We start from the raw sequence: 287,036 nt of genomic DNA on the forward strand, positions 1-287,036 counted from the left end.
TCCTCCCTCCTACCTCAGTCTTGTCCACTTGTTTCTGCTCTCCTCACACATCTATGCAAGAGCTTCCCTTGGGGGACAGCATGGCACTGCACTGCACCAGGTCCCGTGCAAGAACCCCTTGCAGCCTGATAAAGGCAGTCTGAGATACTCAGCTGCCAAACACAGAGCACACTGCAGGGACTCCTCTCCAGCAGAAGAGACACTTCTGAAGAGATACTTGGTTATTAAGAGGTTCAGTCATCTTCAACATACTAATGAGAACTATGCCTTTAGCACTTGCATATTGTTCTGAAAGAGGCTATGGAAATGCTTTGGGTATTCCGGCCATTTTTCCATTGCTAAAGAAACAAACATGCAAAGTGATTTTGTTTGTTTTAATTGATCACCAGTTAAGTCATGATACATTTCAAAGCAAAATATTCTGTTCAAGGACATTGTGCCAAACATTAAATCTACTTTTAAACAAGGCTTATTTTGACTATATTACCATTATATACATACAAGTATAATTTTAATTTCACTAGTAGCAAAATTACTCAGTACATTACATTTCCTGAAAGATGGCAAAAAACAGGACTTGAAGATCTGTTCTGCCCTTCCACATATCCCCAAACCAGAAAAATCACAGGTATAGAAAGTACAATCACAACTACAGGTAAACACAATAAGGACCTCAGAGCAAGTTAAGACCTTATCAGAGATGACAATCGCTTCCAGAAGTCTACATTGCAGATAGATACACAGTTACATTCCACTAAAGAATTTTGGGAGTTCTCACAATGCCTCTTAATCCTCTTTTGGTAATAAAAACTTCTATGACAACATGTATCCTTCATAAAAATGACTTTGTATTTTTGGAGCATCTGTTGGAAGCTTAATGCAGTCTAAATTGCAGCCTACAATAAGCTCATCCAAACAGAGCGAGCAAGCATTGCATGATTCATCAAAATCAGAACCACAGCTCAGCTGAGTCACTCTTTGCTCCCGGTCTCTGGGCCCCTGGTAGCTAGAGCTACTCTGCACCACGGACGGGCTCAAGGGGTCGGAAACAGTACATTTCTTCTACAGCTTTTGCAGGTCACTCACCTGCAAGTTCTTGACAGAAAATGTCAACTGACTCATAAAGCACAGGCAACTGTACAAGACTGATGTGAACTTATTTACAAAGCATTCATTACACTGCAATCACAAGACAATTAAGGACACAGCTAAGGAGCAACAAGATTTCTGTATTTATGCTACCCCTGAAAAATTCCTGTGAGCAGCAGAGAACGCAATGGGCAGTGACTGCACAAACATACTGCTGCTGCTGGGGAAACTGCAGTCTGGGCTTTGGGAAGTGGAATGGTGCACGTAACCCAGCGGTCCCAAAGGGCAGCTGAGACTTCAGTTACGCTCAAACTCTGCTTTGGTTTGTGCAATATATTATTAATCCTGTGCATGCAGCTTTGAGACGTAGTCTGCATTCAGGAAGGAACCGTTACTCTGTGCTTGGCAAAACAACACTGGAGGAGATTTCTAGAACTAGTAAGGAAGTGGAGGTAAACAAGGCATTTTTCATGAGCGCTAGTGACCCTCACAGCTGCAACCTTGCCACCATCACAAGGAAATGAACTTCATCAGCACTGTTGTAGGTTTTCTATTCTATATTTGGAAATTTTATACTACTTCTATATTTGCTGAAGGAAGCTACCCCCTGATGAGCAACCTCTCTGAACTTTACCTAAGTGACAATGCAGAGGAGCTTCTCCTACCAGGCTTGATGTCCCCAGGCTTGGGGAACAGCTACCCACTAACAATATTGAGCTTAACCTCATGATTTAGTATGAATGTAGGTGCTTATCTACTCCTTTTCCTTCTCTTCCCTGCTGTTAAGCACAAGGAAATCTGACCACACTAGGAAACACTAAACAGGCATGCCCAAGGTTAAAGACACCAACTGATTTCCTCCAGTATGGTCAGAACACATCACTTCTCCTTTGGCAGGTTCTAGCCACACACACTCAACACCACTTCTTCGCAGATCTCCATTTTAAGTGTCAAGTTGCCTGGCTCTCCAGACCTAACATCAATATGATATAAGTAACTTAGTTCAGAAATAACTGCTGTAAATCTGCTGTATCATTTTATCAGCCCTGCTTTATAGCAACTTCTGCAAAAAAGCCAAGCACTCAGTACTGCCACTTGTACATAGCCAGTCAGTAGCCCTTCTGAAAGGGCTGAAAAAGCAGGCTACAAACTAGGTTCTTTCTACTAGTCTACACCTAGTTTTAGCAGAGGTAGGTAGGAATAGGTGAAGAGAGAATTAGAAAACAACGTTTGAGATGTAGGCTAGAGTCCAGATGTTCTTTACTCTTCCTTTAACCTATGTTTCACTGGTTTTTTCTTTGCTTAACCATGGTCAACCTACTCACTTATGAACTGGATCCTGGTAGGCTGCAAAGACAACATGATATTAGTCAGTTGTCATTAACAGGCAGAGGAACTACAAGCATGGGCCAAAAGGCACCACGATTTACTGCAAGAGCCAAGGAGGTGCTTCACACAGAACTTCAAGTGCCACATATGAGGTCTTGTGAACACAACATCAAATTATTGGCAATATTTACCTCAAGCTTTCCAGTTAGCAGAAGCAGATATAAAGGCTAGCTCTCAGGGTATGACTTCACTTCAGCATTTCAAAATTTAACTGTGCAATAAGCATGAATGGAAAACATACACTTTAAGCCCAGAAAGAATTCATGGTACCTAATCAAGTCTCAGCTTAATCAATTTTTCTGTAGCCTATTCTAAAAGCTTTTCAGCTTGTGGACATTAAGAATACAACTACAGTAACATACAACTACAGTAACATGTTTAATAGTTTGAATGCAGTCCTATCTGATACAGCAACCAATCAACAACGAAGTACAGAGCATAAGATTGAAAAGCCCTACACTATGTAGTGTAAGCCTTACACTATGAAAACACCTTTCGTGGTTCTCATGCTGCTTTATCTGCTAACGAAAAAGAAATACCCATTTATTATGTTCATTGCTTGATTTTTTAAAGTTTGCTTGCAAGGTCTTACTAAAAACCCAAACTTTTTGCACATTCTTGTACGCCACACTGCTAAATGACAGTTACACAAAAACCAGAATACTTCCACTGTCAAGACTCCAGGATTTACCAAACTCAGCCTCTCGGATTCTTAGCACCAAAATTCAACTATATAGAAAGGAAGACAGTGGAATTGGGTAGTTCCATCACTGAGGACCACAGCTGATTAAGCTCTAAGTCAAGGGGTCCTGTCACCCTGGCTGAAGTTTCAGTAATTATCGAATGGCTCTTGGAAGAATCCACAGCCAAACTTCATGGTTTTCCATAATTTTAAAAAAAGTGGGAATCAATTTCAAGAGATTTTGAGTTCCAGATAAAACACTTGCACTCATGTTTCCCTGCTCACTTAATCACATCTGAGGTTCTTCTCCACTGTTCAGGAAAGTTTTGCAAACAAGAGTAGAGAATTAAAACCAAGAGAAATATAGACATTCAGAAGATGCTACAAACATACAAAGCAGAGGAAGGAATTTTTCTCCCAATTTTCAGTTTTAATTCTTTAAACACGTATTTCAAGAAAAGAGCAACTGAAAATGTGTCCCTCAAAATTAAGTTGCCTATACATGCTTAAAGGAATATGGGCTTTCAAAGTAGTCCTTCCTTACTAAAAGCAGCTACCTCAGAAATGCTTTATCTCTCAGCTGTATATAGGAATGCAGTCAATCACAGTCATTATATAAATATCTGTGTCTTTTTAAACCTATTACTAGATATCATTTGCCCTAGAACTCTAAAAAGCCATGCAGGTCGCCAACAAACCTATCTTACCAGGAGAAGCCTTAAATTTCCATGGATGCAGACCACACATACAAAGAATTAATGAAGCGTCCCAAGGAAAAAAGAATTAGCTCTTACTCTAAATCACACAGAAAATTACCTGTTTTCATAAAGAAACCTACTGAGATTTAAGACTGTTGAGGTGGCATTAGAATCTCATGTTTTCTGTTCAGATGTTGCTCAGCTGAACAGTTATCTCTTCTATAATGGTACAGCTTCCCTCTCAGTTAAGCATGCAAAATGTACAAAATAGCAAGACAATAAAAATATCCCCTTGAATGCCTAACTGTACTGCTTCAAGAGACTGCTGCCAAAGCTTTGATACCACAACACTAATTTTCAACATTTTCAAACATGATATGAAAATTGCATTGTTATTACACAGAGTATAACAGTCATTGGTCATTTGCATTCATTCACCCCAGCACTAGTGAAAAACTGCCTTCTGAATAGGGATAAGAAAACATGGCAAGTTTTGTTACCAAGTTGTGCCTCTCCTCCTCTTGCACTAGCCAGTGCATGGAAGGTAGGTGAGCAGAAATACAACAGCCTATCAATACACTCCATGTTTTCACATACACTGATGTCATGCATATCTCAAAATACAGAAGTTCAGACATGCAGCAAAATGTGTTAAAGCACTTTATATGCTCTCCTGATGATAATGAGTCATGTAGTATTTACTCAGACAAATCAAAGCAGAGCAAAATGTTTTGTGCTTCAAGTTTCAGAATAACACTATTCCTATCAAAGTATCTGAAGTGCAACAAAAGGAATGTTCCACTGAAATTGGAAGCAAAAGACACCATTTAAAGAACTAGGAAAATAAGCATTGGTCAGAGCACTGCCTTTCCAAAGGTTCATAATAAATAACAAAACAGCAGGATCATGCAGACCTTAAGTCAAGACTTGTTTCTAGATTCTTACGCTAAAAAAAAAAAAAAAAAAAAAAAAAAAAAAAAAAAAAAATCAAGAACAACCCTGGCTGACTTTCCCACATTTAGCATTTGGGGTTTTTTTGGCTAAACGACTGTTACTTTATTGTAAGGAACACAGGTATTGTCAGAAAAAATGTTATTTACAGAATGATTATCGGATTGATTACATAAAACACAGATGAAAATATACACCTTCAGGTTTAAGATAAGCCAAGCAAATTCACTGCTGATAACTAAAGCACTTTGAATAAGGCGACAGTTACCAAACATCAAAACTGAATCACAAAACTACTGAAGTAACAGACAAATTGGGCAACGTGTAGGTAAAACTGGGGAACGTATAGGTAAAACGGATCAATGAAATTGGAATGATTTATAATTAGTATCCCAGAAATCATGGAGCTTCATTAAAGTTCTATTTTACCACATATAAAACTGAAAGGAAATCTTTACTGCCAGACTGATTTCTTCCAAATACTGAGCAGCTGTTTTCTTAATGCATCTATGTAATGCTCTCTACTCTACACCTTACTCTACATCTCACCACATGTAAGTGCATGATTAGAAACTGTGCTGATATCAGGGAAAAGCGCTTCATAATTCATAGGCGCAATAAAGTCACAACAACGCTCAGCTCCAGGTTTTAGAAGCAGTTGTGTAAGAGGTGAAGTTCTAGAAAAGGGACTTTGATCCCTGATTTTCAAACTCTGACCATGCATCATTCAATTCCATGAAGATCATTTTAGCATACTGCTCATAAGGTTGTCCTGTGGCCTGAAAACAAACATATTAGAAGAATAAAAATATTAGGAATTACAAGATTTCGGAAAGATCTCACCCCTTTTATATTTGCTGTCTTATTCAACAGCTTTAGGCAGCTGTGTGAATATAATTTTGCAGACACACAGCTCTCTCCAATCTTGCCCAAAGTTTACGAGTATTTTAAACAAAGCCGAAGCCTTGGTTTCCTTACATTACTTCAAACTTCCAGTGCAATTTATAAATAACTGAAACTAAGCAAAAACCAATTTCCAAGCTTTTCATATACAGTTTTAGTTAGTATTAGTTAATGACCAAATCCAGTAATTTTTTTTATTTGCTTCCTGGCAGATGATGCAATAGTGTACAAGAATAAAATTTAAGCATTATTTAAGATAACTCTTTCTGGATGGGATTTCCTGGATAAAAATCTGTTGCTGATTGTGAATGATATTAAGATTCAACATTAACAACATAGCACTTCCTGTATGTTTGCCTTCATAGTCAGAGATAATATGCTCCTGATTCTCAGCCTATTACACAGCAGCCCTGCCTCTGGACAAATGCAACTCCTGTGGTAATAAAGATCCAGTCCCACAAGATGAGTGGTCATTTTAACAGGTTCTTTCCAACACAAAAGGGAAGCTCCAGAGCCCTCTCCAGTATCCTTCCCTTTCTTCTGCTGCTTGGCTTTTGCCAGCTGCAGCACTCCATAGACACTTTCAGCGACTGCTTTAATGCGAAGTGGCAGGAAAAAAAAAAGAGGAAGAAGAAAATGCCTCAAATATCTGTGTTCTGGCACTGATGTGCTAAGAGGCTTACAGAAAGCATAAAAAAAAACCCCCTACAATGGTGGAAGAAGCCACACAACCAAGAACAGCAAGAGACGGGGGGAAGGAAAGAACAAACAATGTCTTGTTTCTCTATCGTGGATACAAGACATAGGACTTAAGACTACTGCTCACTGAACCACCAGTGAAGGCAAGCCTGAAAATTCAAACCAAGTATATTCAACACTTATTTTTATATCTAAAACATCTAAAACACATCCTAGAACAATGACTCAGAATAAGAAGCTACCTTCATACATTGGGAGACTAACAAGCAGCAATGGAGTGCATTAAGTATTTTTAAAAGACAACTGGAATGTCATTCATCAAGTATTTTTCAACTGCTAATTTATTCTAGTAAAGTTCCCTTTTCTAGTTCCCAGTAAAGGAGGTTCAGCAGGTTTTTCCCAAGAGTTTTGCTGTGGCAGCCTCTGAGTCTTCATATACTCATGAATAGTCCTAAAACACCTGAAGTATCAGCTCATGTAAATAAAGCAGATGTCACTAATCAGCATTAAATTTGCCAGCAGTCAGTTAGAAGCCAGCACAACTGACTTTGGTGCTTTATGGGATCTTTCATTTGTTAACATTTATTTGTTAAATTCTGTGCTGTGTCAGGATGACAAGAAAAAATCCTGTACTACCTGAATGCAGTAGGACACCAAATTCAGCAGACAATGGAAGCAATGTGAAGAGCATCTAGGATGCTGATCAAGAAGCTAGTTGGCAGCATGTCAGTGACTAGTATGGTGTGGTAAAAGCAGCTTATATTTCTTCTAAAGAAAAGATCAGAGGAACACACTCACCTTATCTGGATGAACTACAAGCACTGCTTTCCTGTAGTACTTCTTTACTTGTTCAGGAGTTACTAGATCTGCCATGCTGACTGGTTTCCACTTATTTTCCCCTTCCCAAAGCACTGTATGAAGAGTGGATATTAATGCTCTGATATTTCTCTCCTTTCCTTCAATCCATTCGAGAATCTGTGAAAAAAAACATATAGCACTGAATGCAGCACTGTAAGCATTCCCAGTCTGTCTAGAGACATAACCTCCACTGTGTACAAGACTACAAGAGTAAGACTCAGGTACAGTCGTCTTGCTGCATTAGTCCCCAGGTCCAAGTGTCTTACTATATTCTTCTTTCTGACACCCAGATCATTAGCCACCCAAAGTGAAATTTTACATCTGCCACTAGGGAGTAACTCATTGTTATTAGTTTATTGCAGATATTGAGTCATTGCAAGAGAAATTACTGAGATGGTTATACATTAGAAAACCCTGTAAAATTAATGACAAGAGAATGGACAGAGTAATTAAAAACATCTGTTATGATTACATTAACTCCCTGTCAGGGCACAACACTGATTTACTAAAATTCTTCCCTGATCTGTACAAAAGTTTCAGGTCACAGATATTAATAGTTAGTGTTTACTTAAGCAACCTACAGGGGTGCACAAACTAAAGTGTTTTTTCAGATATCGCCATGAAACTTGATTGGAATAACTGGCCATTTCAGACTTTAAAAGCACTATTCAAGCCTCTATGATACAGTAATACAGTGTCTTCACTGAACGCTGCTTTACATAATATGAAAATCTCTGCTCTCTGTCAGCAATCAGTATGGTAAATAAAAATCTCTATTTCCATTTATTGTGATTTGTGTTAAAAGGTACCCAGGCAAGCTCTGCACACTCTCTTCAGGTAAGATACTCTGTGAAAACAGGTTTCAGCATCCCTCAGAATTTCTTTTACAAACTTTTCTAAAGCACCATACAGATGACAAAATTGAAAATATATTAATATGTGATGTTATCAATGAGTAATACATCAAAAAAACCTTAAAAGCCAACCAGGTAACACCCCACAGACTAGTTCTATAGCCCACCTCCAGAACTGCATCTTTTAGTAATTTCTTAGGACAGCAGAAGCACTTGTTAATGGTAAATGCAAGTTAATGGTCATCCTGGAGACAACTATTCTCACCTGCCTGTTTTTTAAAATATGGTTTTGTATTATCAGCCATATCCATCTTTTCTAAGGAGACCTTTGGAATCACTCGAGATAAAGAACAGTTCTAGCTTTAAGAAATGGATTCTGACAGAAAAACAGGTTCTTAAATTCTCTAAGCTCAGCTGAAACAGAAAATTGCAGTCCGTCCAAATAATTTTTGTGCTATTGTCACTGCTGCTTCATTGCCAACTGACTCTTGTTCACACTAATTAACTTCTACAGTCATATGATTTAAATACAGATAAAATTTCATTCTGCTTTATCAATTTGCTCTGTTAGTCACTGTATCCTTCTGTTCTGCCATCAGCAGTTTTAAGCATAAGGTCAGATTTTCACTTAAGTAAAAAACACTCCTAAACAAACCTTGAGTTTCAAGGGGTCTGTATCTTTAGACATTTCTTGTTTCCTCATCTCAGCAATGGTCTTTGGTCCCTTTTTATCAGATTTAGCTGAAAATCCTTGATTAGATAAGAGATCCTCAAAGTCATTTTCTGAAACTTTTGGCTTTTGACCTATGGAAAAAGAAAAACATGAAATGAAAAGTTACATAGGAGAATACATTAATGGAAGAGATACACTGCACTTAGATACACCTGTATGACATTTCTCACTACCATAATAATATTCTTCAGTGGCTTGATAAACTCCACAAGACTAACAGAAGGACAGGAATAAAAGGATCATTGACAAGCTTTCAGTCCAGCAAAACAAATAACTGCATTCATGTGACTATTTGCATATCTTCTCCACCCCCCACCCCAAAAATGAGTAGATTTGAAGGAGTACTCATCTACCTATTAACGATTTTGGAAATGGTTCAGTTTTTCCACTACAAAGTAATTTTAACTGCTGTACAGTAGTTTGTCAAGTGACCATATACTTCATACTCTAGTCAGAAGTATGTAGTCAACATTTAAGTATGCCGAAACTTAAAAATACCAATAAAATATCAATGAAATACCAGTATCAACAGTCATTACAGAACCAACAAATTTCAGAGAACTGTAGAATAACTGAATTCTGAAGAGGCCTCTGGATGTCATATAGTCCAGTCCCCACTCAAAACAGGGACAACTAGGTAATTTCTCAGGTCCTTGTCCAGTTGAGGTCCACCTGTTTTCAAGAATGAGGAATCACAACAACCCTTGCTCCGTTTCAGCATTTCATCATGCTAAAGAAAAATGACATTTTCTTCCCTGTTCTCCAACCAGATTTTCCTGTGCTGCAACTTACACCCATTGCCTTTCCATCCTGCCCATCTCTTTCCAGATACAGATCAAAAGAAAAACTTCAACTTATGGAGGTACCTGATGTTCATTTGTATGCCAGTTAAATAAAGGGAAGCATAATCCTAGTATCAACATACCAGGAAAGTAAATTTTTCCAAGAAAGTTAATGTAGATGAGCCCCTGCCCATCCCTATACCTCTAGGTTTGCCTGTTCAGTTGGAACATCTTAGGAGACTGGTTCCAAGAATGATTCCACCTGCTTCCATCCCCCCCACTGTTTGAAACACAAGAATTTCCAGTAAGTTTAACCTTAAACTAAGACTAGCTACTATTCTTCAGCTAGGAAGAATGTTGCATCTTTTTACCGTATGTATCACAAGTGCCACTGTAAGTAATGGTTTCAGAAAACTTACCAAAGCTTGGGGTTCTGACTCCTCTTTCTTCTCGTCCTCCAATAACACTGAAGTTTACTGTATAATTTGGTTTAGCTGCTGTGCTGCATTTAGGCTGAGATTGCCATGAAGTACTTTGTGGTTTTGTGGATTTCTGCCACTGATTTCCCAGCTTCTGAGATGGAGCAGTCTTCTGACCAAAGCCACCAGTCAAGAGTCCACTACTGGAGGAACCTAACAATAAATACTAAATTATTTGTTCAGCTCAGTATCTGCCACCTGTTTAATACAAAACAGACAGTTTTGTCCTGACACCTAACATACTGTTATGTTACAGTGATACCACTATACAAGAGAAAGTGTAACAGAAAAGTGTAAAATGAAGTTAAGAGTCTCATTAGCAAGTAACTTGGATGGCAAGAGCTAGAGCCATTACTGAATTAATTACACTTCAACATCTGTTAATAAGCAGAGGACACTGAAAAAGTAATCATACGATCAAGTAAATGTAAGATAAATAATATTTTCAAGTGAGTGCTTTCAAAGTCTAGTGATTTCTTGCACTACTGTTTAAGAAAGATGAGAAGATTATTCTACAGCAACATTAGCAAAGAATGTTGCACATGAGCAAAAAAAATCACTGAAGCCTGCAGGAGATACTGTTGTAATCACCCTGGTGTGACCTATAGGCCTTTATAAACAAATACTGACTAAATTTTTAGCAGCCCATTTCCCTTCATTAAACCAGGATGAATAACACTGACTGCTGTAGAATAGAGAAAAGGCCCTGTGTGTTCTTCCAGAGTAGCAGGTGAAGCTGCTAAGCAATGTAAAGAAATTGAGCAGAATAAAGCCTCAACCTTTTAAATTTATTTTTCAGCATTTTGTCTCACTGATGAGAATAAACATGGGATTTCTTTTTTCTTTTTTAAATTCTAAACCAAGCCACCATTAAATTGCCCTTGGCTGACATCCTTTGGAAAGACTCCTAGAAACTCAGTTCCCTTGACAAGTTGCTTATACCTGGCATATATCCATCAAAGGATAAAAATAGCATGGCTGAATTTAGATACATGTAGATTTTTTGGAAGAGAAACATTTTATACCACACTTATGGCATCCTGAAACAGATTAAGACCTCTCCATGTCATAAGAATTCCCTAAAAATGACAGAAGATGAATTCAAGACTAGTGACTAACTTCAGGTTACACACCTGAAGCCTGCCAGAAAGTATAGTATGAATGAAATACTAACACTTCAAAAGAGAAGTGTTTATCACTTGGTCTTGAATGACAAGCTTATGATCCCACCTCATTATTTCTTGGAGGAAAGTGAATTAGTATTTGCATCTCCACATACATTATTAATCAGCTGATGATGATTAACCTGACTTTCAACTAAAACACATCCCAAGCCAGTTTAAACTTGTTTTTACTTCCCACCTCTTTTATTCACCCTACAGCCTCAGAAAGAAAACACGCAAGCTTGTCTGTGTATACGAAGAAATGTGAACTGTTTCCTCTTTCAGCTCCTCAGCTCTCCTGATAGCTTTCTTTCGTGGCTGCTGCTCATATCTGTAACAGCTTACACAAGAGGATGTCTTCCCCAAGGCCATGTATAGTATACCACACTACCTCTAAATACCACACCTGGTAAAACCTAGTATTGCAATGCAACACCTGATAAAACCTAGGATTGCACTGTTTTTTCATGAAAGCACACAACTGCATAGTCATCTCAGACTTCAGTCACTTCTAATTTGTGAAATTTACAGAAAAAAAAATCCCTGTTACTAGTCAGAGTACATGACTTCACACACTGAAAAATAATCTCATTCTACTACTCTTTCAAGGAATTCTACATTCATTATTTCAGTGTTCAAGGCCAACCAATTCCTCCTGTAGGACAAGCCAATGTCTCACTATTATCAGTAACTTTCAGCACCACACTCCTACTTTCTGTTACAAGATCATTCCTTGAAGAGTGTGAGAATATGAACTATCACAGAACACTACTGGTATCGTACCACAAGCCTAATACACTACTACTAACTACATCTAGCTATTGTTTGTTTTCTGTTTATACAGCACTCCCAATTAAGCAGCTTTCACTCTCTTAACTCTTCTTCCAGAGTAATGACTTGTATGTGAAGGCCAAAAAAGTCCTATGAAAAACACAACAGCCTACACTCCAATTCTTACAATTCCCAGAAAATTTAGTTCAAGCCTGAGAAGGTTAACTAGCACAGTGACATCTGGTTACTTCTAAATGCAGTCATTTTTCCTATTGAAAGTTAACTAAAAGAACTAATGAACTGATCTAAATCCTGCTAACATCAGTACAGTTTCTTGCACTGGTTCAGTGTGTGCTATACCTACATCTCCAAGTCAAAGATTATTTCTTTTTTACTGTTACACTCTAGATTTAACAAGTCCATATTAACCTTAATTATTGAGCTAGAAAGTTTTTATAGATTATTTTACTACTGAGCCACCTTATTGGTACCACTTCAACACTAGAATTTTGTAAATAATTACAAACAGGCAACACAAAAGTCAAACATTGTATGTTACCTTGTGTTTATTCCACCAAGAGAGTGATAAATTCAATACATATGGTAACTGCCCAGGCAACAGGATAAAACCCTCTATCAGCTTCAGGCTAAAGGAAAAGCACATTTCTGCAATTCTACAACTCAGCAACTACAGGCTGTTCCAAATCATTCCTTGGATTTCTGGCGGCTAGTCACATTTAACAGTCACAAATCAGCCATTTGCTATTATGGCAGTGAGGTCCTGAAATGCAAGGACCTGTGCTCTTTTTATTGCCCTTAGTTTTTCTGCTGTTTAAGAATGCTGCAGGGGTAATTTCTGAGTCTGGGATGAACGTAACATCCTGGGACAAGTGTTAAATTATGATGTGTCTCATCTTCCATTACCTCTTGTGCGCACCACTGCAAGCTGACAAATGTTCGTAATGCTCATGGTATTCCTGTGCAAGTATGGGCTTGATTTGTGTTCATACAAACATGACAGATTTGAGTAGCACAGCTATGAAGGCATACTGAATTCAAAGAAGAGTACTGAATAAAAGGAAAATAACTGTCACTTTGTAACTAACAATTTAATCAAGTTTTCATTTATATCCTTCACAGCTAAATTAATGCTAGATAAGAAGCCTCACGCTCAGTTACTGGATCAGCAACCCCTTGTTCTTCTTACCTTCTACAACTAGATTTTGAAGCAGTAAGTATTTATACTGTTTCTAAATCACAGGTCTGGTTATTGACTGTAACATTACTCTGGATGTTTCACAAATCTCTGTAAAGATTCAATCTTGTTGAGTCTGCTCTCAGCAACTACCTCAAGCTGGTTGTTAACAATTAAAAAAACCACTTTCCTTTATATAAGCTGTCAGTTACATTTTTTGTTACATGAAGCAAATCAAACTGTAAAGGCATTAAGTATAGTCTCTTAAATGTAAGATCTTACCTGGAAGACCAGATCCAAGATTGGCAAGATCAGCAAAAGGATCAAAGTCTTGAGATTTAGCCTGGCTGAAAGACAGACCTGAAGACACACTGGACTGACTCCCTGTGGTAAAAGCTTGACCTGTATAATAAGAAAACATATCATGTACTTGGTGTTCTTTGGAAATTGAGAGAATGAATAAAAGTACTATTACCACAACACCTTGTGTAAACCTCGCCAGCATTCTGCTCCATGACACCTTTTACCACAAGAATCACCATTACTGCGGACAACTGAAACTATTTGGCTCCTTTGCTTTGAGCTTAAAAACCAGAGCAGTGCCTTACTAAAGAGGCATTTAAGCACAAGAGCAGAGTCCTTCAAGCAACAATAGGCGTGAAGACATGTTCAGCAGTTTCAGGTGATTAGCTGACCAAGTCTGAAAAATTCCTTATTCCTTCTAATGTAAGGATTTCATTTCATAATACCTTCAAAAAGAGGCTTCAACTGTGGTGATGCGACACTGCTGGATGCTGAGGAATCTGCCCAAGAATCCCATCCACCCAAGAGATCTGGGTGGCTCGTAGAAGATGATACTTTAGGTGGCTCTGGTGTCAAATTCCCTGCAACAGAAAAAACCACAATCTTTTGATTATTCTTTTAAGAAAACCATCACAATAGTGGATATTTTGCCAATACCAATAGAACTACGAACCAGATTGTCAGCTATAATGGCCAACTACATGGCTTGCTTAAATTTCTCCATATTACAGTCACACAGTCTTAAGAAGGCCTCAGAAGGGTTTTACCACTGGAATTCCTTCATTTGTATTTGAAACATCCCATGCACTTCACAGAAAGGATATTTTCATGCACCAGCAATGCTATGAACTATGACTAGCTAAGGGATGGCACGCTATTGTTCCTGACAACACAGTAGGTAACCAGAAATCAGCAGTGCTTCATCAAGTGGTGCTCCGTATCACTCAGCAGTCTAGGTGCTACACAGGTGGAGCCAGCTTACTTCAAACTGCAGGTTTGCCTACCCCAGGCCTCATCTGACAAAGGGAGCTCTTGACAAACTACTATCCCTTTAGGTTAAATACATGAATAAAAGCATGCGATTAAAGAGCAGGACACAGGAAGAGTGATCTCTCCTGGGAAAAGACTGAGAATTACTTGCTCCATGGAAAAAGCCATTTTTCTGCGTGCAAAACAAGACCACCATGCCAACTGCAAACAGACTAAGAAACAGTCGCATTCAAAGGATGCAAGGGCGCTTCCACTAACTTCTAGAGTCACATCCAACACAGGATTATAACTTTCACCCCTGATGCTTGCAAATTATTCCACCCACTCTCACACATAGTATGAGGCAAGCCACCCTCAGAGTGAGAGGTCCTAGGTATGGAACACTCAAAGCTTCAGGCCAGCTCCGCGCATTCCCTTTGAGCACAGCTTTCAGAGACGCAGTGAAGCAGGACACCTTTTGAATGTAACCACCCCTTAAGTGCCATGACAACAGTCAGTGCTAAAGGAGTGGTGATATTTCAGCAAAACCAGTATGTTTAGTGGTGCTCTAAGACATTTTGAAGACCTAGAGTTTGGAAAGCTAACCCAGCTACCCTTACACAAATAGTGCCATTTTTATGCTTTGCATGTTTTCACTACTACATCATGGCTTTTCACTTCTCTCAGCTTCTCTACATTTTGAATATTGATAGCAAATCACAGAAGCCATTTTATCTTATTTGAAGAAACAATTTGAAGCAAATTAAATAACTCCTCCACCACCTCAATCCACTAATCCTATTTATACTTAGATCTTACATTGCAAAGAGAGCATATCAAATACTCTGCAACAAATGTCTGCCAAGAGCCTGTATTACAGCAGAGTCATCTCCACTGCATAAAGGAAAATAGACTAAAATGCACAAAGTAGCCACCAACGTCTTCTGAAGGTATAGCACAATTTTCAGCCCTTTCTCCAGACTTAAGCCTCATCTCCCTGCCTTTGAAACTACCAACAAAACAGCAGCGTATTTGCCTCAGTACTCAGGACCCCAGCTATCTGCTACACAGCAGTGTCCCTGGCTATAAACGTCAAAGCATCTCGAAGTGTCTATTCATCAGTTTAGAAATTTGCTGTACCAGATGACACTCTCAACATTAAGCAGGCCTTGAACTAATATTAGTATTGATTTTAAGCTAGAAATAATTTTAGCTTATTATCTCTGCTATTACAAGTTTTTTACAGGGCATGGAGAAATGAACCAGCACACACATTAACTATGATAAAACCAAGTTGAGAGAAGTAAGAATAAAGTCAACTAAGCTAAATGCATTCTGAAAGATTGAGAATACACTAGGGTAATCAGGTGTTTTATAACTGCTGGTGTAAGAGCAGTCAAGTTCACCACCTCCCCGACCCTGAACAAAGCAAGGAACAGCCTACTGCTATGTACAGCAGTAAATGCACTATGAATAGTAGAAGCTCACATATATCCACTACACTCCCATCAGAAAAATCTGAAACAATGGAGTACAGCAACATACTGAACAGAGAAGATATTCCTCCTGGACCTGTTTGTTATTATGCTATATTATTTCTAGTTGTACAACTTGGGCATTACAATAGATTTTTAACATCAAGAAATAGTGTTATACATATTCTGATGAGGCATGATAAGACCACTTGCGGAATCCCTTGGTTTTGTAACCTGGCACACTAGAGTTCGTACAGACGCATCAAGATAACGGAGCAGAATATCTAAAGAAAGGGTAAAACATGAAGCATAGCTAAATATTCCAGAAGTTTAAGCAATTGAGATATTGGGCAAGCAGATCCATTCCTGTTTGTCCCTTAAGTTCCTCATTAATGTGTGTATTTATAACCCTTGTCTGTACAGCAGCAAGCCACTGGAGGTCAGGGCACAGTTCCTTACAAACACTGCTCAAACCAAGCTAAAATGTAAGAATAAGATGGTGGTATTCAGATGACACTTTCCAGCTTCCCAAAATAAGAGACCTGTGTTTTACTATATCCTACGCAGAACTTCACATAAGGTTTTCTTTATTTAACTTATCTCTACAGGAAATCCTTTAATTACAGAGGACAACAGGATTTTTGTGAATTAAGAGGCTGGTTTAGTATGATGCAAGGTTTTTTCACCTTGTCTAAAGCCTGACTGAGAACACAGCTGTCAGAGAAATTAACTTTTACTCAGGAGAAGACTACACTGGTCACTTGGGTTTCTTTTTATTACCTTCCACATCCCCTGCTATCTTTTGATCAGATCATTCTGATACAGGGAAATACATGCCTGACTCAACTTGTGTTAGAGATGACCTGCTAGTTGCATATCCAAATGATTCTCAAAATGCTCACTGAACAGATACCTATTAAAGAAAAATGGACACTCCTCCAGCTTCTGGTAACAGCTTGCTTTTGCAAGTGTGGCCACTTAAGAGCAGGTTACCAATTCTGAAGTGAACAGTCATTCCACCTAATAGCTTCTCTGACAAATTATTACACCTTTTCACAGAAAATTAAATTCCCTTGTTAACACACTGCCATTTAGCAGCAACTGCTCAACATTTTCCTATTAGAAGATAGAATTCCTTAACAGACTGGATATTCTTTAAGATCTATCTTTGCTACAAATTGAAATTACATTTCAAAACTCCCATACTTTTAAATTTCAAGCCACATTGAGAATTACAACCCTCGAATTCTAATTCTTGAACTTGTGTTCATTGAAACAGCTTTTCTCCTAGTATATATAGATGCTTAGCTACTGTTTACTGCTGAAGAAAACTTATCACTAAAATTTGATTCTAGACCTTTATTACTGCTCCAGCAGTAGATTCACGGCTGAAGATTGACAGTGGTTTCCTTGAGGTTGCAGATACACATTTAGAGAGCGGACATTCACATTTATGTCTTTTTCCAATTTAAATTTAGTACATAAAAAGGTTCTCTGATGTAGGGATTGAAGCACCTCTGGTATGAGGATAGGCTAAGGGTGCTGGTATTGTTTAACCTGGAGAAGAGAAGGACTGAGGGTGGGCAATCTTATCAATGCCCATAAGTACTTAACAGGAAGAAATAAAGACTGAGCCAGATTCTTCCCAGTGCTGCCCAGTGGAAGGGCAAGAGGCAACAGGCACAAACTGAAAGTTTCTTCTGTAAGTAGTCAAACACCGGTGCAGGTACCCCATACAGGTTGTAGAGTTTGCATCCTCAGAAATAATGGAAACTGGCAAGGACATGGTCCTTAGTGGCCTCCTCTACTTGACCCTGCTTTGAGTAGGCCAACTAGATAATCTCCAGAGGTCCCCATCTCTGGAGTGGGACAGATTTTGGCTGAGATGATGCTCCACAGATCAATACTGATCAAATCCTCTAATGAACAGAAAAAAATCATTACCTGTTTGGTAACCTCAGGCAGTGACAACAGTGTCCTAACTAAAAGTTGCATAAAACTGGCAACTATACAAGTACACAACTAAAAAAATACAGCTGTTACTATTTATAGGATAGAACAAAATTGTTGCAAAGGAAGCAGCAAGTGGGTTTCTCAGCAGAATCAGCCTGGAATATAATAGCTTAAATACATTATAAAGCAGGCAATCAGCTAGTTAACCTTGCATTTCTTGAGGAGGAAGCCCTCATCCCAGCCAGGCAAATACTGCATCTTTCTTTAAATCCAGTTTCTCGGTAGCTAACACTCAGCCTGCATCACCCCAGAGGGTCAAGTAGACCAACTGTCCAACAAGGAGGGGCAACTCAAAATCACACACAATAAGCTCTGGGAAGACACTCTTGGATTCAGGGCAAGGAATGCAATACCACCATTCCTAACTACCTCCAATTTATATGTGGGGGTCTGTAGAGGTGGCCTCTAATGAGAGGCCTGGACTACTCTGTGCTGGACATAGCCAGCTCCAGCAGATCCACTGCAGGACACAGCTGAGCCCCTCAGCCAAGACAGGGGCACCTCTGGGAAAACACATTTAGAAATGATAAAAAAATGCTGCACAGCAGCTGTGACAGGAGTGAGAAAAGGATGAGAAACAACCCTGCAGACCCGAAGGTTAGTGGAGCAGGAGAAGCTCTGGGTGCCAGAGTAGAGATTCCCCTGCAGCCCATGGTGAAGACCAGTGGAGCAAATATACACACAGCAGCCTATGGGGGACTCCATACAGGTGGGCATGGCCTAGATGAAGCTGAGCCCATTGAGAACTGCCCATGCAGCAGCAGGCTCCTGATAGGAGCTTCAGCCCCTCAAGGGCCCACGCTGGAGCAGTCTGTTCCTGAAGGACTGTATTCTAGAGACCCATATTGAAAGACTATCCCATGGGAAGAGCCTACACAGGAGCAAGGGAACAGTGTGAGCATGAAAGAGGAGCAGAGAAGAGCTGTTACAGACTGACCACAACTCCCATCCCTATGGGGAAGACCCATGCTTTTTTTTGAAAGGCACATTCAAAAAGCATCATTTCTGGCTCTACCACTCCACCATTTTTGCAAGGTTTCTTTTTGAAGAATGAGCATGCTTAGCAGCTCTATTTAGTAACACTTTGGAAATAATGTGCTTAGTATAGAGATATGGGAAGGCCAAATATACCAAAGCTTTTTGTTTAAAGATTAATAGATTTTAAAATAAATGCATGAGGAAAAGGCTTCACCAAGAACACATAAGAGAAATTAAGTGAAACAAGATTAAAGTATTACATAATGTACTCCATAAGTATATTACCAGACTGCATTCAGGTCAAGAAGGTCCAAGCTAGCCTCAGCTTGCATTTTAAGAACTGGCTATATTACAACTTGACTTGCTCATTTCTTTTCCAAGGCTTCTAGAAAAATCTTTAAAATCTGAATACAATCAAACTAGCAATCTGCTATCTAAAAAGTAAGTTTGCAGGCGTTTGTATACCCTCAGCTGTTAAGAGCTCTCAGAGGAAACAACAGCTCCTAACAGAAGGTTAGCAATGCTAGAAATCCTCTCATCATAAATGTTAGCATGACATTATACAGGACATGTTACTGGGTGCATTCGTATCCACATTCCCAGAACATGGAGCTAATTAAAACAGCAGTCACAACAAGTGGATCTATTAAGGCACTAATCCACCTTGACTAAGCTGGCAGACAAACGCACAGAGCAGCAGAAACTGTTGAGAAACAGAACACCAGAGGCACACTTACCTAAATTCAAGAAATCTGAGCTGGAAGAAGGTGGAAGTGAACTGTGTGCAGAAGGAACTGTACTAGATGTAGATGTTGAAGTTGGATTAAGGAAGTCCCCAAAGAGGTCTGGACCAGACAAGGCTTGATTGTCTGAAGTTGATGACATTGTGAATGGGTCAAAAGGATCAGCTAAAAAAATAAGAAGCGGGGGAGGGAAAAAAAAAAAAAAAAAAAAAAAGGGCAAATTTTAGAATAAGCAAAGTTGATAAAGCCTTAGTCCTCCGGGGGCACAGACAAAAATCAGAGCTCATGCTGATAACTGCAGCAGCCTTCTGAGAATTTTTCATGGCAGAGTCATCACCTGTCCCTTTCCTTCAGATATCTGTATTTTCATGTTGGTACAACAAGTATTTCAGCCATATACAATATAAACAGATATGTCTTCAAACACAAATCCTTAACAAGACTGCATATATTGAATAACATTGTTAATTTCATCCATGTAAGACACCTTAAATTTGAGTGATCAACTGCATAAAAGAATTACATTTGTTAAATGCTCTATGATGTCAAATCTCTGAAAAATTTAAATAAAACAGACTACTAAACTACTAAAAAGTATATCAAGCAAAACATTCATACTACCACTTTGACTCGAAGGCATTGGTGACTCTGTGGCAGAAAGCGCGTCAACACAAGACTGAAAACCAACAGAAGCAAGGCTTTCAACAGGTCTCTAGTGATCACAGCGAAGAAAAAAGTAATTGGAAGTGTATTTATAGTATGGGGTAACATGTGACAGTTAGCTGGAATTACGGCTTGTGATCCTCCCGTTTCTGCTGCCCCCTAGGGTCAAAATCCTGAAGAGCCCAGGGACTCCTGCCAGATGCACTCAGAAGCTGAAGAGAAGGAATAATCCTGCCACAGTGCCTTAGCATATCCACGGGTGATGACCACATTGTCCAAGACTCAGTATGACTTCAAAAACCAAATCCTGAATTGTCGTCGAGCACCACAGCATTGTGTGTACACAAAACCTCAAGTACAAGTTTGATATGAAAACAGAAATACCAGTGGCCAAATATTCTTACCTTCTGTATTTGTTATGCAACTCAAAAGCAGTTAGATACATACATAACTACTGTCCAGGTGTTTCATGGAGAAAGGCATAAAGAAAAAAAAAGCCATACGGTTTCTCTTACAGAGTTTTGCTTATGTAAAAAAAAAAAAAAAAAAAACCCCAGGTAAATTGATTTCACACTGATCACAGTGACAAAAATCAATACTGAACTGCTTCAAAAGAAAGTAATATTTGAAATAACCTGAATTCTCTACAAAAATAATCTTCAGCTGTATGTAGGTTAAAGTTTTTAGACCAAATGAAGTATTTAATTACCTTTGTGCAAATAAGCTAAATCTTGTAAGTTTCCCAGATTCTTTGACTAATATCCTCCAAAATCTGTTAAACGCAGGCAGAGAATTGCTACTCCTAAAAGTTTGGTCATGTGACAATGACCCAACTATCCATTGGTAAGAGGAACAGAACCTCTAAACTCAAACACCTTGTTTTAAATACCAAATACCTAGCAGTGTGTAACATTCTCTTTAAGGGTACAGACCTGCCAACAACAGCAAGAAAACACTTTCTAGCAGTATGCTACTGGTCTGAACAAGTAATCTACACGATTTCCAGCTCCCTAGCAGTCTTAAATGATTAACACTCCAAAATCCCACACAGACATTTGACCTAAGCAGCACAGCTCTGTACCACACCTAATGCTATTGCTTACATAAAGTGCAAGAAAGCAGTAATTCATTAGAATTATATGCCTTAGCAAGAGAAGTTATTTCCTCATGGATTTAGAAGAGGATCTGGCATGTGATGTTTGTAAGGAAATTTTTTAAGAATACTGAATCTCCTTTAAATTTAAAATTTGACTCTTTTCTGTTTACATGGTTTAAAGCTAATAGGATATTGGCAGCATAACAAATATTTCTCTCCTTCATGCAGTAAAAGCATCTATTCTATGCAGATTCTTGCGACAGACCAATATGTCTTCACTGTACTGATCAAAACATGTTACTCATTTTCGTAGCACAATGCAAGCAGCAGTTTTCACCTGTTGGCCAGCCAGAGTACTGATGTTAAATTTACATACCTGAAGACATGGCTGCTGCTGAAGATGTACCCTGAGTAGCAGCTGGACACTGACTGCTGAAAAAGAAATCTGTTCCTTGTCCAAGAAGATCTCCAGTGGGCTTTTCTGAAATCTGTGATGCGTTACCCACAAACAGATTGTTCAATAAGTCCGCACTACTTGATGAAGAATTTGTTTCTGAGACAGGTTGTTTCTGTTCTAGTGAAATATCAGAGTCTAGTCCCAGTAAGTCTACATTTTCTTCAGGAAGAGTTTTTTGTAATGGTGCAGATGGAGCTTCAAAATTGGCTTCAAAAAGCAACTCTCCTTCTGGAGTAACAGAGTCTTTTTCATCAACGCTTACTGCACTTTCTTCACTTGGAAATGCAGGGAATTCCTCATCTGAAGGCTCACTTTCCTCCCTATCATCAGACAGTGGAACACGACCGTTTTTAGATGAACTGTCCTCTATTCCACTTTCTGGACTTTTCCCTTCTTGAATAAAAAGAAATAACATCTTTAGATTACCAGGATTCTTCTGCCAACTAGAATAAGACAGACTTAAATGGTAAGATCATATGAGGTCAATCCTTAATTAATCAAAGCTCACAAAGAATTGATAACAAAAGAATTAACTGATGCCTACCACCTGTTTGCACAGGGCAGGCAAAGAGGCAGCTCACTACCATATTTGCTACTCTGCAAGGGCAGGTATTGAGGATTTTTTCAAAATGAGACTGACTTGGTCATTCATCTCAGAACACCATACCAATTATGGCTTAGAAGATTACTCAGTAACTGCTGCTTTACTCAGTGATAGCATTCAATGACAGCATAAGCAGTTACTGACGTTTTTGCCATCAAAGCAGAACCCAGAAGGGGGACTTACACACACACTATAAAGTTAAGTTTTCTCAGTCCATACACGCTGACACAGAGCCCACTGGCTAGTCTACTTTTCCTGTTCCTTAGCCATCCTAAGTGGGGCTGTGGGAATGCAAAGGCTTCCTAGCAGACCTTTAAGGTTAAGATTTTTGCAGAAGAAGAAAAATTCGGCTCAGCATTTACGTTACACAGAACACCAAAAACCATTACTTGGTGTTTATCCAAATGAAGAGGAATGGCCACCTGGGAACCTGCAGAGCTCACTCTTTAAATAGCTTTTTCTCATGTTCTGCTGCAATAGCGACTTTTGCTGCATAAGAAGGCTTAAGCACTCATTGGAAGGTGTACAACACAACAAACATACAATAGATAGTTACTTTAGAGGAAAACATGTACCTTTCCAGTCCAGAGAATGAAAGAAGTTATTTGCATCAGTACTACTGCTGTGTGGGGACTCTGTATCAGTAGGTGCACCTTCTGAAGACTGGGATGCTTCTGCTTCATACTGTGCAGTAGAACCTGGTTGCCTAGGCAGCTCCGGTTTCCCTGTAACACAGATTTTAAGCCAAAACCCTTAGAGACAAACTTCTAAATCTCAATCCTGGTCCTAGCAGTTGGCTAGGCTATAGCAAGACAACTGTCTCAAAGTATCTATTGCTCTCCAAAGCCAAAGTCATGCTCCCAGCCCCCATCTGAAATTAGCATTATTAACTTTGTTTCAACTTCAAAAGCTGGTAAAACTACAACATTTAATTAAATCAGACTCACAGCAAAACACTGAAATATTTTATTTACATTTGCAGGGAAATGAAATTAACACCTCACTTTTACCAACCATCCCCTCAAATATGCCAGAGCTATGTATGAACAACGTCTGCAATAAGGAACAGAGTATCAGAAAAGAGCAAATGCAGCTCTAGGGAGAGCCCAGAGTATAAAGCCAGAGAAGAACACGGAGTTGTTAAACATCTCAAAAGAATTAAGTAATACACCATGTGCTGCGATTAACTACTCCTTACATTTCTTATTTTTACTGAGATATTAAGTGACTCTTGCATAAGACTGAGTTGTGTTGAGTTACCTACTGCTGTATCACCGCTCAAAACAGAGGTTTCCTCAAGGCAAGTAAGAAGACTTCCTAAATTAATAAGTGTACATCCACTCTTTGAAAAGAATGGAATGAATGCCTGGGAGAAAGCTATTTGTCTGAATCTAAAAATCAAACTGTTAAGAGTACTTTTTCACTCTCCTACCACATACTCAGCTGTAGCTTACAGAGATGCTGAAAAAAATAGCCTGCCTCAAAATAGGTATGAATGATCATGATTAATGAAATAGTGCAAATTCAATTTTAATAAGGCAAGTTTCATAAAACCAGTTCACAGCATTTGTTCTTGTCCTATTCCCTTCCCACCAGTTTTAAGAAGTATTTTCAGTGAATTTGAAACTCTTACATTTCACTTATAAATCAGAAAATGAAAGTGACTTTAAAAATAAGACTCATTTTTACAAATCTGCGTTATCAGTGAAACATCTTAACTTCAGTGAGATAAGAGTTGTGTTCGGAAATTTTTTTAAATCTCTATAAACTAAGTTAAATCGAAAATTACCTAAATCATAATATGAACCAAACATATGATTCTAAAAAAGCATGTAAGACAGCAGCAACCACCTTGTAGCAAAAGAAATGTAATTAAGATGCACCATATTAAGGGGCAGAAAGTAAGAGCTCATGTATGGTTTACTAAAACCACTACAGTAATCTCCATCATGCTTTTTATTCCAGAAGCAAAGAGAAGGCTTAAGGGCCTTAATGAAAATGTCAAAGCTAATTACGGATACCAGGAGCAGAAGAAAGATACTGAACAGTATTAACTGGAATTAATGAAGGCATCTACAAATGAATTACAGAATATGTAGTATTAAAAAAAAAAAATTAAACATCTGCTAGACCACATTAGAAGTTTAGAAATTGAATTACAGCATTACTTGGCTGTACATAAAGACCTCGATAAAATCATTTTTAGTTAAGACCATTTGTGAGGAATGCTCAGATGCTTTTAAGTGAAATGATAATGGTGTCAGTTTAGCTAAATATAGTTCTTTCAAGATGTTGCCTACAAAACCTGGCTGTCACAATTTTATTTGCTACAATCCCTGCAAGTAGCATATTCATAGCTTTAAAGTCAGCAAATGTAATGACAGTGGTGGAAAGACAAAGATAATGATAATCCATTATTGAAAGATAATTCACACTTTTTTATACAATGCAAATTCTTAACTGATATTTACAAAAAAAACCACCTTTTAGAATTCTTTCACTTAGAGGAACATCAGAAATGAAACAAAACCCTTCAACACCAAGTACATTAGAATCTTTGTCATATTCTCTAGTTTTCCAAGAGATTCATTACCGAATTTGGATAAAATCTCTTGTTGTTCCTCTCGGGTAGAGAAAAGGATCTTGGGATTCAGTCCCTTTATATTCATGTTATCCCACGGTGGCTGTTCACAGCTAGGTCTGTCTCTGGGCTCTACCTCTACTTCCAGATTGACTTGAAACAAATCAGGGTACTTTTCTTGTATGTCACAGGCATCCAGATCATACCTGCAGAGATGCATACAAGCAGATGGTTGATACTGACAGCTAACTTGAACGCACTGAAGTCCAAGACAAAACTTCAAAAAAATTAGTGTAAGGCTTAAAACATGCTGTATTTGTTCACTTTTCCCATACAGTTTAAATGGGTGGTATTTTGGTACATGAACAAACCTTCAGTTTCCTTGGGGTAAGAAAACAAAAGAATCTTACTGCAGTCAAAGTCATTACTTTCTACACTGACTATATTTCCACCCTGCCATATGTTGGCTTGGCAGGTTAAACAGTTAACTAAAACTTCTTCCAGTCTCCTACAAAAACATGTAAGCAAAAACATACTTGGCAAATTTCACTGTGGTGGCATTTCGGGGCACAAAACCTGTGTGGAACTGAATCTGAAACATCTTCATTGAAGCCATCTGTTGAAAACAAGAAATAGAGGGAAACTGTATTAAATACACATGAACAGTACACACAGTGTTGTGCCTTTAATATAACGTAAAATACTTTCAGAATTCAAGTATTTTAAAGTGTTTGTTTTGCTGCTATCTCTGTTTAATTCCATGTACACTTTATCGTGAGAGATTGAAATGCAGTTTAAGACAGAACACAGATAAATCAATTTCTACTAGAAAGCAAAATACCTTGAACCATGTACATCTCCTCACTAACCTCAAACAGGCTATTGAAGTCTGTTAAGTATTTCCAGACCCTGTTTTAGATGCTGAAACTGTGTGACTTTTATTACTTTTCTAAGTAACATACACCCAGAAAAATACTAATCAAGAAATATGTCATATATAAAGGAGTCAATTCAGAACAGTTTTAAACACAGCACACTTAAAAGGACACTTAATAAGATATGCAAAGAGTTCTTCTTTGCAAATTCTCAAGTCAGCTATTCATCCAGTCAGATTATAGGGCTTTTCCAACCTGATTCATTATAAGCATTCAACTTTCCCAACTCTTTCTTCTGCTGACAAAAAAAGCTGCTTTCTTATGCCTGATCAGCACATAAGAGTCCAGAAAATGCTACTATAGGAGACTCATGTAGCTCCTGGTCTTGCACAAATCCAAATTACAGCAAACTGATAAATCCACAATGTATTTGTTCCCTGTCTTCAGTACAACAATGTGGAAGAGTCTTGCCAATCCTTACAAAGAAAGTCATACAATAATAGTCTAGGAAATACGATATAGTAAAACTGAACTGTGAAAGTTTTCCCTGTAAATGAGCACTTATTGAACATCATAACCAGAAGTCAAGTAACAGGCAAAGCATTGCCAGCACATTGAGGGAGGTGATCTTTCCCCTCTATCCAGCACGCATGAGCACACATCTCAAGTCTTGTACTGAGGAACCCAACATTCAACACAAAAGAGGCATGGACATACTGAAGAGAGTTTTTCTGATTCATTCATCCCTACCCTGAAATACAACTGAAAACCTGAACACCCCATTAAAACAGTTTTCTTAACCCCCTGCTATGCAAGACATTTCCTAGAAGACTAATCCTAACTAAATCTTCTCTCAACTGCAAGTGGGCAACATTCACAATGCCCAGATCTAGGCACTTAAGAGCAATATTGACACGTGGTTGTTGATTCTCCATAACATTTCTGCAGAGAGCTTCAAGGGGCAATTTGGAGTATGTGTAACTAAGGACACATTGAATGTTGTTCCATCAAAGCTCCAAACCAGGCTCATCAAAAACACTATAGATGTTCCATGTGTCACAGGATATGGATGATAAAATTCTAATCTTTTCCAATCAGTGAAGAAATTTCAGAGAAACCATATCAAAGAAAAACCTATCATAAGTGAAACTGAGGTTGCACAAGGAGTGTAAGCCAACCTTGGCTGAATTTTCCCCAGTTGCGTGCCTTCCTCACAGATGACCTTGAACAATGCACTAGTTATTTTGGTACATTAGAGAATCATGTCACTGAGCCTTCAGTTTGAAGGGCCAGATTGTCCAGAACATCCTAACATTCTGGGGACATTAAGAAAATCTTGTACCTCTGCAACACAACAAAATACCTTCCTACAAAGTAGAAAAAAACATAGGGAAAACTATTCATTTCAGTAACAGCTGATACATATGATTATGCTTGTTTGCCCCGTATGTACGGAAACTGTCTGAAGAACCTCTGGATCAATTTTCACAACGCTCCAAGTTAACCTAAGGTTTGCACTACCCCTTCCTATCTTTTACATGGATCTCCAAGTTTAATTTGGGTTACCCATCTGGAGAAAAAAAAAAAAAAAGGCATGCTTCTTTTTTAGAAATTTGAAGACAGGCTTCATTAACAAGTTTTGTGATCTTGCAGTACATTTGCATCCACGGTTGAATTAAAAAAGGAAACTCTTGTTTCCATGCATTCTCACTAGGAGAACAAAAACCAGTAAGAAAATCAGCTATAAAAAACCTCAACCTAGCTCTAGAAATAAGAGTACGAAGATTACACAGACTACAAAGAGTATAAATACACAGGGATTTTTCTAACCTATTTATTACAGGCAGTCCCTGGAATTTTACTCCTTTATTGAGCGGTATTTTTGGTTTGGTTGCAGTACGGGAATAGAATTAAAAAGTTCTTTTTGTGCAACTTAACAGATAACAAAACACTGCCTCAAAAAATGGCTAGAGGCTTTCCATGCAAATATAATAACTATCACTACTGAAGTAATTCCCAGAAATGCTTATGAAAGCATCCACGTGTAGAGCACTAAGAATGGACATACTTATTAGGCTTGAAAAGGCTGACTTTCCAAGTAGGTTAAAACCTTATATTTCTTTGGACAAACAAAAGCAAATAAATCCATGTCACAAATACAAGTGTGATACAAAGCTGCAACTAGAAAAAGCAAATCCTCCATGTAGGCTGTTAAATTTATCATTACCTTGGCTTGAAGTCGGCCTCCTAGTGTTGATCTGGCATGATAGATCACAATGAGAACATCTCCCTGGACTGTTATACCTAGTGGAATTACTGCTTTCCCATCCTCAATTTTAAACTCCCTGAAGAAAAGACATAGCAACAGTTAATTTCATTTAAAAAGAAAACCAGTATGCATTACCTTATGTATAGTTTGGTTTCTCCAAGACCCTCAATATCAACCCATAAAAATCTGCTTCAGTTATTAAGAATGAATTAGCTCTAAATGATTAAAAGATGGTCCAAAAATAACAAGATTAACAGCTACTTACAGCAGAGCAACAGACAAATTTAAACCCATGGTTCTCAAATCAAATACAGGAGAAACATCCTGAAGAATTGCTCAGAAATGCAAGAGACAGGATAGTATAAAGAAAGTTGTTACAAAGAAAGGTGCAGAGAGAAACTGTAGCTGCACTTCTGCCGTATGTTAGGAGCCCCACTGAGGGACAGTGGTAGAGAAAAGGAAAACATCCCACAGCTGTTTCTGTTTCTGCTGTCTTCAAATTAACTAAACTCCTTACAGGGCTTGGATTTCTAGGAACACTAGAACCACCTTGGTTTTCTCTCATCTTTCGTCTGTTTATTACCATCTACACCTAGTACTGCTAGTACCATCTGCAATTCCTGGCTTCTTTTACAGTAGCAGACTCCAGAGCTGCACAGAGACTAATGAGCACACCCCTTACAGCTACCATGCCTGGAGGATCCTTACTGTTTCCATGACTGAGGCATGGTGTTTGTTCAGTACATGGACACCAGGGATCCATCTTCCTAGATTATACCATGTGGAGTAAGAGGATAGGTCTTGCTCACCTCTGCCTTCCAGTGCCCACTGTGCCACCCACTGTCATCTAGGTGGCATCCATCCCTGCACTTTCTGCAGGAAAAAGTCCAAGCTCCTATTATAACCACATTGTCTCTTCTCCATGATTTACCTTTCAGTATCAGCTAAAGAGGTCAGAGGAGCTGTTCTTCCATACATTAAAGAAGCTTTCTGCTCAACTGGCACACCCGAAATCATGCTTTGTCCTCACAGTAAGGACTTCATACTTAAGTTAGTCTAGAAAAATAGAACATGCTGTTTCAGAACAAATTATAACCAGTACTTACTTCATTTTGTCATATTCCTGGGAGGTAGTGGTTACTCTCTCATCACCCACATAAACTTCACAAAAAGGCCTGCAACCATTACGCTGCTTACTGAAAAGAGGAACAGGAGTCATGATGATTGATCTGACAATGATGGGCTTGCTGTGAGGAATAATGGGCTCTTCAGCCATCATATCACACATGTATTCGATGTATCTGCCAAAACCAAAAGGTACTAATTTAATCAGAGAACCAAATTCTAAAATGGGTGAATTCATAGTTAAGTTACTTCCATTCATATCTAGCCACTGAGCACTGACAGATAACAATAAAACACTGGGAACACTTAACAGCACTTCCAGCAAATGGATTTTCAAATTTTATAGAATTTCACAGAAAGAAAGTTAAATAGAAACATGAAGAAATATTTATGATCCCTAGCCAGCGTCAATTTAAGAACAGAAACAGTTTCTGCACAAAAGCCTGCATCATAACAGAAATATACTGCCCAGAAAATTGAACACAGCACCCCATATGAACTCATCTGCATGTATGTCTCACCTTCCAGACAACTACAGATACTGCCTTAGGTCTGTAGGTTGACATATATTCACCTGTGAAACAAACTCGCCACTCTTTCCAAAGGCCTTAAAACACTGAGCTAGGGAAAGTATTTATTCTTTATCTTACACGAGATCAAAGTTGCACAGTTCTGAAGTTAGTAAGTCAAAGCTTCCTACAGGTTTTAAGTTCATCTTCATTAATATAAGTTATCTTGCAGAGGACCCGCTAAATATACTCAAAGTAAATCTGTACAACAGCATAATGTCATCTATAACTTATTTTTCTAAATGTAATCCTTTATTTAGTAGACACCCTTACAACCAGAGTTGCTACTGAGACTTTATTGTTATAAGATCTATCAAATTAAATCATAGAATCAGATTAAAGCATTTGTCAAAGTATACAAAAGTCCCTTCTGCATGCACTCCTTTAAAAAGCAGGAGGCATTCTTACCTAAGCAGAAAAGATTGACAGAAATCATTCTTGGTCTTTTCACAAAACTTGCAATGTTCTGACACAGTAAAACCTACTGTAAGTCTAGTAAACATGGAATAAATAACAAAATCCTCTTCCACATGTGTAAGATGAGATCATTCAAAAGTATGACATACCCTTGTTTTCATTCCTAACATTTCTTCACTACAGGCTATACTTGGCTCATTTTTGATAAGAACATAATGGGTAACTTAAGGGCTCACAAATTCAGAACTACTTTCTCTACTCTTGATACATCCATTTTTCCAAGTACTTTGCTATTCAAACACAGACGCTATTGAAATAATGTATCTTCCTAAAAAGCATCCTGTAAAAATAGTAGCATTTTCACAACTGTGTAACTACTGGCTTCAATAGTATCCCACAGACTAATACCATACCTCTTATGAGAAGGCCAAATGCCAGGAGGACAGCGCTTCATACTGAACATATAAACTGCAGCTTCAGCAGTAGAGAAGAGACGACAGAAGCACAGAAAAGAACAAACCACCACAGCAGATGCTGCTCTTCCATCCTACCAAAAAAAAAAAAAAAAAAAAAAAAAAAAAAAAAAAAAAAAAGAGAGTTGTAACTCTTATTAAACCTAGGGAAAAAAGCATTACAGAAGTTGATGAAGAACATGCTATCTCCTTATTTAATGAGGTCGAAGGTCTAGTGTGTAATGAAGTCCAAGGTCTAGTGTGATCATTAGATTTTCAGACTGTATTTGAACATGAAAAGTTTTATTTGATTTACACACCATACGAAAGATACTACATATCAGCTTGCTCAAATGTGAATAATTGCTTTAGCTTAAAACTGTTTTTATCTTTATGTTACTATCACTAATACACATCTTTAAGTTTGTTTCCTGGCTGCTATCTGAAACCCCAGTTCAGTGCTGTTTTTAGCTAATAACCACGGACTTCTGCTACAAAAGAAGTCCTAAGCTTCAGAAGAACTAAGCCACGCTAAACTCTTCAGTCTTCTGACTGTAACTGCCTGACATTAATAGCTTGCCACAGACTAAGTGCAGGAAACTAGAACACTGAACTTCTTTCTGCAAGGACCACGGCTACATATATCTGAGAATATCCCTACATTATATAAGAGACTGAAGATTCAGGAAAGGTAAAGGCTGACAAAACAGGACCTCTCAAGGGGTTTTTGCTAGTGGTATGGAACAGATTTTTTTGTAAATCATTTGTCATTTAAGTGTGGAAGTGGGAGAGAAGAAATGTTTTTCCTCAACTAGTTTTATTATGTTTCTTTAAAAGCTACGCTTCTATTTTAACCATTACTTAGATCAATGAAAAGAAGGTCTTCCAGCTAGATCTTTAAAAAGCACTTCAGCAAATCGGTATGATTACTGCTGGTATAACTAGCAAGCTCAATGATTTCCAGAAGTCACTAAACTAGTTTATGATTCTATGAGCTGGAACCTCCTTTTCAGTTAAATGTCACACAGAGGGAACAAAAATATTGTCCCCACACTGAGATGCCTACACTTATGAAAAAATATTAAATATAACAACTGATCAGCATAATGAGCAGTGACCTACGTACACTTGCATTACAAAGCCACTTCCAAATTAAAGCATCACAGGGAGGGAAGAGAAATCATTGTACAAAGAGTTCAGCAAGCAAGTCACAGCAAACCCTTTGCAACTATGACATTAAGTCAGACAATAACTTTACAAGACTTAAAAGACTACTTTACAACCAGAAATGCAGCATTCAAAATAAAGAATATCTCACTCATATCAAACAAAACCAATGACAGAACCTTGCACTTCAGAAAGAAGCTTGATAAGATGCAGAATGGGAGCAAAAGAGATACTCCCAGAGATATGACAGTAAGAATGTAAATTTTTCCCCATATGTTTTTACAAGGATGATGGGTATTGGCTACAAAATCAAACAATCCTCAGGCATGAACAGTCCTTAAGGCAGCAATAAAAAAAAAAAAAAAAAACAATTATTAGAAAAATCTGGATTTTGAGCACAAGTTTTGTCCCAAGCCTCAAAAAGCTGGAGGAGTTTTGTGTCCAAACTATTTTGAAAAGGAATAACCCTTAAAAAATAAAGTATAACCTTTCATAGCGTGTGTATAATTATCTTAACTTAGTTCATTTAAACATGGGTCAAACAGTTATCTGAAGCACACTTAAAGAGCTGCAGCATACCCAGTTGCAAGTCTTGGCCATTAACTTCCACCAAGACAATCTCGTACTCACACCTTCTTAAAGGTGTGCAAGTTTTCAAGGATGACCACCACTGCATGGCCCCAAATAATTACATAGAGCTAAGTGTTACTGCAGATGTCCAGGAGTTACTCCAGTCTCTGCCATATGTGCTACAGTCTTGTGGTATCAACAGAACACAATGCCAGTTAAAACTAGATCCCAATCATTGCCACTCCAGAAAGACTTAACTGTAGCTGAAGCAGGGAGCTGCCATTTAAAGTTGTTTTCAACTGCTTGTTCTCAACTGGATCTCTCAAATTACAATGAAATATTTAAACTCACTGTGTTACTACAAACCTCTAAAGGAATGGTTAAAAGACCAGGAAGCTCTACCTGGTTCTGAATTGACAGTAGTTCAAAATGCAGTGTACATCCAGCTGTCATTTGTAAAACATGAACAAAAAAACAGAACAAACACTGAATAGTAGAGCTGATTCTTTCTCCCAAAGGCTACTTTGCCTTAATCCCACCTATATACTGCCTTCGATGCTACATGCAAGTAAGCATGTATTTTCTCGTTTGCCTAAGGAGAAAAGTTATGCAAATAGCTTTCCTAAAAACACAGTAGGATGGAATCACATCCAGGCCTCACAGAAAAGATAGCCAATAAAACTCACAAACTGAGTAGATATTAGCATCCTTATTCAAGATTTCAAGTATTGAGCAAAGCATTTCAGACTTAAATGAATTTCTTACAAGGCAGTGCACAATGCAAACATTTTTCTGGTCTTGTTTCAGCCATAAATGCATGTTCTTGCATATGCTATAGAGATTCTGAAGATTTGGTGCTCGTCTTGCTGGCCAGCCACATTCAGAAACCTGCAGGAAGAGAGAAACAGAGGTAAGAGATGAGATCAGTCACAAACATTTACATAGCATAAGCTGTGTGTGTAAGAGGCAATTCTACAATTAATGCCACCTTCAGGTAGAAATTTAGCAAGACTCTTAAGAAAAGTAGTCTCACTTTAATGGATGAAGTGCAATATAAGTCCAGTCCTGTCTATAGTCTCCTGCACTGGAAGTATTAAGAACTCAGATTATTTCTTGCTCTAAGAAAATTTCAGATAGTTAAGTAAAAGACCTTTCAACATGATGTGTGCACATACTCTTAAGCAAAAATCCAAACCCAGAAAGACTTAGTTTGCCTTTACATTTGTCCTTTATTCAAACGGCCTCAACAGTTAAGTAATACTCCTTCTGCAATTAGTGCTACAAAACACTATCAAATAATCATCTTTACTGCTGAGAGTCTATATTCTTAAAATCATAGTCCAGTAAAAACACAGCACACAAAACCTGATTCTTGAGCACTTGCAACACCTAAAGAGCATCTAAATAGTACACATTCTGCCAGAAGCAAAGCAACAACTTACCAAGCAAGCTTTTTTTTTTTTTTTTTTTTTTTTTTTGCCAGGACCACAATTGCCGAATGTGGAAGACCAAGTTTTGCTATCAGCAACTTGGTTTTTTACCCAGATAAAAGAGTTCAAGGGTTACTATGAGATTAATTATCTGAACTAATTAACTGCAGCTCAAGCTACAAAAAAGGCTGAAACAAAAAAAGGCTAAAAGAAAGAGTCTGACATGCAAAGTCCCCTACAGTTTTTCACTGTATTCCGGTATTTTAATTCAAAAAAGAGGGCAGTTTCAGAACGTGTTACTTAGCAAGAGGTTTAAGTCGAACATTCTTTTGTTAGTGAAAGCTTATGCAAAGTCACCACTGAATAAATAAAAGCTAAGGCAACGAGATCCTCATATTCCCACAGGATTCAATGTGGGCTTCAGTACATCTCAAATATTACAATAGCAGTGAAAATCATATTGCAGCATCGCAGCTACAACCCAGAAAACAGTCTAGAAAAGCAGGTGTCTCCAAAAAAGCAAATAGAACTGACTTTTCTGATTTACCCTTTACCTTCTGCTCAAATGTTAATTTTGTTAAAAGATGTGTACCATACAACATTACCTCTCTGAGCAACCTGTTCCAAGTAGGGCTCAAAACTAGCAGAGAAAACTTCACAACTATTATTAGCTTAGGCCAAAGAAATCTGTAAATGTTCCATACAGATAATATACAGCAAGAAAATATGATTTCATAAATACCTCCTAAAAAAAAAAAGTATCAGAGTTACGAAGTTCAGAAGCTGGTCTCCTCTGATCAAGTTTAAGGCTTGCCATAATAATCTTTTGCAGGCACTAAAGAAAAACTAAGCTGATCTTAAGGTCCTTTCCAACCCTAACTATTCTACGATTCTATGATTCCTTAGCTTCCTGCACGGCTGCTGTCACCCAGCACTGATAATGAAGTTAAGTCAGTCAGTATTGTTCACTGTGCATCTGGATTTAAAAGATGGATAGGGAAAATTTCTCCAATATATTTAAAGACTGTTTTCCAAATAAAATAGCTGCCTTTGTCTTCTGTTTAGAAAAAAAAAAAAAAGTTTTGTAGAAATTCCCTAACTACTCCTAGCCAATAAAGTGGACAGGAACCTACAATGTTTTGACAAGTTATGAACTACGATTACTTCCCAGCAAAACAAAGATCATAAGACAAAACAAATGACAAAGATAAATATAGACCAGAACAGTTCCAGATCACTGGTAGATTTAGCTGTGCTCATATTACCACTCACAGTACCAATACATCAGGAATACCAGCGTATAGGAACCTAAGACTTGCTTAACCGAAAAATCATCCCTAGGTTAAGCAATTACCCAGTTACAGAATTTACCATTCCAAAAACAGAGATGGATACCTTTGTAGGATGAGGAATAAATCAGTTCACTGTCAGCCTCAGTAGACCTTCCAGCAATCTAGTGCTAAAAAGTATTGCTGAAGATTATGTTTTGAGGTACCTGCTCCAAATAATTATACAGGAGGTTTACAAGGGGAAAAAAATGAAGGAATGACAAGCAGTAGATAGAATACATTAAACATACCTCAGCCTGACAGTTTAAGTGAACTTGGATAACTGAAGTAATGCTAAGGATGACTTCTTCAGGATAAGGCCCAAAAAGGGTTCCCTGTAACAAATAACGCTTCTAAACTCTCCTCTGGGCAGTCAGTATTGTGAGGAAGGGGCATGATCAATATGGAATATTTAAGGTGAGGTCTAATGTGTCCAGGTCAAGACAATTCACAACACAATCTCCACTGTTGAGCTACTTACAGGTCAGTTGAGGTGTATTTAGGAGCAGACACTATCAGCACCTAACAAGTAGTCCTCACTACCTTGTTACTGAATTAGGCAGAGGTCTTCATTTTAGTATCAGACAAATAGCCAGAAAGACTAAGGGAGGATCAGCTAAGCTATACCAATATTTCAGGCAGTAGAAACAAGCAGTCAGCTAGGGCTGAGCCATATGGGAGTCAAATGGTATGTAGAAAGAAAAGGAGAAAGCCCAGTAAATGTGTTGAGCAGATAAGTCAAAGGAGTACCACTTTTGATAAAGGAAAACGTCTGAATTTAGAAGACATTGATGTTTTAGTAATATTTTCAATTATGTTAAGTATTCTCCATTTAGACCTGAAAAATTTAAGGTACCTATATATGTTCTCAAAGATATTACTAACCTAGGAAACACAGACTTTATCAGTAAGATTAAAGATTAGTCTTTAATCAGTTAAGTTTGGACTGAAAGCAAAGACACGCAGATACAGGTTACTCTTTGACCTTATGTTTATACTTATTCTTTTGTCATTTTTTTGATTATACAGCCTACTTTAACATATTTCGCAATAAAAAACTGAAGCTACAATCAAGACATTGTGTTGAAAGACCTTTTACAGAAAAAAAATCAGTAACTATACAAACCCTATTATGGAATCTTGAAGGCCGGTATGTTCTTGGAGAGAGGTTGTACACAGCATAGTGGCCAGGATGTTTAGAGTCCAGACATAACCGCACATCTTCTATGTTATTTTTGATGGCAGATTCTACACCTTCAGCTGGAAAGGACATCACTGAAGACAGAACAACAAACACCAGATGAAGTATTCACTTTTTTTGTATATTAAGAGCAATCAAATTATTCTTGACACATATAGTCATCATACCAGCAATTCTGGAAGTGATGTATGATATATCCAAGTCTCCTTTTGCATAACTGAAACAGAACAAATTGGAGTTAATACTGGAAAATAAATCCATTCAAGCCAAAAGTCCAAACCCCAGGTCTCTCAGGCTACGCTCCCTGCCATGAATGCGTCATTTCTTCCATCTGAAGCTTGCTACCTCACACTTCAAGTTTTTCAGAACAGACATTGTATTTGAACAGTTACTCATTTACATCAATTGCAACAAAACCATCTCTGGGGATTTTGTACATATGACTTCAATGTTAAACTCATTCCTCTAGCCCCTGCTCTTACTGATAAACATTCATCGTAGGTAACAGTATGAAAGCCCAATGAGGATGCATTAACATCTTTAACAGAGGAAAACAATGCTTAAAACAAGGACTACTTGTTGAAACATTAAATTATGTAACTCTGGCGTGTTACGATCTGGCTCAGATGGCTATGCTGCCCATTTTCTGGATTTCACACAAATAGAGGATACCTGAGTATCTATCCTCATTTAACTCATTCCTCAAAAAATTCACTTCCAAAACTCCCACAGCAAGCAAGGCATTAATCATTACTTATCTTTCTCATATAGTTGTGCACAATTTTAAAGAGCAGCCTTTTTGAAACACTTTCCCAGTGATTATTTTTTTTTTTATATATTTAGGCCTATTCCTTCCATCATTACCTGATTATCCACATTATGCCAATAATTTACTATTTCGAGACCACTATAATGTTTGTTTGTTTACAGGGATTCTATGTAGCAGGATAAAAAAAGCTTGAGAAAAAGACTGAAGAGCCCCAGTGCAGGCCAACATTCTTGAGTACAATCACACAGACCCTTGAGCATAATCACACAGTCTGCACTCCTGATTGGCAAAGTAAGAACAAACCTCACCTACAGAATTTGGTTTAGACATCCCTATGATGCATGTTTAAGGAATGCAGAGGCACTTTCAAAGCAATACTTATGTATCACTATGAAGGTTCAAGACACTGCTTGAAAGAGCAGACCTAAATACTGCACTCAAATTTTGAAACATCAAGAAAGAACATTATGCTTTGATTCCTTACTGCTTCCTACTAAAAATGAAGGAGGCTGGAGGAATTAGTTATAAGATTATTGAATTTACAAGGATTAGGAAGATGATTTTAGATAAGGCAAGAACAACTGTTCTGAAAGATAACACATTAAAGAGTTATTTATGCAGAATGGCATAATCAGTATCCTAACACCCAATGATGACCCAAGGCCTCAAGGGAATTAAAATCACCAGAAGGGAGCTTGAGAATCTCACTAGAAAAAACACACACACAAAAAAATAAGCAACCTTGGAAAATCTTGCGTGAGGAGGTAGACAAAATGGCCATGTAAACACTATTCAAAATTCTTCATCTTTGGAAAGACGTAACTTAATCACATCGTTCAACTGATAACACTGTGGCAACCAAAGTAATTAAGGCAGAAATTTATATTCAGAGCTAATCACGATTTCTTACTAAAATTGATGAGCATAGTCCTTCGTAAGATTGCGAAGTGTCAATCATTATTTGTTGCTTACACCCACCAACTTCAAGCAAGAAAACATGCAGATGATTCTAATGATATAAACTATTTTTGATATAAAGAATCACCTAATACAATAGCTTGAGAACAGAGAACCATTATAACATCAGTGTTACAGCACTGAAGATAAGGAGCCCTGAAGATAAGGAGCAACTAGAAAAAGAAGCACAGAACCTTAAGAACAAAAACCGACAATGCTCACACATTCCTTTGGGAACACTTTCACATACTGACTTCTTACAAGCAACACCATTAAATTCAGATTTGCTTTTTACATTTGTCTAAATTAAAATTATCAGGACCACGGACCTCACCATACACACATTGCCGAAAAAGTGCAGCTTGGTATGTTGACAACACAGCACAGCCAACTCAAGCTTGCTATTTTGCAGAAAAAATCTGTATGCCTGTCACAACTGGAAAAACATCAGAATGCTTAATTAAAATGTAGCTGCTCAACTGCAATACCAGCGCAAGTATCCTAAGACATGTGACCCTGTCCTTAAATTACTATTCCTTGAATTTTATTTCAGAGCTATTTCAATATAAGGCTTGAACATAAGCCACTCCGGTTTTAGGGAAGTGTTTCATGTCAGACTGGTAACTGAGATTGCTTTAAATGGCAGGAAGTTTAAAGAAAACACAAACAAACAAAACCAATAGTATTTTACGTGCTATTAAGCATTCCTTAACATTTCCAGTGTAGGAATGCTTATCAGTGTGTAAAACTGGTAAGCATTCCTACTTACTTAGTTACAACATTCCTATAACTATAAATCAGAAATAAGGTCTTTCATTTTGTTAACAGCAGAAATTTCATCTACATAGTGATGTTGCTGGCAGGTGATAAGAGTAGAAGAACACAGAAACAAACCAAAAGACTGCACGGAGTATTTCTGGCTTGTGATCCACATGAAAAACTGAGTGTGCTTTTTAAAGCTCTAATTAACCTAAACAAGAAAGTATTTTAGGACACCAATATTGAGTCACTTTTACGATGATACTAGGCAACTTCCAAGATACTTAGCGAGAAGTCTAGTGGGAAATCTAGCAAAGAAGATATGCTCATTTTGCAAAGCAAATACCTTAACAAAATCAGAAGTTTTAATTAGATGTTAAAAACTTTTCACTGTGTAAATGGTTGGCGTTATCAATCTTGCCAGAGAACAGCTGCATTAAAGATCATAACTAGTACTAAACAAAAAAATCATTCCAGCAAGTTAAGTTAAAAATTAGATTAAAATTAAAACCTCACAAAATCAACTAGTTAGCATTGTGGGATAATTACTGAATATGATTTAGAAATTTAACTTATATTTAAAAATGTAGCATTGCTCACACATAAAGGAAAAACAGACTTTCAGGGTAAGATGCAGCTGCACGCAGTATGCCAGGAATTCACTCCACAGCGGTTTCCGTGGCAACATTGCTTGACGAAGGATGGAGCAGAGTGGAGATTCTGTGGCCAAACTCTGTCCCAACACCAGCAGAGATGGGAACTAGGTGGTACTTAAAACTGATAAGCTGCATACTTGCTGCCCTGAGCCAACGGTCTGTCATCTTTTGACAAAATGCTGTCCTTTGTGTGAACTTTACTTCATTATAATGCATTTTAATACGAAAACACACCTCCACCTCCAATGCTACCCACCTCTAAAGTGAGACCACCCCTCTTTGAGCACGCTCTTTGAATTTTTTGTGGCATATACCTTTAAAAGCGAAGCGAGGAAAATTTACACCAATAACAATAAAGGTATGTATGACTAGAGTCACTCAAGCGCCACCTTGAAAGTGAAAAATAGTATAAAAATGACCCAAAAAGTGGTGGGCTTTGGGGAAGCATCATCGTGGACGAGCCGAGGAAGACCCCATCAGCTGACTACTCTCAACTCCTGGGACCGGTCGACGGGCTGGACCTTTCTTCCCCCCCATAGGGACGCCTTTGGGTAAGACTTGCACTGTATCCAGTGCTTCCCCGGGAAAATTAGGAATCTCTATATAGAGTTACTTTTTACTTTTATACTTTAAAGCCAGGCTGTATTATTCATAACTTTGTCGCGCGGTTGTATACCTTATTATTTGCACGTGCTTTTGCAGACAGTGTATTTATCACTGGCAATCCACAAGAACCTGTATCTGTTGCTTTAATAAACTGCACTGTTTAAGTAGCTAATCGTAAATCTCTCATTGAAGGCAACCAGCTCCCTCAGTGTGGCCGTGCTAGTTCATGAGCACGATTAGACTGAAGGTGCAGTGCACTATTAGTGCATCCGGAATCGTGATTATTCAATATATTGAATGCAACCGGACTGATAGTGACAAATTGGGCATCACTCAGAATCAAAGCCTAGCCGCACCCAGCCCCTCTAATATCTGAGGACCAGCTGGAAAGCAAGGGGGTTTATTTTCTGCCAAATTATTTTACCCTTTTCACGCAACAAGCATACAGCACAAAATTCTACAATAGTGTACAGTTACCTTGTGTTACTAACAGCTGAAGATGGGAAAGAATAAAAAATGACAGACTGAGCAGCACAGCTACAATGTGAGCACGGAAACCATCATCTTTGCTTAAATAATGCTCTAACACTATGCAATCTTCCTCCAGACATCTCTACACTCACAAGAGTAGAAAAATATCTATTCATTAGCGTGTTTAGCTAATTTTGCAGTTTAATTTTTAAAAGCCAGGAAGAAATGCAGAACAGAAATCCACATCAATCCACTGCCAACTGGTTTTACTTCATAAAACTGAATTAATCATTCAACTACCCAAAGCAACACAAAACTCCATGAAATAAAACATTAATGCAGCATCAAACCAGAAGCAAAGTTACCTTAGAAGCAATGAAAGCTAGCAATAAAAGGCAGTTAATTGTTCCCTAGATTATTAGATCATTATCTCTTCAGTGAAAGAGATTGTTCTGACAAAGCAAAACAAGACTGATCCTAAGTTTTGCATGCTGTTTTCAATACCTGTGGAGACTTGATACTGAAAACAGTTAGATACGTTTTTTGGTAATGCATTTGTAATTTGTGTGGATGCGGACCTCAATATGCATAAAAGCTGGTCAACAGCCTAGCAGCATCACAAGCAAGATGAACAGAAGAGAACTATGTCGAGACCACGTGGTTGCAGGCTGAGATATCAGGCACACGCAGGTACATCTGCTGGAACAAATCTCCTTTCTACACAGACGCTGCTCTGCCGTATCGGGTCCCTTCACAGAGCAATGCATATCTGCTCTAGGTGTGTATACACCCTAGTACTTCCTTTTAAGTCAGTTTGTATCAAGAGAGGGCTGAACCTTTGTTGCTCTGTGTTCTCTCTCACACAGCTATGAACTGCTTCTGCCTTACCTGAATCTGTAACAGAGACTGCAACACCTGCAAGAGAGGTGGCCTGGGGGTCAATCAAGATGGCCCTCATTCACTCTCCTGTTCCTAGCAGCCTGTGACATGTTAGTTTTCAGGCTTTATCACTTACTAGCGTAAAGGAGACCCAAATCTGAATCAAGATAAGGCAGCTATGGGAGAGAAGAAAAAAAGTATTTTCTATAGCAACTACAGAACACTAACTCTTCCACTTTAGTTTGTATTCAGAGAGAAAGAAGCCTGTCTGCAGAAAAAGGAAATAACTTCACGTTCAGAAAAGCAATGATAAGTAAGGAGAGCGCCTACCTAATGAGACGACAGACTCCAACACGCGGAGTGCTTAAGTGTGGTGAGGAAAATGCACAGGGAAGAGACATTTTCGTTTGTCCAGAATGTCTCTCATGTTGGTTGAAGAGTTTTGGAAAGGCAGTCAAGGATGCAACTGTAAAACAGGTATTCTCATATCCCTGATGGTATTGGCTGTAGCCACAACACAAGTTTGTAAAGGCAGAGAATGATCATGACAAACAGATATGCCCTACAGTAGTTGCAAACAAAGAATTAACACTTCAGTTTGGTTAAAGCACAAATAGTTTAAGAATGTTCAAGCCCAATGGTGGGACTCTCAGCAGCACAGTGAATATTAATCGTTAAAGAACCTGGGACTACCTTAGGTCCTGCATAACATTAAGTATTGCTCATGTTAATTCCATGTCCTGCCATTTCAGTGAGCTGTCAAATACATTTAAGATTCAAAATACACAAAAGCCTTATCAAGGAATGGAAATTAAAGAACTTTTTTTTTCCTAATACTTAGTAAGTTCCACAAAGACATGCACTAAGACATCTCCAATAGCACTCACACTCCTCACAGAGGCTTAAACGCTACCAAAAAGTAAATAATCATGCCAAGTAAGGTTTGAAGCAGTTTAGAACATTCCAACAGTTCCTAATGTCCCACACAAATTTAAGGTATAAACAATATTGCCATGGGGGTCTCTGCAGGAATCAAGAGCCTCAAGTTACATCTCAATCACACTTTCCCATTTTTGTCAAAAAAGGGATTCTAACTAATGTGCCAAGCATATAGTTCAGCCACAGAACACTAACTAGGAATTTAGAAGTCACATAGTAACTCTAGAATTAAGAGATGCGGGACTTTGGGCAGTTCCCATAATCTGAACAAGGAACAGTAAAGAAGAGCATGTGAACTGAACAGCATCTTCTCAGACAGCAAGTGACCAATGTCCTACACTTCAGAAGCTGCCAGATGACCTCTGCAAATGCAGAATACCTCATTCCTTGCACACTACACTTACTATGCAACCAAAGGAAATCAGACAAAGCAAAAAGCCACACACACAAGTTAGGTAAGAGAAATAAGGTTCAGGCAAAGCATAAGGAATTCCATATTAAAAAGTCAATTTTAGATGCTCCTAATCCACTACTAGAAAAGGGGAAAATGGTACAATAAGAAATTAAAAAAAGTCATTAAAACTTCCAGTGGCTTTAAGGAAGAAGCCACTTGCAAGAGCAGGAAAAGAAAACTTCTTCAAACATAAATGACTGTTGGAGGCACAACAATCCAGAAAGTCATGTGGAAACAAGAATATGAGAAAATGGAAGTGCAGGAGTGCTTCAGAAGCATGTAGCGGACAATCAAAATCCACTATCAGAATAAGATCTAATAGAGGAACACAGGCATGGGAAAATAGGGCTTATAACTTTGTTAAAGAAGAATTTAAGTGTTATACATCACAAAGGAAGAAAAGCAATTTCTCTGCTGCGAAACTTAATCTAAGCAAAACTGGCATAATTTAAGATAAGGAATTAAGTATCTTCAAGTTTATGAGTAGTAGAGCCATCAAAGGCAAAGAATCTGCAGAACATTCTATGTTTTACCCACAAAGTACATTTCATTTAACAAGATACCACAAAACGAACAGAAGTAGGACTGAAGAGAAGGGGAGAGGAAGATCAGTTCCACAGAAGGTAGCAGATACAAGGAGGCAAAGAACAGAAGCCTGCAAGACAGCACATGTCAAAGAAATAAAATGGAGAGCAGTTGCTTAAAAGTCGTAGCTCATCATGTTACTTCATACATGAAATTCCTACAGTTCTGCTGAGCTGCTAACAAGTCACCACTTTTCATCATGCAACAGCTCATTCTCCTTGTACACCTCCCTGTCTTCTCTTGAGTCAGTGTAGTTTCTTCAGGTTGTAAAGTTTGATGCTACTGCTTCTGTAGAAAGCTTAAGGACAAACCAAAGCTGAATAGCTTTTGCGACTTTTACAAAACAGAGGACCTGACCTTTCTAACCCACACATAGTAAGCTGAAACAGTCTAAGTGTAAGAGCAAACAGTTAAAAATGCACCTGAACTGGCTACAGAGGTGCAACATCTAGAGAGCTAACTTACCTGATCATTACAAACATTTTAGAGTGCACTATGCACAGGTTACATTCAGTGACGGAAAGACATGTGGCAGATAATAGACTTCACAAGCCACAGCACAGTATCCCAATTAAAGGGCCACAAACCGTACAGTGAGGGACAAGGTGCAGTATTCCTTAGGAAGCTCTAGTTCAGCCATGGTATTCAGTAGTGACTTACCTGTTCTTCCTAGAATTAAGAAAAAACTTTTACACTGCATAAAGTTTTATTATGAGTTAAAAATAGATGAGTCATACAGATTGATATTGATCACAGAGAGGTACTAGAAACATTTGGATTGGGACTGAAAATCTGCTTAGAAAAAAAATAATCACACACGAGGTATCTGAGAACACATGCATCAAAACAGTGAGAGTCTTTTTCCATGTAATACAGGGCAAAGGAGATAAACTGCAGATTCTCTCACTTTTCTTTGAGGGCATGGGACTCCACCTGCAACTGCACAGAAGAGCTCAAAAATTGTTTCCCTGCAGTTTTTCTTCTTGCCTTCATTCCCTTTATTTGTGCCTTTCACCACCATTTTTTCCTTCGTCTCTCACACATGGAGGCTCTAATTCAATCCATTCATTCTGAACCATGATAGTCCACACCTCTCCAACCTGATCCAGCCCCCACCTGCTCATCTCTTCCAAGCTTTAGTATCTAAAATGCAACAGGAAAAGTAGTACTTCTGAACAGCCTTTTGCCCCCAACATTCTCATTTCTAGTATATAATTGCTAAAGAAACTCTTGCATTTATATCATTCTTAAAATCTCATGGCTAGCTACCAGCTCTTAGAGCTCATACTTGGAAAATGATGCTGAATTTGATCATTTCTGGAGTAAGCTCCTGACCCTTCATTTAGAACTCTTACCATCGCAATTTAAGTTTGGTGGTTTGGGGTTTTTTACTCACTTGGCCACAGACTGGATAACTTTAGAAGATGTATCCTTAATATTAGTGAAAAATCGCTCTGTTCCACCCCTCAGAATATCAAAGAACCCTCCGTAAGTCTGGTCACATTCCGCAACGGTCAGGCCTAGAGTAATTGAATAAAAATAATTGTACTTTAAAGTCATATCCTGGAATGGGCTCCATACTAAAGCAAGTTGCCTATAAATCTGGAAGCGAATGCACATACAGGCTACACCTTGTGTAAGGCTCAGAGTTCTAAAGTTCTGCGTAACTATGACCTATCCAAAAATAGTACTTCCTGAAGTCAAGAAGTTTAGCAAACTACTTAACACATTGTAATTGACTGTTGCATTTAAGACAAAACAAGGTAAAAAAATTCTGAAAGTAAAGCATTTATTTCATATAGCCAGTGCAGCAAAGTATTGCCTTTTTATTTTAGTATCAATCTCTTATAGTGCAGCTTATCATTAGCAAATCTACTTAAGCACCCCCAGTAGACACATTTTAATGCAGGGCTTCAAAAGCAGCTGTCATAATTCAGTTACTTTTCAAGCACACCATCCCAGCAAAACATCCCTATTAATGCGATTGTATATAGCAAACAGTACTCATTCTCGCACAAAACAGATGGCCAGACAGCCTTTTGATTATAATCCTATTAGGAAGCGGGATTCTTCCATAGAAATTGATAGACAGGTAACATTACCACAATAAATATTACCCAATTTTAAAAGTTTCCCTGGAACATTAATATCCTTTGTCTCATTGGCAATTCAGTATATCAAGCAAGAAATATCAAGCTGGAAGGAAAACTGAATACAGTACAAAATAATCCTTTGATATCGTCTACATTAATTGAAGTGTTCCACATCCACATGTGATATATATGATGGGTGCAGAAATTGCTTTTTAATAAGACAGCAGATGCAAATAAGCCTACCAAGCTTCTCATTTTCTCTACTATATTAAGTGCAATTATTTTCAACTGAATCAACTCTGGACTATTTATTTTCACAGAATGGGTATGTCAGCTATTAATTGTGTCACTTTGGAGACATGTTTTGGCTGACAATTTAGTATTGCTAGTCCAACTATTATTTTTCCTCAGATGGAACCACAACTTCTTCTCACCTTTGATATCCTATGGTGCAACCATCTCCTGAAGGCCTCCCTGTATAATACTCCCTAATTAGCTGCACTCAAGGCAGTACCAAATATTTCTGAGAGTACTGACTAGATAGCAAATAAACTGAGTTTAGGATGCTGCTTTTTACTTTTGAGGCTGTCAGACATTAGCCTTTTGGAAGTGACAACACTAAATAGCTTTAGACTATGATCACTGTTAGATGCACTTCAAACTATCACAGGGGCATCAATAGTCTTCTGGGGGAGAAAGCAGGAGAGAGAGAAGGACCCCAGATACTTACAGAAGTATTTCTTCCTCATACATGCTTTTTGCAGGCTAAAATACATACATGTCAAGTCAGTGACTCCTTAACATCAATGAACTACTCTGGTCCATAGTTCAATCCCTGCAATTGCTTCTGCAGTTCTTTACTGGACTTTCTCAACAGTTAGACACCAAGCCCATTTTAGCATAGTTCTATCAAAAGCCACAGAATGGCTGCCACATTTTTAAGTTGTAACTGATGTTAAGTAGTTCTTCTTAGAAAGCAAAGACAACTGTCACTTTCTTACACCAATGATCCAATATTGTACACAAAGGATATGTACTGGTTTCTGTAACTTCTGCTAAAGTAACAAGTTTTCAGTTAAAATACAGCATTTCTAGAAGATTTTTAACAGTTTGAACTTAAACTCATCTTAAATTCTCCACTTCACACAAGACACTTTAAAATGTTATTGCCTCACTGAATCTGGAAGTTTGGGGTTTAAAATAAGCCACTTTTATTTGGTTTTATAACCTAAAGACTACTTTCTCCACTGCTCTTGTTCTTAAGAATATTACCGCTTATTGTATCTGTATTTTCAACAAGTTTGAGCGGACTTGTTTCAATTCTCCCACATCTACAGGTCAATAATGCATTTCAGTTTCAATTACTTTACATAGGAAAACAAATTTCATCTTGCCCAGCAATGAACTTCAGAAATTCACATTTTTACATGTATCAACATACAACCAAACCCTGAGAAAAATAAAACAAAGTTAGAAACAGCAATATAAATGCAAAATAGCTAGTACTTGTGCAAGATATCTAAAACCCCCAAAAGATTTCCCCCCTACCCCTCAGAAGTTATGCAATTGGTTTTACGCTAAGACGTTGTCTCTTTCTGCACTTACCTGCATTGTACATATTGTTGAGCTGTCCTGCAGGCTTGGAGCTCTGTGAAATGGAGGTCACAGATATCCGAGGTTGAGCATTGTTTCCATAGCCTCCATTTTGTTCCAGGAGCTGAGAAGATTAATAGTCACTATGAGTATTTTCTTGTCAAGTTAGCCAACTTGTTATGCTTTGTAAATTACTTTTACATGGTGAGAACAAGCAAGCTGAACCTTAGGAAAAAGCCATGAAGTTAAGATAAACTAATCGATTCACTTGCAGTTTTGTGAAAATTAAGCATTGAACAAAAGATAGCTAAGCAGGTTTCAAGTTAGTGTAGGCCGAGCTCTCATACACTAGATTTTCCTATGCACTTATGACTAAACACAGCATGTTAAACAGAGCACTTGTGTACCAAAGAATGACCTAAGATCATGAGAAGTTTTTCAACAAATAGTAAGAACTACAACTAGTCTCCTTGCATGTCATGTGCCTCAAAAGTGATGCAGATCAATTCAATTGAATTTCAAAACAAATTAGTGTGAAATTTTCAAAAGACTAAGGAACAGGGCACCTGCTGACACCTGTTACTAAACTCACACTCACTGGATAAAAGAGGAGAGAAAGGAGACCTAATCAATAATACTCCTTACGAGACATTTTTACCTCTGTGATGGGGGATTTAGGATTCACATTCCTAGCTGCTGCAATCTCCTGCAGTTGATTCACAAGCTCAGTGATTGACAGTCTCTCCTCGGGGTTCACCTTCAAAGCAGAGCCTAAAAAAGAGATTCAGACAATGTAACAGAAACCCTTCAGAGCTTTTCTTCCAGCATATATTAATAATTTCTTCAGGGCATTCCAGTGCAATAAGTAATCAAGCATCTAACACAGTAAAGCAACTGCTAACACCATAACCACAATTGTCATAACAGGTATCCATGAAATAACACCATTTCAGTCAAGAGTATTTCAAATATACTTTAGGATCAGTTGATGATTAACATTAGAAGTAACTTTAATCCTGTTAGAGTTGGAGACATATTTATATTCAAGTTTCTAGTAATCTATTCAAAATCTAATGAGAATAGAATTTCTAAAGCAAGTTCAAAGAAACTATATCAAAACACTAGTTGTTCCTATGGACAATTTTCAGATCCTAAGCAAGACAGGCAGTGGAACTAAAAAAACAAGTTTCATTTAAAATTTTGATAATGGATTAAAATTTTTAACAAATCAAGAAGGTGTTTCTGTTAAGCTTTTCCATCATCCCATGTCAACAACGTTTAACAACAGTCATTAATAAAATGCATCCATGAAGACATCAAATTAAGTAACATTGTAAACTTACGAATGAGATCATGAAACACAGAGTAGCGGGTGTCATTTTGGGGGATCACGTATTTCCCATTGACTATGCGAAGTTTAGCTCCATCTTCAAAGGGATGTTGCCTAAAGCACAGCAAGTACAGGATACAGCCCAGAGCCTACACAGAGTTAGACAGAAATATTTCAGAGAATTGTGGAATCATTTATGCTAGAAAAAAACACTTTAGATCACAGAGTCCAACCATTAACCTAACACTGCCAAGTCTACCTCTAAACTACGTCCCTAAGAACCACAAATATACATCTTTTAAACACCTCTTGGGATGGTGGCTCAACCACTGCCCTGGACAGCCTTTTCCAATGCTGGACAACCCTTTTGGGGAAGAAAGGTTTCCTAACCTTTAATCTAAACTCCCTGGTGCAACTTCAAGCACTTCTTGTCCTATCACTTGCTACTTGGGAGACAAGACCAACACCTATCTTGCTACAATCTCCTACTCCAGGCTACACAACTGCAGTTCCCTCAGCTGCTCTGCCAGAAGACTTGTTCTCTAGACCCTTCACCAACTTCATTGCTCTTCTCTGGATCCGTTCCAGCACCTCAATGTCTTTCCTGTAGTGAGGGACCAGAACCGAACAATGTACTCGAGGTGCAGCCTCACCAGTTCTGAGTACAAGGGGATGATCGCTGCCCTGGCCCTGCTGGTCACACTATTGCTGATACAGGCCTTCCTATACTCCAGCAGATCAACACTTCCACCTAACTTTCTTATCATCTACAAACCGAGGATGCAAACAACCTCTTTGTCCAGTTAACTGACAAAGATATTAAACAAAACTGGCCCCAGTAATGAGCCCTGAGGAACACAACTTGTGACTAGCCACTAACTGGATTTAACTCCATTCACCACCACTCTTCAGGCCTGGCCATCCAGGTTTTTTACCCAGCAAACAGTACATAGACTGTGAAACATAGGTGGTGTCACAGCAAGTAGAATATCGGCAGCGGCAGCTGGTGATACTGCCAGCCCAATATGGGTATAAAAAGGGCTGTGTGAGCCCAGATTGGCAGATGAATGGCCAGATAAGGAAGGACAGGGAAGGGAGGGCACAGAGAAAAGGGGGTGCCTGCAGTGATGGACAGTGGTTACTTTGAACTACAGTTGGACATCCAGACAGGAAACCACCAGACCACAGCACACTGCAGTCCTCTTCCTCCTCTGCCACCAAGCTGGAGAGTTGCCAACAGTTTGCAGAACAGGTAACACCAGCTCTTACCCCATGGTGGTCTTATAGGGAGCTAGAAGCTCCCCAAGGCCATGGGCAAAGGGAGCTCTGTTTTCACTGGGTACCCTGGGACTGAGCTCCTGCCACTAGCCCTAGTGAAGCAATGGTCATGTAAGTGGGCAGAATGCTTGTGGTTGGCCAGCATTATTGTCCCGGATGGGTGTCTCCCAGCCATCAAGGAGGCATGGAATGGACAACCTTGATGTAAGCCCCAGGCAGGGAGACAGGGGCTGCCCATATTAACAGAGGGTGGCTACTACAGTTGGTGGTTCTCCTGCTTTTGACAGCTGCAGCCTGGACCAGGGCACAAGCACACTTCTGCCCTCTTCCTCCTCCACCACTCAAAGGAGTGTTACAACTTTATACAAGGATATTGACCCGATGACAAAGAGACACCTTATCCTGAACCTATACACCTTATCTTGTATCTTATGAGATAGCACCATGGTCCTAGAGGAAACTGCAAGGTCCCCACAGTCGTGAACAAAAGGAGGCCTGCAACACCCACCTTCTTTATGTGAAACTTATCACAGAATGGTAAGAAATTATAAATACAAGTTTTCTGATTCATGACCTATTGGCTGGTTGTTCTTGTTTGTGCTGTCTTTAATTCAGGCAATAATATTTAAAGCAGAATTTTAGACTATGAAATTGATTAAGCTTCCTAATGCTGCTTGCAAATTACAGGTTTCAATCATCAGCTGCTGATTTATGCAACTCTATATATTCCCAGAGCTCTAGAGATAAGTTTCACACTCCTTTAGAAATTTAGAACCCCTTTTAGCTTCACACTCTTGATGTTTCTCTGAAGACAGAACACTTAGCGAGACATTCATTTGTTTGGCATGTCAATTAGAGAACTCCAAGCAGCAGTTCTGCTACTAAACAGGTTTGAGGGGGTTTTCCCATTTATGGAATTTTTCAGGTTCAGAGATTCTTCTACTCCTGTCTTTTTAAAAATAATTATAATAAATCCATTTTATGAATTTCACAGTGTACAAAAATGAGTAGTCCTGCAACACCAAACACGTTCAAGAGCAGAGATTTTTCTTATAAAGAGGCTCTGAAGCTTTCATACCTTCATCCTGCTCTTTAAGGAGATTCATTTTATTTGTGGAGACAGAATTCAGTCTTTTGTATCTCTAACTCATTATGCAATGCACCTGCTACGTAAGCATTTAAACGTTAATCAGTTTCAATGACACTTCAAAAAGGGGGACAGATAATCTCTCAAACACTTGTTCTGGTAAAGATTTGAAGAAAATAAGCCTGAAATGATGGCATCTTTACTTTCTACAATCAGAAGGCTATTCAATTCTTAAATAATGTTTAAGAACATTTTCAGACAAGTTCATTCAAGTCTCATAAATCACAAAACCAGGACTACCAATCCTGGGAACTTTCAAATACCCTGGTATACCCAACCTTGAGACCTGTGCATCCTCACAAGGGAACAACCACCAAGAAGTCAGATTTGAATTCTAATCTCTGAATAGTCTGGATGTTATGGATTAGTTAGGATAATTTCATCTCTTTCTTAAATAAATGTAAGTTGATATATATTCTGTGTTTTCATATAAGTTCACAGATTACTGTTATTACTGTATAACTGTGCCATATTTTAATTACACAGTAGTAACACAGTAATAGAATCATGTTCCATCTGGCCTATGAAAGTTCGACTATAAAGCATCCAAGTCCTCCAAATGTTTACACAAAGGACTGGAAAATTCCTCCTCAAAGTTCTTCTGAACCCCAGCTTAGCTCCTTCAGCATATGGACTTTTATAGCCCTCACAAATAAGACGAGTCAGTGAAGGCATTAGCTAAGAAATCTGCTCACTGTCTCCAGTCCTCTGTGTGCACCACCTCCAACTCTCATTCATTGTCAATTTATCCTAGGAAGAGTTTCAAAGATCTGAATGTTATTGAAGTCTCAAAGGTCTGATATTTAGTTGGTGAGTCTCTCAATGCAGGGACAGAAATAAACTGCATATGTTAATTCTGTATTATTGCATAGCAAGTAGATTTTTGTCAGTCTGTTGACATATAGCTCTCCATAATGTATACACTGAAGCATCATAAATCCATATTAGTTAATCCAGCAGTAGAGTACAGGAAGTACCACCTACTCTGCTACAAAGAAGTAAGGCAGACCATAATTTAGTTGGAGGAATGAAACGACTCTAACACAGTCCAAGGCAACACCATGCACATCAGAAGACAGCATCCACAGCCACAGGGGGGAAGTCAGCTGAACACACAGGAAGTGAATAGACCGCTTAGATTTGATCTTTGCATTCATTGCTAGAGAATGCTTTTCATTCCCTCTGCTTTATCTGTAACTTTTGGATTGCAGGATTGCAGGACTGATACATTTTGAGTTTTTAAACACCAACTGTGATTCAGCCTGGATACTTCCTGAAAAAAATTAAACTACATGAAATGTAAAGAGATCATTCAGGTCACCTGCTAGATGTCTTGCACTGACTAGAAGGTTTGTTTGTTTGTAGGATATTTTCTGGGGAGGTGGGGGTTGGGGTTTTTTTCCTGTTTTGTGTTTTGAGGTTTTTGTTGTGGGGTTTGGTTTTTCGTTTGGGTTTATTTGGGGGAGGGGGGGGAGGGAGGAGAGAACAGGAGGGTGTTGTCTGGGTTTTTTTTAAACCAGATATTGGTAAGGAGAACCCAACTTTGAGATTTTGTTCCTTAGCTAACATATTCCAAAGCCTACTCTTCTGCTTTTTCAGAAATTGGTAAGAGTGGGAATGTGTGAAGGGCCATCCGAGGCCCTGAAGGGCTGGCTCACACTGTGACTAGCATACAGACCATCACCAGGAGTGTTAATCACCCCACCTGCCTTCTTTGGAAGGCTATTTTGTTTATCCTAACCACAAACTACAAGATCAGTTACAGTTCCTGAGACAGTGCGATATTCTATTGCCAGATACTTTGCACATTTTCATTGAACCCAGTGTGTAATCGAAAATACACAGAACAACATATTCCAACAAAGGCTTGGTAAATGGAACAGATCTTCCAAAGACACAGCAGGAGACAACCACCATGTTAACACTAACAGATGCAGATTATTCTAAGCAAAATATAAGTTGCAATTGTTAAGTGAGGCTTTTGTTAAACACATTTCTACCTTTATGTTTAACTAGATGTAATCTTGGCCTAGACTACCAGTATTTAACACATGTAAAGTGACCAAATGGCCAGAAAAATACATTTTTCTTGGTGTTTCTTCACATGCCAGAAGAAAATCGCCAACAATTGTAGAAGCTGAATAAGAGTATCTGCAATATCTTGTAACTAATTCAAGAAATTGAATGAAGTTCTGAGATTACAAATAAAAACTTTTAAAGCACTAGTATTACATTTTCTCAATTTGTCTTTTAACACACTACCAATACAGATAACAGCTGAACAGCTTGACACCTGCCTCTGTAAAAAACATCCAATAAACTAAGTCCCTAAGCACAAGGTCACTGGGAAATACCTCAGCATTACAGTATTACACAACTGAAAGGTACAACTGAGAATTTATTTACCTTTAATTGCTTATGATTTTTGGTGAATATTAACAATTTATCACCTTTTCTACGAAAAGCATGAATGATCTCTGCATCACTCTCATCCTCACTGTCTTTCATCTAGATGCAGTACCTAGGCATAAACGTTTTTAACTCAGCAATAGGCTGTCCCAGGATTACATACATGGCAGAGCACAAAAGGCAAGAATTTAAATCTAAGGACTGCAGGTATTCTGGATCTAGGATGGCAAGCTTCAACTAGACAACAATTCTACTGAATTACAAAGTTCAGCATTGCTTCTTACAGTGGAAATCAAGCTACATCTTGGAGAAAACCTCAAATATTCATCTCATTCTCTTAATAGATACACAGTTCATTATTGAAGTTTATTTTGACGTAAGACAATCTATGCTGTGTTTATTTCAATGTTTTTATGTATTTAATCAAATTAACATGAAGACTGCAATATCAGTTTCACCATGACATTAGCAGCTATGATACAGCAAGAGAAAAATATCTTACCCAAATGTCCTGTTTTTCACCAATTGGAAAATTTGAATACAAGTCTACCATTTCTGGTGTCCTGTACATTGGCGTTGTATTCCTTGTGATCTGCAGAAGACGGAATTTCTTTAAACAGAAGCTTGAATAATAAGCTCTAATGACAATCAACCAAGGAAACAGCTCCCCATAAAGAATGGATAGCATTCTTGCTTTGAAAATTAATTTCAGAAATACTTGATGACAGAAGCCATCAACTGAATCCTGCAATAGTCACAACAGCTTTGATATAAGGCCATATAAAGACAGTACTCAAAGAAGTAATAATGATATTCAAGAGTCCTTCCAAACTGCAATGCACATTAAGTAAAATCACTGTTCTACATTAGACAGAAAGAGGTATGGACACAAATACAGAAAAATAAAAAGCCAATAAACCAAGTAGTGAATTCATGCTCCAATGTGTATTTTTGACTTAATTACACTTAATGACAGAGTAGACACATCTTAAGAGTTAAGCTATGTTCACAGGGATCTTCCAAGAGACCTTTTCTACCATCTTTTTGCATAGGCTATACAAGACAGTGGTACATCATCGTCATTTCTTCTCCAGGAATCAATGGGTTGCTCTCCAAGGATGCTGGATTCCAAAACAGGGGGGGCTTACAGGGGGACTTATGGTATCCGAAATTGCACACACGCATTTTAAGGTCACTGTATTTCTCCATACTTAATTCTGAGTCCAGTTGATATATTACTTTAGACTTACCAGCATTACTCTAAACTCTAAACTAAGAACAAATGCACTTTGCAAAAAACACACTACATGCTTGACACCGTCACTGTAGTCTTAGAGGCACTGCCATACTGTCAATTCAAATTCCACTGAGCAGACTTTTCGCTTCTTTATTTAAACCATTCAACTGAAAAACAGATGAGGGGGAATCATTTTGGCATAACTATTTTTTGACTTCCTGTTAAATGTGCAATTAGAAGAAGCTCTAGTAATCACTCCTATTTTCACACCAGACTGCAGAACTGACATTGCTCAAGTTGAAGCAGTGTTTGTATATACAGCTACAGAGCTATGATTATAGATGCAGACAGTGTTTGAACTCTGGCAACACAAATACAAAACCAAAGCTTTACAAACAACGCTACTACTGCAACAATCTTCAGTTGTCTTAGAATTCCCATGAATCAATATCAGATTAACAGCAACAGTTAAATGAATCCACTGCTGATATTAAGATTAATCACATTAAAATAGTCTTACCTCTTCTTCAACCAGTGCTCTCTTTTGTGCAGACCAGTTGTAGTCAGGATAGTAAGCTATAGTTGTAGCACTACCGAAGTCACAAAGTTTAATTGTCCCTTGGTTACTAATAAGCAAGTTTTCGACCTTCAAAAGAAAAGCGGAATAATAAATCAAAGATGGCTTTTTTTTCCTGTATACTAACAGGCATGCTTTTAAACATTGACTCACCTGTGCATATATATAAAAATACACATTTTAGCCCTGAACGTTGTATACAGGAGCACAAAGAATTCAGACAGTACTGTAGATGTATATGGTAGCAATCCAGCCAACTTTTAAAAGGAAGCACCAAAAACACTATGAGCAAGAAAAGTTCAAAAGATCAGGAAATAAACCCCAGGGAGAAAAAAAAAAAAAAAAAAAAATGCATTTCATTAGTGCCTAATAAGAAGTCAGTTCTTCAAAGGACCACTTGCAGAAGCAGTGTCTTTGAACCTGAACATTTTAATGCATAAAACTGAACACTCTTAGCTTAACTGCAATGGAGTTGAAGTTACAACTCCTGTAGACATAAGACATGAAGGTTCAAATAGAAAAACAGGCTACTGGGGGACCCCCAGAAAGAGTCAGCTGTGACACTGATATCACTGTAGAGACAGAAACCAGGTATTTGAGGACCATGTGCTGCCTGAATAGTTTATCATTCCCCTCTTTTCTACTTCATATAATCCAACCTCCTGGGATTGCTAAGTGAAATAGCGAAAAAACTTAAAGAAGACGGTAAAAGTAGGTATTGGGCAAAAGTACTGTGGGGTCATAATCACAAAGGGGCTGAAAAGAATATGTATATCTCTCCATGAAGTCAGGTAAAGGTGTAAAAGCCAAAAGGTATATTAGTAACATTACAACACTACACTTCAGGTAACTAGGTTTGTCTTCCCTTCCCCTTTGAAACTACATCCCCTTTGAAACTGGACATCCTTCTGTAAAACCTCAGTTTTCAGAACATACTACTAGCCTGCCTTACACGTTCCCCTTCCAAATTCTTCTACCATAAAATTAATTTTGACTACCCTACAGGATGACGCAAGCTCTGTTAATGATGGTTAAAGTATCAATCTCAATGCGCAATCTGAACTCCCTTCTTTGTTGGATAACCTTTGCTTATCTCCATGTACACTAAGAAAGGTGTGTAGGCATTCAGTACAAAATTTAGACACTAAAAATGGTCATACTTAAGACCAGAGATCAAGCTTCTGTACACATACATTCTGGTTTTTGTGCTTTGGTAAAGGTTGCTAATAATGTAAAACATTCCAGCTGCTTATAGAAATCTGAACAGGCTCTGTGACCTGTGTTATGCAGACTACCTGTGCACTGCATGGCAAATCCCGAAAAGATCAAATTCAGACAATTAAAATACCAGAGAAGCACTGATATTTTACAAACCATCCTCTAACTAGCTTAGAATTTTTACAACACAGTAACTAGCTGGGTTCTTACAGTGCTGTACACACACACACTGTAAGTGCAAACTTCATCCAAAGAAGTTCAGGAACAAAGAATGCATTACACTGACAAGGAAGAGAAGAAAAGCACAGAAAACAGAAACAGCCTCCACTACAAAAGTGAACTTGTTTTTAGGCTGCACTGTAGAAGTTTATGAATCCTTATACTGTTACAACTCCGAACTGCTATGCCCCTCCCCAAAAGTTACATTACATCTCAGGTTCAAAACTTTGAACACGGGTTTTTATGCTGTTGACCTTAGTTCGGCCTTTTGAAAGGGTAGCACAGTTATATGACCCCCATTTGGCTTCTGACAATAGTAAGGTCTCTGCCTATTGCAGCACAACTATCACTCAATCTTGCCTTGGAGCCCTGGTAACATGAAACCAACACAAAAACAAATTCCTGCCTTTTTCCATATTTTATCTCTGCCAGGAACTTACATTACTTGACAAGAAAAAACAGACTTTGAATTACAGCATTCGCTCAACTTCTATGGAGCTGGCTATGTAGAAATTGTGTATTTATCTGTATAGTTTGTTACTGCTTTTTCAGAGAAGAGATTCGCTTATCTACAAGCTTTTCTAGGGGCTGGGGCACAGCAACTTCGGTGCTGAAAAGATTTTCTTCTAGAAAGTAACACCAAGAAAGTTCTATGCTATCTTGGTTAAAATTTCTTTTACATGATGTACAAGCCTGTTCAATGGTACCAAGAAAAAAACAGGGGGCATGAGGGGAAAGGATTGCTTCATCTTCAAAACTATTTTGATATTAAGGGGTTATACTACTGCCTAACACCAAAGCTTTCAACAGTGTTGAAAACATTTAGCACACATTTACTTTTAATAAGTGGTTTCATTTTCCTTTCCCAGAAGTAATCAAGTACATGCTTACTTAAGGAGGAACGAATTCTCCTTTTTTATATTCAACTGGTATCACATCAAGCAGGAAACTGACGTGTCAAATTCAGACACTGTTTCATGAATAAGAATCTTATTTTGTTTATCTTTACAAAGACCACCTCCCTCCGCTGGGTTTAAACGTATTTGTAGCACATCAGAATCTCACTGATGATAAAGTTTCCTTTATTTATGATATAGCATGAATGTAAAGGTGCTGCCTTCAAAATTCAAACACAGATGAAGTCCTCTCAAATCACCAAAGTTTTTAAGGGGACAACACTTTCTACAGCATAATCCTGCAGCATCTTTGTAAAGGCTAACAGAATGAAAAATCTGTCACAAATTATGCCTACCAAATTTTAAAATTAAATTTAAAACCAAGCCCTAAAATGCAATGCAACTTGTTGTTAGCCATAGAACTAACAGCTTACTAGACGTTCTCAAAAGGCTATGTAATCTTTCACAGAGAATTCAACATTACCCCCTCTTCTCCTTCAAAGCTTTACCTCTTCTATTTAGAAAACCCGCTCGCCTCTGCAACTCAAGTTGTAACTGGTTATTTTATCAAAAGCAAACTACTTAAAGACTAACTTAACCAGCAAACCACGATATACTACTTTACCATCAGCTTGTTCACACAGTACAACTAGTACTAACCACAAGCACAAGATGATGTTGCTGAAAGAGATGCAAGTATTTCAGTCATGACCTTCACTGACATCCAGCAGTCTTGGCAAGGCAATACAGGTAAGCAGCATGTTCAAGAGTGTCCACTGTACTTGATCAACAGTCTTAACACTGATTCAGCCTGATGGGCTCCTTTGGTGTTTAAAAATTCAGCCTTTATTTAAACATTGCAACGCACCTTTAAGTCTCTGTGGATAATAGGAGGCTTCTGTTTATGCATATGCTGCACTGCTCTGCAGGTCTGATAAAAGATCTTCAAAACTGTGTCACAGGAGATAGGTCCTTTGGATTCTACTTTCTTTAAGAATTCCACCAGCTGCCCTACAGGAAATGAGAGAAATTCACATAAGCATGCACAGAACACCACAAATTCTGAAAGCCTGGCACAAATAGACAAATGCTTTTCTCATCAAGGAAGATTTACAGCCTTGAGCTGTGAACATTAAATGGATATTCTGAAAACTGTAAATCCACACAGACTGCAGTGACCAAAGGAGATAGTGCTCTAAGGAAGTATTCCTCTTCCTTCCTCTGACTAGTCTTAAAGAATGTAATACTAACCTCATATTTAAGATGAGGTTGAACTATAGTCTCAAAGAACATGATACTTATCCCATAAGGGACAAGGCTGAAATCTAGCTTCACTGAACTACGCTACCTTTAAGAGGCTTTCAAAGCTTCTAAACAGTGAAGCAATGTGTGCAAACAGCTGTCAGAAGGAACATCTACTGCTGGGAAAAGAAATGAAGTTTACCTTTACATAGCTCTGTAAGCAGAAGAAACTCTCCTTGCCCTGTGTCTGATTCTTCTTTTCCTATCGAAGCAGCAGAGCAGAACTGGACAATGTTGGGATGACCTGAAAGTTTTTTCTGGAGATAACGTGTTCAAGGAAGACTGCCAAGTTTACTGATAACGATTGTATACAGCAGTTCAGACATCTCATCTGAAATGTTAGCTTAAAACCACAGAAAGCATTACAGTTGTAATTAAGATACTAAGCAGAACAAGGAATCATGCCTCAGCTAAAAAAATAGACTTTAATGGAAGCCACTGAAGGTAATATTATAAAAAGTTAAAATAAAACATTAAAAAAATCCTTGTGATTAAGGCTGAGAAAACTGGACTTCGTAACAGACCTAGTTACTTATTTTTGTCTTCTAACAGTGACAGCAAGGCATTAACCTAAGTATCAGAAAGACCTTTTAATTATTAGCCACTTCTCTAGCTGGCTGATTAAGAAAGGGCTACTGTAGCAACACCTGTCCTTCCAAAGCAAGTATTAAGTATATTATGTTTCAATTGTAAGAAATTAACATAAAGTTCAAAACAAGTGTCGTGGTTTGAGCCCAGCCGGCAACTCAGAACCACACAGCCGCTCGCTCACTCCCCCCCCCCACCTTCTTCCTCCCCCCGCTCCCGGAGGGATGGGGAGGAGAATCGGAAAAATGTAACTCCCACGGGTTGAGATAAGAGCAGTCCCGCAACTAAGGTATAACACAAAACCACTACTGCTACCACCAATGATAATAATGATTAGTGAAATAACAAGGGGAGAGGATACAATTGCTCACCACCCGCCGACCGATACCCAGCCCGACCCGAGCAGTGATCTGGGCCTTCCGGGTAACTCCCCCCGGTTTATATACTGGGCATGACGTGCTGTGGTATGGAATACCCCTTTGGCTAGTTTGGGTCAGGTGTCCTGTCTCTGCTTCCTCCCGGCTTCCCCTCCTCCCTGGCAAAGCATGAGACTGAGAAAGTCCTTGGTTGGAATAAACATTACTTAGCAACAACTAAAAACATCGGTGTTATCAGCGTTGTTCCCAGGCTGAAAGTTAAAAAACACAGCACTGCACCAGCTACTAAGCAGGAGAAAAATGACTGCTATAGCTGAACCCAGGACAACAAGTAACAGCTCTGAAAGACCAAGGAACTTATCGTCCCATCATCAGTAATAGTTCTTCATACTAAAACCTTTGTCATGTTTCATAGTATCATTTTTGAACTATGTAAAGGACAATAAAATTTAAGTGATCTCAGTTCCTGCCAGTGGAAGTTACATTGCATTACGCCTGCTTGTGTTGTCCCTGACATGCATCACTCTGGTCATATACTGAGACTCACGCCTGAGGCAAACACACACTATTTACAAGATGCGTTCACCAAGTCTGAAAAGAAAAAAGCAAAGACATCATAAGTACAACAAAGCTATAAAAAAAAAGGGCAGGCTGGATCCACCAAATTAGAATGAATCTAAAGTACTATTTTATATCTCATGCATGTCTTCACAACCTTTTACTCAAAGCCACAGGAATTAATTTCATTTCATAGTTATAACTTGGAAAGGTAGCAACAGTTAACCCTCACTGATGTTGTACATATACTTTCATGAGCCCGACCTGTGAAAAAATGTCTACGGAACATTCGGTTCTTTACTCCTGACAACACAGAGTAGCTAGAAAATGTATAGTGCTACCATAGTCTGTTCTTTGCCAGTATACTTCCAGTAAATGGTGTTTAGTGTAAGACTTTGCCATTTCAGTAATTATACATTTCAGTAATTATACATTTCAGTAATTATACAAAAATATTTAAGTAGCTTAAATTAAGAGAAGTAGTTATGCATAGTAGCTCAAAATGAAGCTGAATACTCAAGACTGGAAACAAAACAGCAGCATACTACAGCTACCCACTGACTCTTGAAACAAACTGAGGGTCTTAGAGCAGATGCTGGGGAGCAAATATTGAGTTTACTAAACTCATAGACTGAAAACTCACAGAGATTGCATTATACCCTACCATCTAGCTTCACTGAAAAGGACAGCAATGACACTGAGAATCATCTGCTTCCTGTTTCTGATGCATGTATTCTACTACATTCACATTCAGCATTACTTTATGAAGCCAGATGCACCTGAGGCAGAAATTAAAAAACTTTGGAGAGTAAAAGCAAAGTTCTGTGTAGTCAAAAAGGCAATAAATTCAGTGCAAGAGACGGAAGTCTACTTAAGATCTAAGTATCATCCGATTAATTAAAAGGTCTCGTGAACACAGGCCCAGGACTGCAAGAAAGCCCAAGTAAGAATTTCACTTTTTGCTAGACAAAGTATATGAGAAAGTCTACACAAGCTACAAAAGTTATCTGCACATATTCAATTCCTGGAACTTTTGAAGAACTGAACTTGCTGGATGTTGATGCCAGATTCATGATAAACCAGGAACCCAATCCTTCCTCAGAATATTGATCCTTTTAAGCAGTGTATGGCATGGAAAGAACTGAACGCGTAGAGTAGTGCTCTGTTTCTCAGAAATGTTTGCTATCAGGCAATTAAATCAAAACATTAAAATATGCTCCAGAAAAGGATACCATAAAACAAACTTCCTGAATGATGGCTTTGTTCTTTTCTTCTTCATTAGACAACAATCGCTGTCAGAAAACAGAAAAAATTGAGAAGATCGTTATTAAAACCTACACAAAAACAGTGCACGGATTTATTTTTTTTCCCCACAACACAAAGGATAAGCTACAGTCAAAAACCTAAGGAAATCTGATGGGACAGTAAACAAAGTAGGCTATTGTACGTTTGGACATAATGCCATAAACATAACGCCCAGTTTTCCAGCTACCTGTACTGTTCAAGTTTAGTGATAGCTGAGCAGTTGTAACCTTCAACACTCATGAACTAACTGCCCTGACAGTTTTCTGTTGTATAAAACACTAAGGTCTCCTGGCTACAGCATTGTGCACTGACAAGTAAAGGTTCATTTTCTGCCTCAAAATCTTTAGTAACAACCTTCAACCCACACCAGCCAAAACTTGTCCAAATTATGTAACTCAACTTTTTCAATAGTATCTGAGTAATCAGTAGCAAAATTAAGCATTAATATTACCAATATAGCTTGGATTTAGAGCCAACACTTGACTAGAGTCAATCTGAGCATTTGCTACAAAAGTACCAGTTTTATAAAACAGAGGAAGTACAGTAACAGTTCACCTTTTAGCTGTAATTTTTAAATGGGGCTACTTATAGATGACATTTTGAACACACATACTGTATGGGTTTGGTCATGTTTTGTTACTGCAGGATGTGGTACAAAAAGGAAAAAACCAGTAATCACCATCAGTAATCTTACTTCTCCTACTTCTCATACCACTACCCTTTCCACTTCTTCTCCAAGGTAATAAGTCTTTATACTGATACAGCCACAGAACATCCCTACTCCAAAAATGAAGGTGAACACAATGACTTCACTTTATTGTCCTTTCCATAATACTTCAGTTTTTCAGCTGTTACATGATTATTATAAGCCTTCAGAAAACAAGAATCCAGGAGTGTCTCAGAAATGCCAGGCTGAATATCTGATCAATGAGTCAAAGTTCAGACCATTATTTTTAATATTGATGAAGATTACTCTGGAAGTACAGAAAGGTAGACTAACCAGTAAGCTAAATCTCCTTCTGAAGAGTGAAACTATTAATATACTCCATTTCAGGTAACTAGGAAAGATTCTTTTCACCCAAAATGCTTATGCGGGGTCATGAATTTCTAGACCAAATGAAGACAAACAGCGGCAGTACCCAACAAAGCAGCTCCCATCTCTGGTATAAAGTGCAGGGTCCTAACAGGTACAGTGCACTACAAACACTGCTATCGTTCTGTATTTTTCCGAATTATTTGTTTGGTGCTATGCATCAAAGAATAACTACCATGCTAAAGCATCAAGCAAAAAGAAAGACCTTATAAACCTGAAGTACATTTTACCTTTAAAGCATAATCTTTGCCACTGCCAAGATCTTGAGCTTCATAGACAAAAGCAAAGCCGCCTACAAGAAGAAGGGATATTAAGTCAGTTTTTATTTCAACATTCAAGTAAATAATTCTTTTTAGTCTAACAGAGCTAACACATTAATTTAGATGTTTTCTGAATGTAAGAAGAATAAGTGTTTTTCAATGGCTTACCAAAAGTATGGTAACCCACATAAAAGAGCTAAAACATTTTCTTCCTTCCTTTCATACACGCTAGAAGCACAGTGAATTTGTTACTTCCCTGCATTTTTTTAGTCTACGTATGCAGATTTCCTATGAAGTATTTCTTTTTTTTAATACAGGTCCTTATAATACCAAGTTTCAGTATAGCAAATATTACCTAATTATTTTAATTAAACTACTTGGTTTTGCACTGTTAAGCTTCTTATAAAAATAGCAATAACCAAGGGAAATGAAATATTAAACATACACCTCCTCATACTTTTAGAGTAATTGCCATGCTTCAGGCTTCATATTAAAAGCTGAAAGCGTTTTCAAGCATTGAAGCAAATGCTTCAAATAAGGGAAGTTACTGTTACTAAATTGCAATCTGTCATTCCATACAACATTATTTTCCTTCCAACTCCTTTTGTCAGAATATGTATTTCATCTAACAAGTTCACTCAAGAACACTGCGCAAACTTCTAGAAGATAAAGATGATTAAGAAAAAGTTAGGTCTCCTAAGTTTGCACAATTGCTAATTATGTTAATCTAACTATCACAAGAATGTATTTGTACAGTTCAACTCCATTTTAAAGATCCTGGTATCACTTTAAATTCTTCCATGGATGTCATCCTTGTGGTTACACCAACAGCATGTTGCATATTTGCTGTCTACTGCAGAGTATCTTTAGTAGATTAACAGTCAAAGTGACAAACTTCAACAATTTGCCTTTCTACTCCTTCAATAAAATTCTATTTCCATTGGACTGTAGTGATAGGACAAGGGGTAATAGGTTTAAACTTAAACAGGGGAAGCTCAGGTTAGATACAAGGAAGAAATTCTTTACTGTGAGGGTGGTGAGGCACTGGAACAGGTTGCCCAAAGCAGTGGTGAATGCTCCATCCCTGGCAGTGTTCAAGGCCAGGTTGGACAGAGCCTTGGGTGACATGGTCTAGTGTGAGGCACCCCTGCCCACGGCAGGGGGGTTGGAACTAGATAATCTTAAGAGTCCTTTCCAACCCAAACCATTCTATAATTCTACAAACTACACTGCAATGTTCCCTCTAGCAATAACTTGGAGAATAGTATAGAAGATGTCAATGAACTACAAAATTTTACAGGTCAAAAAGGCTAAGAGAATAGAATAACTAAAAAATGAACCACAACAGACAAGCAACAAGTTGACAGGGCACTTCTTTTGAAAGATGCAAGATGCAAACCAGTAGTCACTTCAGTACCCAATACCTTCTTTATGGATGAGGAATATTAACATGAGGCTGAACTGAATATCGTATTTGCTTTGTGCAATTCCATCAAATACAAGGCTTCCCAAGAAGTACTCTCCAAAGTTTTACATGGCAACTGACATTCATGGTGTTCTCCAAGACTCTTGCTACACACCTTGTCACTTTGCCAGTAGCATCCACAAGGTGAAACGAATAAATGACAGTCTCCTGGATGTTGCCTTTGCTTTTGGTGTCTAAAAGGGAATAATACACAAAACCAGCAAAACCAAGATCCCAGCTGGAGGGACGACAAACAGAAGAGAGTAACTGGTACACCAGGGAAGAGTTACAGTATCAAGGAAAATATCGAAGATGAGACAGCAAGGGCTGCAGTTCAGTCCACCATACATTACCCATACGTGCATTACCCATACGTGCATATCTTTACTTTGATTCATTCATTCATCAGATTTGGTACTTCCCACAACAGGAAGTTCTCTTAGCTTTTTTAAAGCCCCAGTGAATTGTTCTGATCAGGCATTACAACCAGCATTTTGCACACTGATGGGACAGAGGCTAGAGACAGAATAAAGTCCACGCTTATTACCTGAAGACAATTTGCTCCTCTCTGAATGAGAACACAGGCAAGAAAAACATGGTTCTGTTTTATGGATTTCACAGAGCTGGTGAAACAAGCAAGATAATCTGTAAGTCATCCTTCTACTGAGGCTGGGTCTGGGAATCCACGGTTTTGGCCTCATTTCCCAGTTCCCTACTTAAGTCCAGAGGCATGCCCCAGGTTTCAGAGTGCACTGTTCCAGTGAGTTGCAAGCTCCTACAGCAGCATACACCAGCCACTGTACCACAGAGCTACTGCTTCCATGTATTTGTCCTACACAGATCCTACACACCTTCTACACAGTAGAAGTATTGCTGGCCCTGCGGAAGAAAGCCTTTATATTCATCTTGGAACATATTTCTTTGACTTTATTCTAATAACCCTGCAAAAGCTGCATCTTGAAAATACATGGTTTGATTTACAACATTAGGTGCTTCTAGTACACAAAATTTCTGCACAGTTAGTTTTCTGGGATGCACTCAAGAGCAAAATGGTAGCAGAGAAACCCTAAACTAGGGAACAGCTATCCTGCAAGCTCAGCTGTGTACACTGCCAAGGGTTCTACCATGGCTGGAATGGGGCAAGTCTACTCTGGACTTCAAGCATACACCCTGATACTACTACAAACATCCACCAACCTACATATACGTATGTACTCCAAAAGATAACTATGCTTCATTCAAATGCATCCAATGCCCTTCTGGAAATTACACTGGTGAAAGCACCTATGCATCAAAATTAATTCATCAGATCAATTCAATCCACCATTTTCAAGCATATAGCTGATTAATCACCAAACTGATTGAAACTTTTAAGGCCCCCTAGAAGCATTCCTACCTTTCAACTATTTCAACTGGTCTGATAAATTACAAACTCTTCCTCCAATATAAGAAATGCTTACAACATAGACCAAGTTGCACATTATCACTAAGTTTAATCTTATTGACATCCAGTATGAAGGAGTAAAAAGAAGAATATGTTTACCCGATTGAGAAGAGATAAGACTTCAAAAAAAGTAAATTTCAAATTTTCATGGAAGTGATGATCATCATGCAGTCCTCCCAATACTCAAGACACATTCACAGTTGCCCTGAAATCTTTTCCTCTGTTCACAAATGATCTTGAAATTCATGCCTAAAACTCCACCAAATTTATGAAAACTACACAAGTTAATTTCTTGATGGAAAAGCCTGGTTTTTAACTATCTCAAGAAGGATTCCAAAGTGTAAGTAATTTTTGTTGTATTTAAAAGAATCTAATTTCTAACAAGAAAAATAAATTTCACTGCTCTTAATTGCTAGCTAGGAATCTGAAGAGATTTCATGTTCAGCTGTGTATCTACTTCAAAATACATACTGGTTTTATGTCTCAATAGTAACTGAAAATTAGAAATGTTCATTTTCACCTAACAGTGCAAGTGAGTATTTTCAACAATGCAAGCCATTTAAAAACGGTAAGTTCTTCTTGTCAGCAGAAGTTAGTACAAGCTCTGCTTAGGTTAAAGCACTGCTATTTGACTCTAAGTGAAGTATACTTGACATTATCTGGACATTCAGTGAAATCTGCATACGAGTTGTGCAAACTAAGATTTTGCTGAGGTCAAATTTAAAGCTGACAAGACTCAACTTTTTTTCCAACCAAGAGACTTGTATTTTCCCTCAAGATATACCCAGGCATCACATAATATCAAGTAAGTTCACTTCATTGTAAATCAAATTGGATTTAAAACTGACCCGTTTTTCCTCACCTTCACTAATTTTTTCAGCCAAGCCACTTCAGCGAAATGACAGTTTTCGTACTTGTCAGCTAGCAAAGCACCAAAATAGGAACATCAAGCACAATATAAAACTGCTTGCTACTGTAATGCATTGTTTCATTACACACTTAACCAGTCATGACAAATGGATGGCGTGAATAACTTCCTGTTTATAGCTACTGATACAACTTGTCTGCTCCCCTCCTAAATACTGACCAAATTTGTTTCCAAATCAATTTTGAGTACTTACGTTTCAATTATAACTTGATTAAAAGATGGTAGTTCTAGCCTGAACTACAAGTTACAGCGCATGTTAAGAAAACAGATGTTTTTCTACCAGTGTAGAAGCAAGATCCTTAATGCTCTGTCACTGTTGAAAGCATTGACTCATAAACTTTTCTTCCTGAAGTCCAGTCATGCATTTATGGCAATTGCAAAGTCCTAGTAACAAGATGAAGCTGCCTCAAAAAGGAAGGATGACTCAAAGGTCTGAACATTTTCCAATAACCTTCAGAAGCAGGGACGTAGAACACCCTGAAACTTGTAGAGATCACCTGCTACCAGGAACTGCTATATCCAAAGAAACACTAGCTTTAAAAAATACCACTGTTCTGCTTCACAGAATCAGGTTGGGGTTGGAAAGGACTTTAATCACGACTTTAGATCATTTAGTTCCAAACCCCCTGCCATGCTTCGTGCTGAAAAACCTCTCTGTATCTACAGCTAAGGCAATGTCAACTGGAAAGCTGCTAGGTCACAGTGCTCCTGTTCTTCTTTACTGATTGCCTTATTTTTTTTTCACACTTCCAAGAAGCCTGCCTTAAACAAGGTCTGCAGAGTAACTGTCATCATCCTTTACATCAGAGGCTATTGCAACTTCTCCTTAACTTGATGTGAGCTCTTCCCCTTTCATAGCTACTTCAACCATCTGTCAGCAAATCAAACTATGTGTTTGCAGAAATTTGACTGTTAAGTGTTCACTGTGCCTCTGCTGCCCAAAGTTTTATGAATTATATCCACCCAAAAATCAGCACTTAATTATACCATCACCATCCTGTGAATCCAGGATCTACAATTTGATAAAGTTGTGCCTATAAGCTTGGTAAACTAATATTGCCTGTTCACATTCAAAATACTGAAAGAGCCTTGAAGTCTAAAGCAGCAGGTTTTGATACGTAAATGACAGACCCAAGTTTCACTGTCAGAATGCAGCTTATAACAAGTCACCTACATGGCTTCAATTCATGACAGCTTTTTAAAATAAAAAAATTAGTCTGTAGCTACCTTTCTGACTAAGGAATAATGTAGCTACTTTTCACTAAAGCTTCATGGTGAAAGTTTTAGACTCCTATCAGTCTGAAACACACTTTATTTTAGGTCATCATGTTTCTCCTCTTCTCTGCTGTTATTCTTTTGTCCATACTTGTTGCTCAAAGGAAGCATAAGAAATCAATACACATGAAGAATGGTTGCTAACTGTGTGCTGCATAGCTTCCTTGTTCCCTGCTTTTCACACAACCATGCACCTGGTTTATTCTTAATTGTTCAGCCTTATATGTAAAACAAGCAATGAAATATTGGAAAGTTAGTAAGTTTACACAGATAGTTAAGCAAAGAGGAACTGTAAGTAGTATTTCTTAACACAGATATGTTAAAAAAAGAAAAAAAAAAGGTGTGATTTCAGGGAATTTCCATCCATATATCTCAATCCTAACTGTCCATGACTTTTTTCAGTATACAGAAAATCCATCCTAACCATCTGGAACGTCCTACTGACTGCACAACTGGACAAAGTGGCACATCACAAGCAAGATTCATTTTGTCTTCTTTGCAAAATACTGTTGTATTGAGAAGAAAATTCTTAAAAAAGAATAAAGGGCTAGTATTAACATTAACCCATACCAGAAAGCCTTAAAAATGATACAGGAACTTAAAGTCACAGTCCTAACCCCCACAGAAGGAAGAAAAATCCATGCCTATTCTCAAAGTGTTTTTCCCTAAATCTAGGAACATGGACAAGTAAAACTATGTAGTGAGAAGGGAAAACCCATTATATGGAATTAAAAACAAGGCTACATGGACTCAGTGTATTATAAACTTGTAATCTATCCAGTCTTAAGTGAAGTGATGCTTAAACTGCACAGAAGTTCCACAGCTTTGTTAATATCTCTGCACTATCTGAAAAGCCACTTTCTGGAACTTCTCTCAGCTATCCCATACCTAAATCGGTACTAAAAAGTCAACTTTTTCACGAGATACAACTAATTTTTGAAGAGACAGCAAGCACCCCACAATCATCTGCTCATTGGAGTATTAACATGAACAGGGGTATCTCCATCTCTGACTGTTTTCTTGAGGATATCAACTCCCTGATTCTTCTGCCGGAGAACATCACACAAACTGAAACTATAATTTCATCACTTATTCTCATCTTTTGCTGCATTTTTGTCAGGCCAAAGAGTACCTGGCTAAAGCAGTAACACAAACAAGTTTCAAACACATCACAATTAGCATACATGAGCAGGCAGAACATTCCTCAGTAGGCTCTAAAGGACAAGGGTTGCTCATTCCATGCCATCACTGCCTTCCACTGACAAGACTCTGAGTTGTTTTATATAAGTTCTTTAAGTTGAACCAAGATAACACTGCCCCATTCCACATAAAAACACTTAGCCTGTACTTCATAGAACAGCGATTATACTTACAAATTAAAGAAAAAAATCATCGCATATTCAGTCTGCAGTTGAATTAGTGGCCGAGAAAGATGAAAACTGTAATTTTAAACAGTAATTATAGCATAAAGTTATTTTCCTGATGCAATGACCTTTATCGCAAACAGGAAGAAACAGAATAACTCAAGTGTTTCAAAATAAGCCATTTAAAGGACTAATAGAGGAATTTTCCTATCTGGTTTATGGCACTTAACAGCTTACCAGGACATAAATATTCTAAACTTTTTAAAGATTATTTTTCTGTTAGTATAATCTCTGTTCTAGAAAATTTAAAGCTAAAATAGGACAACTACTGATAGTTTCATATTTACTATTTAACCTACTCAATAACAGTAGTCAAGAAGCAAATTAAAGTCTCAGTTACTGGCAGTGAAGTATTTGTAGGGATGTTACGTTACCCACTGAGTAGCAGCACAAATTACTAGTGGAGTTGTCAACTGATTTTTAACACTAAAACCCCCTCAAAACATTATCTGACCTAACCAAACATAAAACTTGCAGAAGATCCCTTTATCCTTTCACCCTGATAGGAGATTGAAAAGTATCAGATTTTGTTCCATGGCTCACCATAAAGATGAAGTTCTCTATTTTCATGGAAGGACCTCTAGAACAGATGTTTTCTGTTTTTATATATTGTATTTTTACTTTATCAACAAGATATATGAAATAATTTATGAACTGCTATAAGTTTCTGCCACCCCATCAATGCAACAGCTGCCTGCTTTTACAAAGAAGCTTCAATGGAAATATTAAAGGAAGAATATGATTATATTTAAAGACTGCATAATTTAAACACATAAGCAGTTTTGTCAATATCTTATTTAGCTTCCAAATCATTCTGCCTTTCATTCATGCTCCAAAAGGTAACAATTTTATGAAACATTCATTCAGCACACAGCAAACAAGCTTCTCCAGTTAGCTAGCTACCAAAGCTAATGCAACCATGCAATTTGCAATCATTAAAAAAATCAACTTTCTTTGTATGTAACTTTGGAACTTGACAGTGCACATCACAGGACATGCTATTCTCATATCAGCATACCCTCCCATTGGAGTAGCATTACTACACAGAACTGAAGAATGAGTTTCTGTAATTCACTGACAATCTTTGGCAATGGCAGCCTCTCAATGAATACTCTGACAGCCCAGTGACCACGTTCTGTTCCTTCTACAGTATAGATAATTTCCCTTATTTACATGTCCATCATCTTTAAGTGTCACCATTAGCAGGTAAACAAGAATAACGTCTATTAGAAGAGATGCTTTGTCCAACACAGGCAAAAATGAAAGCCAGCAGCATCTAGCATTTGAAAAACAAATTTGCTAGATTGTTTGTCTGTGCAAATACGCTTTCAGGAGCAAAAACCAAGAAATTTCTGAAAGCTACTGTTCAGGCTGGTGTGGTGACTTGCTCTCCCCATTCTCTCCCAAGGTCAGATATGCAGGCTGCATCAACTGTTGACTCAGCAAGGACCATCTCAGTCCCTCAACCATCTGGTACAGACTGATAGAGGTATCCTGACATGTCTGAACAAGAGGAAAAGATACTCCAGGGTACCAACTGAAGAAGCAAAAAGTTAGCATAAAAAAGCACATCCTGTTCACATTAATAGCAAGGGATCTGACAGAGACTATAGTTAGGGCACCCTCACCTAACTGTATAAAAACCAAACATAGCAGCAAGCATTTGGAGAACTCTTATCACATGTACCTGGGCTACATCTATGCAGATGCCCCGGTGAGAGCAGACACCCATGTTGTGATGGAGACACATATGGAATTCTCAGGCTGCCAAGTGACTTACGACAAGAGTGTCCTCTGTCACAAAAGAGTGTGAAATACTTAGATTCACTCACATTTACTAAGTGAGTATACAATCAATTACTATTTTACTTAAGTAAAATTGTGTGGCAGCCTGTGCACTTAACTGGAGGACACAAAAGAACCATAACACCTGAAGCCAGCATAATACTAGATGACCTTTGAAGGTCCCTTCCAACTCAAACCATTCTATGATGTTGTGATCATATGAAGGGAAAGCAGGGATTAAATGTAAAGGCCCCCACCCATTTCCTCTAACATTTCTTAACCACAGTGAGCTACTGAAATGCCCAAGTAGAAAACACCATATTCCAGTAGCACTCAGTGCATCCTGTGACACGCTCAGTCGTGCGCTGGGACGTAGTACCAGTACTAGAGATCATCACCAGACCGACCCTCCTACCTGGCTCTCAGCTTCCTCTCACAGCACACCACATTTTCAGTTGGCTGGGTCCCACCCCTAGTGTGGAACCTCCACAAAACAAACATGGAAACACAACCAAATGGGGTTTACTCATGCAGCTAGTGTCTAAGCTTACAGCATGGCCAAACACGTATCTGCACCAACACAGATGACGAGCACACTACAGAGCTGGAAAGAGCTGCATGGTGTGAGAACAACTGATCTTATGCTGCCACATGATACTGTGTAATGCTAATCCACAGACTCTGTTCACACCAACTGAAAACAAAGCAGACCATATGATCTTACAGAAAAGGCCATCTCTCTGCATTGGCAGATCACACATAGTTCACCATGGATTTGAAATCTGAATTTAGAAAGTAGCACTTCACTTTCTAGTAAGGAATTGGGCATGAAAGGACTCATGTAGAAGAAAAAGAGATTCTGTATTTATAAGCCTGGAAGAGAATGCTTATAAGCCACAGTTATAGAAGCAAGTATCAGAAGGTGTCAAACAGATTCAAAACTCAAAGATAAATTAATTATCAGCAACAAAAACAACATGCTAAAGACAAATTCAGATCTGAAGACAGCAGAAGATCAGACTCCTGTATTTCACATACATTTTTGTATTTATACTCAATATGTCCTAATGCTTGTTTTAGCCAAGCTATGGTCTGCTAACAAAAGCAGTTCTACCCAATTTCACTTAGTGAAATACACTTAAAGCATCCTGAAATAAACTGTAATGCTGAGACAAAGGTGGAACACAAAGCAGTGGTTACAGATAAATTTGCAAGAATGCTAGACTTCAAGCATGTTCCTGTTTGCTTTAAGTCACCTAACCTGGCATAATCACCCTGTCATTCTAGGAAGCCTGTGTCAGATCCTGGGTAACAGCAGGCTGCTGCCGACGTAAAGTATACAATCCTTGTTTCAGAACCAAGAACTAAACAGCAGATACACCTCAAACATAGCTATCTGCCCTTGCTTTCCTTTGTTGCTCTCTGGAAACTGCTGTGGTCCCTCCTGGGAGAAATGTCAGGGCATCAGCAGCAAGAGCCAGTTTGTTTAGCATTCACCTTGAAGTCACATCATATTGAGTGCCTACATTTCACTCAGAGACTCTGCCTGGATGTTTAGTAAAGAAGTTCCAAGTACAAGCTAAAGGCAGAACTGGACTTGACATTTAGTCCTGTTTTAAATGCTACTTACTACGTAAAAACTGCCAGGGTTTGTTCAAGATCACATGCCAAAAGTGTTTAAATAACAACTTTTTTGTCCTTTAGAAGATAAAACAGTTGTGAAGACCAATATCCTGTTGTTTTCCACAAGCAAATTTTTTTTGTAAGTTTAACTGACATAGCTAATCTTGAAGAATCAAATTTTTCTTCCATGGTGGTCATTAAGATTTGAACAAAAAAGCTACTCAGAAAAAAACAAAAAATCAATAAATCTACTTATTAAACTAGCTACATACAATTACAAGAAGCAACTACAGAAAATAACTTCAATACTGAAAAGAAGCTCTGAATAGAAATTTGAGGTACTCCACATAAATAACTTCAACCACCTGTTCAAAGTTAATGAACTATGTAACTGCATCAATGTGGACAAAATCACATTTTAGCCTTTTAAGACAAGCTTTAAATGTCTCTTCTGCTAGAAAACAAAGCAATTCTTCTTACCACAAGCACAAGATACAAATTTCTACTAATTTTTAAGTAGTTTGCACACGTCAAACATAGAACCTATTTTAAAACAGACTAGCAAGTGGCGTGCCAAGACACCTACCCAAAAATCCACCGAAACTGAAAACCACCTAGACATTTAACTCCAGGAAAGCCTATACGCAGAATGAGATCAGCCTCCTGACACTGGTGCTTAAAGTTAACATCTTTTCCTGCATTTCACAGTTTTTTAAACAACCCTGAGCGGCACAGGCACATGTGCATCTTTGGCACGGTATGACACATTGTCATTTTAAATATATATATACACATATATATATACAACCCAGTACTTCCATGAGGTCCTACGTGGACTATAAACTCCTTTGAGAGTTCTGTTAGGTGGCGAAGGTATTCTAAACCACAAAGCAACTGAAGAACTCTCTATGCAGCACACTGGCTCTCGATGGGTATTCCTGAAGCGGACAAACAACAGCGACCACTGCTCCTACGGCCGGTCCCGGCGGAACACCCACCGCGGCACTCGCGACAGCTCAGCGTGCCCATAGCCCCGGTTAAACCAGCTACGAGGCGGCAGCCAGCCCGTCAGAGGGGCCGGCTCCCGGCGCAGGAGGAAGCGGCCGGACCCGACCGGGCCGGCACCGCCGCCCGTTCGCCCGCACAGGGCCTCCCCTCGCAGGGCGCGGCCTGCCAAGAAGGAAGCCCTCCCGGCCAAGAAAGGGGGGACGGGGCGAGCTGGAGGCCCGAGGAGCACAGCCCAGCCCCGCAACGGGAGGGTCGGTTCCAGCCCGGCCCCGGGCGCGGCCTGCAGCCGCCGCCGCCCGCTCTTACCCTCCGCGATGACCCTCTTGATGCGCAGCTTCATGTCGCCCATCTCCACCGTCTGCCCCACGAAATCGTTCTGGTCGCGGCTGGCGGCCCCGAGGGAGCCGGGGCCCGCCAGGAAGTCCAGGGCGGACTGGAAGAGCGACATGGTCCCGGCAGGCGCTGCCCGGCTGCCGGGCAGGCGGTGCGGCGCGGCGGGCGGCTCCGCCAAGCTACCGACTGCTGCGGCGGAGGGCGGCCGCTTCCTCACCCGCTGTTCCCTGCGCTGCGGACTGCTTCCGGGAGCGTTGCGTCATTTGTGGCCGCGCTCCGTGCCCGCCCCGCCGCCGCAGCCAGCCGGGGCGCCGCCGCCGCCGGGCCAGCCACCGGGGGAAGCCCGCCGCTGCAGCCCTGGCGTCCCAGTTGCCTTCCGACGCGCCTTGCGGACGGCGCGGCGGGGAGCGGGGCCGCTGCGGGCGGGGCGGCGGGGCCTGCTCGGGGAGGAGGGGCGTCGTTCCGCGGCGGCAGGTTTGCCCCGCTGTTACCGCGTAGCAGGTTGTCAGGCACCAGGAGTCCCTCGTGTCCGTACATCTTAGACCGGCACAGACGGCACTCCAGCAGCACATGCCCTTTCCACACGGTGTTGCCGTAACCCTTTCACTGTTCATTTGCCCTCGGGACCTCCCGTCTCCTTTGCTCTGCCCTTCAGCCCTGAAGGGCCAGCCCTCGGCCCTCCCGCAGCCCCGCTGCCTGCCCCTCCGTGCGCAGGGGAATGTGGTGGTGGTGCCTTCCCGATGTGCTGCAGTACGGTGGGGACATGAGTACTGGTAATTGCAGCAATTCGTGCAGAGCGGTACCCTGTGTGTTTGGGTGTGAGGCTGACCGTGTGCGTCAGCACCAGCAGATCACTTCCTGGTAAGGCGTATCTGCTTGAGGAAGCTGTATGACCTGGGGCAGCAGATCACTAAAAGCAAGGCTGGCTCCAAGCCGTTTGTATCAGAAAGAATGCTGCTGTAGCCAGGACTCTCCTTCAGAAAGTTACAGAAGCATAAAATGGTTTGGGTTGGAAAAGACCTTAAGATCATCTAGTTCCAACTCCCTGCCATGGCCGGGGACACCTCACACTAGACCAGGTTGCTCAAAGCCCCGCCCAGCCTGGCCTTGAACACTGCCAGGGCAGTGGATGGAGGGATGGAGCACATCAGGGATGGAGCCAGGGATGGAGCAGCCACAGCTTCTCTGGGCAACCTGTGCCAGCGCCTCACCACCCCCACAGTAAAGAACTCCTTGCGTATATCTAACAGAAACATCCCATTTCCCTGTTTAAGTTTGAACCCATTACCCCTTGTCCTATTGCTACAGCCCCTGATGAAGAGTCCCTCTCCAGCATTCTTGTAGGCCACCTTCAGATACTGTCATGTCTTTGCTATTGCAGTGATGGCTCCCTGCCAGCAGCCATCATTTTTGAGTAGATTCCAGACATTCCCAAATTCCTTAAAAGTTCAGTTAGCCATGCTAATTTTCTCCTGCACAGATCAGTAGTTAAATATTTTAAAGTCATATTTCTCAATTAACTTCCATAACCTAAGAACTCGCTGTTCTCCATGCTACTGTGTAAATGCTCTTCTGCTACAGGGGCAGAAGAGAAGGCTGAGGGGTGACCTCATGGCACTCTACAACTTCCTCAAGGAGGGCTGCAGACAGGGAGGTGCTGATCTCTCTGGTGACTGTAACAGGACACAGGGCACAAGGAGATGGAATAAAGCTGCATCAGGGGAAGTGCCCATTGGACATTAGGAAAAGATTGTTCACCAACAGGGTGAAGAAAGGCTGAAACAGGCTCCCCAGGGAAATGATTATTGGCAACAAGCTTGTCAGAGTGCAAGGAGCATCTGAACGGTGCTCTTAGTCATATGGTTTAGTTTCAGGTAGTCCTGCAAAGAGCAGGGAGTTGGGACTCGATGATCCTTATGGGTCTCTTCCAACTTGAGATATTCTGTGACTTTATGGCATCTTGTTCTGCAATCCCTTACTAGTCAAGAACTGCACTCTTAAAAGCTGGTAGATTTGTACAGCATTCCCATGTTTTTATATGTCTTATAAAAAACAATAGTTAAATTATCAAAGTCAGATTTTTTATAGAGAACTTTCTTCTGTCTGTGAGATCTGCTGCTATTTTTTGATTGCTCATATAAGAAAACCTTTTTTACTATCGTAAATCATACTACCACCACCACTTTGAGGACAGCAGACTGTATTCAGAGCAGGAGCATCCTGTCTTAATCCTATTTTGGTTTCTGACTTTTCCAATCGTTTTTTTCAGGCAAAGGCTGGAATTACTTTGGACAAACACTGCTAGTTAGGCTTGCTATACCATACTGTTCTGCTCATTGTCCCTTGTTCTATCGTTCACCTGCATATTCCTCTTCAACAACTAACTCATACAAGGCCACAGGGAAAGGAACAGGATCCTTTATACAGAACCACAGAAGCAATGCTGCTGTGTTTCAAGGTCTAGATTATATGTTAGCAATTTTCTTATTCCCAAGAGGAGACTGACACAGATGAAATACAAAGCAACTAAAACTCACTTTAAATGAAGACTGAGGTTTCTGCTGCACCTTTGGTAACAGATTGAGTGACTTGGGCTAAAATGACCTCTTTGGCGGGGGGGGGGGGGGAGGTTGGGTTTTCTGGCTCTTTGGGGTGTTTTTTTTTGCTAACCAGCTTTAACATGGAGAGTTCCTGTCTCACTGCTAAACCTCACATTTACCTTACCATTTACCCTTTTCCAGCCTTTCTTCCAAAGGCTGGAAAAGACAGCCAAGGATGACAAGGCAGCAAGACTATTTATTTCTTTCAGCAGCAGTACAGGCTTATGCCTGCTTGAAATGCCCTTAAACTTACTGTCTTGATTCTCTATCAGTGTGTACATTTTAATTGCAGAAAAATTAACAAATAAAATTCCATCAGTGAAAACATTGTACTTAAAACTTTGTGGGTCTACTGCTTATGCAAGAGAGATTTAATTTGACTGCTGAGAAAGGATCTTGGCACACATGATTCAAAATTTCAGTCCAGAAATCATATGCAGATATGCACGAAGTGTGAGGTCTGGTACTAAAAGCTCAATCTAAAAATTTGTGCAGTTCCTCTGGTTGCTTGAAATTGCTCAAATAAGTCAGTCATAGCTTACAGTGGGAGATTTTCCTAAGAAAGTTTGCAGGAGCAGTACCTGTTATACATGAAGGACTCATAACAAAAAATGTAGGCTAAGAAGCAGGAATGTTACATTTGAATAAATCAGGATGGATTTGGCACTGCAGGTGTGCTAGGAAAGCCTTGATGTAGACGCAGCTTTTCTGGCCAAAAAATCTAAAAGAATGCCTGGGTAATATTTTACTGACCTGTCTTTTTAAATTTCTAGGACTATACTAGAAAGACCAAGCAGACCACTAAGTAAGATGTGGTTTGAATGTGTGCAGCAGTCTAGAAGGCTGTCCATTAGTGGAGCTGAGCTTTTTATTTATTGCCAAGACAAAAGTGTGGTAAAGTGCTCTGGTTTTTAACAGTACTTGGCCAAAAAGAATAATGTATTCTTTTTATTTATGCAGCTTGAGAGGTCTATGGATTTTTCTTTTTCTTTTAACTGTTAAAGGCAGTAAGGCTTACCCATTTATATGCTGGCATCATCCCTGTCGAAACACAAAGGGAAACAAGGTTGTGCCATCTCTTGCTAATTTGCATCCCAGTTCTGACAGCCACGCTGGACTGCTGCAGGATGAAACTCAGGTTGAACTCCCAATGAAAAAGTTCTGCTCTGCCTTTAACTCTCACCCAGTCCTCTTCCTTCTACAGCCTTACCCAGAAAGAGCCAAGAGTCATTCTGGACAAAACCTGAGGTGAGGAAGGTGGTAGAGAAGAGATTTCCTTTTGTATCATAAGGGCAAGGCAGGACAGAGCTATAAGCTGGGGAATTATTAAATGAAAAGTTCATTCTGTCTCTTAGCATGTAGTAAAGATACGCACTTTAATTTCCATTCCAGTAATTGCTTTCAGAATTAAATTAATTAAATAGTAATGAATTAGCATTCTACTTTGCATTTCTCTAAATAGCATTTAATCAAAATATAACTAGGAAAATGGCATATCTAACAATGTCTGCATGGCTGTATATAGGGCTTATTAGGTCCAGAACAACTGACAATCTGTTTCAGAAGTACATCTTAGAAGGAAGACTAAATACATCTCCAAGGTTTGTATTTTTTAGTGCAGCCGATTTTATGATGCATTCTGAAAGCATGAGTCACAAAGCTAATCCTGATACAAAGCAAATAGAACAGGTTTGACCTTTCTTAATTTAATGTTTTCATTTTTCATGCAGAGACCCTTCCTCTCTTCTGAGGCCAGAAAGACATGAAACACACTTTCAGAGCCGAGCTGGTACTTCTGTTTCATTAATTTTCTTTCCTAATTGGCTACTCTACATTTGAGTGAAACTGCCCTTTTGAAAGATACACATTTAATTCTGCCTTGCACAATCCAGCAAGAATTACCAGCTTTTGGAAGTGCCAATCCAAATTCACTATTTGAAAAAATTGGTTTTTAGAACCACCATTAATTCCTCTGCATGTTGCACCCAACTAATTTTGTGCAGTATAGATTTTTCATTCATGTAGCTTTTTTGTATTAGCTGAATATTTGTATAGCCTGATACATTGAATGAAGTCACAAAACACAGTGCATAAACTGTTGTGTTCTAATCTGCAATTGCAGTTTTTTTCTTACACAGATTATAAGCCACTGTATTTTGGGAGAGTTTTATAACATGTTGTAACCACATATTTCAAAGAATACTGTTCATTTGATGTTAAAATAACAAGGTTAATAAAGCAATAGTTGCAACATTGGGAAATAAAAATATTTGTATAGATCCATGTATGTAGGCTACATTACAATTTATAAATTACTAAGCTTTCACCAGTAACTGGCATCTTAATGCTTATGTCTGATTTGGGAACCTTTTTTTATTTTTGAGGTTCCAGTTTAAGTGATTCATTTCTAGAATAAGAATGGAAAAACATGCCAATCATTTGAAAAAAAGTACTTCACTGGTTGGAGCAATAGTTTTGCCTCTGACTTTGGAATAGACACCACATTTAGCAGAGGTAGCTTATGTGCTTGTTTCAAATAAGGCATGTGTCTTTCCCTGTTCTTGAGGAAAATTTTACATAGAGCAAATTAGCTACCCTATGTAAATAAAATTAATTCACTATTTATTAGAAAACTTGCTAAAATGTGTAGTCAGGATCTCTGGAGATGGGATGTATACTGACATGTTCCAGCCTGTGTTTAGGGATTTCTTCTGCACTGGTGCTCCTGGCTACTTTGAGACACAAACCAACAACAAGGGGAAAGAAATGCTGGTAGTCTGAGACAGAACCTATCCAACTCCATGAAGAAAAGGTCTGTAATTTTGGTCTCAAGTCTGTTTATAGGAAGCCAGGGAGCAAGGTCAAAAAAGTGCGGCAGAAATGTGATCTTGCTGTCTGAAATACACAGTGTATACACAGTAGTCCAATAACCCTCCAGTAGGCTCCAGCTATCAAACAGTTAGAAAGGCCTAACCTTTGCTTTCTCTTTTTTTTCTTGCTTTTTTTTTTTGATGATGAGCAGTGATTAAGAGACACCTCCATTGAACAAATCATTTCCTCATTAAATTTAATAAGAGACTTTGTCAAAATGGTCTTCTCCTCTGAGAAACAAGCATCACAGCTTCTTACCAAAGCGCTATTCAGCTTCAGGAGAGTGAAGTATCACAACAGTAAAATTGATACTAGCTGTAATTGAAACAGCTGTAAAATTGAAACTATATGACCGTTTACTGAATTACTGTCAAAGAGTCATAGTCATTTTACTCTATGGTGATCTTTGCAATCCCTTGCCATTTAAACATTGTACCCCTACAATACTAAAACTGGAAGTTATTCTGACATTTCAAAGTTTTTAGCAAGCTACATTATTATTTCCTAGCCAATACCAATTTGAACAAATTTTAATAAAGGCATCTTTTATGCGTACGTGGCCATATTCATACTAAACTGGCTTTTATTCCAGGAACTTTTTTTTTTTTTTTTTTATGGTTTGATTACGGAAGATGGAAAAAAGCCTGTTTTGTAGGTCACAACACTGAGTGCAGCACTACTGTGCTAGATCAAATTAACTAGGTCTGGCTGGGTAAGGCACAGGTACAGTGACCTCACTTCAGCTCAGGTCTGTCAAAAACACAGTGGATCCACCAGTCTTCATGTGAAAGGAAGCAGCTTCTTAAAACTTACTCAAGGCTAATGTTATATTCATCTACTTGCATTTGATTAAACTTACTACTGAAGCCTGTGTTTTTCCCTTATTGTGAGTGGGGAGCTGTATTGCTTAATTGTCTATTAAATTTCCCTGGTATTAAGTAAGAGCAGTTACAGCATTCCAACATTTAAAATACAGCATTCCAACATCAGTCTTCATGTGAAAGGAAGCAGCTTCTTAAAACTTACTCAGGGCTAATGTTATATTCATCTACTTGCATTTGATTAAACTTACCGCTGAAGCCTGTATTTTTCCCTTATTGTGAGTGGGGAGCCATATTTCTTAATTGTCTATTAAATTTCCCTGGCATTAAGTAAGAGCAGTTACAGCATTCCAACATTTAAAATAGATGATTCATATCTTAATATGCTGGAGAGAAAATTGGTGGAGGAATGGCAAAGTAGGGAAAGAAGCACAAATGCTAACAGGATAATGAATACATTTCAGATGGTGAAGAGATTACACATTCTCACATTTAATGGGCACATTTATGATGTACAGCAGCTAAGTTTTTTGTTCAGGTTGCATTTTATGCAATATGATCACATGCTCCAATGGCTGCTGCAGTCATTTGTGCTTGACCCTCATACAAAAGCATTGAAATGTGAGTGCTGACTAAATGAAAACTAAGGCATCGTGAAGTAGTTTGGTGCACAGTTGATTAGAATAGATAGCCAGCACCACTTTCAGGATTTTAAAAATTGTGAGGTAATGTTTAGCAAGAACCATTAAACAATGCTCATGGTTCTGCCTATTTTCTTCCCTTCTTACTGCCTTCACCACTTCCAGTGCTATGATAATAGATTTTAAAAATGCAGCAGTTTTGAGCACCCAAATCAAGGAAAGTGTCTGGAAACAACCACACAAATTACTGATGATGATGAACTGCCATAATGGCACAGGCAAAGAAGAGTTGTGATTATACTTGTGATCTGATAACACTTGGAAAACATTACCTAGCAACAGAATATGCCATAATGCCTTGCATTATCTCAGGCTATTAAAAATAGAAGTCCGCTCTATCTCTCAGCATATATGTTCAGGAAGCATTATGAAAAGGAGTGCAAAAGGCTGGCCACACTAGTGAAGTGTTGATATAGCTTGTTAGAAATGTCTTTCCTTTTTAAAGGAAAAAAGAGACTTCCTATTCACTAATATGTTGACATTTCTCCCCTTGGAGTCAAATACACTAAAGGTTCCTCAGGAATACATTAGAATGATGTTACTAGCTTTGGATTTAAAAGAGAAGTGAATCATTAAAAGCGTTTTCCTTAGGTAATAAGAAAGCTAATGTGAATGGTTTAGCATTTTAGAACAGAGGTTTTAAAACCTGTATTACTCAAAGTGGCAAAGTGGTTCCTCTGAACACTCAGTCAAGTTCTTGCTCATATCTGTCTCAGGCTTGAGCTCCTATGACAATATCACAGAATTTAATAAGGGATGAACTCACAGTGTGGCTGCCTCCTGAAAAGAGGAAAAGTCTAGTGTTTCTTTCCAATGGTTGCATGTTTCATTAAACTTCTAAGAAGTCCAGCATGTCAAGCTTGGAGAAAATTGGCCAAAAGATTCAAAAGTTCTTCAGGACTGAGAAGATAAGCCTGTACCATTAGGGCTTAGGAAGCTGGACTATAAACAGGCAAGAAGCTGTTCTTCCTAAAAGTTCACATAAAGACTCATGCGAGTTAGTCACAAAAGGAAGAAAAAGAAGGAAAAATGCTAGGATCAAGAGTGTAGGTGGGTAACTGCTGATAAGGACAGGTGATGATCTGCTTCTCTCCTGCAGATCCTTTCTTCTCTCAAAAAAAGATCCTTTCAGCCCTTTCTTCTCTCAAATAAAAGGATAATTCCCATGCTTCTTTAAGCATAAGAATTATGTTTGTCTGAAAGACCTGCTTTTTCAGGTTCAGAAATATTCCCAAAAGGAAAATAGACGGTTTGGCTGCAGGAAGCAATGTAAGTAGGTTTGGGTTTTCATGTCCTCCCTTGACTGTATGGTAGCCTCAGTGATGCTTCTGATCACAACTGTATTTTCACTTCAAGACAGCTCATCTCATGGGTATTCTTGTTCTGGTTTTTCAATGCATACAGTATTTCAATGGCTAAAGAAATCATAAGAGAGCATTTAAGAAACCTGGATTCCTTTTTAATTAAGTTTAGTTGACTTCAAACAGGCTGCACAAGACAGCATGACAACTAGAGACAAGCTCTCAGTGTTCAGCTTTTCTCATGCAGAAGGTATATTACACTTGCACGTCATAAAGAAGCTAGTCACTTAAGGGTGTTCTTTTTTCCTCTGGGCTAATGGCCAATATCCCCAGAACAGCAACAGCAAATACCACTATTGTGGTAGGGTGACACTCAGCTTCTGTGCATGAGCAAGCACAAATTACAGCACATAATGTCCCACTCATTTCAGTGGGATTGCTTGTGAAGTGAGGGCCCCAGAACCTTTCTGTCCTGTGGCGGCTGCCTCACAAGTTGTTGCCACCTGAAGATGAAAGGCAGAGAGACCATACTTACCCAGTAATTCTTTCAGAAAGAGCCAGTGTTTCTGGTGCCTTCCAGATAAGGCAGGGATTGCGAGCCTCACACACCCTGTAAACAGGCTAGAAAACCAAACTACATCCAGGGTTAAATTTTAATTCTACTTTACCAAGTACACTGCCATATGGATAATGAACTGCAATGCAGCACAGTACCAGGGTTACTGTGAAATATAACATGGTATAATTAAGACCAGCTTTACTTATTCAGTACATTATGTGATCAGTTTTATGAATTGGCCCTTGTATGTCATATTGGGTGCATGGCTGAGGGAAGAGCAGAAATAATAGCAATTAGAGATTTGTGATGAAGGTGACTTCCATGAGGTTAGGAGCCAGAAACTATTAACATTAAACTGTTCAAGAGAGCATTAAAAATATGATTCACTTCAGTAAATACTAATAGCACTAAACTCTGTGATAGCTCCAAGGTGCAGATCAAAGTTTTTCTGCACAATTTCAAGCAGTTCTTCTTCAGACCTGTCTGACATTCCATAATGAAACACTGAGATCACAAGAGAATGACTCAGACTGATACCATATGATAGCTGTAGAACACATGCATACAACCCAAACAGTCCTTCCTACTTTTTGCTTAAGAGAAAAGAAATGCTGATCTTATGTATGAGGGGAAGATTTTATGCACATCTTTTCTGCATAAAGAAGGCTAGAAGATATGTTCCTGCTGTTTGCCTTTTATGTTAGAAAATTATCTCTTTTCCACAAAGAATGCTCAGGCTGGTTGAATATCAGACCCAAGTGGCATTCCTTAAATGTAAAAGAGGTTTGGGTTGGAAGGGACTTTAAAGATCATGTAGTTCCGACCTTCCTGCCATGGGCAGGGACACCTTCCACTAGACCAGGTTGCTCAAAGCCCCATCCAGCCTGGCCTTGAACACTTAATGATGTTCCTTGGGTAAAATTTGGTTACCCTTGAATCAAGGGCTAAATTCCCATTGAATTTAAGGTGAAATGTTGGCAAGCATGCTGTCCTTTTCAATGTGAAACTTAGGGTCAAAGAAACAATAGAGAGAATTTTTTGGCATGGTCTTTCCTTATGCCCAGTGAGATTGGTGTGTTGGGCAACTGGTAACTGTTTATTTGCCTTTATTTATGTTCTGCCTGCTGTGACACATCATCTTCATGGCTGTTGCTATATCCTGTGATAGCAAAGGATGTTACTGAGGAGTGCGAAGATGCGTGAAGCATCTAAATGCCAAGCAATCACACCAAGTATCAGAAGCTCAGGCTTCTCTGGCCAGTTGTCCCTTGTGCAACAGGGTGGGCAGAGCTGTGAGTGGCAGTCCTGTCCACCAGCTCAATGCAAGCCTTTCACCGAGCTACTCTAGAGACAGGGGTGAGCTTTGCTGCAGGGGCTTCTGAGCACTCAGAAAAGCAATGGTCAATATGGCAGGTCAGCATCTCCATGGAGTACACACATAAAATATAATGCACTATATTTGCAAATATTTCCACAGTTTTACTTGCCACATGTATGGTTTTCCTTTCCTCTCCTGCAGATTTGACAGCCTGGAACTTGCTGTCTTTGAGACTGACAAAGTGCATCACTCTTACAGTAGGCTCAGTAACTCATCCACTCAGCTCTGCAATACAGCAGTCAGTGGCTCTGACCACTTATCAAATATAGTATACATAAGGTTTGAATCAAAACAACTCTGTTTTAGCTGAGAAACTATATCCCTATTCCAGACCATGCTTCTGGAGTGCTGATACTTATTCAGAAAAAAAACCCAGCTGATTGTCAGCAATTTGTAAATTGTCTAAATTTCCAGGGGAAAATAAGCTAAAGACAAGTGTTATTTTGAAGAAACCTGCTAAGATAGTGATAGAACACTGTATAAAAACACATGTGCTACATACAAATATACCTTGTGAAACTCACACCACCTTCGACCATGAAAATGACAGCAGCATTTTGACAAACATGAATTCTGGTTTAATAGCTGTCAGGATAAATGATTTTTATTCTTTCTCGTCCTTACAGGTTATGCATCTACATTACGAACCTGTGTTTTCCCATCTGGTCTAACCCACGGCCATGTTCTATTCCATTCCAGAGCCTTTATGCTTGTAGATAGTTTGTATGCCAGAAGAACTGTTAAGGGCATACATTACTCAATTTCATCAGTAGCACAGCCAAACATCAAACCCTGCGTTGAAAAACGGGGAACATCATTGAAAAACAGGGAAATAAGCCACTTATTTCCGTGTTCTCTTTCCATTTCCGCACCCGTCTTTGCCATGTAGTACTTTAAAACCACCCAAACCTAGAAAGATACAGAGTTCATACCCTTTGACATATAACAAGCCTGAAATAACGTTTATGTATCTGCATGCAGAAGAATCAGAGTCACAGCAGGGTCTGGTTCCCAAGAATGACTCTGCCTTAAGCATCCATAAGAACCTATTGCAAAGGTTTAACAGACATGAAGCTCATAAAGACTGCTCAGTCTTCTCCCCACACATGACAACAAAAATAACACAGCATTTGATGCCTAAGAAGAAAAACCAGGCTTGGACTTGAAAGACCAGAAACTGACACTGACTGATAACAATTTAATTGTAGCTCTATCCGTAAGACCACTAGATATGAGAAAAGCCACTTTCACTTAAACTAGTGAAGGCTGTGCTACTTTTTTTCACCTCTGGTGATTAAGAGAGCACACAATTAACTGCCAATTCTTAGACCTTGCACAATAGCTTTTAAGGAAAGGCTCTGGTCCAATGCATGTCTAACTGCTTGTGCAGAAACTGAATTTGACTAAATGCCTAGAATTAAGTCCCATTACCTGATCCCCTGCTCCAGTGTCATTGTCACTCTTGCCATGGGAGATAGCATGCTTGATCTCTTTACACTATTATTCTAATGCTACTAAAACTGTGCAAGTCTTACAGTGTACTTCTAGTGAAGGGAGTTTTGTAAAGTTAGTTCGTACATTCTTGAGAGTGCATAAATTGTTAGAGAAGCTTTTTGGGATTATCTAGTTATCTTGGCTAAAACCTTTCTAACTCTAAGCATGTAAGCTTCCTGTAGTATGTTTTGTATTGCTAATAGGAGCAGACAATCAGCATATTTATCTAACAGTCTCAGGATCTAGGCAAGATAGTGGTATTAGTTCAGACTTGAGCTCTTGAAACTGAGAGGATAAGCGTAATCCTACAAGCTGCCCCACCAAAGCTTGTTATATTGCTTATGATGACTAGAATTCAAACCATTTAGGTATTAAATCTGGGAGAGGAATGTGGAAAATGTACCAGAAAATGGTATTCAATTCTTCTTGTGGTAGGGTTTAATAGAATTAGAGAAAAGCTGCATATATCATGCATGTAAAGGGAAGACTGAAGGGGAATAGTTATGTAAGGGGTTCAACTGCTGGAAGGAAGCTACTTGGGAAATATGGTGAGAATACAGAAGGAATTCCCTTGGGCGTGAACTTTGAGTGTCATAGGCTTATGCACCCCAAGGACAAGGAACATCAGTGTTAAAACTTTCACTGTACAAACCTGCAGATGTAACCACCTTCTGACTTTTCTGCGAACACTAGTTCTTCTGCATTGGAGAAGCAGGAGGTACCTGGCACTTTTCAAGAATAAGTCTGTTACAGGTATGCCACCTTCAGTATCAGGCATTGAAAAATGCATATCAACAAGTGTGTGGTCTTTGTAAAAACAAAAAAATTTATTTTTACTTTCTGAAAGACCACAAAAACATGACTTTGGCCACATGCAGAACACACCTAAGAATGAACACATGAAGGATTTTGCTCACATTTCTCTCTCACACTTTGTTGGTAATCTACTACAGCCTGGGAGGTGATCTCTCCACAAACCAAAATCCTTACAGTTTTTGCACTGCAGAAAAAAGATGAAACATCAGAATTTTACTCGTACTATTTTACAATTACACAGGGAGATCCTGAAAATCATTCTGTGAACAAAGGATTAGTCATAGCAGAAACTCAGTGAAAAGCCTTAGCGTACATACAGGTCCGTATGCAACCACTCTTCAGTTAATATGAACATTAAAATGCCTATGGGGGGGGTCCATCTTACCCAATTATCCTATCTCCACAGCAGCCAGCAGCAAATTCAGTAGGAACAGATCAAGTGTATAGTGCTATTTCTCCAAATACTTCTCCAGTCTCAGCAATTTCAGCTCACAGTCTTCCTGAAGCTAAAGGGACATAATTTATTACCACCCCTTTGATAGATGTTTGTTGCAGTAACTCACTTAGTTGCCCTTCACAACCATGAAAACTTTTAGCATCTACAGGATCCAGGAGCAAGAAGCTCTGCAACTTCTTTACACATTTTGTGCAGAACCATTAAATACTTTATTTCGTTGTTTGTTTCAAGCATCCAGTTGTCCTCCAAACTTCTTCAGTTTATGTTAAAACATACAGAAAGCAATCACAAAAAAAGCAGCAAATAAAACTCAGAGAACCACAGATATATTTTTCTACTGGTAGATAGAATCTAGTTTGAACATCTCTTTCAACTACATTTCATAGTTCTGTAAAATGCAGTCACTTAGTACTTACGTAACACTTTGAGATTTCTTTTTTTTCCTGAAACTTTGAGTCAGTTCCTGCACAACTAAACAGAAATCCTAATTTTCACTCAGTAAGCCCTGTGTTGAGTGTCATAAGTGCTTTCTGTTCTCCAGCCCACTACTTTTTTAGCAAACTCCATGTCTGGTCAACCAATTTATCTTTTCCAGACTTATGCCTTAATGTAATACTCAAGTTTTCTGACTCCAGTCAGCAGTTTTAATACATGTTTTTCTTAATATATTACATAAATCAGGAATTTATGTGTGTAGTCATGTCACATCTCAGTCTTCTTTTTGGCAAGACAAACTGATAATATTTCTCACCTCTCATGACACATTTTATAGTCCTTATCATTTTTGCAACATTTCCCTGTTAACTCTCTCCAGCTTTTCAGCAGTTTTGGAGGCACAACTGCCTGCAATACTGAATTACATGCTTTATCAAGTCTAATACATATGCTAAACACTCCCCACTACATCACCTCACTGCTCACGTCTACGCTTCAAGGATCACATGAGATTTTTGAGACGAAACATCATATCAGCTCATGGTATTTATGGAATGCAGCTATTCCTTTGTGCTGTAACTATGGCCTTGATGGCTCGTTCTAAGAAAACACTGACTGCATTTCAGGCCACAGAAATGATCAGAGAGCTGGAGCACCTCTGCTATGAGGAAAGTCTGAGAGAGTTGTGGTTGTTCAGCCTGGAGAATTCCCCGGGGAGATCTTATTGTGGCCTTCTAGTTCTTAAAAGTGGCCTAAAACAAAGATGAGGAGAGACTTTTTAGCAGGGCCTGTTGCAATAGGACGAGGGGTGATGGTTTTAAACTAAAAGATGAGACATCCAGGCTGGTCATGAGGAAGAAATTCTTTACAATGAGGGTGGTAGAATACTGCCACAGGTTTCCCAGAGAGGTGATGGCTGCACCATTCCTGGAGACACTCAAGGCCAGGTTGGATGTGGTTCTAGGCAACCTGATCTAGTTGAAGATGTCCCTGATCATTGCAGGGGGTTTGGACCAGATGACCTTTGAAAGTCCCTCCCAACCCAAACTGTTCTATGATTCTATGATTCTATGATCTGATCACACATCTTATCTAGAAGATAAAAATAAGGCAGACATAGTATTTCTTTTTGTGATAAAAACAAAAAAGTGATTTCTTAATAAAATTTCATTTCCAGTGGGCAAGAGACTTCTGTTTATAAAGCATCAACCAAGAGGCAATTTTAGTAACTTATATTCTGAAAGGTATATCTTACCCTGTTTTCATACTTCTCCTCAAGTCCATTTTTACTGACATTTTACTATCATCTGCATGGGCCAGCAGCCTCCAAGGTGAGGGGACAATGAAAAAGGCCTGCAAGGGCATCCTGACATATTAGATTCAGGAGAATAGAAGATACAAGTAGTAACTTCGGAAGAAGTTTTTAAGCTAAGACCTTTCTGTAGGCATTTTGCACTCTTCCCCTCTGTATTTTAAACTTCATATTGCATTTTCTGTGTGAATTACCTATTTTGATGTACATCTTATAACTGTCTGCACTTAAACAGTGTTTATCATCCCTTCAGTAATTCCAGTGGGGACCTCTGAGATCTCACTTGTCGACTTTTTTGTATGATGAGAGGCATAACTCTCCCTACAAACAGGTACATTAGGTTGAAGTTCACTCCCGCAATTATCCACAATTATCTGGCTCATGTCAGTTTAAAAAAACATCTGCAGACATTCTCTCAGGGATAAGCATTGGCCACTCACAAGTTTCCACTATTATACTTCTGAATTTGGGTCTTTTTTTCTTAGGACAAAAGCACTGGAGAAAAAAGTTTTTACCTGTTCTGTATTTAACACCTATGACTTATTGTCCAAGTAAGATCTTGAATATGCCAATAGCATTTGATTTGTTAAAAGTTCATGGAAAATACAGGAAACAAATTGAGATTCTTTGTCTCATCAGGGTAACTGAACCAGGTAAAAGCAATTCATATTATTTCTTGAAAAGTACAGGTTTTAAAGGTTGTATATCTGCAGAACCAATTCACATGCAGAATGTGAATTAATCTTCACCCACCATCATTACAAATAAAGGTATCCAAAAATATGTTCTGCCACACCACTGCACAGCTAGATCTACAACATTGTATCAGCCAGGTGCCTATATTCTTTGCACAGCCTACATAATTTTATGTATAGCTGCCAATTTAAAGTAACTTCTCTTGAGGGTCCAAAGGAACTTAATGCAGAAGCATAACTGAATGTCCATGTTAAACTACTTACTCACTTTTAAAGATAATCTGGTCTGGAAGCAAACAAACATCAGAATGATATTATAAGGTAATTATATGAAATTATAAGGTACCCCAAAAGAGCTGTAATTCAGTGGAAAGTTTAAGTGCAAAATCCATTCTAGTGTGAGAACTGTGAAGTAGTATCTTCCAGTACAATTTATAAAGCTAGGAAAAGTGAAACATGCTAGCCTGGAACAATGGCATGGAGCCATTGTGCCATCAATACTACCACACTCAAATTAAAACAGATTAAAACAGTGTAAAAGCAAAGCATGAGTGCTAAAAATGTATGTGCCCCTTTTGTTCACACAAGCTACAGTGATCTGAATATCAGCATGAGATTTGCTTATGGAGGTGCACGGGTCTCTTCTTCACTGCCAAAATTTTCACAAACTGTTTCAACAGTTTCTGTGCGTTTACATTTTGTTTCTAGTGTTTTCTCCACTCAAGCTGAAGCTAAAGATTTAACCGTGCATTTCATAAGCATTTGCAAAGCAAGTCCAACAATTTAGAGGCTTGGAAAAAAGCAAAACAGCCACAACAAAAAAGCCAACTTGACAGCTGTAAACCTTGTCTTCAGCTATTTGTGTTGCATTGGTCCCCAGCTCAAATATTATCTCACTGAAATTTCTTGCAAGCATATTTACTCAGAGAATCAGAATCCTGGTCACTTACTTAAGTTATAGTGCATCTTCACTGATAAAAACTGGCGACTATTTGAAGATACAAGGACATAAGATGAAAGACAGAAACATCATGTGGTCACAATCTGGTGCAATCACGTATAAAATCAAGTAATGCCAAGTTCCAAAGTTTGTCATCTGGCTAGTTGTCAACAACCCTGAGGCAAACTGAATCATGAAGATTGCGAAATTGCTTCACACAAAGGGGTCCAATGCTCAAGCAGGAATGGCATAACCTGGAACAACTGGTAAGATTTATTGACTTCAGGTATGTGCACAATTACGATAGACAGTGCGGTGCTTTAAAGCAAATAATCAGTTGTGGTGGTTCAAGATATGATGCCACATGCTTCAGTGGTCTTGCAGCTGCTGGACTGTTCACTAGGGGCTGGGCACATAGATCAATATAACTGGTCTCACACTGTGCCATTCTCACCTAATGAATAACAACCCTGAGAATACAAATACACAAGAAAAACTTTGGTGTAAATCTTCAGTGTTTGACACCACCCCCAATTTTTCACTCTTAGGTTTTTTGTCTTTCCTTCTGCTATGGAAAAAGTCAGAGGTAATGTTATTTTTTGTTTCAGTTCAAAGCCATTCCCCCTTGTCCTATTGATTATATTTCACACTAAACAAATAAGACGGATTTTTGTCAAGCAAAAAAAGACATTAATCTGAAATCTATCCAAAATAATTGGTTCTTTCTTTTCTCCACTGGGGAGATATGACTGAACTTTCACCAGATAGCATTCTTCAGAGCAAGTATTAATAAAACCAAATATTCAATCAGCATTTTTACTTACCACAATGTCCTTCAGCAGTGGATTCTGAGGTAAAAAGAAATTGTTTGGGTTTGGGGTTTTGTTTGTTTATTTGTTTGTAAGTTTTTTGAGGTATGAATTGACATGTCTTGGTATCTTTAGCCTGCAAATGTGAAAGACCCAAAGCAACTGGACTACAGAGCAAGCACAGGCAGAACGTGAAGTGGAAAAGTTAACATCAAACAGCTGATGTAATTGCTTCTGCTAGTTTGTTCCTTGGGTGTTCAATAGATTAAGACTGATTTGTGTGGACTTTACAATGTACTGCTACAGAAACTCCATTCATAAGACCCTTGTGTTTGATTAACTGTGGTTGTGCTAAACTCTGCAGAAGTTATCATTATGTGAAATATGAACACAGCTAAGCCAGAGTTCAGTGTTTTTGCAGACTTCCTCAAGCCTCCATTCTTACTCTAAGTCCTAACTAAAAAGCACTTCAAGATAGTAACATAGCATAGAGATTTTAAATGAATTTGTAAGGGGAAATGATACTTTCTCCTAGGCATAATATCCGTACATAGTACTCAGCTGCAGTAGCGAACTATGCAGATATATATCTCTATGTGAGAACAGATGTTCATAACAGCTCCAGGTGGCAAGCTGTGTTTTTCTTCCCAAATACTATTTGTATCAGTGGCTAAGTGAGGAGTTGTAGTGCAACCAGCAGCATGTTCTGTAGAAGTAGTGATGAAGACAGAACGCAGTGCAGGAGCACCTGAGTACAGCACAGTCTCATAAAGCTTCCTAGGAACGACAACAGGTTCATCTGGTCTTAAAAAGCATTGTCCTGCTGAGCAGCTCTACACTGCTGCAATACCTTATGCTGAGCTCAGCTTCCCTAAATCACTAGTCATTTCTGAAAATGTGGCTCTGTAAGCTAAGCAGGTTAAATAGTAAAAAGAGTGGTACTGAGATGCAGGTACAAATTCAGCTACAACTGAAGGCTTTGGAGCTGGCCATCACAGGCAAATCACATTCCCTACTGGGCCACCAAGAAAACATTTCATAAGAGACGTGTGTTCATTCTTCAAGGAAGTCTTCACTACCACGAAGCAGCATGCCTTCACTTCAGGACACCTCCCAGTAGCGAGGTATATGAGGTAATAAATGCAGTAATGAAGGCAAAGCACTTAGGTAAATGAGTCAAAGCCAACCCTCAAAAATATAAAGCAAAGTTGTATTTCAGCTGCAAGAATGTCTTGAGAAGGCACTGCCTGCCAGTGGTAACTCAAGTGGTAGCTAGTGTGATGCAACAGGCCAGTCATCCTCAGTGGAAAACACCCTCCACAGAGTGATACATGAACTAGTTGAAGAAAAGAAACCATCTGCACTGCTTTTGGTTTTGCCTTTTTTTTTTTTTTTTTTTTTTGAATCCTATGAATAGAAGTTTTCAGCACTTAACACCAGAAAACGCCTATTCTCAGAGGACAGTGATTGCTTAAGTGTGTGTGAAGGAGGAAAATAAAGAGGAAGGACTTTGAACCACAGTTAATGGTAACCAGAAGTGCCCTATGAAATCAGTTAACTCATCTATTTCATTGCCTTTCTTTAGCTTCAGAATTTATTGTGAGACAATCCAAAGTTAAACTAGTCATACAGAGATTTGTGTGCCTGGAGGTATTTCAATTATGTGTGATAAATACGCTTCGAGCTCAAGTTACATGTTTCATAAAACACTTAATACAAACCATAGAAAAACATTCATATGAAGAATTTCAGTCTCCTCCTTCATGAATTCAGAATCTGCTGCATTCTAAAATCCTTGTGCTTTACACAGTGTCTTCTGCACTATTGTCATTCAACATATGCTTCTCAGCATGTTTTATAATGCATGGTGTAGGTATACACCAACCCCAGTCTTGAATGGAGAAGGAAAATAGAAAATAAAGTGTCTCTTGTGACCTACAGGAAAAAGAGGGACTTTTTACAAGAACACTTAGTGATAGGGCAAAGGGTAATGGCCTTAAACCAAAAGAGGGTGGATTTAGATTAGACATTAGGAAGAAGCTCTTCCCTGTGAGGGTGCTGAGGCGCTGGCACAGGTTGCCCAGAGAAGCTGTGGCTGCCCCATCTCTGGCAGTGTTCAAGGCCGGGTTGGACGGGGCTTTGAGCAACCTGATCTAGCGTGAGGCGTCCCTGCCCATGGCAGGGGGTTGGAACTAGGTGATCTCAGGGTCCTTTCCAACCCAAACCATCCTATGATTCTATGATTTTAAAATATGATCTATAAACGAAGCTGAGAATCTTCGGGTACTACGGCCTCTGGTAAGTGTAATCTTCGGTGTCTATATTTTAGCTGTAAAAAGCTTTGGTGGTGTGTAACACATTAACACATCCTTCATTACATTACTTCTTCCCCCAGCGCCCTCAGCCTGTCTCAGCCATCCACTTCGCACGCCAAAATACCAGCACAGCCACGACCGCACGGCAGACCCGAGACTCCCCCGCGAAGAGCCGGAGGTTCCCACCCCACAGGGGGCGGGGGGAGGGGGAGCACCGCCCCCACCGCGGGCGGAGCGCAGCGGGGTAATGTCGGCTCCGCGGCCCGCCGTGCCGGGCGCGGAGCCGGTGCGCGGCCGGGGTATGGAGCTGGAGCTGGGGAGCAGCACGCAGACGTCGCACCGGCTGCTGGCCTACAGCGATGCGCTGCTCTCTATCATCGCCACGGTGATGGTGAGCGTACGGCCCGGCCCCGCCGTGGCGTGGGGCCTGCCCGGCCCGGCCCCGCCGGGGACCCCGGGCCGGCGGCGGTGGGCCGGCGGAGCTCGGGGCGGGCTGGCGCCGAAGGAGGGGCCTGGCAGCGGGACCAGGCCCGGGCCCTGTCGGTGAGGAGAGGACGCTGGAGCAGCCGCAGCTTGTACCGGGCTCTGCAGGTCGCGACCGTGCCTGCCCGGCGCTTTCGGGGAGCCGTGTGCGGCTGTCCCCGGGCCGCAGTGCAGGGTCGGGGGTACATGTGTGGGGTGGCGGGGACAGCGCTGTACCTCTGCGGCGAAAAGTGGTTCTGCCTTACAGAACTGCGGGCGCTTGGCAGCTTCGGGATCCGGGAGTTTGCGGGCACTTGCAGTCTGTTGGGTTTTAATGAAGCTCTGAGTAAGGCAAAGAATGTCACGTACTGACAAGGTTTTGTTGTTTCAGATTTTGCCTGTGGCTCACACAAAAATACATCCCGATCAGGTATCATTTGTCTTTTATTATCTTCTGACTTTTCAAGTATGTGTAACATCCTAATTTAGCACCCCCACTTCAAGTTCCAGACTTTCACAAAGCTCAAGCCATTACATAACATTAAAGCCAACAGAAATTTCACCTCGGGGAAAGAGCTGTTGAACTTGGAGTGAAGAACTTAAAAATACTCAAGATCTGTGTAATCTGCAGAGGCTGTGATATAAAACCTGAATGAGTTGTATATCATAGGCCATAGATTTTGTCCAGTTATTTTTGTATGAAAAATGAATTGCCCATCTGACCAAAGCATCTTTCAGAAAGTGTCTGCTCTTTTTGGTAATACATCAGCATTTAGAGAAGCTGCTTACATAGTGCGAACTGAATGCTGAGTTTTAAACCAAGTTAATAATAAATGTAATCAGAATAAGGAAAGGTGGAAAAGAAGACTACAGAAAACAAACTTCTCAAAGAAACAAGAATGTTGGGAGACATAAATTAATCATTTGATAAATGAGTGGGTTCTTTTTAATAAGGATTTATTTTTTTCTGCTCTTAAAACCCAAATGATGCAAATGTTTTGTCTCATTTAGTTAAGGAAACTCAGCTATGAACCATAACACTGCAAATATGCCAGGAGTCTATTTAAGCCATGGTGGTGGTACATGAAAAATTTGTTGTGGTTAAGCCCTCCCCTTCCTCATTGTTAACAATCATCACATGAAAACCTGATTCTACTCCTGAAGTCTGAGCTAAGAAAATATAAGAGGCATTTTGTGGCCAGCCAGGCACACACCCCCTCCCCCCCCCCCGAAATGTGTTATTACAGTAGCAGTGATGAGAGAGTGTATAAATGAATAACAATGTGAACAGAGCATTGGGAAACCCTTTTATAGATTGGAGAGATGTGTTGGTACCTCATATACCACTAGCTACGCATTTCAGCGCACTTACAAGTGTCTAGTAAACCAGTTTCTCTGCATGGTAATAAAAAGATGGAAGAGAACTGCATTCTTGGCAGGCATTTTCAAAAAATGTGTTACACAGCTGCATGTGTTTCCTTATTTGCAGATACTGCTAATAATGTCACAATGTAACATTTCTCTTTCCTTTCTCCATCTCTGTGTTTCTGTTTCAGAAACTAGGTGAAAGTGTTCAGCAACTTCTTCTAGCAAAAATTGCAGTCTATTTAATGACCTTCTTAATAGTCACAGTGGCATGGGCAGCTCATGTCAGGTACAAACAGAGTGTTTAACCCCAAAGTTAAAGAAAACCTGTTGTTTAAAAGTACAGGAAGTAACCATGTGTGTGATACGTTTCTGTCTTGCTGATAAATTTCTGAATTCTCTTTTGTTGGATGACATTAAAAAAATAGTTATAAAGAAATGCTACCCTAAGCAGTGCAAAACTGTACTCTTACGCCACTGACACAGAGATACAAACAAAACCAAGCATTATATATATCTTAAATTAGAGTTGGTCTTCATTTTACTTCATATTCTAGATGGAATTAAATTTCTAATTATGCTGAAAAAGCATGACTTTGTAACTTCTGTGCTACACAAATAGATGAACTGCGATTAGTACAGCTGGCCCAAAACTTGTCTCTCTTGGTTCTCACCAATGCTTCTTACAAAAGCAATTGCAATATTGCAGATGCTGCATTTTATAGAGCTGTGGACACCACCACCCTCCCCTGTCTTGGTAGTTAAGAAGCAATTGATGTGCACACATCATATTGGAATGAGGGCAGGTTTTACTTGAATTTCGAAATTTACAAATGTTATTATATTCTTGAGTAAGCGATTCCCTGCATTCTAACAGAGGTGTGTAACCTGTAATTCAATGCTTGAAGCTGATACTTTACATCAGTGCTTTTATCACATTGCTTTTATTTGCTTGCATAAGTAAATGCTGAGGCATAGTCTTTGCATAGTTTGGAGGGTGATTGGTTCTATTGATTCTAAGTGACACTTCTGTGAAGCAGGAATTTCATTAACGAGATGTGGGGCAGTTCAGAAGAAAAGCTTATCTTCTTTGTGTAATAAAAACGATGCTGTACCTTCAGGAGAAATAATTTTAAGCCTTAAAATTCTGAAAATACTTTGGCCCTAACAGCATGAATTTGCCTCTGTTCTCCAAAGTAAAACTCAGAGAAAATCAGAATAATAGCTCTTCACACGGCAATGTGAGACAAAGGAAAATCTGAGACTCTGGGTGGACTCTGGACGTCTGAATCTGCTCTGGAAGATTTGTGCAGTGCTACTGCAGGTCTCACATCCCTACGCATCATTGCTTCGTCTGACAAGCTACAAGTCAGCCTGGTGCCTGTATTTTTATTTTGGCATCAGAGTATCAAATAGGCTCACTCATGTTCTTGTGTGAGCAGTGAACAGTGCATGCTGGTGAACATCTGCCTTTGTTCATGCTTCAAAAGCATTTGGTTGAGCAGTGAGCACAGGCTGTCAGTCTCCAGTTAGTTCTGAGCCTTGCCTGTGTTGAAGTAAGTAGGTGATTAATTGACAGCTAATGATGGGTCTCCTGAGGCTCCCAAGCCTTGTGCGGCTCACCAGCATTTTGCTGGCTGTCCTGTCCCAAATGTGTCAGGTGGCAAAAGATAAAGATGTTCTGGAACAAAGTGCAGTGGGAGAAAGCACACCAGTAGCCTGCCCTGTGGCTTGGCTGCATTTCATCTTATAGTGAAGTGCAAGTTCTCCAGAAAATAATTCTTAACTCCTGCTCCCGGATGACCCCCATATATTCCATTTTCCAAGGAATTTTATCTATTTGTCGATCACTGCCTTGTTAGGTTTTTGATATGTAACTTGATGGGTTAGAACTGACATCTGGATCACTTCTTCACAGATTAATTGACTGTTAACAACAGTGAAATTTACTTCAAGCTAAATACATAATTTCAGGTGTAGAGGAGGGATAGAGTTGGGGGGGAAGCCAGTTTGCTACATCATATGCCACTTGCCCTTCAAATAGAAATGGTGTTTTCATATCATTCTAACAAATTACTTCCATGCTTAAGCTAGAGTTTTGGACTACTTGTATAAATTCTGGAGCAAAGGGTGTCAGGTTCCCCTATAAATGTACAATGGTATACAATGTGGTAAAACATATTTTGGGAGCTGGCTTGTTCATGATATCTCGTCTTGCCTTGACAGGTTGTTTCAGGTGATAGAGCTTATAGATGATGTCCTCGCTCTTCTAAATCTGGTGAGTCAAGTCAGACACACTGGGCGTTTAACTAGCATGCGCAGGTCACTTTTTCAGAAGTCTGTATGTACATATCCAGAAGTTTCTAATTTAAATAGCATAAGTCTGCAAAATTTCCAAGTTGGGAAGATGTAAAGAGTTTGAATTCCTCCTTGCCAGAGTGGCTGAAAGATAACTAACTTGCTTTTAACTTCCACGTTTTACTATAAGCCAAAAGAAGCTCTGCAGCAGGTTAGTCTGAAGTTCATCTGAGGGAACTGAAGAGGCATCTATGGCAAAAGCTTCTAATTGTTCATCTGTGTCCAGCTGAAGTATCTGTTCTCCAGGCTTAAGAAAATTAAATGCTATGTCTTTTGTGGCAAAAAAAAGTATCTTAGTGGTAGGTTTGAATTACAGTTTTCAGTCATTTCTCTGTTAGGTTGCTCAGAAGCAATTCAGAAGCTTATCTGAAACAGGATTATATAATCTTTCAAAAACTACCACTGAGAGACCAATCTCTAAATCAGTGTTTTGAGCTTTATGCTTGCCTAAATCTTATCTCTTGAAACTTCTCCATTTACTTGAGTATGTTTTTTTGGGTTTTTTTTTTTTTTTTACAAGCCACCCTGTAGTATCTTGGTTACTAGTAGTTGTAATGGGGATGCTGCAATGGTGAACATATTCTTGCTTTCATCTAGAACTTCATATTCTTTAAAGTTTTGTTTTCCTGACAGTGTGCAACCACACAGTTAATTTAATTTTCTTAATAACAATACTGAGTTTCAACTCTATGAGGTAACACTACAGGAAATTATGACAGAGGACAAGCTTGAGGCATGTAATTCTTATCTAATGTTGCCTTCAAAGCAATGCATTTCTTTGTGCTTGAGGTAGCTTTCTTTTTTTTTTTTTTTTTTTAAATTTGGCTTCCTTATATATGGAGTATTTGTGATCTGCTATAAATGTTTTTGACAGATCAGAAACTCCTCTTTAGGAGGTGTGGTACTTTTGGCATTGCTAGTTTGCAAAGAAGTCTGTTAAGAACCATAGCAAAACTTTTGCCTGTGCTATTGGTAACAAAACTGTAGTGTTTTCTAAAATAAGCCTATACAGATTAGATAGCAAACATGGCAGATGTGTACAGTCAAAGCTCAGCAACTTCAGAAATGTATTTTTTTTCATGACACAGCATGAGTATTTGATCTGTTTGTGTTGCATTCTCTGGACGTACCTTTAATGAGGGAATTCCTTGCTTTGTATTTTGCCTAGTGTTTCAGTACACTTTTTTCTTTCTTAGGCTTGTATGATGATCATAACTTTCTTGCCATACACAGTAAGTACTTTTCTAAAATTTGGCATATGTTTAACATACAGGGTTTTTTTCTTCATTTATTTGGAGAGACTTTACCAAAGTATTCAGAAACCCAGGAAAGTGTTGTTGTTGTATAAACCCTGAATCCATTGTAATAGTTAAGCCTTACTTTTTTTAAATTCATGAGGACATGTTACAACCTACAGTTACTGCATGTTATGGACCAGGCAGAAAATGGGTATTGTAGAAGAAAAATTATAATCATGGGAAGTCATAGTTTCCTGTGATTTCTTGTTGAAAAAGCATCTGTGTTGGAAAATGTCAAAGTTGTCTGATGGTAATTTTGCATTTTGTAAGGGAACTAAAGCTGTGTTTCAAACTGCTCTTTAGATGATACAACATTTTCCTTTTGTAACCTAGACAGAGTTTTTGGTATAATTTTTGACTTGACAGCAAGGTTGATTCTGGCAGCCATTCATTCATCTTTAAATCTGCAAATCTGATGTTCTGCACAATTTCTGGTCAGATAACCTTTAGACCTGGCAAGAATATTTGCAACTGAACACCATATATGCAGAACAAAACAGTTGATTAAAATGCATCTTGATTTATATTGTATGTGTAGAACAGATTTATATGAGAGGCACCTGTTCTCTTTGAATAGATCTATGTTTTGTGTTATATGTATATAAATGTTAGTCTGCAAAGAATAAGGCTGTGGTCAGTAAAACTATCTCTATCAGCAACAGAACATAGTTTTTTTACTTTGCCTTGAAGCTGAAGTAATTTTTGGAAAGTTGTCAATGTTAGCCTGGTACTCAACCATGCTTTCCCCCCTCCTTTAATGAAATTGCATAAATTAATACAACAGGGAGCCATGGAGGTAGAGAAATTAAAAGGTTCAAAAAGGTATCCTAGTACCAAGAATTTTCACAACGATCAACTTTTTTTCCAGTGCAGCCACTGTTAAACATTATGATCAGCTACAAGCCAGTCTGTAGTTATTACGGAGACAGTGTCAGAAAGGTTCAAGTTTTGCAGTATCAACATGAAAGCAAAGCCACCTCTCTTGGTGTCTTTGGTTGGGATGTCTGCATGTGTTTGCGGCTAGAAATTGCACTTAATGGAATTATGTTGAAATGCAACATATTGTTTACGTTTATGAGTTTCAGTATTGAATGAAGAGGGCTTCTATTTCTCTATGGTTATTCCTGCATTGCTTCTTAAATTTTTATCTGGTTGCATTCTTTTTTTTCTAGTTTTCCTTAATGGCTTCCTTTCCAGAGGTACCTTTTGGCATTTTCCTGTTCAGTGTCTGTGCTGTTGTCATTGGTCTTATACAGGTATTGCAGCTATCTATTTACATTTTCACTTTTAAATACATTTTCTTGGCTAGAACTAAAATTATGTTTATTAACTATGGGTAATTGCTAAATGGGTTTTTTTGTTTGTATAGCATTATTTTTCAAAGTTGTGTCTGTTGTAATAATATAACGTTGTGATAATATATAAGATGAAAGTTCGTATTGTCTTGTGAAGCTGATTTATGTAACTAAATCAGCTGATCTCAGAGTCTACAAAATGATAATTCCTTTCCCACCCTTTAAAATTTCTTGGGCAAATAGCAATTGACTTTTCCTGTTGAGGTTCTTACTGAGCCATGCAGCGATAGCTGAGTGAACGTGGTCTTTCAGCCTCGGCCCTTGTCACTTTATGTTCCTTATTATGGAGGTCTTTATTCCACTTCATAAAAACCCATTGTCATGATATGGATTTTTAGAGGAGACAAAATCTTGACATGTAGTGTATAGTGAAATCTCAGAGTTTCTAAGATCAGCCCTCCATGTGGGAGTGAAGAATAAGTTTGGGAGTGGTTTGGAATTTGCTGATTTATAGTTTTACATTTGATAAGCTGCATATATTTGTGTGTAATAACATCAGTAATGCTCTTCTCCTTGCAGGCTGTGATAGTAGCATATGGCTTCTATCACCCACACTTACTGAATCAACAGATACAGGTGTCTGAAAATCAGAATTTCTATAAATGTCATATCTTAAAGGTTATCCTAAGAGGACCGATTTTATGCTTTTTAGCAGCCACCTGCTCTTTTTTCTTTATTCCATTGGTAAGTTCTCCCTTAACTGAAAACTTTGATGCAGGAGTTTATATTAGTTGTATTTAGGACTGTGTATTAAAATAATTATGTCCGTGTTAAATTTGCAGACTTGAGCCAACTTAAATATGCCAGTTCTGTGGTGCTGTATTCATGGCTGCTATTTTCTGCTGGAGGTGTTCAGTTTACAGACACCAATCCGTAATTATTTAATCCATGAAATATTCTGCTATAGTATTAGCCTTATTTGCTCTGCCTGATTTTTTACTTTTTTTTTTGCTTTTTTAATGCTTCTCTTAATTCAAACCAGGTTTTCTAAACTGTAACTTAGCATCTTGCTTATCAGAAGTAGGTGAGATAATGTGTAAGGTTATGTGAAATAAATATCACATTGCACAAACTGAAGACAAGTAAATATAATTGCTGCACTAACTCAGGGTGTAAGAGCAAACAGGTACAACAGCAAACAGGAATAAGCAAAATAGTTAGCCAACCTACATTTCAAAACAGATGTTTTTGGCTAAGGCATGCTTTTACACAGCCTTCTTCATTGCCATCTTTATAAGTTACAGTGAGTTGCTCCTACTTATTAATAGCTTTTATCTTTCCCAGAACTCCCGCTTGGAACTGAAATCTAGTTTTTGGATGTATCCTGAGCCTCCTTTCCTCTGTCTTATTCTTTAGGAAAAGCTGGATTTAGAAGAATTTTGAGAAAGATTCCATGGGAATTAGCAGTGTTTAAATAATACCCAAATTTGGGAGGAATCAGGTTGCTGTTGATAAAAAGGACAGTTATGAGTCCGAATGTGAAAAGGCCTAATTTTAACTGAAGATATGTTTTCCTCTTACACCCTTACTTCCCTCTTCTCCCTTGCCTTGTTCACTAGCGTATTTTCTTTTAGTATTAGTAACAGTGAAAATAGTCTCCAAGTTGCTCTTGTGCAAAGCCTGTGAATCACTCAGGACCCACTGAGGTGTCTTTGGGACATAAGTAGTAGAATCATAGAATCATAGAGTATCTCAGATTGGAAGTGACCCATAAGGATCAGATGGGATAGTTCTCCAACTTCCAATGAAGTCATTACTACATTTTGTTAGCAGAATTATTTCCCTTCTTGTTTTAGCTTGCTTCATTCTGGTACTAAATTAGCTATCAAAAAGCAGTTTCAGGTTGCACGTGCAAAATTCAGGAGATGCATGTGCATTTCACGTGAGCCTTTTCCACGTAATAGAGTCAAGATTTGTTTTTCTGAATGTGACTATACCTGAAGATTGAGAGCAATAGTTTCCTATTAAACTTGGAAAGTAATTTGTATTTTGATAATGAAATTTAAACTGTATTCACTTTCTCTCCATAGTCTTATGTACTTCTTGGGCTCGTAATCGTTTTTCCGCACCTCACTCGATTCATTACGTGGTGTAAAACTAAGATTGTTGGTGAGTAACAATAATCATAAATGTTTGTATACATATATTATTAAGTTGCCAACATGTTATCCATACAGCCTGAAATGAAGTAGTTTTAGTTGTACTTCCATTTTCAGACTTGGAACATAGTGATTTGGGGGTTTATTGAACTGTCTGCTTCATCCAGACAGTTTATTTTCTGCTCCCTCATTTACCTTAATTTGTGACTAGGTTTGTGTAAGGCACAGCACACTCGAAGAGCATTTCTGACTGCAAAACTTGTCTGGTTTGTCCTGAATATGCACATGCATGTACACACACACAAGTACATGAATGACAGCTGCAGGCCATCTAAACCTTTTCTGTCCTAAAAACGGAGCATGGAGATTGAAGAAAACAGGAAGCAAGCTCTATGCTTGTATCACTTTCTTCCCCACAATACTTTATGGTCTCAGATTTTCAAACTGGCAAGAAGAACACCTATAAATTAAACGTTTTCAGGGTAGTTAAATATTTAAGGTGTTACATCTCATTAGTCTAACTGCTGTGGTCTAAAGTTATGCCTTCACACATGGCTTAAGCCAGCTTAAATAAGTGCTTCCTTCCCTTGCACTCCTTGCTTACATTCTTTCTGCCCTCCTTGTGTCAGCACTAATAATTGCACAACCACACCAACAGCCAGAACTGCTCTTAAACTGTGTTGAGGAGGTTGCCAGTGCTAAAATAAAGGAGAAGGTGGTATCATGCAACCTACTCAGCCAAAAAGTGGAGTGCCCCTTTTTGAGAGCAATATGAACTGACCACAGAAACTCTGAACTGATCATGTCTTTTGAATTGGCACTCAGTCAGAAGCCAGAAGAGTAACACCTTTGTGCTTCTGCTGTTGTTCAGCCTAGCAGAAGTCCATCTGTCTACATTGCAAATAGGAACATACCTTCGACTTCCCCATGTGGCAGCAATATTAGACAGGCAGAAATGCTGTGAAACAGCTAAAGCCAGACTCTCAGAGCCAGAGAATAAACATGTAGCAACATTGCGTGTGCCTATTACGATGGGGGCACTGTGGTTTGCAGTCAGGTCATGTCTGTGTACGTCTTACCCTCTTGTATGGCTAACTAACTTAAATTAGTACTCTATTGACTGAGTTGTGGTTATACTTGCTTTTCATTCAGTTTCTCTCCTTACTTCCTCTGGAAGCTGGAGGCTTTTTCTTCATCCAGTCCATACTCCTGAAGTGGTGCAGCTTGGCTAGCTGGCCAGTTCAGAGTCCAGTCCCCACCTTTTGTCCAAAGATTGGATTTATTTTAAAGAAGGTCATTTGATGTCCCAGTGCATCCTCCAGTGAGTTTTTAATCCCATGCAGTAGAGGACCTACAGCTATTAGGGCTTCACGATTTGTTTAGCTCAAATGTTTTGTTCAGTTACAGCTTTTGAGTCATTATTCGCTTGTCTGCCATACAGTTTAAAGGACAGGGCTTTTTTTCCCTGAAGCAACATGAACTTCAGGGAAGAGGCACAGCTGCCAAAAAAGTGGAGTGACTGACCTGTGTGGATGAATGGCACCTTTCTTTCTACAGAAAGATTTTGGCAGGTGGGGAGAAAAAGAAAGGGAGGTCACAGTAGGTTAGAATCATAGAATAGAATCATAGAATCGTAAGGGTTGGAAAGGACCTTAAGATCATCTAGTTCCAACCCCCCTGCCATGGGCAGGGACACCTTGCCCTAAACCATGTGGCTCAAGGCTCTGTCCAACCTGGCCTTGAACACCGCCAGGGATGGAGCATCCACAACCTCCCTGGGCAACCCATTCCAGTGCTTCACCACCCTCACTGTAAAGAACTTCTTCCTTATATCTAATCTAAACTTCCTCTGTTTAAGTTTGAACCCATTACCCCTTGTCCTACCACTACAGTCCCTAAGGAAGAGTCCCTCCCCAGCATCCTTGTAGACCCCCTTCAGATACTGGAAGGCTGCTATGAGGTCACCACGCAGCCTTCTCTTCTCCAGGCTGAACAGCCCCAACTCTCTCAGCCTGTCTTCATATGGGAGGTGCTCCAGCCCTCTTATCGTCCTCGTGGCCCTCCTCTGGACTCGCTCCAACAGCTCCATGTCCTTTTTATGTTGAGGACACCAGAACTGTACGCAGTACTCCAAGTGGGGTCTCACAAGAGCAGAGTAGAGGGGCAGGATCACCTCCTTCGACCTGCTGGCCACGCTTCTTTTGATGCAGCCCAGGATACGGTTGGCTTTCTGGGCTGCAAGCGCACACTGCCGGCTCATGTTAAGCTTCTCGTCAACCAACACCCCCAAGTCCTTTTCTGCAGGGCTGCTCTGAATCTCTTCTCTGCCCAGCCTGTAGCAGTGCCTGGGGTTGCCCCGACCCAGATGTAGGACCTTGCACTTGCCTTGGTTAAACTTCATAAGGTTGGCATCGGCCCACCTCACAAGCGTGTCAAGGTCCCTCTGGATGGCATCCCTTCCCTCCAGCGTATCAACCGAACCACACAGCTTGGTGTCATCGGCAAACTTGCTGAGGGTGCACTCAATCCCACTGTCCATGTCACCGACAAAGATGTTGAACAGGACCGGTCCCAACACCGATCCCTGAGGGACACCACTCGTTACAGGTTTCCAACTGGACATCGAGCCATTTACCACAACTCTTTGCGTGCGGCCATCGAGCCAGTTTTTTATCCACCGAGTGGTCCATCTATCAAATTGATGTCTCTCCAATTTAGAGACAAGGATGTCATGTGGGACAGTGTCGAATGCTTTGCACAAGTCCAGGTAGATGACATCAACTGCTCTGCCGCTGTCCATCAGTTCCGTGGCTCCATCATAGAAGGCCACCAAATTGGTCAGGCAGGATTTCCCCTTAGTGAAGCCATGTTGGCTGTCACCAACCACCTCGTTGTTTTTCATGTGCCTTAGCATGTTTTCCAGGAGAAACTGTTCCAAGATTTTGCCAGGCACAGAGGTGAGGCTGACTGGTCTGTAGTTCCCCGGGTCTTCCACCTTCCCCTTCTTGAAAATGGGGGTTATATTACCCTTCTTCCAGTCATCGGGAACTTCACCTGACTGCCAGGATTTTTCGAATATGATGGACAGTGGCTTAGCAACTTCATTCGCCAGCTCCTTCAGGACCCGTGGATGGATTTCATCAGGTCCCATGGACTTGTGCACGTTCAGGTTCTTAAGATGGTCTCGAACCTGATCCTCTCCTACAGTGGGCCTAAGGTCTTCGTTCTCACAGTCCCTGCATTTGCTTTCCAAGACTTGGGTTGTGTGGTCAGAGCATTTGCTGGTGAAGACTGAGGCAAAGAAGTCATTAAGAACCTCAGCCTTCTCCAAATCCATGGTAGCCAGTTCTCCTGATAGCTTCTGGAGAGGGCCTACATTGTCCCTAGCCTGTCTTTTATTTGCTACATATCTATAGAATCCTTTCCTGTTATCTTTTACATCCCTTGCCAAACTTAATTCTAGCTGGGCCTTAGCTTTCCTAACCTGGTCCCTAGCTTCTCGGGCAATGTTCCTGTATTCTTCCCAGGCCGCCTGTCCTCGCTTCCACCTTCTATAAGCTTCTTTTTTCCCTCTAAGTTTCCTCAGCAGCTCCTTGTCCATCCATGGAGGTCTCCTGGCCCTCCTGCTGCACTTTCTTCTAGTCGGGATGCAACACTCTTGAGCACGTAGCAGGTGATCCTTGAATACCAACCAGCAGTCTTGGGCCCCCCTGCCCTCTAGGACTGTATCCCATGAAACCTTACTAAGGAGGTTCCTGAAGAGGCCAAAGTCTGCTTTCTTGAAGTCCAGGGCAGTGAGCTTGCTGCACGCTCTTCTCACCGTCCTGAGGATCTCAAACTCAACCATCTCGTGATCACTAGAGCCAAGGCTGCCCTGGAGCGTTACATTTCCAACCAGTCCCTCCCTGTTGGTGAGCACAAGGTCCAGCATGGCACCTCTCCTCGTCGGCTCCTCTACTGCTTGAAAGAGGAAGTTGTCTTCCACACAATCGAGGAACCTCCTGGATTGCTTGTGCCGGGCCGTACCGTCCCTCCAACAGATGTCAGGATGGTTGAAGTCCCCCATGAGGACCAGGGCCTGCGAGCGTGAGGCTGCTCCTATCTGTCTGTAGAGCGCTTCATCCACAGAGTCCTCTTGATCAGGCGGCCTGTAACAGATCCCCACCGTAATGTCCCCTGTTGCTGTTTTCCCTTTGATCCTGACCCACAAACACTCTGTTACCTCATCACCCGTCCCCAGACAGAGTTCCATACTCTCTAGCCTATCACTGACATAGATAGCAACGCCCCCTCCCCGTCTGCCTGGCCTGTCTTTTCTAAACAGCCTGTAACCTTCCATTCCAACATTCCAGTCATAGGAGCCATCCCACCATGTTTCTGTGATACCAATGACATCATATTCCCGTAGCCTTGCACACATCTCTAATTCCTCTTGCTTGTTCCCCATACTACGGGCGTTTGTATAGAGGCACCTTAGCCGAGCTCCAAATGAAGCCGACTCAATGGCTGGGGCAGCTGGAACATCTCTACATCACTCCAAGCACTTATTACAGGTGCTGGCAACTGACCAGGAATGTTGGGATGGATCAATGCTCCCCTCCCCCAACACATCTAGTTTAAAGCTTTCCTGACCAGCCTGGCAAGCCTCCTACCAAAACAGCTCTTCCCCTTCTTTGTCAGACCAGCTCCACCAGCCTCCAGTAGATCTGGCCTCCCAAATGGAGCCCCATGTTCTAAATAGCCAAACCCCTGACTATGGCACCAGCTTTCTAACCATTTATTAACCTGCCAGACACGCCTAGCTTTTTTAAGGTCCTCCCCTTTGCCCTGGAGAATCGATGAAAAAACTATCTGAGCTCCAGAGCCCCTAACCACCTCTCCCAGGGCTCTGTAGTCCTTCTTAATGTCCTCCAGGCAACTGCTGTCTATATCTCTAGCACCCACATGGACCACTACAAGGGGGTAATAGTCAGCAGGACTTACTAGAGCAGGCAGCCTCTCAGCAACATCCCTGATCCGAGCCCCCGGCAGGCAACACACCTCCCTCGAGACTGGATCAGGCCGGCAGATGGGTGCCTCTGTGCCTTTCAAAGTAGAGTCCCCTACTACTATGACCCTCCGCTTCTTCCTGGAGGCACCAGTAGTGATCCTCTTTACTGGTGCATCAGCAGGGTGCTCATTAGGTGTGGTGGGTGCTTTCTCATTAGCCTCCTGCAGAACTGCAAAGCGGTTCTGGGTGGGGACATCAGATTTAGGAGGAAGCCCCTTGTCGTTAATTGTCCTCTTCCTCCTTTTTTTGTTCGTTTTTCTCGTGACTAATTCCCAGCTTCCTGGGTTGCTGCCCTCCTTCTTTCCTATACGAGCAATGCTGGACGTTTGCAGCCCCTGCGCAGTTTGAGCCTGGAGCAAGCAGCCCAGCTTCCTCTCAGCTTCCCTGGCATCTTTTAGCTCTCCAACAGCCTCCCGCAGCTCAGCCACCTGCTGCAGGAGGACCTCCACCAGAGCGCACCGAGTGCAGCCCTGTCCATCGTGCACCCCCGCCTCACGAGACCAGTCGAGGCACTTTCTACACTCCGAGGTCTGCGCCGCAGCCTCCCCTCTCATCGGCTCTGTCTGGGTGCCTACGCTGGCCACCGCCGGGGCAGAGCTCCCACAGCGGGCCCTGCTCCTAAGGCGAGTGCTCACCATCCCGCTCGCTGCCCGCTCGCCCTGCCTGCGCGAACTGCCGTGCCACGCCCTGACTGCCCGCCCTGTTCGCCGCGCTCCTGGTCGCTCGCGCTCCCTGGGATGGGTTTTACCCACTGAGGGCTGGTGCCGTCACTCCTGGCGCCGCCCCCTGTGAGTCAGCTGCTCGCGTCAGCTGAGCTGCCGGCTCCTGGGCAAGTCCTGTCGAGGACTTGAGGCTCCCTCGGTCTCTCTTGCCGCTCCGAACTGAGGCTCCGGGACGCTGTGCTTCCCCCCGCTCCGGTGTTAAAGGCGTCCTCTCTGGAGATACTCACCTCGGTTGTTTAAATACCTATTTTATACTATCTGATTCTGTCTTTTTATACTATCTGATTTTGTCATGAATTTGTTTCTAGGTCATAGAGGTGAAGAGGAGGAACACCATAGTTTAGAAACCTTCACTTTTTACCTCAGTGAGCCTCTGAGTAAGGAACGAGTTGAAGGCTTCAGTGATGGAGTCTATGCTATTGTAGCAACCCTGCTCATTTTGGATATATGGTAAGGCTTTGTGTTGCCTCTTGCACTTTGTCTTATTAAATACAATACTAACTTTTGACAATATGTATTATTTGAGGAAATAAAATTCATCAAACATTGTCTTTGCCTTCTAAAACCTGCAGTGATTACTTTAGGTATGATTTTCTGGAAAAATACCAAACACAAAGAAAAGATAATCCTAATGCCCACATTTCAGCAGTAGTGATCATAAGTCTAAGTAATGTGTGTTGGGATAGAGACTCTTAAAGAACAAAGCTTCAATTTTGCTTAGTCATGTTTTCAGATAAAAGGCTTTTATCAAAAACAGATGTTTAGTCACTGTGGCAACTTTGCTACATGAACCTAAAGAAATGCCAACTTAGACTGGGACTTCCTTTCAGATCTAATTTATTTGCAGAGCTGTTATTTGAAATGCTGTTTCTAAGTTACAAATTGGAAAATAAGAAGTGGATGCCTGTTGTTCTCTACTTGCTCAAAGTTAAACAACGTAGTTCAGTTTTGCTCCAGATGTGTTTTTGTAACAGTAATATGCAAAGTAAAGTAAGTTTTTTCTCCACAGTGAAGACAACGTCCCTGATCCCAGAGAAGTTGAGGAGAAATTCCATGGCAGCCTTCTTGAAGCTTTAAGTGAATATGGGCCAAACTACCTTGCCTACTTTGGCTCATTTGTAACCATCGGTCTCCTGTGGTTTGTCCATCACTCACTCTTCCTTTATGTTACAAAAGCTACACGATTAATGGGACTGCTTAACATACTTTCATTGGCTTTCATTGGTGGGCTTCCACTAGCTTACCAGCTGACCAGTGAGTTTGCAGAGAAGTCTCACAATGAAATAGAAGCCATTCAGGTCAGCTGTGTTATCACTTTCTTTGCCAGCATATTCCAGTTTGCAATATGGACTACAGCCCTCTTCCATGAAAGGGAAACTTTGCATCCTTTTGCTAGATATGGTGGCAAGGAGCATGCCTTCATGTTTGCCAAGCTGGCTCTCTACCCTTGTGTAAGCCTTGGGGTCTTCCTTCTAACATGCTTGTTAAGTGAATTTAGCACAGCAATTTTCCATCTCATGCAGATTGTAATCCCATTTGCTTTTCTTGCCTTGCGCATTTTTGTTAGAATTTCTTTAACTGTCCTAAGGTCCGTGATGTCTCTCTCCAGACGGAAGGTTGTATTGTTAGAAGAAGAGGAGGCATGTTTGTCTCCTACTGAAACACTGTCCTAAATTTCTGTGTAGTGCACGTGAAGTTAGAACATTAACTTCAGTTCTTTTGACTCACATTATCTTCATGTTTGGACTATATTGACCTAAACTAAAGCCTTCATTGGCCATAACTGGGGCATATTTAAGTTTTAGCTGGTCATGCTTGAGACCCTGTCTCCAAAACCTGTAATTGAAAAAACTGGGTAAATAGGGGATACAAAGAAAAGCATGTTCCCTTCCTTCAGAATTACCCTTGTGAAAAAAATGCTGCTTGACATGTAACTGCAGTGATGATCAATTACGAAGTGCACAAACAGATGCCCTGCAAAATGCCCGTTTTTCTGACATAGGGCAGTCATTATGGCAGCCAAACACAGGTATCGAAGCTGGCTATGCTGCTGTAAGATGGGGAGCAAGGCTTGAAAGGCATGGAGACCTCTGCATTTCTGGATGGTGCATCACTGCACACAGATTGCTAGTCTGTCCCCCCTCTGTCTCCCTTTTTTTTTTTTAAGGTTACAATGTCTCTTCTGCATAGTCAAGAACTTGTGAAGGCATTTTGAAAGCTACTTGTGCTTGAGTGGTGCTGAGCATGGGTTTAGATGAGAGTTGCAACTGTGACCCATGTGCAGTCTTCAAGGCTAGCTGAACACAGGTTCTTCGGGCATATCTGTTCTAAAAAAAAAAAAAAAGATGCATTTAACAAATGAGGATGCATGTGGTTACATATCCAAGGTTTGAACAAGCTTTAATATCTCCCAGGGAGAAGATTCAAAGAGCTGTGGGACTAGAGGTAAATTTATTTTCAGTTCTGAAGCACCTGCTCATCTGAAATGAAAGGTTTGGATTTCTCAGGCTTTTTGTGCCTATTTTCAAGCGTATTGAAAGGAACATCCTTCCATCCATTCTGAAGGCATTGTGTCATATTCAGAGAGAGTATGTGACTTTCCTGCCACAAATAAGAGTTCCCCATCAGGTAAGGAGTTTTTCCCTAAGTAGAAGCTAACTAAGGGATCCCACAGATTTCTGAGTCTTGCTGAGCCAGACAGCAAAAGAAACTAACCCTGTAGCGGTTCCAGACCACGGCATGTTGAAGTTTTTCTACACTTACATGCAGTTTGATAAGCTTTACACCTACCAAAAGTTACCCTGCCGAGAGCTGTACAGAAGGAATGGGCAGAGTCATCTAGCCTCTGGCTGCCCTGAAGTCTTTACGTTTCTTTTTGGCAGAGCCATTAGTTTGTATCTTGAACTGTCTTAGTGCCTGACAACTTTAATGCCGTATTTAAAGGCATTTGAGGGATTTTGTTGTTCCTTAAAAAAAAAAAAAAAAAAAAATTAAAAATACTGCAGCAAAGTATGTCTGGAGTAATTGTTAGCGAAGAAAAATTCTGGTATCTCACTTCAGTTGAGATCAGTCTTGAAAGCACTTGTGCTTTTGGTTTGAAGCACCTTGATACCAATATGTAATTGTTAGTATTACGTAATTCTTGTGAGAGAGTATGTTCAGATATCCAAAGGAGTTTATACCCAACTGAGGTTAAATGACTTGCAGGAGGATTCTGCATTGCATTTGTATCGCAGTGTTTTTCTGATATTTAATAAAAGCACTTTTGGTTCTATATGGTTTTGTTTCTGATGTGCAGCAAGCACATAATAAGCAATGAATATGTGTACTTGTAATAAATTTCCATCAGCAAAAAACCCAAATCTTCTAGCTCTTTATTTCTGTTCTCCAGGTGAAACTGAAATCTGATGTCTACAATTAAAATTATGTCGGACATATTTTAATTTCTTTTTTCCATTCAGAATCACCAAAGTCCCTTCCAACCTCACCCATCGTGATTTTCTGTGAAACACCATAAAGCTTGTAATGTGATGTAAAGAAATGTTGCTTCTAATTCTGTTGGTACTTGAAGAAAACAAGACCCGAAACTGAATCTGACCATGGAGTTTCATTACAGGGATGCTTTAAAGAGTAGTTAATTGCTGTGTATTAGTATACTGTGTATACTACTGTATTGGCTAATTGGGTTTTTTCCTGTAGTCAAGATACCATTATTCAAATCAAATTTAGTTATATCTCGGAACCTAAACTTGAAGGCAAACTTTGACCTGAGGTTTTGTATAAACAGAATTGATTTAGGATCATTCTAATACTTTTGGTAAGTTCTGGAGAAACAAACTGCATTTCAGAACGAGGCATTAATTTGAATTGTGTGATTCTCAAGTAGGAAGAACATTCCCAATCTAACTATAACTAGCTGCTCTTTACATAATTACTAATGACCACAGGTTTTCATCTCTAGAAAAATTAAACACAATGATTATAATCCCAAAATCATAGAATGGATGAGGTTGGAAGAGAACCCTGGAGACTGTCTAGTCCAACCTTCCTGTTTAAAACAGCATCGGCTCAAGCTGGTTGCTTAGGACTGTATCCAGTCAGACTTTGAGCATCTGTACAGATGGAGACACCAGAACCACTGAGTGGGTCAACCTGTTTGAATGTGCAATTGCCCCTAGAGTTAAAAAAAAAGGTACATTTTTCTTCCATTTAAAAAGAATTTGCTGTATTTCAGTTTGTGTCCATTGCTTCTCATCCTGTCCCTGGGCACCAGGGAGAACAGTCTGTCTCAGTCTTTGCTCCTCCCCATCAGGTATTGAAAACCTGAGAACTCCCCTGATCCTTCCCTTGTAGGCTGCACAGTCTCAGCTCTCTCAGTCTCTCCTTGCACAAGAGACTCTCTAGTCCCTGCATCACCTCCGCTGCCCTTTGGTGAACTCATCTTAGAATGTCCATGTCTCCCCTGTGCTGTTGAGAGCAGAACTGGACACTGCACACTGGATATACTCTCACCTCTCACCTCCCTTGACCTGCCAGTGGCACTTAGGTTCCCAAGTCCAGGAGACTGCTGGCCTTCTTTGCCAGAATATGAGTTTTAATTAAATATCCTGAAAACGAAGAAGTAAAACTGCAGTAAAATGTTGCAGTAGAACTTCCCTCCTAATGACACTGAAATTTTTGCCAGTGGTACTGGTACTACCAGTCAGGAACAACTGCCTCCTAAATCGAATAAGTCAGGTTGGACAAACTGTGGTAATGCATGGGAGGGTATTTGAGAAGTCTGTTGTCTCTCAGCTCACAATTGTGATCCCATGACAGCTGTTTTGTTTGTTTAGGCCAGTTAGCCTTGATAATGGATTCAAGTTCAAGATTAATCCATTCAAGACATTAAAAGATGGTAACAGTCAGTTGCAGCACTGTCATCTTTGCCTTGCAAAGAGTAACAGTCAGAGTTGGAGTTCTTTGCAAAGACAGGATTTATGTTTAATCGTGATGAACATTGTATATGGTTTACGACTTTTTCCATTTTATTTGAAAACAACTGAGTTGGTGCAAATAATTCTCTTATAACTAACCAGGAAGCTGTTTCTTCTGATCACTCAAACTTCCATGCAAGTTTGTAGCAGACATAGTCAAAGCTGCTGTGTGGCATCTGATAAACCATGAACAGCTCTCGTGACTGGATTTTTCAGTAAAATGAAGTCAGTAACCAGGAATTTTGGACTTGCTTAGTTTGATTTTTCAGTGTGAGAGTACTTGACAGTAGTGTGCAAAGCTTAAATTCACTGTAGGAACTTCGGAGACTTCAGCTTGGTAACCTGTGAGGTTACCTGGGACAATGTCAGGTAACTGTGACTTATTTGTTTGCTACTGTGGAACACGGCATAGATAAATGCTCTTGTGGTGAGAAGAAAATGCACAGTTCTCTCTTAATGTTTATAATTTGGGATCTTATCGCAGGTAACTACATGGCGCCATTTACTCCTCCTTTTCTTCTCCATATGTGACGGTGTAGTATCATGATTTGAAGTCCAACTTACCTGCTGCATCACTAGGGGAAGACCAGAACATCCATTCTGTATATTGTAAGAAATGAAGAGCAGTAGTCATTTTTTTTTTTCCTCAGAACTTTAGTGCTTTCTGTTTAAACATTCAGCATAGGGATGTCATTCAATTAATTGCTCTAAATAATTAAAAAATGGAGCGTTTCAGTATTTTGAATATATTAGGCCCCATGAGTAACTCAGTAAAGCACTTAATTAAAATCACGCCACTGTTGCGTATTTAAAGACTTTGAAAATCTCATCTGGCTGAATAGTCAACCACTGTGCCGTTAGTAACCTCACTGGCTTGTTACTGACTTGGCGTTGAGCTTCATAGTGAACTACTATGGCATTAACAACTGACACTGGTGTGCGAAACTAAAGTGATACCCACCCAGCAGTGACCTCTCATTTGTAATGCTCCAAGCATCTGAGTTCTTGCCACTGAAAGTAAACAAAAAATGCAAAAAATCAACACCAAAACCCAGAAGCGACAGGTCACATACATCCGATCCACTTTCAGGTCTTACTGATACAGGACATCCAACAGTAACTAAAAAAACCTCGCGATACTGCAAATGCATGGGGTACTCAGAACCTTCCTTCAGGCTCCCTAAAGAGAGAAACATGTCAGGCTTCTTTTAGCGGAAGAATTTCCATTACCCGTGTCTTGATTACCAGAGAATAACACGGGCCGGAGTTCATCATGTCCTGGCCCATTCAGCGCGTACGTTGAACTTTACGGAAGGTATTTAAAACTATGACACTAACGACCTAAGGCTCAATTCCCTAACCTTACGAGAGAGCACGAAACTCAACCGGATTCCTCGGGCGCGGCTCCTCCATTTTGTGTCGCGGAGAACGGGCACGGCCCATTTTGCGACGTACCAGCTCCCGGGTAACGAGCTACCAGACACCGAAACCCGGCGCTGGGCGGACACAACCTGAACGGCTCCAACAGCTTCCGCGGCGGCAGCTCCGCTCCGCTCCGCCCCGCCCCGCGGTGGGCCGAGCTCTGCCCGCCTCCCGCCCCGCCGCCGGTTCGCAGGCGTCATTTCCCGCCGCTGCCGCCGCCGCCGCGACCACCACCACCGCCACCACCAGCAGGATGATTCCGCCGGTGCAGGTCTCGCCGCTCATTAAGGTGAGGGCGGCGGGCGGCTTCACCGCAGCCGTGCGGGCTCCCGGTACGCTCCGGGGCCCGGAAGTCACCGCTTGCCTCGATGGGCCGGGGCGGGCGGCGGGCTGGGCCTAGCGGTGTGTGTGAGCTGAGCGAAGGGCGCGTCCTTCTCTGTACCTCCCGCAGTTCACCCGGTACTCGGCCCTGCTCGTGGGGATGATCTACGGCAAGAAGCGATACGGTGAGTGCGCGCCGCGGGCGGCCTTCCCCCCGTCTGTGCGTGGGGCCCGAAGGGCACCTTGAGGCGGGTGCTGCCGCCATTTCACCCCGCCCCGCCGCAGCGGGGCCTGGCGGCGCCTGGCGAGGTGTGCCTCGCGGGCGGGCTCTGGCCGGTGCGAAGTGACAGATCCGTCTGAAATGCGCCTTCGTGCCAGCGAAGGTGGTTTTCGTTCGGTTTTGAGCGAATTAGCAGGTTTGTGGTGCCGGCTTTGTGCCGGTTCCTAGAAACTGTGTTTCACAGCACATGTGTTAATGACAGACTATCTAAAGCCTATTGCTGAAGAAGAGAGAAGAATAGAGGCTGAAGAGAAAAAGAAACGTGAAGAACTTGAGCGGATTGCAAAAGAGCTTGCAGAAGGTATTCCCTCAGTTTAATTCACGCATCCCATACCACACTGAGCACCCTGGCTTGCAGGTGGACTGACGTTTTAGTGCAGTGTTTTTCGGAGAAATTTTGGTTTCTAACCACGGGGCTGCACACGCATGTGATCCCATAGAGCAGTGGTTGGGGTTGTGTGAGGGGTAAATAGTGCTGCTGTTTGACAGGCTTTACAGAATGTAAGCTTTGTTAGAGGAAGAGTTGAAAACACTTTTGCAGCCAAACGGGGCTAGTTAAATGACTGTCTGAATTTCCACTGAGAAAACAAACTGCTAAAACCGGTGCTGGTTATTTTGTGAGAAATACGTGGAACTGTATATTAACATTACCCAGATGTCCCTTATTCAGCTGGATGCAGAAAACCTGTGATCCCTTTGCTCCAAGCAGTGCAGAAATCTCACATATGTGACTGATTAACTAAACCAGAAGTTGTGGGCAGCTGCTTGAAACTGCAACTCAAACTTTAAAGTGGTGTCACTAGTGTAGTGTTAGAGGTCAACTTCACTTGTTATAGCTCATGTGGAGTGAGTATGCTGGAGGTGATTCATTGGGATTAGTACTGCTTCTTTTTTCTCATTCTCTTCTGCCCTATAGTATTCGTGCTGCAGCATGCTTTCGCGTGTTGTTAGGGTTATTTATTTATTTGTGGATTTCTGACAAGATTTCTCCCTATGCCATACAGAGGAATGTGCTGTCTAGCTTGAATTCACCTTTTTTGTTTTTTTTTTTTAGGTGGACTTACAGTCCAGAACTTTTAAGAAATTGATCAATAACTCAAGCTACACACTTAGTAACTATTTCCCTGGGAAATAGTGACATTTGCATAGTCCTAAACAAGACTAATGTTGAACAAAACTCTCTAAAACTAGATGAGCCACACATACGTATAATCAAATAGGCGAGTTGGTGAATTTTATTGCTTAGTAGAGATTAAGCTATTTTGCACAGCTGTTTTTACCATCTCAAATATATAGTCTCCATTAGTCATGGACTAAATAAATGGGCCCTATAGGTATTTTCTTAGATTAGCTGAAGCTTTTTTTATACTTTTGGAGATAGAGACTGTACTACAGTGTTGCTACTTCACTTAATAATGGAATTCTGTGATTATGTCTTTAGAATGTTTAAAAGTGGCACACAGATGACCAGTGTGCTTTCCCAACTGGTTTTGGTGTGGTTTTCCTGTTAGAATAGCAATTGTTATAACTTCATTCAGTGCAATGCAGTTGTTGGAGATTGTTCTTTAAAGATGGATAACTGGATGTATTCATAACAATAGCTTTTTCTGGGCTTAATTTGAATTGTCAGTTCAGAAAATAGTAATTTACTAGTAAGTAAGTCAAAAAAGTCCCTTTACCCCAAATATACTTCTGTTGAATAAGCAGAAGCAGGAATCATAAAAACTGGCTAGAAAGAAATGTCACACTTAAAGGTAGCCTTCGATCTCACTAATGTTTCACAGCCTTTAGTACTGCATGGGACTGACTAGTAATGCTAACTGTGTTTGTTTTTTCTTCCCTTCTAGCAAGCCAAGATTCCATATTGAAATGAACAGAAGATTGAATCCTAATTTCACATATGGAAATAGATGGTTAGGCACTGAACTGTGCAGTGGTTGGTGGACTCCGTATACTATTCTCTCAATAAAGTACTTAAAATGCTTCATTTGGTATTTGAGTGAGTTGCATGGAACAGCAGCAGAAATAATTACAGAATGTGACAGGAAGCTTTTGTCAAAAGCTGGCCATTGCTGCGGTGGAAACACCGTGCTATATTCCTCCAGCATCAACCAGTCACTACACCTATAACTAGAGATAATGTTTGTGATCAGAAAAGACACAGTTTAATACACATGGGCAGGTGGGGGAGCAGGCTGGACTCCATCAGACTGAAAAACTGAAGGGCATCCACATGTTTTTTTCTGTAGCAGAGCAAAGAGGTCCTGTCTTGAGTCAGCTTATCCTACCCCTTCCATCTGGGACCAGATACGATGGGCAAGCTGTAGCATTAAAAATCCCCTGGCACCTTCCCACTCAGGCAAACCCCTTCTGCATGGAGGGAAAATTTGCTCTCCCCCCGTGAACTCCTATCTGAGAAACCCCTGCCAGTCTCACAGGGATATTCATTTCTGTACCCCTCCCTGCCCCCTACCTTCAAAGCCCAGAATGGAGGTCTGCATGCATTACTTCCTCCAGTGAGGCACTTAAGAGCAGGCCCTTCGTGTCTCTCACTGGACTCGGGTGCTGCATCAAGCCAGAAGTGGAAATGCTCCCCTGGGGTATAGGCAAATATGCCAGAAGCAGAGCAAAATTATTCTATCTCAGCTGGGAGCTGACTGGTCAACGGACCTCTCCTGAAATTGTGTTGCAATGACATCACTTTTCTGTCAGGCCTGGGAAAATATTGGCTGGAAAAATGAGTTTCTTACCCCTTTTCCTTGCCCAGTAATTCATGGCAGCCAGCTGCCAAGGGGAGCACTGTGGGCAGGAAATGTGCCAGATTCCACCTGCATCTGACTGATACCTCCAGGGGGAAGCAAACTGCCAGTGGTGTGATTGTGATATGGTGCAACAGATGTAGAAACACATGTTAGTGAGGGATTGCTGACTGGAAAGGGCAGTGGTCCTCCTGCCTGGAGCTCAGGGCTGTAAGTACTGTGGCTGGGCATGACCTGTTTGTCAGATGAGAAGATAGCAGGAACAGCAGTGAGGCATCTCACCACAGCACCTCCCCCGGTGTGGGGAGGAAAGGGCTTTCTCCCACCAGCTGCCCCTCCCTGGAGCATAGCATTGTGCCCTGGGTGAGCCAGCCTGGGAGATGAGGGGTCTCCGGGTACCATGGATGGATGACACTTTGCTGTTGGGTAACCTCAGACTCCAGCCGTAGGCTGTCTCACCAGCCCTTTCAATCCACCCTGCAACTTCTCTCAGCTCCACTACTCCACCGGTGCAGACATGCTGCTTGCCTATGGACCTGCAGGGATCACTTCTGCCTCTAGACACAGGTTGTTCCTGTCGAAGTTAGCAATGACTGTCCAGGAGGGGTGCAGTATCTATGCAGACAGGCAAGAACTCTGCAGCCCCTGAGATAAAGCTGCAGGGAAAAAAAATACCTACAGACTGTATCCTATCAGGAAAAGATACAGTGCAAATGGAAAATCAAAGGGAAATTAAAGGTCTTGGCTTTCTGTTTCTCTTATTACCCTCTGATTGCTGTATGTGGCTTCCCACGGAGACATAAGAGACAGCAGCACATCAAGTATAGGCTGAATTTCCTTATGGAAATGGCATAATTCCTAACCAAAACACATCTATTAGTGCAATGCAGCATAGAGGCAGTGCTTGTCCATCTTACTCCAGGACAGACCCCAGCATCCCGGCTTTATTTCCTGGAAAATCTTTGAGGACATAAGGAGCTTTTCTCAGCACTTAAGTGTACAGTGGCCTGTGGCCATTTTTTAAAAGCCCACTGCTCCCCACTCTGCAACATGATAACCTTGCGGCACTTTTCCTGCTGAAAAAAAAAAGACTTGTTTGACTTCATATGCAAGCCGCCTATACAGTTCTCAATGAAACTGAGGCATACAACATGAAGTCATTACTAGTGGCTTATTTAGCTTTCATGCAAGTGGACAGGTTCCTGCATTTTCCTGAGAGGCAGCTTGCAGCTCATGGAATTGCTGCATAGCAATAGAGGATTGATGGTCTTAAACAAAAAGGGGGGAGATTCAGGCTGATCATGAGGAAGAATTTTTTTACAATGCAGGGCACAGAGAGGTGGTGGATGCACCATCCCTGGAGACATTCAGGGCCAGGCTGGGTGTGGTTCTGGGCAACCTGATCTGGTTGAAGATGTCCCTGCGCATTGCAGGGCGGTTGGATCAGATGACCTTTGAAGGCCCCTTACAGCCCAAGCTATTCTATGATTCTATTACACTTGCTTACTTGTCTCTGTATAACAGAGACACGGATAAATCATCACCAGGTACAACCATGGCTCTAGTTTTCCTTTTATTTGCAGTATTTTTGTAATGCAAAACAAGATACTGAAGGGTAAAAGCACTGAAGGTAGCAGGAGTAATTGAAGAAGAAGAAAATCCCCAGCAAAACAGATCTCCAAACACTTTAAAAAAAAAAATATAAAGAGAGACAGAAAGAGAGGAGTAGAGGAGTGCTTCTCTACTGCTACAAGAGCATAATTAAATGTTCTAATATGGTTGCATGGATAAACATGAAACCTAGCTTTTATCTGAAATAATAGAATACAAGGTTTTCGAAGTCTGAAGAGAAATCTAAAAACAAGATGTCTCAGAACAGGAGGAGGAAATGAAGAAGGGTTGGTACTGATCAGAAGAGAACTGTGTTAAATAATATTGGCATTATGAGGCAAAACAGAACAAATTTAGGGGATGCCATGATTCAGGTTGCTTGGCTAACTGTAATGGGTAGTAGTAACACTCTCTTCTTACAATCACATCTGTCAGAGAGAAGCCTTGGCTAGCGCACAGTGTGGATCCTGCTCAAGAAGATAGCAGCTACTGGGTCTTGCACGAATGGCTGCATGCTTTAAAGCAGCAACCTATCCAAATTATTGAAGTAGGTACAGAACTGTTATCTCTGTGTTTCTTGGATTTACATGGAATTATAACTTTTTAGAGCAGTTCAGAGGTTTACTACAGTCATTTTTCATTCTTTATCTCTACCTACAGATTTCTTTCTTATATCCTAACAAATACAGGCTTAGATATGAGAAATTTGGCTCCTTTTCAGTTTTCCTACTCTGCAGGCTATAGTTCCATGCATTGTCAATCACATAGAGTTGCATGGAGCAAGATATGAATTCAACTGGCCCCATCTGCTTTGGGTAAGAAGTGTTTCAGTGTAGGAGAAATGCTCTTCCATAGGCATGCAACCTGATTTATTGGGCCAAATGTTGTTCTGACTTGCTGTATGCCATCTGATATCAGGTGCATTAAATGGAGCAACAGACAGGCCAGAATTGGCTCCTTACCATCAGGAAGAGATGCAATTAAGGCAAACGAGATCTAGCCCTTCCCTGGTTGGTCATAAGCCTAATTAAAGTAGCAGAACAGTCCAATCAGGAATGTATCTGTATGCCGTGATATATATTTAAAGCCTGGGCATTCTCATTTTGGGTGGCATATATTGCATTGATAATATGTCTAAAGTATGCTACAGGTTTTGGAAGCTGGAGCTGTTCCTCCATTGCAGGTTATTCCATCTGCCGTATAAAAAGAAACACAGAATTAGAGGTACAGTTATAAATGTACTTCACAGCCATTATAGGGGTATTTTCGCACTTAAAAGTTATCCAGTGATCAATGTAGGTCATACCTATAGTACTCATATTAAGAGCTGTATGCTGTGCAAACTAATCATACATGTAAGGCTGCTTTGGAAAGAATGTTTTAGAGTTAGTAGAAACCTTCCTCAGTTAAATACTGCTTACTTAGTTAGGAAATAATTCTTCAGAAGTTTTCCAAATCTGAGCTAAAGCACTTACTTTTGACTTTTTATGTTAATTACTATTAATTAAACTGAAAGAAGATATCCAGACAGCTGTAATGATTCCTAAACTATGTCATGTGAAGAATGCTAACTCCATAGGCTGTTTGGGATTTTGGTCCAGCCTGGAACAAAAGCAGACTTCAGGTGCTGTCTCTGTGAAGGCACTAAGTTCTGATGGATGTTTGATCAAACACTTGGGAGAGCCAGAAGAGCTTTCTGCTTCCACCTCTCTGGGAATCAAACAAATTCTCATGCTACCAAACAAGATTTCACCCAACACCCACTGCAGCTGACTTATTTCAGTGCTACCGAGGCTGAGCCCACAGAAGGAAAAAAAAATTATTCAACCAAAATAAATTGCTACTAGGTACTACCATTACTGCTTGCTCCTAGGAAGTACCTAATGTGGGCTAGAAATGGGCTGAACTTTAATTCCTCAGTGTTCTCCGTAGGAGTGTGTTAGCTGTTCTTAGCTCCTTCTGCTTCATGACCTAACACATCAGCCACAGCCTCTGTGTACAGAAGGATGTCTCCCTGCTATTTTTTAGGGACACACATACTGCAAAGGACTTTCTGCTGTTCCCAGCTGCATAGGTGCTCATGCTGCATGTACTCTCACTAGTTTCTCAGGCACTATCTCCTGGGCATTTGAGCAGGTGGCCTTTTTGACAGCCTGTTATGGTGTCAGGTTTGAAGATAAGGTGTCTTCAGCCTTGTCAGTGGAGCAAAATCAGGGAAATTTGTTCTGGCCATCTGACTCTTTGCCATGTTGGCAGAGCTTGCTGCAGATCTGGGAGAGTATCGCATAAGTATGTTTTTGAGTTTGAAATGAAAAACTAAGTACTGACCTTTATTTGCAGCCATCTTCTCTTCCTCTTTTTTCTTCTCTTCCTCCAGAGCTTTCATTTTTGCATCATACTCATCAGCACGGGTCTTCCACTCATTTCTGTTATTCAGCAGCCCATCAAGCATAGGCTGAATTTCCTCGTGGAAACGGGAAAATTCCTAACCAAAACACACTCATCAGCACAATGCAGCACAGAGGCAGTGCTTGTCCATCTTACCTCAGGACAGACCCCCGCACTTCACCTGCTAGGCTGGCTCATGCAGGTAAAATACTAAGGGCACAAAGAGGGACCAAGCTGCAGTGCCCTAAGGAGGGGCAGGTGTTGTGTCCTCTACCTGCCCCTCTCCCCAAGAGCAGTGTTACTGCACTGGGAGTCACTTGCCTGGGATTTGAACCCCTGTGAGAAGGACAGGGTGTGAAAGGGTGTGCTTTGGTTACCTTATAGACAAATGTGCACACAAAGTCGATGAAACCCACTTGAAGCTTTGGAAGCTCAGCAGCTTTCCTCCGGTCCATCATGGGCTGTGGGATGACACAAGTTCACCATGTTGTATGAGACACCTCATTGAAAAACACACCTCTATCTTCTCCCTGAAAGTGCCTTGTTGTGTTAACCTGACTTATGTAACCATGGCAGTTCTGCCATGCCATCCATAAAGGCTGTCCATCACAGCTCACTTCCTCGGCTGCAGAGCAGTGGGCTCATTTCCTTTGCCATTTCAGCAGCTATTTCAGAGAGCTCTCAGTGTGTATGGATGGGGAGGAGAACAAAGAGTTTTTCCCTTCTGCCTCTCAACCATATCCCTGAGAGACAGTTTATGTTATAGAGTGCAGAAGACTCTTGAAGGCTCTTTCAATGCCAAACTTAAGTATTTGTTGTTATAGCAGAAAAAAAAGAAAAATAAAAAAAATACATGCTAAGAAAAAATGTACTTCCAATTACCAGAAATAATTTCTGGATTCTACGAAGTTTGTGTTTGTTGTTTTTCTCTTTAATGGAACTCATGCTTTCCTCTATGATGTATGTATTTATTTTTCTTTTTTTTTGTGCAAGGAAGCAGCACAAAGTCTCAAGGGGAAGGGTGACTCCTTTCTGGTTCACAGCTGCTGTGACCCATCTACCAATATGGAGAACTGCACAATAGGCTCTGTCACAGACATCTTTCCTAGCTGAGTACCCACTTTTCCAGTGGATTTTGACAGGCATGGTGATTTCAGAAAACTCACAGGGCTCTGAAAGCAGTGTTGCTTGTAGTAAGTCTCTGCTAAGACTTGCTGTCTGAACTGAACCTTCTGGCTCTCTCGTGGTACTTACAATAGGCTGTTGCTGAAGGACGCTTATTTCTAAGTCTCCTTGCTCCCAGAACTCAGCTGCTACCAGCAGAGCTACCTGTGTTGCCAAGGAGGGAAAAAGAAAAGTTAACAGTGACTTTGGCTTTACAACTTGACGTGCTTCAGGTCTCTACCATGAGGCAAATCTCAGTTCTAGCTTCTCTGTATCTTTGTGTCCAAGCCCAGCCACAAACATTTTCCCGAGAAGTACTGCTGTGACCATGGGATTGCACCCATGTAGTAACATGGTAGCAATGTTTGAGCAAAGTAGCAAAGTAGCTCAACAACCTTGTTGTACTGAAGCTAATTAGTCCACTGCTCATCTATTACGAAAGATTTCCAATGAGTTCCCCTCAAGGATTTGCACCTGTGTCACAGTCGTTGCTGCCTGTTATGATTTTCTCAGTTATCCTCTCTCCATGCTGAACAGGAAGGTGGGTTTTATTTCCTTTATAGTCCTTTAAGTTAACCCCACTGAGCTCAAGATAAATATTTAGGGGTTTTTATTTTCTTCACTAGTAAACATGAATTTTCTAAAGAACTCACAACTGCAATTCTAAAGATTGATTTAGCATCGAAATCGTAGTTATTCTCAAGTCCCTTTGGTAGTTTTGGTAAGAGGCTTTGATTCAGCTTCTAGGCAGCTTATTGTATTACTTTGAAGTATAAGATACAGAAATCTAACAGTATATCTAGTGTCTGACCTTACTCTGGACTTCCCAAGGCTTCGTGATTGCTGACAAATCACAGGCAGTCATCATCATGGCCCTAAAAACAGGAAAGAAATTAGTTTATTCTCTAAACCTGCACCCTATCTTTTGCAGGCTCAGGATGCTCACACTGCAGTACTCCTCCAAGTATCAGAGGTCCCTGCTGAAGTGATAAAGATAGATAATGTAATAAAGATAGATAAAGTGATAAAGATGGATAAAATAATAAAGAAATATGGATTGCTGGAACAGCCTTGGCTTTCACTGGGACACTCATCAAAGATTGGTCTCTTGATTAAAATGGATTTATCCTGGGGAACTGCTTGCTTCTGGCACTAAGATAATTACTGTTTTAATCATTTATGGGGCTGAACATCTTGACTGTGGAGTAATATCTTTGGCTCCCACATGGAGGTGTAGCAGTGCAGACTGCTATCGCTGAGGTTGTGGGTGCACTTCATCGCCAGAGCAAAGCATCTGTCTGGTCACAACAGCAGCATTGTGCAACTCAGACTGGGTGCCGCTGGGAAGAACTACTAATGGGTTGGATTCCTGTACATGTGCCATTAGAGCCTGCTCCTGCTTGTGGCCTGCAGGGTGGTCTGGTATATGGCCAGCAAGGATCCTGCATCTCATTAGGATTATATGACCAGAAGGACACTCCAAAACCAGTCATTGTTTTCCCCTTTTTTTCTCTGTTTCTCCAGAAAATCAGATTTGAGCAGACAGTGACTTATCACATGCTGATTTGCCCTAAGTGCAGCACAAGGCGTGTTCTGGAGCTCTCACCAGGTGACTGCATCACTAACCGTTTCAGAGCTGATTACTCACATGACAACCTCTTTCTTTGTTGTCTCCAGACACAGGTATTCAGTCCAGGCAGTCGTGCTATCATATGTCTTGGACTCGTCAACAATTTTCTGAAACATTGTTCTCTTTCTTTGAGGGGGAAAAAAAAAAAATAGGGAAAGCTCCAAAACAAGGAAACAAATGTGTTAAAACCAGGTGGCTGATCCTGGTATTGATAACCCTTCCATAAGGGTTTCCAATAGTTGCTGTCCTGGCATTCAGGTCCTCAAGGAAGCCCCCAACAAAACCAATCAATCACCATTACCTGCTTCTCTTAAGTAGAGGAAACTATTGTAAATGTCTTAAAAACAAGTGTAGTGGTGAGTCTTGAGCAGGAACTTGAAAAGTGTGAGCTGCTGCAAGTTATGTCAGCTTCCACCTTTGTCGGTAGTGCAAGAAGGCTTTTTCCCTGAATGTTAAGCAAACTGCAGAAACCTAGAGCTGCCTTTGTAAAGCTACCTGGCTTTATCTACATAGTCTGACCTTGCTAACCTTATTTATAAACCTAAATATGTATATCAAATTCTGGGGAGAGTTTTACACACAACACACCCATGTTTTGAGTGGTGTGAAATCTGGAAAAATCTGCTGTTTCAGTGGTAGCAGAGAAGATATTTAGGCCGGACCCAGAAAACTATTTGCATACATGTTCTGTGTGTAGCATTTTGCCTGGGTCTGATCTCAACCAAGCCTTCATTTGCATGGACCAAGGAGGGCAAAGACCATTTTGTGTGCATTTGATAAGGAAGTGGTGGTAACTGCTCCTGTATAGCCACCATACCTCTGGAGTAAGAGGACTGGGTATTGCACTCTCCCTCATATTCCTCTTTTGTGTACTGTTTATATTTTGCACAATCATTCTTCAGTGCAAAACACAGGAGCAGTCTCTGGTCTTGGCACTGTCTGTTGAAAGCACATTTTGAAAGCTCCCTGCTAATTAGGAAGTCATATGTTGCTGAATTCCAGCCGTGTGTCCTAGGAAGTCAGCGCATGCTGATAATGTAGCCTTGGCCAGGCCATTCACCGTTCATGAGTATCTTTAGTGCTGAAGTGCTAGCAGAGAGTGTCTGAACCAACAGATATCTCTTTCTGTTACAGGATCATACAGTGCTGCCTTGTTGGGAATTGAGGCTTAAAATGTCATGTATGTGAGCTAATGAGTAAAAGTTCAAAATTCTTTTGAGCAGTTTGAGTTCTCCCCACCAGCTCTGATGTCAGTATTAGAGGCAGACTCCCAGAGGCAGTGTGTGAATAGGATTGCTGCATGGGAGGTTCTCAGAGCAAAGCATCACTTTTTGTCTTTGTAAAATACGTGCGTATGTGACCCACTTACTTGAAGTAGAGTGCCAGGTCTGTGGCTATAATGGCAATATCCATCAGGTGAATCATGTGCTCATGCTGTCTGCGGTTGAGGTTCTGACATATATTCAGCGACTGAAAAGCAAAGGAAAGGGAGCTGCAAAATCCAGGCATTGTGGTGTTGTGAGTTCCTAGCATTCTCCCTTTCTTAAGTGCTCACTTTTTTAATATCTATTTTCAATAGCTTCAGCTTGCTCCCCTAAGATGCAAAGGCTGTGAGCCCTGTTCACTGTATGCTGGTGCCTAGTCTCCCCTTTTGTTCACTGAACAGGGCCGGTGTCCTGAAACTTGTCACACAGCATGTGCCCAATTGCACATTTGCTCTGGTCCCATTGCAAATTTTCCTGAAGGAGAAGTTAGCTGGAGGAGTCTGTCAGCCTTGGCTCCTGTGTTTAACATATACACATGGGGATAACAATATGGCTTCTGAAGAAAACAAGTCATGCATTTAGGAAGCCTGTGCATTTTGGTCCTGAGGGAACATAGAGTACTTGGGGAGTGAGGCAGCTGCAGCTTCTCAGCTATCCCAACCAGAGAAAGGTCTTGTGCTAAGCTGTCAGCTCTGCTGTTGCCGAAAAACCTCCCTGAAAGTAAATTATTAATGGTCTTGCATTACAGTTCATTACCAACCTCTTCAGAGAGCAAGAATTTTCCAAATTCCAAGTGATGTCTCTCTAAAATTGAGGATCCATGAAGTTTAGCTAAAGGATTTTGAGATCTGGTTGCATAAATGAAAAATTAAAGATATTAGTGCAGCACTTAAAAATAAAAAGTACTGTTCCATTTTATTTTCGATTTTGTCACACACACAAGTTTAACTCATTCTAAAAGGCTTAAAAGTAATATTTTTAAAAATAGCTAATGCCTTGAGTCTAGTGAAGGAGTTTTATGACACTGCTTGTGGCTATTCGGATGCTGTATAAAACAGTCTTCCACTACAAATATCACCAAAAATGTTGTTTATGACTGGACTGTTATTACCCAGCATAGTAGGCTTGTTTAATTCCTGAATAACTACGTGTTGATATCTAGGAACAGGAACAGGCACAGAACAGTAGCAGTCCTTGGGCACTTTCCTAGATGACAAGCAAGACGCTCTTGTATCCAAAACATCAGCCACCTTCTCTTACATTTACTAAAGCTCCAGAAGACAGTAAGACAATATAGCCAGCAAGCACTGCAGAAGAGCTGTGATCTGACAGTACTGAGCAACAGAGCAACAAAGGCTTAACTGATCATGAAATCATGCAACTGTTCTTGTCTAGCTAGTCACAACCTACTGGGAGCAGCAGCCTCATACTCGTAGGTGCTTTGTTTCTGCAGGTGATGAGGGCAGTGCCATACATGGTGCATTCTGCACAGATACCCTCCAGCAAAAAGTAGGCCTCTTACAGCCAGGTTGCTCCCAATGGCGTCCTGAGTTTTCTATGATGCTCAGGCTACTAAATGCCTGTGATGCACTTGTTCCACCCTGTAATGGTAATGTAGAGTGTTGCTTTAACCAAAGGAGGTCTGCTATGAGGTAAAGAAAGCCTCAGAGAGCACTGCAAGATTTCAAGTGCTGTAGCAAGCTGAAAAGCAAGGTTATTTGCAAAAAAAACCTTGCAGCATATAAAACAGCTGTGCTGGAGTTTGGTGTGATCACAGCCTGATCCCACTCCCTGTGAGAGCAACAGTGAATGGTTTGGAGTAGTCAGAAAATGCTTACTTCATTTGGTAAAGGTTGTTGGTTCCCCTGTGGTCAATATCGTGGCACAGAGCAGCAGTTACCATTGCAAGGGCCTCGAGGTCTGTGTAATAACGCTTCAGTTTGCCAGTCTGGAGGGTGAGAATTTGCATGTCATTTGTTAGTATCTCTTACAGAAAAAGGTACTGAGCTGTTACTGCTCTGTTCTGGGGATGTCCTCATTGAAACAGTTCAGGAGAACTGAAAATACTCCTGAAGCTAAATGCAATATATAGTACACTTAGGTTAAGATGGGGAAGCAGCTGGAAACAAAACAATTCAGACTCAGGTAAGAATGTATGTATGTTGTACATATGTACTTGATGCCCACCTGCAATGTTGGGTGCCTGCTGCTGTTACAGTCTCTTGCTCTAGGGACACCCGGGTCCTCACAAGCACCCCTCCAGTAGCTGCACACAAAGTGAACTCCTTTGTGAAGGGGGTCTGCATCTTTCTGAGCAATGGGGTTCAGATTCCAACCTGAATCACCCACAGGATTTTCAGGGGGACTGTAGACATAACTCTGCTGCAAGCTGTCTGGGTCATACTGTCTGCACCAGGTCCATCCCTCGTGTGGAGCAGCAGCCTGACACCTTTTATTGTTGGGGCACCTGTGGCCCTGAGAGCCTGTGAGAAATGGCACTTGCGATAGACTTATACTTGCCTGGAAATGGAAAGTGTGAGGTTGTCTGCATCCTGCCAGCTAACCTCAGTCTGGATCTTACTGTCAGAAACTACTGGAAGAAGGGACTACTGTAGTGTCTCTTCCCTATCTGTTGCAAGTGCAACAGAAGACCTCCTGCTAACAAAGCCAAGCCACAGCATTAACTGGGGTGGTGTTACCTTACCATCAGGAGTGTGAACATGGTCTGCGCGACGTTGAAGCCATGGCGCCAGTTGTGGTAAGTTATCTTCCGGTAGCCTTTGCTGACAGAGTACACAAACCTTACCAGTACCTGCAGATGGGGGGAAGAGGATGTCAGTTTATGTGATGAAGTTGCTGCCTGTTGCTCTTGCAATAAACACCATGTACAAAAATCATGGACGAGGTTCAGATGTGGCCCCAGAAAGAAATCAGAAGCTGTAATATCATCATTTTGCCTCATAGTGTTGCTATAGTAAAGCCTAGTGGAAAGCTAAAGGGAACACTAAAATATAGCTCTCTCTTTTCTAATCTATCTCTGAAAAATAAAATCACAAAGATGCCTGTGGGGGAAAGAAGAAAGAGCCATGTCTAGAATAAAAATAGGATTGATCCTACTGTTTGTGAATTGTTGAAGTTCCTTGTTTCTCTATGTTTATAAGATTTATTAATACTGATTAGTTTTACTAAATTACTGTGATTTAGTAATAGTGATATCTCTTTTCAAGAGATATTGCTCCATAGGTGTAGAGATGGGTAGTGTTTATATTACCTAAACAACTACAATATAAGGCATGAAATAACAAAATGGTTTTTTCCTCTGCATTCTACATCTCTACTTGTACTACCTCTGGTAGCTGTATAGGTTTTCTCATTAGGGAGCAAATTAATCATGGGTAGGTAATTCATTTTTCAAAATCTTGGATTCTCAGAGTGGCAGAAAAGAATGACTGCTTTCCACATGTGTATCAGGGGTTAGTTGTTCCAGAGTAGATATTTTGAATACTTTTTGACATTGACATGCTATCAGTAAGAAGCATAGAAGTAATTCCCATTCAGAGCACCCCACTTCTACTTCCCAGCCTGCCTCTCCAGGGTGAAAACTTCCTGCAGTTACCGCCGGATCACACTAGATGGCAATAAACCTCACATGATGCGCTGAGAAACCCCTGCTGAAATGCCAGTCTCACAACTCCTGCAGGGGCTTGAAGCGTGACAACAGCCGTGAGCTTGCACATCAGGGGCTAACGGGTCCTTGTTCGCACATGGTCACACCGCTCTTGTCTCCAGCAGTCAGGTAACAACTGCACCAAATGAAGGCATGTCTTTGTTTGCAGGGGGCAGAAAAGCAGAGTGATCTGCGTTGTGGGTATTTTGTCTAAAAGCTGTTGTGCATGTACTATAGCAAACAAAACATGCACAATCATGCACTGCCCCGTGTTGTGCCTGGAAACTGTGCTGTTACAGTGCGGCTGTGAGAGGCATTAGACACAGCAACTGCAAGCCATTTTTTGCATAGTGTTTTTCCCATCTACATAGACCTGATAGCATACCCATGCCTGTAGCAGACAGCGCAGAGCCGAAGAGGCCAGCTTCACTCTCCAAACCCACATGTAGCGGCCAGAGGCTTTGAGAGGGGATCCCCTGCCCTCAGTAGGGCAAGGGGGCTCAGGATGCATACCACTCTACCTGCAAGCTCCCACAACCCCAGACCTATGGCTGCATCATGAACCGTGAAGGGCATGAACAGGGACCTCAACCATTCAGTGCTGAACCTGCTGGCCATCCAAGGCAGGAGGCCCTGGGTGCTGCCAGCTCCTACCTCCTGCGGGATCTGGAACTTCTTCACCACACCAAGCTCGTAGTACATCTGAATGCCACACTTCACCAGCTCTAGCTCAGTGCAGTCAAAATCAGAGAACCTGAACTCGTAGATTTCAAACTTGGTGGGCCCTGGGAGTTCTTCTTTCTGTAAAAGAGGTGGGACAGTTCATTGCTGTGCTACTTATGCCATCCCTAGAAGCACCTGGAATGGGTTTTTCTTAATACAAATTTATCAGTATCATACTGCTAGAAACTTCTGTTTTTAGAATATAGCACATAAATAGACTGAAATGATTCTTTTCATGATAACACTGTAAGTGGGGGAGGAGGGAGGGCATGTTTGGTCAAGCACAAGAAATATTGCTTGTTTTCTATTAAGCACTTTACTTGTTGATTTGCTATAGTTTGGAGACCCCAGACTTGAGAGGTCTTACAGCGGAACACTTATAGCCCTCCATATTGACTCTGGAGAACAAATAATGCAACAGGTCAAGCTGGCTGATGGGTTTCCGGGTGGACTCTGAACCCGTTGAGATAAAGTGGCAAAGAGCTTTCCTGGGAGCTGGGAAAGGCATTTGCTGCCACCTGATAATAACCTTCAACTCACACAGCGGAGGAGGGTAGGGTATGCTTTGCCTTCACCCTTCACCAGGTGCCCTGTCGATGTGTACCAGTGTGTCAACACTGGGAACTCTTCCCTGCATCCACGCAAGCAATATTTGTTTGCCAGGGCTATCCATTAGAGCGGTACATTGCTCTTACCAGGATGCTTGCCAGCTCATCTTCCTCACACTCACTTGGCTCCTTCCCCAGCTTTTCTCTTGTTGGCTGCAAAGAGCATGCACATGTTAAAATTACAACCAAACCCCAATGGACGTTGTGCTGTGCAGCTTTGGGGCAATCTAGGGCAGCTCTCATATGCAAACTGCATTTTCTTGCTGGACCTTAACTCTATTTCGGGTCTTTCAACCTGTTCTTCCCAGTGAAATGTTCTCGCTCTCCTTGATTTCTGTTCATGTTTCCCCCACTTGCAAATGTTCCCCTTGAGCCAATGTCTCAGCTGGGTCTTCTAACTCCACACCCTCTGCACTAAAGAGATTTTTGGGTATGAATCAGCTCCTATTTCACCCCTACAGACCTTCACTGAGTAGCGCCTTGGTCAGCCCATATCCAAGACCAGCTTTGCTGAGGAATTGAGGAATGACACAGCGTGGCAGTGAGCTGAGGTGAAAGGCAGACCACAGAGTCAAAACAGAGACTTGTTCTGCCTCTGTGCAGTTTGGTCAAGCTTTGGGGAGCCTGGAAGCATTTCTGAGGGATGGGAGACTTGTGTCTGTGCCTTAAGACATAGGCAAGGCCAGCAGCCTTAGGAGCGTGCTGCCCCTTGTGAGGCATTACCAGAATTTCCTGGATTTCATCCTTGTCACATTTCACATGGTAGAGCACCATATCCTGGGCAATGTCCTTCCGGTTCTCCAGCTTGTTCATCTTGTCATATGTGTCTGTGTTGAGTACAGACCAGCCCAGGAACTGTGTCAAGGACTTGGTGAGGGGAAAAGAAGGAAACAGTGAAATAAACAGAGCATCTGTTCCCTAAACACACATAAATATAACACTGAATGATGTATTTTAGGAGAAATACAAGCTCTGATTTGACCACATGTCTATCAATGAGTGTTTGCTCCCAGCCCCTGCTTGCTCCTCAGGAGAGCAGCTCCCCAAATGTTGGATCTGCTTAGACCTCCAGAGCATCCATGCATGTGAAGGACCCTCTCTTCAGCGTGGACATTCAGCATATGGAAAGCTATTTCTGTGATGTTGCAATTGTCTCCATGCCTGTGGAAAGGCTGGTGTCACGGTACTGACAGCAGGTCAGGAACCCTTGTATCAAGAGAGAGAAAGGTGGTATTACCACCTTTCATATATGCTTACTCACACCTTGCGTTTGCTCCCAACTTGTTTGCTGTTCAGTGGCCAATTCAAACTGATCTTTTTTTTTTTTTTTTCCCCCAGTCTTTTTGTTTGATAAGAAATGTCTATTTCAGGAAACGTTCTGAGTGACAATGGATGCCAAGATCTGAATGCCTAAATTGGATTGAAACTAGCATAGGAGCATTTCTAAGCAGTAAGGTCTCTAATCACAGCTGCTGTTGGTAGGTTCAATACCTGGCCAGATTCAATACCTTTGCATCTTAGATAGATACACAGAAAATTTCTGTGTAATTTCTCCAAGGAGTTGCCTAGCCAGTGTGAGCCAGCTGCATGTATGTGAACACAGGTCAGAATGGTCATAATATATAGGAGATGCTCATGGCTAGGTGTCCAATCCAAGAATGCTGAAATGAAACAATGCAAACACAGCTGGGTTTCCAAGACTGAAACCCCGCAGTGTTTTATATAGTCGCTTTGAAAACTTTCAAGGTGATGCATAACACCTCTATAAGCAACAAAGAAACTTACTTAGCTGCGAAACGCTGGGGGATGCTTTGTAGGTATACAATGAGCAATAGTGACCTTTCTCAAGCATATGAATTACTTCCAGCTGCAGCAAGTAACTATACCTCCATGAGGGTCTCGTCCTGTTCGTCAAATGGTTTCCCATCTTTTCTGTTATAAAACGTGACAACACCAACAATTTCTTCCCTTTTGTTGACTATTGGCATGGAGAGAACGTTTTTGATAGTCCATCCTGATTCATCTAGAGGACCTTCCTTGAAGCAATAGCAAGCAGAAAGACACCATGTACTTAATGTGTTTTCTAAATACATCTGCATTCCCATTTTACATAAAGGCTACAGGCCAAGGAAATATTAGTATGCCTAATATTAACTCTAAATTACATTTTTGCATAAAAAAGTAGAATTCTTGATGGGACTGGAAGTTTTCACTGTACCTGAAAATTAAACATCTCATCTGCAGCAGCATTCATAATGTTGCAAATCTAGGAGATCACACAAAAGAGAAAGTTTTACAATATGGGCAATGAGAAGTTTGAATACCAAAACAAAAAACTGAATTGATGAGAAGGCAGCATTAGTCTGATTTCATCTCAGAAAGTCTTGATGAAACCTTAGTTAAGTACTCACAAATCCACTTTCAGCCACATAGGTTGGCAATCCAGTAACCAGTGCCCAGTGATCCGGGGCAGGATTTCTGAATGGGACAAAAACATGTAAGGGAAATTAAGGATATATGTTTACTGAAGAATGAGCATGGAAATGACATGTATTCAGCTGATTGAACAGTCCATGTTTACATGTTTCACCATCAGTTACTAAATGGTTCTGTTACTTTGAAAGGACCCATGTGCACAAGCAAAAATTTTCCACGTAAGGTAAATGCTTTTCCTTCAAGGATCCAGTGCAGGATAACCCATAAAATAACATAGTCTGTGGACACTTCAGAAAAAGTTGTTCCTGGGAGTGAAGGGCAAGTTTCAGACCTTCAGCGCAAAGAAAGCTAAAAGAAAGCTCTTGGCTCAGAGTGTCTGCCAGCCTGAACTTCTGAACACTGCTGTACCTAAGCAATGGGGCTCTTTTTTGCAGCACTGACAGCAGTGCAAAGTGGTGTGACCAGAAGTGGGCAAAATGCCTGTTACGTCAGACTTGTCCAAGGTGCCCAAGGCCACTTTGAAAACTTCAGCGGCAAGAAGAGAAGGTGGCTTTCAGAAAGACGAGTCTCGGTGTGGTGTCAAGAGAGGAGGAAAGGCCAGAGGTAGCCTTGAGATGGCGTCGGTGACTGGAGGATGAGAAAGAAACAAGGAAGCTGGATGACAGGTAGGGGAGCAGAAGTGACCATGAGGATTAGGCAGAGGGGTGAATGGCAGGGCTGGGACAGCGGGTGCCTCAACACAAGGTCAACCTGGATGTGTCAGCTCACTAGTTGACACAGGGAAGGTATCAAGGAGAAGTGATGCCTCAGCCTGGCAGGGAGAGTAGCAAAACTGCAGGCATTCAAGGAACTTCACTTCTCCATCTAAAAAGAATCACTGGTTTCAATAACTTTTGGAGCCCGACTTGCAAGCCATGGTCCCAATGCCCTGGAGGAAATCTTTGTGCTGTAGAAATGTGAGTCAAAGCATCAACTTGCATTCTGGCTCTCTTACTCTGTATTCTGTCTGTCCTTTGCTCATGAATGTCTTTAAATCACAGGGAACCTTGGTCTTAGCTACTCTCTGTCAGTACCTAGCATACAAAACTTGGGCACTTACGGAATGACTTTGATGTCTTCTTTTCCATGTAATATATAATCGATGACCTTGTAAAAGACTATTTCCTACAAATAAGAAGAAAAGTGATGTTAAAATTAGTGGCGAGGCAATCCAGCCAGACAGGAGAGAGTTTAAAAAACGTTGTTCTCACGTACCCTGCCGTCTGGAGTGCGAGGCCCTGAGTAGGGGGGAACTTCTCCCAGCAGAACTGGCCACAGGTCAAAAAATTCCTGGTTTTAAAATGAAAAAAGTATATTTAGAGTAAAAAAGTGCCTTGATCCTCAAAGTAACCACTGCTCTACCATGCTGGTTTTGGTATTGTGTAAACAAGGCATGAAATAATAAGACTAATTTGATACTATGCAGCAGGATGGTATATCCAAATCATGAAGTGTAAGGTGCATTATATGGCTGTATGTAGTCATATACTGCCTATACACAGGATGCTGCTTCATTCAGTGAACAGCACAGGCTGTACCCACAAAGCAAATGGGTATGTCAATGTTTTATGTATGTTCTTCATTTTCCAGAGTGTGACTATAGGGCTGATTTACTACTTGCCATCTTGCTAAAGTGAAAGATTTTATTTTCTTCTTTTAGGCTAGATTATGGTGCTGATCGAAGTGTCTTTAGCACACTCATGATCTTTTAATACACATCGTCACAAGAGAGCATGCTATAAAGGCTCTGGAAACATGGTGGAGATCACAGTTCACGGTAGCCTCAGTCGGCTAGACAAGGAAGCTGTGTAACCCCCACGTGTAGCTTGCCAAGGTGCAAACAATCAGATCAAATCAGAGCTTCAGAAGTAACTTAGCTTCTGTAAGCTTATTTTCATGAAGCCAAATTTTGCCTAAAAGCCTGAATACCATGCACATGGATGAGCCTTTGAGGAAGGTAGCTGCTTTCTTGCTGGGGGGTTATAAAGGTATCTCGCTATAGTTCTGATATCCACAGGCTTTGTGAGGCTGTGCTTATGTTGCAGGCTTTGACCAGGATTGCTGTAGTCAGACACCTTTGTCTTCCCAGCCTCTGGCTCTTTTGACAGTCCCATTCCAGTGATAAGCTCTTCCCTTTCTCTCTCTTTCTTTTATCCCAGGCTCCCCATTTGCCAAAAGATGTACAAGACACATGTGAGCACTCACCTTCTGCTTTGTCATGTCCAGGAGACCTACTGAGTACCGGTCACAGTTCAGGTATGCTCTCACTGTGTAAAAAGCCTTGTGGAACTGCCTCTCAATGTCTGTCAGTTCCTCAAAAACCTTATTAGCTGACCACAACAGCACCTGCAGGATAAAATCCAAATGTAAACATAGCTTCTCCTTGAGAGCTGGGCTTCCCAAATGTGTTTGGAATAACAAGGAAACAACTGGGGCTTTATACTACAGTTTCTGAAAAGTGCAATAGCAGCCTATACTGCAAAGTGTAAAAGCATTGCTTATTCACATTGGGAATTACTAGTGAAAGATGTGTTCTGAGGAAGAGTCAGATCACCCTGGAGTGCTATGTAAAAGTCCAGTCTTACAAATATAGCACAAAAAAGTAGTAGTGCCGGATAAAGAGATGGCCCCACTTAAATTTTATATCCATAAGTAAAATGTTGCATCCAAAAACAGTTTCACGAAAAGTGTTGCAAATTCTGGAGGCTAGAGTTGGAAATATCCAAATTGCCATTTTCCTCAAAGCCCTTCCACTGCTGTTTTGTGTGCACATCAGCCGATGATCCCTTTCCCCATCCTGTGCCTTACAGATGCACCCTTAAGAAAGCTGTTATTAGGCTCTTTCATTTGTAAAAATTGAGGCTATAGGGCAAATTAGTCTTAGCTTATGCATGTGTGCCTGTTTCCGAGTGTGTGTGCTTTGCTTTCCAAGCCCAGAGGACATGAGGAGCAGTGCTTCAGAAGCACTGGGAGCTGCTGCTGGAGGTGACTGGACCTGTGCTTTGAACAAGAAGTACTGTTACATGGCCACAATCAGGAAAAGTGTCTCACCTCTTCACTGGGCACTAGTGGATGTTTTTGACAGTTCTGAGCTGCATCGGTTTCTGTTTCTAATCCATAAACTGGGACAACTTTGCCACTCCTACAAAGTCTGAGCTGTTCAATATCACTGGCCTCTGAGCATCCCTCAGATAGGATAGTGGTGTCATACAAACTATTAGAGGAAAATGAGCAATGGTTTATTTTTTAGCATTTTGCAGCATGCAATAAGTAATGCTGAAAGCCACAAAGCCCAGTGAGAACTGAAAGAAACACCTGAAGAATGGCCAATTCCTGGAATGATGTAAATAAGTTGGAAAAAATATGTTACATGGTCTTCTAATAGGACTCTTTCACAGTATCTGAGCATAAGCAGACCAAACTGTCTTTGCACAAGCTGTTTTACTTACAGTGTTCCCCAGTCTTTGCAGTTGGGATTTGCAATTCTAAAATTTTAGACCACCTTAGAGAGTCTCGTTTGCTTACTTTGTACTTTGGTACTTTTAAGTCTGACAGAATGAATCATATTAACTCTCGCACAGACTTTTAGATCTAGATGTCCAAAGGTTTGTCAGTTGAACTGTTGGTAGAGCTAGCAGTGTGTCTTCATCTCGTTCTTGCTTTCCTCCCTTTCTGTGGGACCTGCTGGTGCAGCAGTGATATATGAACACAGGACACCTGGGTTCAGCCCCAGACCAGAGCACCCTGTGGGATACATTAGGCCTTCCAGCTCTTGGGTCACCAGTTTGTTTTCTAGCCTTTTTCCTACCTCCTCCAGTCCTAGTGCTAAACCTTAACAGGAATAAACCTTCACTAGTTCTACTTTAGTTGAGTCACTCAGAATTGCTAGACGGGCATATCACCTGGCTATCATTCATGCTTATGATTACTGAAAAAATTGCATGTCCTCTTCAATAACAACCAGCTTTCTGTTGCAGAAAGGGATTGCATGGATTCACATTCAATCCCAACAAATTCAAGAGTTCTTTCATAACCTAAGTCATGGAAAATAACGGTGGCTGAATTGCTTCAACTCAGAATACTCGAAACCCCTCAGCTATGTTAATTTCTAATGAGGGAGGCCGATACAAAAGGCATGTGAGAGTCTTTTTACTGGCACTAGGAGAAATTCTATGGCCCTTTTTAATAAGCAGATAAGGAAAAAATTCCACGTTCTTAATTGTTTCGGGAAATCTCTTAGTGCTGCTGGTTGAAGTGGTTAAATGGCCCCGGAGTGTCAGTTCAATAAAACATCTGGAGCTCAGTTCTGCTGAAGCTGGTGCCACTGTGTTAGCTCCTGCAGTTTTGCCAGCAGCAGTAGGAACAGAGAGTAATGAAGGACTGCGAGGAAGGAGCAATATCTGAAAGCAGATAAGGGCACCTCTTTATTTCTGCTCTTCAGGCATAAATCTCTGGACAGATCAGCTACAGCTTTGAAATCAGAAGAATGAACTCATTTGGTTTTGGGATACAGCCCAATCTGCATTTTCATTCTTACCTGGCCTCTTCGAGTCTCACAATTGTGAAGATAACTCAAGTGATAAATTTTCAAGTTCAAGGAGGCAAAATTCAAGTACTTCAGAAAAAGCTGAAAAGGCAAAAAATGGGATTGAGTCAAATGCAGTAGCAGCCTCGGGTATACTGGATTTCATAACACCCCTTCAGCAACGTCATGGTAATTCCCCTGGATAAATGCTTTGCTTTGCACTGGTGTGAGATGAGGCTTATCCCACTGTAACTTCCCTGAAAGATTTCTGAGATAAGCACTTTCATAATAAGCCTCTTCTGTTAGAGGGTGGGTCCCCTGTGAGGAAATTCATACCAGTGGAGCTTCACTAAAGCAGACATCCCTACTGCAGAAGAGTCTGTGTTACATGGCAAAAGTAACAACCGCTTGATAGAAACTGAGCTACTGACCACTTACTGTTTCATCAGAGCTGGTGAAGTAGGGACCATTCAGCTTATTAAGAGCCACAATGACAGCAACTAAATCTTTGCCATTCAAGATGGGTGTTGCAAGGATGCTTTTCGTAGTGTAGTCGGTGAGCTCGTCAACAAATGAACTGAACTGGGCACACTGTTCAACAAAGAATTTACAAATTAAGCATTTTCCACAATATGCGTAGTCTTAAAACCAAGTTAAAGCATAACCTCTCAAAATAAGCCGCTTAAAGAAAGTTTTGCTTAAAAAATTACTGAGAAAGATAAATGAATTAGCATAAAATTGGACAACGTACAGGTGATAAAGCTGGTATCAAGAGAACTGGATGTGACTTCTCACTGCAACACATGCACTTTTTTACTTTTTTGCAGAGATCTTGCAAATCATGAGCTTTAACATTGCAAACTCTGTCAGAGGAAGGAGGCTTTCCACTGGTCATTCTCAGATCACTGACATCCTTCATAGTACCTCCTCCACCCTTTCCTCCAGCTTCCCATTAACAGTGCCAAATGGGTACAGCCAGTTACCACACAGCGTTGTGTAGCCACAGTTTATAAATCAGTGCTGTCCTCTGCAGTCATTAGGAAGTTCATTCACCTTCATTTTAATTCAGCTTTTGCCTGGCCTCTAAAGCGGCTGTTGGCTTGCAGCCTCCATGAAGCCATCTACCCCTTGTTTTGCTTGATAATGTTCTCCCAGGCATTCCCTTCCATGTTGCTGGGCCTTTGTGCATGGGATGGTAGATGGAAGGGAAGGTATGCCGATGGAAGATGCAGCTGGTACCAGTGGTGGGTGGTTCTTGGTACTCTTCCCCTGTGCTTGAACATGACCCACCCCCTTCTGCCCAAGGAGCATTTTGGCAGTGGTTGCCATGTTCCAATAGCACTGCTATGGACTGGGATGCACAGGGACTTGCCCATGAAGGAACTGCCATTCAAACCACTGGGAGAGTACCTGGTCATGTTGTAGGGGCAGCACAAAGGGAACTTGACCAATTGTTCCTTATGTGAATGTCACTGTCTGCCCATCCCAAAAGAAAAGAAAGGAGAGAAAGGATAGTGTGGGCAAGGCAGGTGGCCCATCACCTTGCCTGCACAGGTCTTTATTGACACCATCAGCACCTGCCAGTAAGGAGTGCAGGAATGGTCTTGCTGACCCAAGATTTTCTCCCTGTTCAGTTGAATACTTGTCAACTACTAGTCCTTCCAGTTGGGTCAGAAAAAGCTGCACAGCTCTGATCATATTCAGAAGGCTGCACCAGAAAGAATAATCACTCCCTAATGCACCTTCTCCCCATACGTCCCCAGCTGCTGGCCTTCCCTGCCAATTGGGTTAGACAAAGCATATAGTCTCTGGGTCGTCTTCAAAAGAATTGTCTTAAGGCAATACCTCAAAGCACTAGGGTTGGGGTGCAGCGCTTGGCTTGCAGCACTGAAATCCTTTCATATTCATGGAGAAAAGGCTGGACCCGGAGAGTTTTAGAAGAGAGTTTAAGTCACATTCTGATGCTTCTCCCCTCCCAAGAAAAAAAAAAAAAAAAGTGGTTGCAAAACCAAATCAATGTCTCAGTATGTTCTGTAAAGGACAAGGAAGGTTTTGCTGAAGCATTTGGTTGTGCTTATATTGAGCAACAAACGGATGGATAAACAGATGGTCTCTTTGTAACTAGCAAACAATAGATGGAGTAATCCCAAATGCCATATTTGGGTCACATGGATTTTAGTTTTATATCTATGATTAGAACAAGTGGATTATTATTACTGCCATTCAGGTTTAGATGATTCAACCCAGGAGTATAGGGGGTAAATATTGTCATGAAGGCATAAAGATATAACATTAAAATTCCTTGGATCTCTCTTGATATTGCAGTGTGCAGGTTTGCTGAAAGAGTTTTTTTGGTCAAAGCTTGTCTCTAGCTGCTTCTGATGAAGATCACGCACACACAGGTCCACTCCCTTCTGGTTGATAAAAATGCCTCTGAATTCCCTTGGTCCAAACTTTATCAGACAGCAAACATTTTCAAATGACATTTGAGGTGGAAAACCCTACTGGACTCACTATAAAGGATTTCTCTCTCTTTGCCAATTACTTATGGAATAGAAATGTTTGTGGAAAATTCCATGTGCGTTCAGTGCAGGTCTGATTGTACCATGCTCTGCTGGACTAGATGCGATTTTTTAGACAAGCAAGGTGTGAGTGCACTGGTTTGCAGGAATTAACACGTAGTATAATTAATTTGTTTAGATTCACCTTGCTCCAGAAATGAAATTAGAAGCAACTTACAGACTTATCACTGGTCCTTTGGTTTCTACTACACAGCTATTACACTGCAAGAGGTTTGAGCCTCAAGCACTAAGATGCCCTGCTGCCTCTTGATCCTTTGTACTTGTAAGCATGGGAGCCTTTCTTCTACTAAGTGAATGCATAAATGGCAAACCTACCTCACTGACATCCTTGATGTTCATGGTTTTCTTGGTTTGCGCAACGTAGCCCACAATGCCCAAGTCCAACGGGTAGACAATCTCGCAGTCTGGGGGAACCAAGCATTCCTCCAGGGTGCTTCCCTCTTGGATGTTGAAGAGCCTTGTTGCCAGTTCAGGCGTGCCATTTCTCTGCCTGTACATGAAAAGACTACAGCGGTCAGCATGAATAAGGGACCTGATTCTTCTCAAGGTCTTGAAAACAACTTTCTCCATGTTGATGCTTTCTTGCATGTCTTGGATCAACTCAAAAAGTATTTCACTCTCATTGCTATCCCAGGACTCTGTTCCTTGTTTCTTCTCAAAGTACTGCTTCGCAAAAGCAGGGTTGCCATCAAGAAACTTCTCCACGTCGTCTTCACTAATGCTCATTGTGAATGCCCTGGGTCTTGTAGTAGGTAGTAGTCCAAAGATGTGGTCTATGTAAAAACTGTAATTTCTGATGTGGTTCCTAAATTTTTGTGATAAAAGATGTTGCTTCTAGAATGACCAAGGGTGAGGCAACACTGCAAAGGAGCTTGTCATCAGGAAGAGGTATTCCTTTATAGTGCCGAAGGTGAGTCTGTGGGAGGACAGATCTTCTCAACCAAACAGATTAGATGACCTCTGCAAGAGCTCTGGGACAACTTTCTTCTTCTTAATCTGAATTAAAATAAAAACTGAGTACTCACAATATCTGAAAACACTCTTCTTTCTCTTGACAAGCAGAACACCTACTGAAACAATTACATTGAGGCAGCAGCAACAGGGAAGAACTGCATCTTCTAACATTGAAATAAGCTCTTTAAAGTCTAATTAAATATATACTGCTTGGGCCTAATCCTTGGCTAACAAGGTGAGCATCTTATTATTTCTACTCTCCCAGCTCCCTGCAGTAGTAGGAAGTGCATCCTCCACAAAAGAGCACAGTGGCCAGAACAACAGTGAGCTAATTCTGCTCTTTCAGAGCTCCCTCTGCTTTTGCATGGTTTTTTATATGCTATTGTAAGGGCTGTTATCAAATGGAAGCACCAATCCTGAACACTTTAGTCCAGGATTTGAACTGAATTTGAAAGGTCTGTGGCCTTTCTTTCTAGCTAGTAAGAACCAGGAAAGGAAAACATGCATCTTAGTGGCATCCCTTTAGGACGGAATCTGGGGAATCATAGGAGGCCTTGCAGACAAAAAAAAAAATCGAAATCAAAATACCCAGGAAGGTAGAAAAATCTTGCTCATCATTATGAGTGGAGAAAGGGAGGGAATTACAGCTCTGACTGAGAGTTGTTCCACGTCAGTGAAGCCACCGTGCTGTGCAAACAGCAGGTGAGGGTCAGCATCATGCTGGGAGACATAATGCCATGGAGGCCATTACTCTTCAGGGGAATTAAATAATGCACATGGGCTTTCATCAGTGCGGAAAAAGGGTAAGTCCCATCCACCACGTTGCTAGAAGATAATCATGGCTCACTTGCTCAGAGAGTAAAGGGCCAGGCTGCCCATTCCTGTGAGCATTGGTACTACTGCCAGGAGTGGTGCAAATCAGCCCAAATATGAACATGGGTGCCTGGGAGGAGGGTGGCAAAAGAAGGAGCTGTGGTGGCAGTGTTAGAAATGCTTGTCCAGGTGGGTCCCATCAGCAGGGAGGACAGAACAGATAGCTGCTGATTCATTCATGTTCACCTCTGAAAAAGAAGGTGAACATTCTTACACAAAGGCATAGAAGTATAGGGGAAAAGAGTTAAGAGAGAAATCCTTTCAGAAGATTTCAGGTAAAAGAGTGGAAACTGAGGCAAAGATGTACAAATTCATTATTTACCATTCCATTTTCTCGCATTCATTCTTTCAGTTCCCTGGATTAGTGGAAATGCAGTAAGAATGTTGCTGGGTCAACTGGTTGAATGTCTTAGATGCCTTTATGCTAGCATGGCAGAGACTTGCTCTGACAGTTCTTGTAGTCAGGATATTAAAATAGAGTTATTGCTCAAGAAGACTTGGAGGAGGTGATATGTGCCAGGGATTCATACACTCCCTTCGGTGTCCCTCTTCTGCTGGAGGGAGAAAGACTTGCTCAGCAGCAGCATAACGAGGGTCTGCTTCAGGCCTCCAGAATGGCAATGGTTGAAGCCTTTTTATGAGCAACAAGCAGGACAGCCCCAAGCACAGGACTTGGTGGCAGTGGGAAATGCCTGGTGTCTGTAGGCATGACAGTGTTTCAAGCCGCAGGCTGTTCAGCAAGGTGTTGCATGCTGCAGAAGTTTTCTGGTACAAAGGGTGGCAGGAAGAGCAAAACGAATTTTCCTTCGGTTCTGACTGGAGGCAAGTGAAAGAACTAGCTGAGAACTTCAAGGCAGGAGAAGTTCAGGTGAGCCAGACCATGAAATGAGAGTTTGAAAATGGAAAAAAAGGGCCTTTCTGTAAATTATGTGCTCTTGTTAATCTTGATCAAGAGAAAAACAAGGCAGAAAGTGTGTAAACATGGCAAAATTATTGAAGATGAGTGTTAGAATAGAGTGAATAACTAAAAATGGAAAGTCAGAAAGGTCAAGATCCAAAATGAGATTAAATTAGGAACATGAAGGGCAATAAGCATTTTCTGTTATACTGGGAAGAGTAGGAATATCAAGGAAAGTATTGAAGGACTGGTGTGCTTAGAGGGTTGTGTGAAGTGACCTTTAAGCTGTCAAAGGCTTTTTCTCATGGTTAACTGAATATCTTCTGCAGTTCTGAAATGCTGGGAAAAGATAGATGTAATGATTCTTTCAGTTAAACAGCAAAAAGTAAGAACTGAAGAATTCCACAACAGACAGTTTTGAATCTAGCTTGTAAGAAATACAGGAACAAATATGTTTATGTAAATAACTAGAGGAGATAAGTAAGGCCAGTGTAGTTTCGTCAACAGCAAACTGTCATACCAGCATAATTCACTCTATGCCAGAGTAAGAAGTCTGTAGACAGGGGGAAAGCAATGACTGTCACAGGTCTTGACTCATGATAAATTACACACAAGATATTCTGTCTTTTAAGGTGAAGGCTTAGATGAAATAGTTAAAAGGTGGTGGCAAATCCATCTGAAAGGTGAAGAGTTGTTGTTAGTAGCTCACTAATGAAATGTAAGAACTTCTTGAATAGGATTCTCCATGGAGGCTGTCTTAGATGCAGAGCATCTCAGTATTTCCACTCATGGGTGGAATAAAATTATATGTGTATGAGCTGTGGCCAGGTGTCTGTAAATGTATTTGAGCACCATCTTACAACTAAATTGCAGACAAGTGTGTGCAGGAGGACTAGAACTCACCAAGGATGCGTGGAAAGCTCTACTTATGTGGAGAACAGTCATCTGGTGATTTCATGGGGATGAGTCACTATTCTGGGCTGATCACAGGCTGAACAAGTGTCAACACTGCCAGGCAGAAGGAGCTGTACACCCATTAGGTGAACCTTCTATTATATAAGAGATTATGCCAAGTTGTACTGAACAGATGTGTCACCTGGAAGACAGTAGGAAAATGTGACCTCTGAGGAAAGACAGGTTCGTCATGTCTCTTCCAAGTCATCTCTTTTCTAAACAAAATAGTCTCCAATTCCATAAAAGGCAACCGCTAAGGTAAAAAGAACAGTGTATTCTTCATAGTAATGTAGGACAGGAGATTTCAGATCTGCACTGAAAAGGCTTCCGCAACAGTGGGAAGAGGCTCTCACCCTGTCTTAGATACCCCTAGAATCAGAGACGCCATCCTTTTTCCCAGAGAATACCTCTTGTCAGAAGTGATACACATGTAATAATTCCAGCCTGCTGGAAGTGTTATGGATAAACAACTTCTTATAGGTGGAGGAAAACTCATTTTCCTGTGGGTCCAGCCACCCGCAGTCCACAACCTCTTTGGCCAGTTATATGTGAAGAAACCATTGTTTGGACACACAGGAAAACCTTTGTCTGCAGCAGCGTAAACCTGCCAGATAGGAATAACTTTATTGATGATTAATGCGCAATGGAAGCCTCCTGCCTCCCAAGGCCTCCACCCCAATATCAACCTGGGCCCTTCCAGTGTGCTGTAAAGTACAAGTCTTGTTTCATCCCTCGGTGATGGAGAGGAAAAGGACGGGGTAAAGTAAAACCAACTAAAAAACTTGCTAGTCAACTAACGTATTTTGGATACTGGTAACCCAAAGTAATGATGTTTCCTATACATGGACTTTGAAGAAGCTCTGATGTGAAGTGTAGCTCCACTTACAGTCTAGCATACTATGGCCTGGTACTTTTCTGATCTAGTGGACTTCCCTTTTGCCAGGTCAGATTTGTGGAAGGACACAAGGTCTCCTGGGAGCTCATGGCCACTTCCCTGGATTATTTCAGCGTCCAGGAATCAGGCTGTGTATGAAATGGATATTACAGCACAGAGCTATACAGTTAGAGGATGTACTCAGGATGCCCTGTGTCTGAACAGAAGGTCCTTTTGGCTTGGTAGCATATGGTGTTTTCCAGGCTGTATTGCCTCACTCTTTATGCGTAAGCTGACATAAACCATAGGTTTGGTGGCTATATTACGGGGTATGAAAATCATTGTACCTGTTTTTGGGTTGTGGTTTGGGAGCTGAAAAATTGCAAATGGGTGAACTATTCACATTGAATGGAAGCTGGCACTCTTTTGGATCCAGACCTCCCAGACACTCACACTTTGTTTGTATGAAATGTTCTGTTCAGTTCAAGATAAATGTTTTTGTTTGAAACATTTGTAAGAAAAATAAGCAGTGTCCAACAGTGACACTCCAGGCTCAAAATATGAAAGATCCAAGCTCTGTCCTTTCCTCTGCATACACAGTTTGAACCTTAACAAGCATATTTCCCCTTAACAAGCGGAAAGAATAAAGGACCCAAGTACTGAAGTTTATAGCTGCAGAAGAGGAGAAACTGAGGCAATATCTATTAAGCCAAGCCAGAGCTGTGTAACTGCAGTGCAATTGAAACCACATAGGAATGGTGCTTGGGAATCTAAACCATCTGTGTAAAGGCAGCCAGCAGTGCTAGAGCAGATCCCTTGGAGAAGGGTGATGTCCTGCCGTACCCAGAATTTCAGGTGTGATGCAAAGGCTGCAGGTGTTCCCTAGGCCTTCAAGGAAACGTAGGTGGCACCATGAAAGCCATTGCTGGCATAACAATGATTACTGAGGTGGGTACAGTCTAAGCTTGCAATAGGATAATGTTGTTTTATTGGACTTAGGCAGACAATGAAGGATTTTGGAGGAGGATGAGGCTGCTATTTTAGGAAACTTGCACTAGGCTGTCACACAGCATAATATCTGAGCATGTGTGGTTGCACACTTTGGTTTTAATAGCTTTAAAACTGAATTGCAGAGTTGGCATAAGACCTCTGCCTTGTTGGGTCTTGGTGGATGTCCTTTAAAGTGTTTCACATGGAAACCTCAAATGCTTAAACCGCCTTGAAAGCCTGGCTGGTGGCTGAGAAGATGAGCTGGAGTCTCTGGGAACAAAATTCGTCCCCTTCCAACAGCTCATGTCACAGTCTTTCCCCAGTCCCATGACGGACACTACTAAAAACTTCAGCTGTGAAGTTGTGCAAAATATATGGCTCAAGAGAAGCACTACTGTTAAAGTCATTTATGTGTCCAAAGCAGACGGTGCAGATACTACCTGCAAAGCAGAAAGGGTGATGGCAAGCCTTGGGGATGTTAGGTCTGAAGATGCTTTTGCTCCTCCTTCATGGGAACAATATTTTCCTCCTAATCAAGAGGCTGTGGGGAGGGGAGCTGCAAGGGACTAATTTGATTAGACATTATCCTTACAGGATGCTGTATTGACAGCTACACTCAAACCTTTGTAGCCCACTCATCCGTTGGCATAACAAGATTGCAGCTTATCTGATTTACCAAGTAATATTGTCATGCCACCTGCTTGTATCCACGAATAAGCTTTCCTGCCTGGAGCCATGGAAGTCCAGCGAGGATCAGACATGTGTTCCTCACCCCTTCTGGGCCAGGGTCTTTTACCCCTGATGTCCAGCTCACTCCTCCAGCCACACAACGATTATTTCTTGCCTTGCAGAGGACTAGTGTGCAAAAACTCAGGGCTCTGTCTCAGCGCCCTCCCTTGGCCTTTCCTTCCCCTCCATGGCTGCACAGGAGCCTTTTAGGTGAGCTTTAGGTCCTTTCCAACACAAACCGTTCCAGGACCTGTAAGTCTGGGGATGCAAACCAAACTGGGGGAGCAGAGGGCAAGGCTGCCCTTCAGAGAGACCTCAGGGTCTAGAGAAATGGGTACCAGGAACCTCCTACAGCCCACCCTGGGCAAGCACAGAGTCCTGCCCCTGGTGCATGCTGGCAGCAAGGAGGTGTGTCAGCTGGGAGGTGTGCATGAGCACAGCCTAAACTGCACACTTGTTTTAATGTAATCTGGCTGTTACACAGGAATGCAGCAGTGGAGCATAGGAGCACAGCTTAGTGGCAGTCGTAGGTCTGAAGAAGTCACAGTAGCTTCTTATGCTAGAGCTCTGTTATCTTGTTGATTGCATAGAGGATATCTGAATTGTAGCAGGATCGTTAAGTGTTTATAATGAAGTATAAATCCCATGCACTACTGTGAACAGACGAAAGTGTGCTGCTGGCACTTTGACTGCAAAGGGTGAGCAATGTGTGTTAGAGTCAAAATTAGTACCTGGACACCCCTCAGAAAATTTTACTTGCATTTTGGCCAGAATGTTGTCTCCATCTTGTCATGATGAAGGAACATTAGTCCTCTCCTTATTAATTCTTTTGGAGAATTGCTTTAAAATTAGCATATTAATTTAAATATTGCATTGGTGAATTGCAGGAAACAGTCAAAGATTTGGATCTAAATGGTACTCACAGATAGGAGGTGGTGCTGTGGACACATGCGTAAATACAAAGTTTTACTTTAGATAGTAAATTGTTCAGAGTAAGCAACAATCAAAAGGCATACTGGGTTAGCTTGCCAAATGCAAGGTATAACAGCACCTGCTATACTGGAGGTACTTCACTCAAGGAAATGGTAGTGTGCAAGCGGCCAGTCCCTGCACTGCCCAGTGCTCCAGGACAAGTCCTGGGTTTCTGAAAGTGGCAGCTTTTCCCTTGTGCTTTAGCACATAGGTCAGTTTTGGATTTGGCAAGTCTGGCTGTTTTTTTTTCAAGAGACATGTACGAGAAAAGGTATTTTTGCCATGACAGAAGACTGGAAATGTACCTAAGCCTTGAGTAAGTCCACCAGACCTGACATGGTGACATGTCTTCTTGTCTTTATCCTCCTTGTATATGTTGTAAACATGCACAGATTCTCTTCCTCCTAATTTTATGAAGAGCTGGCTCAGTTAAAAAAATTATTACAATACAGCAGCAATGGCAATTTCTGCAGTAAGACTACATAAGTTTATTATCTTGCAATTGACAGATTGTATCCAAAGCTCTTACCACAAATCACTGAACCTTGAATAAGAAGATTACTTAGCTGGTCAAATGTCCTGTGAAGCTGAAGAACAAAAAAGATCATTAAGCTCTTCCCAAACACTACCATGTGCACTCCTTGTGCAGCCATCCTCGCCAAATAGTCTGGGCATGGAATTAAGGAAAACATGATAGTAGGACACTTTAGTGACTCTTTAACTTGAAACTTTAATAAGGAACACTAATAACACAATTATAGGTGCTTGTGTCTACCCTGAAGTAGGCTTGCTCATGCAGTTTCTGTGGGAAATGATGAAAAGAAGAGGCTCTAAGAAAAGGTTTGCAGATGTCTGAAGGACAAAAGGGCAGCATCTGAAAGGAGTGATTTATGGGAAACATGACCTTACTGGAAAAAAAAAAAAGAGTAGAGAATAGAATTGTTTAACAGAAATGAAGTGGAACCTCACTCTAACTTCAAGACTTAAAAAAAAGCAGAAAAGATGATAAAATAATGAGGAAGAAGAAAAGGGATATTGAATCCATATGAAGCTGTGGAAACAGCCAAGTGTTGAAACATGCAAAGAAGCTGAAAGAGATGGTGTAGTCTCAGTGCACAGTGCAGAACAATGTAATGAAGGGTGCAACATTGGCAGGTACAAGGCTGCAGCATAGAGAAAGCAAGTCCTCATATTCCAGAAAACAGCAAAAAGTTGGGTCATACAGGTGTTTACTGGTCAGAACAGGAGTGGCTGTAGCTCCCCACTTTGATAGGTAAGTGCCCTTAGATGATGAGAAGCATGCCATGGTAAAAATGATGAAGTTTCCTATCCATTGAAGATTCATTCTATCTCAAGTCTTGTGATTTCAAAGAAAATCAGCTGTTTAAAGCATAAAAACCCCAAAACCCTCCATGAAACAAGTAGTCATAACTTGATCATCTTTGATAGAAAAAACCTCATAGTTCTTTTCCCTTTTGCAAAGCAATATAATGAGGTTCATCCTTCTCTCCCACAGAGGAAACAGAGACAGAAAGCTGAAATGCAGCTGTATGTCAGAGCCTTTTGCTTATTCTCTAGCTCTGTGACTCTCTAATAATCCTCACATTCTCAACTGCCCTCTTCTTGAAGTGCAAAGAGCACTGACCTAAACCTTCCTTCCTTAATCTGTTTCTGTCTTCTGTTGCAGATGGAAACTGTGTCCTCTAATGCTTACAAAGGCCAGGTGCCTGACTAATGGCCTTTGGCTGCATGCACAGAAGATTTACCTGGCTTTGGTAATTTGTGCTTCTGGTTTTAGCTTTTAAATCCGTGATCAGGGCTGGCATGGACAGCCTGGCTTACCCAGAACTACTCAAGCTCTGTGCCAGCAGCATCACTTTTGTAAAGCACCTTGACATGCATGCCATGTGAACGGCACGAATTACACCCCTCTGGAGTAATCTGGAGCAATAATCTGGAGGCAGCGCTTGCTGTCTGCAATATGTAATGGAGGACGTATATTCTACTGTTACATCATGCTTTGCAACAAGTTAGAGCCTATAGATTTATTCCTGGGTTTTTGGTGTTAAGATGCTTCAGTTGCATGAACAGAAAAGGAACCAGACTTAGAATGCTACATGTATGGTTTACATCTTCAGGGATATTCACACACCCTCTGTGCTTCTTGTTTTTTGAAGGCATCCTGGGAATATCACCAGGGATTAAATAAGCTCCAGTCTGCTACCTCACTGCAAAATGTGGCGAGGGAATACTGGCTGCCCCAAGGGAACAAACCCCTTGCTCCTGCCTTCCCCAAAGAGAAGAATAGGATCAGGCCATGGAGATACTTCACAGCTGTCTTCAAGTGCAAAGACCCTATCCCCAGACAGCTGAACTCCCCTCATGTTTGCAGATGCCATCCTCCTTCCCCACTTCGAAAAGGCAGGCTCTCCAGCCTGATTTCTGCCCTCCAGGCGCTGGTGGGGAGGCATGAAAAGATGAGTACTGGATCTTTAACCAAATGTCTAATCAACCTGCCAATGCCTGCAAAGGGACCGGTTCAGTAGCAGTAAATACTAGATATGTACATAGATATGTACATAGATATGTCAACAGTATGGCTAAAAACAACAACCAAAATGTCCATCTCTTTATTTGATGGTCAAAAAAGATCTTTTTTTCATCAGATTGCCTCAGGCCTGGATGGTCTTTTGGTACAGAGTAGCAGCCGGCCAGCCAGGGTGGATGGAGTCTTGGGTGACTTGGTTTCATGAGAGCTGTCCCTATCCGTGGCAGGGGGATTTGAACTAGATGATCTTAAGGTCCTTTCCAACCCAAACCATTCTGTGATTCTGTGATTAGGGAAACTGTCATGACTTGTAGAGGAAAATCCAGCAGCTCACTGATCATGCTGCAACAATTGTCCATACAGTTGTGCAGAAACCCGGAGATGGCCCAAAAAATGATCTTTCTTTTTGTCTGGTGGATCCCTGTATGGTAAAATCCCACTTCAGAGAGAAGTTAGCCAGCTTTGCATTTACCCTGTGCTGCCAAGGGTTTGGGAGAGAGACTGAAGCTTATTTTTGCTGCCAAGCTCTTGTCAATGGCCCTGAGAAAACCATTTCCCCCTGTGCTGGCTACCCATAACAGCAGAGGACCTGAGGCTTCTTGGCTCTTCCATGCTTTGAGCAGCATCCCGTTTTCACTTGTGAACTGGGGGGACATGTGTGTCTGTCTGAGATGTGTTGAGTGCATTCATATGAGCCCTTGATCTACCAATTACCAGTCAATAAGTTTAGCAAGAATGACACTATCACATGTAAGATGGGAAAGGTGACTTTCAGTTTATGTCATTTAAAGCTGTGAGGTATTTGAATGCACCTTGAAAGTAATAAGGCAGTTATTTATGATGCTTTTTTATCTAATTATGTAACACACCCACGAACCTTACCCTTGAACCACAGAGGAACAAACTTCAAATTACTTCCTCTTCGTCTGTATTGTGTCACTCCCTTCGCTGGGAAAGATCAGCATTTCTGAGCAGAAATCACAGAAACCGAGAACCTCTTAGTCAATGACCTTCATGTGGTGTTCAAGCCTTATTGGGAAAGCCTTATTTCTCCTGCCTCTCACCCTGGTAAGGAAGTAGAACAGAGTATCGCTGTCCTCTCTGTCCATGGCAGACATGGGACTGGGACATGGGTCCTCCAGCAATACAGGCACATGTGCAAGACATCCCAGAAGGAAGCCCTGCATCCTCAGCCTCACAAATTAGATCTAAAGCTGGATCAGGAAATCTTCCCAACTTACAGTGCAATAACCTCTACAAGAGATGTCAAAGGTGACTCAAAATGCATCTACATGTAGTTGTTCTCCAGCACCCTGGTAAACAAGCCCACAACTTGATTGCCTACTAGACAGCAGGGAACTTAATGCCTGGTGTAGGAGGCTATTTAGAGACCTGATACTGTGCCAATGGCTGCTGAGCTAGCACAGCTGAGCTGCCGGCAGTGCAATTGCAGTAATTCCCAGAGCAGTTTACTCATGCTTATTCCAATAAGAAGGCAGAAGGAGGGGGGCTGCTAGGGGTAGAAAACCCAAAACTGCTGCTGCTGAATTTCATATGTTAGGGCAGGATATAAGATTGTCTCATCTGCATATCTGTTTTATTGCAGGCCATTAAAACTATCAGCTACTCTTGTGCTGAGTCCAGTACACTGAATATATGCTTTTTTTGGTCAGGACACCCTCTTCTATTAAAAAACATCCAGTTTTGATAAGCAGATCTGGAACAGGCACTCGGGTACCTTCTTCGACAACCAGACCCTGCCATGCACCTTTATTTTTGTAAGATCTGTTTCATGTTACACCAAATTTAACAGGCCCAAGAATATGCTTCATTGCTTTTGTGCCCTCCTTTCTTTTTCTATGCCCAGCACAAACTACCATAATACTGTGAAAATGAAGATTAGTTTGATTGCTTTTTTGTTATTCCAAACAGCATATAATGCAGTGACAGGTGTTATGGCCACCAACCAAAATCTTGTGCTGTGATTAGCTATTATTAGCATGCGTCTAATCCCAGGGGGATTAAGTAGTCACCTAAGCATGGCTTCAAGTGTCACCTATGTCTCACACGGACATAAACTAATCTGTTTTGTTGGAAACAAAGTGGTAAGTGTTTTGAAGCCCTTCTAATTTACAGAAAACACTGCACTTCTTTCTCTCTCAAATCCTGTGCCATTCTGGAAAAGCACACTTCTGCACTCAGATTCAGTGTCAGCGGGAAGTCTTTTGAAAATATAGAGGGCATCTAGCTCTCAAAAATCAGTTTAAGAATTTGCATTTTGTGACATTCTTTGAGTGGCCAAGTACTGTAAAGAAATTAAGTAGGCTTTCTGTTGTTTTCCTTCACTTCTAGATGAAGTAAATGGTGCTGGTGATGAAGACACAATTGCAAGGAATGAGTGCCAGGGGAGGGGAGCTGAAAGTAGGCTGCAAAGTGTGTGCTCAAGGTCATAGCTAGTGAGCAGTGCTTGAACTGATAGAGCAGGTTACCTTCACACGCGGTCCTGGAGGCCACAAGCCCTGTGCAAGCCTTTCAGGGACCCTGCTCCCCCCTGGAGCACGGTACATATGGTGAGCAGACAGCTGTAGCTCAAGGATTAGTCTGGCAAAAGACTGTTTGGCATCCTTCTAGAAAATCAGGCCAAGGGATCCAGGCAGGACGAAGTAGATCCACATTGCCCAGAACACAAAGCATCAGGTACCTCGGCAAGGCAGCTGGCTGTGTGCCATCTCCCCACACCTCCAGGTCTTGGTGTCCCTGGATAAACCCAGCCAAAATGTCCAGGGGAAGAAGGGTCTTTGTGCATAACGCTGCCCCTAAGTGCTCCACCTGCCCCAGAGAAAACCGCTCATAAAAGGCCAAGAGCACAGGTTATGATGGTGTGGCCTCACCATGGCTGGGGAGGGCACGAAGGCTGTATGCAGCCCCTCCATCGGGCAGAGGGGGGCATGCTGTGGCACTTGCTTCTGGTCACCCTGGCCTGGGATGGGTGGTCTCACCTTCCCATCCCAGTTACCAGCAGGTTCCCCTGTGAAGTTGCCCAGGCTGCCTTTGAAGCCATACAGGTGGCATGAACAGGGTATGCTCAGTCCCTCTGCTAGACTTGTGCCTGCAAAGTGTCACTGCCTCATCTGAAGTGCAAGTGGAAGCTGCACACAGGCCAAATCAAAGTTTCCTCTGGCAGTGAGCAAGCACTGTCTTTCCTAGACAATGGGAAACCCTAACCAAGTTGCCTGGAGAGCAACAGAGTTCACACTAGTTACAGGGCAAGGTTGTGTGCTTCTGGTCAGGAGTTCCTGGGCAAGTGGCTTTAAGTGATCTCTGCAGCAAGTCCAACATATCCAGAAGGCTTTAGCCTTACTCTGGATGTCCACATTGCTGGATGAGTACCAGGAGGTTCAGGACTTCTGGGGTTTACTCCATAGGAACTATAGAATCATGCCTAGTGGGTATGCCCAAGGCTCCCCAGCAGTCAGGAGCCCCGTGGGAGAAGCATCCGCTAGTGCTGGCAACTCCTAGATGAGTGTCTGAAGTCTCAAATCTCCCGGGTGAGCCTGCATAGAAAAAGATCATGAGCAGTCTCTGCAGCTGGGGGAATTCTTTGTGCACTTGGGGAAATGTTAAGAATGGCAGGCATGGTTTGCTAGCAAAAATGTCTCTGCCTTCTCATCTTTTTGTGCTTTATTGCATCTCCATGGAAAGCTTCTAGGAAGAACATCTTGGGAATAAGAGAGCTATAGTATTTATGTAACTGGAAATGTTGACAAGATGATCTGGGAAGAATGTGTATTTCAGTGCGCAGGAGAACTGGCGATTCCAAGATTTTGGTGTGAACATGAACACAAAATCTTTATTCTCTCTTCTTCACCCCCCCCCCCCCCCCCACACCTTTCCCTATAGATAATGCATAACGTCTTTCTACTCTTTCAAGGATCACTTTAATTTGACAATGCAGATATTGGAAGAGCTAATTACATATCTACTTCATGTGAATTGTCAAATATGAACATGTGCCTATGCAGATGAGTATGTGTAGTCCATGAGTTTCTCTGGCTAATGCTCTGTGCTTATTCTCCTAACACGTGTTAGAAGCAGAAAGACTTCAATGAGACGAAGGTGTGTTTCAATCACATCAGCAGATTTATTAGCTTTCTGGACAGCTTTTTCCATTATGTAAAAGCTGTGTTTGTATTAGGATAGCAGTCAGACCCACCAGTGTGAGGATTACAGTTGGTTTTTACATAATGGATTATCCAAGATTAAGCGTTTTATTCAGGCACACGAGCAAAAATAACCAATTAGTGACTTTACAGATTCGTTATTTAAAGGCAGCTGGAGGGCATTTGGCACAAAACTCTCCTGCTGACTGCAACCCAAAGAACAAAGCAGAGTGGTCTCAGGGATCTCGGGCATCTCTACTCCAACAGGTAGGTCTCTTTTCAGCAGAGGCGGGCCAGATTAGCATCTCTTGCAGCAGGGAAGTGTAGTTTGAAAGGCAGCAGTCATAACAGAGTAGCTGCTCACGTGTTTGGAAGTCTTGGGTTGATAGCACAGCTTGGGTGCTGCTAGCAAGTTTCAGGTAACTGTAACTGTGTTTTATCTCGGCATCAGAACAGATACTCATGGTCAAATACTCTGCAAGAATGCAGATGCTCTCTTCCCAAAATGTGAGAAACAAATATGCTGGGATACGAATGAGCTGTGATACCTGAGGAAAGCTGTGGCCACCTTGTGGCTGTGCTGCAATGACAGATCAAGCCTCTAGAAACTGAATATTATGCCATGTGTGTAGAGGGAATGGTCTGAGGGCAAACAACACTAAAATGTATTTTGCCATTAGGGTAGGCAGCTAGGAAGAGCCTGTTTCAGTGATGAGAACTGGTCATAAAGAACACAGCTTTTCTAGCTTGAAAGCGAAGTGTACACTCACCATCCTTTCAACCTGCAGGTGCTTTACCAGAGCTCATTGCAACATTACTCTTCTTGTGAAAACAAAATCCAAAAAGAATCAAATTTTTATCAATTCTTACTAGCCTTACCCAGAGTCTGGCTTGATCTACAATGTAAAAATATAATGAACCACGATACTACTATTGGCAAGCAAAACACTCTTACGAAGTAGTTGCCATTGATGTCCAATTTTGGCTGGATCTAGGCCCCACAATGACCTACTAGTTTCTCAGTGGAGGAGTTGGTAGTCTACTCAGCATGGAAAAAACCTAGTTTTAAAATGAGAGGAATCTATATCTGTAGGCACAACACTAGCTACTCACATCTACTGCATGAAATAACCCCCCGTGTTTGCTTTTGTCTTGCAGAATGAAATACACACAGTATGTTTTCCTGGCCTCCATCTTCTCCACTGTTGAATACAACTTAGCTCAGACCTGTGCAGTGGAGTCTTTCGCTGTGAAAGACAATTTTGATCCAAAAAGGGTAATTATGGTTACTGCAACAACATATGTAAAGAAGCTTCATATATAAACTGTTTTTCCAGATTATTGGTGGTGCTAATCTAAAGGGATTTCTCACCAAGAAGTTAAATTCTTTTGTGTGCTGTCGCTTGAAGTTCCTGTAGTTTGTTTTTCTTACTACTGTTTAACCTTCTGAGCATAATGGCAAAGCTGGCCTTGAAAGTCAGACATTATTCTGTTAGATGTCATCTTCTGTTAGCTCAAAGCTTGGTGCAGATCTCAGCTTTGCGTGGTCCTGTGGATGAAACAATTTAGACCAGAGAGAAAGCCCAAGCTCATGCCCAGGGGAGTTGCATCCACCACCAGCCATTCCTGGGAGTCACAGCAAACTGATAATTTATCCAGCTAGGTATCCTGAACACAAACTGACTCTTGTTTAAACACAGCATTTAATCTGCCTGCCTCCGAGGAGGAAATCAGGGCTAACTTGGTGTTGGAAAGGTCAGAACTATTTAACGGTTCCTCAGGAAACATCTCTTGCAACTGCAGCTGGGGAGGGGTCAGCACTTCCTCTATACAAGATCGGCTTTGCTGGAAACAAACCCATGTCTGAGGAGAGCTTTGGGAACAGCCCAGTTTTAAAGAGTCAGGGTGTTTCTCAGGCTTCTGTATTTGGGAATTGTGGACTCTATTTCAAGCTTAAGCACGTAACTTGCCGAGCATATTTCATTAACTTCTCTGGAGAACCAAATATGACAGCTAAGTTCTGCTTTCCTCAATATTTATACTAATGATGTTAACTTTTGAGAGCCTTCCCGTCTGTTAGTCTCCTATTTAGATCTTGTTTTCATTTTACTAGATGCTGCTTGTACATTTTCAGGGACCTGTTTTTTTCCTAGAGGTTTTTTTCCCCTTAATTTCACTTCATTTCTCCCTGCTGCTAGTCTCCCCAGCACATCCTTTCCTCTTCATAGTGCAGGGTCATCGCTTTCTGCTTTGCTGGGTAGACCCTTTTCACCAACAACTGGTGAAAAGATCAACTGTGGCCCCCAGCAGCCATGAGAGTGTCTCCAGCTGGCTTGCTGAGGTCTTTGTGGTTGCAGTTTGGCATTGTTGATTGCACCTTCCATGGAAAAGCAGGGGCCTGAATGGGAAGAGAGAAGAACCAGCCTGACTCCCAGGCAGCCATCTCAGGACAGGAGAAGCTCTCAGTGTGGGGTCCCTGTTACAGGAAAATCTTACACAACAATGAGTACATGCACGTAGAAGCACAGAGTTGCTAGACCCACTCCTCCTGGCACAGAATCAAGGGTTCATTAGACAGCACAGCAGGACCTGTGTGCTACATACCCACCCAAACTCAGACTTTCTCCATAGGCTAGGCAATGGGTAGTTACAAAAAAGGTGATTAATCCAGTTATTAACAGTCTTTCATTTTAGTATGCAGGGAAATGGTATGCCCTGGCCAAGAAGGATCCAGAAGGCCTTTTCCTTCAGGACAACATCTCTGCTGAATACACTGTGGAAGAAGATGGCACAATGACAGCATCATCCAAAGGCCGAGTCAAGCTTTTTGGGTGAGCTCTCCTGACTTCAGCTCTAGTTGCTGCCATGAGGTACTAGAGGAGGGAGACATGGATGCTGATCTATCCTGAGTACACAACATGATTGGGTTTTCTTCATCAAAAAGGGAAGCTCAATCAAGGTTATGTATTAGAAGCCAGAAGTAAGACACTTTTGAGTCCTGGGTTACTTCTCAGCCTGGTTCTGGTCTTGGTCCACCACGAAACTACTGCATTATAGTATATAGTCAATTATAAAGTCAAATCTTGAATGATGGAGTGGTTAGGTATTTGAATTGCAATCAAGTGAGAGGAGCTGGCAAAGCCTGAGGGCTGCAAGGGCAGGACAGCCTTCATTCCACTGAGAGGTTCAATGGAAAGAAAGGAGTGTAAGTAAGCACTGCTTTCACAGACCTTTCAACAGTGTTGGATAGATTGCTGAGGAAAACACAGGGTTAACTCTCGTGATGCCTGAATAGACAGATGGAAGGAAGCTTAAAAGTTTTACCTGTTGGCCATGGTTACTACCAGCAATTACAGCATGTAAAATGATTACATAGCTTTCTGGGTGTGGAAAAGAAAATCTGGGGCTTCTAGTGGGCTAGCATGAGTGCTGTTGTGCGTTAACCACCAAAAACTGTCTAACTGCATGAATAATAGAATAGAGCAGTGTCTATGTACCTTGTAAGTCTTAACACCACAGCACTACAGTATGTCTCGGGATGGGGCAAATTAAGGTCTGCGGGTGTGCCATGCAGTCTGGATGGGAGAATTCCCAAAAGAAGTCCTCAGAAACCAAGTGGGGTGTCAAGGCTGCCAGGGATTTATTTCTGCAGCATCAGGGTAAAGGGGAAGCGCAGCCTGTGCAAGGAAGGTAATGCAGACCCTTCCTCTGTTCCACAAATCTAGGTAACACTTGACAAACAATGCTAAGATGCAGGTGGTATTCCAAGTAAACAGAGAAGGGCATTGGAAGAAATAGACAATTAAGATAGGCTGTTCAAGCTCCTACAGGATTCTTATAGCCTGTGTGAAGGCTTTTAACTAGATGGGCTGCAATTATTTCTATGCTTGTAACAGACAGCCCTGTACCAATAGAACTAAAAAGGGTTAGAGAGAGGAGAACCAACTCACCACCTCCACCCGGGGAAACAGAAAATGAGCCCAAATGAGCCCAAATGCAGGTCAGCTCACGCTGCAAACTGCTAGCAGGGAGCCAAGAAATTGCCTCCACCATATTGCTTAGTGGCTGTTTGCTTGTACAGAGACTGGTGGTAAAAAGCCTGCTGAGCTGAAGTGGGGTCAGAGCACTGCCCCAGCCACAGCATATTTGCACCACAGTGGAAGGCACCAGGCAGCAGCAATGCACAGTCAGTGATGGGGGGATGTCACTACTTAGTGACAAACAGTGACTTTGCAGCAAGGAAGTCCATGCCCATACCTGAGGCAGTTGTGATGAACTGTAGTCTGGTTCTTGCCCAAGTCCTGAGTGAGGGACACCTGCTTGAAGCTCACACGCCACAGGGTTTTACCTTCAGTCTCATGGATCTCATTGCAGGTTCTGGGTGATCTGTGCCGACATGGCTGCTCAGTACACAGTACCTGACCCAGCCACTCCAGCAAAGATGTACATGACCTACCAGGGACTGGCCAGCTACCTCTCCAGTGGTGGTGAGTGAACTTACCCAGCCCACCAGTAATGGGAAATAGCTTACAGTTTCCCAGGTTTCTGTGTTTCAGTACAGGAGCAGGGAAAATAGTTGAGAGCAGATTGTGCCAAGTGGGGACAAAGCATCCTTTCTGGGGGGATGCTTTCCCAAGAGGTGCTTTTTAATTTCACAGAAGAGGCAGGACCCAGAGATTCCACAGAGGCCCCTTCTATACACCGTATACACTAATAGGAAGGGTGCAGCTTAGAGGCCATGGATCACACACACAGATTTTGTGCAGCCAGGTGGGGTGCTAAACCTAGGGAAGCAGTACTTCCTGGACCCTACAGTGTAGAGGTGCAGAGGTGTAGTTGTCCTTGTACTCCTCATAGCTAATGGGAAGCAACATGTGGACCCACATCTGCACTCCAGCAGCAAAGTGCAGTTCTTCTCAGGGAGACACAGCTGGAATCAACAAAATGGAGCTGTTAAATGAAGTCCCCCTTGCAGAAACTGCTCGTGTTGAACCTCACTTATGCACCCTGCATACCCCATGCTTTGTGCCTCAGTCTCTCATAGCTGCGGGACTCCGGCTCTGGAAGTTGGGCAGGACTTGGCCTGCTGATGCGTAAGAAAGAAGTACATTCACCTAGTGCTGGTAGGCAAGCCACACCAAAATGCGCTTAGCTTAAGCAACAGCTGGAAAACAGGAAGCATGCTTTGCTGAGGCTGCTTGTGTAGGAAATGTAATCTGTACAGCAAAACTTAACGTGTATGCCCTGCCTCTTCATGCTTGAGCAAGCAATATAAAGCAATTTTTGGCTATTGAAATCCTGGAAAGTCCTAGTCCTCCTAATAGTTTCAGCCTAAGAAACCAAAGGTGAGAATGCACTGAGTATCATGGGAAACAAAGATGCCCTGTGCATCACACCAATTCTTCACTTCATGGCATGGACATCAGCTGGATGTGGGAGGTGACACTAGTTCCTTTGGGAATCTATCCCTGTCATGTGCTGAAGTGAGGAGTCTCTCTGCAGTAGGACCACAACCACCTCTTCACTGTTTTGACCACTGTGACCAACACGTGTGTTCTGATGTTTCAGGGGACAACTACTGGGTGATTGACACTGACTATGATAACTATGCCATTACCTATGCCTGCCGCAGTCTGAAGGAGGATGGCTCTTGCGATGATGGCTACTCCCTGATCTTCTCACGCAACCCCCGTGGCCTGCCCCCAGCCATCCAGCGCATTGTGCGCCAGAAGCAGGAGGAAATCTGCATGTCTGGCCAGTTCCAGCCCGTGCTTCAGTCAGGTACTTTGGCTAATGAGCAAACACAACAGAACCACAGCAAACTACATTGTAGTCTTTTAGCAAGGTTTTTAATGTTATATCCAATAAGAAAATAGATGCAAAGGGAAGTTCATGCAAGGGAGAGATCATTTTCCAGTGTCGTTCCACAGCCTTCGGTTTGCCTCCATAGGAATCCTGCGTGCTGAAACGCACACTACCAAAGGAGGATCAGCTTTGTTACTCTGATAGGATAGGGATGGGTGGAACCACCTGGTGTTTCTGCATTTGGAAATGTTTGTCTTGGCCGCCTGGATAACAGCAGCTTACCTTAGGTCTGTGCACTGTCCTCTAGGAAAGGAGGAGAAGCTGTCTTCAGGAATGAGCACCCTCCCTCTGCTTAGCATCAGCATGATTTGTGTCCTGGGCAGTCTGAGCAGCAGAGATGAGGGGCTCTGAGCAGCCGTTCTGTGTCTGCTGGCAGTGGCAGTCAGCAGTTGTGCCACATACATGCAAACAAAGCATGTCTAAAGCCCATTTTGAGAGAACTTTTTTTCTGGAGGCATGGGAGCTTATCTAGCTTGCATGCTGTCCCTGAGACAGGCAGATAATGCTTTAAGGCTATGCTGGAAGCATAAATTCCTCTTTGTTGGCAGCTAACTGCTCACACCCTGCACATGCCCACAGCTTTGCCTGGAGATTGGCCCTTTACTTAGCCAGGCCTGAGGACCTGGTCTGGAGGGTTGCTGCAGTAACAGATGTGCGCTGCTGGACAAGAAATACTAGCTAAAACCTTCTGAACTGCACATCATTGCATGAATCAGCCCTCCACCTCAGAATAGGTGCTGTCATCACCCAAGGTTATGCGACTGGCATGGGCATCCCTACCCCGTGCCCCTCTGTATTGCTCACTGTAGCAGAGGGAGGGGAGTTGGCTTGCGGGCTCGTGCTTAGGTGCCTCATGGCTGGCTGGCACTAGATACGGTTGCCCAACTTAGCTTGTTAGCCGAGTGCTTGGCTAACATCCGCAGAGCAATGCAGATAGTATCTTTCACACCCGCCGTCCTAATCTGGATTCAGAAGAGCCCTAGGAATGATGTAGCTACAGCTTCACTGAAGACTCAGAGGCTGTTGAAGCACTTTGCAAATTTACCTGCAAGGACTAAACTTTACCTTTCTCCTTTCTCTTTCTTTTTCTTTCTCTTTCTTTTTCTTTCTTTTTCTTTCTTTCTTTTTCTTTCTTTTTCTTTCTTTCTTTCTTTCTTTTCTTTCTTTCTTTCTTTCTTTCTTTCTTTCTTTCTTTCTTTCTTTCTTTCTTTCTTTCTTTCTTTCTTCTTTCTCTCTTTCTTTCTCTCTTTCTTTTTCTTTCTCTTTCTTTTTCTTTCTTTTTCTTTCTTTTTCTTTCTTTCTTTCTTTCTTTCTTTCTTTCTCTTTTTCTTTCTTTCTTTCTCTTTCTTTCTTTCTTTCTCTTTCTCTTTCTTTCTCTTTCTCTTTCTTTCTTTCTTTCTTCCTTTCTTTCTTTCTCTTTCTTTCTCTTTCTCTCTTTCTTTTCTTTCTTACTCTCTTTCTTTCTCTCTTTTTTTCTCTCTCTCTTTTCCTTCCTTCCTTCCTTCCTTCCTTCCTTCCTTCCTTCCTTCCTTCCTTCCTTCCTTCCTTCCTTCCTTCCTTCCTTCCTTCCTTCCTTCCTTCCTTCCTTCCTTCCTTCCTTCCTTCCTTCCTTCCTTCCTTCCTTCCTTCCTTCCTTCCTTCCTTCCTTCCTTCCTTCCTTCCTTCCTTCCTTCCTTCCTTCCTTCCTTCCTTCCTTCCTTCCTTCCTTCCTTTTCTCTTTCCTTCCTTTTCTCTTTCTTTCTTTCTTTCCAGGGGCCTGCTAAAAGTACCATTAAGCACAGGAACCAGACCTCTTGGTCTTGAAGTTGCCACTCGGCTAATAAGAAAAGAAAATCATAGTATTGAGTAGTGTGTTTGTCCTGAAAAACACATGAAAATCTTGGGGATTCTGTAAACCATGTGCAATGCAGTATATTGATAGTTGAATTTTCAAGAGAATACCTAATGTGGCATTTGTCAATAAATGTTTTTAAAAAAAACCCACTTGTGGAACTGGTTTTTGTTACCTGCCGTCCTGTCGGGGAGCGGGAAGAGCGGGGCCTCTCACGAAGGGAAGGTGAGATGGTGGCCAAGGTGTCCCCAGCACAGTTGGGGCAGTGTCATTCTCCAGCACCAGGCAGGGGCAGCTGGGCAGGGGAGGTCACAGGACAGGTCTCTGACAGTGCTGATTGTCAGACAAACGCATGGTGATGGGGCAGGTCTGGGGTTCACTGGGGAGTCCAGCAGGCAGTGAGGGCGGCAAGGCACAGAGCAGGGCACAGCCATGCCTGCGAAGTGGCTCCAGCCAGAAACAGCCCTGCAGAAGGGCTCAGAATCAGAGCTACCTGCAGCAAGGCTCCCAAGGGGCGTGGGCTGAGCTGAAAAGGGTTTGTGAACTGTGGGAAAGGGGTATGAGGGTGGAAGCCCCAGGTGAGGCTGCACAAAGCCACTAAGGCAGGCTCATGGGTGCCTGCAGCGCCCTGGCATGTGCAACGTACCTCTCGCACCTATTTCATTAAAATACTGAAGTTAAGGAACCATCCTGCTCAAAACCCCAGATGAGGCCGATAGTGAGTGATCCCTCCTGCCTGGTAATATCTTATGGTTATTTCTGGCCGAATACTCAAAAGCCTGTGTACAGAATTTCTAACTAGCCACTGAATCACAAATGCAGGGAAACATATGTTCCTTTCAGTGACACTGGGACACTGCTTTAAATGAGCATTTGCATTTCTAATGGCTCAAGCAGTGATTTACTCCCCACTGCCTGCATAATTCAGGCTCCAGCTACTGAGAGGTATAGAACTGAAAGATACAGAACTAACAGGTCTTATGGCCAAGAATTTCATACATAGGGGGAACAAAAAGAATAGCCTCTAGACAACTCCATGTAGAAAAAGGGTAACCCAAATCAGCACTTTTGACATGTTTCCCACTGCGATTAGTAAAATCACATTCACTTTGAATGTTTCTTATAAATAAAACTGCTGAAGCCTGAAGTTTGTCAGCAACACAAACTTTTAAAAGTCATGATTACCAAGTAATCATGCAAGCGGAACAGCTCCTGCTCCTGAGACTTTCAAAAGGTATGTGTCGCAAAGGTGATACTGAGTGAACATCTTTAGAGAACTACACTATAAAACCACTTCTGCAATATGCTTGCACCATTTTACCTACCGTATGCAACGATTGTCTACTGCATCTGTTGGAAGGAGCAGAAAAAACACTAAAAGATTAAAGGCTCTGCTCTGAGGCCAGAGACATTGCCCAGGGATGCAGGGAAGTCTCTCAAGCTTACGTTTCTCAGGATTTCCAGGTAGGACTCCTAAGGCTCTCGGCCAGCACCAAATAAAAGCGTACCTTGATCTTCTGGTCTAGGGAAAGCTACCCTGACAGGGAACAAGATGGTGAGCTACCATATAAAGCTATGGACAGAAACAGAAGACCAGCAGGAAGCAATGTAAACAAAAAATACAGAGATAGAGATTATGGAGTGTTGAAAATATATCAGCCTCTTATGCTGAACTAAGTGCAAGGTCAGTGCACTGGTTGAATGTTCACGACTTGCTCCCCTCTCCCACGAGGAAGTACTGCATGGAGATCTGTGAACTTAGGACTTGTATCACAAGTGATTAGACAACACTAACCCTTTGCTGGAAGAGCTTGGCCTCTGTCCAGGACATTCAGACCAATACTACAAGTCCTAGAGAAGTGGGATTTTTATAATGTCTATGGTTATAGTAACTGTATGACCAGAGCAGATGGGAGTTCTAGCAGGAATCTCTATGCAGAATCAAGTGCATCCTTATTGTGGTTGTTATATAGTCTGTCTAGACCAGTTCGGCAGTGAAATCCCTCAGTCACACCAGGCTGTGCTCCAGGTTTGTAGGAGGATAGTGGAGATTCTGGGAGAATACACCATGGAGTTATACATGTCCCAGGAATCTGCCTTGTTCTTGGAGGAACACTTCCCCATCAGGACCGCATGCAGGCCCTCACCATATGACCTGGTGAGCTAATAAACAGATGCGATTTAGCTCACATCCATTTCTCTCCACTGACGGCAGGAAATGTGAAAGATGGAGTAGGGCAGGCAGCTATAAGTGTATTCTGATCTGACTTACACTTCTCTTTTTATTCCATTGAGTGCAACACAAACCACCAAGGGTATGTCTGCTTCTAAAGCAGACACACTTCTGTCTGCTCTTTGAGCTGGCTGATGAGAATCAGTCTATTATTCCTGGTTTGATGTGTGTGTATAGGTCCCAAGTCATTATCTCTGTCAAGCACAAACTTTCCACTAAGAAGAGAAAAGAAAAAGCTTCTTACTAATGAAAAGGACTGTTGTTTTGTCCTCAGAAGGTCCTTCAGTGCTGGCAGAAAGGCTATGACTGTGCAACAGCAGGAGGAACCCTGCAAGGATGTTGTCCTTTACACACCAGTGAACCTCCACCCAGCAAGGACACTGCAAGTCCTGAGGTCTGACCCTATGATACCATGTTGAGTTAGACCAGTTTTCCCTGGGCTGTGGTAACTGAGGCAATCTATGTGTGCAGTTAAGTTTCTACTTCAGACTTGAAATTTCTTACAGTCATACTCCCTCCATGCTTCATTTTTACGTAATGTTGAAACTTGCACCAATCAAGCTTTTATACCTTTAGAACAGGGTTTATTTCCCAAGATTAAGTTGTTGACACTAGATTTTTGAGCAGTTTCCAGAACACAATGATCAGATTCTGTTTTTACAGGCTTCATGTGAAAGATTAAAAACTGGTTTTATTGAGTACCACAAAAGATGGCAACAGATGCAGTATATACACCATTAGACAATATAAAACACCCTTTTGAAAGGTTTTTCTCTAGCATTCATTTTAACAAATAGTTGAAAAACTGTTACTTAGACTCAGAAGCTTTTGCTCGAAGAGCAGGCAAACAATCTCACCTTGGAGTTGCGGTTACATTTTCCTACTTGGATTTATGGCCAGCAAGAGACATCACTAAGTGTTCTGCAGTCTTGCTTGGGTTCTGATGCTACCAAACTACTAAGCACCTGCTAGCACTTCTGAAAACTGATATTGCGAGGAGGGGCTGATCCCTGCCCAGTAACGCAGGAGATGGTAGAGTTAAATGTGGAGTTTTGGAAGCCCCATCTGACAGAATCGGCAACAGATGGTTACAGAAAACTCATGTTTCAAGTATTAAATAGCAGTTGTCTGCGACACGAAATTATAAAACAGACAAGGGCAGCCCAAAACTTCTATACTTTGTTGGAAATAAATTCAAGCCTGGAAATACCAAATTCTCTGCTGCAATTGTTCAGACTTGCTCATTGCTGAAAGAAATGAATTTATATCAAAGCAGCAAAGAAGAAAAAAATTCTTGCTGAATATTCAAATTTGGTTTCTGAACAGGCAGTGCACCATTTCTGGTCAGCTCTGCTTTCCAGGCATATTTACCACTGCCAGGAAAATACCCAAAAAAGCAGTGTGCCTTCCACACTTTGGAGGATGTTTAATTTAAAAGCCCTAAAAGAGGGACCTAGTGACAGACTTTCAAAGTAGCTGGACATGACCCTAAGAAACTGGATTTTGTTTGCATCTGTAACACGTTAAGTTCTGCCCTTGCAAATACAAGTTCTTCTTTTTTGTGTCTTCAACAGCCAATACAATAGTGTATGAAATTTCACCTTGAAACTTTAGGGAAACCAGAACTCTTACACTGCTTTTTGACAAACCAAAAAAAATTACAAACCACTTAAAAATGGCAGCCGCAAGCCCCATGTCTGTCTCTACTAAGAAGCAGAAATCATGGGTCAACAGAACTCCCAGCGGTAAAAGCTTCTAAGAGATGATAACTTGCCCTAAAGAAAATGACTCACCATAGGGATAGACTTCATTCACTATTCATTCAATAGTGAAAGAGAAGTGAATCACCACTGTCTGTTCTGCACCTTTGCAAAAGCCAAATATTCCACCAAGACTCATCAGCTTTGCATCATATGCGTCATATATGCCATTACAGACCTCACCTCTGAGAGGTATAATTTAAGTTTGTCTGCTAAATAAGCAGGGCAGTGATCTACTTTTTGTGATTTACACACCTATACGTTTTCCACTACCTCCCTGCATAGCAAAATCAATACTCTCCGTAACAGTTATGCTTTTTCCTTTTCATTTCAAACACCTGTGACCAGTGCATGGCCTTTGATTCGATAAAGACTGCTGTATTCTGATTGCCAGTGTGGGAACATTTTAAAGCAGAAGGCTACTCAAATAGGACATCCTAACAGGATAAATTGTCCTCTCAAGACGTACCTTCCCCTGCTTCAGACACACTGAAATCTCTCAAGGATCTATACTTAAATATTTCTGAAAATATTTTTTCTGTGGTTTCACTTCATACTGGCAAAACAGTAGGTCTTAACTGCTGGATTTTATTTAACTGCATCTTCTGATTCTTCACTTAGGTGCAGTTATTACAACTTTGAAATATATTTTTACTATATCTGTCCAAATAGAACTTCTCACTAACTTTTTTAAAGTTGAGAAAGTTATCAATTAAGCAGGCTCCAATGGCCCTTTTCTGTTCTGCACAAGCCTTTAAGGGCAATGAATTGGCAGATTAGGATGTTACAAGCGCTCCTTATACAAACTTCAGCAAGGCAGGAAATATTTCATCTGAATTCTGTGACAAAATGAATCTTTCCAGGCTAACTTTCAGCATAAGCACACGAACAAGTAATCAGAAAGTAAGCGGATACAAAGCCTCATCTCATATATACTCAAATTTTGTATATGTTTCTTTTCTGTGCTGTGTGAGGCCATTTGAGGTAATTCTGCTGTCTCCTACTGTGCAAACTTATTTTTTTTGTCTGAGACCTGAATGTTTCACCAAATATGCAGTCTTTGTTATGTTGGTGAGGTGGCTGATGTCAGCGAAGAGAGCAGCAGGGGACTTGTTTGTGCAACGAAGTTGCTCATCTTATGGAAAACACTCCAGCTGTTTTCACTGGCATCATCCTTCCCTCTACAAGCATTTTAAAGGCGCAGTTCAAACTGTGCCAGTTGCGGAAACGAGAGAGTAAAAAAACACCCTTGCGATTTCAGGGAACTCTGCTGTTACATAAAGTGTTTGGCAGCTGCAAGGACAGCCAGAGGTGTTCTGTAGCCCATGATCTGGGGCTATCACATGCTTATGCACATGCTTTGCAAAGCACAGGCAGTCCAACTGTTCTTGTTTCATTTCCTAAGGGTTGTCAGAGCAGCCCTGTTCCATTCAAGAGTGTGCTCTCCTGTAATATGGAAACAAAAAAGGCTCTGCTAGCATTTCAGCTTTGTCCTGGCTGCTCAGGACACCCACAGTTTGAGAGGAGAGGCATGCTGGGGAGAGACATTAGCTGTAAAGACTGTAGAAGGCCACGTTAGGTGACAGCAATGGAGAGAAAGAGAGGCTTTCAGGGTTAAAGCCTCTACCACAAAGAGGCAGCAGCTGGCAGCCACAGAACAAACAGCCAAGTTGGGCAAAAGCAGAAAGCAGAAAAGGCAGGGAAGTCTGGAGGCTAGAGTTTCCTGTGCCTTCTTCCCCTTTGAGGATGAGCTGCTGCCCCTTCCTCTGCCAGTGTGAAGGGAACAGCTCTGGTGTCCAAATAACAGCCGCAAATGCAGAGAGAGCTTGGTGGAAAGCCCTCTGTGAGAGGGTGAAGAGTCTCATACATCTGGAGACATGGCAAATACTCTGAAATAACCCACTGGCACATGTGTGACTCATAGGCAGGGATGCCTGGAGCATGTGTGACTAATAGGCAGGGAGGTAGGGATCCTTCACTCCATGCTCCAAGATGTGTCTGGTTGCTGTGCACTTTTCCATCAAACTACTATGTCAAGACAGCCTGGCAGCTGAGGCAGGCATTTCACTCTCAGACAGGTCCTTCTTGTGCTTTTGCTGCCATTCTCACTCATACAGCGAAGTGATGGTCCTGCTCCTGCTGGAGTTCGTGGCTATTAGTGTAAAATAGGGAATAATATATATTTATTCTCATAATTCATAGTTACCCAGCTGAATCCCAGCCATACAGCAGTCTCATACAATTGTACCAATTGGACTGTCAGTTGCAGTTGGTTGATAACGCTGTCTTTTGAGTGCTGAAGAGTTAATAGGGGCAGTTGCTTCTAATTTGCATTCCTAACTTGCTTCATCTGGTTCGTGATACTCCCTCCTCAGCTTGGGAGGAGTTTATCTTTCTGGGGAGTTGGTGTTTGCAGGGAGCATACACCACCCAGTCACCAAGCCAGGCACTCAGAGTCACTTGAAAGCTTCGATGTACTCCACAGGAAGAGAAGACAGACCAGCCTTCCCCCAGTAGTCAATGGCACGCACTCTGTAAAAGCCAGAGACTGAGCTTCCTGCAAATGAAAAGGTTAGAAATGGTCACTGTGAAAGGCTTACACCTGCGGTGCTTGCAGGATGTGGGGCAGGCACTACTCCCATCCAATGTAGGTTTGTGGAATGGGTTGGGGAAGTGATGAAGTAAGTTCTGCATTCTATGTAAATGTGTCTGTGACTGTCTAACTAAAAATTATTACAAATTCTTTATGGCCAAGTACTGTCTCTTTCTTGTGCCAAGGACCTCATCTCTCCTCATTAGGATTTGCAAGTTCAGCTACAGGACTTCCGTCCTAGCAGTTGTTTTGGAAGAAGGCTATGACATCTTCTGAATCCACAACTGCTGACTTACTTTTGCCTGAATTGTGTCTTTGGAACAGGTTATGTGGGGACAGGATCAACAAGAAGCAGCACAAGAAGCATGCAGGCTGACTGAAACCCCTCCGCTCAACTTGGGAAGCAGCATCACCTGCTCCAAAGGTGAGTTAGTTGATGTTCTCTGTCTGCTGGTTTTCATCCTTGATCTAGTTTGAAGAATACAGCCTTCGCTAGCAGAATCTTTACCCTCACAAGTAATATAAATGTTTTTTCTCATCTATTTACTTGAAATTTCTGTGTGGTTTTTTTTTTTTCCCCTGAAACAAATGCCAGAAATAATAAGTAAGAATGAAGTATGCAGCAATAAATGCTGCTGAGACAAGATTTCTGAGATTTTTTCAAGCAGGTCTTTTTTTTTTTTGGTTTTTTTTTTTTGAAACAAACAATTAAATCTGGCAGGTTCCCCAGATGTGCAGCACTAGATGGTAACGAATTCTAATTTCAGAGATTTGTCTTAGCCATCATCTACAGCTTTTGCTTACCTGTGTAGCCTTTACACTGCAATAATAGCTCTGAACTTTACTATGCATCCACTACTGATGCTAAGCTTTTCCAGGCTAAGATGAGCTTAGGCTTCTGGCAAAAACCTCTCTGAACTGCTCTTTATTAGTATCACTGCAAGGCAAGGTCTGTCTGTGTTTCACACAGCTCTGATCAGTGCTTATCAGTAACACTCGTTGGAACAGTCGCATTGCAGATTAGACCGCATTTGGCTAAAAAAGCCCAAAGAACAACAAAAAAATACCCAAAGAAAACATTTCCACTTTTTTCCAGCGTTTTTCATCTGGGTACATTTCTATTGTATCTAGGCTGTACTTGAAAAGAAATGACCACAGGCTCTGAGAGAAGCTTTGCCTGTTGACAAAGATGAAACTTGATGCCCTCTAATGTGAAACTTCCAGAACACAGGCAGCTAGTCAGGGCTAAAGAGAAAGCTCTAGGAAATGAGAGGAGACAAGAGCCTTTCTTGGCTAAGTGTTCAGATAGCCAGGAGGAACTGTTCTGCAGAAGGACTCTTCTGTTCTGACAAGGGAGACCTCAACAGCTTAAGATTGCCAAGCTAAAACAGGCTTGGTCACAGGGACGGACGCTCACAACTTCCCCTAGAGCAGCTCAGAACACCATAAATTCAAGACAACCAACCCTTCCATGAAAGCTGGATGTGACCTCCCACTTATTTGTGTGTTGATGCCACATTCTCAGGCAATCTAACACCTCAAAACTCGGTAGTACAAAACAAGTGTTATCAAGGGAATTTGCTTTTGCTGTCCTACTGCAAAAGCATCGTACAAATTCAGGCCCATACCTGTGGGACTGAGCCCAAACCTGAGACATGCATTGCGGTAAGTCTACTACTAAGAGCACAACACCAAGCTCTGGTCATGTGGACCAATCACCAGCTACAAATAGCGACAGAAGTGCTGCTTTGCCTCTCAGAGAGCTTGCCGGGCCTGCACCTGGGTGGCTTTGGTTTCTGTGACAAGGAATTTACTCATGACAATACTACTAATAATGTCCTCGTGACTATTTGTCAATTATTGCATGTCCTTGCCCATGTTCCCTGAGAACATGACCCTAAAGGAAGGGATGTGCTCTTATTTGTGATGGGAGTGTATGTCACTAGCAAGCTACGTACCTTCAGTCATTACTAGATGACGTTTCACACACTAATGAGTGACACTGTTAACACAACAGATTACAAAATACCTGTATTCTTGCCTTACCTGGACCGTAGACCCAAAGAGTGAATATTGTGTCTTTGGCATTAATCCGTCTGTATGCTTTTCCATCTGATGAGAACTCCACTTCAAATGTCTTTATACATCTAGAAAAGAAAACCAGACAGCTCAGCAAATACAACTGATAATGCGGTGAGCAATCAAATCCTCATCTCAGTGCTATTTCAACAAGGCCAAAAATAGGAAATACTTGGTTGACACCTCCCTATCAAATGTGGGATGGTATGAATTTATAGTATTAGGAAGAACCACTGCTCCCAGACTGACTTGCTATATTGGGTACTTGCAGCATCCCAAACTGTTAAGCATCTTCTACTCCCAAACCAGGGTTATCAAGGCAGAAGAGTCTAGGCAGACTGGCTTGAAAAGGGGCTAAGTCAGTGCTTTTTGAGGGAGTCTAGATGTACATGGGATTGCCTATGACAGTTCACCTACAGAGGGTTTCCAGTCTTGTACAGCTTGCTGGAGCAAGGAACCTGGAGGTTTTCTCTTCCAGGTAAAATCTCTTACAGGGATAGACAAAATCCCACCTGGGCACCTGCTGCTAATATAACTTTTATCTTTGATTTTCCTGTCTGATATGCTGAAGGCAAGTCCCTAAAAATGCGACTGGATGCTGGTAAGCAACAGGCAGATTCCTGTGGTCAGACCACAGATTAGTCAGGGTTGCTCTCCATAGTTACTGCATGTAGGTCCTACAGTTCCTTTTGTCAGGTGAATACACTGTAGCATCTCAGGGAAGAAGTAGTAATCAGTTTGTGAATTTGATGACAGGACTGGTGGCAAATTAGTGAGTAACGTGCTGGGAACTTGGTTATATCCATTGTACTTTAAAAGCTACTTACTTTGAATTTACACAGCCATCGTCCCAAAACACAATGACCTGCCCCTTTGTGAGAGGGATCAAACGAACACCAGTCACCTGTCCAAAGACACATGCCCGTGTAAGAAAACTTACAAACCAATCAGCCAGGTCAGATTTCTGTGTTCACCCTTCATTACTAACTATTTGCTTTGATTCTTTCCATCAAGACCAGGGACAAACCCAAAATTTCTAGCTTTATGGCTTTGTAGTCTATATCTCCATCCTGTCAACTTTGCAGAAGACCTTCAGAGGCTCTGGACACAACTATGAATGTAGGTGGGACTGAATAAGGAGATACAGATGCCTAATCTAAACGAGCCATGATTCCATTTTAATTTTAGTTATCAATTATTAACTGGAGAGCTGCTGTCAAGCTTGGCAGCACATGATGTGATTTTTAAAAAGATACTACACTTTCCAGTACTGCATTATTATTTGCCCACCATGGATAAACTTGCATTTATCTCGCTGATGGTTTCTATCACTTGCTGTGTAATGCTTTATCTTGAATCACGCCTTGGAGAGCCTTCTCATCAAAGGAGAGAAGAATTGTTTACTACTTTTAAGAAATAATAGGTCTAGATGCTAGTCTAGCTCTACTTAGCAAGAGTGAAACCAGTAAGCAGTTTCTAATTTCTGGAGTCTGACAGAAGAATACAATACCTACTTGATCAGGAACAGATCTGGGTCTTGCACAGATGTGGATCAGAAAGACTGATGGAATGGGAAAGTCTTGCTTCAGTGTCAGGATGCCACCTTCAGGAAATGGGAATGGGCCTGTAACCACTGGATCCTGTGAAGCCAAAGAGTAGTGTTGTGAATAATCTTTCATTACAGCACCTAAAGGCCAGCTGTTAAATCGGTGTGAAATGACTGTGTGTTTACTTTGGGACTAAATTTCCAATAGAGTTGGTGCTGATAACCAGCTTACAGCTGTCAAAGTTCTTCAGGCTGGGAGACTTTTCTATCTTGCCTGTTTTTCAGCTCTTCAGGAAATGGAGGTCTTGTCCACCTCACAAACTGGGTTGATCACAGATGCCCTTTAGGCACAATCTGTCACTTTTAGTAACCTCCCATGGATGCATTTCAGGCTAGTGGTCTTTACAAACCATGCCCCTGTCTCTTAGCTAAGGATTCCCAGTGTGCAGTGAAAACTATTGCTAGCTGCAACAGCCACTTGGCTGATCTGTAAGGATGAGATTTCACCAGATGGCCAAGAGTACCTAAAACCTTGCTGCTTCCCTGTTGAGGGAAGATCTGATGGCTCCTATATCCACTGGCCTTAGCAATATTATGCTAAGTGGGTTATGATGACAGTGAAGACAAGACCTAGTACTGTACACTAAAGTCAGAAGACAATTACTGTCTGCAGGCCCTTCAGGGTATAAAGGTGGCGTCCTTTATTTTAACCCATGGGTCTGAATGCATAGGGAAACTATGAGAGAGGGAGCTATAAAGTGACAGACTGCTCACATATTCTCACATATGGTAGTACAGCTTTTCTCAGTAGGGAGGAGTCCTCAGAGACGACTTACTCCTCAATGCCCTTTGGAATGCATCCAGAACCAGTGAGGACGAGGGGAAAATGCAGGCCTCCCTCTGAGCCCCTAAGAGATGTCAAGTGTCTTCTGAAATTGCACTGGGTAGTTTCCACCTCAGGGAGCTGTTTGGTTTCTGTTATTGAGGGGCTTCCATTTCAACTCTAATGCAGCAATTTGGCCATTCTGTAATATACACAGGGCCACGTGACTTCTTTGGGGATGTTGAACAGAAAAAGTCTCAAAGCTCACTGAAGTTCCATAGAGAAGGTAGAACTTGCTCTGGAGCAACTCTTCCTCCTTATTAAGCGTAGGCAATAGCAAAGAAGTCGGTCATCTACATTTACTTTCTTGTATTATATAAATGCAAAGACATCAGTTGTGTATCAGCTACATTTCTCTGTGTGACTGCAAGTGCGTTTTCGTATGTATGTAAGATGCACATGACTATGGGCTAAGAAAACCATGACTGCCTGAGCTGATTTCATGTTCTCTTTAGCTGCAGTTAACCAATTCACAAGTACTTTACCCATACAACACGTCAAGCAAACACATGATCATACCTCAGCATCCCTTATTTCCTGGAACTGTTCTGGGAAAGGAAAGTCAGGGCTTCCTAGATTTTTCCACTTCAGGTAGGGATTGGTTTGATTGTTATCCAGGTAATACATCACATACACCAGCTCTTTAGGAACACAAAGAGAGTAAACTCTTTACTTGGATTTAAAGATTAATAAGAATAAGTTTAGCAGAAGTTGCTTAAGACTACCTTCCCAAAAGTCATTTCAGAACTTTGGAGCCTGGCTTCCCCTGGAAAGTCACCAGGCTCAAACTCTTACAAGGCTCTATAATTTAATTTGCCAAGTTTAGATTTCAAGCTATTACTTCCATAACCAGTATTGAAATCCTTTTATTTTTTGTACATGTGCTGCACATATTTGTTGGACAACTGCATCAACTGTGTAATCATGTGGTCATGATGGCTGTCTGGGCATCACCTCAGTAAGGGAATTTTTGCCAGGCAATATCCAGCCAGGGACACTGAAATCAATAGCTTTCCAAAAAGGAAGCACTTGTAGCTGCCATTAACGATAGGGTCAAAGCGCAGGCATTAGGGAAGAACCTTTCCTAGAAGAGCACTATCATATCTCAGAAAATATGGGAGTGCCCAAAACATGAAAAAGAAAGTTAGCAAATGAAACTCACTCTTGCAATGAAAGGCAACTCAGCAGAAGTGTTTCAGCATATGTTCTGTCCTAATGATCAATTATGTGAGCTGCCTACATGATGCTTGTTTACCTTGAAGTTTGGGGAAGTGGGTGGCATTCACTGTGACAGTGCTGATGTTGGATGAAGTCCTGTTATCCTCACTTGAATACATCAGTACAGTAGCTTGCCAACTGTCCGAGGGTTGCATCTCATTTGGGGTGTGCACAGATGCCAGGACACCAACTGTGCTGTTTTCAGTGCTTTTGCCTTCGCTGCTGTTCACTTCCGCAAAAATCTGCTTTTGTCCTTTAAAAAATGTGACAACTCTGTAAGCATCACTGCTAGTCAGTCCTGTATCAGTTTCTGATACAGGAAGGGTCAAAACATGGGTATCTATAGGTTGTGCTATATTCTAGCTTATTTTACCAGGTATAGCATTCAGTCAGGCTTATTTCACAACAGCAGAGCATGCACATACTACAGCATTTCTTACACTTAGCAGTTCAGCTAGCAACATCTAAGCATGTAACAGTGTATTAGGATCTCTGTTTCGTACGCTACATGGGTCTTCCAGCTGTGGGAATTTCTTACAAGACATTTACAGCCTGATGTGATGGCATAAATGAGAAGTACCAGTCAAGAAAAAAGGAGTGGTTGGCATACTAAGGGTATAAACAGAGCAGTGAATTAAATCAGGAATATCTCCTGAGGTATTAATTTCTCAGAGAAAATGAAGTTTCATTTTCATAACACAACTGGTAAACAGGGGGTAGGAGAAATCCTGCTTTTACTAATGGTGAGATTGCACGGATAATCTCTCTTATGCAGGAAGCTTCTAAGTAGGTTACTGATGCGCTTTTTAATCAGTGGTTACTATACCTAGCAGTGCCAGCAAGCCCATGACAGTCAGCACTGGTTTCCGCACCATCTGGACATGAGGTGGCTTTGTATTGTTCATCTGAAAGCGTGCTGTCAGAGTCCGCTGTGTGAAGTAATGGGGATAGTAGCTCAAGAAGGCATTGTCATTACTCAACAATGTATAGTTGACAGTGTTGTTGGCTTTGGAAAAGAGCAGGTTTTGATGCTGGATGATTACCTGCAAAGTCATAGAGAAGATGGAACTTCACCCTGAAGAAAATCCAACAAACACACAATGTCCGTATTTTTATTTTTTTTTTTACCTTTTAAATCTTTACAGCATATAGAAAGGTTAGAAGAACTAAACTGTTCATCGCAACTCTTGGAGAAACTATTTTTTAGGTGACTAATCACTAGAACGTTTGAAGTATCCACACAGTTTTGCCAGTAAAGAGTCTCTGAAATAACTATTACTATTACTCTGCATAAATTATGAATATATTTTCTTGGCATCACTACAAATGATGCTTCTGTCTTACATATTAAATTAGTGATCTGGATTTACAATCTGAATTAAATCTAAGTGGTTCTCCAATTCTATAGTTACTTTGTACCCATTACACAAGTGTCTGGGAGCTGTCCTGGATTCTGTTCCTCAGTGAGTCATTTTACCCACTTGGTGCTAACATGGAATTAGTTCTCACTATTTCACTGGTTGTTGTGCTGCCTTCCTGCAAAACGTCAGAGCTGCCAAGCTCTCTGTTAAGCTGAGAGTTCAAGGGACTTCTTAATTATAACTCTCTTGACAAGATAAACTTATGAAGGAGCTGGGAAATGGTGTCTCACATGAGTGACAGCTAGTGGTAGTGAGATGATATCAGTAGCATTACATAGAGAAAGGATATGTGGGTATAGTCTTATCAGATGGATCTGACTGGGAGACTGCATAAAGTATCTGAGACATTATCCAGCACATAGAAGGCTAGTTCTTAGTTGAGGGGGGGGGGTGGGTTTGTTTGTTTGTTTGTGTGTTAAAGAGAGGGTGAAGAAAACTAACACAAGCTAAATAAAGCTACTGAAAACAGACTATTCAGGGAAACAGCAGCTGTATCAACAGGGAGCTCTCCTTTTGCTGAATCTATTAGTCTGAGGAGCTGCTTAAAAATTGACTGTAATTTGTTTTTGCAACTGCATTAATGCAACAGGAGACCGTACAAGACTGTCAGTGAAGTGAGTTACCTTTACAACCATAGCTGCATAGGTCACATCAGCTCGCCACAGTTGTGGAATGGACCATCCAACCATTGGATCTGCTTCATCGTTGTATATGGCAACAGAAGCAAAATTTGGAAACAACTTCTGAATTTGTTCAACTGCTTCTACTTCTTGTTGCAAGATGGAGAGAGAACTCCCACCTCCCTGCGACAATATTTCATATCTGCTTAGTGAAAGTGACCAAACACACAGACATAAACATATTCTGAAAACTTCTCAGGAGACCCTGAGAAGCTGTTAGTATTTTTACCTAATCCATTACAGCATGTGCTGTTTCCATATAAAATGGAAAAGAGGTAGAGGAGACTATTTCTCTCTGGGAGCTAGGCAAAGGCAAATTTGCAATTGAGTATCTTCAGAGTTTAATTAGAATAGGTAGCTTCCTGCTTCATGCTGGACTCTTGTCTAGAAATTCACTTCATAAATTAGAATAAAATGTAACTTGGTCTGAATTGATGAAAAAAACCAGCCTTAAACTGAAATCTTGGACTGACCTTCTTATGGAGAGAGATGTAGTCCAGCCTTACACCAGTCTCCCCTGTGAAGATGTTGGTTCCGTTGTAGCAATGGCACAGAAGACTCCAGCATATGGGTGACTTGGGTAAGGGGTGGAAAGAATCCCCAGGCCCTCCAAATTTTAGTAAAGGACTGGCTGCTCTTAATCCTTCTGAGCAAGCATCATAATAGTTGAGGAACCCTAAAGTCCAAGCAAATGCATATATCAAAGATGGTAACTCAAATTCTTGATCTAAAACCACAAATGTTATAACTATTATTGCATTTATTGGCAGGACCTCACAAACTGGGGCTACTCTTTCCTAGGAGCTGACAACATGAAAAGAAATTGAAACCTCAGCTGCATTCATGAACAGACGCATACTCCACTCTTCACTTCCTTACCCCCAATAACCTTACCTTCTATACAAATAACGAACTGTGTCTTCATGTAATTCCTGTTTTGCTTTCCCTGTTCTACTATCCCTGTATTTATACTTATGTCCAAGCAGAGAACAAATTATAGTCAGTAACGTGACCTTAGCAAAACAGACTTAATATACCTTTCAGATTCCTTCTCTCTCCTGTCTACCTTATTTCTTTGTCAGTATCTCCCCTTTCTCACTGCCACCCTTCCACGCAACTCACACACCTGTCTCACTTCACTACACCAGTTAAGTGCTCCAAAACATGCTTACCTTTCACTGTCATAGACACATTGTCAAAGTCGTGATGGTCTGGTTCATTCCATGTTTCAAAATTCCATTTAGCAACATGCTCCAATCCATACCTGTCTGTAGGAGAGGCCTCATTTATCAGTGAGCTGCATATTCAGACAATCCTATCAATTAATCACTGATCCAGACAACCTTATTGATTAGGGCTGCAGATGAGGTTCAGCAACCAGAGCTACAACAGGATATAAAAATTACCTATTTTCAATAATGAGGGAAATGAGATTTTGGTAGTTGCAAAATGACCTCTCATTTTCAATGAAATGCAGCAATATTTGACAGGGAGATGATGTGAATTACAGCATTGTGGTTAGGGCATTTACCTAGCCCAAATTCAAGTTGAGGCTTCTGACTCATTATAGAAAGTTGAAGCTGCCATGTGGGAATTATTCAGGTTACCGTGTCCTAGCACAAGCTGGTGGTTTGCAACCACAACAACATAATGAAGCTAAAAGTCAGTCATTAGAGGCAGGTCAATGTGCTACCCAGAACACACTACTCATTTAGGCTGTTGGTCATGGGTCAGCAAAAAAGCTGGCTTTTATCCCATTGTCTCCTGTTCTGTGCTGAAATCCAGGGTCTTAAAATCGATCACAATACACAGAACTTTTTGAGCTAGTTAGAATGGATTACAACAGAATAAGTAACAGGTCTTTTTGGTCTTTTTTCTTCCTTTTTTTCGTTTTTTGGTTTTTTTTTTTTTTTTACTTACCTATGTATCTGCTGGCCAGAAGTGTAATTAAGTTTCTCCATCTTATTACCTGTTCTTTATCTTCAAAATCTATAAAATATCCTGATGGATTCCCCATCAATTCAAATCCTAAAAAAGACAGAAGATTGGTCTCCTTTCTTTTGCGAATGCCATCTCCTTTTGATTAACGAAGCGGTTATTGCATTATCTGAAACAAACTTATTAATGACGAAATATCATTAAATGGGCTTTCTTTCCTGTTTCTACATGTCCTCACCAAGAATATTTCAGATTTGAGATCGCACATCCTTGTTACTTGTCAATGGCTATATAATCAATGCTAATACTTACCATCATAAATTCAGGGGTCAGAGGGAACTTTAAATTGTGGATGTTTGCAGAAATTCAGGGAAGCTATACTTTGACTATCTGCTTTGCTGGCTCTTTTAGGTACATGTTACTGTGTCCAAAGCTTTCTCCTCTTCAAGAGATTTCACTTCCCAATTCATACATCTCAAATTGTTGTGGAAAGCAATGTACAACCTTTCTTAAGGTTTTAATTAATTTCTTAATTTCCATGTTGTCTTTATTTCCATAATAGTGTTTTGCTCACACTGTTTACATTTACATGGACATGAGGTAAAGGCAAGTAGGAAAAGAATGAATTTTTATCAAAATCAGCTTTGGCAAATCTCTCCACTAATCTGATGATTGCACAATATGGGCAAACAGATGTGACAAGCTGTGTATGTATGGAGCTGTTCTTACCTGGAATTAGCTTATATTCCCACAGGCGATCCATAAGGTTATCCAACACAGTAAAATTGTAGTGAAGTTCTCCATTCATCACTCTAAAGAATACCGGTAACAAAAAGTAAAAATGTAAATATTACAGCAAATGTGGCACTTGGTTGCAGATGATGGGTCAGATGGCTGCCTTCTTTTGGCTTTCAAAATTTACATGTAACTCAAGTTCTTGGAATTACATACAAACTTCCCTCCTCTAAAGTGATTACAAGCAAGTCATATTTCTTGTGCAATCCATGCCCTTTACCTATTCCAGCAGCAGCAACAGAAGCAATATAATGAGCTTCCTTGCTGGATTTTGAGGTTTTAACACTACATTAACATATTAAGGTTTTTAACTCTTTGCTGAAGTGAAATTTACCCAGACTTCTTTTGGCTAAGCTGTTTTTCAATTTCCATTTGATTGCTTACTGTTAGGCCAGCTGATTTCCACATTGTCTCACATGCAGTCTTTCTTAATGTTTTCTTAATTTGCAATACATAATATAGCTTTCTTAGTAACGCTCCTTATGGCTTTTGCCTAGCTGTATGGATTTGTATCTTTCAAAGAATGCTGATTTTATGCACACAATGCCTGTAATTTTTACTTCACTGTTAGCATTTGCTAACACTGTACTCCCAGATCTCAGGCTGCCATCCTGTTATCCAGCTTTGAATACGTGTGTTCAAAGACTTAGGAGTAGCCCAATGATGCATCCCTTTGTGTCAGTGAATCTTGCAGGAGCAATGGTAGTAAAATTTGTGCAGGCACCTGCATGGGAACACTGAAGTTCTTTTACCCAGGGGGATGAAAACTGTCATGTGCAATTTATCTGTGATACATTTGAAGACATGATTTAAATTCCTGAAACGATTTTCTTGCCTGTTTCCAGTGAAAACAAATATAATGTACTATGTGGGTTGGTTTATGATTTCCCATAACTTCTGAACTTGTGGCCTGGTTTAACTGAAATCTACCAGGGCAGGAGAAGTTTTGCCAGTATGAAGTGCCAAATAGGAATTAAAAATGAACTTCTGTTGGCAATATTCTGGTAGCGTGACTTACTGCCTTTTGGCCCAAGCCACAGCTTTGGCCTGATGCCCAAATTCTGACCTCAGTATGCCTTGAGCAAAAGGCTCTGTAAGCACCCTTGAGGTCATTCCAGCCCTCGTCATATGGGAGAGCTGATCAGGGTCTTGCCAGCCTTGCCAGAGCACTACAACTAATTCCTCTCTTACAGTGCGGCCTGAGATTTGCTTTGCTGTTTTGCCTACTCATTCCTAGGCACCTTGCCTCCGCTTGGGTGGAAAGCAGATGTAATGTCCTAGATATGATGGAAGGGTAAGAGACAACCATACTTACAGTTCCTGTAAGTGCTAGTAAGGCATGCTGAGCACATGGGATAACAAATGAGAATGGGGCAGTTAGCAGATCTCTTAAATTAATGCTGGGCTCTGTGCTGAGACTCACAACTTGTTTTTTTTCTGTCCTCTCCCGTGCATTTCTGAGCCTCTTAGACTGAGGCTCTTCCTCTGTGCTTTCTTGCCAACAGAAGATTTCAGTGAAGAACCTGTAAGACCAATTCTGAAGTTCTCAGAGAATTAAGAAAGGCTGACAGAATTGCCTAGTGAATAAAGAAGATGGGAACTGTGCAAACCTGAGGATTAAGTGCCATCAACATCTCTGACTATGACCTAGAAGAGGAAAACAGGACAGGCAAAACAAATGCAAATGTAACCCATATCCACTGTACCAGCTCCACCTGTGATGCAGCCAAGCACACAATCTTGGCTCCAGCATGGTCACACTCTTCTACGAAAGACCTGAAGTTGGCTTTTCTCTTTTAAAGTATGTCCTACCACCATGACAGAATTGCCATGTCTGCAGCCACTGATAGGCTTACAGTTCCTGCCAGAGTAAAATGGTGCAGCTCTGAAAGAAGCAAGTAGTGGCAAGATATTTACTTTAGTATCCACAAGAGCATTTTAGAAGTTATTCTTGAACTCAACAATGGACATCTGGAACTAAGGTGGGGGGGGGGGGGGGGTGGCTTAGACAGAGGCTATAAAAACAAGCAAATAAAAAAAAATCCTGACAGTCCTATTCCAAAGTTCAAAGACAAATATTTTGTTGCAAAAGGTAGCTCTGCTCCCTCAGATCCATTAACTATTTCCAGTTGTACCCTGTGTTCTATTGAAATATTTGCTTACATGCGGACTTATAGTCAGTGAGCATAAGAATGATTAACTCTACTGTCTTGTAAAAACTTAATAATGCCATTTAGGTAATAGCAAAGCAACTAGTGTCTTCCACGTCCAGTCTAAGGTCTATGTAGTACTGCGTGAAAATATACAGGTAAATAAGGCCTTCTATCTCATGTATGTACACTTAAGATCCCAGCATACCTACATTTTTCTTCCTGTATCCATTAAGCAAAACATTTAAACCAGAATGCCATTGCTAGCCATGACTGAAGTGATGGTACGTGAGTTCCTGTCTTATGTGTGTAGGTGCAGAGGCACTTCTTATATCCTTTGGCTGATCTGTCACTTTAAGAGAATTTTTTCTTGCTTGCAAATGATTAAGCAGTATGTTCCTATCAATAAGATGATTACTTGACTGACAGGATTTCTGCTTGCTCAGAACTTGATCTCATCCTTACCTATGCTACCTTTGTGATGTGAAATTCATGGGGTTTTTTATAACCTATACAGGATCACTAGAATTTAGGTTGCATGGTTGCGTGCCATGTGGTATCTGGAAGCCATGCCAATTGCTGCACTTGAGGCACAGCAGGATCTTCATAAGCTGGTATTTACAAACGTTCTGCATGGGGAAGGTTGGCTCAACTGCTACGCTGTTACGAGGAGTACTATAAATGTAATTTTAGGACACTGAAGACTAAATCAAAACCGTTACAGGCAGATTTATCCTGACACAGGATAAATCCACTTGACATTGTCAAAGTTGTTCAAAACAGCTTTGTACACCTGATCTAGGACCTGCTGGTGCAGTACTGTGTATTTATGACTGGGCTTTTGGTAGCAAGCTCACAGACATTTACAGCCTTCTACCTTTTTTTTTTGCCTGCTTCTCTTCCAACCTCTCTGCCCTTAAGTCATGGCTTCTAGACACCACTGTCTTAACTTACGAACATGCAGAAGGCTATGTCCTTGCCATCCATTTGAGTACTTGCCACGCTGGGACTGCTCATTGTCTGCTGTTGGGTATTTCTGATGTGGAGCAGCGATCACTGTTCTGCCTGTGCTTGGCTTTCAAATGTTCCTTACCTGGTCTTTTTCTGGAAGACTTGCCAGAAAAAGCCTTCCTCATCTTCAGTCATAACAAGCAACTACACTAAAGCATGATTACTGGCATCGTGGCACCAACGCTCTTATATGCCCCAAGCCTGAGGCTGCTATACTCCAGAGACTGCTGCCTGCTGGTGAGGTGTCTTTCCAGCCTTTGCCATGGTCGTCTCAGTTCCAGACCCATTTTTATGTGCTGCCTTTTCAGATCAACAACTGTGCCGTGAACATGAAGCGCAGTGATGAGTATGCAAGGGAACCCACTGGCTGCCACAAAATCCTTGTAAAGGCTTGCTTCGTGGGGGACCCTTTGCTGACTCAAAGGTTACAGGCCCATGTTAACAGCTTTCCACTGCTTCCCTTTACTGGAGTAAGATTTTTCCAGTATGGAGGGAAATTCTTTTCAGGTACATAGGCAGCTAGTGGATAGCTTGCGAAAGTGTTGTAAGACAGTCATGTTGTACTTACCCATGCCATTTTCAGCCTACTCCCATTCACAAACTTAATCTCTTCAGAGGGCAGGGATAAAGTAGTTTTGGCCGTCATCCCCCTGCATCCCAGCCAGATGTGCTCCAGTTGGCGCACCTGTCTTATACTCTTCCTTAGCCTACAGCTACAGCTTTCTTCCTGTGCCCAGCATCTGCTGTTTTCCTTCTGCCCTGGGTTCATCTTATTCAGGAATATAGTTGCACATCCTGGAGAGCACACACACACATTTGACCAAGTATCTTACCTCCAGAGAAGCGAGTAAGAAAAACAGAGACAGGGAGTATCCATCATTATCCATTATTATCCATTCTGGGTAATCTTCACTAAAGTATTGAATCTCCGATAACACTTTAATTTCAGTTCATCAAACCTTATTGTAATGTACTGAACAAAATTTCTCATCCTGACATTCTGACTCAGCTAGTATGGCGTCCCTCTGCATTTCTGGTAGACACAGTTACCATGCCCATCAGAAGCCTGCTGCCTGCTGTCTGAGAACAGCCTCTCTTCTGGTAGATTGGCCATAGTGGCTGGCTAACACCACTCCCAAGGCAGCAGAGCCTGTTTACATCCTCGCTGCTGGGAAAGATTGTTCCTCTAGTGCAAATGCAGTCAAGAAATATGGATAGAAAACTGACTGAAGGTGCTGGCAGAGGAGAGGTTCAAATGACGCTTTAAAAGTAAACATTTTTCAGCAGGGTATTGGCTAACTTCAGACTTGAAAGGTGCACTCCATGAGGGAGCCACCTAAAAAAAAAGCCCTGCTCCATGCGAAGTTTTCTGTGTAGTCTTAGACAGAAGTGAAAGTTCAGTCTAAGATACTACCCTGCTGTGGTGTCTGCTGAGATAATGGTATTACGTACCACTATTCATTTGACAGAGATGCTTAGCTATGTGCCAGACCACCAGTGGCAGTTCCTGCAAACACGCTCCCTTGGCCATGGTGCCACAACATGGACCAGTGGTAACATTAACACTGTTACTCTGATGAATATAAACATGCATGATAATTAAATTCCCCTTCTCAAGAGTAAATCAAGAGTAAACAGTTGTTGCAGTAGGTGACTAATATCAGAAGCATTCTTAGATACAGAGTCCCAAGGAACTGCTCACTGCCTTTGTAGAGTCCATGATGCCATTTTAGGGATCATAAAACTATAGAACAGATACAAGGGGCCATCTAAACTGGAGAGGAGCTCAATGTCCAAGGCCAAGATGTTCACTGGAAAGACGTAGGAACAAACACTGACAAACTATACCAGTTCAAATTCTTGCTACCACCAGGTCCTTCAGAAGGAACTGTATTCAGAAGTAACTGTTTTATTTCTTTAGCCAGAAGAGCAGGCTGTTGAAGTGACAATGAAGCATGCAAGCTGTGAGCACAGCATCTTCAAGATGAAGGCCAAAAGCTCTGGATAGGAAATGTCAGCAAGCTTATCTTTTCCAAGAGGGCAATTTGTTGCCCTCCAGGTCCCTCCTACAACACAAACAGATCCTGCCTCCGTGGTTTTTACTTACTTTTGCAGTTACGAGGAATGAAATGAAGCCAGTTTAAAGTTCAGGCTGCTACAAAGACCTTGTTTGCTCCAAAACCACCAACTGTCTGCGTAAGTTTCTTGTTCTGCTCAGTATTTAAAAAACCTCAGGACCTTAAAAGCAGGTCCTAAGGACTGTGAGCACTATGGAAATAATGCCTCAGAGTACATGAAGGGCAGAATAGCCCTCATTAGCATTCACCTTTCCAGAGGCTGCTTTCTCAGCAGTTACTGCTCCCGGTTTCTTCAATGTCAACCAAAAACCCCCTACATTGGTACTTCAGGTTTAAGCACAAGATCATTAATGAATAACTATGAAATCAGCAGGCTCCTGGGTTATTAACAAACACCACTTCCCCCTTCTGAATTCACTGGAAGCTGACAACACAGAACTCATTCACATCAGGGCTGCTCCTATCACATTCTTGCTCCACTTGCTCTTGCTTTCTATGATCATTCAGATAGGGCAAATCAGCTCCCTTCCATGAAATCCCCATATCCCAAAACAACTACAATCACTTGACCTTTTGCAGGTTCACGAACACTGATTCTTCCTCTCTGTCAGTCCCTAGGCAAAACACAGGCTGTGCTTTTCACACATGCTTTGCAGGCCAAAAACTTCATGCAGAGGTGTTTTCAAAGTTGCAAGGCCAAACGACTGCACCCATGCTAAAGAAGTAGTATATTTTATCACTTCCGGGTTTATTTGTTAGCATTAATACTCCTCTGCATTTGCCTCTCAGCTGTACCATCTGTGTAAGCTGAAAATCTGCTTGCTTTATAAGTATGGCACAGCTTCTGCACAGAAGCACAATGCCGAAGACTTCAGTTCATGCTGTGCCCGTACTACGCATAATTCACTCACCCTATAGCGTGAATGAGTCTGCCCACCAGTAATGGGAGGATGCATTACAAAACCACCCAGCCAGGCAGCATCCAGCCCTTGCTGATGTCACAGCTTGTCACAATTAATCCATCCACACAACCAACTGGCATGATACATGCGCAAAAGGAAGGACGGATATGAATCTTTGTGGTTTAGGAAAAAACTGGCTTCAAAAATGCAATATACATAATCTGCGATTTATTGGAAATCACTGCCTCTTCTACAAGCCAGCCAGGAGACTGTGCACTCAGCTGAATCTTTTAATTTTTTTAATATATAAAAATAGAATTGACTTTGATTTATACGGCATCTTAATTAGCTTCTTTCCTGTTTGAAATTGGTGTCATTTGACCTTTACCTTGCAAAGCAACTCACAAAATCCTTGTTGTGATCTGGCTAAAACTCACATGCAGAGAAGTGCAAGCAAACAATGAATGCTTTCAAGCTGATGCTAATCACGGCCTATGATTTTCCATTTCTTACTCAGCCTGCTTTTGTGAGCGCAGTCTCAGTCCTTCTCTCAGCAATGAGCATGCTGTGTGTGAAGGGAAGAGAGAGAGGCAGACAAAGCATCAACAGCTTCCTGTGACGAGGTGAGTTAGCTTGCTAGGAAAATATTGTTCGACTGTTGTGTCTCTTTCCTCCCCATCTTCCCCTTTTAAAACAAATTCAAGATGTTAAAGGGTAAATAAGCAAAGAAAGCATAGCAATTTAGGAAAAGGCATCAGGCACTTTAGTATCTGGCCTCTCCAGACATGTGAATATACCCGATCAGATCATCTAAGCATGGACAATTCAGACTGTGGTGAGATCTTGTGATCCCTTGTTGAGACCTGTTTTGTCAACATTTATTTACGAAGGGAAGTAATCAAATAACGATAAGGTGAATTCAGGAGCAGAAAATGCTTTTGACTGATTCATCACTACAAATTTAAAGGCTCAGTCAGTGACTGAAAGGTAGGCTCACTCACCATGTATGAGCTGGGCTGACAGAGGACACTTTCATTTCTGATAGAGTTTGACGTATTGAAGTGATTTCCTCCCGCATAACACATGGCTACAAGTAAAATGTCATTGTGGCTTTATGCTGTCCTTTATGATGGAACTCCAAATGATATCATATATAAGCAAAACTTTTGAAAAGAGGGGATAGGGAGACTAAATCAATAACGAATTTTAAAGGGTGACTTTTCAGATGCACAAGGAAGAGAAATTATGATCAAGTGTTAAAACCAGCTTACTTCAAGCACGTTGGCACTGCCTGGGAAAGCTGTCACCAAACTTTTCTTTCCAAACAGCAGCAAAACTGTTCTCTGTATGTATCCAGCATTCTAATTCAGGCACTCAGCCTAACACTGCATCTTCAGTAACAAGTCTCCATGGTACATATTTAACTTACTGGTTTTATTTCATAGTCCTGTTATTGTCACTCCTTCATTTTCACATCTTTATTTTTCTGTTTATGCTCCTTCTATTCTCTTGCCTGTTACCTGTATGTGGAAATAGTCATCCAAATTCTGCGAATCCAACTATAGCACAGGACATAGCTTATTTACTGTTGTGCAATATCACAATAAGGAGTTGGAGTGATTGCCCTCCCTGACGCCAATGCAACAAGAACCAAATTCAACAATGTTCTACTTAGTCTTCTTTGTACATCTTCAATGTAAAATATAGCAAAACATCTTTCAATTAAGGAGGTAAAACTAATCAAGTGCATTTATAGACAATTTTCAATGAGATGTAAACCTACATGTCTCTCCAAACTGAGAGATGATAATTCTATTCAGAACCTGGTTTGGCACTACCACTTATGCTAGTGTGGTATTATTAAATATGGCAGTGATAGCTCTTTCACTCCATGGTCTTCATGTTCATGTATAACCCCTTTTTCTTCTTTCTTTCCCCATCCCAAACAACTTCCAGTAATTAGAAAAATAGTGCACTATATTCTGTGCTTACAAACATGAAATTTTACCTCACAAGGCAGGAAGAAATCCTCGTCCTTTCTTTGCACACAGAAATGGGGTTTGAATATCTAGTTACAATTACACATGAATGCAAGGAATGGGTGAAGAAGCCTCAGTATTCCTGAAGGACTATCCTTGCCACAGTGAAGTTGCCTCTAAGATTTACAAATGTCAGTACCAATGTTCATACTAAACCAATCATGAGCAGGCTTTGGTTTCACAGTTCTGGCTGTTTAGGGATGAAACAACAGGCAGTTTTATTTACGAGGCAGACAAACTCAGACATTTTACACTCAATGGCAGCTGAAGGTACATGAAATATTCCTAGACATTAAGATTCATTAGACAAGCCCCCTCCATGACGTATTTTAATAAAAATCCTTTTTAAAAGGATGTAACTCCATTAATGACAGCTCAACACTGTCTCGGACTGAAATACTATTTGATCTCCATGTAGTGCCACTGGTTCTATTAGAATAACAGGGATGAATAAGAAGGCAGAGATTACCAGCCCCTATAATGTAATCATTTTACATTTATCTTCTACCTGTGATTACGTTCTACAGGACAAAGATTTTTTCCCAGTGCTACTATTTATTTATGTTATCTCATTGTAAACACCACTGCAGTAATATCATTGGACAGACCGAGACTATATCACAACAGAACTTCTAATCTATTCTTGTAGAAAGCTGTGCTCCTGAGGAACTGTGCTACTGTGTGCTGATAAGAAATCTGTTGTGGAACTACTGCAGCTACTTTATGCCTCTGGTAAGTGCTAATCAATTGGTTCTATGTTTGTAGTGGGAAACAGGAGGGATGCATAGTAAAGGACAGTTTTACTCAGTTCTGAATATATACATTTGCACTGAACTTTCTCTCCTGCAGCAGGAACAATCAATATCTCTCGCCTCCCATATACACATAATTTTTAGCTGCAACACACACTTGCCACAGCTAGAGAAGGAATGTTAGGCATAGCGCATAGGGGCTTTTAAAAGAGTGGATGCTTATTTTTAGTGCTCCCAACTTTCCTATTAAATAGCAACCAAATGTGTGCTTTTCAGGCACATCACCTAGTTGATATGGTATAAAGGTAAACTGTAAACTAATTGAGGCTTGAGGGTCTTTTAAATAATGCAGACATTTGGTTTAAGTGTTGTTTTTATAATTTACTGAATTTTTGAATTTCAAACACTTGCATAGAAGGAAGAATAAGACTATTACATCTGTACTATGTACTTTTGAAGATTTGATGTTATTGATTGAAACTCAGTACACAAACACTTTTAATATGATTCTGTGATTCTACAATTAATCATCCCTGTGTGACTAATTTAGCATTATTTTTTAAACTATATAATCAGGTTACGTACACATGAATTGTACGTAGTAACGTCATAAATTCTTCTGAAACCTTCTGAAATCCTCAAGGAAACATGACAACAAAGCCAAATACATTTAATCTCTTTACAGCATTTATTTCATAAATACCTTCAGGTAGATTTCTCTTTTAACCTTTTGCAGTTCTTAATCCAGTTAATATGAGGCATCTGTTCATATGGATAAATAGCATGTCATGCAAAGGAAAATAATCTATAAAGTCTCAACTACTGGTCAACGGCCATGTTTGTTCTTTTTTTTTTAATGTAGTTTCTACTTTTAAAGATAGGTGTTTCATTGTAGCATGTCTTTTGGTTATTTTGGCCAATTACCATTGTTTCTTAAATACACAGTTGAGCATTTGACATGGAAAGGCAGAGTCCTTTTAGAAAATAGTACCGCTTTGTTAGTCTCAGTGGAACTCAACCAGGATGCCAGAAGCTGCCCACGCAGAATTGTTGTTGGACTGAAGCCTTGATGAATGGCTTCATGCTATGGAGTATGAACTGTTATCTCCATTATTAAAGCACTGAAGAATCTTCTGCTGTCAGTACTTCTGTATGTTAAGTAAAGCTTGTTCATCGTAATATGTAGTTTCTTCAAAACTAGATTATTTTCACAAGTCATAGAGATAGAATAAAAGACTACTTCATAATTTTTTCCCCACATGCAATTGTCCCATCCAGAGACCCTTAGCCTCACTTGAATGATGACATGCCTAAACAGTGTTCACATATTTCAGAATTACAATCTAAAATCTCTTTCTTTTAAAATTTCAGAAAGTGTCATTTTTAGGTTAGCTTAAGGCAAAACAAAATTACAACCAACTCTATATGCTGTGTTCAAGTGATAACCTAAACATCCTGTAGTACTCTTAGGAGCCTGATATTGGGAAAAGCGCTGTTGGAGAGAAAAGCAGAGAGGTCTCTTTCAAAAAAATGTTAAGTGAGGCAATACCCAATCATTCTGCAACTTCCAGGATTACAAATACTGGAAGTTGCAGCTGCCAAATACTGGAAACACATTGTAAAGGAGAACAGAGCAGGCAAGCTCGCTTTGGTCCTGAAGCAGATGACATGCACATTTTAAGAGGTTGTTAGGGAAGATGGCTCTTGGTTCTAAGAATTAGGTAGTAAAATGGACGAAAGGACAAAATTGAGAGACTGCGTTTAAGTCACTTCATTTTCAAGAAAGAAATACTGCAGGCCTGAAAAGAAATTAACAGAAGCAATGAATCTTCTATTCTGTGGTGCACAAGTCCAGAGAGACACACTGTCTTACTGCCACCAGTGTGCAAAATTCATTATGCAGATTAAATGCACTACTGCTTCCCTTTTATTCTAAGAGCTACCTTGGGAATGGCAAAGGAACAGGAATGCTTGACAAGACTTTCTACAGGAAAGGGGCAGGAAAGAGGATTTTACTAAGACTTACATGACCTTCTTTGGCTTTTGGAATTATAATGTCACAACTACCACTACCAAGTTTGAGCTCTTGGTAACAGCCTCTAGTTTTAAGAATCCATGACCATTTTAGCATTATAGAGGTAAGATGTGCTTCCCTTTCTGTTCCACCCTCATGCTGGTGTTTTGACATTTAATTTCTATAATTTTCATGTTTTCTTTTTATTCTTAAAGAGCAGCAACTTTTTGCACTGAGATAAAAAACGATGTAGGAATCTAGCCCTCTGGTGACCTGCTTGTGCACTGCACCTCCCTGCAAGCACTCTGGCTAGCAGGGAAGGTTGAACCATCTCTGTCTATCCAGGACACAGCCTGTTTTCAGTCCTCGCGCTTTCCATCTCAGATTCTTACTACATGCATGTTCGTGTTTTTCCTTGGCTGAGAAACGTACATATCTCCTAATCCCTTAGTTTGTAGGCCAGCTGAATGCAGTTCCTCTGAGTGCCAGCCACGTGCTCGATTTGTTAATCTACACTGCTTAATAACCATTAAACATTAACGATCACCTTTGTTGAGAGGAGGAGATGGATGATTGTCATTTGAATAGGTCTGCACCTATTCAAAGAACTCAGGTAACAGAGGGGATTAGGTCATTTATATACCTCGCAAGAATGCACAGAAAGTCAGTCTTTGTCCTGCTGATCTGCCTACATTTTACAGTCTTTGGTTTGTACAAAAGCAACAGATATCGTGTGATCTTAATGCGCTGACGTGTAGGAATGGAACTCTGACCTCCAACAAACCCATCCTATTCACTGAGCAGAACAGTACTTATTCCAGCCTGCAAAATGCACAAATCTCAGGGAAGACTGCAGTTCTATTCTTATATCTTGATTATGTAAAATCAAAACCTAATGCTAGATTAGGATACATAAACCAGATCAAATCTCAAATAAGAAGCAGCTTCAAAGGTCAGAGATGTACTAGCCTGAACTCAGCATAGTTTTTGGATCAACATTAGTTAATTAATAATCTTACACATTATTTAAACTCAAATCCTTAGCGAGTGCTGCATATATATCCAAGTTTTCAGAGCGGTACAAGTAACAACACACTACCAAGCTCAAGATCCCATAAATCCCCATTATTCCCTTGAGGAATATTTAGCTAATAATTATCCTTTATGCAAATAGTGCAATGCCTAACTGAAGACTTTCACTCATTCCAACGTGCAAAAACAGAGCTGAAAATTCCTGTCAAAAAGCTATCCAGGTAAGAGATTTGTGTCCCCTCCCACAATTCTGAACTCAGGTTTTATTTGTTCTTCTTTTTCAAAGGTGCAAAACTGCCTCTTTTCAGTTATTTTACACACTGTTGTTGTTTTTTAAGTGTTTTTATTATTCTGTTCTTTATAAATATTGCTTATAAAGGTAGATACTGGGCAAAGGTTTGTAAAACATGTAGTCAGCAGCAATTGGTTTGGACGTAATCTTTCTTGAAACCCTGGTCTGAGAGTTCAAGACCAGCCATCTGGCTAGTTCTTATCTGTACTTAAAAAAAGTGGCGTATATGAAGCTTATCTGGTTCTCAAAGTATTAAATTATTGTTAAAATTGAGCATTTTCTTAGTGATTAAGTATAAAAGAGGGTTTCCAAAATATTGTCCTGACTGAGTATAGTAAACCCAAGATACCAGGGAATTCAACAAGAAAAAACATGAGAATGGGTTATCAAATAGTTTTTCTCTACAACAGCTTGATGGGACTAAATAAAGTCCAGAAAAACCACAGGGCAGACAACAGAGTTTAGTGTTTAGCTCTGTGACTGATGGCTAAGGTCTTAGAAAGCTGTCCTGAAAGATTTAAAAAAAAAAACCCAACCTAGACGTTCACTTTGGATCTGCTGCCTTTCCAAAAGCAGGAAGTGTGATTTTTAGGCATGTTCTTTGACCCCAGAGAAAATATCTTTTTAGTGGTCATGCCCTAGGACTCTCCAAAAGAATTACAGTGTCTTTCCACCAACTGGATGCCAGTATTTTGATCAGCGAGTTCTGGAACCCCTGATCAAAACCAGTCCCTGGAGAAACAGTGAAACTACTTGATCATCTATTTCCAAGGTCTGATCATTCCCAAGGACGACCTGATAGGCCAGCCTTAACAACAGCTGCTGGCTGGCTGTGTGAGTTCTGTTGTAGCCTGCTCATCACCTCTGGGATTGTTACCTGTCAGTGGCTGTCATCTTACCCACTGGGATACTGGACTGAGAATCCTCAGGAAAATATGCACTGAGTAACAGCTGCTGGTGAATGCGGGCATTTGAAAAAGAGCCTAACCTGCCTTGGAAATACTAGATCGATTGACAGCTGGAAATAGAGGTTCTGAGTTGTAGATTTTAATTAGAAATACACAAATCTAAAAGATTGCTTGACTCTCAGAATACCTGCTTAGTATAGTAGTATTAATTTGTAGAGGATTTAAGACTAATGTTTTGTCTTTCCTGGCTCATAGAAACCAACAAACTACAATATTTTTTCCTTTTTTACCTTTTTACTTTTGGATTAGCATAATGTTGAAACTCAACAGGAAAATTATTTGAAGTAAGAATATTTTGCCCACATATAATTAAAAAAAAAAATAATTGAGCCCATCAAGTTTAATGTGATTTTCCTAAAAAACACTGTAATGTTCTTTGCCTATAGCCTGAAAGCTTGCTTGGTCAGTGTTTAAATAAACGGCTTGGGTTGCTGGCACCTTGCTTAAGTCTGCTACAAGTACATCTAAGTCCTGGTGCTTTAAAGCCGAAAAGACATAGAGAAGCATTCATTTCACTTGTTCTGTTTTCTCACTTCATCATTTCTAAAACTCAGGTTATGTCGACATTTCTGTAATTCTGCATAACAAAAGCAGATTGATAAATCAAAGCAGTAGGTGCTGAAGAAATATACTATATGCATTTCAGAGTATTTTATTTCACATTAGTCATGTCCCACAGACTAAATGTCCTTATCAAATCTATTCAAATCCATCCAAAGCACCAATTGCTGGCTTGGGTTTTTATGCCATGATAAAGAATCAGAGTGCCCTGGGGCAGTGCTTCTGGGTACTTTCTTCTGAAAAAGTCTGGTTTTGCAAGCATGCCTCTGTACACTGAATCTATGCACCACAAATAAGGCTAATCAGGGATTTTTTTCAAACTCTGTTAATGCTCAAAACGAGACCACTAATGTAGTTATAGCCATTAGAGATCAAGCGAAAGGTTTCTTGCAGGCAGAAAAGGTTGCTCATATGGAAGATGAGTAGCATGAATAGTTCAACTAAACACCTACAAGTGTTTTAAATCAAATGCTTAGCTAACCTGGTGTCCTTAAAGTTTTTCTGTGATTTATGCAACAAAAATACAATGAAACTTCAGATGATAAATACAAAACCTGCTCTACCCACATGAGGTTTTAGCTGATTTTTCATAGCTCAAAATAGAGAAAACTGCAAGTACCACTTGGCATGAACTGTATGAACTGTAAGCTCTATCCTGACTTACACGTGAAATCACTGTTTCAGCAAAAGTGAGCAATTCTGCTATAGAGTCGTGATATACTGTCTGATTTCCACCCAAAATACAGCATTTAAGAGATCTCCTTAGCATAGTGAGGCAGGCTCACTCTGCCTACACTCTCTTGGGTTTTCTAGACATACAGCTGCAGATTTTCTGGTAGACAATCAAGACGTGGAGACAAAAGGATGCATTAGAATAAAGGTTTTTTGGGTTGTGCTGTTTCACAAAGAACAACTCATCCAGCCAGAATGGTTATGTGTGTACCAGCAGAAACTGCTTGTCAAGGAATCTGCAAAGAGAAGTACCACTGAACATATTGTGATGAATGTTTCCTCTCCTGCAGAGATATTTTGTCAAGTCAGGGGCATGGTTAAAAGACAGGAAGAAAGGTGGAACTAAAGCCAATTGGAAAGGCAGCAGTTTGTTTGGTTCAAATAGTCTTTGCTTTATTTCTCTTTTTCACAAGATAAACTGAGTCACTGCATCTAACTTAAAAGAATGAGCGGTTCAGATAGTGGTTCTGCTGAAGTAGGATTAAAAAACCCAACAAAACCTTTTTGCTTTTGCTCATATGGTCAAGGGCAACTTAAAAAAACTTCACTGTGAAGATTCCAAACATCACAATACAATTAAAAATAACCAAGATTACTTTTAATTGTAACAATATGGATCATACATATATATATGAATGTACACACCAGTAACTTTCACTTGTATTTGAAAAAGTTGAAAGTGTTGAAAAAGTTGAAAAAGTTCCAATATCAAAGTCAAACGCAATGAATAGACATGTTCTATGCTACACGCTGCTTCATCTGCACATCCTTGCTACGAACAGTTTTTTCAGCAAGTGATAGGAAGCCTTCACTTGAATAAGGTGCAAACATTATGTTCTGTGAAGCTCTAGGGGACGAAGGGGAGCCTGAAATAAGGCTTGTCCCTTCTAAACCACTTACGGACTAAGCTGAAAATGGGTTAGTTTGGTGAACCAGTAGAGGAATCTATTCTCGCTGACAGCCCTAGGGCTCCTGAATATTGCTGAAGTATTACCATTGCAGAAGGACAGTGGAGTATCTCAGTCCCAGAATCAGAAGACTGGAGTCTAGTCCTGTGCGCAGGAGTAGCCAGATCTACTCTCTATCCTTATGTCTTTGGAGCTGGCAAGAGCATTGGAAGCCCACAGCTTCCTGCTAGGCTGCACAAATATACAGAGGATAGCACGCAGCCACGGTGGAATCCCATCTCCTCCAGGTGAAGCAATGAAGTTATTAACTGAGCTACAGGCATCACAGCCTGAGAACTTTTGGGTTACACAGAAAAGTGTTTTGTTGGTAAAAACGTCCCTTCCACTACTCAGTGTGGCTTTACTATGTTCTAAAAGCAAAAAAGTCTAAACGTTAACAGTTTCTGGACAGCAATAACATCTCATTTTAGAGCTGTTTTACAGCTAGCATGTTCATTGACATGGATTCTGAAAATGTATGTAGGAGAATTAATGGTTATTTATAGGAAGGAAACCCTATTTTCAGGAGAAGAAAAGAATTATAGAAAATGACCTCCTGACAGCACTTTGCTGTGTTTTAGCTTGAACATATTTATTCCATCAGGAAGCTTTTTGATATTTGTCTAAAATGCATCAAGCCTGCTAAAAAGTTACATGCTTTATGTCATGGCTGAACCAAGGACACTTTATCATAACTAGTTTTCTTGTTTTTTCTTTTACAAAAACCGACTGTTCTGATTACCCAGTAAGGCAGTACAGCCGAGATATATATTACTAAATTATCATTCATACACAAGATCTTTTAACAGATTTCGAGAGAAATTATATATTGATAATTTTATGTATGAAAAACTATTATCACCCCTTAGGAAGCTGCACAGACAAGGCATATATGTGAATATTAATGGTTTAGGGTTGGGGTTTTTTGTAAACACAAGTTTACTTGCAAGTACACTGTGTGAATTTAGAGAGAGGCAGACAACAACTGTACAATTAAATGTAGAAGCCTAGTGTACAGAAGCCAATGCAAACTTTTTTATGTAGCCTATTAAAAGCACTCATTGAACACTGAAGTGCCCACTGGATTTTAAGTAAGTGGAACACAGGCAAAGTATTTATTTCTTGGCTGTCTAAATACACTTGGCTGTTAGAAGTGAGTGGCATTCAAATAGGACTTGCGGTCCTGAAGCACAAGCCTCTTATTCTCCAAACTAATTTAGGTAAGACAGAAGTGTTGGGGTTTTGCACCTGAAAAATTAGTGTCTTTATTCCAGTTGCTTGCATTCTGTATTTGATAGACTTTATAATTATAATCTCTTACATATTTCTCTTGGTGTCGTAACTTCTTTTATTTTCTCTCATCTTTGTATTCTAACAAAGACTAGATCCAACCTATTTCCTGTCCAAGCAGATCTTGCCTAGCATAACCACACAATACATTAGAGTCTAAAGTAAATTTGGCATTGCTGATAACAAATAGGCATCAATCTTTCTAAATAATTACATTAAATTGTAATTAGTTTCCCCTTATGACGGAAATAAACCTTACTTACAAACATAGAGAAACTTATACTGTGGGAGCTGAAAACTGTTTAGTGTAATGGAGATGGACAGAAATCTACTGATTTTTAAAAATACATTTAGACTACTAGGCAGCTCATTTTCAACTTGGACAATCAGTCTAAGGACATTTCTAACAAGAACCTCTTTTTTGCCTTTTACCAAATAATGAATTATGTACCTGGAACACATAAACATCCTGTTTCAAGTTGTGGTTAAACTTTGCACGGCCTTAGAAATCATGCTGTGTCATTTACAAGAACACCTGGAAACTTACGACTTTTGCACTAGTTACAGATATGTATCTTCTTATTGTTTAAAATCTGCTGGCAAAAGGTATTTGATAATATCTTAAAAAAAAATTCTCAGCAGGATAGACAGAAGACTTTATAGTAAGCCACTTTCTATTTGGAGGGCTACAGATCAAAAGCTTACAGGCTGTTGGACATCTATTCTTTTGCATATCAATTATGCTTCCAGTTGGACTCATAAGACTTTTATTTTTTCTCAGTTTGGAATTCTACACTTTAACTAGGTGTTACCAAACATTAACAAATTAAAACACTCTTCTTACCAACAAGAACAACAAAAAAGTATGACATTTACAAAGAGAATGATGACTTCTGTCACTGGAGTCTAAACTTATTATCGACTGTTAAAATCATTAAAATAGAATACTGTGCCAGCCAGTGTACTTCAAGTTTTAGGAAACTGATGGATATGGCTTCTGTTGCTAGATACTAAAAGGAGGAAGAAACAGCTTTTATTTGTAAATGAAGACAAGCTTTGACATTATATTGCATTGTCACACCTGGCACCAAAATTTTTGTTGCAGAGATCCTGGCTGTATGACACTGGCAGAGGCTGAGCTTCAGAAGTTCTTTCCTAGAGATTTTGCACACTGTAGTACTAGCACATACTCTTTTCTTTTAGGTCAGTGCGTCATTCCTTATCTCTCAGTACTCAGATATAAGCACCCACTCTTGGAAGTCTCTTCTTTCTTTCCACCGCAAACCAGAAGATTTGCCACTTGGCGTAGTCTTTTTGACATTTTCCATCTTCCTGCTCCTACTTTTATTTTTAAACAGGTTAAGGTAGGGTACTTGCATGTTACACTGTTTTGCCTCTCAGTCATGTCCCCATCTACTCCTAAATGATTTACGAATACACTAAGCCAATGTCAACTTTATTTGACAATTGAATAAAAATGCAGAGATTGAGTCTGGTGAAAACAGTTGTGTTCATAGAGGTAAGAGACACCAAAAGCACCTGCATCTGAAGAATACAAATTTTGCCAGTCCTTATGTATCAGAAAACTGACATGCAGGAGAACCATAGGAAACACTGCTGTGCTTGCTCTGCTGCCCACAGGATTATTTGTTGTATCGTAGTTGCTGGAGGCAAAGCTAGGGTAACTATGGGTTTAAACCTGAAAATACTAACATGTAGCACTCTTCTGAGATGGTAACAGATTCCATCCTCGCTTATGGTCCATATGTTCCCAAAGTGGTAGTTGTGAGGAGATGCTTATTTATTAATGGAAACAGCACATCATAACAATCTGCAATTCAACAGGTTTGTGCTATGTAACAGAAGTTTCTAAGAGTCCATCAATTGTTGTGTACAAATTTTTGGCTGAGACTAACTTATTGCTCTCCAGAAAACTCTGCTTTACAGGTTCTACCCGCAATTTTTTTCTCCTGTGCACTGAGCCACCTGCAGTGACAAATCACTATATCACATGTGAGTTCCACATCAATGACTACAAGATGCACTATTAGAAAGACGATAGCCTACCTCACTAGTGCATGTTTATTTCGTATAATCAAGCGCTGGCTTTGATCACAGAGACCTCTATGATGGAGCATTTGGAAGTGCTGTTGGAAATATTTGTTGTACAAATAAATTACTAATTTAACTCAAATTTTTCTTATTGGATTCAACTGAATGTACTCTTAAATGTCTGCGAGAAAGGGTCAATCTGCAGATTTACTTCTTATGTGTCACTGGAGCCCTGTGCTGGTGTTCTTGTTGGGATGGTGCTTCCTTAAAAGCACAGCCAGGTGACAAACTTTAAGCATTCAGGATCTGTGCTAGAAAAGCTTCATGACTTGCAACCTAATGGCCGTTTTCTTCACACTGCAGGAACACACACATGAAGTAAACACTGGGACAATGGAAAGACCACTTGAGGCTACCAGGATGGAAAACACCACTTCTGCCTGTGTTCTCATGGAAAGAAAGACTCATGTCAAGATTAACAGGAAACAAGTCATGCTAGCTAAGTTGAGGAAGAGCTGCTCCTGCACCCCAGAGAAGCTGAAGAACTTTCTCATGGACTTTCTTCCTGTTTTACGATGGCTTCCCAAATACAAGTGCAAAGAGTACATCTGGGGGGACGTTATGTCTGGCTTAGTGATTGGCATCATTTTGGTACCCCAAGCAATTGCCTACTCACTGCTAGCAGGTCTGAAGCCCATTTATAGTCTGTACACATCATTCTTTGCCAACATCATCTATTTCTTAATGGGCACATCCCGTCATGTCTCAGTTGGCATTTTCAGCTTGATAAGCTTAATGGTAGGACAAGTTGTGGACCGAGAACTTCTCTTGGCTGGGTTTGACTTGAATGATGATGCCTCACCAGCCTTGGGCGATAGCTCTCTGCAGAATGACACTCAGTCCAACACAACTGCCTTCAACCTCACAATTGCAGGGATGAATGCCGAATGTGGGAAAGAATGCTATGCTATTGGCATCGCTACAGCCCTGACATTTGTAGCTGGAGTGTATCAGGTAAGTTCTTGCTGACATCCAGAGACAAGGTGTGAAGTTCTTCAAGCTTCTTTGCAGGGCCTAAGCTTTGGTTTGACTCTCTTTCAATGAGAGATGCAACACCAGTTCACTTGAATGACTCTGAACTGTTTCCTCCAGGAAGCCTAACTGTAGGCAACTCATGAGGTAGGCAGTTTCCTTGGCTACTAGCAGGCACAGGTGAAAAAAAAGTCTTCTGCAAGACTGTTAACACTGTTTTGATACCCTGATGCGTCTTGGCCTTGCTGCTTTTGTGGGACCGTGAATCCAATACAGATCTTACCATGAGGGAAATTCCCAGGTAGCTGTGCACTTCAACAATGAAGAAATAATTGTGTTTTTTAGATACTTTATTAAAGGTGCAGACCCACTCATCTATTTCTACACAGGTTCAGAATGTGCTGCTGTGTTTCGCTGGTGGGTATTATGTTCTACTGAACTGCTGCCCAAAGATAATTCAGAAGCAGAAAAAACAAGAGAGGAAATAGACTGACTAACCTACTTTTCAGACAATACCTGTGCTGGACTTTTTGAGACTTATCAATGTGCTGCCTATCACAAAGATATCAAGAGAACACAGAAGTAAGCATGACAAACATACTTACCTAGTAATCGTATATATATATATACATGCATTAAGAGTGAGCTAGCTATCATCCTTTTTACTAAGGTCACATTTATGAACATCAAAATGCCCTTGTGAAGCTGCATTTTCCAAAGCCATCAAGGGAAGACAAAGCAACTAGTTATGCACAGTATCCTGGGAAAGTTTGTGATTTCTTCTGACACTTCTGACCTTAGGCATACCACAAAGGCTGTCAGTGCTCCACTTTCCCTACTGTTCACAGGGCTAAAATTACAAGCTGTTTAATATAACAGCCACTTCAGCGCCAATAAGTAGGCACTTAGCTGTTGTTATTCAAGTTGGCACAACCCTTAGCTGCTGTCATTCTAGTTCTCTTTACAAAGAAATGGCCATTAAGGTTTAACTTTATTCACTTTAAGACAGAGGAAAAAAAGGAAAATTGGTTTTGGTATAACAGAGGCAATTTTTTATCCACTGCTTTTTTACACAGGAAATAAAATTCAGACTAGACACTTCAGAGGAGTCACTTTAGAAAAATGTTTGATTGACCCTGTCTCAAACTCCTCATTCACTTCCTGGGTTTGTAGTATTCCACAATAGTAAAAGGAATCACGTGTTTTAAAAGCAGACTGGAAACATCAAGAATAATTCCTGTTTTGAGACTCAAATAGCCAAATGCTATCTGCCTCCAGCTAGTTCTCTTCCATCTGCATGTAATTATTTCCAGCACCATTTAAGGCTCATCCTTTTTTTGTTTGTTTGTTTTTTGTGTTTCCTCAGGTTCTAATGGGAATCTTTCGCCTGGGTTTCGTATCTATGTACCTATCCGAGGCTGTTCTAGATGGCTTTGCAACTGGTGCTTCCTTAACCATTTTAACAGCTCAAGTGAAGTATCTGATTGGAATAAAAATCCCACGTAGCCAAGGGCATGGGATGCTTGTTATTACCTGGATTAATGTTTTCCGGAACATTTCTGAGGCTAACATTTGTGATGTCATCACAAGTGCTATTTGTATCGTGGTGCTGGTTACTGCTAAGGAACTGGGAGATCAGTATAAGCATAAGCTGAAATTTCCTCTTCCTACAGAACTAGTAGTTATTGTTGTGGCAACACTGGTGTCACACTATGGGAAGTTAAATGAAGTGTATGCCTCCAGTGTTTCTGGAGCTATTCCTACTGGATTTATTCCTCCCAAGGTACCACCTTTCAACTTAATGCTCAGAGTCGCTATAGATGCTCTGCCTCTTGCCATAGTCAGCTTTGTCTTCACTGTATCCCTTTCTGAAATGTGTGCAAAGAAATATGCTTACTCTATCCGAGCCAATCAGGAAATGTTTGCTGTAGGGTTCTGCAACATCATTCCTTCTTTCTTCCACTCTTTTGCAACCAGTGCAGCTCTGGCAAAAACGCTTGTCAAAACATCTACAGGCTGCCAGACTCAAGTCTCTGGAGTAATTAGTGCAATGGTGGTTTTGCTGGTGCTGCTCTTCTTGGCACCTCTCTTCTACTCCTTGCAGAAGTGTGTCCTGGCTTGTATCATTATTGTCAGCCTCCGAGGAGCCCTGAGGAAGTTCCGAGATGTGCCAGCACGGTACCAGGTGAACAAGATGGACACATTTGTTTGGATTGTTACCACGTCTGCTTCCGCCTTGATCAGCACAGAAATAGGGCTGTTGGTTGGCATTGTTTTCTCCCTGTTATGCATCATTGTTCGGACACAGCGGCCACGGACAGCCCTGCTTGGTCAGATCCAAGACACCAACTTTTATGAGGATGATTTAGAATATGAAAATCTCTCTTCTGTTCCAAAGGTCAAAATATTCCGTTTTGAGGCCCCACTTTACTATGCAAATAAAAACTACTTCCTCAAGTCTCTATACAGATTGACTAACTTAGATCCTAACCTAGAAGTTGCTAGAAGGAAGAAATATAAGAAGGAAAAGCGGCATCTGAAAAAGGGAGATCACACAACTGCTAATGGGCTGGGTATTGGAGAAACCGCCCTGCAACTAGTTCCTAAGCAAACTGATTTCCAAGCTCTTGTTGTAGATTGCTCATCCATCTTGTTTTTGGACACCAGTGGAGTTAATACTCTAAAGGAAATCCTGAAAGACTACAAGGACTTGAACATTTCTGTTCTGCTGGCCTGCTGCAATCCCTCAGTGATAGACTCTCTGAAAAGAGGAGGCTACTTTGGGAAAGATTTTGGAAGTATGCAGGAAATGCTGTTCTACAGTATACATAATGCTGTACAGTTTGCAAAAGACCAAAAGCTTCCAGCAGATTGCTCAGTTTAATCCTATGTCTTCCCTGATGACTCACTACAAAAGTGACAGATAGAGAGGGGCAGTTTGCAATAATTAAATTATCAGACACACTGTTGGCTGTGTACAGCAATAGGCCTACAAGCCACTCTCCCCTGAAGAGGTCTGCTGTTTGTCAGATGCCACACAGAACAGCCACTGGAGATGCAGTGTAGGACAGGGATGGAACAGCTTGGATTATATTACCTGCACCTTCACTTCGAAATGCAGGTGGTGTGCAATAGGGCAGTTTGGGATTGACTGCCCCCTTGTGCCATGATCGTGTGTGACCATATACATCATATGTGTGTGATCATATACATCATGAGACTGCTGTGCTGTAAGATCTGCCCAGTGCCAGTTGACTCTCACAGTGTTTCAATGGCTGGTGAGTTTTAGGAGGGCTAAGCCATCTCCATAAAAATGCAATTAATCTAGAATCTTGGACACATAACAGCTTAAATTCCGGCTTGCAAGGTCTTGCCCCTTCCAGCATTCTAGGTATGCTCCCGAACAACTCCCACTATTTAGATACAAACAAAATGCACAAAATCCTGTGGAATGTAGCATGTCTCTCCACCTTGATTACATAGGCTTAATGACACAACCTGCCACAGAAGAAACCATGAGCCACCACTGGTTCCTCTCAAAACCATCATTTCCAAAAATTACTGCTGGAATCACTTGTGTTATTGGCTTCCATTTGCGGTAATTCGTTACTGAAGGTTGTGAAATCCTTAACGATGCTGGAAGAAGTATGACTCTGCTGCACAATTTTTTAACTAGTAAGGGGATAAACAGAAAAATTAATGGCTTTATTTTGCAGTCACACAGTTACCCATGTAGTTGTACCATCCTGTAAAAATAAGTTGCCTCTGGTGGGCACATGCAATTCCAGGGACAAATAAGGACTATCAAATATAAAACCTTAGAACTGTGATTCATCTTAGCATGCTTTTTCCTACCACTGCCTGCCTGGGTGCAAACAGAAACAGAAGAAAAGAGGGTAGGACGGGAAGATAAATCTGTGATCTGCCTAAAAGGGGATTAATGGGTCAGTCAGAACTGCCTGGCTGGTCTTCTCTAATGCAGTGCTAATGAAGCTTTAGAGTAGCGTACCTGGGCCAAGTAAAGGGAGCAATACTTGGCAAGTTGTGTATGCCCGTATGCTGGAAAAATTCCACCACTGTTTGTACATAATACATGTATTTATCTTTTTTTCCTCCTATCATATTATTCTTTGATTTAAAGTCCACTAAACCATGTTTTACAGGGCTGGGTTACTTTCTACCATAATTTGCATTAACTGCTGTTCATTCTGCTTTGTGTCAAATGATACCCCCAGAGTCAGTTGTACTGTTACATATACATGTTCTCTCTCTACAGACAAGCTTATATTTAGATTTTGATTGTAACACAGTTAGCACTCAGTGTTCCAGCCTAAAGCATTGGCAGAACATCCTCTCTCATACTCAAACTTGTAATTACCTGCACAAAAGGTAGGACAGCTGCCCTATCTTTCTCTCCTTAATCATGGCTGGTTCACACACAGCACCAAGCACAGAAGGGAATTCTACCACAGCTGTGCCTCTTACAAATAGCAGACTCTAGAATAGGTTCCATGTATGCAGATGCCATTTCTCTGCTGTGTCATTTAAAATAACAAGTCAGGTCAACATACCATGTGACTTGCTTATTTCAACTTTTCAGGTCACTGAATGAAAGAACACTCAAACTGAGGCTCTCCAGGTGCCCTACAGCCTGTCTGGCTCTCAAGAGCAAGTATTTTGTTAAAGTAAAAGACAAAATAAAAAACCTCTTCACAGGTATTGAGAATAGCACAATATTAGGTAAGTGACTCAATGCTGACATTTTCATGCACTCATTATAAAAAAGCCTATCAGCTGCACACTGTTAGTACTGCCAGAGCAGTGAAACCTGACAGAAATGTCTGTCAAGAGATTAAAGGATTAACATTGGCAGCATTTTTCTGCCATAAAAGATTCTAATTCCATTATTCTTTAAATTGCTGACTTGGTATAACTACCTTCTCTCTGTTACACATGCAAATGGGCAGAGCCCAAGGACAAAGTACTGCTTTGTGTTCGCTTTTGTTTGTAACAAATCTTTGATCAGGAATATCTCTTTTAAGGTTCTGCTAGGGCCTAGCATGAGGAAGTGGGTTTGCAGGAGTTACTGCCAGACAACATCAATATAGACACTCTTAGGCTGTTAAGCCAAAGCAAGCTGTCATTTGAAGTCAAAACTGTGTCAGTACGAAAGAACATATGTCCTAACAATTTAGACTTCTTTTATCTTCATGGATCAAACTATCAGCCTACAATATAAAGGAAAAAATGCAAAAAAAAGCTTTTACTCTACATGATTCTCATTTTAAAAGAGAGATAAAAAAAAAAAAAAGATATTCCAGTGCTAATGAAGGTGTATCCTTGCAACAGTCTGTGGAAAAAAGTGAAGAGAGGTTGCCCATCTCTTATCCAGCAGGCTGACAAATTAGAAGTCAAAAGTCTCTTTTTCATCATATTTATTGTAAGACTGGCACCAAAGGATACCCAAGCAGAGAAACTTGGCAATGCATAAGAGAGGGTGTAAGGTTTAAGACTTTTACTAGGAAGAAACATTAGACCAGAAGAAACCATAAGAACAGTTTTACATTTCTGTTTCGTTGGCAGAGCTGACTCACAATTAACTTGTTTGTGTAGAACAATGTCAAACACAGCAGGGAAACAGCTTTCAGTGCTATGATGTGGTGATGCTGGGAGACTGTAAATTATATCTAAGGAGTATGTAGAAGGTAACTAAAAAAGCAAGCTTTTTTTTTCTGGCACAGTTATGTTTCCTATACTGCTTTACACAAAGATTAAGTGTATGAAGACTGAAGATGTTAAAAACTGCTGATACTCTTCCCTCCCATTTTACCAGGAACTAGGTACTGTGACTTGGAGAGGAGCTGGGGATAGGCTTGTAATTCCAACTAGGTTAATACTAATGTTGAAATAAAATCATTATATGCCTTTTAGGAAAAGTTATATCCATCATGTAGATTGACTATATTTCTGTTCACTGTGGTGCCCTGTATAAATCACGTATCCAACAAACTTTAGTACTGCTACGTAACAATAGGAAAGGGTTCTTAACTTGCAGACTGTGTGGGTCCTATGCAGCTGGCAAAGAGCTGGGAATTTTCACCTCAAACTCTCCTGATGACTGGTGCAGCATGTGTGGTCTAGGTGTCAAAATGGCTGTATTTATCAGCACTGGTAGCTAACAACTAGGGAACTGTCCAGTCCATGACACATACTTTGGATTCTACGATAACCATGAATATTCCTGTGTCACATGACCTAGAGGTAAATGTGTGCTTTTGGTTGGAAAATAAAACTAGCAGTTCTTTGAAACAGTTTGCTTTGTGGTATACTTTCATGGGTGGTGAAATAACAGGATAACTTGGAATAAAGAAAAAGGTGTTTGCTTACCTGATAGCAACTAATTCCAACAACCAGTGAATTCGAACTTGTTCAATGCCACCATGTGGAACAGAAGAAATGTAGGCAAGGTTGATCTCTTGGTCTTTGCTCAGGTCAAATAGGTCAGCACGGCTGTGAGGTAAAGGAGGGCTTCAGGGAAGGAAGGATAGAAAAGAAACAATACATTGCAACATCAACTAGTAGCTCCTGGGTATCCAAAGATACCTATGCTAGGTCCCTGCACCACCAAAGATCACCCCTGGCTTGAGGAGCACTGTCTAACATAGAATCATAGAATGGTTTGGGTTGGAACAGACCTTAAGATCATCCAGTTCCAGCCCCCCTGCCATGGGCAGGGACACCTCACACTAGACCATGTCACCCAAGGCTCTGCCCAACCTGGTCTTGAACACCGCCAGGGATGGAGCATTTACCACTTCTTTGGGCAACCTGTTCCAGTGCCTCACCACCCTCACAGTAAAGAACTTCTTCCTTATATCTAATCTGAACTTCCCATGTTTAAGTTTAAATCCATTACCCCTCGTCCTATCACTACAGTCCCTGATGAAGAGTCCCTCTCCGGCATCCTCGTAGGTCCCCTTCAGATACTGGAAGGCTGGTATGAGGTCTCCACGCAGCCTTCTCTTCTCCAGGCTGAATACTGACACAGCAAAATGGGGTTGCAGGTTATGTGGGGCTAGTAGTTTTGCAAAGCAGGAACACAACTCGGGTCCATCTCATTGCTATGCTCAAAAGAAAGTATTACGAGCAATCATTCCTACACAGATAGCAACCTTGGGCAGCAGTGGCCTGAAGAAGCCATACAGTGGCAGCCATCTTGTCTCTGAGTAACTAATGATAAAGGACTTCAGGGTCTTTTAGGCTTTGGAATGCAAGTCAGACTTGCTGAGGTTTGTAGTAAGACAAACATGGACTTGATCTTCCTGCTGAAGTCCATGCAATGACATCAATTTTTGCTCTGCTGTGGAAGCTACACTTGTAGGAAGAAGAATTAGATCCTCACAGCCTACCCATTCTTTGGCCATGTTCAAGGCAGTTAAAAATCATCTCCCTGAGATTTCTTCAAGTCACACAAGTGAGACCGAGAAGTTACTAATTCCACTCTCACTAAAAATGTATCAGCTAAATTGGGTCTTTTTAATTTTTCCAGTAGATAAGGACCATGCTAACTGTCAGTTTTTGAAGGAGTGCTTTCCTGCTACTCTGAGATTCAAATCCGCTTCAGTTCAAGCAGTGGCAAAGATAAAAGTCATGGCATAAAGCATTCACATATTTTTGCTTAGTGCACTCTGAAATTCACACTAAGCTATAGAGAAATCTAGCTGAAACCAACATGAGATACAAAAGAAAGCTGGCAGAAGAGTGCATTTTGTTAGTGGTAGCACCAGCACCTGTCCTTTCCTGTTCTGAGTAGAACATGCCCATCCAAGAGATCATCAAGCCTTGCTCCCAGATTTGATCAGCTGCTGATCTATGACTGTGCCTTTGTTCAACTGTCTGAAACCGTGATTATTAAAGAAGCTTTAACAACTGGAACCCAGCTATGTCACAGTGTGAGCCTGCAAGAGAGCTGGGATCCTACCTTGAGAAATACCACTGTTGTCCAGGTGTCATAACTGAATAGCTGCTGACACATGGAGAGCCTCTGCTGCTCCTCCTCCACCTTCCCCTCACATGCTTTTCATGTTTGCAGTTTTCCAAAGTTTCTTTACACAATTAAAATCACAGGTGTTTCTTAGGCTGCAGCTTAAATAGGCAAAACATACTATTCTTTAAGACAGTTTTCATTAATGTTTCCTAACATTACAAGTGAACGTTAAAACAAAAAAATGAAACGGCCAAAGGGGAAAAAAAAAAAAAAAATCTAGACAGTTGAAACATTTCTCTTCATCTGAATGCCTTTTAGATCCTGTTCTGTTTTCCCACTGACATGGAAAATTAATGGAAAATTTTTCAACTTTTGTCTTAGGCTATCTTTATGCATTATACAAAAAAAGTACACACACTCCTTTTCATCCAAAGCACTCATTGCAGATTCCTCCATCCCTGATGTTAAGTCTTCTTCCTGCAACTGTTATTTAATCCACTGTATGCCTAAATGAAGGAATTCATGACTAGTTTAAAGTAAGATATGAACACGGCTGAGGGATACACCATTTCTTGCTTTTAAGCCTGCCAGAAGCCTTCATTTATCCCACAAAACTTGAAGGCCACTCAACCCCAGTTAGGTAAGCGAGACAGGGCTTCTTCTGAAACACAAAGCACTAGCAGGATATGAAGTGGTGGAGTTGGGATTTGTGCATGCTCCCACACATTCCCTTGGCGCATGCTGGAAGTGTCTTGCAAGAACAAACTCCTGCAACTAACAGGCAGGCAACCTTCACCTGGGCCTGTTTAGGGACTGTGACAATGGAAACTGAAAAGGAAAGGGAATGAGTGCCGAGTATCAACATATGCGCTGTGCTGGGGAAGAGGAAGGACTTCACATGATGAGGGCATTGGAGACAAGGGAGCAAGTCAGAGAGGGGATGGCGACTAGCCTTGTCTTGTGATCCGCTTTGTTTTCACTCTCTGGCCAGTCCCTCGTCCAGCTCCACATATGTAACCCACCACAGGCTACGCAGTGAAGGGCACGGAGGTGCCGGGCCCCCTGGTCCCACACCAGCAGGCCGGGAAGTACCCACGCTCCTCCAGAGAGGCCTCGTCCGCACACCCTGGGGATCCTTTGCTGGAGGAGGGCTAGAGGCACCCGGCTCCACCCCGGCTGCTCTCGCCGGCCGCACGGCTGCGCGCTTACCAGAAGCCGGTGCTCCTCCAGAAGTGCTGCAGGGGCCGCTCGGCTTGCCGGGCATCCACGGACACCACGTACGTCGCGGAGCCCACGCCCAGCTGCACGGCCACCCAAAGCACCACCGCCATGACGGGAGGGGCGGGCCGGGCCGGGCCAGGGGACACCGGCGCCGGCTACCGACGCGCCACAGGCGCGACGGAGATGGCGGCTCCTGCCCCCGACAGGTCCCGCCCCCAAAAGCTGCGGTGGGCGCGGTCAGCTCGCAGCGGGGAGCGCCGCTCGGGCAGTTCATAGACCCGCGGAGTCACAGAGTGGTTTGCGTTGAAGGGACCTTGAAGATCATCTAGTTCCAACCCTCTCTCATGGGCAGGGACGCCTCACACTAGACCATGTCACCCAAGGCTCTGTCCAACCTGGCCTTGAGCACTACCGGGGATGAAGCATTCACCACCTCTCTGGGCAACCTGTTCCAGCGCCTCACCACCTTCACAGTAAAGGTGAAGGTAAAAAATAAGGTATATTCCTTATATGCAACCTAAATCTACTGTCAGCTTAAAGCCATTCTCCCTCGTCCTATCCTGCGCCTACCAGCCCTTGTGAAAAAAAAAAAAAAAAAGGACATGTAAAAATTAGTAACGTCTCTGCCTGAAGCCCAAGCGTCTGGTACGTTTGTTGGTGGTTGTGGTGATGGTGGTGGTGGTGCCCAGTGAGCAGGAGTTACTTCTCTGAAGTTGCTGCACGGCGTGCAGTTGTCGCTGATGCGTTTCTCTTGGGTACCACATGAGGGAAGTAGTATCTATTGTCATGTCCTCGTACTCTGTGTTGACAGAGCTGTAAGAAGTAGTATTGCATAGCAGTGCGAGTGATCAAACAGCCTTCCCCGAAAGAATGCATTAGCAGAATTTAAACTATGCCCGCTTCCTCAGTCTAAATATGTTTGTTGATCTTAGTATGGCAAAGGGCTTTAAAAGCACTTGATAACAGAGGCGCTGCAGATGGACTTTCTAAACGCTTATTTCTTACTATGTGTATCTGAGGACTGATTTTCCATGGGGGTGGAAAATCTCTTCCTCAGGGTTTCTCCGTTTTACATATTGTAATGCCTTTGGGAATCTCATCTAGAAGAAAATGTGGAATTGGGCCCCCTTTCCACATCCCCAAATACCATGATAGCATCTCATTTTGCGTTCATTAGTTCTGATTGTTTGCGTGGATGGGGTACTTTGATCTGATTTCCAATAGGGGCTGTGGATTTAGCAGGGGAAATCGTAGCCCCCTGTAACAGTGCCCACACCAGGGAAGCTGCAGAGAGCTGTCAGAGAAAGAGCTGGGTTGCAGATGATCTCTGACAAGAGAACAAAGTGACAACTGTTTTCATGGAAATCAAGGCATTCAGCCCTAGTGGAGCAACCAAAATTTGCCACCCCAAAAGCTCTGGTATTTCAGCCCCTTCCACCAAAGCTCTCCCTGAAACAGTTGTGGCAGAGCTATCAGAGGGAAAGTCAGACAGACATTTGCTCCTCAGCTCAAGAATACTGCAACTAGGAAAAGACTGCATGGGTAAGTATATGCCATGTGTAATCCTGCCTGAGCCGGGACGTTCCCTGTCACAACTGGCAAACTGGGACACACCTCTAAGGAACTGCAGAGTTGCTTGGTTCTGATTGCTGATATGTAATTCCTCTGTTTGCAACTTCATCTGCCTCTTGATAGCTTCAATCCCTGTGGGTCTTGTAAGCTTACAAGGTCCACAGCCAAAATTCAGGCAACAGCATTACACTCTGGAGGCTCAGGTAGGAATGGCAATTTGGCATTGTGACTTGACTCTGCAAGGGAGATTTCCCAAAATTCCCCAGGGCTGCTCATGCTGTGGCTCAGCTCAAGTACTCTAATACCTTGGAAGAGCAGCAAGGCTCAAGCTGAGCTCTAGAGAGGTTTCCATACAGGATATTGAAGAGATTGCCTTTACCCTTACAGAAAATGCTTTTTTGGCAGCCAGGCCTTCTGCAGGGGCATACTTGTTTCCTCCAAACTCTATTTTATGAGAGGACCCAAGGAAGGTGTTAAGCAGGCAGTGGAAGTGCAAACTCAAGTGGGATCTGAGAACCTGGGGGCAATAGGCAGGGAGCATAAGTTGTGTTCTTGGACCTGGGAGGAAATGACAGACAGATATATGGATATTTTTTCTGTAATAACTAAGCATTAATAATGGAGGCATTCCAGGGCCTAAGAGAGCCTTTGCTTCTTGGATAACTTCACATTCCCACATGGTTGCCACTGGTCTTTGGGCAGACGGACTGAACAGCCTGTGTTTCATGTCACGTCTAACGCAGTCTAACCAGGGCTCCTAACACAAGGGCTGGTCCTGCTTTTCTTCTCTGCCACTGCTTATCTGCTCCTGCTATTTCCCATGTGCCAGGTCTGACAGCAAGGCAGCTGAAGGGGGGATAATTCAGCTGGCTGGGTGGGAAGCAACTCCTTTTTTGGGTCAGTTTGTTTTCTTTTGGGCTGGCAAGCTGCAGAGACATGGCACTGCGTGGCTCTGGCACCTGGTAGTCTGCAGCAGAGGAAGCACAGGGACAGGGTGGGAGAGAATGAGAACAGATTTGACTCAACTGCTTGCTGTTAGGCTGAAGAAGGCACAGTACAAAATTGCACTCCAACTCATGTATCTTAGTAGCTTCTATAGCCTTTGTAAAAAGCTAGCTCTGAAGTGATCCTGTCATTTGCAGGAGTCCAGCAAGATGTGTACACCCATCTTCACACCTCCCTGCTGCTGTGCTCGTAATTGCCTGCAACATACTAAAGGTATCTGTTGGTCAGACATATACATCTCACATTTGGAGCCTTATCAGCAGTGCAGCATGAATCACAGTGCTTCTTTTCTTATGGAGGGCTTGTTTTTAAAGCTCAGCTTATGCCAATGTTGCAGCTATTCCCCAGGACCTGGCGGGCTTTTTGAGCCTGGGATTTCCTTCTTCCTCTTCACTGATTCATTCCCAGCCCTTGGGATGACTATTCACTGGATGTGGCCTGCAGCTCTCTGTTGCCTTTCCCCTCAAAGGGACAGTCTTATTCTGCTTCAAGACCTGCAGTACCTCTAGCACGAGGTTTCTCCCAGCAGGCTGTGCAGATTGCAGACACAATAGCTGAACCTCTGGTGGTATCTGCCATTGCTTTTCTACAAAACAGCTGTTATCAGCCCCAGCTAGAAGTGGAATGTGGTGCAGGTACATTGGTGCTCTCCTCAGAGGCACTGAAAAGCTTGAAGGACCCTGGACATATCCTAGAGTTGCATGGTCACCACTTTTGGATTAGCAAGGGTTGGTCAGTTAGGTAGAAAACACCAGGTGCTTTATGCCTCTGTGTAGGGTGGGATGTGTCATTTCCTCCCAGGGGTTTCAGATTTTTCAGTGTCTGCTTCTTTCCTGCTGCCATGCCATAATTTTATTCCAGCTCTCACTTTTTGTCTACAGATACAATTCTGAGAAGTTTTACAAGTGTTATATGGCTTTTGCAGTAGACTTTCTGGACTTCATAGCTAAGGCACAGGTGCTCTGCATTCTGAGGAGATCAGTTGCTGGTATACAATGTAGTCTGGGTAGATGCAAACAGCCAGACTCAGAGTGATTAAAATACTTCTCAGCCCTTCACAAATGCTTTCTTTCTCATTATTTAGTTTACCTAGGAGGACTTTTTATTGGCTCTGCAGAGTACAATGAATTTAACTAGTATTATGTGTATTCTTGCAATTCTAGACACCAACTGTGTGCATATCTCTAATATCCCAAAGCTAGATACACTCAAGGAGAGGATTTGACATCTCCCTGCATTGGTGATACCTGTCATTCTACTCTGGTTTTCACCCAAATGTATATAGCCTAGGGTTGCTCAGTAAATCCATTCCCACTTTTCCAGGGCATGGATCTTATTAGTCAGATGTCACCTCCTAACGCGCCTTGATTCAACATGACTAAAGGGCCTTGTTGTGCTGCAGTTCAGCACTGTACGTCTATTTTTGTCTTCAGATAGAAACTGATACCTATAATTCTGTCATTACCAGTATTAGGTCAAGGGCTTTACATTAACCCAACAGTGTGATGTCTCAGGGTTTGTCTTGGCCTTACATGGTTTTAGCTGTGGTAATGATTGTTTGGTGGCCGGGTGACTGTTGTCTACAATTTTTAAGCTTATCTTGGTGGATACCACCAACGGTAGAATGTGTGAGGGCAAAGCAAGGGCCAGCTGCTCCCTGGGGCAGAGGGAGCTAAGGGGGCTAACAGAGCCATCAGGGACCTCACCAGCTCCATCTACTGCCTCTGAAGCGAGGAGCAGGGCAGGCACTTGTAGGGAGCTAATATGATTGCATTGGTTGTCTCAATTATTTGACTGACACTATGCAATAAGGAAGTTGTGGTTGGAAAAAGGGCCCTGCGGAGGTGGGGCAGTACCTCTCGGAGCCAACTTCCCTCTGTGCAACCGCAACTTACGCCTGCACCAAGAAAAACGTCACCACAACGGAGGGGGCTCCAAGACCACAATGGAATCCTGACAATCCCCTGTATTTTTGGAAGATTCTAGAAGGCTAATGTTAGAATTAGCATGTTGCCATCACCTTATTTTACATAGCGGGTGTAAGCTAGAAGGAAAGGACCATAAGAAAGGTGGTCTTTTGTCGACTCCAGACCCTCTACGGTGGCAGGACCAACACTGGATCCTGGACTGGTGGTCGCTTCTCTTTTCTTCTTTCTCCTCTTCCCATCTTTTTCTCTGCTCTTCTCTTTCTAGGTACTAAAATGGTATACAAGTTTTGTTATAATAACTGAAACTGTGCTATCAAGGGGCTGACAATACTCTTTATGATAATATAATAAAAGTTAAGGTGGTCTTTTCAAAACTGTCTCTGCTGGGTGTCACAAAGATGCAGCTGAAAGCAAGACTCTGGCCTGTTCTTTTTACTTCACTTTTATGCTCTGCTCGGCGAAGCCTATGCTGTACTTCTGCACAAAGCCTTTGTAACGTTCGTACAGAGTAACTTTGAAGTTAGAAAGGGAAAAGCACAACTTTTTCTCATCATCACCCATGCCTTTGGATGGGCAAAAGCATGAATGTCCAAAATCTGATAGAGGGCCATATGGTTTCGGAATGGCCCAACTGTCAGGAGCTCGATTCTGAATATGGGGAGGAAAACATGCCTATGTGAGAACCAGGCAAAATTCTGCTGAGTTAGCTTTCATTGGAGATATTGTGCTAGGGAACAAGGTAATTCTGGTAGCAATGCAGCAGCAGAAGAAGCTGCATGGCCTCAGAAGTGCCCATCAGAAGTTGTGGGTCTAGCTATAGGAGAGAACCACACTGTCTGCAACTCTGTGATTCCATATGTGCACTGAGTCTGAACAGGAAGAGGTGGTAAATCTGTGTTATCCTCTGTCAGCACCTTTCTTTTGCCCAAGTTGGAATAGGTGAAGACCAGAAGGGAAACTCAGATTCTGTGGTCTAATAGTAGTAGAACTGCATGCTGCCATTCAAAGAATGTTAACCAGTTTCCACAGCATGGTACTAAACAAGTAGAAGTTGAATCCAGGCTCTTGTAGCTGGGCAACAGCAAATTCTTGAGCTGTGGTTACAGTTTCCAGATGCTCCCAGCTGCTACAAGATTTGTGTCAGCTTCTGTTTTGCAGCTGATTCAGGAGGCAATATTTATTATTTATATATCTATTCTTAATGGGTCTGTTAACTTGCCATTTGTCATAATGCTTGGCAAACAGATTCCAACAGACACTTTTTTGTGAATTAGAATTAAAATGGTCTGTATTCAGTCTGACAGCATGTTTTGGAAATTTGCGATGCTGGTTGTGTTAATATCAATGATGCCAGTCAACATATTAGTAAATACAGGTTTGGAAGTCTTTCCAAAAGTGGAAAGGCACAGGATCTACACATTTTCACTTGTTTGTTCCACAGGGCGTGGATTGTAACTGATGTTTTGTGTGGGCTTTGGAGAAGCAGAGATAAAAATAATAACAAATCATGATATCTTTAGAAAACTCAGAATGGCTGCTCTTTGAGTCCTTTGACAAGCTTTCATTGGCTTATTTTTCCCAAACTGTACTCAAAACTGTATCTCTGTCACAAGGCTATTTGCCACTTTGGCACCAAGTATAGCCTTAATTTCCTTATTATACTGCCTGTGGCCACCACATGAGCTCCTGAGGCAACCCATTAGAAGATTTTCCAGTTAGGAATCTTGTCAATAATGGAGAACATAAATACTCTCCTATGACTGTACTTGTGAAACAGGTAAAGAAAACTAAGAGCATTGGACCACTACTGCTTTCAAAAGAAGGAATAAAAATGTTTTCATCTGCCACATGATCTTCTCAGTAGCAGGTGTGTATTGCTCATAATCGGTCAAGAAACCAAAGTTCAGAAATAAGTGCTCTGGCTTTCCTTCTATCAACAAAAATCTACAAACCTGTGGTTTGACTCTAATCTCTTTGATATCCATCTTGTATAAGCCCTACTTAATGTTTAATTCCTTAGCAAAGTCTTCCATTAGGGATTCATTTTATTTCTGGGAGGCATAGGGCCATCACAACTAACATGTATCATTTGTTTGACAGTTTTATGGTTCAGCTGGAACAATTTGCAGAGCTGTCCATCAGTATCTTCCCTGCAGCTTTGTAACCTTGCTATTTTAGTCATGAACTGCAGAAAAGAGGAGAGTAACAGGCCACTAAGTGATACTTAGAAACTGAAGTAATAAAGTTCAGAAAAGCCACTGGAGATACTTTGCCTAATGATTTATTAATTTGTTTTACTTTGTTTTGCAAAGGCTTAAAGCTAGTGCATTAGGAGAGGAGTTGTGCTGAGATATGTCCTGAGCAGTGCAGGACTTGCAATATTTTTGTGTCATGGGTTTACACTGTTCTCCCCATCAAGCAGTAGCACTAACTGTCACTTCTTGAAGCTGAATACGGGATAACAAACACCTGTAGTGCCTTAGTGTGGGCTTGATGGTGCGCTGTGGAAGGCTGGTAAAAGCCTTTTAGCACTCTCCAAGTATTTAGGCATCATTTGGTATGGCAGCAGCAGGAGAGAGGGTAAGAGATGTCCACATCTTCAGCTATTGGGCAGCTTTGCAGGCACATTGCCTTGCAAAACAGGAGCAAGTCTGTGCCCTTCCTCTTCTAGGGTTGAACAATAGCTGGCTGTGACGTGGCAGTGCCTCTCCCCTGTGCTCCCCAAAGGTCTCTTAGGCACTTGCATACAATTCTCAGGCATATCCCTTCTCCTGCACTACCTGGATTAGACTCATAGCAAACCTTGTATCTTCACAGATTTACCTGTGGTCACAGTTGTACACAAACCATAAATAAATAGTGACAGTTTGTGATAACCTTCCCATTTCATTGCCATTTGAAGTGATAGAGTGGGATATTCATATCAGCATTTCATACAGGATCCCCAGGAAGCCCATCCTTCTAAAAGAGCAATGACCAGTTCCAGGGCAACAGCCTCTTGCCAGCTGTCCACCATTTTATACAGTGCTCTCTAGGGGCTTTTTGTAATGTTAGGAGGAGCCTGCTAAAATACATAGTGCGCTCATGTGAAAAGCTTGGGATTTGCACCCTAGACTTATATGCATGCTGAGCCTGATTGATACAGAATAAGAGAAACAAGTCCTGAAAATTATGTGTGCATAATTTTCAGATGCTTCCTAAATAGACCTTGTGAATTCTTTTCTGCATTTAGGCTCCTCATTTTTACCGCTTTCTGAAAATGAACTGGTAAGCTCCTTGAACTGTAGTGCAACTGCTTTCCTCCAAAGCTCAAAGCAGTTAAAACTAAACAGACATGAGTGTTGCACACTCACTTTGGACTTTATGGGCATATGCTTCTGTACCATTACACACTATGATGCAGCCTTATCCAATAGTACAGGGTCATCAGAGGATTTAGATTAGCAAGTACACCTTGCATTCTGACGGCCTTCACAACCTATCAACAAGATTAGTAAAAATTTATATGCATGCACACACACAAACACATAGATACATATTCCTCTTGTCAGGGCAGTCAACACTCCTGACTGTATTTGACTGTATCTGTGAATCAGAGGTTGCTGTCTGCAAACATGTCTCCTTGGAGTGATGACATCCTGTGTTATCTACATTTTTCTACACGGTGAAAAATTTCATTTAATTTAATAGGGCATGTTTTGCTGCTCCCAGATTTTGATGTTACTCCTCACAGTTTCTATCTGACCAAATGGGTGAGAAAGGATCATCTGGGGGGAAGGAAGGGGAATGCAAAAGAGCAGCACTGGAATCTCTACTTTCCAAACCTTCTTCTTTGGCTTGTATTTTGCAAATTTCAGCCATACCAATAAGAATTTCTTCAGAGTCATTGGAATTTTGGGCTTAAAAGTGGAAGGATGAAACAAATTATAGAAACAATAGAAACAAAATAGAACTTGGTAGTCTCTTTGACACCTTTTTATGTGACAAGTAACAAAGTGTTCTGTGGGTACAGGCTACCAAGGCAGTAAAATCTAGAGGTGATTATCAGACTGGCTTTAAATTTAATTTTTTTTTTTCCCCTGCCAAAATTAACCATTTTCTTTTCAAGAGAATCACTTTGAAAAACACAAATTAGAATACTTGAAAAATTTCTACTGGCCATAGAGGTGGCCAAGGAAAATGAGGTGTCTTTGCAAAAAAATGTGTCTCTTCTTTCAAACTTTGGCATTCACTGAATTGCAAGGCTTCTAGCCATCTCTAAACTAGGGAGTCCTATTGCCTGATCCAGCAACATTTTAGTTCCAGCAGATGTTATCTGTCATTGCTGCTCATTCCTCATGGGTCTACTCAGGGAATTTCACCCTTTGCTCTTCCTCGTCAAGCTGCAGCTCATTGACAATGTAAATATGTTATACAAGCACTGACGTGCTCTTGCCTCTCTTGGTGCCAATGTTTGACATGACATCAACTTGCTGTGATGCCCTGTGGATCACAGTTGCCGCTTTGTGTCTCTTCTTGCTCTTCATCGTATTTTCTCTTAATATTTGCATTTATGGTCCTGGAACTTTACAGCTGAATTTGCATCCCTGAAGCCAAGGGGTGTCCTGCCAGTTTATATTTACCTTCTTTACCACTTTTGCTTCAAAACTGCTACATCTTTTGTAGTATGTATGAATGACAGTTGAAATCTGACGGGTCTGCTCTGCACATTCCAGCTCAATGCATGCTTCAGCTTTGATTATGACTACATATTTACATTCCTCCTTATGCAGGTAATGCGAACTGATTTAAGATGCTCTTTATGTGCTACAGGCTGCTCTGCCAAAAAGCAAATCACAGTTGTTAGTTACAGCACTTTGCTGCCCAACTGTATTGCTCATTATTATCATATTATTTTTTTTCCAATTTGCGCCAATTTTGTTTCATTAGATATTCGTATAGATGAGTCATGAGCTCAAATACAATATGTGTACACTATTATAGTTACAATGCCCTAAAGCATGTAACAGAGAAAGTTAATATAGGACCTGCTGCACAGCCTCTGGAGGCCTGCAAAGGAATTGTCATGTTTTTCCTCACTTCTGTTACACAGTTCTCCATAAGGAGAAGCGAATTCTTCTCATTGTTTCTTCTCATTGTTCATTTAAGTCTGCCCTAATAATTATCAATCTGAACATCTTCCCTGTTACTGCCTACTTTGCAAATTTTAGGGGGTGTCACATGATACAAGCATACAGAAAATGGAGAGTCTGTGTCAGTCTCAGAGTCTACAGGAGATCTAAGAGCATCGTTATCCTCTTGTGCAAGATGAAACAAGGGAAGGAAAAAGCTACCCAGAAGGCAGAGTTAGCTGGTCCCTGAAGAACAGGCTCTGGAGTGTCTCTGTTATAAGTCAAGCTCTGTAGCAGTACATACTCTTCCATTCATGAAGGAGAAACCCTTGAAATGGAGACGTTATTTCTGGATAGCTAGAGTTAGATGGGATTAATCCCCCAATAAGAAGATAATTTACTCCTGCCTGAAGCAAAGGTAGAAATACCTCAGCTCTGTCTAAACCTAAAATGGCATCAGAAAGACTGTGGCATTGCAACTGATACCAAACACTCCTGTCTAATCCCAAGCCTATGCACAAAACTCGAAGCCTGTCCCCTTCAGACATTGCCTTGCTCATAGTTAATAGCCAGTGGCAACACTTGTGTAACTAAAGCAGATGATGTTTTTAATTAAGTTCTCCACTTCCTCCTTCTCCAGCCACAATGCTCATTATGAGGCAGCTCTTATTCTCCTTTCTTCCTTCCAAGTGCTCTTTCAGAGCACAACAGAAAAGAAGGTTTCTGACCATAATGATATCAGGCTTTCTCCTTACACTTTTTGGCCAGAGGCACGAGGTAGTGATGGCTCAGCCTGTCCCAGAAACGTCTGAACTCATAAGGTTCACAAAACCATGCACTAACTGAAGTGTACAGGTCTCTTGTAACTGTCAGACAGTCATTTAACAAAAATAAAGAAGAAAGTCAGTCAGCTTTGCTGATGGCCTCCATGTCTCCCTCGCTAATAACAAAGATGTCCATAGGAGAGATGCACAAGTCCACCAATCTACCAAAAGCAAGATCCTGCCACTTGGCTCTTGTTAACCTGAATACGCTCATTTGTGCTTTCAGTTACAGAGTTACTGTTTTCTTAGTGGGATTGCTCCTCACATAACAGAGGATAGATTTTTTAAAAATTTCTTTCTGAATTACTGCAAGATTTGGACCTCACTGTGTCATACATTTAAACGGGAATGGGCATAAGTGTGAATAGTCTCCTTTGGCAGCCTTGAAGTGCTTTCCTTCCAGATACAAACTTAGGCCAGCCCCAAAAGATTAAAAATCATAACTTGGGTATCCCAAAGTAATGTGTTTAAGGGCCACTGAAGCTTTGGTCACTTACACTGAAGTGTTTTCATTCTTTGCACCTCTGCAGGGGGTAACTGACTTAAATTCTGCCAGTCCCACAGCTGTCTTTCTCAGTACACCTTAAGAGCCAGTAATTCAGTAATGACTAAAGGTGATTAAAAATATTTTCAGCTGAAATCAGGATTTTTGTCCAAGAGATTCTGTTTGCAGAAAGATGGAACCATTTTCTAAGGGTGGAAGAGCTCTCTTCCTGTCTTTCATATAAATCAAATGAAAATGGAAATATTTCACACAGGAGGCATGTCATGATAAGATTTTATGAGAGATGTCATTTGGCTCTTTGCTTTTCTGAGGCTGCTATATGTTGCTACAATCATAGCATGCTCCTCTCTCCTTGCCAGGAGCTCTGTCAGGGAGTTTAGTTTAGTTCTTTTCCTCATTTTTTGGTTTTTACTTAAAAGAAATTAAAATGTCTTGTGAAAATGTGCATGATTTTATGTCAAACTGTGGAAATGGCTCATAAAAATAGCTCTGGGCTATTTAAAACAACATGGCTGAGACGTCTTGGCAGAACCTGAGTGCAGGTTCTATGGCATAGTCCAGACTCAGTATTAGCACTGAGATAACAATTTTCTCTTTCACAAAGGCCAGAATTCACCAGAGGCTTGCACCGGTTCCTTCTGCAGAAGAAAAATGTCCCCTGGGAAGAATTCTGACCAAAGTTCTCAGCTGATGGGAAATCCAAGCACACTTATTGAGCTTTATTGCACATCAAGGATCCGACATCAGTGCTGCTCTAAACCTGTGTACTTTGACAGGCTTTTATGGGGTCAAAAGAAAAAGATTAACACGATTTTTCAGTTCCACATAGAATTTAACAGGGCTATTGAGGTCTGCCTAAATTCTTACCTGTTTAGGTCACTCATTTTGCTCCAAAATTTCTCAAGATTTTGTGTCTTTAGTTTTCACCAGGAGGGCTTCTGCTGACCAGTTTCCAGTGAAATCTGATGAAAAACAGAAATAGGGATGCCTGATTGTCCGGGAATTATCCCTTTGTGGTTATTGCCCTGAAGTCCACATTTTCCTGTTCAGTTTTTATTGATTCCCATGACTGCCCAGTGCTTTGGCTGTTCCAAGCACTCATGTGACCACTGAGATTTTTTTCCTCCGTGCTTTGTCTCCTATGCCAGTTTAAGTATTGACTCCTTTCAAGATGAAAGTGTATTTTTGCTGAGCTTGTGCAAAGTCGATCTTTTTGACACTGGAATATTTGGCTGACCCTGCATCATGGCACTGCATCTTCACTGCGCACTGGCTTTGAGAAATTCCAGAAACCTTTAGTGACTGGTTGGGAAAATAGGTGGAGAAAGAAATACTGGGTTCTCTCAGACCCAAACATTTTTATTACTACTTTTGTTATTCCAGAGTGATGATGTGATCTTTAGGAACAGTAGGGAATAACCCAGGTTAAAAAAAAACCCCAAACTTTAATACTTACTAATCAGAAGGGATCAAAACTATTCACAAAATTGAGCACAAATAATCCCAAACAAGATAGTTTCTTCAAAAGCCATGTGAAACTAAGGATGGGAGTATCTCACAGACTCTGAAACCAATCAGGATTACTTAACCTTCCAGCTCCCTCGCTCATTTTAACAAAGATGGGAGGTTTGAGTTCATATTTTATTTATACTTTTGCTTAGCTGTTTTGCATTCATTTGCACTGAATATGGCAAATTCCCACACAAATTTTTAAAGGTATGTCTTAAATTTATTGAGCCCTTACGAAATACTGCAGCACCTATTTTGCTTCCAGAATATCTTCAAGAGTCCCCTTTACCATATGCAAACACCCTTGCAGTGTCCATAAAAATATTGTAATGAAGAATTTTAACAGGAAACATTTGTAAATCATTCCAGCATTCCAGAATAAGAAGAAAGGACTGAAGTCTTGACAACTTTCAAACAGTTTATGGCCTCTTTATGATCTGTGAAAAAGCTGTGTCCTCCAACATTTTTAGGCAGAGACGCTATAGGTATTGGGGTTGGTATAGGTGCCTTGATTTAGTTTTATTGCAGGGGAAATCTGAGAAGTAGATGTCAGAATTCCTGCTGACATGGACTTTTCATCTCATACATTTGCATGTTCTCTCAAATGTCGCTTCTTTTGGTATAGGTTGGGGTGCCAACTGGGAGCTGGATTTCCAGAGTATCCAGTGCATATTTAAGGCTTTCCTCCAACATCAGCAAGGGACAAAGGTTTCCTTGAATGCCCAACCCGACAAAAGCTTTTCCCCTCACTCAGCTGTTCCTCAGTTTCTGTCCTCTGACGGAAAATTCCAGAGGAATGTCAAGCTGCCTGGACTAGATGTGGGGCATTTCTGAGGTTTCTATCCCAGGTGGAATCTGATGTTTAATGAGACATGAATGGATACAGTGTTTATTGCCATGTAGTCAAGAGTTCATTATCTTTGCTGCACTTAGACATGCCATGGGCAAGAAGCTTCCAGGAGATACACCAATGTTGAGAAGACCTATCCTGCATCTCTCTTTTCTGATTGTCCAAGTGGTTAGTGTTCTTCCTACATCAGATTTTAGAATAAAAACTGGGATATGTACTATATTTTACTTATTTCCTGTCCAAGGTTTTTATTTTCTCTGTGTGTTGCTAATGGTTATAGCAAGAATAGAAAAAAAAGTTCTTTATTTCAGCCCAGCTTCCTGTTCAAATAATATTTATGTCATGACATTTTTTTTTATTTTTTTTTTTTTTTAATATTTTCAGTGTCTACTCACTGGTCCCCCCGAAGGCCTATTTATAATGAATTTTAAAGAAAATGAAGTTTCTGTAAATTTTGTGTGAACCAAAAACTACACAAAGGGAAGAATCCAAATGAGATTTTCACTTTTCCCCGCCTGAAGGAGCAAGAGACTATGAATCTCATTTGGAAATAGCCACATGGCCAGTCAACACATATATATCAGTCCACGAATCAGCATACACATAGCTCCTGCCTGGCTTCTGTGCATGCTGCTTTGTACTCCTTAGAGATCAAAAGGGAACAGGAGGGATGCTTAAAGCTGTTGAGGTATGGGAAGTTTAGAGACAAAAGACGCATGCTATTTGACCCCATATGTGCAATGGAAGGTGCTTTGGAGGTGCATCTTATAAAAGATGGATCTTTGTGTTGTACTCTGGTTACTGCAGCTGCTTAGCAGGCAGCATCATGGGAATAGGTATCCCTACTAATGTACTTGGCTGTTCAGTGCGTAGCGACTGCCTGACTCACCAGACTTTATAACTTGGGCAACGGGGGATGTCTGACAGAGGTATTGTGCTTCAATCTCTTTAAAACAAAGGGAAGAAAGGACTGTATCACCGAGGAAGCTACTGAACTGAAGAAATTCTATGCTCAGTATGTGGAAATTCTCTAATCAACATAAGCTACAAGGCCTTTTCCTACCCATCTTTTAAAATCTGACTAACACACAAAAAGCTTTAATATAATTAATTGAGCCAAAGCATAAGCATATCACTGTGCACATTTGCACACAGTAGCACTGAAGTTCCACCCTTACTCATGCTTCATATCTCCTGCACACTAGAAGCCACTGGTCAGTGCCTATTGGATCAGAGAGCAAACACTGTTGGCACATGAGGCTCCAGAGCGGATCGGCCAAAGCCCAGGTTTTACACATGGGTGAGATGCAGGCTTTGCTGCAGGGAGTGCAGGAGATGAACCAGCTGTGTGATTGGACTGACTGGGGTGTGAGACATGACAAGCTGGACTGTGCTAACACTTAAGCAAAGGGTAATGACCTGGGAGTGCACCTGTGATAGTTGAATGTCTGTCAATGAGACAGTAAAAACTGGATTCCTGATATACTACGGGTGTATGCTCTATTATCTTGGTTTATTATAGCGATACCCAGGAGTCAAACAAAATAGGGCATCCCAACTGCAGTGCTAACAGAGGTTAATAGAAACTTTCTGCCCAGATGAGCCTGTAATTGGCACAGACAAGGCATGTGAAAGGTCAGAGCAAAGAGCGATATAATGTTTTGTTCTTCAGTGCCCTGGGAAGAGCTGTGTTTCTCCACTTCCCTATGGCTCTCACTCCATAGAATAATAAAAAAAAAAAAAGAATAGAGAAGTGCCGCTGTTGGTATTCTTTCTATGTAGCTGTATGAAATTATACTGGGTCTCTAAAGAATTCAGGGCTTGGCAAGCTGGTATTGCCAGATGGGTTTCCATGTCAAGCATTTATGTAGAAGATATGACAGATTTCACATAGGTGGAAGTGCATGGCTCTGTACATGAGTGCGCATATAGGAGATGGCCTCTGCCTCCCTGCCTAAGGTATGCGGTGCCTTCAATTCTTAAAATGTCTGCTTTATTACTACTGTCAGCTGGAGTTATACCTGAAAGAGATGGCAGCTTAGCTTGAAAGACCTGGAAGGTGGCAGTCTCCAACTGCCACAAATCAGAACAGAGCATTTTAGGGTAAAATGTTAGTGTTCGCAAGCAGCTAAGTTGTCTATGCAGCACAGGCATTTGAAAAGCACTAGTCCCAACAACCACTCCTTCATCACTTCGATCCTTCAAGGCAGCTTTATATTCCTGCCATTAGAGCTTATCTTTCATTTGCTTGCTCAATTCCAGCATCTCCCCTCTGTCTGTGAGCTTTACCAAGTTCCCTCTTTACCTTAACTTGGTTAATGCAGAAGCTATCCAAAGCTGACTATAGAACTGCCAGTAAGATGGTGGGATTTGTTTGATACTTTCACTGTCCCATTACAGTTTTCTTTCTCTGACATAACTCGGCTAATGCAGAAGTTATCTAAGGTTGACAAGAGAACTGCCAATAAGATGTGGGATTTGACTGATACTTTCATTATCCCTTTACAATTCCCTTTCTCCATCATAGTTTTTGTCATCAGTAGGTATCCCATGCCCAGGGAAGCGCTGTGCATGAATATCCGGATAAGAATGAGCTGTAGCTGAATTAATTACTTCCTTAACAGCTGTCTGCTTCCAAAAGGAGGAGGTAGCAGAGAAGACATAACACTCGATGCTACTGCGATCCATGCCATCTTCACAGCTACTTCAGCAAGGACACAATAAGCAAATGTATGGCTAGCCCTGAGCAAGAAAACAATGAGAAGTGGCTCATCCCCTCACAGTGCTTGTAGATCAGCAACGGCAAGGGGAGCAGGTGCCCCTAGCTGCAAACTCACTTGCCTAGTGGTAGTTAGCAACTGGTTGGTAGGGCTGGGAAGTGAGCTCCCACACTGGGTTTAGAGGCTTTTCAGCAAGTGATCAGAGCATGAGTGGCTCACCATGGAAAAGGTGTTTGTGACAGTCCCACTGTCAAAGCCTGCAAACAATTCAGAAATGGCTCTCCAGCAGTGAACTGCTTAGCTCTAGAGGGGAAAATCAGCTATTCAAACCTAGGCCTGGCTCCAGAAGTCAGGATCTGTCATTAGGATTGCCAATAGTACTGGGGCATGTGCCTTCAGCCAGAGTTACAGGGCACACAGGCAGCCCTCCAAATGTGTCCTAATGGTTTTTTTCCACAGTCAACACTATGAAACTTTTGCAATATCAAGCTCTAGTGGTGAAGTGCATTCACGTGATAGAAACTTTTACAGTGGGCAGATTTTGTGCATCCTACGGGCTGCTTGTCCTCTTTTGCCTGACACCTCGACTGAAGAAAGGAGGCCAGAGACTCTTCTCTGAGTCAGTGTGTTCTTAGAGAGCAAAAGCACATGCAAAGGGACTAAATCAACCTCTTCTTCCAACATGGAGTGCAAAGGAAGCCTGTCAGTATGTGCTTGCTGTTTGAGCCTACCATGTTGATGCCTTCATTGGCCAGTTCATGTTAGATTCAACTAGGTACCTAGCAGCAACGATTCACAAATGTTTTGCTCCTTTCCCCATTGGCTTCCTTATTGCTGAGGCAGTACTTCATCTGGTCTCTCTGGACTCTGTCTGGATGCCTCATCAGCTGCTTGTCATGGCCCAGTCTGAACTCTGCCTTCCCCTTCTGCCTGTCCCAAAGGCAGTTCCTGCTCTAGCAGGGTCCTACCAGCAGGGCAGTTATGGCACAATCCTTCCTGCCATCTGCTCACTGAACGATTGGTATTGCCTCCTAACTCAGCCTGCTTCCCCAGACTCTTCCTTTCCTACCAAAGCAGACCTTTACCTCAAGCTGGCCTGCCGTTGCTCTTTCTCTCTGGATGGGGAACAGACTCATTACCCTCACCTCTGAAGACCTTTCAGTTTAACCCAGATATGCATTTGCAGGTATGTTAACTTCTCACACCCAGTTCCTGGCCTGACAGTATTTTTGGAAGAACAAGAATTTTGGTAATGTCGAAATATTTTTATTTTGGGTCAGTTTGCTTTCAAATTGCATCTGACTATGTTACCGTATGTCATCTTTCTAAAAGCACTGGATTTTTAACAGGAGTGCATATGCCATGACTACAGCCACCACAGGTGTCCTGTGATTCTATTAGCCACAGTATACCATGGGCAGCATAAATTCAAGGAGGAAGAATGAGGTTCATTGGATAATGTGAGAGAACTGTAAGGTTGTGGACCTGGACTGTTAACATCATTCTAACAAACACTGCAACTTGGAAAAAGCAAACACAAAGCCAAATATTTTTGTGGGGTTTTATTTTTTCCTTGGAAAATGTTAGCAAAATGGAAGTTTACCAGAAAAATCACTATGCTGAAATCCACATTCTCATCTTAAAATAATTTGTAAGGAGAATTTATACCTAACTTCAGCTTGCAGATGCCTCAAAGCTATGCCTTGTGGTATCCACTTACAACCGTGTTTATTTGGAGGCTTTTGAGAGTGCAAGATGACTTGCACTCTTGTGGTTTGATCTTTTTGTTTTCTCATCTCTCTGCTCCAGGCTTCCTGACTCCAGTGAGCTCTGGAGTAGGGTTTCTGTTAGTAATCCTCCAAGACTGCCTTTTCATCCCTCAGAATCTGCCATGGGTGACTTTGTCCACTTCAGACACCTTCCCTATGCAGGCAACTCATTCCTACATCTTTCTTCCAGACAGAACTCTTTCCTTCTCCCCATATTTTAACAATTTGTGTAGAGATAAATAGCTTTCTTATCCTGAGCTGCAGCATTGCCTCTGTTCTGCAGTATGAAGGGCATCCTTTTTCTGTTTATAGCTTTTTTCTTCTCTCCACATTTACACAACAACATAACTGCCTGGAAATCAGCAGCATTTCTCTTTTGATCAAATCATTCATCCAGCCACCCAGACTTGTTCATGCTGAATTAAGCACACATAAAGGATACTCTCTGTACGAGCTGCCTTCTGGAAGGCTGGATGGCACCAAGTAACCTGTGATACCTTCCACGCCTCTGCAATTAAACAGGGCCCTCAGTTTTTCAGACCCTTTGCCTTTTCAGACTTTCCTGTTGCAAGGACATGCATACTGAACAGTTGAGAAGTCAACACATTAATCCGTTCAGGATCATGATCTCTCGTGTTTTTCACGTCTATGATTAAAAGTAACACTCTATCCCAGTGAACTTCGCATATTGGGTACTTCTGTAGCAATGCCTGGTGTTTTTCCTTTATTCTACTGCTCCATTTCCGCACCTGCAGGATACTGGCACAGTAGTCACTGCACACACAAAGTGATAAAAAAATTGATATTGTGAGATGACTTGTCTGTCAGGAAAGAACTTAGCATGCTTAGTTGCTCCTGTCGGATGGCAATAAAAAATCCACTTGCCTTAAATTTATTCACTCAGAATACTGTCGAGCAAGTCTATCACATCATGATGTGCTTATTTCAAAGTTTGGATGGTTTGTGGTGGAGGTTTTAAAACCATATAGCATCCATTTTTCCTGCTGCAGAATTAGTCGTTAGCCAAGACACTGAAGTTGTTTTGCCTCTGCATATTCTGACAGACTCACTCAGGTGAGCACGAAGCAATAGCAAAAGCAGCTGCTTTTGGATGAGTGTTCTTTAACCAGGGGGTGGAGGGCTGAGTGAATTCCTCCCCCTCTCCATGCTGGTTACCTTGTGTTTTGCCTTCCCTCTTTCCCCTGCACTCTTATAATTCCCCCAGAGGCAAGGGTGCGGGTGACTGGAAATGTTAAAAGTCACCTGATAGGATGCTGCCTGACTCCCTTCTCTCTGCATAGCATAAGCTCTCCTCGCCTGGTGATAGTGGAAGCAATTCTGCAAGGCTTTGCTCTGCTCAGCAGACTGCAGTTTCCTGCAAATGCAAAACTGAAATCCATCTTCGTGTCAACTACTTACTGTCCAAGGGGTTGTATGTCTTCTTGTCTTCTGTTTCTTCCCCCCAAATCTCTCTTTTCAAAAGGAAGGTCTCTTCTGCTGCTAGCAATGTATTCTGAGAGGTGGCTATGTTGGTGTTACCATGCTTTCTGTGTGTTGGCATTCATGTTCGCATCCTTGATTAAAGGTAGGATCTCTTTGATACTAGTCTCTAAAATATTTTCTAGTCACTGTCTCTGCTTCTGTTTTCCTGGAATGAACTCAATGTAAAGCTTTTACCAGCTATTTCTAACTTGAAGTCTGTAACAATATTTTAAGAGAGCTAAAGCAATACTGGTTTTCACACATAAACCACTTAATTTTTGTTTGATAACTAATTGAGGAACTATTTCTAGCAAAGAGTGAAAATTAAATAGGAATTCTAGTAGTTTCATTTGATGCTTGAATTTGCAGTTGCTTAAATAATGCAGGCTAAAGATGTGCATGTTTAGCACTCACACCTTCAGAATTGAGAACTTGATATATTTTTTTCACTGTTGTTTGTGATCTATGGTTAAATAGATCTATGGTTAAATAAGCTGAAGTGATTTCCATGCACAAGTCTCAGTGAGGTTCCACGGGATTTTTGCTTTTAAGACACTACATCTTTTTTTTTGAAAGTCTCAATTCTGCTGGTGACCAAGACAGGTATGAATTACAGTGCTTGTGTTAGCAAGGCATAAGGCATTGTCTTAAAGCAGCACCAATGGGACAAGAATCTGTAACTGAAATATAAAATCAAAGTCCTAAATACTTGTCTGTTTCTGTTACTTTGTTTTTAAGGCACATGTCTGTTAAAAAGCCATGAGGAAAATTTCAAATGAAACATGATTTTAGATTTACTGGCTTTAGTCATGAGACTTCAGTAAGAAATTCATGTTCCCATGGTAGGGCACTTCTAGTCACAGTGTGATAGATGATGATGAGGAAATCTGAAAAGGAAATTGAAATTTCCTTGTTGAATAGCACAATATGTGATACAGAAACATCCAGACTTTACAGATATTCATGTATCTTGTCTGGATGATGCTAAAAGATGAAATAAAATATCAAGTCATGGAAATTTTACTTGATTTTTCTTTCTATACACATAAGTCACCAATAACCAACATTTAAGTTTTTGTGATAATCCCCAGAACCTGAGCATGTTTTGTATCACCTGAGAGGCGGAAATCTCTCTTTTTAAAAACAAAAAAAAAAAAAAAGAAAACAACAACAACAACAACAAAAAAAAAAACACCAAAAAAACAAACAAACAAAAAACAAACGAAAAACCAAAACCCCCAAAAAATCCTAGGGAAGGACAGCCTGAGCGTGAAAACAGTACAGTATGCTGAGACGAAGCATCTCCCTGTAGGACATCTGTGCAACCGTAGGCCCTTGTGTTCACTGAAGAAAATGTAAATGTCCCATGCTGTGCCAAAGTCCTTGCTGCCTGACACAAAGCCCTTCTATGTTTCGTATTTGAAGTCATAAAGGCTTATCATGATTGCTTTAGTGATATGTTCTAGCACAATCTGGGACACAAAAACTTATGACCCATTATCTGAAAGACAAATTTTTCCTCAGTTGTATCAGTAATATTGTTGGCATCATCATATAGCTTTGGTAACATAGCTGTGCTCAATATGAAGAGCAAGCAGTGAGGCAGTTTAGTGCCTGTCTTATACCTTATTCCTACTAAGCCACCCAGTCTGTCCTGCATTAGCTGGGGGTTGCAGCTACAATCTGCTTGTTCCCAAATAACAGGTCTGTATTACAAAGATGCATGCTATTCTGTAAGAAATTTTAATATTTCCACTTTTTTTTCTCATAAAACTTACTAAATGAACTTTCTTCAGAGCAAAAATTGTGCTATTTGAAGAGCTGAAATAACAAACATGAGGATAAAATGTAGTCGTATTTTTTAAGACTAGAAGGCATCATTATAATAACCTAATCAGGGTCCCTGACACAGATTTTGGCCCAGTAGTTGCAGCCTCAATTTTTTTACCCTATTTCTGAGTAAGTAGATGTGCTTTTCATAAACTCTCAGTTTTACTCTAAAAAACTTCCAAAGATGAAATCCAACACATTTCTTCTTTTTCTGCTTCATACCGCTTTATTCTACCTTGGTCTGATATCAGAGTGGGCCAAAGAGAGGCCCATAGGCTAGATCTAGCTTAGGAGACACTTTGAGAAGAGAGGGAGTAGCAGGCAGTATCCTGTGGGAGAATGCTTTAAACTGGCAGCCCTCTTCTGTCTGTCCTCCTGTGTCTTGATACGTAGTCGCAAGCACCGCATCCAGAAATACAGCATGGACTAGCAAGTTACCGATCGACTTCTTTCCCTCTGCCTTACCTCTGACATAGCTGTTCTTTATTTCTATCTTACATAGGTACCACAGCGTGTGAATCAGAGGAACGGTTGTTTCACAAACTCTTCTCCCAGTACAACCAGTTCATCAGGCCAGTGGAAAATGTGTCTGATCCTGTCACTGTGTATTTTGAAGTGGCCATTACCCAGCTTACAAATGTGGTAAGACTCCTTACAGAATACTGCTATGTTTTGGGGGTGGTTGCAAACACACAAAATTGCTACAGCAGCAGATGTAATTGTGATGGTTGCACCTATAGCTCTCGTAGCTGACATTGTCCTGTGCACACTTGTGTTCTTTCTGTCAGCTGAGTTATTCCAGTTGCTCAAACGAGCAGTTCAAACTACACTAATTAATTTGCTTACTCTGTAGCATCAAATCCCCCACTCTGGGCAGCAGCCACTGGCACTCAGAGCAGCAGTGCCAGAGTTCAAGTCTGCTCGCCACAGGGCTAGCCCGTGCCACAGACACCTGGTTGTGTCTACACTGTGTAGCATGTGTCCTAGTTCTTCTATGGGGCCCGTGTCATTTCCCAGTGGTCCTGAGTGATAGAATCTTCTTCATTTGCATGTTTTTTCAGTCTGTTTCAAAATAGAATGATTTGGGTTGGAAAGGACCTTAAAGATCATCCAGTTCCAACTCCCTTGCCATGGGCAGGGACACCTTCCACTAGACCAGGTTGCTCAAGGCCCCGTCCAGCCTGGCCTTGAGCACTGCCAGGGATGGGGCAGCCACATCCTCTCTGGGAAACCCACTGCATAGCCTGCCGAGTGCTGTTTTAAAGTGCAGGGCTGACTGTTGTGTGTTCTGGGGTGCACTGTGTACAAAAGTGAGTGTGTCTGAGATGGCAGACCTGCTGGGTGGGGCAGAGGGACTTTGGAAGAAGCAAAACCTGACCTTAACCCTTGCTAAAGTCTGCTCTGTGAAGCAAATTATCCACAGAACAGATGCTGAGTTTTGATTGAAAGGTACCTAAGTTGAGTCCATAATGAAGCGACAGGCAAACTGTGAGGAGCAACATTCAGCAGCAGCCAGGGAGCTAAGGATAAATGAAGGCATTGTAAATCAAGGAAAAAGTAAGTCAGAAAAAATCTGGTATAAGTTAATGTGAAGTTCTAGTGTCCTTTTTTATCAAATAAGTTGGCCATCTCAGGATACTGTAACTGATTTATGGAGTGAATACGTATATTCCTGTGTTTCTTTCTAGGATGAAGTCAATCAGATTATGGAAACAAATTTGTGGCTAAGACATGTAAGTGACTGGATTGCATTTCTCATGCATTTTGCATTGATGCGATGACCTGCATTACCTTACCTTGAAAGCTACATATATAGAATAAGTTCTTGGTTTTGTAACAAGGATTTTAAAGCTGCGACTAAGGAGAAGGTCCATTAACCAAAGCTACATTTGAGAATTTCCAGGAAGTTACATCTCCCATCTTTCTTGTGTGATATATTTTCCTCCCATTTCATGATCATTGATTTATCTGGTAAATCTAGCTGAATGTACCTATTAAAAAGTGATTAAATATGCAGCTCTGCAGTACTAGGTCACCTTGCACAGGTAAGGGTCTATAGTGATGTAGTAAGACAGAGAAGACATCTCAGCATGGCAGCAGTGGAAATCAGTCCTATCCCCTCACAGAGAAGGGAATGCCAAATCAATGGGAATAATACTCACAAAAGTCCAGTGTTTCTCCAGGTCATGGCCTTGTCTTTCAGACCATTGTCCCCCTCTACACGTGCTGCACTTTCAGTCTTTATCATAGCCTGTCATTTTACAGGAAGATCTGAGAAACAGATAGTTGCTGATAATACAAGGGGTTTAAATTCTTTTCTGTTCTTCTTTCAGATCTGGAATGACTACAAATTGCGATGGGATCCCAGAGAATATGATGGCATTGAATTTGTTCGGGTACCAGCAGATAAAATTTGGAAACCAGATATTGTCTTGTATAATAAGTATGATGACACTTTTCCGTTTTACTCTTTCTTTCATATGTATCCTCTTGCAGCGTCCATGAAAGATATTCTACTTACATGGTAATTTTCTTTTCTTTGCCCCATTTGTCTTTCTAGTGCTGTGGGAGATTTTCAAGTTGAAGGCAAGACCAAAGCCCTCCTTCGCTATGATGGAATGATCACCTGGACCCCACCAGCTATTTTTAAAAGCTCCTGTCCTATGGATATTACCTTTTTCCCATTTGATCATCAGAACTGTTCACTGAAATTTGGCTCATGGACCTATGACAAAGCCAAAATTGATCTCCTGATCATTGGATCCAAAGTAGATATGAATGACTTTTGGGAAAATAGTGAATGGGAAATAGTTGATGCTTCTGGCTACAAACATGACATCAAATATAACTGCTGTGAAGAGATCTACACAGACATAACATACTCCTTTTATATTCGAAGGTTGCCTATGTTTTACACCATAAATCTGATCATTCCCTGCCTCTTCATCTCATTCCTGACAGTGTTAGTTTTTTACCTACCATCTGACTGTGGTGAGAAGGTGACTCTCTGTATCTCTGTGCTCCTTTCCCTGACTGTATTTTTACTGGTGATCACAGAAACAATCCCATCCACCTCGTTAGTAATTCCCCTTGTAGGTGAATATTTACTCTTCACTATGATATTTGTGACTCTGTCAATTGTCATCACGGTGTTTGTCCTGAACATACATTACAGGACTCCAACCACACACACAATGCCCAAATGGGTAAAAACAGTCTTTCTTAACCTGCTCCCCAAAGTCCTGTTGATGCAGAGGCCACTAGAACAGCAGAAAAAAAACTTGTCCAGAAAAAACAAGAAAGGATCATCCAGTACACCAGGCAAGTCAAAGCACAGCAAGCACAAAGATACCAAATTACACAAGGAGCCGCGATGCAGTCACTGTGATAATGCAACTGAACTCACTACCACCAAAAGAAGACGACTGAGCCATCCGTCACTGAAATGGATGGCAGAGCACATGGAGTACTCCCCAGAAGTGAAGGACGTCATTAGCAGCGTTCAGTTCATTGCGGAGAACATGAGATCTCAAAATGAAACCAAAGAGGTAAGGGAAGTAACCACCCAGCTGGGCATGGGGCCACACTTCCAGCAGTGAAAACGTGATCTAAGATGGCAACCCAGAAGAACTAGAGTTGTTGGATATAGAGAAGAAAATGCTTTGACCTGTGAATGGGTCAGTTTCCTACAGAAAGGGAGAAAATAAATCATCCATTGGGGAGAGAACAGGGAAAATGATGTCATCTGTTCTTCCTCTATCCCCAGTGGATAATTTAGGCGAGACAGTTTTAGGTTAGACATGAGGCTCACCCTTTAAAGGAAAAGAAGAGGAACATCAGCCTGTTCCTGTGGCCATGAGGAATGAACTCTGATCAGTAGTGATTCAGGCAGAATTCGTCCTGCCACAAGGCAGAGGATAGACTAGACAGGATGTTTCAAGGTCTCTTCCAACCCTGCTTCTGTAGATGCTCAGAAGCAACCTCTTCCACTGCTCACCAACTGCTCGGTCCTGGTAAGCAGAGACATCTCCATACTAGACGTGCTTTTTTCCAAGCAGGGTGCTTTTCTGTGTTAGTAATGGAATAAGCAAATTTTGGGAACTGCATTTTGAAAAACAGGGCTTGTCTAGCAGTGCCATGGTTCATCTGGAGAAGAACTATTCTCAAACAGTGATAAATCTCATAAAGATATTCCTTTCAGAATGCTGTTGTCTGGTCTTTGTTTCAGTCTGGTGTGTGCTGATATTTTTAGTGATTTAACTAATTATGGCTTCAGCAATATAGTATTTTCTGCCATGAAAAACATACACTGAAATTAAAGTTGAGTTTTGGGGGAAGACAGCTGAATAAAACAGACAGCAGATGAACAAAGGCAGATTAAAAAAGAGACGGATTTAAAAATGAAACTTGGCATTTGAACTTACAGATTTGCTTGTGCGAGGTTATAAATCTTTCATCCTAACTGGGATTACTGTCATAGAAGATGATATACATTGGAATTTAGGGAATTCAGGGGCCACATCCTCAGGTGTAAACACAAGCAACTAAAAGAAGCTCCAAAAAAGAGTATCTGACATCCCCCACACCCAGGCCTTAAAAGGAATAGGAATTACCTGACACTTCAGTATGTTTTTAAAAAGTGTTTAGAATCTTATGAAACATTTATCTTTGATCTGTCACAAAATGTTTGCTTTTGGTTTTGAAGTTTTTTAGATGCTCTATGATGGCAAAATCCATTTCAGAATTACATACTGATGTATTTGTATCAAAAAACACAAATACTTTGTGAGGGAAATGTTGAAAAGTATTCTTTCTATCAGAATACTTTATTGAAATCAGCATGAATTCATGCAACTTCTGTGCAACAAAAAAATTCATGTTTTTTTCTCCTTTTTTGTGTCCTGCAGAGGAAGTTTAATCTGTAAAAAATAGTCTAGAAGTTTCAGAATAAAATGCTAACGTTAAGGCCTGATGGCTGAAATGATAGGATGAGTGGGTAGTACCTGCCAGCCCAAAGCAAAAGACAGTAATCTGTCAGCACAGAGGACGATGGGGATTGAGCTAAGCCTTGCTGGTACCTATGCCCTTAATGTTTTGTTTGACCTCAACATTTTAGCCCTGCTCTCACTGCCACACCAGCCGCATAAAACATGTACCGTATTCAGATGATTTCTCCCATGTGCTCCAAAAAAGAGGCTTTGCATGAAGCAGTCCAAATAACATGCCGACTTGATTATGCAGCTCATGATATGTGTTCCATTGGCACTTCTGCTGATTTGCATTTTGCAAATCTCTCCTGCCACATGAAATCATATTCTTAAGTCTCGTGTGTGCGTCAGCAGCTCTATCTTACCTTCCAAAACATATTAGGGATGGGAAGCAGGATTCTTCATTTGAGAAAAATCTTCTCTTCGGGGAAAAAAGGGAGTTTGTTCTCAGGAGAGCACCAAGGAAATGATTCTGCAGGCTTTTTCTGCTGTGGCCAGACATACAAAGCCATATGGGTGTTATCACGCACTAGTCTTGTTCAAATAAAAACGCTTTAAAAATTGTGGTAACGTTTACAGCAGTTGATGTTCCTGCTGTGTTTTCTTTCACAAGAAGTACAGCAGCAGGCTCTTGGAGAAGAGCATGAAGAAACTGGGAAAACAAGAGCAAGATCCCTCAGCAGAGAGCTCTTAACGAGTCACTAGTTTTATATGAGTGAATGTTCTGATGCAGTGGCCCTTGTATGTAAGTACAGTTTAAAGGACAGTAGTTTCATTGAATGTGCTTCTAAGGTGTACCTCAGACATACAAAATCCGCTCTGGCCTGCTTAGCACATTACACTGTGGTTTGCTCAGTCAGGGCCCTTGCTTTGCTATAGTCTATGTCACCAGCTGTTCAGTTTGCTGAAGTCAGTGGGGCTTGGTTGCAATTACAGTGTGCCAAATGAGGCCAGAACAGCAAAAACTCTTGTGTGTGCTGTCAGGATAAATACTTCAACAGGGTCTACTGATGTGCAGCTATGGTACCTGCTGTTAAACCACCCCACTCTGTATCCACCACATGATCAGGTCCTATTTGTTAATGTCAGCATCACCGCCATAGCTTGTCAACAGACTTGAATATTTAGAAAAATTCAGCACACTAGGACAGAGCTGGATGTTCTCAGCCAGGAGTGGCAAATACCATTAGAAAATCAGCTCCCACTAAAGACACTTAAAACTGCGGCAACTATAAGCACAACAAGCAACATTATTGACTACATATATGTCCTTCCTTACATTCAAAAGCAAAAGGGACATTTCTATTGCATAATATCGTGGAATCATTGACAGGTTAGGGTTGGAAAGGACCTTAAGGTCATCTAGTACCAATTCCCCTGCCATGGGCAGGGACACCTCACACTAGACCATGTCACCCACAACTCTGTTCAGCCTGGCCTTGAACACTGCCAGGGATGGAGCATTTACCACTTCTTTAGACAAAACTTGCAATTGCATGTTACATTACATGTAGTTTATCGTTTTCATTCTTTTTCTCTTGCAGGTGGAAGATGATTGGAAATACGTAGCAATGGTGATAGACAGAGTATTCCTCTGGGTGTTTATAATCCTCTGTGTGTTTGGGACTGCAGGGCTCTTCATCCAGCCACTAATAGCAGATATGTAACTCGACCCACTGCTTTTTGTCCACTTCTGTTCTTGGTTAATTTTCGGTTTGGAACTGTCCCCTGTATATTTCTCCTCTTACATAACCCCTCTCCTCATCATCTCCTCAGCATCCAGCCACAGCAGAAAGGAGAAAGAGAGGGAAGGGTCCACTTGGGAAGCAAACAATCCAAAACAGAATGAGAAGAGGACTGAAAATGGGAGATGAGCATGGGGTCTTTCCACAGTGGAACGCCTGAGATTTTTAGAGTGCTTGCCTGTCTTTCCCTCAGTGAGATCAGCAATAACAATCACGCTGAGGGTCAGAGGAGCAGAATGAAGTTATCGAGCTTTTCCCTTCATTTCAGAACTAGGTCAGCTCTGGCACTTCTGAGTGCATTGCCTAAAGAAGACTCTACCTGGCTTCATTTTTCTCTCCTGATCATAACTCGTCCTCAGCTTCGAGTTAATTTATGTTTTCTCTCTATTTCTCTTCTTGTACAACAACTAGTCTTTTGGTATGGCGCTTAGATGTGCTACTACAGTCCTACTGAGTGGGCCCATGCTCTTTATCCTGTTCTCATTTCAGGGCAGCCAGTAAAAGTACAAAAAGCCCAATCCCTTGACACTGTAATATTTTCAATACAACCTAAAATAAGGGCTCCCCATATTCTGCAATGTATGTACACAAATGAGGGTCCCAGATCAACAAGGCATGTGTTTATATTTATGTTTGAAGTCAGGCAGGTCTTATGCGCTTAATCATAGTTGAAGACAAACTGACTTAGTATTAGAATGTGGTTACTGTGTAAGGCAACCACATTTGAAATCTACATGCTTCTGTGACATTTGAAATCCTGCTACTTTGCATGCAACCAAAGTACCCCTTTATTTCATGATACTGAGTGCCAAGAGTTCGGTCAGCTCCAGTAGGATTTCCAAGCTACATTTCTCTCATCATGTTAACAGTGGTCCCAATCCAGAGGTTCTGCTCTGACAGCCCTTGTGACTCAAGCTCAGGTATAAGACCAACAGGGAAGGGTTTGTCTCCGAGTAACTACTCATCACAGACAGAATTGGCTTGACAGCATTGGCTTGATTTGAGTTTTAAGAACCCAAGACCAACGTGGATTACACACACCCCAGCAGGAGAAGGCTGTGTCGTGGTTTGAGCCCAGCCGGTAACTCAGAACCACACAGCCGCTCGCTCACTCCCCCCCCCCCACCTTCTTCCTCCCCCCGCTCCCGGAGGGATGGGGAGGAGAATGGGAAGAATGTAACTCCCACGGGTTGAGATAAGAGCAGTCCCGCAACTAAGGTATAACACAAAACCACTACTGCTACCACCAATGATAATAACAATTAGTGAAATAACAAGGGGAGAGGATACAATTGCTCACCACCCGCCGACCGATACCCAGCCCGACCCGAGCAGTGATCTGGGCCTTCCGGGTAACTCCCCCCGGTTTATATACTGGGCATGACGTGCTGTGGTATGGAATACCCCTTTGGCTAGTTTGGGTCAGGTGTCCTGTCTCTGCTTCCTCCCGGCTTCCCCTCCTCCCTGGCAAAGCATGAGACTGAGAAAGTCCTTGGTTGGAATAAACATTACTTAGCAACAACTAAAAACATCGGTGTTATCAGCGTTGTTCCCAGGCTGAAAGTTAAAAAACACAGCACTGCACCAGCTACTAAGCAGGAGAAAAATGACTGCTATAGCTGAACCCTGGACAGTATCCACCCCTTATTCCATACCATTCACGTCATGCTCAGATCCCACATCTCTCAGCACACCATCACCCCTGTCCCATATATACACATATATATACACCCACACACAGAGAAAGATATCGTTCCCTAGTCCATGGACCAATCCCTGTAAAATTGCTGAACTCATCCAGTCCATGATGTCAGGCTCCATCTCTTGTAATAGTCTTTCAGGGCAGGAGGGACGGTACGTAGTGTTGGGTTGTTGCCTGCTGATGATACCGCCAAACTCATCTGGTCACTGCTGAGCTCGTCTGGTTTCCTCAAAATTCATTCTTTGTTGAGGTGATGATCGGAGGGAAGTCAGGGTCAATGGCTGGTGACCTGAAGATATCTAGCTGGTGGGCTATAAAAGTGTTATAGAGCAGGCAACAGCGTACAATTGAGTTCATTGGCTGTTTTCCCCCAAAATCAAATCCCCTTGAGGTACACATCGGACTTCCCCATCTTCCCGCATTACCCACCAAGTATATCCAGGTCCCTGAGCAAAAGCAACCCACTCGTGGGGTTGCTTTTACCTGAAGCAGGAATAACCCAGACTGTCTTCCCCAACAAATTCTTTATGTGCACCACAGGAACTTTATCCCCCTCTACAGTACGTAAAAGTTCTGATTGGGCTGGGCCAGCCCTGTTGGCAGATCCCCTACTGTTGACCAACCAGGTGGCTTTTGGTAAATGTGTATCCCAGTGTTTGAAAGTCCCACCACCCATTGCTCTCAGTGTAGTTTTTAACAGCCCATTGTACCGTTCGATTTTCCCAGAGGCTGGTGCATGGTAGGGGATGTGATATACCCACTCAATGCCATGCTCTTTGGCCCAAGTGTCTATGAGGTTGTTCCGGAAATGAGTCCCATTGTCTGACTCAATTCTCTCTGGGGTGCCGTGTCGCCACAAGACTTGTTTCTCAAGGCCCAGGATAGTGTTCCGGGCAGTGGCGTGGGACACAGCGTATGTTTCCAGCCAGCCGGTGGTTGCTTCCACCATGGTAAGCACATAGCGCTTGCCCTGGCGGGTTGGTGGGAGTGTGATATAGTCAATCTGCCAGGCCTCCCCATATTTGTACTTCAGCCATCGTCCTCCATACCAGAGAGGCTTTAACCGCTTGGCTTGCTTAATTGCAGCACATGTTTCACATTCGTGAATAACCTGGGCAATAGTGTCCATCGTTAAGTCCACCCCTCGATCACGAGCCCATCTATATGTTGCATCTCTGCCTTGATGGCCTGAGGTGTCATGGGCCCACCGGGCTAAAAATAATTCACCCTTATGTTGCCAATCCAAGTCCATCTGAGCCACTTTAATCTTAGCAGCTTTATCCACTTGTTGGTTATTCTGGTGTTCCTCAGTGGCCCGACTCTTGGGTACATGAGCATCTACGTGGCGTACCTTCACCACGAGGTTCTGCACCCGAGCAGCGATATCTTGCCACAATGCAGCAGCCCAGATGGGTTTACTTCTGCGTTGCCAGTTGCTCTGCTTCCATTGCTGCAACCACCCCCACAGGGCATTTGCCACCATCCATGAGTCAGTATAGAGATAAAGTACTGGCCATTTTTCTCGTTCAGCAATGTCCAAGGCCAGCTGGATGGCTTTCACCTCTGCAAATTGACTCGATTCACCCTCTCCCTCAGCAGTTTCTGCAACTTGTCGCAGGGGACTCCACACAGCTGCCTTCCATCTCCGATGCTTTCCCACAATACGGCAGGACCCATCAGTAAACAAGGCATATTGCTTTTCACTCTCTGACAGTTCATTATTTGGTGGGGCCTCTTCAGCACGCGTCACCTCCTCTTCTGGTGACATCCCAAAATCTTTGCCCTCTGGCCAGTCCATGATGACTTCTAGAATTCCTGGACGACTGGGATTTCCTATTCGAGCTCGTTGTGTAATTAGTGCGGCCCACTTACTCCATGTAGCATCAGTTGCATGATGTGTAGAGGAGACCCTGCCTTTGAACATCCAGCCCAGCACAGGCAACCGGGGTGCCAGGAGGAGCTGCGCTTCAGTTCCAATCACTTCTGAGGCAGCTCGAACCCCTTCATAGGCTGCCAGTATCTCTTTTTCAGTGGGAGTATAGCTGGCCTCGGATCCTTTATATCCCCGACTCCAAAAGCCAAGGGGTCGACCTCGAGTCTCCCCTGGAGCTTTCTGCCAGAGGCTCCAGGTAGGACCATTCTCCCCAGCTGCGGTATAGAGCACATTTTTCACATCTGGCCCGGCCCGGACTGGTCCAAGGGCTACTGCATGAACTATTTCTCGTTTAATTTGTTCAAAGGCTTGTTGTTGCTCAGGGCCCCATTTGAAATCATTCTTCTTCCGGGTCACGTGGTAGAGAGGGCTTACAATCAGACTGTAATTTGGGATGTGCATTCTCCAGAACCCCACAACACCTAAGAAAGCTTGTGTTTCTTTCTTGTTAGTTGGTGGAGACATTGCTGTTATCTTGTTGATCACGTCTGTGGGGATCTGGCGGCGTCCATCTTGCCATTTTATTCCCAAAAATTGAATCTCCTGTGCAGGTCCCTTGACCTTATTCCGTTTTATGGCAAAACCGGCCTTCAGCAGGATTTGGATTATTTTCCTCCCTTTCTCAAAAACTTCTTCCGCTGTATCACCCCACACGATGATGTCATCAATGTACTGCAGGTGTTCTGGAGCTTGCCCCAGTTCCAGTGCAGTCTGGATCAATCCATGGCAGATGGTAGGGCTGTGTTTCCACCCCTGGGGCAGTCGGTTCCAAGTGTACTGGACGCCCCTCCAAGTGAAAGCAAACTGTGGCCTGCATTCTGCTGCCAAAGGGATTGAGAAAAATGCATTGGCAATGTCAATTGTGGCATACCACTTGGCTGCCTTTGACTCCAGTTCATACTGAAGTTCTAACATGTCCGGTACGGCAGCACTCAATGGTGGTGTGACTTCGTTCAGGCCACGATAGTCTACTGTTAATCTCCACTCTCCATTAGACTTTTGCACTGGCCATATGGGGCTATTAAAGGGTGAGCGGGTCCTGCTGATCACTCCTTGGCTCTCCAGTCTGCGGATCAGCTTATGGATGGGAATCAAGGAGTCTCGGTTGGTGCGATATTGCCGCCGGTGCACTGTTGTGGTCGCAATTGGCACTACTTGTTCTTCGACCTTCAGCAACCCCACAACAGAAGGATCCTCTGAGAGACCGGGTAAGGTGGACAGCTGCTTAATTTCCTCTGTCTCCAAGGCAGCGATACCAAAAGCCCATCTATACCCTTTTGGGTCTTTGAAATACCCTCTCCTGAGATAGTCTATGCCAAGGATGCATGGAGCCCCTGGACCAGTTACAATGGGGTGCTTTTGCCACTTCCTCCCAGTCAGGCTGATTTCAGCTTCCAGCATAGTTAACGCTTGGGATCCTCCTGTCACTCCAGAAATAGAAATGGGTTTCACCCCTTGATACCTTGATGGCATCAGAGTACACTGTGCACCGGTATCTACTAGAGCCTTATACTTCTGTGGGACTGATGTGCCAGGCCATCTGATCCACACAGTCCAGTAAACCCGATTATCCCTCTCCTCCACCTGGCTGGAGGCAGGGCCCCTCTAATAGTGATCACAAAATTCTCCACTTCTGTCTTGTAGAAAGGGATTAGTATTCCTTATCACAGGAGCTGGAGTAAAATCAGCTCTTTCGCTCCATCTGGGAAACTGCTCGCCAGAGACTGGAGCAGCAGCTTTCCTGGGAGGATCATCCTTGACCATTGTTCTCCTCTTCAGTTCACGCACCCGTTGCTCCAGAGCTGAAGTAGGTTTTCCATCCCACTTTCTCATGTCTTCTCCATGATCCCGCAGGTAAAACCATAGGGTGGCCCATGGCGTGTACCTCGTATATTTTCTTTCTCGAGCAGTAGGGCGCCTTCTGTTGATAGCTGAGACATGGGTTGGTACGCATGGAGACCTGGATAGATCGGATAAATCGTCTCTCAATTGTTTGAACTCCTGGGACAGTTTTTCCACAGCTGAAATGATGGAAGGGGTGAGATTGTCTTCGAACTCTCGGAGTTGACGAATCAGGAAATCCACTGTTGGTGATACTCCGTCATTCCAGGTCATTGATGCCAATGTGTGGGCATACGATGATGGCGCACTCCGTGTAAGTTTCCGCCACATGGGTCGTGTACATTCGACTTCATCTGGGTCTACGGATGTGTTCCTGGAATCCGGCCTACGATAGATCATCTCTAGAATTGCTGATTCCCTCAGGGACTGGATGCCTTTCTCTATCGTGGTCCAGTTGGCTGAGCGATTCGTAATATCGTCTTTGTAGGGAAACCTTTCCTTCACAGCTGCCAGGAGCCGCCTCCAAAGACTGAGGGCTCGCTTCTCTCTTGCAATCGCTTTGTCAATTCCTCCTTCCTTAGCAAGTGATCCCAGCTGCTTGGCTTCCCTACCTTCTAGTTCATGACCGTCGGCCCCATTGTCCCAGCACCGGAGCAACCAGGTGACAATGTGCTCCCCTGGAAGACGGGTGAAATCTTTTCGCATATTCCGTAGTTCGGTTGAGGTCCGGGGTCGAGAAGTGACCTCTTCTTCTTCTTCCTCTTCCTCTGACCCACGTAGTAGTAACTCTTGTTCAGGTGCTGTTGCATATAGTAATGGCACTGGGTCTTCATCTTTCTTCGCTTCACGGGTTGCTCTTTGTGCCTTTCGTTTGCTTTTGCTTACAGGGGCAACAGACATTGTCACAAACTGGACATTTGGTTTAGCTGCAGTGTTTGTCACTGTGGTTGGAGTGGCTGCAGTGTCTGCCACTAGGATTGGAGTGGTTGCAATGTCTATTGCTGGGGTTGGTGCAGCTGTTGTGCTTGGGAGTTGAGTAACACCAACAGCTGCATTATCTGTTGCTGTCGGGGTTTGAGTAGCTACTGTGCTTGTCACTGGGGTTGGTGTAGCTGCAGTGCTTGGAGTAGCCATATTGTCTGTTGCTGTCGGGGTTTGAATAGCTACTGTGCATGTCACTGGGGTTGGTGTAGCTGTGGTGCTTGGAGTAGCTACATTGTCTGTTGCTGTCGGGGTTTGAGTAGCTACTGTGCTTGTCACTGGGGCTGGTGTGGCTGTGGTGCTTGGAGTAGCCACATTGTCTGTTGCTGTCGGGGTTTGAGTAGCTGTTGTGCTTGTCACTGGGGTTGGTGTAACTGCTGTATTTGAAGTTGGAGTAGTTGCGTTGTCTGTTGTGGTCAGGGTTTGAGTAGCTGTTGTGCTTGTCACTGGGGTTGATGTAGCTGCTGTACTTGGAGTAGCTGTGTTGACTGTTGTGGTCAGGGTCTGAGTAGCTGCTGTGCTTGTAATTGGCATAGCTGCGTTGTCTGTTGCTTTGCCATCAGATCCAGAGACATTTTTTTCCCTTTGAAGGTGCTGGATAGTGTTGAGCAGGGCTCTGTAGGCATAGGCCAAGCCCCAGCACGTTGCCAAAATTTGTCCCTCTCTGGTATAACCAGGACGACAGCACACCTCGTTTAAGTGTTTTACTAGTTTTTCCGGATTTTGCACTTGTTCAGTGGTGAAGTTCCAAAGCACTGGAGGGGCCCACTGGCCTAGGTACTTGCCCATACTATCCCACACACCCTGCCACTCATAACTGTCCAGCCTCAGGGAACTGGTGGTCCTCCTATATCGTCGTCTAACCCTAGACCAGATTCGAACCTGATACTGCTGAATTTTTGACATTAAACGAAATAGGATGTTCCTACGACGGGATGGCCGTGGGTAAAACACACTCCGTATGTTTGCCAACATGCTGATCCCCAGCACAATCAGCAGGCAGGTTTCAAGGGTACTCAAAGGCCATCTAAAACCTTCAGAACTCTCAACTGCTGTTGCAAATAGGCTGGTGGGGGAACGGGGGGTGAAAGAGAATGCTTCCTTTGTAAGTTTACCCCCCGAGGAGAAAAAAAAAGATATGCAATTGCTAAAATATTTCATTATATACCTCCCGATGTATAGTGGTGATGGCCACGCTGGAAGCACAAACCAGACCAGTTTCATGATCAATGAGTCTATTGTATTACAAGTCATTACCATGAAGTACAGTGAAACAAGAACCTTAGCCCAGGCCCCCCAGCCGATAAACGCTAAAACAGCAAATAGTGGCTGTAAGTAAGGTACAACATGCTGAAATTCTGAGATCAAGCGCAACAAGTCTGAGAGCCAAATAATCACCATTGTGACAAGTAATAACAATGAATTCTTATCACAAATATGATTAAACACACTCTGGTCAGATCTGTCGTTATCTCAACCTTTCGTGCCCCACGTTGGGCGCCAAAAAGAACTGTCGTGGTTTGAGCCCAGCCGGTAACTCAGAACCACACAGCCGCTCGCTCACTCCCCCCCCCCACCTTCTTCCTCCCCCCGCTCCCGGAGGGATGGGGAGGAGAATGGGAAGAATGTAACTCCCACGGGTTGAGATAAGAGCAGTCCCGCAACTAAGGTATAACACAAAACCACTACTGCTACCACCAATGATAATAACAATTAGTGAAATAACAAGGGGAGAGGATACAATTGCTCACCACCCGCCGACCGATACCCAGCCCGACCCGAGCAGTGATCTGGGCCTTCCGGGTAACTCCCCCCGGTTTATATACTGGGCATGACGTGCTGTGGTATGGAATACCCCTTTGGCTAGTTTGGGTCAGGTGTCCTGTCTCTGCTTCCTCCCGGCTTCCCCTCCTCCCTGGCAAAGCATGAGACTGAGAAAGTCCTTGGTTGGAATAAACATTACTTAGCAACAACTAAAAACATCGGTGTTATCAGCGTTGTTCCCAGGCTGAAAGTTAAAAAACACAGCACTGCACCAGCTACTAAGCAGGAGAAAAATGACTGCTATAGCTGAACCCAGGACAGGCTGGTTATCCTGAATCCTATGCAAAGCTGAGCATGGTGGTCTGAACAGCTGTTCAGCAATTTTCCATTTGCTGGCTCCTCATGCGTCAGTGCTGTATGTGCAAACCTGTAACTGCAGGGACATTTCCTTTGGGGCTGAGGTTGCTGCTGTGTAACCAGGTTCCTCGTCCCACTGCGCTTAATCCTGAAATACTGTAGATGCACACTTTATGTGTTTCTATTCTATGTGTACAGTTTACCCTCAGATCCCATGTCTGTTTGGGTTCCTGTTGAGTCTGTGCTGAAGGATTCTTCTCTAGAAGGCACCATTTCAATTAAAGACAATGGGTTTGAGAGTAAAAAGCCCTTCTTTGTTATAGGAGGCTCTAAATTTAACTGTTTGGTGTCCATACAGTGTTTTCAGTGTTTGCCATGTATCAGTCTCTGCTTTGAACATCACCAGTCCTTGGAAAGTATGACTCTGTTCCTGAAGTCCCTGGCTGGCCTTTCACTCTTTTTTGATGCTCCATAACAAAGAGAATAAGGCTGAATAAGTGTATATGTTAGAGATAAAGATGGAATGAAAATAATATAACTGTCTTAACCCAGTAGTTGAAATATGTAAAAAGTCATGATTTTCTAGAAGAAGACCATATTTTCCTTTAATCCCCCTTAATGATGCATAATTATGTAGCAACTGACAGACAGATATATGAACAAGCATGGTTTGTTTTGTCAGCCTGTCAATTAAATATCAATCCTGGGATCTACTTTCTTGAAGAATTTGTATTTTTAAAAAAACTCCCTGTTTTATGATGTGTTTAGAGGTGCTACTAAACGATATTTGCTCTTTAATCAGAAAGGAGGGGAGGGGAAAGAAGAGGAATTTGAAGAGGAGAGCTGCATTCTGAGCACAAAAGCTTCATTTTTACAGGAAAAACATCTGGCTGCCAGCATTCCCTGTTGCAGTCTATGACCATATGAACAATGAAAGTTCTGTGGCTGAAGGTGTACTGCATTGGTGTATTAGGCATGACAGCTACTACCCGGCAGCCAGTAAAATGACTTTAGCAAAATCCTTGGCTTTTTGTCGAAGCATACACAATTGCACAGTCTCCAGGTAGGGGGCCTCAATGCCCCAGCACCAGTTCCCTGTCTTTGTCATTTACAGTACTACACATCACTCTGGCTTGCCTTTGGACCTCACAGGGTTTGGACAGTTTAGCTCATCAGCCTGGTATCCTAAGAAAGCAAGATTTACAAAGTCGTGTTCTGTCTCTTTCTGAATGTACTATTCCTTTTTCCTTCACTCCACCCAGTAATTTTTTGATCCTTCTTTTGCCATTTTCAGCTGTGTTTGGCACATTCAAGACTGGGAGCCTTGCACACTCCTGTCAGCTCTTTGAAAGTGGCTGGTTGAAGAAAGAGAGTGGGGGTGAGTGACACAATAAGCATCTCACCTTAGGGAAAGCTGTAGTAGAGGCCCATCTCTGAGCAGACATAGAACCCACATAAAAGCAACATTCTTGCTTGTCCCAACTCTTGCTGGGGAACCTTCTAACTGAAATACCAAGAGAAGTTTCAACCAGAGCTGGTGCCATCCCAGACACTGAGTTGGGTCACATGCCACTCACAGCCACAGAAAATGTACTAGTGCTAATTGCAGGACACACAGCATCTACTCTCACCCCACTGGCTCCAAAGCCACATAACAACACACCTTATTACATGTCCCAGTGATAAGTGTAGCACTGGCAGCAAGAAATCTCCTTTCCTTGAGAGTGATGGCATCTATGAAGTAATTTTAAAATCACAGAAGCAGTTCAATTCTCCATTTTCCACTTCCCGCCACTAAAAGGCCCAGAGGAGTTTGTCATATTTGTCTCTCTGTGAATGATGATACACATGGTCCTGCAGAGCAGTGCTACAATCAGTGCAAACCAGTGCCCAGAAATCAAGGCAGCACATGTTGAGGCAGTAGTAAGGCAGAGGATTGCCCAGGGGTTTTAAGATTTGCAATTTGCAAGGGCCATTTGCTATGAGGTCATCCACGGGCAGATAGAGCACATGGAGCAGAGGACTATCATCTGCCCCAGTGTCCTCCCTGGTTGTGTTTTTTAGTGGCAGAACAGGTTGTGGGACATGCTGAATGCTTCCCCAGACCTCTTTGCCACATTTGCAGGCCAGTGGCAAAGAGGTTCAGGTAAGCTCAGAAACAGTCAGCACAAGGAAATAATGAGTAGCAAGACTGCAATGTTACAGTCACAGATGCAGTCCTAGGAAGGTCAGAGACCAAAATCCATACCTGAGCAGAGCTCATACATCTCCCACTCCAAGGGCCTGAATGCTGCTGATTTTTCCCAGCAGAAGCCAGAAAAAGCATCCTGGCATCAGATACAGCCACAAGACACAGCCATGTGTTGCCTGCGGGTGGGCAAAGTGTTTCAAGGTTAGGACAGGAGCATCTGCCCGCTAAACACCCGAAGCAGTTGCCCAGGAGAGGATTTTGTCACCTGCCATGGCTAGCAGGCAGCCCGCTTGCAGGAGTGCTCAGAGGGACAGCCTATCATTAATAATTCCAAGAGTCTGTAAATGCTGGAAGGAAGAGCTTCCTGTCTGTTTGCCTATGGATGTTTCACAGTACTGGCTAGGGGAACAAACTGACTTATTGCAAGAAGAGACAAGCAGCTGGTGGTAAGGTCAATATGTAAGAGATTTATGCTAGCGTCTTATATTAAGGCACCTATTGCCTGTATATGCGAAACTAAATGGGCCTGTTCTAGGTTCCTGCAATATAACAACCAAATCTGAATGCTTCCTCCTCAAACTGGCACACAGAGCTAAAAGGACTTTCCAAGAACACTGACAACCCTCACTGTTCAAATCAATTTGAGACAAGTCTTTTAAAATGGGCTACAATCTAGACTTGTTGACAACAAAACAGCAACAAAGCCCAGCATACGAGCACTCTCACCCCAAGAATAATTTAATAAATACATCTTTATTAATAGCAATTGCACAAGTGAACAGAACTTTTTGTAGTGACACAACAACATGGAATTGTATTAACTCACAGAGGTCTGGTGTGCACACATAATCCAAGCACCAGAATACCTGCATGTATTTTTAATACCTTCTAATCTCCATCCCTAGGGAGAAAGTTTCAAGGCTACCTAAAACTTTAACACCAGATTCACGTTTAGATTGTCGAAAAATTAATCTCCATATCCCTTGCTAGCCTTGAAAACTTTTGCAAGGTCTGAATGGGATTTTCTAAAGCACTCCACGTTAGCCTGAACACTGCCCCAGCAGACGTGGTGAGAGAAAACTGTATGATTCCTGTCAGCTCTCACACTTTTAAGAACTGTTTCTAACCATGCAGAAGGATCCCACTTAAATGAATCAAAGGAAATTCTGGATTGCCTGAAGACATGAACATGCCAAACCCCAAAGATGTATCTTCCTGGTAGCTGGCCTACCCCACAGCTCTCAGGAGAAACTCCACTTCTGCACTGACCACAAGTTTCATTTGATGAAAACGTTGTCTGCAGCTTCCTGTCTGCAACTGAACTGTTTAGGAAGTTCACTATTGCCTTATGGAGTAGTGTAGCCACTTTCTCCATGCAACATGCTTCAGGTATCTTCCACTTGTCCTATGAACGAGCAGGTACAGGAATCATAGTTCCTAAATGCAGAGCATGGGGAAAGTCCTTACTTGTTCAGCCTTTTGGTATATTATAGAGCAGCAGGCAAAATTGCAGATCTGAAAAGAGGGCAACACCTTGTAGCTTCCTGATGGCCAAGAGGAGAGGTGAAGTGTGCATGCCAGGAAGGCTGGTAGCAGCTGGGCAGAGTGGTAAGTTCTGCCACTGTTGAGCTGATCCTGCAGCAAGGTGAGGCCACAAAGTCAAGGTTTCGAACATCCCATCTAAAAGGTGTTTGTACTTTTTCTGATCCACATGCTGTGCAATTGCCAGTTCTGACACACGCACAAAGCAAGCGGTAGAGATGTGTTTTTGTAGATAAACTGTCTACTGATTTGTGTTCCTACTATAACTTCTTTTATAAAGTAGCATTTTAACTGACAGATCTGCCTTTTAAGTATAATTGTGCCAGAAATATTATTTTTAATTTTAACTAATAATCTTGGCTTTTATTGTAATATAACTGATCTACTAGTAAAATACTTATAACACAACTGTGCAACTCTACCTCACCTTAGGACTCAACTGTGCACTAAGCCCTTCTCTGGTCTCAGCCAAATCTGTAACTGGTAGGGTTGTATGAAGATAGAAAGCACCAGCCGATGCCTGCTGCTACCATCACCTTCCCTCCTTCTTGCTGTTGCTTCCCATCCTGTACAATAGAGACCAAGCTCAAAAGGCGCCACCACCCCTTGGCATTGTACTTGTTGTATGCTGCTGTGTGAGCATTTCCTACAAAGTGCTGTTCAGCCACATCTGTAATGCAGGGGTAAAGATGAGAACCGAACCTGTCACTGACACTACCAGAAATAACCACAGGAAAATACGATCCAGGACTTGAGCTACGAACTTCCAATCTTGGACAACCTGGGAAGGAGAGAGGGAGAACAAACAGAAACAGTAATGAGCCCAGTACTTTGTTGAAACTGTTATATATATTTCAGCTCCAAATATCTGTTTCTAAAATTAGAAGTTGGTAGTGCGCTGCACCCTCAAACTGGTACGGATTGCCTTTTCGGCACCCATAGCTGTGAGTCACTCAAACGCCCAGAATAATCCCATAGTTTTATGGACATAGTAATCAGACGTCTTTCAGCTTGTCCAAAAGCTTTTAGCTATGTGCATATGTGAAAGTTTACAGACTCAAGCCTGAAGATGGCTTTAAAATGAACTCAGTTTCTTTTCACAGAATTGCATTTCCCTTGAAGTGCCAGTACTTGGCTCTAGCACAACACTTTGATGCAGACAGTGCCTCCGGTACAAGTGGTCCCATTGGCTTGTGTTTTCCTAAGTGCTCTGTTGGCTCAAACTGTGTGCATTCAGGAAGGGGATTTCGCATTATGCGTGCTGGCACAACCTTGCACACACAAAACAGCTATTTATAAGAGCAATTAGAAGGACTTCTTCATTAAAAATTATTTCAGATTCAAGAAGAAAGCTTTAGTCATGAACACTATATGCTGGCATACTGCATGTTTGATTTACTGTTCATCCTTCTGCTGAAGTCCTCTCAGCACAGTTTGAACAAAGCCCTGGCTTTTACTAAGAGGGTGCTAACAGAAGTTTTTCTCTCTCCATATGCTGCTAAGTGCATTGCATTGCTGTCCTACCGTCGCATGAGAAGCGTTGTTTATGCACACAGTAATTTGCCATTTTAGTAGTCAGGTGGATTGTTGAGAGGAGGAGAAAGATGGTAGTTAGGGACTAATCTGAACTGATATTGGGGGAAATCTAGAAGACACCCACTCAAAACAGGGCAGCTATGCTCTGTATAGTCACTGGGAGGCAAGGACTGAGACCTAGCAACTGCTGTAGATCCTGCCTGCAAAGTGTTGTGAAAGATACACTTTCAGAGAATGCGACAGCTCCGAGACTCATGTCTATCCCCAGCTCAAGTAGGAAAAAGTTATTCAAATTATCCCAAAACAAGAATTTATCCAGGAGAGGATGCTCTGGCCTCTTGTGCCTGTGAAAAGCAGGCACTCCCACAGCACAAGTTCTCCTTGAAGCAATGCATTTTCCTGGAAAACATATGACTTATCAAGCAGGAGAAGATCCCAGGACATGTCTCAGATGAGAGCAGGACGAAGAGGCAAAGGGAAAAGCATGCAGAAAAGGTAGGAGCTTGGAAGCCATTGCTGTCAAGGGAACTGTGATCCCTTCTTTCCCTCTTTTCACCTACCTGTCTGATGAAATGTTCCTTTTTAACATGCCTGGAAATGTATCGGATGGAGTCGGCTGCCTTTTCCAGAAAGGCAATAACAATTTTCTCTCCATCTTTTGCTTGCTTATGTTTCGGCTTCCCCAGGAGCTTTGATTTCAAAGTGGTTTCCTTTTCTTCAGTCTCTGAGAAGGAGTAACGATCTACATGGTCCTTCATGCAGAGCAGCTGGGGCAGCTTCTGGAGGAAGAGTCTTTTAACCCAGGGAGCCATGGGATGGTAAGTTGCTGAGGACCGGTGGTGGACGTTGATAACAAACACAGTCACAATGATAGAGAGGGTCACAAAAATCATGATGAATAGCAGGTACTCACCGATCAGAGGGATGACTTTGGAAGAAGAAGGGATTATTTCCTCAATCACTAAAAGGAAAACAGTGAGGGAGACGAGAACTGATGTAGACAATGAAAGTTTTTCTCCTTCATCTGAAGGCAGGTAAAACACCAGGACAGTTAGAAAAGACAATCCCAGACAAGGGATTATTAAGAAAAGAGTGTAAAACAGCGGAAGGCGTCTCAGCACAAAGGAGTAAGTGACAAATGGATAAGAGTACAGCCCATCCTTCCTGTTGCCTTTCATACCTTTGGCATTTAAAATCTCCCACTCCCCATTATCAAAGAAGTCTTTCCTGTCTACATTTTCATCTACTAAAATCAAGTCCACCATACTGCCATCATATGTCCACGACCCAAACTTCATGGAGCAGTTCTGCCTGTCAAAGGGGAAGAAGGTCACATCCATCATGCAGGAGCTCTTGTAACTGGCTGGTGGAGTCCAGATCACCAATCCATTGTACTTCACTATGGCTTTGGTCATCAGGGATCCTTCAAAACGTCCATCAGCACTAGGAGTTGGACAGGAAGAAACAGCACCAAGTTCAAGACTACATTTGTCCCAGACCTACCTTCTCACAGCTCTTGCTTTCAACCCATCACCTGGAGCACAAGGGAAGCCAACATTCATACAACCTAAAGAAGCAGCCTTCTGACAGCCCTCACAAGCTTCATAGTGCCTGACATGCCTTGCCCAAGCTCTGGCCTAAGCCGGGAGAAAGGAGCCATGCTACTCACTTTTCAAACAAAACGATGTCGGGAAGCCAAAGGGACTCAGAGGGGACGCGAATGGCAGTGATCCCTCCATATTCCTCTGGATTCCAGGAGAGCTTGTGGTCGACCCATTCCTGTAACAGGCCAGCAGAGTCCCATACACGACACTCATTCACTCATACGCAACAGCCTTATTCCTCCTCCCACCCCCTGCCACAGAGGAACTGCGTTGCACAGCACAACGGGCAGAGCATGGCTGGGAGATGTTAATCCCCACAAGCACTATGCCTCCAGCCACCCATGCCCAGCACCCCATCCCATTGCAGGCAACCTCAAGGCAGGTGCTCCTGGAGAGCACTTGACTCTCACTTCACTCACCACCCTGCCCAGCCCACCTGAGGGCAGTCCAGGAGGAAGAAGACACTTCCCCTGCGTATGACACCTCTTCTTCCCTTTGAGAACCAACCCACAGTGGTTTTGGCTGGTACCAACCCCATAAAAGAGCCAGCTGACATGGCTAGCACTAGCCAGGTGACAGAGAGGTGGCCTTTAACTACTTTCCAGCGGAGACCTGGCTTTATTCAGTGAATGGATTACAACACTTACTATCTCTATATTGTCCTTGCAAACCAACTAATTGTTCTTTCATCAAAAAGACCTGCACACCATTGCAGTGTAAGTAACACTATGCTCTTGCAAAGCATTTGGTTAACAATCCTGAAGAGGTAACACTAAAAAAAGCAATGCAGGGCGAGTCCTGTCCATTTTCATCATGTTGAACTCTAGAATAATTTTTCTTTCCTCTTTTTCTTCTTCAGATGGGGAGATCCTAGCAAAGTGGTTCTAGCAACCTGGAGATTTCCACAGAGATGCAGTGGAAAAGCAGCTCTCTGATCCCAGTTCATTATTGATGGGGGGTTTCACTTGCCCACAGGAATAGCAGCAAGAGGAAGCAAGAGCTGTCGACTGTGGTCAATACAAAGAAGCAGAAGATGAACCACTTTCCATTAAGCTCCAGTACTAAGAGCTCCCCAAGGATGTGGGAGCCTCGGTCTTCTCTGGGCAACTTCCTCCATGACTCAAGGATGAACCAAAAAGTGGTATTCTCTGCTGCTTCTCCCACCGTATTGTTCCCCTGTTACATCTTTGATTCCGCATGCTTTTCACAGCTATACCTACAGATACTTGTTACTGCAGTCCTTTACAGTGTGACACCAACCCAGAGCCTCAATAGAGACCTAAACACAATGAGAACAAGCATCTTCCTCCTCCAGGTACAGGGGAGGGATGGGGCCCAAGGTCATGGGCAGGTGGCTGTTAGACCCCTCCTAATATCTGGCCCAAGGCACACACAAAGGTTGCAGTTGCCCAGGGTGGTGCCTTGGAAGGATTAATGGACCCACAACCTGCACCAGAAGAGATACGGACCCACTCTGAACTGAATGGCTGGCATCAGCTATCAGGCATAGCCCTATATCCCTGGCTCCTCCTGCTGCTGAAGGAGGCACAGGAGCTGTTCAGGTATGGAAATAGATGAGGGGTCATTGCTGCCCTTAGCTTCACCAGCAGGGACAGAGCACACCACTTTTAGCATGAACTGCTGTCTGTGGATGGGTATCTACCAGATGTTTCCAGCAGCCTGGGCTCTTGGATGAGTACAGACTCACATGTGTCCTGGACACCTCCTGTAATAGGTGCAAGGGCACTTCGGCTGGAAACATATCTGTTATGCAAGGGGATAGCCAGTGCTGGCAGCAGAAACCAACAGAGTCAGCTCATAGCCTATACTAACACAACAGAAGCAAGTACCCCTGTGAGCCACCGGGAGATACAATCATCCCTCTGGAACTGAATTGGAGCAGCCCCCTGGCTTGGGTTATTTGTTGCATCTAAAGATTCCTCCCTCCCCCCGCCCTGCATTGATTTTTCTCCCAGCTAAAGTGCTCTTTCATGTCTGCAGGGCAAATGGTTGTGTGTGTTCTTACTAGAGCAGAAAATAGATTACGTGCAGACTTCAAAGATGAGCAGTTTAAAATGGGAATTTCCCTATGGGCTATGCTGACGTGAACTGTAGCAGCAGATGCAAAGAGCCATTTCCTTTCTTCTCCCTTTTTTCCAAGTTGCTCCAGACCCTTTCATTGCTCTCCCTTTTCTCCAGTTCTGCCAAATTCCCATCTCTGGGCTGTCACTCCGGGGTTTAAGCCACAGCAAGTGGACCAAGAAATACTGGACCCAGGTTATCCACCCTTGCTAGTAGACTCCATAGCTTGCCCAAACCCAGGTACTTTCTCAGCAACCACTAAAAGCTCCTTTGCACCTTGTGTTTCTGCCTGCATGAACATCATGAAGTCTCACCACGTTGAGCATATGGATATTTGAGGTAAAAAAAAAAAGAAAAAAAGAAAAAAGAGAAAGGAAAGGGACAGGGAAAAGGAAAGGGAAAGGGAAAGGAAAAAGGAAAGGGAAAGGGAAAGGGAAAGGGAAAGGGAAAGGGAAAGGGAAAGGGAAAGGGAAAGGGAAAGGGAAAGGAAGGAAAGCCCTGAATCTGAGCTTTGCCCGCCTAAGAAAAGCCAGACTTTTGCAGAGAAATTATGACTTTGATTCCCCTTCAACCTCACACACAGGGTGAGGACCAGAATTCCCTAACCTTCCCAGCTCCTGCAGAAGGACAGGGTCTGTGCCATCGGAAAGTTCTGTTTGGTTTAGTGTTTTTCATTTTCTCTATCCAAAAGAAAAAGTTATTTTAATTCTGCTTAGTTTTATAGACCTTTTTCTAGCTGTTGTGCTTATGCACTAATAATCCCCCAAGCATTGACTGCATATGGGACCAGTTCACACTAAGCCTACAGGAATGCATGAGTCCCAAAGCAAGAGACCTGGGTCAGGCCACATCTTTTATCCACAGCATGAGGCAGAAGGATCAGATAAAGTGGCTCCCTCTTATTCTCCCCCACACCAGAGAGGCATGAGTGGATGGTTGTGTGTCTCTATCTCCTGCAGCATCTTTGGAGTAACCTACAGCAGAACCTGGCGTCCCACAGCAAGAGGGTGACACAGGCTCCAGGCTGTGACTCTGGGCAGGTCTATGCTGCAGTACAGACAGGGTGCTCAGCATGGATGGGCTAACCTGAAACTTCCCTAAACGTGTTCATGCCGCAACTGAGAGAGGATCAGTAGGTGTCTGTCTGCATTAACATCTCAGGCCTAATGCCCTTAGACAGCCTGGATATGCATTTGGCCTGCTAATGTGGGTCAGTACTTCAGGTCCCTCTTTTCTGCAGTCACTGTAACGTGGGTAAAGATGTCAGCCAGCCAGAGGGATGAAGGCTGCCTAGGGCTTAGGAGACTCTGCTGTCCTGGATGGAGCAAGCAGCCAAGACTTCCCTAAGAAGAAGGTCAGACCCAGGAATATTCTGTCAAACAAACTGGCAGGAAAACTGAGACGTATTTCTCCTTCACCAGCCCAGCAACCCCTGGGAACCATTTCCCATGGCATCATTTTAAGTACAGCTTGGGTCTTATGCTCTCTGCCTAGGATCAGCTGACATGTTTATAGATACTCACATAGTTGAGATACTTAAAATAATTATCACAAGGTCAATAAACTGGTGCAATGTAATCTAAACCAAATGTGGTGTTTTCAAGGAGTTAAGAAGAAAGGAGATCCAATTCACAACCTTTCTTGCACCTTTCCCCCACTTGTATAAATTATCACTTCCAGAAGCAATTATATTAGAGAGATCTGATTAATTTGCCATAGATTTTAATTAGGGGGTTGCTAGCATGCTGGCCTTTTCTTTCCCTTTATTATGCTCAAGAAGAAACCCATCTGAGGAATCAATCATCTTGAGCAAGAGAGGCAGTACTTGTGTGACCTCTGTGTCTGAGACAGGATAGTCCCTCAGGGCACATGCAGCATCCCAGGGATAGCCACTGCACTATCAGGACATGTTGCTTCTCTGAAATACAGTTGCCTTGAGCACAAAGCTAGGCTGCAGGTCAGGAGAAGAGGGTACCGTATTTCTTCAAGGCACACCTGCCTGCCTTCTGGCCCCTTCATGCCTTTTGTGAAGTGAGAGGAGTGAAAACTGCAGGCAAGGTAACATGGTGCTCCTTTTGTCTGGCCACTCAGTGTCATGACAGGGGATGGATGTCGCAGTGGGCAGCAGGCTGGGGTGGCCACTGAGCTCAGCAGCCCCACAGTGAAAGGGAAGGTTTGATTTGGTCTGATTTACCTGCTTCAGCCACACGTTGGTTGTCATCAGCTGATTCTTCTCATCCTAGGGTGACACAAAGTAGAAAGGATTGCAATGTCAGAACAGCAGGCAGAAACAGACCTCATGCCTGCCAAGTCCAGCCCTGTGTTGAGCAAAGGAGATCCCTGTGGTCCTGCTTTCCCATGGACCTGGGCTCTTCAGTGACTGTTGCAGGGAAGTGAACTGACTTTCTAGGTGCTGTCCCTGCTCTTGCTGGGAGCTCCTCAGGCTGGAAACCCGAGGTCTGCATTTCACAGCAGCCCCAGGGAATCAGGTGCTGAAGGGAGGCAGCAGGGCTCAGTGGGGTGAGGACACGTGTGGCTGTGGGCTCACAAGATGGCTCATCTCCCCACACTGCTCAGGCTGAAGTGAACTTGGGAAGATACAAGCTGAAACAATTCCTGAATATGTAAATAAAGCACAAAATCAGAGTCTGCTTTCCACGGCCCAAGGAGACACTGCCAGGATTCAGGGGGGTGAGGAGAACACTGGTGTGTGGGTACCTCTGGCCCCTGTGCACATTCTACTGTAATAGAGGGGAAAGGGAAGGGAAACTTTCCACATGGGCAAAACCACAGGATTGTTTATTCTCTAGTGTCTTATCTGCGTGGCCAGCTCGGTCAAGATACGAGTTGCTTTTGGTCTAGATACAAGATTAGTTAGAGGGAACAATGTCCAACCAGCTCTACTCTTCCTTACCCCTGTTTTGTAGCTGCCTTGTCACTAAATTGCAAATGTAGGCACCAGGGACTGTCTGGCATGGACTCTCTGATTAACACCTGATGAAATGAGGCCTTATTCCCTGAGACCAGCAGGGAGAAAAGGACCTTCAGGTTTGCTGCAAAACAAATGAGGCCTGTGCTCTGCATGGGGCAGGAGGTCATATCACCAGCACCACATCACACTCAGCATTTCACTTCCTGACCAGCACTTTGCACTCCTCTCAGGAGGCAAAAGCCAACAGCATCCTCCCAGCTCTCCCAGCTGGATGCACAACTGTCTGTAAAAGCAGGTATGTTTCCAAGCCCAACACAACGCTTACCACATCCACAAGCTGTGATATCTTTAATCCAAAAAGGACTTTGATGGTGTCATTGGAGTTTTCCACAGGGCGGACCCATTTCTGATAGCCTTGAAATAAGCGCTTGAGGAGCGCGTCCTCATTCTCAGCGACTGAACTGAAGGCAGCCACATCTGGAAGAGAGCAACAGGGAGTGGAGGCATGCTGGAAAGCAGATGTGGAGAACAGCACAAGCTGAAGTGGGGCAGAGCAATGATGTGCAACAAATTCGCCTCTGGGCAGCTCTTGTCTTGTACAGTACAACCTGTAGGAATTCAGATGCACAGACTCTCAGCTGAGCTGGGGTGAGAGGAGGGGAAGGAAAGGCAGCCCAAGCCCAACTCAAAAATAAAATCATCAGAGCAGTGATGACTTTGTACTAGTATTATCTGGCTGATGTGGCCCTTTCCTCTTGATTCAATGTACTTGCCCGGTCTGTCTCAGTTATTTTTCTTCAGAAGACCGACAGGCACAGAGCATCAGGTGCTCTCTTTCACTCTTGGGTAGCAAGCATCCAGCCTGATAAATGCCACCCTGAGCAAGAGTTCTGTTTCTCAAATACCTGTGATGTACCACAGTGGAAATCTGGTCACTGTGGGGCAAACCCTGGCTGGCTGGCTGGCTTGCAGCTAGAAACAGTAGCCATACATTGTGGGCATTTTGGGGCCCAAGGATTTCACTTGCACTTCATCAGTTTCTATGGCCTCTCTGAGATGGAGGCTGCCCTGCACAAGGGTCAGGGTGGTGGGATTTCCTTGCTGGAAGCTACAGGGCCTACTGCATGGGAGAGCCTCATGCAGCACCTAGAAATGAATCTTCCTTCTGGGCTTAACCAGGGGATAGTAGCATACCACTGAGAAAGCTGAATTCTCCAGGCAGAGGTGGGTTGGGTGGACAACAGCAACAGTGGAGCAAAGAGCAAAAGGAGCTCATCTGGCAGCAGAGGAGTTGGATGATGCAGTCAGGGCCAGGTCTGCCCTCAACTAAGCACGGAGCCATCATGGTCTGTATTTGCAAGACTTGGGACTTCCCTGGTCCCTGCCACCTCTGCTACCACAAAAGGAGAAGGGCAGTCAACCTCTCCCTCCTTTCCTCAGTGCCAGCCCCACTCTCCACGATGCTGCAGTCCTGACACAATCTCCACCACTTCCCTTCTGCACACACACAGCAGGAAGGATGGGAAGGATTTCACCTCTCTTCAAAGGCGCCATGGAGAGAAAAGGAGCTCATGCTTGTCAGCACTGTGCTGCGGGGGTCACAGCTGGTGTTGCGGTGCCAGCAGACAAAAGGGACCTCTCTGAGCGCTGCCCGGGGTCCACCTTGTGCCCTCACCACCCGTGCCCTGCCAGCCCCAGTGTGAGCAGCACACCGTGTGCTGTGTATTGATGAAAGGGCATTTGAGCACAGCAGTCCCCCCAGAGAGAATAAACCTGCTGCCACGCCAGAGCTTCCCATGGGACAAAATAGTACCCTAATGCAATCTGGATTCTCTCAGGACAGTAGAAGGTCCAAGCAGCACTGTCATCCCCCACTTCCAGCAAATGCCCATTCCTCTTTGAGAAGCTGTGAACTCTGAAGCCTAATGATTGCCACTCATAGGGTAACACTTTACTGTCAGATGTTCTAGGGCAGGATGTGCTTGTCCTGTGTGGTTGGACATGCAGTTGTGGTGGGGTTACCAAGTCCAGGGGAGGTGGGTGCCAGCTGGTCAGAAGGAGCATCCACACTCCTTTCCCCGTGCTCTGCACTGCAGCCAGGGATGGGCTCATGCAGCTGTCAGAACAGTTTATAGCAGCCTCTGCATCCACTTTGTGTCTTGCTGCTTTGTCACAAGCCTTTGAGGTCTGCTATTACCAACTGGAAAACTACAAATGCCCCTTCTGCTTGCTCCAGGGGCAAGCATATTATTCTCACCTCAGGGCTAACGCTAGCTCCACAACAGCAAATGGAGATGGAGTCTGGGGTCTGCCCTAGGAAACTGGATTGCTTGCCCAAACATGCCACACAGACGTTGAATCCACAACCAAAGGAAGAGGAATAACATATTTCTCCTCCCTCACTACTCACAACCTCCGTGGTCTAATCCTCTGACACATAAGACTTCATGCAGAGACCCTAGCTCCCAGCCCTTTTGCTTTCCCTTTAGGAGATTCACAGGGCTGAATGGTTGTCAAACACAGGAAATTTAATGGGAAAGACCTTGATTATAAAAAAGCACAACCTTAAAACATGTAGAAACAAAACCAGCTTTGTCTTAATGCTGGAATACATTGCTCTGGGTTTATTGGAGTATAACGCTCTGCACACTCATATGCAACCACGCATGCCACAGGCATGCTGTCTATGGCTGTGTATGAACTCCCTCACAAGCAAACGGTGCTGTTTCACAGCCCATACTTCACATGAAGTCTAAGGGACCTAATACTCCAAGGAGGTATAGCAGAGGGGTGGTAAAGCTGTTTTGGGGGCTGGATGTATGATTCTCAGTGCTGAGGAAGCCACAGGAGAGAGTGAAAAGAGTTAAGAACTCTCATGAAGAAGAAAGCCAGAAGGAACAAGATTGATGCCCTTATAAGACAGCCTCAGTGCTTGCAGTAGGACAGTTTGAAAGCAGAAGTTTTTAATGAGAAGGAAGACATATCAAGAGGAAAAAACATCCAAACAGCTCCCTTTGGTCAAGCCCTGTCTGATGATTAAATTAGATAAAGCCATGGACAAAACACTGATAAAAGAAGCACTGCCTTAAACAAATCAGAAGAGCGGTTGCAGGATGGACTCATCCCTGAGTTTATCATATGATGCAGAGGGAAGGCAAAAGCTGGGAGCTCCCTGGGAGTTACCGTGTGTGCGAGTAACTGAGCACCGTTTGCCATCTTCCCTCTCCCCCAGGTTCCCGTTTCTCTTTCTGGGCTGTGCCAGGAGCAGTTACCCACAGGCACAGGAGCAGGATGGCTGGGGCAGGGAGTCTGCTAAACAAACATGCAAAACACCCTCAGAAGCACAGACAGGACACTTAGCCTTTCATCAGCTCACACGGGCCATTTCAGTGTTCCTCCCGGTCATGGAGAATCCCCTGTGTAACTCCCTTTAGCAGTGAGAGTTGAGCTTAGGATTCCTTTGTTAACTTCTATCCAGTGGCCACCCCGCAGCCCAGTTATTAAAACCTTGTTGTCAGACTGGCTGTGGCTGCAACACAAAGGCAGCAGCTGATAGAACCTTCTTTTGCTAGTCAGTGTTCAGAAGAGGACCAAGAGAAGCAAGCATCTACCTTGTCCCAGCAAGCAGCAGCTAACTGGGCAGCAATAAAACAAACCCCTTGAACATCTGCAGCTCAGCTTGGAAGAAGAAGAAATCGCACTTACCTGAGTGGGTCAGGCACAGCACAAAGAGCGCTAAGCAAAGCATGGGCACCACCATGGCTTTTCCTTTAAATCTGGTCTTTTCTTTTCATAAGCAAATCAGGCTCATCTTAGAAGGGGACTAGAACAATCTGGTTAGAAATCAAGGCGGACAATTGAGTCTGCAAGACAAGACAGCACCTTTCAGAGCCTTATCTTACCTCATTATGACGCTCTGTAAATCACACTTCATTGATTTTCAGTCAGCTGTCATATCCCATAAGCCTAAAACAAGGCTCTGGGTCCTAAACTCTGGTTTGTTTGTGGCAGTATTTGGGTGACTACAGGCACTGCAGACTAGGAGTAGAAGTGAGGCAAGGTTTTTAAGGAGGGGAAATGTCTTTTATTATGCTGCCAGTTACAGTTGGAGAAAAAAAAAAGAGGCTGCAGATCAGACCCAAAGATAGATCATGTGCCTGAAAGATTGTCTGTTTGTTCCAGCTCTATCAGTTCGTCTGATAGCCTCCCTACAGACCTAGCTTAACTTATTCATTTTTCATACTGCACTTGCTGTAATGCACTTTATAGCTATAAAATATATATATACTGCACTTTATAGCTATAAAATAGGAGGTAAAAACAACTAAGATATAGGTGGGAAAACAGGGCTGATTTCTAAGTTTATATCTCATCACTCATACACAGACAACAGCACAGAAATGCTTGCATAGTACTATCTATTGGCACAGTTTAAGAGAGTATGTTGCCCCAGGACCTTGTGTTTAGCAATGAGAGCGATGAGGCCTTTGGTTGTTTAGCAAGTTCCTCTGCTGTAGGTGTCACTCCTGCCAGTGACACGTCAGACAGGGCTCCTTTCAGAAATCACCAGGAATCTCTGCCATCAAAAGAGACGTGGGTTCCTCTTTTCCTGTCCCCCTGCCACTCCTTTACCAGGGGATCTCAGGATCTTCTCTGTTTTCTTCCCAAATGGAAGTCACTTTGTCATCTCTCTCTGAAGAGAAGTTTTTTCCCTGAACTCTTCAAGTTCAAGAAGGAGTGGTGCAAAATTCTTTTAGTCTGCACCCAGACCTGAAATTCTTCCTGCTTTGATTTATTCTTTCTGGTTATTTGTTTGCTGACTTCTAAATGGGAAGCCTGTTCTTTTCAGCAACAGCTGGGCCCATTCCTTGTGATGGCCCAGATTTTGGTACAGTCATGAACTATGTGATTCAGATTTGCCTTGTCTAAGGTCCTCACAGAGGATTATTAACTGGCAGCTGTAACCTTATCAGGTAATTCAGCTCCCTGTAATGAAAAAGATATTATTTCTGTGCGGTTCAAAGTCACATTGCTGCTACTAATGACCTTCTTGTAGTGTCCTCCCACCTTATTGGTGTTGCTGTGGACTTGCAGCCTGCGTCAACCAAAGCCCTAAGGCAGGCTACCAGCTGCAGCTCACTGGATTTGCCTATTCTGCTTCTGTACTACCCATAGGGAATCTGCATGAGCCCTCCTTAGCTCCTTGGCTCTGCCAGTGTTCACCTAGCAGGGCTGAAGGAGCAGCTGCCCTTCTCTGCACCCTTCCTCATCCCAGCTGCAGAAAGCAACTCAAAATCAACAGTGCTATCAACAGACTGTCCTGAACGAAGTGTCTTCTTATCAGTGGCTGCTTTCAACTACCAGACTGCTCAGTTTACCCATTAGATACAGACCAGACATTAGCACACAACCTGTCCTTTTTTTATGCTGGTGTAAAAAGAATCATGAACATTTGGCTGGGGTGGTGCGGACAGACAGCTCCACAACTGCCGGAAAGCTGAGCATGGGCTAACACAATTATCTTGTCTGATGCAAACTTTTCTGCAACAAAGCTACTCCTTAAAAATGCTCTGTGCAGGCTACCCCAGGCATTCCAGAACGTTTTGGGTCCCACACAGGGCTCAGCACCCTCAGACATCATCCATCGTCTTTGCCGAACCACGGGTTCACCACTGTGAGCAAGCCCCAGCTTTTGCCCATCGACACCTCTGCAATCAGTGCCTGAGATCGCATCCAGGCATTGCTCTGTTAGACAATCCTGTATCACAAACTGGAGAGAAACTTGTTTTCATAAGGCTTTAACCTGCTGCCTTGACATACTAGCTGCCTATAGGAGTAGATTTTTTGCTACTACGTGGTAGTTGCTTGGAAGGAAATATGATGTGTGCTTGCTTTACCATTGCCTCCACCCACTGCCTAGATTGTGACAAGAGGTAAGGACCTACCTTGCCTGGTCTGGCTTCCAGAGTTATCTGTCAACCAGAGGAGGGTATTGGAGAATAAACTCTGTTTGCTAATGAGAGCTTTCTGTTTACAAGCCTTTATTCAGCCATGCTCCTCAACATTTTGAGAAGGCAGGTACACATGAATACTCTGTTTTACTAGCCAGGCCTGGATCACTGGGAGCATCCACCCTGAGGTAGCAAATGAATTTCAGAGTAAAACATGAATCTTCTCTGTTGAGAACCTTCCTTTGCTTTTCCATGATTTTTGTGAGTTTGTAACTGACATGAGACTGCAATTCTAGGCTGAAAAGAGCCAAGAGCTGCCTGAGCACAAGCAATGCTGGAACCCTTGGGGAAGCTCAAACTCCTGGGGAAAAAACAAATAAAGAAACAAACAAAACAGAGAAATCCACCTAAAAGCTCAAATCCATCAGTCTGAGTCCATATGGTTAATACTAGGAGCAACTGAAAACCTGAGTTTACAATGGAGAGTGGAAGCCATGTTATCCAAAGGCATCACGCAGCTGAGTGTGGAAAATGCATTTTTCAGGAAGAGGTGGCAGTGCTCCTGGCAACCAGAGTGTGGGGAACCCAGACTGGGGGGAGAAGGACAGTAGCCGGAGGGATGTGGATGGGAAATGCTGTGAACCAGAACCCATTTCCAGAACCAAGAGCCTGACAGGTTTGCATCTGCAGCAGAGAAAAAAGAGAGGCTGCAGAGGCGAGGCTGTTGCAGCAGCTATGGGGCACGAGGCTCCTTCCAGGTGGATGTGCCTTCTCCCTCCCCAACCTGCCTCCCTGGTCCCTGGGGTTGGTATGCCAAGAGCCACTGGAGGCACATCGGGGGTACCAGTTTTCGGGATGGAGCCGGGCTCCCCAGAGCTCCCACGGGAGGACTGAGTCAGCTTTGTACCACGTCACACCACACAGGGAGCCAGCAGGTAAACACCAGCCCTGCAGTGGTGGGGTATATCTTCTGAAGCAGAAGTGAGGTGGGAAAGGGCAGCAGTCCTGGAGCCTCAGCTTTGCCCTGGTGCTTCCCCACTGATCCTCTCTGCTCTCAGTCGTCGCTGGCAGCAGATACCTCTCCCATCAGCAGCTTCCTACAACATGCATCTTCTCCAGGCACGGGATGTTTCTAGCCCAGCTTGGCAGCAACTTTTGCAGCACCAGACACTTCCACAGGCCAGAGGGCACAGAGTTTGCACCTGCCCATACACCCTAAAGCCTCTTCGCTCTTCTCCAGCTTCCTGTCCCCACCAGGCACCTTCCTGCTGTCACTCCTCTTGGCTTGCTCCACCAAGCACAACCCAATTCAGTCTCTCCCTCTCTGCTGTTTGCCCTCCATCCCCTCCTCCTCCTCTTCCATGCACCCTTTTCCCACGGGGAGCTGCACCGCATTCCACCGTCCTTCCTCTCTCCCGCGGTGCCCCAGCACAGCCACTACTGTCCTCCTCCTCATTTTGACTTTCTCTCACGCAAAGAGAAGGCCCTTTTAGCTTCTCCTTGCCTTTTTCCTTCCCAGTTCCCCCTGTGGACGTTTCCCTGCCTCGCATCCTGTGCTATTCCAGCTCCCCTGCCTGGCAGGACCTGGGCAGTGCAGGCAGCACCGCGCTGGGGCGCGGGCAGCCCCTTCCGGAGCGCCCAGGGCCCTGGTGTGGTAAGGTCTGTAGATATAAAGGATCCGTCGGACTTGTTTGGGCTGCGACACTCATGACACGCTGTGTGCACTTTATCTGGGACCCTTGAGGGAGGCGAGAACGGAATGCACTTTCAAGCTGCACCCAGGCAGTTGTTCCGGCGGTAAGCATGATCTGCAAGTACAGGGCAAGGTTTTGCAGAACAAGAGTCGTTCCAGTCCTGGGTTTCCTTGGCATCTTCCTACCGTCATGGGCTCTTGCCTGTCCTCCTTTCCATTTCCACCACGTTTACGTGAATGCAGACTTGAGACGGCTTTGAGCCCCTGTGCCTTCTGACAGCGTACAGTCCATGCAACTGCCCGCTGTCCGCTGCCCTGTAAAAGCCTTCCACTGCTCCATTGGCACTGAAAACACGTAGGGAGATGGGCCTTCTGGAGGTGCTCGAGCCCTTCACCACCATATGCACGTTAATCTTTCTCACAGATGGTGCATTGCCCTCTGCATTAGAGTCTTTGTTTTCCTTTTTCAGTTCTAACTTTACAGTGAGGATTTGTCCAGGATGCGGTACTGTGTCTTGGGGCTCTGTGGTCCACTCCTGCGTTTTGGTGACACTAGCTAACTCTGAAATTTGGTAATTTTTACAACTGTTTAGTGTGAGTTGATAACTGTAAATGAAGATCTGGCTCAAATCTGCTATTTTCTCAGCTTGTCTTTCCATTTTATCAAGCTCATATCTGCTTTGGTAAGCTCTCCTCGCAGCCCAAATTTTATCTGCAGCATCATGAACTTGCTGTTGAGATAAGAAAGCTTGGAAGACTCCAGGAGCAAGCAGACTGTTAGCAAGGGTCGAGACTTTACAGGGTGTGAGAGAAAACTCTGCTTTGAAGACAACAACTCCAGGAGTCACAGAAGTGCCTGGTTCATGTCTATGCCTGCATCGACCTCTCAGCTTCTCATTTTCAGTGGTAACACCTGGTGCCTGGGAGCCCTTAACCCAACACACATAGTGCTCCATGACAAGAGGGAGAACCGTTGTCTTCTTTTCTGTTTTCTCCTTTACTAGAAGCTTACTGTATGCCAGGCAATCGTAAAACCCAAAGGGCATTTCCTGCCGCGTCCTGTAGCCTCGATAAGCTGCCTGAATCCTGGCAGCAGCTTTGTTCATTCTGTCCACTTCTCTTCGGATGCGATAGCCCCGCCACACAGCCTTAATGATGGTAGCTGACAGAATTTCTCTCTGGAGCCTCTCCATCTGGTGCGGGAGGGCAGGGCACTCCCTTGGAGATACCATAGCAAAATCCAATGCTTTGTCAGAAGCTGGATGAGGTTCACCAGCTCTGTTCCTGCCTGCATTTGAGGGCATTTGCTCTTTGTTATCTTTTCCTGAGCTAGCAAAGGTGGCTGCTTTGTGGGTCCACATCATCTACCCACAATTCACAAGGAGGTTTCTTTTTAGCTTTAGAAAGATATCATGACACAGATAATACTTCTCTAGTGTCCAAAAGATGACAATGTAATATATTTGCTAGGAATGGTTGGAGATCCATATTCTTTTGTCTCTTTCTTCAATACCGGATGTTGTTCTGGTGCTTGTGGCTTTGTTCATGATGTTTCAATAAAAATAAATGCAGTTGTTGTTATGCATTTTCTTCTGCTGCTCTACACCTCTTGCTGCCTGCTTGGATTACAGAAAAACAGTTATTTCTGCAATTAACTACTTCTCCATCATGTGCATTTTCAACATGTGTATTAGGACTCACGTTTCTGTGGGAAAAGATTATATATTATATATTCAAATCAGCAAGTACGCAATAGTCTTAGCAGATTGTGCTTCATGAACACAGCCCTCATACTTGACTTTTTGTACATCATGAGTTGTTCTACCATTTTGGAGGGGGTTTGTTTGAAAGTTTCTCTTTTAACAGAAAATGCAGCAGTGGCGCCAATAGTCTCAGCCACGTTCAGCCCCTCTCAGAGGCGCTCAACTCAGAGGGCTGAGAAATATAGACCCTCAACAGGGGCCACTGAGCTACAGGACAGATGCCTGCACCCTCATCTTTAGCTTTCAGAAACAAATTGGAAGAGGACAGGAGTGAATAGTAATACTAATTTAAAACAAAATTAAAGAAGTGTTAATCCTTCCTTGGGTGCTGAGGTGACCACTCTCTGGCTGATTCAGACTTATTCTGACGTCTTCCCTCCTCCTTGAGAGCTCTTGAGAAACTTTCCCCTGCCAACCATTCATCAGCAGCATGCCTCATCAGCCCTTACGTGCCCTCCTTCTAAAAAAGAAAAACAGAGCTAGCAATATTAAAAAGCTCCCTGTTTGGCTGGCAGACGATGTGAGTGCAGTACACTCATCTTATTTGGGCACTGCTTTGCTGCTTTGCTGAGGCACTGAGATTTTACATGCCTGAATTTCTAGGGGCCTACCAAATGAGAAGATGCTGAAGTCTTGTAAAGGGAAACTGAGGCAGCTCCACTTAGAAATGCCCCATCTCCAAATGGTGGCCAGGTTTGCTTAAGTTAGGAGCCACTGGCAATGCCAAGCATCTTCAGCCACCCAAGATCCAAGCTCTTTAGTCCTCCTGTGAGCAAGACTCTTGATGTTTGAGATACACCCATCTTTTGCATGGTATCAAATGGTTGCAACTCTTGCCCAGGAAGAAGGAGGCCTGGGGCTGTGGGTTGGACCCGGCCTGCTCTCGTACTTTGGAGGCTGTGGCATGCCAAGATCAAAGTCCCCCCATTCAGCGACATTACAGCCAATAATTTTACAAAGTGGGAATTTTAACGCAGCAGTCAGGACACTCAGTTGAATGGGGCAGCTCCTGTGAAATGCATGCACTTTACTTTGGATCATCCCTGGCTAAAAAGCAGAAGCTGCCCTGGCAGCAGCCAGTCGGCAGACCAGACCTCATCTCTGTCACAGGGGTCACCCTAACCAGCATTGTAAAGCCAACTTGTCTATGGGGAAACAGTGGTGGGGGAGTGTGAAAGAGGTTCTTCATTTAACACCTCCCACTAACTCACTTCTGTCCTTACATCAGCCCACTGCTGTTCTGAAGACTACCTTCTGATGGCTTGAGCTGGGACATGAGCCTTCTACTCAGAGATGCCTGCTTGCCATGCTGAGTCTGTATTGTTTGGGTTAATGTCAAATAATTTATAAATAACAATATTTATTCCTTCTAGAGGTTTCTTAAGATTAGATAGAAATGTTCACAGGTAGGAACCAAAGAGACAGAATACGTAAGACCGTCATTTTGAACATCTGTGGAATATTTTGGACTTCCATTTTCACTGGCTTATGAACAGAGAGTACACTTAAATGTAGACCTAGAAACCAGCTTTCACGTACAATAACTTCTGGGACTCCTATCCATAATAACTTATTACATGAAGACATTACAGTCCTCTTGAATGCCTACATATGTGGCTAAAATTCAGTGTGGTCTACCTCCAGGTATTTGATTGTTAAAGGTTTTCACAGTTGTGCTCATGAATATGTACAAACAAAATCCAATTAGATTTCTGAATGGCACAAATGAAATGATGGATATTAGGGATTTTTCTTTTTTTCTTTTTTTGGTGTTTTTCAGTTTTCATACAAAATGTCTCAGGATATTAATATAGAAGAAATAAGGGACTTCGACCTGCATGCATAATAGCCTATATATATAACAGGGCAGCTCTGAGTAATACCAATTAGCCTGGGACTATGGAAACACTTGCTGTTAAAACATCAGTGTAAACAAAGCACAGTGTATCAGATGCCTTCACAGTTTCTGAGTGAAGTCAGAGTATGTTTTTTATGTAACTTGCAATTTTGGGGCAACATATAATCATAACAGAAGGGATGTGAAGTAGAACTGCTGCAGTGGCATATGTAACCTAATTATATGGTGGCATATGTAACCAATAGCTGTATCTTCAAACTGTGTAAGTTCATTGAATAAAGCTTTTAACAGCAAACTAGAGAGGCTTTGAGACCTGTAAAGCTATCTCTACTGGATGACATCTTTGAAATCTGTCATTTGTCTTGCTTCTGACAAGCCAGAGAAGCTGCATACAAAACCCAAATGTTTACTACTTAACCTCACTAGAAACATAATTTGTGTTACTTATGAAAATATGTAAAAACTAGCTTTGCCTTTCCTACCATGCCAGAATATCCTATTTCCTTTAACTGTTTTAATGGCCTGTCTGTGCCTAGTAAGAAGAATTAACCTAGTTAAATCATAGAATCACAGAATGGTTTGGGTTAGAAGGGACCTTAAAGCTCATCTAGTTCCAACCCCCTGCCATGGGCAGGAACACCTTCCACTAGACCAGGTTGCTCAAAGCCCCATCCAACCTGGCCTTGAACTCTGCCAGGGATGGGGCAGCCACAGCTTCTCTCACCACCCTTTCAGAGTGAAGAATTTCTTCTTAATATCTAATCTAAGTCTACCCTATTTCAGTTTAAAGATGAAAAGGGGGAAGAGTGCCAGGAGACAACTCGCCATGGCTCTTGTAGAGCTTGCAGAACAAATGCCACCTGCACTAAACTTCACAAAGGCCCAAAAAGGCCTTTTAACTGCCTCAGGCCCTAATGAAACAAACTGGGCTGCTGTCACCTTTCCCCACATTATCACCCTTACTTGAGCTCACTGGGGCAGCTCCTCACGTTCATTTCCAATACAGTGTACGTGCCTCAAACGACATTTCAGTCAGCCAACAGGCTTAGTTTCATAAGCGTTGCAGTGTTTTGAGGCTCTCAGCAAGCAGAGAGCATGACGCATTAACTCCACATGCATCAGAAAATCAGCAAAATTGAAAGGAGGGAAAAAAACCCCAAAGATGCAGGAATGCTTCAGAGTTTAATTCCTCAATGGGTAATGGACCATTTGGTGAGGAATGCTATCAGATGCCTTATTCACTCAGGTAAATAACAATTTATCATTGCAGCTGGACTTTACCTTACCATGATCTCACTGCAGCACAGCAGACTGTCACCCTGCTGTGGAGCCCATTGTGACATCATGAGCAAATAGCAACTCAAGCCATTTATGGCTTTATGACTTTGTTGCCAAAGAACGATGCTGTTTCGTCTTGTCTGAGATGATGACACTGCCCCAGTGCCCACTCTTCTGCATAATGCTGATGGGTTTTCCAACAGCACAACAATACCATTTTCAGGAACACGAAGAAATCCCAGCCCCATGGGACTCAGCAAGGCTTTGCCCAAAATGTTAAGTTAAGCTTCCAGCACTTCAGCACAGGCAGAAGTTTTACTGCTCATTTCAGGGGGATAGAAGTTAAGCCAGTGGTGAAGACATTGCTCAGAAAGCTCTCAGCTCCTCAGAGGATCACTGAGCTCACTTTTAAACCTCTTACATATATTGTTTTATACATAGGAATCAAGAGACAAGTAAAATAAGAGTAAAAACTCAGCCTGAATGCACAGAGAGGAAAATCCATTGAAATAATAAGCAAACCTCGTCTTTCCTCAGGCCAAGCTCATCCATTAACCTGAAGCAGTCTGCAGCTGAGACATGCTTTTCATTCCAATGCTATTTCCAACTACATTTTGCATTTTCATCTCTGTGGCACATTTTATAGTATGAAACAGTAAAAAGTTACTAGTCTACAAAAAAAGGTTACCGACGCACGTTCCAAATACCCCAGCACCCAACTGCTGACAGCCTCTGTAACTGAGCAGATCAGTATCTCATTATTACCATGTATAAAAGATCAGAAAAGGCAAATGTGGGAAGAAACACAGATATCTAAATTCTGAAAGTATTAATAGAAAAGATCAAATTAATCTTTGATAAGAGAGAAGAGCAATGCTGGAGAGGAGCAAGGCAAACAAGAAAAAGGCAGAGAAAATGAGATAACATTGAAGATTAGAAAAGATTTCTAGTGGGGAGAAAAGTTTTACTTCTACAGTCCTATCTCATCACAGAGGTGGTGGGTTCAGTAGACAGCATGCTCACAAGACTTTGTGGTCATCATACTGTGAAAAACAAGCAAGACCAATGTCATCTACCACATGTGTAAGATTATGATTTCTTCTGTGACTGAAGGAGTAAAAAGTGTTGAAGGAGGATGTTTTTTATCTGGTGTAGGAATCCAGTCTGTCAGGCAGCATTGGGAACAACACAAGAAAGCACCATTTGCAGATAATAGTTTAATTTAGTTACATCTTATTACTGAAGTTATACATGTCAATTACCTGATATACCAGGTATATATTAAGCTGGTATATCACAAAGCAAAAAATGTAAGTCATAACATTAGTAGACAGAAAAAGAGGTAAATGTCAATACTGATGGAAGAGTGGTTATCAACAGAGTGATACTGTTAGATTAGTTAAAACATCATCATAACCTTGCTTGAACATTTGAGTATAAAAGATATTACGTGTATATATATATGTATTTAGTTATATGAAAAGTTACCATCAGGTAATGTTAGCTGATGGCAATATCAAAGAAAGATAACTCCAATGATACTACGACTGTGGTTTATGTGCGTGTATTTTAAATAGATTACTTCCAAACAACTAGAGTTCCTCAAGCTGAAATAGCCACATGCACGTTCACCTGGGCATAGACATGTTTCCTATTATCCATAACCAGGAGATTTCCATGCTGTAGTACCTGTAGTGCAGAAATTGCCAGTTCCTCACTATGCTGGACACAAAAATAAACTCTGAGCAATTTCAGTCCCTTGTCAGTCAAAGAAAATAAAACAAACAAAAAAGATTTTCCTGGACTCAGAAAGAGACAAATGAAGATAAGAACTGAATATACATACTGATGGGAAGCTACTCCTAAATGAATTATTTTTCAGTCCTTGGGCATAACACCACAAATATTCATTCATCTGTCAGTGACTCCTAGAGTCCCTCAGATAAACTGCCACCACAAAATTGCTTGATAAAACACCGTATCAGCTCAGAACACCTATGAGACAAGCCTGCAAGTGTAGATCAAGCTTCAAATATTAGAAATTGAACCATTTATCAGTAAGACCAGCCTCTGCAGCCCAAGCTCACATGGCATGTGCTCTAGCAGAAGACTCCACCTCGGTGTCTCACAGCCAGCTTGGGAACAGCTCTCTCTCCATTTAAATTTTCTTTGCATGCAGGTGCCATTCCTCTGGACCTGACAGCACCAGCATCAGTGAACTGATGAATGAAGAGTCTGATCCGATCAATACAAGAAAAGAAGAAGACGAGAAAAACAAACAAACAAAACACAATAACAACAAAAAAGAGTGAGAACTCTGGACTGAGCTGTGAAAGTGGTTACTCTGAAGCTTCCTTCCCTGCAGAGTCAGCTGCTGTGGTTATTATCCTCAAACTGAAATTGCAGGTGGAAATCTTGGGATTTCTTAAGCCCAAAACAAGATCCTTTCCCCTTAACATAAAAAAAAAAAAAAAAAAAAAAAAAAAAATTCCTTCCTTTCTGAGCCACAGGTCCAGACTGTAGAGTGCCTGAAGCCAAAAAAAGTTCAGTTCTTCCTGCAAGAAACATTGGACACCCCTGAAAAAAGATGGTATGGAGATGTGTGACTAACTCCTGCAACGGAGGTAGGCCCAGAGGAGATGGGCAAGAATGGTGACCTCAGGGAAGAATGTCATCAACATTGATGACGACAAATTAACAACAAATTGTCATAAAGAAAGCTGAGATTATCTCAACACAAGGGGTAATGGACAGTAACCTTTGTTTTAGGTATGTAGCCGATATATCACTTAGTCAACAGATTGCATGAACAGCCTTCCCTGAAAAAAACCAGTTGAGAGCTAGCCAGACCAGCATGGGAGGGGAAGATGTATGTGACTCAACCCACACAAAGAATAAAAACTGAACAACTCACCAAATCAGCTCGGAAGAGAGCAAGTGGCTTAAGATGAACTTTGCCCACATATTATTTCCTGGCAACTGGGGACACACAGTGTCACGACAGCAAGCATTTAGAGACCAGTAATGGGAATTTGTACAGTATGTTTGTACTGTGATTCTGCTGTATATTGCAATTGCTATACTGTGCTTGTGCTGCCATTTCAGTATACTGCTGTATCATTCTGCTAAATCAATCTCCTGGGTCATCCATGAGAACCTGGCTGGAAAGTACTGGAAAGCCCCCCTGGCTGGGGGCTGGTAAATGAGCCCAAGATGAAAGAAGAAACCATTACTGAAGGCAAGACCTCCTCCTTTTTCTGGATTACCAGCCCCAGACACTGAACTGAAGACCTCTCAATGGGAAATTACATGTCTTTCACAGACTCAAATACTGAAGTGTTGGTTCATCTATAGATGACTAGTATAGTCACAGAACACACAGCTTTAATAGTCAGATCCAGTGAAACCTGAAAGGAAATGAGAAGCCTGCCTAATTTGCTCAAGTCCTCCCTGAATTTAAAAAACAAACAAGAAAACCCAAACTAACCCCCTACCCCAAAAACAAACAAACAAACAAACAAACCCCAAAACAACTAGCCTCATTGTATTCTCCCATGTTCCTCCCTAACTAAAAGACCTTTTAATGGTCCACTAGAACCAATTAAGATGCAGAGGACAATCACTTTTTCAGAGGTTCCTGGAATGTGTGAGCCCAGGCCTGACAATCCATTTTCCCTGCACAATGGGAGGAGGCAGCTACAGGAGGATCACTACGTCATTTTGCATGACAGACAATAAAAGGCTTGATATTCAGTGCTAAATAAATTAATAGTGGCAGGACTTCGGAGACATTTAATTACTAAAATGATTTAATTATGACAATGTAATGTATACTCAAGAGAGGTTCTTGAAAAATTCCTTCCGAGTAACATATTTAAAAGTTTTCTTTAACTTAAGAATATTTAAGTTCCTCGCCAAAGCTTTCCTTTGGGAACTCTTTGAAGTTATGCATAGTGGATTAAACAAAAACTTTGCAATACATTTTATTTTTGCACACTCCTTCAGTCTGTATAACACTGTAAGGCCTCCTGCCCAATTTGTGCAACAAAATGCTGTGGTTCCATCCAAATAACTCTGTAAGGGAATAAAATTTCTGTTGAAAGCATTGAATAGGAATCTATAATAGCAATTACTGTCATCATATTTTTGAATCATATTTTCAAATTATATTTTTTAATCCTGTTTTGCTCTTTCTCCTTCATTAACAAATCATTATCATGGCTAAAATATGGCAAATAACCTGCTATGCTTTAAACAGCAGAAGTTACAGAACTGAACTTGCAGTAGTCATGACAGACAGTAAGCATCAACATGCTTTGGCAGATTGTGTTTTGGCTGTTAAAATTAGACAATAGCTCAAAACACCCCTTTCCATCCTGCCACCTGATGAAGGTGTAAGCTGACAGGAAGCAGATACACCTATAGACTAAAACCTAAAATAGATCTCAGGAGAGAAACAAAGCAAAAGGGCAACTAGGAATAACTGCCTGGCTCCACAGAAGAGCATCATAGGAGAAGTCTTCTGAAATGGACATTAAGAAACTCTTCTGGTTTTAGTTTTACCTGAACAACCACTTTGTTTTCCTTCTTCCTACATTCAAACTGGGATGTGCTTTGCACTTTCCTCAGCTACTAGAGAACTTCTTCAAAACTCACACAGGACACCCGTACCCTAACCCCTACGCAGAGCTGAAGGAAAATGAAACCTCAACAAAACAGATTTCTTGGAAAACTCAGTTTCATTAATTTGCTGCCACAATTGTTAATAAGACCACACTAGTAACAGCACAGACAAGAGGCCGACTGGAAGCACAGGAGAAAAAAGGGCAGTGACAAAGGACTCCCTCAGTGTGACAAGCAGTAATCCAAATATTTAGCTGTTTATTTTTCCCCATAAAACATACCACTGGATTTGAACTTTCCCAGTTAGACAGTGAGATGCAACACTTTGCAGAGGTGTAAGGAGAAAAGTAAACGCTACACAGAGGTCAAATAACCTACCACAGCGAAAAGGGAACTGGGGCAAGAGGGGAGGTAAGCTAACATTTCTCCTTTTAGAAGAGGCTCTAATTTCTGCCTGCTGCAGCATCATCCTGTTTCAAAACGAATCTCTCCGTTGAGATTTTAAGGATGGAGCATTTTTCCCAATTCTGGTACTTTCTAAATTCTTTGAATTGTTTGCTTTATAAAATTGGCTTCAGTGAAGTGGAGCTGCATGCATTTAGACAAATGTCAGCTACTTGATCTGCAACTGGACAATCACATGTCATTCTACATTCCCACTTCTGCTTTTTAACTCCAAATCACTTTTTTCTGAGATGTTTAGGAAATCGCTGCTAAGTGCAGGTACTGGTTGTGGCCAATACAAACAGTAAGTGATGCAGCCCTTTTTACAGCTGATGGTGTGAATTTAACAGATCCCACTTTAGAAAAAGAGGAAACCTTAACAAATGCTCGGGGAACATGCTGTGCTTATTAATTTTACATGAAAAGCTGGAATTCCTTTCTTAATCTGGCCAGTAGCAGACAGCCTTCATCTACTCTTTCTATATTGCTGTCGGAGAGATTGCAGTGCGGTGCTGGATGGGGCGCAGTGCAGGAAAAGTCAACTGCTAAAAGGCAATGGGTTGTTTCCATGCCAGCCTTTTTTCCCCACTTCATTGCTCTGTGATACTGACAGTCCTCACACCCCTAGCAGAGTCCACACCTAGCCCTAACATACTGCATCAGGAGTTAGTGAGGGCTGGTTTAAAAAAGAAGAGTTGCTGCAGGAGAAATTCAAGACCACTGCCAGAACAGACTGCATCTCTTCATAGAAAAATCCTTTGGTAATAGGAAAGGAATTGGCCATCAGTTCCTCCTTCCACCTGCTAATACTGACACCCTCAAGACAAGCAATAATCATACCTCTCACTGGGAGGAACATTTACTTGAATTAACCATTAAACCAACTTCACCAACATGAAAAGCTTAAACTCGTAAGAACTTCATGCACCAGCCATTTATCAATGTGCCTTAAATTTACCTTGCTTCTGTTAGGCTGCTCTTCTGGAGGGTTGTGAAGCTACAGTACTCAAAGGACAAGCCCAACAAGCACAGCAGCATACAATGTGGGGAGACAGGGATCTTTGGCCAGGGTGGAAGGAAACAGTGCCAAGCGTTAAGAGAAAGAAGTTACCCCTTTATTTTCAGAAGCAGCTGACACAACGCAACAGCTCATTGCGACCAGAGGAGAGGACTTTTTTCTCTCCGTCCTCAGCTCCTGCCCCCTGCCTTTTTCTTGTATCAGGTCTGACACCACTGATCTTCCTCTGTCTCTCCACTACAAGCCAAACCTGCTGCTTTAGTGAGCTGAGTTGCCCACGGAAGGATGCACCCAGCACCAGAACTGGTACAAATAAGAAGGGTGGTGACGGCAGTGCACAACAACATGGCAGGAGGAAGAGTGGAATGGCTGGAGCACCCCAGCCGCAGGGGTGCGGTATTGCAGCAACCTGCCCTCCTTCAGGAAGTCACACTTTAAATTCCCAGAGAGTAAGAAGAGAGGGTATTATTGCATAGAAAACAGAAACAATCTGCTATGTGGCCACACATGCCAAAAGCATAGCAACAGTTGTGTAAACGTCTTTTCCTTGTCACTTTTTGAATTTGAACATTTTCAAGTTTATTTTAAGTATAAAGCGTAACAGCAACAAGACTTGGGAATGCTGTGAGAAAAACCCAGCATCTCAACCAGGGAGCTACTTTAGAAAAAAAAACAAATCACAAAATGTCAAGCTAGTTCTGGCAAAGTCCTGGGAAAAGAGGAGAAAGAGTAGTTAAAAATCTAACACACCATTTGCTTTTTATTTTTAATCATGTATCATAAATGTACACAAAAGGATGCACCAGCAATTTTGTTCATCTTAAGTCTATGAAATGGGAAAGCAGACATGTGGCATGAGTGAGGTCAGAAGTATAAAGACTGGTTCAAAACATTTCAAGATGTTGTGCTAACAGGATAGTAACGGAAGCTTTTAAAGCCATCATGAATAGGCCTTGATTAGTATCAGAGCTAGAATCCACGCTACAGACAAGTTTGACACGGACTGAGAAAAGTCTAATTAGTCTTGTGTCTAATATACCCAGGAATTTCAGCTGTGAAGGCTACAACAGGGTTAGCATGATACCATTTTCTCTGATTTTGAATGAGTTCATTGACTAAATAAATTATCAGACAGTAAGTGCAAACTGCTTCACTACTTTGTCATGCTAAATTCACTTTTATAAAGAGTCTTAATAAGGCTAAAGGAGAGGCAGCAGCATTTGAGATATTAAAAACCAGTCTAGCACCAAGCAGCTCCCAAAGTCTAATTCCGTTACTGCCCTTTGGTGGATACCTTTTGGGGAGGAGGGGGAGGGACCACTGAGAGAGCAAGGGAAAACCCACAGCATACTGCAATGGAAGTCACAAATGCCTGACACCTGGATAAGATAAAAAAACTTCCTTTCCTGAAGCTACACATGATTGAGATGAGAGTTAAGAACAATTTCAAGGACGAGGGCAACCTTCCACCCATTACAGTAGGAATGTCACACTGCAACATATTGGGGACTGTATATTATCAAGGTACTTTTGAAAAGCAGCCACTCCAAAACAGTACACTGCCTTCTTGATCCAGCCAACAGTCCAATAACACGTATGTTCAGTGCGGCACTGCACTTCAGGAGTGTTTTTTAAGTGCCCTCAAAACAAAAGCCTCTTCTACGTCAGCTATGCCATAAATTCTCCTCATGTCCCTCACAACATACACATGGTGAAAGGTTACTCCAAAATAAGAGGTTCATTTACATACCTCACCAAAGGCATCCGGGAATTAGACTTTTTGCAGCGCTTCGAAGGCATAGCAAACTGAGGTTGGAAGTTTTCCCAGGCTGAAATGTCTATCTTAACTTCCTCTATTTTTCTGCAGCACTTGCAGGTATTCTTAGCTGCCCTAATTCTGCTCCTTCTGAAATCAGTGAAAACTACTTCCTGGGGATCACCAAAGCCAACATTAAATGCCTTGACAAAGCTTTGAACTAAGCATATAACAACCTCAACTTCACTCTCAGCCAGATTCAGTTCCCCAATCCCTGTAAGCATAAAACAGCCACTGTAAAAAAACAAACAAACAAACGAAAAACCCAAACAGAACATAAAACCAAAAACAAAACAAAGCAAGAACACAAATCAAAACCCTGGGTTTAAATGTATTGACCATTGCATCCTTTCCTTCTGTAAAGCAATTCAGATTTTGTAAACTAAATGCACATTCTAATTCTGAGATGCTTGCACTTTCGAAGTGTATCGAACGGAAATGACCATGAAGAACAATTGTAATCTTGTTTGTATGACTGCATATTTACTGTCTTAGAATTCTGGAGAGTCTTGTGCACAGAATTAGAGAGCATTTAGTTTTCAAACTAAATTTCTTGGCCTAGCAAAGTGAAAACTGATGTTTGTGACTTCTAGGCAGGTACTTCTACAACTTCAAAATAGTCATTGGGTAGAATCACATAGCCTTTTCCTGCCAATATGTCTTTTTCTTTCTGAAACTGAACAACCTCTCTCAGTTTTTCAATCTGTTTTTCCTGACGCCGGCATCGCTGCTGCACTGTCTTGAGCTTCTTCCGCAGTTTTTCAACTTGCTCCTCCAGCTGCTGAATTCGTTTTCGTTGATGAACTGTATCCTCTACGGTATAGTTGTGATCACAAAAAACAGCGAGATTGCTAGGGGTCTGGAGAGGAGGCATCAATAATCCAATACTTGGATCGACTAATCTGGCATCTATCTGAGACAGATGAAAAGAAGGAGTTGATGGAGATGGTGGTAGTACTGGAGCTGCTGGTGGTGGAGGTGGTGGCGGCGGTGGCAGTGGCGGCGGCAGTGGGCGAGGCGGTAGTGGATCTTCTGGCTGTTCTGCAAATTCTTCAGGCTAGGAACAAGAAGAAAAAAAAAAAGTACATTTTCACGCTTAACACTGCTCAAAACACAACTCCCTTCCTACAGCCCCAGAATAACATAAACAACCAGGACTGAAATTAAGTAAGTTTCAAAGCTTGTATTTTCAAAATTGACAAACAGTTCTGGGTCTGTTTTGTCTGGCTTCAAAACTGAAGATATTTTTAAGCAGCTTCATTTGCACGGCTCTCAAACTCAAGTCCTTGAAGTCTCAAATAATCAAGAACTGAAGAACATAGCAATTACTATCACTTGGAGACTTAGGTCAAATACATATCCACGATAAGCTAAGAAGCAAAAACACAGGCTGCTGTTCCATCAAACGGAGTAACTCATCACCGTCATCCCGTTCCCCTTTGGCCCTCCTTCTTTCTGCTGCATCTTACCATTATATACTTTGAACCTATCGGCTGACTTAAAAGTGCAGCAGATAATCTTCTGCTGAGGTGGCATAAGGATCACCTACTTAGGGGGCAGAGCAGAGGGGTATACACGAGGCCTGCTCCTCAACAACTGGAAGGGACTGTGTCATGGCTTTCAGGCTGCAGCATAAGGGTTTGGTTTCAAGAGACATGATGAGCCAAAATAAACAGCTCTTCAACAGCAAAGCAGCCCTTCCAGCCCTTGTATTTACTCTCTCTTCAAACACAGTAAGTTGCTAAGATGACAGAAAGCTATTTGCTTTTCCACCACCACTGCAAAAATTTTCGGTTCTTTATTAAAAATCAAAACAACTCAACACAAGCTAAGACCTACACCTGCGCTGGTGTATGGAAGGAGTGAGAAACGGGACTGCACGGCTGGCAGATGGAATGGAGAAGAGAGAAGCACGATTCTCCCTTTTGGCAGCAGCACTACATCGATTGGCTCAACGCCACATGAAACTGCAGTCTTTATCATGCTGCTCTTGATAGGTTCACTTGCATGGTTCAGAGCAACACAGATCCCTCACCACTCGAGCATAGGCCAGAGCAGAGAATCAGATTTGTTCTGCCCCAAGGGAATGCAGTATAATTCAGAAATGCTTCTGTGCACATGATGATTAAAAACCACCCCAGTACTTACACGAAAGAGCTTGCATACTGCCTGTCAAAAGAAAGCCTAAGACATTCTCAGTAAAAGAGGCACTGAACCAATTTTCTAGCTACCCACCTGTTGCCAATATTACTACACATGAAAGCCTAAGGACAGGGACAATGTTCATCATCTAAATATCAAGCTCACCAGATCTGAAGGTCATGACTTGACCTTCCTCGACTTAACACACAAACAAGATAATACTTGATATTGGGGGGTCTGGATATCCCTCTTGTACAAACTACAACACTTGGCAGACAGTAACTGAGAAGGCGGTTTTGTGATTGGTATGGAAGGGAAGTTTCATATGCACTCAGATACTACCGATCACTTTAAAATACAAAGCGAGCCAACTATCACACTTATTTCTCAATTTTAAGAAATTGCTGTTAAGAGTGTGCCTATCTAATCCACACGTGAATATTCTAAAGAGTTTGACCCTATCAGCTATCACTTTCAAACTTTTCTACTAAAATAAAAATACAAGGCAAAGATGTAATCGGCAAAGACAAACTCACCCTTGTTGGAAGCACAAGCAAAAATCAGCTGGACAGCTGAATTCACACAGAGACTTCTGTTTGCAGCTTATCCAGCACATGCTACCTCTATAAATATGTTACTATTGTCACAACGTGTCACGGAGAACAGATCGTTGGTATCACTGACACATCATAAGTGAATTCTAACTACTTCTTACAGACAGTAAATGGTTCTCCTAAGACATAAGTAAAGAAAAAAAGTATTTCAAATTACATAGTACAAAAGATAAAAAGCTGTATTTCAAAATCTGTGGATTCAATTCCAAAACAGCCACTGTTAATTCTTTGTTACAGTATTATTTCTTGAAGATATGTGGCAGTTTGTTTAAAAGTGCCGTGAGACAAACAGGAATAGCACTAAATCCTTCTCCATAATTAAAAGGCACTCTTTTGTGCCTTTGTAGTCCAGGTATGACAATGAAATGAGGAACGCGGCTCACCGCTAATCCTGCTGCACCAATTGCACTTCTGCAGATCACCCTACAAACCCATTCAGCTTTCAGGCTCTAAAAAGTTTTGTAACTATTTCACACACAACACAGAAAATGTCAGTCTCACAATAACAGGGAAGCGTAACCGAGCAAAAACACAGCCATATTTACCTGGAAATTGTCTGTCTTTCCTTAAATACCTTCTGATTATATTCTCTTCTCTATCATCAGTCATATTTCAAATACATTCCCTTTTTTATTTCTGCATCAAATCTAATATTGTATATAAAGAGAAAAAAAATCAAACAAGCAAAAGCCCCTATTTCCCTGTGCGCACACAATCCCATTAGTCTTCCACCCCCTAGACCTATCATACCCATTCTCTCCTTCGCCACTTCCCCTACGTCAAAATAGCAAGAGATATAATATTTTACGTCCTCTATAGGAGCTAAGAATCAAATTTTCCCATTCTTGTTTTGCAGCTATCACATCAAGAAAGAAGAACTCATAACTGACTTGCACCTACAGTAAGCTGCTTTAGCAGGAAAACACCTCACAGAAGACTGCCGCCAGAAGTTCAGAGACAGAAGTTAGGGACCAGTCTGGCTTGCGACCACAAGGTAACCCTTAAGGCAAGGCAGGGATGGTTTCAGCACAGACAGGTAGCAGGTGCAGCTACTGTTCTGCCCCTCTGTTTGCACCTCACTTTAACTCCATGAAGTCAGGGGACAGAGCCCTTTAGAGAGGACAGTTAAGTTTCAGATCTAAGGCCCATCATCTCTTCAGTGTTGGAAGGAGCCACCAGTCAGCATGGGAGACTACACTGCAATTTGCCGGTGTTACTGAAGGCTCTCTAAAACTCCAAATATGCGACAAATACAGCTGAACAACTTAACTACAGGGCAGTACCTTCTTGCTCTGCTGCCGTTCCACTTGATTCAGCACAAAGCTTCTGCATAGGCACACAAGAGCAGACCAGAGCTACTGCAGGTCACTATGGTGCTCTATGTGCTCCAGAGCCTTGGACAGCCTAATCTATATGAGAACAGTGGCTGGATGTGTTTCAGCCACCACAGCTCTCCACATGCCTCCAGCTGCACACGCTCTGCCGGCATCCTTCACAACCTGCATCTTCTCCCCGCTGCTCTGCCACTTTGGGCCCTGAATACGAGCAACACACAGCATTCCGGTGTCTGTAAACTACGAGTGCTTTGGGTTTACCTTTTCGCTAGGTTCAGTGTAACAAAATATCGTGGGCACGGCATTTTCTTTCAGAAGCTTGTTGTTGCATTCCCTTTTAAAGCAGTCAGGAGTGAAGTGCTCTGAGCAAATGCTGCTGTACTTGGTCGGTTTGAAGTTTTTCCTTTTAACAGCAGCCTCCCATTTTTTGCAAAGATCAGGTCTCGTAAGAGGAAACCTGCAAATACGAAATACCTTCAGCTTTACGAGAAAGCTCGTTCACGGGGGGGTCGGGTTACAGCTGAGCGCTGCCGTGACTGACCGCACGATCACTTGGGTTTCCCTCTGACGGGCTCATCCTCGGGGCCGAAGCCCTCCCGCCAACCCAGGCCCCAGCGCACGGGCCGGGGTGGGGGTGAAACACGCGGGGGGGGACGCGGGCGGGGAGGGAGGCGGAGGGTTCTCCCTCCCCGCGCAGGCAGGAGCCGGCATGCGGCGCGGGCCGGATGTGGCTCTCCGCTCGGTGCCTGACACGCAGCGCACTGACACCCCGCGAGTCGCGTCCTCCTCCTTCCCCCCGCCTTTCCCTCCCGCGCCTCTCTCCCCCGCCGCCCCCCGCAGACCCCGGCGCCGGACCCCTCCGGAGGGGGGCGCGCGCGCACGGCCGCGGCCCCGCCTCCATGGCGCCCCGGCCCCGGCCCGCCTCCCGCGCTCACTTGTGGAAGGAGATGGGCTTCTCTTTGTCGTATCGGTTCCGGCAGCGGTAGGCGGAACAGGACTGCACCATCCTCCCTGCCCCGCGCTGGCCGCCGCACAGCGGCGGGGGGACGGGCTCCCGGGACCCGTTAATTCACCGCCGAACGCGCATCCTCCCATCAGCCCTCCCAGCCCCCCCCCCCCCCCCCTCCCGTGACCCTCCGAGAAGCAGAGAAGGGGACGCGGCCTCTCCCGACTCCAATATGGCGGCGCCAGCTTCAGCGCAACTCTCGCGGTGGTGGCACGCGCCGCGCTCGCCCATTGGCGAGCCGTAGCGAGGGGGCGGGGCCGCCCCGCGAATCCTCCAATCGGGACGCTGCCTGCGAGCCCGCCCAACCGCCTCACCCGCCCCCGGACACCACATCTGGGCAGCGGCGCCAGCGGTGCCTAACGGCCGCTTCCTCCCACCCGGCCTGGCCCGGCCCGACCTCCTGTGTCCCCTCGCGGGGCCGGAGCGCGGCCGGGAGGCTGGCTCTGCGGAGACCCGCCGGCCGCGGCGGGGAGCCGGTGCTGCAGAGGCCGGCGGGAGCCGTGCCCGCGCTGCGGCCCGGCCTGCAGCGGGGGGAAGCCCGTGAGGGCGGTCCTGCGCCGGGGCCTGTCCGGGGATGCTCGCGCCACCCGGCGGGCAGGGCTGCGGGCGGGCACAAGGTGCTGTCACAGGGTCCCGGTGCCCGCCCCGGAGGGTCTCCAGGCTCTGACAGCAAAATAAATATAAATAAATTAAAAGGGGCCGACGGGGGAGGGGAGTAACAACAAAAAGACCCCAGTGCCTCGACGGGCACTTGCATGAAGGACGTTGTAAAACCGCTCCGTGTTGCTCACCGAGAGTCGGCGTGCAGGTATATTGGATAGCAACCTAAATAAATGGATCTGTCATTACAAATAAGTTTATTTCAAGCACTTGCTGCTTTTTCCCGTCCTGCAGGCTCACTTTCCAGCTCTGCATTGGATCAGCGAGTTAAATCACCCTATATAACTGACGAACAGGTCTGTCGGAGCACTGACGAAGCGTCATCTCTGTCACGTATCGCACTACGAATTTCTCGGGCAATGACCCAAGAGCCAAGTCAACCTTCCCAGGCTTTTCTTTGTCCCTGCCCAGGACCTCGTTTTCTCCTCAGTCTGTTTTCCCCCTCTTCACTTGCTTTGCAAGGGGTAGAAGAGGAGCTGTACAGATTTTAGCTGGGAGGCTGCAGCGCCTCTGCCCAGGCAGCGCCCTGTGCCCGGCTGCAGAGAAGGTGCCCTCACTGCACCCCAGGGATACGGCAGAAAAAGCCCGTACATCGAGCAGCCGCAGCAACACAGCCGCTGGCATTCGCAGCTCTCAGCACCCGCTGTTGGCTGAGTATAGCTAGCTCTGCTCCGCTGCTGCTAGGTCAGCCGAGGAAACAAAAATAAGCTCTTTCCAGCACCACCTTCCACACCAAGACAGACATGCCTGCTCCTCCTCTAGCCACCCAAGTGCCTCTGTTTCTGGCTTTTGCCTGGCGGCTTTCTTCCCACTGGAGTCCTGCTGCCCACGGTTTTTTGGGCAGCGGTTCTGCCACAGCCTCGAGAGCAGCAGGAAGGCGAGCTGGGGGCAGCCGGAGCCGCGGCGCCGGCCCTCACCAGCGAGGGCAGAGTCCTGCAGCACCGAGCAGGGCGGGCAGAGCAAGGCTTGGCTGCTCACACTGACACACCCAGGCGAGGCGAGGTGATGAACCAGGTACTAGGTCCACCCCAAGGAGCCCGGGCAGGAGCAGCGGTAGATGGTGCCAGGAACAGAACTGGAAACACAGGTCCAAGGTCCACCCAGGAGATGGGGCTGGAACACTCGCGACATAGCTGGGCAGGGACTGAAGGGCCTGGGCTGCGTTGAAATGGAGGTCCTACCCCATGGGCAGGGTGTGTAGCTACGGGCCCCAAGGTTGGTGAGTCAAGGTCATCGAGACCTTAGTGCACTTAGACTCCATTTCTCCTGTGGATCTGAAGTGGCATGTCTGGGGCAAAGTCCTTCCTGACTTGACGTCATCACCTCTGCCTCCTTCCCTGCTCCTGGTTTTGGAGCAAACCTGGGCACAGGAGAGGCACAGCACGGCCATGAATCCAGTGGGTCCACAGCAGAACTCAGCAGTCAGCTGCAAAGCACATCCCACGATAAGAAGCACTTGGTCTTGACGTGCAGGGAGGAAAAGGCTGGGGAGAAAGCAGGAATAGATTGCAGCAGGGTGATGCCTAACCGAGGAGATGCTGGTGGATCCCAGCACTTATGGGAAGAACTGGCAAGCCACCGAGGCCCTCAGTCGGCAACCCAACTTAAAAGAGAGCTTTTGGCAGCTCTGTCAGGGTCACATTAGTATCCCCAGCAGAAGGGATTTTTAGTAGACTGGGTGGAAAGCTATTTCCTCATCCTGTAAGAATTTTGGAGACTTGGAGAGGGGCAGAAGGAATTGTCTCAACTGAAGATAACAACTAAATACCACCTCCAAACTGAAAAAAACCGCAGTACTTTCACAGTTCAATAATGTGGAAAAGACATCTAAGGTGTTTCAAACCCCATCTATAAACTTTTCTGTTCTTTTTTTTTTTTTAATTTGTTTTTTCCAGAGGAAAAGCCACACCAGCCCCACCTCCTTCTTGCGAGTGACTTTTCTTGGTCGGTCGGCATGTTTCCCGACGGCCGAGTGTTCTGCACTCCCTTCGCAAGGAGTCAGACTCGCCAGCGGCGCTGTCGGGAAGCGTGAATCCTCGACACCTGCACGACCACCCCGCGCCCGTCCACCATGGGCACAAACCACGAAGCACCCTCCCACTGCATGGGCTTTGCCGCGTTCCCCCTGCGGGACGCGTGAGCCGCGGCTGAAGCATCCCCGGGGAATGCCCACGGGGAACCCCTCGCCCCGAGCGACGCCCCCGGCAGCGCCTCCCTCCCGTTCCGCAACCGCGGGGCGAGTTTTCAGGGAGTAGAAGTGGAGCGAGCAGCGCGTTTTCCCCACCGGGGCCACACCGGCGCTGCTGCGGGAAGCCCGTTCGCGCAAGCCCGGCGGGCGGGGGAAGGAGCGGGGGGGACCGGCGGTGGCGGGGCGGGCCGGCGGCGGGCCCGGGGCGTGGCGTGGGGCCGGCGGCGCCGAGAGGCGGCTCAGTCCCCGCTGCCAGCCGAGGGCGGCCGGCCCCGCGGAGCAGGCGCTCAGCCCGGCCCGCCCCGCGCCGGAGCCGCCGCCGCCGCCGCCGGCCGGCGAGGGCGGCAGGATGAGCGGCGGGCGTAGCGGGCGATCCGCTGTGAAGATGGAGGCGCCGTTTTACCCCGAGGAAGGACTGGAGCTGCTACCCGACTTCGTGCCGCTGGCGAGCTTCGGCACCGCCGGCGGCCCCGCGGCCGATGCGGCGGCGGGGCAGAAGCTGCTGCTAGGTGCCGGGAAGAAGCGGGACCTGGCGGCTGCCTCCCCCGCGCCGCTCCCGGGGCCCTTCGCCCTCCGCCCGCCCGCCGGCGCCCGCAGCAGCGGGGCGGCTCTGCGCTTGCTACCGCCGCCGCCGCCGCCCGCCGCCGCCGCCGCCGCGCCGCCGCCCGCCGGCTCCGCGGAGCCGGCGGGCGGCGGCGGAACGGCGGCGGCCCGCGGCGGCCCGGAGGCCGCGCTGGGCTCAGCCGCGGAGCTGCCGCTGCTGAAACTACCGCCGGCCGCCGACCTGGAGCAGCTGCTGATCCAGGGAGGCGCGGGGCTGGGCACTGGGAGCCCGGGGCCGGCGGCGCCCGGCGCGGGCAGCGGCGGGGCAGCGGGGCCGTTTCTCTACCGGCAGCCGGTGACGCAGGAGCAGGAGGGTTTCGCCGACGGTTTCGTCAAGGCCCTGGCCGACCTGCACAAGCAAAACCAGCTCCTGGCGGGGCCGCCGCCGCCACTCTCCACGCCGGGACCCTGCTGCACCGCCCGCCCGGGGCCGCCGGGAGCCGCCGACCCGCCGGCCGTCTACACCAACTTGAGCGGCTTCAACCCCGCGGGGCCGCTGAGCCCTTCGGGCAGCGCCTACTCCGCCGCCTCCGCCCCGCCGCCGGGGCCGCCGCCGGGGCCGCCGGGCCTGGCCTTCGGGTCGGCGGGTCTGGGGAGCGGTCGGCTGCCGCCGGCGCGGTCCCTGGAGGAGCCGCAGACGGTGCCCGAGGTGCCGCCGTCGGCGGGCGTGGAGGGCGGCAGCAGCGCGCCGACGCCGCCGTCGCTGTCGCCGCTGGACGCGGAGAGCCAGGAGCGGCTGAAGGCGGAGCGCAAGCGGCTGCGGAACCGCATCGCCGCCTCCAAGTGCCGCCGGCGGAAGCTGGAGCGCATCGCCCGGCTGGAAGAGAAGGTGAAGGCGCTTAAGGGGCAGAACGCCGAGCTGGCCGCCACCGCCAACCTCCTCCGCGCCCAGGTCACCCAGCTGCAG

General features: G+C 42.3%; 11 protein-coding genes and 1 long non-coding RNA gene across 26 annotated transcripts in view; 6 read left to right on the forward strand and 6 right to left on the reverse strand.

The window, feature by feature from the left end:
• Window positions 1-360: 360 nt before the first annotated feature.
• On the reverse strand, window positions 361-74,598 carry GAK (cyclin G associated kinase). Of its 7 annotated transcripts, none has more exons than XR_003989327.1 (28): window positions 74,345-74,589; window positions 63,057-63,118; window positions 61,661-61,720; window positions 59,048-59,162; window positions 58,472-58,614; window positions 55,214-55,339; window positions 53,959-54,066; window positions 48,636-48,771; window positions 47,951-48,063; window positions 47,305-47,416; window positions 45,003-45,126; window positions 36,699-36,748; window positions 36,457-36,605; window positions 33,338-33,460; window positions 30,797-30,930; window positions 29,379-29,573; window positions 28,231-28,348; window positions 25,665-25,744; window positions 25,141-25,334; window positions 23,123-23,272; window positions 21,863-22,336; window positions 19,722-19,892; window positions 13,996-14,130; window positions 13,529-13,648; window positions 10,058-10,283; window positions 8,779-8,927; window positions 7,210-7,386; window positions 361-5,588 (listed from the first exon to the last, which is right to left on the reverse strand). XR_003989327.1 is itself a non-coding variant. In XM_030471343.1 (28 exons), the coding sequence occupies exons 1-28, from the start codon at window positions 74,484-74,486 to the stop codon at window positions 5,487-5,489; spliced, it is 3,957 nt and encodes a 1,318-aa protein (XP_030327203.1). In that variant the 5' UTR covers window positions 74,487-74,598; the 3' UTR covers window positions 361-5,486. The 7 variants fall into 7 exon arrangements, 6 of the variants coding, with proteins under 6 accessions (XP_030327203.1, XP_030327204.1, XP_030327202.1 ...); XM_030471343.1 differs by having other exon boundaries at window positions 10,058-10,270; window positions 53,959-54,048; window positions 74,345-74,598; XM_030471344.1 differs by having other exon boundaries at window positions 10,058-10,270; window positions 21,863-22,333; window positions 53,959-54,048.
• Window positions 74,599-94,086: 19,488 nt separating this feature from the next.
• TMEM175 (transmembrane protein 175) lies at window positions 94,087-111,940 on the forward strand. 2 transcript variants are annotated; one of them, XM_030471272.1, is made up of 10 exons: window positions 94,087-94,266; window positions 94,729-94,767; window positions 95,894-95,991; window positions 97,929-97,980; window positions 99,257-99,292; window positions 100,531-100,614; window positions 101,233-101,397; window positions 102,744-102,822; window positions 108,893-109,034; window positions 109,594-111,940. In XM_030471272.1, the coding sequence occupies exons 1-10, from the start codon at window positions 94,123-94,125 to the stop codon at window positions 110,255-110,257; spliced, it is 1,503 nt and encodes a 500-aa protein (XP_030327132.1). In that variant the 5' UTR covers window positions 94,087-94,122; the 3' UTR covers window positions 110,258-111,940. The 2 variants fall into 2 exon arrangements, with proteins under 2 accessions (XP_030327132.1, XP_030327133.1); XM_030471273.1 differs by lacking the exon at window positions 95,894-95,991 and having other exon boundaries at window positions 94,099-94,266.
• Window positions 109,405-115,329, reverse strand: LOC116915252. 2 transcript variants are annotated; one of them, XR_004389865.1, is made up of 4 exons: window positions 114,922-115,014; window positions 114,522-114,571; window positions 114,125-114,160; window positions 109,405-110,911 (listed from the first exon to the last, which is right to left on the reverse strand). It is a non-coding gene; the product is annotated as an uncharacterized LOC116915252 (long non-coding RNA). The 2 variants fall into 2 exon arrangements; XR_004389866.1 differs by lacking the exon at window positions 114,125-114,160 and having other exon boundaries at window positions 114,922-115,329.
• Window positions 114,792-117,570, forward strand: ATP5ME (ATP synthase membrane subunit e). Its single transcript, XM_030471275.1, has 4 exons — window positions 114,792-115,271; window positions 115,434-115,488; window positions 115,786-115,884; window positions 117,431-117,570. Exons 1-4 carry the CDS (start codon window positions 115,236-115,238, stop codon window positions 117,454-117,456), a joined length of 216 nt encoding a protein of 71 aa, XP_030327135.1. The 5' UTR covers window positions 114,792-115,235; the 3' UTR covers window positions 117,457-117,570.
• Window positions 117,571-121,087: 3,517 nt separating this feature from the next.
• On the reverse strand, window positions 121,088-141,860 carry PDE6B (phosphodiesterase 6B). Its single transcript, XM_030471276.1, has 22 exons — window positions 141,296-141,860; window positions 138,837-138,989; window positions 138,411-138,500; window positions 136,079-136,219; window positions 135,089-135,163; window positions 134,934-134,998; window positions 133,810-133,876; window positions 133,617-133,664; window positions 133,285-133,434; window positions 132,122-132,265; window positions 131,486-131,551; window positions 130,722-130,868; window positions 129,105-129,212; window positions 128,239-128,348; window positions 127,161-127,248; window positions 126,505-126,605; window positions 125,154-125,261; window positions 124,317-124,380; window positions 123,596-123,670; window positions 122,719-122,802; window positions 122,282-122,438; window positions 121,088-121,146 (listed from the first exon to the last, which is right to left on the reverse strand). The coding sequence occupies exons 1-22, from the start codon at window positions 141,704-141,706 to the stop codon at window positions 121,088-121,090; spliced, it is 2,511 nt and encodes an 836-aa protein (XP_030327136.1). The 5' UTR covers window positions 141,707-141,860.
• Window positions 134,444-161,360, forward strand: LOC115601363 (purpurin). The gene is made up of 6 exons (XM_030471277.1): window positions 134,444-134,499; window positions 136,033-136,129; window positions 156,091-156,208; window positions 157,627-157,763; window positions 159,307-159,419; window positions 160,501-161,360. Exons 2-6 carry the CDS (start codon window positions 136,092-136,094, stop codon window positions 160,806-160,808), a joined length of 714 nt encoding a protein of 237 aa, XP_030327137.1. The 5' UTR covers window positions 134,444-134,499; window positions 136,033-136,091; the 3' UTR covers window positions 160,809-161,360.
• Window positions 161,361-165,526: 4,166 nt separating this feature from the next.
• IDUA (alpha-L-iduronidase) lies at window positions 165,527-209,028 on the reverse strand. Of its 4 annotated transcripts, none has more exons than XM_030512825.1 (14): window positions 208,823-209,028; window positions 206,014-206,154; window positions 179,709-179,791; window positions 178,962-179,069; window positions 178,214-178,309; window positions 177,515-177,717; window positions 176,985-177,164; window positions 175,767-175,983; window positions 174,978-175,193; window positions 174,242-174,363; window positions 172,808-172,933; window positions 172,121-172,197; window positions 171,261-171,361; window positions 165,527-169,178 (listed from the first exon to the last, which is right to left on the reverse strand). In XM_030512825.1, the coding sequence occupies exons 1-14, from the start codon at window positions 208,942-208,944 to the stop codon at window positions 169,078-169,080; spliced, it is 1,893 nt and encodes a 630-aa protein (XP_030368685.1). In that variant the 5' UTR covers window positions 208,945-209,028; the 3' UTR covers window positions 165,527-169,077. The 4 variants fall into 4 exon arrangements, 3 of the variants coding, with proteins under 3 accessions (XP_030368685.1, XP_030368686.1, XP_030368687.1); XM_030512826.1 differs by having other exon boundaries at window positions 165,533-169,178; window positions 206,014-206,136; window positions 208,823-208,968; XR_003995147.2 differs by lacking the exon at window positions 172,121-172,197 and having other exon boundaries at window positions 165,533-169,178.
• On the forward strand, window positions 169,038-205,937 carry SLC26A1 (solute carrier family 26 member 1). Of its 2 annotated transcripts, XM_030512823.1 has the most exons (5): window positions 169,038-169,192; window positions 169,539-169,638; window positions 188,604-188,686; window positions 198,958-199,608; window positions 200,993-205,937. In XM_030512823.1, exons 2-5 carry the CDS (start codon window positions 169,542-169,544, stop codon window positions 202,508-202,510), a joined length of 2,349 nt encoding a protein of 782 aa, XP_030368683.1. In that variant the 5' UTR covers window positions 169,038-169,192; window positions 169,539-169,541; the 3' UTR covers window positions 202,511-205,937. The 2 variants fall into 2 exon arrangements, with proteins under 2 accessions (XP_030368683.1, XP_030368684.1); XM_030512824.1 differs by lacking the exons at window positions 169,038-169,192; window positions 169,539-169,638 and adding an exon at window positions 186,451-186,538.
• Window positions 188,622-234,142, forward strand: CHRNA6 (cholinergic receptor nicotinic alpha 6 subunit). 2 transcript variants are annotated; one of them, XM_030512829.1, is made up of 5 exons: window positions 188,622-188,686; window positions 230,442-230,581; window positions 231,628-231,672; window positions 232,273-232,382; window positions 232,500-234,142. In XM_030512829.1, the coding sequence occupies exons 3-5, from the start codon at window positions 231,646-231,648 to the stop codon at window positions 233,536-233,538; spliced, it is 1,176 nt and encodes a 391-aa protein (XP_030368689.1). In that variant the 5' UTR covers window positions 188,622-188,686; window positions 230,442-230,581; window positions 231,628-231,645; the 3' UTR covers window positions 233,539-234,142. The 2 variants fall into 2 exon arrangements, with proteins under 2 accessions (XP_030368689.1, XP_030368688.1); XM_030512828.1 differs by lacking the exon at window positions 188,622-188,686 and adding an exon at window positions 209,295-209,331.
• A 15,094-nt stretch (window positions 234,143-249,236) lies between these two features.
• CHRNB3 (cholinergic receptor nicotinic beta 3 subunit) lies at window positions 249,237-260,886 on the reverse strand. Its single transcript, XM_030512810.1, has 6 exons — window positions 260,844-260,886; window positions 257,464-257,615; window positions 256,401-256,445; window positions 252,190-252,299; window positions 251,081-251,963; window positions 249,237-249,765 (listed from the first exon to the last, which is right to left on the reverse strand). The coding sequence occupies exons 1-6, from the start codon at window positions 260,884-260,886 to the stop codon at window positions 249,631-249,633; spliced, it is 1,368 nt and encodes a 455-aa protein (XP_030368670.1). The 3' UTR covers window positions 249,237-249,630.
• A 15,087-nt stretch (window positions 260,887-275,973) lies between these two features.
• On the reverse strand, window positions 275,974-283,190 carry THAP1 (THAP domain containing 1). Of its 2 annotated transcripts, XR_003989201.1 has the most exons (5): window positions 282,608-282,966; window positions 281,934-282,129; window positions 280,884-280,985; window positions 280,261-280,457; window positions 276,321-278,639 (listed from the first exon to the last, which is right to left on the reverse strand). XR_003989201.1 is itself a non-coding variant. In XM_030470454.1 (3 exons), exons 1-3 carry the CDS (start codon window positions 282,676-282,678, stop codon window positions 278,172-278,174), a joined length of 735 nt encoding a protein of 244 aa, XP_030326314.1. In that variant the 5' UTR covers window positions 282,679-283,190; the 3' UTR covers window positions 275,974-278,171. The 2 variants fall into 2 exon arrangements, 1 of the variants encoding a protein (XP_030326314.1); XM_030470454.1 differs by lacking the exons at window positions 280,261-280,457; window positions 280,884-280,985 and having other exon boundaries at window positions 275,974-278,639; window positions 282,608-283,190.
• A 1,989-nt stretch (window positions 283,191-285,179) lies between these two features.
• Window positions 285,180-287,036, forward strand: part of LOC115600965 (transcription factor jun-D-like) — a 6,264-nt gene continuing 4,407 nt past the window's right edge. The window contains exon 1 of the mRNA XM_030470455.1: window positions 285,180-287,036. This exon is cut by the window's right edge and continues 4,407 nt beyond it. Within this exon, the coding sequence (XP_030326315.1) occupies window positions 285,876-287,036 (1,161 nt within the window). The 5' untranslated portion in view covers window positions 285,180-285,875.

Source organism: Strigops habroptila, chromosome Z (genome assembly GCF_004027225.2).
Source record: "Strigops habroptila isolate Jane chromosome Z, bStrHab1.2.pri, whole genome shotgun sequence".
NCBI classification, from domain to species: domain Eukaryota; kingdom Metazoa; phylum Chordata; class Aves; order Psittaciformes; family Psittacidae; genus Strigops; species Strigops habroptila.

Bases quoted from the DNA above. Each gene is read 5' to 3' on its own strand.
- GAK (XM_030471341.1), bottom strand. From the start codon at position 74,486: ATGTCGCTCTTCCAGTCCGCCCTGGACTTCCTGGCGGGCCCCGGCTCC. The intron at 13,649-13,995 runs GTATTATGAAAT...CTTATTATACAG, and splicing joins GTTGAAGCCTCTTTTTGAAG to GTCAAGCTTTTACCACAGGG. The intron at 10,271-13,528 runs GTAAGATCTTAC...ATTTATTGTTAG, and splicing joins TCTTGGATCTGGTCTTCCAG to GTTCCTCCAGTAGTGGACTC.
- SLC26A1 (XM_030512823.1), top strand. From the start codon at position 169,542: ATGTGGGGACAGGATCAACAAGAAGCAGCACAAGAAGCATGCAGGCTG. The intron at 169,639-188,603 runs GTGAGTTAGTTG...CTATTCTTGTAG, and splicing joins CAGCATCACCTGCTCCAAAG to AAAGCTGTGCTCCTGAGGAA. The intron at 199,609-200,992 runs GTAAGTTCTTGC...GTGTTTCCTCAG, and splicing joins TTGTAGCTGGAGTGTATCAG to GTTCTAATGGGAATCTTTCG.
- THAP1 (XM_030470454.1), bottom strand. From the start codon at position 282,678: ATGGTGCAGTCCTGTTCCGCCTACCGCTGCCGGAACCGATACGACAAA. The intron at 282,130-282,607 runs GTGAGCGCGGGA...TCGTATTTGCAG, and splicing joins AAGCCCATCTCCTTCCACAA to GTTTCCTCTTACGAGACCTG. The intron at 278,640-281,933 runs GTAAACCCAAAG...TCTTGTTCCTAG, and splicing joins ACACTGAACCTAGCGAAAAG to CCTGAAGAATTTGCAGAACA.
- CHRNB3 (XM_030512810.1), bottom strand. From the start codon at position 260,886: ATGCTTTGCTTAGCGCTCTTTGTGCTGTGCCTGACCCACTCAG. The intron at 257,616-260,843 runs GTAAGTGCGATT...GCTCTCTTCCAG, and splicing joins GCTGTGCCTGACCCACTCAG to ATGTGGCTGCCTTCAGTTCA. The intron at 251,964-252,189 runs GTGAGTAGCATG...TCCAACTCCTAG, and splicing joins GACATCGTTTTGTTTGAAAA to TGCTGATGGACGTTTTGAAG.
- ATP5ME (XM_030471275.1), top strand. From the start codon at position 115,236: ATGATTCCGCCGGTGCAGGTCTCGCCGCTCATTAAG. The intron at 115,272-115,433 runs GTGAGGGCGGCG...TACCTCCCGCAG, and splicing joins AGGTCTCGCCGCTCATTAAG to TTCACCCGGTACTCGGCCCT. The intron at 115,489-115,785 runs GTGAGTGCGCGC...TGTTAATGACAG, and splicing joins CTACGGCAAGAAGCGATACG to ACTATCTAAAGCCTATTGCT.
- IDUA (XM_030512825.1), bottom strand. From the start codon at position 208,944: ATGGCGGTGGTGCTTTGGGTGGCCGTGCAGCTGGGCGTGGGCTCCGCG. The intron at 179,070-179,708 runs GTAAGAACAGCT...TGTCTTTTTTAG, and splicing joins GGAATATAAGCTAATTCCAG to GATTTGAATTGATGGGGAAT. The intron at 178,310-178,961 runs GTAAGTAAAAAA...CCTCTCCTACAG, and splicing joins TCTGGCCAGCAGATACATAG to ACAGGTATGGATTGGAGCAT.
- PDE6B (XM_030471276.1), bottom strand. From the start codon at position 141,706: ATGAGCATTAGTGAAGACGACGTGGAGAAGTTTCTTGATGGCAACCCT. The intron at 129,213-130,721 runs GTAGGAGCTGGC...CCCCATCTGCAG, and splicing joins AGTTCCAGATCCCGCAGGAG to GTACTGGTAAGGTTTGTGTA. The intron at 127,249-128,238 runs GTAAGCATTTTC...TTATGCAACCAG, and splicing joins AACAACCTTTACCAAATGAA to ATCTCAAAATCCTTTAGCTA.
- CHRNA6 (XM_030512829.1), top strand. From the start codon at position 231,646: ATGGAAACAAATTTGTGGCTAAGACAT. The intron at 231,673-232,272 runs GTAAGTGACTGG...TTCTTCTTTCAG, and splicing joins CAAATTTGTGGCTAAGACAT to ATCTGGAATGACTACAAATT. The intron at 232,383-232,499 runs GTATGATGACAC...TTGTCTTTCTAG, and splicing joins GATATTGTCTTGTATAATAA to TGCTGTGGGAGATTTTCAAG.
- TMEM175 (XM_030471272.1), top strand. From the start codon at position 94,123: ATGTCGGCTCCGCGGCCCGCCGTGCCGGGCGCGGAGCCGGTGCGCGGC. The intron at 94,267-94,728 runs GTGAGCGTACGG...TTGTTGTTTCAG, and splicing joins CTATCATCGCCACGGTGATG to ATTTTGCCTGTGGCTCACAC. The intron at 97,981-99,256 runs GTGAGTCAAGTC...TTTCTTTCTTAG, and splicing joins TCCTCGCTCTTCTAAATCTG to GCTTGTATGATGATCATAAC.
- LOC115601363 (XM_030471277.1), top strand. From the start codon at position 136,092: ATGTCCAGGAGACCTACTGAGTACCGGTCACAGTTCAG. The intron at 136,130-156,090 runs GTATGCTCTCAC...TTTGTCTTGCAG, and splicing joins GAGTACCGGTCACAGTTCAG to AATGAAATACACACAGTATG. The intron at 156,209-157,626 runs GTAATTATGGTT...CTTTCATTTTAG, and splicing joins ACAATTTTGATCCAAAAAGG to TATGCAGGGAAATGGTATGC.